At 50.4% G+C, this 284,384-nt stretch overlaps 2 protein-coding genes across 2 annotated transcripts; both read left to right on the forward strand.

Moving 5' to 3' along the window:
- The first annotated feature begins 12,765 nt into the window (after positions 1 to 12,765).
- Positions 12,766 to 198,279, forward strand: ZC3H3 (zinc finger CCCH-type containing 3). The gene is made up of 13 exons (XM_076328983.1): positions 12,766 to 12,821; positions 14,949 to 16,356; positions 18,116 to 18,312; positions 90,342 to 90,492; positions 136,914 to 137,107; positions 151,444 to 151,525; positions 154,163 to 154,318; positions 156,950 to 157,019; positions 162,664 to 162,795; positions 180,920 to 181,095; positions 183,058 to 183,266; positions 196,324 to 196,404; positions 196,585 to 198,279. Exons 1-13 carry the CDS (start codon positions 12,776 to 12,778, stop codon positions 196,614 to 196,616), a joined length of 2,934 nt encoding a protein of 977 aa, XP_076185098.1. The 5' UTR covers positions 12,766 to 12,775; the 3' UTR covers positions 196,617 to 198,279.
- Positions 198,280 to 202,070: 3,791 nt separating this feature from the next.
- Positions 202,071 to 205,434, forward strand: MAFA (MAF bZIP transcription factor A). The gene is made up of 2 exons (XM_076328985.1): positions 202,071 to 203,635; positions 205,287 to 205,434. The coding sequence occupies exons 1-2, from the start codon at positions 202,773 to 202,775 to the stop codon at positions 205,318 to 205,320; spliced, it is 897 nt and encodes a 298-aa protein (XP_076185100.1). The 5' UTR covers positions 202,071 to 202,772; the 3' UTR covers positions 205,321 to 205,434.
- Positions 205,435 to 284,384: the final 78,950 nt, after the last annotated feature.

Here is a 284,384-nt window from a genome sequence, read left to right on the forward strand (position 1 = left end):
AGCTTTGTGGGGGTGCCCCAGGCCCTGCTGCTGGCTGGGGGACATCCCGGGACGGCGATGGGATTGTCTGTGTGGAAATGTGGTTGTTTGACAAAAAAGGGTTAAAGATAAGGAAAGCGGCTGCTGTGGTTTTAGCTCCTGGCTGTCCCCACCATGACGCTGATCTGGGACTGAAGCCCCATGAGTGACCGGGACCAGAGTCACTGCTGTTATGAGTTTTGTCCTGCCTCAAATATATGGGAAAAAAGGGGCTGGGGACTGCAGTGGGGGGAAAGAAACACAGCCAGAGAGAGGGGGAAAGGCAACAGGGGACAGGATTTGGTGTCACAGCCCCTGATTTGTCCCTTTGATGGGTGCTGGATGGGCAAAGACCTGCTGGTGCTATGCGGGCAGATACTTTGTGCAGGGATTTGGGGGAGGCAGGGGTGTGAGGTGGGACCGGGGGCGCGGGGGGTGCGCAGGGACTTCCTTCCTAGCCCCACGCTTTGAGGATTTGGAACAGGAGGGGATCTTGCGGTGCTTGGACTCTGAGACTCCTGGAGCATATTGGGGTCCCAGTGATGGAGGCTCAAGCACCTGGGGGTGCTGGTGATGGAGGCTCAGCAGAGCCAGGGCTTGCCACCAGCCCTGGTGGGAGAGAGGACACAGGATCTGCCATGAATAGGGAGCTGTACAGACCGTTTCAGGCCTAAAATCCCTGAAAAACCATTTTACTCATTAAATACGGGACATGTTTAGAGTTGGTCTGAGCCCTCCAAAATCCTTATTCCTTCCCCAGAGGCTGCCAAGATCCTCCTGGCTTGCAGGTTCACTCCCTGTTTATGGGAGCCATTAATTTCTCTCCTCCACGGAGAAGAAGTCCTACCTTTATTTTAACTCTCACCTTGCTGGAAACGTGGCCTTTCCCCTCCCTCATCCCCCAGCCATACCTGATCTTCTTATCCCAGAGGAGCCCCAAGCTCCACGGCAAAGTAGGAGCAGTTCAGAATTGGCCACCAAGCAAGGGACGTGTCCCAGCATTGAGGAGGATTTAGGGTCAGGAGAAACGTCCCATCCGCGTGCGCACCCATCAGAATTGCAGCAACAAGAGCTGAGGAGCAGCCATGGCCCCTATGGTGGTGGCATGTATGGACCCAATGGAAACCACTGGGGTCCCCAGTCTCACGGCATGGGGTGTGCCAACACATAGAATCAGAATCATTTAGGCTGGAAAAGACCTTTAAGATCATCGAGTCCAACTGCTAACCTAACACTGCCAAATCCACCACTAAACCATGTCCCTAAGCACCTCATCTACACGTCTTTTAAATACCTCCAGGGATGGTGACTCCACCACTTCCCTGGGCAGCCTCTTCCAATGCTTGACAACCCTTTCGGTGAAGAAACTTTTCCTAAGAGCCAATCTAAACCTCCCCTGGCGCAACTTGAGGCCGTTTCCTCTTGTTCTGTCGCTTGTTACTTGAGAGAAGAGACCGACACCCACCTCGCTACAACCTCCTTTCAGGGAGTTGTAGAGAGCGATGAGGTCTCCCCTCAGCCTCCTTTTCTCCAGGCTAAACAACCCCAGTTCCCTCAGCCGCTCCTCATAAGACTTCTTCTCCAGACCCCTCACCAGCCTCGTTGCCCTTCTCTGGACACGCTCCAGCACCTCAACGTCCTTCTTGGAGTGAGGGGCCCAAAACTGAACACAGTATTCGAGGTACAGCCTCACCAGTGCCGAGTACAGGGGCACGATCACTTCCCTACTCCTGCTGGCCACACTCTTTCTGATACAGGCCAGGATGCCATTGGCCTTCTTGGCCGCCTGGGCACACTCCTTTACTTCTCCAAGAATCGAAAACTCTATCATTTCGTGATTGCTATGCCCGAGACGGCCTCCAACCATCACATCACCTACAAGTCCTTCTCTGTTCGCAGAAAACAGGTCCAGCGGGGCGCCTTCCCTAGTTGGCTCACTCACCAGCTGTGTCAGGAAGTTGTCTTCCACACAATCCAGGAACCTCCTAGACTGCTTCCTCTCTGCTGTATTGTATTTCCATCAGACATCTGGTAAGCTGAAGTCCCCCATGAGAACAAGGGCTAGCGATTGTGAGACTTTTCCCAGCTGCTTATAGAATATTTCGTCTGCCTCTTCATCCTGGTCGGGTGGTCTATAACAGACTCCCACCATGATATCTGCCTTGTTGGCCTTCCCCCTGATTCTTACCCATAAACACTCAACCCTATCATCACCATCATTAAGCTGTAGACAATCAAAACACTCTCTAACATACAGGGCTACCCCACCGCCTCTCCTTCCTTGCCTATCCCTTCTGAAGAGCTTATAGCCATCCATTGCAGCACTCCAGTTGTACGAGTCATCCCACCATGTTTCCGTGATGGCAACTATATCATAGTTTTCCTGCTGCACAATGGCTTCCAGCTCCTCCTGTTTGTTGCCCATGCTGCGTGCATTGGTGTAGATGCACTTCAGTTGGGCTATTGATCCCGCCACCTTTTTGAGGGGAGAAACCCTAATTCCTACGCGACCATTCTCAGGCACTTCCATGGTTTCTAACACATCCATAACCCTTGTGTCTTTGCTGCCGCATGGATCTCCATCCCCTACCTCCACTGAGACGGTAGACCGAAGGACCTCGCTAGCACACCATCCCTCAAACATTGGCATGACAGCCCCAGGCTTATCTCTAGCGAGCCTGGTTTTATCCCTTTCCCCCTTCAAATCCAGTTTAAAGCTCTTGATGCTCATACGTATGAGGGGCTGCATATTAAAGCAGTTTGTACGTTCACCCCTCCAGAAATACAATGTCAAAGTGCCGTCTTGCTGGGTTTTGCCAGTGCTGTCTCCAATTGCTGTTGCAGGAATGGAGATTTTGGCAGCCCTGGCAGGACTTGGCCCATGCGAATCTCATGAAGTTCAATGAGGCCAAGTGCAAGGTCCTGCACCTGGGTCGGGGCAATCCCCAGTATCAGTACAGACTAGGGGATGGATGGATTGAGTGCAGCCCTGCAGAGAAGGACTTGGGGACACTGGTGGATGAAAAACTGGACATGAGCTGACAATGTGTTCTCACAGCCCAGAAAGCCAACTGTCTCCTGGGCTGCATCCAAAGCAGCATGGCCAGCAGGTCGAGGGAGGGGATTCTGCCCCTCTAATCTGCTCTGGTGAGACCCCCCCTGGAGCACTGCATCCAGCTCTGGGGTCCTCAGTACAAGACAGACATGGACCTGTTGGAGCTGGTCCAGAGGAGGCCATGGAAATGGTCTGAGGGCTGGAACACTTCTCCCATGAAGAAAGGCTGGGAGAGTTGGGGTTGTTCAGCGTGTAGAAGAGAAGGCTCCGGGGAGACCTTCTTGTGGCCTTTCAGTACTTAAAGGGGGCTTATAAGAGAGATGAAGAGAGACTTTTTGCCACTGCCTGAAGATGTAAGACAAGGGGCAACAGTTTTAATCTGAAAGAGGGTAGGTTTAGATAGCACATAAGGAAGAAATATTTTACGATGAGGGTGGTGAGACATTGGACCAGGTTGCCCAGAGAAGTTGTGGATGCCCCATCACTGGAAGTGTTCAGGGTCAGGTTGGATGGGGCTTTGAGAGACCTGATCTAGCTGAAGATGTCCCTGCCCATGGCAGGGGGGTTGGACTAGATGACCTTCAAAAAACCCTTCCAACCCAAACCATTCTGTGATTCTATGAAGTCCCAGCGGGGCTGGGCATCCCGGAAGCAGCTTTGCGCCACCTGGCAATGGCTCAGTGAGGATTAGGGCATTTAGGCTTTTACCCCCATGAGGGCCGGTCCCACACTAAAGGTCTTGGCTGATTGGAGAGCAGGGAGAGGTCTCCATCTTTGCACTGGCTGACTGCAAATCTCCCCTTTCCCAAAGAATTAGGGGACATATGTAGTGAAAATGAGATCCTGAAGGTTTTTTTTTTCTTTCTTTATCCATGAATTATCTTCTGTTTTCCCACTTCTCTGGAGCAGAATAAGCTTTTGTCTAAGGTAATAAGCTGCAGAGACACTGGCTTCTTATGTTTACGTTTTCCATTTCCAGGCAAATCCCATTTCAGAGCCCCCTGAACACAAGTCTGGGAACTGAATGTCCGACCGCAGCGAGTCGCGGTGGACTGAGGATCAGAATAGAAGATTGTTTTTACACAGGGGATTTAACAGCCTGGGTTTGGCTTCTGATGTCCATCCAAAGCACGCAGGCAGAGAAGGAATGCTCTGTTTTCCGTCTGCAATGGAGTCACTGTTTTAATTTTAGCTTCTCCAGAGCAAAGCTGTAAGCAAGCCATTACCAAAGCAAAGCACTCTACAGAGGCTGGAAGGGGCAGAGGAACTGGAGCCTCCCTGCTCACCCGCACGTGGTGGGTACTGGGGTGCCCCCCCAAACTGGTGATGCTGAGCACCCAAAATCCATGTGTCCCTCTTAAAAACCCTGAGGTGACTCATCTGTGTAGGTCAGAGGAGGTGTTGGGACATCATGGAGCTGCCAATGCTGACGCTGGGAGGGCAGAGCTGCGCCCAAGGAGGAGCCATGAATGCATCAAAGGACCTTCATTTTGCAAGAGCAAAGCTCCATCAAGAGATGCCAATAAACCCCCACCAAAACACAGAGGGGCTTCAGCAGGTGCAATTCATGTGTACGGCAGGAAAAAATGATCCCAGGAAGAATTGAGGAAGTTTAATTTCCTCTGCGGCTTTCCATGGTTGATAGTTACTGCTGGACATGAGCATCAGCCTCTGCTTCGCTTGCGGCTCACCGAAGTCCCAGTGGGTCAGTGCTGCCCGCAGAGGTCCCAAGCCCCTCTTGGGAGAGCAGCCAGGTCAAAACAAACCCAGAAAGGTCTCAAAATTTCACCACCTTCTTCCTGAGTGTCCTTTCCTTCCCACCAGGGCTTGCAAAGAAATAGCCAATGCCGCTTTTCCTTCAATAGCTGCTATAAGATCCAGCAAATGCCACTGCTCAGTCACTAACTCACAACTCAGTATTTGTCGAGAACAGTTTGCTTCCCCTCTCTTTGGTGGTATTGTGAAATTCCTGAAACCTCGTTGTGCCGAAAGGATTTGCAAATATTTTTAGCAATGAACCCCTGAGCGGCAGGTCATGCAACGTGGGAATGTTGCAACGGCAGCCGGTGTTGCAATGGCGCTGGCCGGGGACAAGCACAGATCCCCGTCCGGGCGTGCGCTCCGTCCAAGCTCCACCAAGCAATGCCGGTCAGCAGTGCAGGCTGAACAGGCAAACTGTATCTCTAACGCAAACATTTACAATTGTCAATGTATGGATTTCTTTCATAACCTTTCCAAGCAGGGAAAAGTCCAGTGCCCAAGCGCTTGGGAAGCAAAATCCTCCCCCCTTCACAACTGAAGCTGGGCCAATATGAATTTTTTCATGCGAACAAATATTTATGGAGATGCCACCATGGTCTCATGCTGGGTTGATCGTACCCCTTGGAAATGAGGCATTCACCGCAATGGAAACAGCCACGGAAACCAGGAGCTGGTGGGGTCCTGTGAGTCACTGTGGTCACAGACACCTCCTTGCTCAGTACAGGAAAATGCATTTTGCTGTGGGGTGTCTGCAGGATCCCCTGCCCCACAGAGCAGAGGGCTTGGGACGTTGTTGGCTTAGTTGAGGTGTAGCTGCCTTTGCTGCTTAGAAAGGTTTATGGTTCGTGATTGGTCCTTGCTGCCTCCATGCAAGCTCAAACCATCCCGATTTCAGCGGGTGAACATGGAAGAGAAAAAGGCTTTGCTCTCTGTCCCCACTTTAAATATCATGGAACTAATTGCCCCGACTGGGAATGACAGTGATGTGGAAGCACATAGATCATCGCTCTGATTTCTGCCCTTCCCCAAATACATGTATTTAGGTCTGCGTACAGCTCATGCACCAGCAGCGAGACTGCAGGCAAGAAAGAGGGCCAAAAAATAGACATCACAGCAGAAAACTAGTGCCAACTTGATAAATGACAGTGGCTTTTCCTTTAGGATCATGCAGCAGTTTCTTTTCCTGTTACTGACATTTTCCTCTCTGTTTTCCATCTAACCCAAGAGACATCTCCTTCCCTTGAGCCCGCGCTCCTGAGTCTTGTTATTATCAGCAAAAAATGCGATTCTAGAGTTTGTTTGCCCTTGGGAAGCACTTTTTTCCCCTCAAGTTAAAATAGCAAAAACTTTTTGGAGAAGAAGTAACTTTCTTCAGTGGTAAATAGCTGCCGAGCTCCTCTCGCAGCTGGAGGCTGAGCATGTCCGTGGGTTGCTGTACGAGCAGTGTCGCGCTCCAAATTGCAGCAGCACGCACAGCCCAAGATGACATCAGGAAGGGCTGAGACTGATAAGCTGATGCTCCAAATGGGTTAAAAACAGAAGTGGGACACAAAAAGACACAAAATAAGCTCCTGGATGGTGAGCCTCGGAGGAAATACTGCCCAACTGCTTGACCATGGGCAAAGTGGTTTATTTGCATGCGCTTGCATCTACGTCAGGTCTCCATTGCACTGCAGGGTTGCGGGGCTGCAGGACGCAGGGTGCAATCTCCTTGGAGCCTGAGCTCAGTCCTCTGCTCACCTCTTCCATATAAGCCCACTTGGTTTGGGCTCTGGTTCTTAGGGTGATTAGGGGTGCCTATTTAGTTTCAAGCCTAAATGTAATAATCCAATACTATCTTCTTGTGTTGCAAGGTCCTGCACCTGGGTCAGGGCAATCCCCAGTATCAATACAGATTGGAGGATGAAGGGATTGAGAGCAGCCCAGTGGAGAAGGACTTGGGGGTACTGCTGGATGAAAAGCTGGACATGAGCCAGCAACGTGCGCTCGCAGCCCAGAAAGCCAACTGTCTCCTGGGCTGCATCCAAAGCAGCGTGGCCAGCAGGTCGAGGGAGGGGATTCTGTCCCTCTGCTCCGCTCTGGTGAGACCCCTCTGGAGCACTGCGTCCAGCTCTGGGGTCCTCAGCACAAGACAGACATGGACCTGTTGGAGTGGGTGCAGAGAAGGCTACAGAAATGGTCCGAGGGCTGGAACAGCTCTGCTGTGGAGAAAGGCTGGGAGAGTTGGGGTTGTTCAGCGTGGAGAAGAGAAGGCTCCGGGGAGACCTTCTTGCAGCCTTTCAATACTTAAAAGGGGGCTTGTAAGAAAGATGGGGGCAAACTTTTTAGTAGGGCCTGTGGTGACAGGACAAGGGGCAATGGTTTTAAACTGAAAAAGGGTAGGTTTAGATTGGAGATAAGGAAGACATTCTTTACAGTAAGGATGGTGAGACACTGGAAGAGGTTGCCCAGAGAGGTGGTGGATGCCCCATCCCTGGAAACATTCAAGGCCAGGTTGGACGGGGCTCTGAGCAACCTGATCTAGTGGGAGATGTCCCTGCCCACGGCAGGGGGGTTGGACTAGATGACCTTCAAAAATCCCTTGCAACCCAAACCCTCCTACGATTCATTGATTTTTGCTTGAATAGGTCTTCCTTTTCCTGCAATATTGCCTTCTTCCTCTGACACATTTGCAGAAAGCAGCAGTATCACCTCTTGGTGTGCAAGGCTAAGAAAACTCAGCTGTTTTGGGCACCTCTAGTGAGAGGCTCTCCGTTCCCCAGAGTATCTCAGCAACCATTCCCTACACCTCTTCCAGTCTGAATTTATTTATCTAACACAGCCATGGCGTCGTGCACACCATTGCACGTTAGTTTTCACCAGTATCTTGTACGATGATGTTACTTGTTCCGCATCTCTAATGGAAACCTGTCCTCTGCAGTCAATTTTCTGTCTTTTTTTTTTTTTATCTTTGTATTGCTTGAGTCTAGCCAGCAAGCTGCTGCTGCTACTAAAATTATCTCCAAGCCTGCTGCTTGGCCCGTGTCACGCCTCCTCCTGAAGCTTTGCATCGGCTCCTGGTCTCCTTCCACGGCAAATTCAGATGCCCCATCTGCCTCCTAAGTGCCTGCACAGCTCCCACTGGCTCCCTGAGCTGGGTGAGCCCCTGCCACCCGAGCAATGCATTTCCCAGAAACAAGCATCTGGACAGCCATGAGACTGGTCCAAGTGGGAGGCAGAGATTTCTCAGCAGCTGGAGCTTGAATTTCGGTCTTCTTTCTAAATCAGGGGCTTTCATCTTGTGATCAGCCGGACTTAGAGCCGCGGGTGTTCTAAAACAGCGTGGATTTGTGCTCGGGTTAGAGCACTACAGGTCCATGCTACTGCCTAGAAAGGAGCTCCCTGTGCTGTTGTCCTCCCATGGACCTCTGTCCCATCGTTTGCACTCCTGAGACTGCATGGTGAATCTCATTAGAGACCAGATCAAGCTGAAAACTAAACCAGAAGGAAAAGGAGAAGGAGAAGAAGTTGTTCTGCAGCCAGATCACATCCCATGAGTCCATGCCATGGCTGTACAAGTGCTGGTGCTGGCGCAGGAGGGAACTGGGAACTCAGCTCAGGACTCTCTTCTTCACGACGCTTCAGCAAAAGGATGCAGGACACAACCACTGACGTTGGGACTACACACGCAAGATGCCACGGAGCCAACAAGCCTGTAGAAAGAGAGGTTGAAAACAGGCTGAGGAGGACACCTAAATCAGAGCCCCCAGCAGGATTCAGCACGTCTCGACCACCGCAGGAACTCACTTACCTTAAAGCTTCCCATCCTCCCCAGGTAACCTCTTCTCTGGGTAGTTGGAAAACTTCTGAGCTGTAACTTGAATCTCCTTTGCTGCAAATGAAGCGAATGCCTCCTTTACCACTACTAGTGAATATCAAGCACACTTAATTAGATATCTATTTCTAATATTATTTCCCTTCTTTTTTTTTTATCAAAACCTGAAAATCTTTCCGCTTCTTTATAGGTGATATTTTTTAAACCTTTACTCTTTTGATTTTCCACTTCCTTCTGGATTCTCACCAATTTTTCTACATTTTTATTAGTGTGTCTCCCGCAAAGCTTGAAGCAATGCTCCAGCTGAGACTCACAGTTGCCCCCAGAGAGAATAATTACTCTGCTGTCCTATACATGATGCTCCTGCTAATGGACCCCAGGCAGTGCTGGGTGTTTTAGGCAATGCTGGAGGATCCAGGGATCCTAGGAGATCCCTGTGCCTTCATAAACCCACCTGTGGGAGCAGGCGGCAGAAACACCAGTGCCTCCCACTCACCCTGTCATCAGGTCCCTGCAATCTGCTGGTGCAGTGCCTAACGAAGTTTGGTGTTTTAGCTTGTCTCAGCAAGTTTACGGAAAGCCATCAAGAGACTCCAGACTAAACCAAAGCTGATGAGGCCATGATTTCAAACGTGCGAGCAGCTTAATTGGGTCCTATTGCCCGCTTGTCACTGGATCCGCAGTTCGGGTGATGTTTAAGGTCGTTAGAGGGATTAGCACCATGTTTATTCTGGGCTGAATGAGACAGTTTAATTTCTCTTAAATGTGCTACCCTCCCTGGGGTGCTTTCTCACACGCAGACACCCTGCCAGCGCAGCGTCAAAAACCTGCACTTGCTTTTTACTGGTTTTTTAATTAAATTAAGACTTACAAACAAGTGTCATACAAGCGCAGTGCTATGAACAAAGAACAAGTGCTGCGAATTCCTGTAGCTTTCAGATGTGTTGCTTGTAACGGGCATTGAATGGGTCGTGCTTCCTCACGGCGGGCTGAAAAGAAAAAAACCACTTATTTTAGTGATGCAGCATCCTTGTCTCTCCTTTGCCCTCTGCATGCATCTCAGGGGAGATACGTGCAAGTACTGCATGCCCCGAGGCAGGATGCTCCTCTCCGTTCCCTGGAGAAGATCCAGTTCATGCTTAAAATGGTGTCCCTGCTCCTCTGGATGCTCCCACCCCACCAAAGCTCTCCTTGTGGGGATCACCCAAGGAGACCCCAAGGAGCATCAGAGGAGGATCCCAAGTGGCCTGAGATCCTCCGGCACTGCCTTGCCCCATACTTTGCTTTTTCTAGTTACATATTTTGGTGTAGATTGGCAAAACAGGGCCCACTGCTTTTAGCTCACTCTTTCCTGAGGTTGGGTTTTGTGGGAGTGGTGGATACATGGCTTCCCTATGTTAAAAATTAGCTTTTCCTCTGCATGTGCTGAATTAATTTTAATTCAGAGCAGCCTGTTCTAGCTTATTTATGCAAGCCACTCGAATCCTTTTGCCAGCACAAGGGAGGGAACAAGCAGCTGGCAGCGGAGGAGGCTTCTTTTGGCAGAAGTGCCAACTTCTGCCAGTTTAAAGTGGTTACGAAACTCTGGGTGGGGCTTCGTGATCGATTGAAGCTGATCAGAGGCCGCCGAAAGGGAGGAGATCTGCCATCTCTGCCCGCCTCGTCCCCAGCCTGTTCCCATACATGCAGGACTTTGCAACAAGAGAGGCTGCAGGGTTTTTTTTGCAGCCTTAGGGCTTCAGGGGAGGCTAATAAGGGCCAGGCTCCCCGACTGCTTTGTATTTTGAAGCCTTTGCTACCATCTGCACGAAGTGGTTTATTCCTACGGGCTGGCTCTTCCCCATATTCCACTGCTGAATTGCTTTAAAAGGCCACTAAACACACGATAAATAATTTACTGAATCTACCTTTCCAAGCAGGCGAATCGTGAGCTTGGCCCGGGGACATTATTTGATCAGAGCTGGGACAGGCAGAGCTCCCTAACTGCGACGGGAAGCGAGATGTCCCAAGGGACAGCTTCTGTTTTAAACGATTTGAGGTTGATGATCAGTTGCTTTTATAAAGTTCCCATCATGGGAGTGTTTAGAAGGAAATAGCGTTGTGCTGGTACAGCTACTTGGCTCAGCTTTTTTTCCCCAAATTGTTGGAAAAATAATTTTAGTCTGGATTTTTATCTCCTTTGCAGTCTTGAGGATCTGTTACGGCTTTGTTTAAAGTTATGGGGTTTATTCTCTTAGGGAAGAATGAAATTATTCAGAAAACAAACTCCTTAAGGATAACGTCTATATAAATTACATTCGATGGTTGTGCACTCAGTTGGATGGATACACTTCGTGGATACTCCTGATTTATACTGGTAACACAGGGCCGTCTGCCTTTCAGGGTGGGACACGTGCTCAGGGCGTACAGTTCAGGTCAAAGAAAATCTTTTTAGGGGATAGGGACTGACACCGGACCTAAGAAAACTGCCTTCTGCTCCCGGATTTGCCCCCGGTTCCTAGGAGGAATCAGGAAACTGAGAGGAACAGGAACTGTCCTGACAGCTGCCAATGAAATGTGTTACAAAACGCGACTTGCAGAGCCACTTACCCCCTTTTCTTGCTTAATTAGAAGGTGCAAATTCCCATGCTCAGACGGTGTCTCAAAATTACCCCGACTGCAGCAGCTATTTTGCTCTGCTGCTGCTGAAGCCTTACCTGCACATTTAACACACAACAAAGGCTTTAAATTAGGAACCAAACTTGCCTGTTCCTGCAGGAAGCTGAAAACATCTACGGTTTTCTCCACTAGCTCAAGTAACCTTTGCAGCTCAGCTTCGAGACTAGTTGTCCTGCAAAACATTTTAAACAATTACAGCCCAAGTATGGGAAATAAGGACTCGCAAGGCTGATGTGAAATTAAAGTTTTGTTGCTGGAGATGGTCCTATGGTGTCACCAGGAAATCTTTCCCCTCGTGCCTGCAAGCGCAGGCTGGAGTGGTGGTGGGCTGTGGGCAGACACTGGTGATGGGACTGGACAGAGATGGGCAGCGGGGCTTGGCTGGGCAGGGGACAGAGGATGGGGACAGCTGGGATAGCCCAGGCTGGGGACAGGGGATGAGGACAGTGGAACTGAGCTGGGCTGGGGACAGAGTCTGGGGACAGCCGGACAAGGCTGGGCTGAGGACAAGGGACAGCCGGGATAGCCCAGGCTGGGGACAGGAGATGGGGACAGCTGGACCAGGCTGGGATGGAGACAGGGGGTGGCTGGAGGACGCTGTGCAGGGGACAGGGAATGGGGACAGCTGGGCCAGGCTGAGACTTGCACAGGGGATGGGAACAGCTGGACCAGGCTGGGCTGGGGACAGGGGACAGCCGGGATAGCCCAGGCTGGGGACAGGGGATGGGGACAGCGGGACTGAGCTGGGGACAGAGTCTGGGGACAGCTGGACAAGGCTGGGCTGGGGACAGGGGACAGCTGGGATAGCCCAGGCTGGGGACAGGGGATGGGGATGGGGGACAGAGCTGGGCTGGGGACAGAGTCTGGGGACAGCGGGACCAGGCTGGACTGGGGACAAGGTACAGTTGGGATAGCTCAGGCTGGAGACAGGCGATGAGGACAGCTGGACCAGGCTGGGCTGGGGACAGGGGACAGCCGGGATAGCCCAGGCTGGGGACAGGGGATGGAGACTGCAGGACCAGGCTGGGCTGGGGACAGGGGACAGTTGGGATAGCCCAGGCTGGGGACAGGGGATGGAGACTGCAGGACCAGGCTGGGCTGGGGACAGGGGACAGTTGGGATAGCCCAGGCTGGGGACAGGGGACAGCCAGACCAGGCTGGGCTGGGGACAAGGGACAGCTGGGATAGCCCAGGCTGTGGACAGGCGATGGGGACAGCCGGGCTAGCCCGGGCTGGGGACAGGGGGCGGAGGGAGCCGGAGCCGGCCGGGCCCGGCGGACCAGGCTCAGCGCAGGCCCCGGGCGCGGCTCGGGCCCCGCCGGGACGCGCAGGCCGCGGCTGCCTCCGTTGCCAAGCGACGGCCGCCGCGGCTGCGGGCGCCACGTGACGGCGGGCGTTCACGTGACCGACCAACGGCCGGCGCTGGGCGATGACGCCGCGGTGCGGGGCGGTGCGGGAGCGCTGCGGGGATGGAGGAGAGGGAGCGGCTGTGGCGGCAGATCCGCCTGCTCCAGGGTACGGCCGGGCCGGGCCGGGAGACCGGGGCCCGGGGGGGGGGGGGGGCGGCTGCCGTGCGGGGACCGGGGAGTCCAGGGGGGAGGGGCGGGTTGTGAGGGGACCCAGGAGTCTGGGGGGGAGGGGAGGGGCGGGGCTGGCTGTGAGGGGACCCCGGAGTCCGGGGGGGAGGGGCAGGCTGTGAATGGGACCGGGGAGGGGTGAGCTGTGAGGGGATCCCGGAGTCCGGGGAGGGTAGGGGTGAGCTGTGAGGGGACCTTGGAGTCCGGTGGGGGAGGGGCGGGCTGTGAGGGGGACCCGTGAGTCGATGGGGGGGAGGGACGCGTTGTGAGGGGGGGACCCGTGAGTCTGGGGGGGAGGGGAACGGAGAGAACCCCAGAGTGCTGGGGAGGGGGAGGGCTGAGGCCTCGGAAGGGCCCAAGGGCTGGGGGAGGTGGAGGGGACCCAGGAGTGCGGGAGAGGGCAGGAGGGGAGAGGACCTAGGATTCCCAGGCAAGGAAGGAACAGGGACCGGAGAGCACCGGGGGGTTTGGGGGTCCCCACGGGGGTGGGGGGTCCCCACGCCACTGGCTCCTGCAGGGCTTGTGACCCTCCTGGCTGGGGGGAACGGCATGTCTCCTGCCCCGCAGCCCTCCGGGGCTGGTGACACAGGGGTAGGACATGCCCTTCGCCCTCTGTCCCTTGGCTCCTCAGCATGGCGGAGGAGTGTGTGTGGGGGATATATTTGCGTGCCCTTTCCTAGCTCTGGTGAGCATCAGCGCTTATTCTTAGCACTAACTCGCTCTATTTATAGACCCCAAGGTAATTTTTCCTCATTAGTAAGGCCACAAACTCTACTTGGGCCTTGCGGGGGTTCTGCCTCTGTCCAGGAGCTTCTACGTGGGGGAGGTGTGATGAGAGGGTGAAAAATGTGGTCCTTTCCTCCTCCAGGAGGGATCTGCTGACGCTGCTCTTCCGGCAGCTCTGTGATCCCTCGTGTAGGAAAAACTTGTCTTACGCTGACACATGCCTAAAATATAAGGCTCAAAAATCCTTTGATAATCCCTTTTATTGGAAGGGTTTTCTAAACACCGAGGCTTAACAAGCGCAGACCCTCCCTAATCGACATGTGTCTATTATCCAAATGACCTCGTTAGTAGACTAAAGCACGGGGAAGGTGTGGTGGCTTGGCAGAGGGACGCGCAGTGACTCAACAGCGAAATTGGGGCCGCCTCAGAGCCTCCTCGTTGCTGCTTTGAAGAAGAAGAGCCATGAAGCTGGTGAAGGGTCTAGAGCACAAGTCTTATGAGGAGCGGCTGAGGGAACTGGGGTTGTTCAGCCTGGAGAAAAGGAGGCTGAGGGGAGACCTCATTGCTCTCTACAACTCCCTGAAAGGAGGTTGTAGCGAGGTGGGTGTCGGTCTCTTCTCCCAAGTAACAAGCGATAGGACGAGAGGAAATGGCCTCAAGTTGCGCCAGGGGAGGTTTAGATTGGACGTGAGGAAAAATTGTTTCACCGAAAGGGTTGTCAAGCATTGGAAGAGGCTGCCCAGGGAAGTGGTTGAGTCACCATCCCTGGAAGTATTGAAAAGACGTGTAGACGTGGTGCTTAGGGACGTGGTTTAGTGGTGGACTTGGCAGTGCTAGGTTAATGGTTGGACTCGATGATCTTAAGGCTCTTTTCCAACTTAAATGATCCTGTGATTCTATGCTTTGTGTTTGGGGCTGGTGGTGGCTGTGCTGTGCTACGTGTGTGAGCAGACCCTCAGAGACTGCTCTGAAAAGATATCTAGAATTAGGGTCCAAAAACAATAATTCAAGCATCCGTTTTTTGCACATAAAAAGGAGCGTAAAGGGGCAAAAGGTGGTTAACAGCACTAGTGTAGTGTGTTAAGGGTCTGTTGGTGAGTCTGTGGTTCAGACCTGTGTTGAGCTGTCCTGCAAAATCGCTTTTGTAACTGACTTTCATGAAGACTGGGGGAGATATTTGTTTTAAGTTTTTCCTTCCAGCACCGGTTATCTGAAATGTGGCCTGTGCGAGCCTGTGCGGAGCAATCGTCCTCATTGCAGCGCGAGGAAAACCAGTGCTGTGATGCTGTCAAACTCCCGTGGGACCGGTGATTAACAGATGCTGTCTTCTTCTCCTTAGGTCTCATAAATGACCATAAAAACACACATGGAGATGCGCCGCGGCCACTGCCATCTGTGCCGCCGAGGTGGAACAACCCCCACCAGCCTGCCTTCAGCAGGAGGGGGGCATTTTCGGCCAGGTACCCCCAGCAGGCTCCCAGGGATTTCCAGCTGCGACAAGGTCACTCCTGGAGGAAAAAATACTCCCTTGTCAACCGGCCGCCGGGATCGGCATGTGACATTGGAAGCGGTGGAAGTGCCAGCACGTCTCAGGCTCTTGGAAGCCAAGGGGAAAGCCAGGCACCTGAGCCACCAGAATCGTCCCCGGAGAGACACGTGGACTTAACCACAGATGGTAATATAGTTGTGGGGATCCAGCTGCCACAGAGGGCTGGCCCGTTCGTAGATACGAAAGGTTTTGGTGATGTGGGTTCTTATTGTGAGTTTTCTGGGCTGAAAACGGTGGTCGCTGCTTCAGGTGACAGTAAAAGTGTGCAGGAGCCTCCGTACACAAGCCGAAATGAAGAGAGAAGACCCTCTCTCTCTGTTTCATTTAGTTCATCTCACCGGTTCGTGAGTTCAGCATACGTGAGCATGTCGGATAAGCCTAGAATGGTGCATCTGGCTGGCGATGTGGCTGGGAGCTCCCCTGCCTTCTGTGGAAGCTCCAGTGAAAACGCTGTGACGCTGAAATCGGAGCCGCAGCAGCCTTCGGTGTTGCCAGATCGCGAGCCGGCTCAGCACTTGGTACGGAGGAAGGCAGAACCACCAGCTCCAGGGCAGTCTAGTGAGCAAGTCGGGGATGCTTTCAGAGAGCCGAAGCTCGTTGGAAATGGCAAGGCGTGCTCTAGACCTGCTCAGGCTGCGACTTTGGTGGTTGGGATGACTCCAACGAAGAGCAGGTTTTCCGTAGTCCCCAAAGCTGCCGGTCTCCAAAGAGCTGCCTCAACATCTGTCTCCAGCAAAGCTCCGAAGTTCAGGAAAACTAATTACACGTGGGTCGCAAACCCTGGTAAATGCTCTCGTGCTGTGAAGAGATGGGTCAGCCCTAGAGCTTCTGAAAGTGCTAAGAAGGTTGCTGGTGGAGCGGACAGAGGTGCTAAACTATCACCAAAAGCAGACTTGGGAGCAAAGCTGAAGAAATCGGGACTGCAGTCCAAACTGGGTGTTTCTCCCAGCAAGTATAAGTGGAAAGCCTCCAGCCTCCAGACCTCGCCCTCCACCTCCAAGTCAGCATTCAGGTGGCGGTCCGAGGATCAGAAAAAGCCTCCAGCCCCCAATCTCCCTCGAGCCGGCGCTGCCCCGCCGCCTCCGAGTGCTGCGTCTGTTGGTTTCGGCGGGGCGAAGTCCTCTTTCGGTGATGGCACTCTGTCCAGTTACAAAGTGAAGAGTCGGACAAAAATCATCAAGAGAAAAGGAAACTCGGGGTAAGTTGCTGGTCGTCTTCAGAGCGGTGTCGCTGCACTCGTCATATTTCGTGTCCATTGGCTTCACCTAAGTTGTGGCTATAAGTGAAATTCCAATGAGGGTGGTTGTATATTGGAGGGTATATTTGCCTTTCTCTTTCCGAGTGCGGTGACTTTGTTCTGTCTGGAGGCATCCCGCTTTCCAGGGTTGGAAGGCCTCAGGTTGTAATTGTTTTAGCAGCCTGTGTAACTCTGACTTTAACCTTTGAAACAGAGCTGGGTTTTCTTCTCATCTCCCATCCCTGTTCTCTGAAGACTTTGCCGCAGCACTTAGGAGCCTCCTCTCTGATCTGAATAACAGACTAATATTCAAAGGGAAGGAAATAGCTGTCTTCCTTTATTGATTTATTTTCAAACTCCCAATAACCTTGTTGCACTGGGGGCTAGGGCAAGGAGGCGAAGTGGCTTGAATCGCCGTATCGTGTATGGTCTGTCCCCGTAAAGCATTGTGCAGACCCTGGGATGGGATGGGACGGGACGGGATGGGAGGTGAGCTGTGCATGCTGGGAAGAAGTGCTGTCCGTGACGCTTTGCTGGTACTTTCCTCCCTTGGGTGCCATTTTTTTGTGCTATCCACCAGTAACCCAAAGCGTCCTCCCTGAAGGCTCTTGCTTTTCTTTCTCCTTGCTGAGTCAGTGACTGATCTGTGGCCGTCGTAGCTACCTTAGGAGAGCGTGCTGTGCCAGACCAGCAGATACTCCCGGGGTCTTGTGGAGCAAGTTCTCCCTCCTGGCCATGTCTGATAGGGACAGAGTACAATGGGAAGGTTATAAATGAAGCTTGGCGGAAGGAAAAGGCGTGTGGGCTGAGTTATCTGCAAAAGGGGTTTGCACCAGCCTGGGAGTCGGGGGGAAACAGATAAGAGATTGGGACCAAACTTTCTCTGAAAGCCGGTGTGTCATGGAAGTGCTGTGAGGGCTTCGTTACATTGTGCTCCCAGTAGGAAAGCTGTGTTTTGTGCTGCTTTTCTCGGCAGGGCTGGATGCAAGCCCAGCCTGTGCTGCAGGGAAGGGATAAGTGGGATGGGGTGAGGGCTGGTGGCCCAGCTGTGTGACCTCTACTCTACCACTGAACTCGGAGATACCCTCAGCGTAGTGGACATGTGGTTTGGTTCCTTTCTCACTGCAGTAACACCAAGCCTGAGCTCTTGAAAATTGAGGACTGTGGCCTAAATAACTGTTCTAAGTGATGCAAGGAGCTGGTGACACAGCACCCGTTGAGGATCTGATGCCTTGATTCCTGCTTCTGTTTCCCAGATCCTCTGCTCAGCACTTCACCGCAGGCTTCCATCCTTTGCTTGCCCTCACAGTTTGCTGGGGGATGTGTCTGCGGGTGGGTTGTGCTGGGAAGATCGCTCTGAAGCAAGGTGCTTGGAGAAGCTGGGATTGCATTGGATTTTTGGTAGTCAGGCAGATGAGACCCCCCCTCATCTCGCTAAAGGACAGCATCCTCTCCCCCGCATCTGTTGAGCAGAAAGCAGAATGGAATGAGTTGAGTTAGGCTGTCAAATACCTCATTCTCCATCTGTACTTTGCCAGAAATTCATCACACTTGCCTATTTACTTGCAATTTTCTGTTCAGTGCTTCTTCTCACCCTTGGCTAGGGGAGCAGCGTGGAGCTTGGTGACCCAGCTTCTCTTCTCAGCTCTGGGCAAGGGAACCAAGTGCATTTTGGTCACCTCTCTACCCTCTTCTAACCGTGTGGTGTTCCCCTTTGCAGTTCCCCAACAGAGAAGAAGAACAGCTCCTCGCCCACTGCACCTCTGAAAAGCCACTTCCATCTCAGGAAGAAAAACGCCTCGCGGGGGAAGCCTTCTGCGACGCTGAAACGCTCCTCGCCCAAGGGCCTGGTGCAGATCACCAAGCACAGGCTCTGCAGGCTGCCGGCCACCAGGATGCAGGTCTCCACCAAGGAAGGTAGGAACAGCTGTCCCAAGGCGTGACTGATGGTGCTTGCTGACCGTGTGCCGGTGAAGCGGTTCCAAGGGAGGCTCTTGGATTTGGAAATGGGTTACCAGGTCCTCCAGGAGGTGAATCTGCTTTTGTTGGTCCTGGAGCAAACATTGAGGAGCAGAAGTTTGGCTGGAGTAAGACTTCTACCTTACCCCAGAGCTGTCTTGTGCTTTGACATCTCCAGACAAGGCCATTTTAAAGCTGCTTCTTGCTTCTAATGTGGTTTTGCTGGACTTACAGGCATCAAATAGGAAGGTGCTCAAGGAAGGAAGAGGATGGCAGAGGCAGTAATACATCTGTAAGACTAATCTTTCTTTTTGCACTGGGCAAAAGCTTGTGCGTGTCATGAGATACTCCTCTAGCAACTACAGACCTACCTAATGCACCTGTATCCTAGTGCGATGTCTGCGGGCGTTGAGGTTTTGTATGTAATTTGCTTAAAGTTGCAATTGTTAGAGGAATACCGGGTCCATCGTGTTTGTGAACAGGTAGTTTATGTTCATGTCCTGCTGCCTTGGGTTGGCAATGGTCAGAGCAGAAATCGGCTGCTTGGGGCTTGGAGAGCTGCACCTACGCATGCGTGAAACGTTTTCGTGATGTTTCTGGCTCGAAGTCTGGTTCTGCTATTCAGTGGCGACGTTATCACGCACAAGTGGCTTCAACCCCCTGAGACTCGGTTTTCTCAAATGTATATGGAGCATGTTTTGCTTATGCGCCTACGCCAAGCTCGTTCACGTACGGCAGAGTGGCCAGTGACACTGTGGTAGGCATCGCTTGAGTGGGGAGGGCTGTTCGGGCCATGACGTAGCTGCAATCTGCCTCCAAAAGTAAAACTGTTGAGCCTCTGTTTTCAGGAAGACAATTCTGTGGTTTCCTGCTCTGCACTTCACCTAGCGAGTTTACATGTGTGATTACAGTTCTTTCGCGTTCAGACAACTAGCTCTGTGTTGAGATGTTGCTATGTTTTGACAGATGAAAAGACAAGAATGGAGGCTTGCGATTCAGGAAAGGAAAGAGGTTTTTGTGGGAGGAGAAGAAAAAGATTTTTCTCTTCATGTGTGTGTTTGAAGAGGGGTTTGGAGGGATGGGGGGGGGGACGCTGGGAGGAGAATTTTGGATCTGGCGCTTTAGGAGGTGGGCAGTGACTCATGGGAGAGGCAGGGGCAGGGGGAATAAGATGTGCATTTGTGCAGTTGCATTGATGGTCCAGCATTCAAGCAGTTGCCTGACTTTGGGGCTGAGTCTTGCTCCATTTAAGGATGTCAGCAAACCCTTTCGTGTCTGGAGAGGCATGAAGACTGCACCTCCAGACACTCTGTGTTGGAAGTTTTCATGCGGTGCATGAAGGCAGCATGGATGGTTGGAGGTCTCGGTCATACTTGCACTGTGGTTGCTCTTCTGTGATGTCTGAAACCAGAGGTGGTGGATGCAGCACATGGCCAGATCCAGCTGTGATGGTGATGTGGGGGCAACAAGGCTTTTCTTCCTTGGGTGATGGTGATGTGTGGGATGGGGAACGCAGCCCTTCAGCCTCCCAAGAAATGTCCGCTGCCTGTTCTGGGGTGAATTTAGGACTCAGACCTCACAAACTGCTCAGTGGGGACCTTTCTCCAGTGTGGCATGTCCAGTACGAGTCATTGGATAAATCTTTATGCTGTAAAGCTCCTCTTTAAAGAACTTGCTGTGCTTGCTGAGAGCCTGGTATGAGCAGCTTTGCTGTGGCTCTGGAGACGCAGAGCAATTTGGGGTTGCAACAGCATTTTACACATGAGGAAATTGAGACACTGCTGGTTACAGGGATATAAGCTGTTCGGGTGATTCAGAAACAGACCTGAGGTTAAACCAGATCCTCGTTCTCCGTGTAGCTCTGTGTTTACACCTGGATTTGTGCAGAGCAGAGGCCTTGCTGTAGTTTGCTCAGCTGCGCGCATTGTAGAGGAGGTCACAATACTGAAGCTGCTGCCTTGGGAAGGCTCCTAGCACCCATCGAAGCTTGCTTGACTTGGCAAACATCTCTCCTTTTTAGAAGCTGTCAGAAAAAAACTTGTGCCCAACTAAAGTGAAGCTTCACATAGGTTAAGAATATACAAAATGCATCAAAATCTTCTGCCCCCCTGGGGGCCTGACTGGCAGCTGCCAAAAGCCTGTGTCTTTTGGGAACGTATTCTGAATCCTAGTTCCTTGATTGAAGGTAATGTTCCCATACTGAAAAGATCTTTGATCTTAAACTGCATAGGGCTGAAAGTATGTAGATAGAGCAGAAATATGGTTGTGCTCCTGGCTTTGATCAAAGTAGAAGTTGGCAAATAAAAAAGTTTAGAGAAAGTAGGAAAAAAAAAAATTGGAAAATAGGTCTGGAAGTGACTTTGGGAGAGCATGTAGTTCATTCCCCTGTCCAAAAGTGGATCAAATTATCAAACCATTCCTGATAGATGCTAGGCAAACCTAGCACAGACAAACCCCAGGTTTATAAGAGTTGTGAGTTGTCTGTGTTGAAGTGACTTACGTTATTTTCCAGCTTGGATTTGTGCGCTTCACAGTCTTAGCTCAGAGACGTGGAAACGAGTATCTGCTTTAATAAAACTTGGTGACCATGCCTTGTGGCTCTTTTTCTTTGCAAACTGCAGTACCTGCTGTAAAAATGTGTCTTGACTTGGTTCTTAAAATGAGTAAAAGCAAAAGGAAATGTCCTGCCTGCCTTTTCCTTTGTGTATATGTGTGCGTGCACGTGTGAGACTACTCTTCCTCACTTCATAAATGCCACAAATCCTTCTTTTCTCTGTGCCTCGCTGTGCTAGCGGGAGCACGGACACTGACGCCTTAGATGGTGAATTAAAAATGCTTCCCCACCATAATTCTGAAATGGCTTCTAAATTTCTTTCTTGCTTTCTGCAGTGTAGAGGAATTATACTCTGGTAGATGAGCCATTATTTGGACTGGAAAATGGCAAGTGGCACTGGGATCCATTCGCTTGAAGCTCTGGAAGGACTCCTTAGGCTGCCTTTCTCCTCCCCGGGGAGGAGGGTACAAGGTTGTTTCTGCTGTGTTTGCTGCTGCTTTGTCCAGTCTCTCTGCAGAGCTGAATTAAATACATCTTTCTGCTAGGAGGACTTTGTGCAGTTGAGATCTCTTGCTGGGTATATTTTCTGTTGACTTCGTGACTGTGAGGACTTGGCTGTGTGTCCTCTTCCTGGAGAGGTTCTCTAAGATGCGACGCAACGATGTAAGTTCGACAGTTCTTGTCATCTTTTCTCTACTGCACTTACAGGCTTTCCCCTCGCTGCTGGGACATCAAGTGCTAAATGCCGATATTATATGGGTAGATGGTTGCTGGTAATCTAACCTCTGTTGTACCATCATCTCGGGGGATCCCAAAGGACTTGATTTGCTCCTTCCCGTGCCACTGGCAGCTCTGTGAAGCAGCTGCTGAGTGATGCATGGCTGCTTTGCTTCCCCAGTTAGCAGAAAAATTCAGCAAGCCTTGACGGCTTTGAAATTGCAAAATGAATTTTGGCAGGGTTGGTGCTGCTTGCTGGGCATCTGGTTAAGGCTGAGAACTAGCAAGGTGCCTGCCCCACACATTCCTGCTTCTTACCTTCCCCTTGGCAGCAGCAGCCTTGCCTGTAGCATGGAGGTCGAGCAAGTAAGTCAAGCAGACCTTGACCCTTCATGCTCATCTTCATAATTAGCCTGTGGATTTGGTTCCTTTGATTGGAATTGGGTTTATAGGTTTGAATATCTTACACCTTAAGGCTTTTCTGTTTTTCAGAGGGTTCAATCCCACGCAGTGTATTTGCAGCTTAATGTGTTGAACTGTTCTCGTGATCTGGGTTTCTACAGCTGTTGAATTATTGCTGGACTGCTCCTACATGTGCTAGGACTTTTTTTTTTTTTTTGCTCAGGGAGACATGTATGGTCTAGTACAAAGAGATTGTTAGATCCTGGATGGGGCAGGGACATTTTCGAGGCAGCATCCCAGGGTCTGATGAGAGAGCCTAGCCACTGATGAGGGCTTGGAGCAGCTCAGACATCACTCACATTTGGTGCCCCTAAATGTATAATTATGTGTATAATGGTAGGTGTCTTCTGGTTTTACAGCAGTCTTGTAGTGAGCTGGGAGTAAGTGGAGGCTTGTGGGTTCAATTCCTGGCTCTCAGGTTATCTGAGAGGTTTTGGGAGGGTTGTTTTTATTTCTCTCGGCTTGTGCAAAATGAAGGTATTAATCAGGTGGTGGAGTTTTAAGTCGTGCCATTTCTCGCAAGACAAGTGCGAGGGAAGTAGGTGGGGAACAGAGGTGCTACTGGGAGCCTCTGGCAGCAGTGTGGGACACGAATGGAGCAGTGAGGCTGGTGTTAAGTCTCTGGCTTGATGCTGAAGCAACACCCATTGCCTCTCTTGCTGGGAGCAAACCGGTGACAGTCCTGGGCCAGCCGAGTGGCTTACCTCTGATTAGTTTGTCGTCTTGAGTCTGGACACGCACAGCCCAGCTAACAAACCGATTAAAAAGCCGGATGGTTCATGCTGGGCTAGTGATCCCGCTGGATGGATGTGGTCGCGCTGGAGCCTGGATCCGATGGGCGCTCATGCCCATGTGGTGAGTGAGCGTCCAGCATGCCTGCGTTCCCGGGGAGCTGCGAGATCCCACCTCGGACACAAACAGTGCGTGCGTCAGGGCTGCGGACGGAAGGACGGCTGGGGAGAAGCGTGCCCTACTTCATGTACTGCAGCGTGGGTGCAAAAAGCTGGGTCAGCCCCTTCCTTCCTTGCTGATGCGGGTGGCGTTGTGACGCAGCTTTGTTGTTTTCTTGTTTGCCCTGTTAAACAGGCTTTTGGGATACGTGGCAGGAGCTCTGTGGTACGTACCGAAGGCATTGGTGCCTTTCCCAAGTGCGTAATGCAAAGGCCTGTCCATCTCCTGACACTTCAGTTCCCTTTTTGGACCCAAATGGACCTGAGACTTGGTGTCACATTGGTGTTTCCCAGTGGTCTGTATTCAGAGGCGCTTGCCTCTGTGGGAATCGCCGTGTTTTCATTTAAGGATCAGTGATTGTATTAGAGAGAAAATGGAAAGTGGCAGACTAGTAGCAGTTCTCTCAGGATTATTTGGGCTGCTCTCATGGCGAGCGTTATACCTGCAGCTGTTATCAATTAACTCCAAAATACTCATCTGATGAAGTGGAACATTTAATAACCACTCAGAAATTGGGGTATGTCCCAAATTGAAGTTGCTCTGATGGGACGGTAGAGCGGCGAAGCATTTCTAATCCAGTTGGTGGTCTGTTCATCCAAGTATTTTAACGCAGGGCTTGTGCTGGGGCAGAACGCCTGCACAGGAGGAGCTCAAGTGCTTGACCAAAGCAAAGAGGAATAGAAAATGTTCTGTTGCTCAGTGGAGCCAAATTAATGTTGATAAACCGGCCTGTAGATGTTGGACTTCTCGACCACTTAGTACTTAATATTAATGTGCCATTAATATTAAAGAGTTCCTTCCTCCCCTCCCTCCCCCTTTGTTTCCATTTAACTTCTCAGGCTCTTTTTGGAGGGAAGGAGAACTTTTGGAGATAATTGCTTTGCTGGGAGTTGTGACTCCACTCAGGTAACAAGCCCTTGCTTTGGGCACGGTCGCGAGCCTGATGAAGCCTCTGGCCTTCCCCTTGTTTGAAATGGCTTCACCACTTCTGCACAGGGTCTGCTTCCTTCGGCACCCGCACCGGCGTATTTCAGGCTTCTGTCTGAATGTCAGGCTTCACATAGACATTTGTGTATAGAAGTGGCAGACACAGGTTGTCTCGCTTGCCTCTGGTGTTGACAAGACAATTCGCATCTGAGTTGGGGATCTGGTACAAGAGGGATAAAAGGCAGCGGTTGCTTCTCTCCTTATCCAGGGAAAAGCTGGAGGACCAACAAGGATCATCAGGCTGCTGAATATGGTCCTCAGGCCACTGGTGCCACTGTGTTGTGTAGAAATAATACAGCCTGTTTAAATGCAAGCTGAAGTTAACTATGTGATTTCTATTTTTTTTCTTCAAACAGATATATATATATATATTTACTTTTTTTCAAATGACTTACCATAATTGGAAGTGCTCTTACAGCCTGAACTTTTAATTCCCCTGTTAACTGTGTGGGAGTCGCGCTGGGAAGGTGGCTGGGCTCTGCCCTCATACTGCAATCCCTTTTTGGATGCAAGAAGCAGGGAGAGGCTAGCTGGTAATTAAGATGTTGGGTGGAGTTTCCACGGATGGCAATTCCCCCAACCATCTTTTTTTTTGGCATCTGAACTGAAGGATTTGTTTTGGAGAATAAATACTGGGCTCCTGCTCTGTCATTTGCCGAGTAACTTTCCTGCCAATAACGGTATGTTGTAATTATGTTTTCTAAATGGCAAATGTCTATCCCGAATTGGCTTTCTGTTGCTTATTTGTTACAGCAAATGGCCAATATAATAAAATCGTGGTGCATATGTTGGGACAACACTGCTTCCTGCGGCGCTTTTTGGCCACGTGCTGTCCGGTTTAGCTTGGTCAGCCTTTATCCGCTTTCTCCAAACTGGAGATGGGGTTATTCCCGAAAGTGCAGGGGCATGATCTTTTTATCACCAGTTTTAAGGGAAAATACCAACTTCTAAGTGAGGTTTGACTGATTCAGATGCGATGGCAGAGGGCTATGCCCGCTCCTCCTGTACCACGAGTCCTGTGCCAGCAGTGCAGATGTGGGAATCCCCCCTCTTTCCCAACAGCCTTTTACTCCCAGCTCTAGCTGGTCGCTTATTTAAAGTCTTGCAGGATGAGGCCCTTTCTCAACTCTTGTTTTTGATGAAAGACAGGTGAGTGCTTGCAGTCGCGAACCTTTAATCACCCCTGCAAAAAATCAGTGCTGTTGCCCTCCTTGGCTGCCGCAGCTCTTGTGCAACGCCGCTGCGCTGGTAAGCGTTCACCCTGCTCGGGCATTCGGCGTGACAGTGCTGTTGTTTCTTATTCCCCTGGCTTTTTCTCTAGGTGAAACTAGAAGTGAGCGCTTAAAATTATGATTTTTAAAAAAAAAATTCTTTTAATGTCAGAGATGTGGCAGCTCTGTGGATGGGGAGCAGCACCGTGCCTGTTTGCTGCGTGTCCGGCACAGGAGTGGCGGCTGTACGGTGCGCTCTGACAAGCAGGAGAATTGGGGATTTCGGGGAGTCTCTCGTGCCGCCCTTCCTTCCCCGCAGCCCTGCAGAGGGCACTCGTGCCCCTCGCATCTCCCTGGTCCACCTTTTTCTGGTTATTGATGGCCTAATTTCGTCTTTATGTGAAAGAAAGCAGATATCAAGTAATTTGCAGCAATAACCTGCTAATGCTGGGCCAGTATCAAAACTCCCATGTTCATTTCAAGTGGCAGATAAAACACTAATATATAATTATCCTTGCAAATTGGATTGTTTTAAATAACCAAAAGGCTATGGCCAGGAGAAAACTATCCCATTTCCCTTGAGTTACTATTGCAGTGTAATTGCTGCGTTCAATCAATTTCCTTGGCATTAGAAATTCCATCACAATCAACATTAAGCTTTATTCATTGTGATGGCTAAGAGCCGGGCCATTTCTCCTCTTTTCCTTAACTGGCAAAATTAATCAGGGAAAAGATTTTAAACATTTACCCGTGCGAAAGAGGTCAGCTCTGCCACTATATTGCTCAGCAGATAAGGGGGCTAATAAAAAGAAAATTGAATTACTAATGATCGCCAGGAACAGAGTATATAAAACCTGGCAATCGCCCGGTTCAGGAAAAAGGAGAATCAATTTTCTTCGGACAAGGTGCGCTCATTTTTTATTTTGGCGCATATTATCAGCAATTTAATTTGAAAGCGCATAAACAGGAGGAAACAGTTAGAAAATAATGAGCCTGAAGGTGTAAAATGCTGCAGGATATATGCTGTACACAATTTATTTGGCACAACAGATAATCACTTTAATTGAATTCAAAACTGCATTGTTCAGCAGCAGTGCGGGCTGCCCGCCTCGCCCGGGGGGATTACAGAATATTACAAAGATGCCGGCAAGAGGCTCCTCGGTGTCTTTTCCCCTCTGTAATGTCCCCTTCCAGGCAGGACTTCTCAGCCGTGCGCCCGGGATTGCTTAGGCACAGTCACAGCTGGCTGAAAGCAGAAGATGGAGAAAGTGAGAGGCAGATTTCTCTAGGGACCCTTGCTTGTTGTATCGCTATGTATATTTGTTTCTTAAATAATTTGGTGTTTGCCGGGTTTGATGGTTTTAGTGCAAGATCATCACGTAAGCATGCAGCGCAGAAACCGGTCATGTCGTCTTCTGCTTCAGATGAACTTATTTCGCTGCTTCCCAGCTGAACTTCCTGAGTTAAAAGCCTGGCTACCTCCTCCTGCTTGTAGTGATCTCCTGGTCTGTGTATTAAACTAGTTTTTAAGTGGTAGCTTTTGGATTATGCCTGGGAGAGGTGGGTGGTGGGAGAGACGCTTTTGCTGCTGCAGGTCAGCCCGATTGCCACGCAAGGAGCTGCGCTGCGAGGGATGTCTCTCCAGCTGTGCCGCGGAGGTTCATCCTTTAATTTCTTTTGTTCTTTGGGTTTGGAGAGCGGAGTGGACTCGTGCCGGGGTGGGAGTAATACCGTTACTCAGCACTTTGCCTGTTCAGAGCACTTTGCGGGCATTAACTGATGAAACGGTGGTTTGGTAAGGTGGCACAGGAGGGGCCGTGTTACCATCTCCGCCGTACACATGCCTTGGCAAAGGAAGCCAAATAGATGGGGAACCACAGTAACGACCAATCTGTGGCCGTGCAAATCTGTGGCCAGAGCAAGAGTAAATTTTGAGCCTATCCTTTGTTGCATCCACTATATGCACAGCTAGGAGACTAGTTTTTGTGTTTCCCCCCCTTTAAAATATTCCTTTCCTGCTTATCTTTGCCTTTCTCATGCTCCAGGCTGAGATAAGACAGCGGTTCGTGTTACCAGCTTCCTGCTTGTCCTCTGTTGCCACCGCCAGCACTGAAACTGGCTTCCCTGAATGTGCTGAATAGAAGGAAATCCTGTTTGTATTTGCTTCTTTCCAGAGAGAAATTCCGTCGGGATTTGTAAGACCTGCTTCACCCTGCCATCTGCAGAAGAGTTTCTACAACTCTCTAATTTCAGTCGGAGTGATGGTCACCTTCCAAAAAATTCCCTAAACCCTAATTTCTCTTTCTGCTTGCCCAATAACGCGAGCCGTGCGGCACGGGGGTGTTGGGCCGGGCAAGGGGCGCTCACTTGGAAAAAAGCTGGTGGCAGAAGTGGAAGGAGCTGGTTTGCATTACTCATGCCCAGGCGAGTGCAGAAAGTAAACGGGGCGTAAATGGTGAGGACTAAGTTATGGCTGGCATCTGAATGCTCAGCTGCTGTTAATTTTATTGACACTGGGTGTTTGTATCCCTCTGGCAGCTTTGAAAATTTCTGCAATGGATTTTATACCCCCTTCTATTTTTTTTTTTTTTTTTTTTTTCTTAAGCCAAGGCCAATCAGTAGATATTTCTAGTGGGGAGATTCCTGCTGGGGCACTGTAGTTTGGGTGGTGGTTTGTTTTTTTTTTTTTTTTTAAGCGGTATTTCTTGCTTCATGTTTTTTTTTTTTTTTTTTTTCTTTTCAGTGAATTACACAAGGTGTTGCTGCTGTTTGTGAGGTGACATCTCAGATCGCGTTACATATGAGTTAAGCTGGTGTGGTGTCTCTGTTACGTCTTATTAGAAGGAGTCGGAGGTGGCGATCCCTGCCCTCAAAGGAAGCCCTTGTATCATGCATGGCACTGCTCAGGACCCCTTGGAGTTCGTCGCATCTTTTCTTCTCTGCTCCATCATTAGTCTCGTCTTTCTGAGCGGGTCCTTCCTAGCTTATCCGAACCCTTTGCAGGTTCGCCGCTCGAGGCCGACAAGGCTAATGTCGTTACGCTGTCATACGTAGATTTGACCTTGCCCATAAATCATTACGTTGTCAGGGCTCTCTTCTTGCTTTTGCTGGCTTGTCCTTGGGAGCTGGGGTGGAGTGTGGCTGGTGAAGTGGCTGCTCGCTCCTTCGCAGTAATTGGGAAAAGTTCACGTACTTGGCTTTTTGCCGGCACCAGTTACGTCAGTGTTCGTAAGTAACGGTTTTGGGTTTCTGGCTTTACTTGGCATTTACAGGTGACTTGTCCCAAGCTGCAAGAGGAGCTGCAGGCAGCCAGCAGCAGGGATTCTGTTTTCAGAGCCCTCTTTTAAAAATAACAGGCTGCTTTGAGCGAGGGAAATCAGCCTTGCTAAACGAGGAGGTCTCACCATGTAGACAGCCTTCTCTCAAGCGCTCCGGCTTTTGGATTCAGGGGTGAAGGGTGTGGACCAAGTGATGAGGGTCTGGGGAGCAGCAGGCGATGGCACTCTGCTCTTTGCGTAGAATTGTTTTAAATTATTCTTAGTTTCTGTGTCCGTTCTTTCTCCCTTTTCCTGCAGAATTCAAACCATGTGCTCAATTTAATGTTGAAAATCACCTCTCAATACCTGTCTCCCCATTTCAGAGACTCTCGCGTATGCATGTGCAGTGCCAGCTACCATTTGATTGTGAAATTCTGTTAGTAGCAAGCAGCTCTTTGGGGAATAGTATATTTATACGCTAAGAGGAAAAATATTTGGCTTTGGGGAAGCATGACATCCTTTCATTGGCTATGACCCTTGATATTTTCAAGTCCATGGGGGGCTTTTCTAAGAATTCAAACCTTTCGGGGATGGCGTGGTGCAGAACAAAAATAGAAAAGAAAAAAAAAAAAAGAGAGAGAGGGGAAAAAAAAAATAGAAAACAGAGCGGTAGGTCTTAGCACAGTGGTATGTGCTTCTCGCTCGTCCTCCTGGGGCTTGCGTCATGCCGCTTCTTGACGAGTGCCTGTAAGCTGTTACTCCAAGTATCACACCCTCAGATCAGGGTGGCACAGTGTAATTTTGGTCATCGGTGCTTTCTTGTTGAATGCTGGATGTCTCTCCTTGCTGTTATTTTTACGGTGAAGCTTGCTGGAAGGGCAGCGAGTTGATAAAAAGAGTCTATGTTTATAGCTTGTGCTACTAAAGAATAGAGTAGCAGCTGGATGCTGTTGTGCTGACTTTATGAACGCGTAGTGTGTGATTTCTGTGCTGTTTGGGATATTTTTTTTTTTGTTCGGAGTGGTAGAAAGCTGCAAACCTTGCTTGTAATTCTGAGCTGAGTTAGTCCCCTGCTTGTCCCTAGCAAGCGCTTGCGTGAACGGGTTTGTCTCCGTGTGGATGCTCAGGCTGCGTACTGAAGCTTTTAAAACAGTTTTCAACCTGTCTGGCTCTCCCTGCTGCTCTGAATTGTGCTGAATTTCAGTGCTGCTGCCTCTTATCCCCTTCGTTGTCTTTCCTTGGGCTCTTAAAGTAAAAATAAGGAAATTAAAAGCGGGCATTTAAGGCACTTAAATATGAATGCCTCTGTAACCTGAAGCTTGACAGTGAGTCTCTTTTTCCTTTTTTCTTTCACCTTCAGTCAGTTTGTGTATTAGGTATCCCCTGCACAGTCACAGTTGAAATTACTGATGTTTCCCATGCTGTGAACTGATGCCTGCGCGGATGATCGGAGTATCCTCCGCAGCGCTGTCAGGACTCCCCAGATCCCGCCCCAGCAGATGCTCGACTCCTCGACTCCCTGTAAAACCTGGATAGGTTTCTCTGTTCTGCTTTCTGCTTCCCGTTCTTCTCCAAATCCCCATTTACAAGTCAGGTTTGGTTTTTTTGTTTTTTTTTTTTTTTTTTAATTTTTCTTGTGCAAACACTTCCCATTTGATATTCCTAGTAGCAACTCACAAGCTTTGTACGGCGATTCCTCTCTATTGCTTCTGAGCTGAGTTAGAAGCCGTTCATTCGAGGACTTGCCTGTTCACTTTGTGTGCTCTACAAAGTGATATAAATGAGTAATACCCCTCAGAATATGTGTCAGATGCATAACTGCACCTGGGGTAAGTGCTTTGTGGACTTGACAACATCTCACGAGCCCTACAAAACTGTGCTGTTGCAGCAGCTTTTGTGGTTTCAAGTTTCTGCTGTAGACTAAGGGATGGGGAAACGCATTTACTTCAGTTGTCAACGGGAATTTTGCTATTGCCCCCGGGAAATTTGAGTTTGAGGAATGTTTCATCCTCCCTTATGCCTCTGTATAATCCACACGCGTGTGGTTTTTGGCAGACTTCTATTTTGGATTGTCCTCGGGGTTGTTTTATAGTATTAAGGAAGGGTGTTGTGTGGGTGTATAGACAGGGCTGGTGAACTGTGGGTCCAGATCTGTTCTCAAAACTGATCCTATGTGTTGTTATCCCTTAAGCCTGCCCTCGGGGGCTCTCCAGTGGAAAAGGGCACGAGCATACTTGGAGCCTTAGCGTGGGCTATTAACTCCTGCATCGGTCGCGATGGTGAAGTGTGTGCTGTTGCTCATTCCACCGGCAAATGTCCTGGGACGACATGTCCTTGGGTGGGACAGAGACACACTTGGGCAGGTGTGTGTCTGTGGTGGGACGTGCTGTACAACTTCGGTTTTCCTTGAAGAATCTTCCCAAAACACGTCTTGTGAGGTCTCTGCAGTAAAACGGACAAGCTGGTGTGTATTGGCCATTTGTACCCATTTGTAGCGTGGGTAAAAAGCGAAGAGCTCTCCTGGAATAAAATCAGTAACGGCTGAGCTTATTGAAAGGTGCAACGCTGCTGTGTAACGAATGGCTTCTGGTTGTAGGAGAGCAACACCCACATTTTATGGAGAATTAAGGGATGGCCCAGCTCAGGAACTGTGTTGAGAAGGTCCAACGCGGTGCCAGCCGTCTCGGGGCAGCCTGCCTTCACTGGAGGGGCTGTCGAGCTTTGTGCGCCACAGGATGCTCTGGTGCATCTCCTGGTAGCCTCAACTCCGAGCTTTTTGGGGTGACAAGGACAGGCTTGAGTCAAAGGGCCCAGATAGAAAAACTTCAAATACTGCTTTTTGGGGGGGGAATAAAAAAAAAAAAAAAAAAAAGAGATGAACTCTCTTCTTTTGAAGAAGCTGTTTGAAGAAGAGACCAACCTCTCGCCCAAATGATGTTTTTCCTTGGCTGGGTGATGGTGATTGGGTTGATTGGTGAGCTTAATCTAGCGATGATGACTTTGAAATGGTTTTCTTGCAAGGTGGTTGTTTGCTTGGTTATTAGGAAAGCAAGGTGCTCGGTGTGGAAGTATCCGTTATCAACGAGAAAAATCAAAAGGGGATTTGATAGGGTGAAACAAGTTCATCAGAGATACCACTCTATATATGTGTGTGTGTGTGTGTTTTTAAAATAAGATTTACTCTACTACCTCAACATTAACTGGGGCATTTTACAGTGCTCCCCTTCTGTGAGCTTCCGCGATCCATCATTTCCCTGCCAGCGTGCTGTAGTGGCTGTTAGATTTTACTACACCAAACACTGTAAAAGGGCATTAGAGCAGTTAAATCTGGAGTCTTGCTTTCATAAGGAAAAAGAAAATGCTGAATTAGGCAATGGAAAAGGCAACCACAGCGATACTTTAATCTTGCATAAATTATCAGAAGAGTCAGAGGCTAGCAATTTTATGTATTGTTATAGCTCTGCTAATTAATTATTCCAGAATAATCGATGTTTAGAAAAACCAAAGTTTGGTCCTTTTCTGTCTTAATGGACTACGGTATTTACTTTCAATATGGCAGCTGTATTTTTATTTTTTTTTTATTTTTTATTTTCTGATGTGGCAACACTTTATTTTTACCACCCCCCCACCCCCCCCCCCAACCATGGGGTGAATGCACTAGCTTTCCTAAATATGTACAGTCTACATGATAACCAAACAGGGAAATATTACTCCACAAATTGTCTGTGGGTCTAACTCACAGTGTTGGCTTTGGAGCGAGATATTCCCGATGTCCAGGGAAAGTTGTGTCTCCACCATGAATATTTGAAGGATGAGGTGCTCTAAAGAAGCAGAGGAATTATTTAAGAGGCTATAAAATGGTCTACAAATTGAGATGAAATGGTCAACACGCTGAGAAGATCTGTGCAACTGGAATGAGTAAGTTGATATTTTTCTAAAATAGATGGTGAAATTCTGGCCCCGTTGAAATTGTCTGGGCTTAAACTTTTACCCTTATGCTTCATGGTATATACATTTTAAACCCTAACGTTTGCTCTGGCTCATATATTGGGGCTAGAGTAATGATATGTCACAGGTTTGTATCTCTCTCTGTATACAGATAGATATAGATATGTATAGATATATAGGGAAGTGAGCAGGGGAATTTGGTAAACTCGTATATTAACGTTGCTACGTTAACATTCTGTTAAACTGACAGAATTCACGACATTTATTCAATTTCTGAGTTAGGGATCAAACTAAAGACAAATTCCACTTATGGAAAATTGAAGTATAAACTTTTCAGAAGTGGAACAGCGGGACTTGTTGTCATGTAAATAATTTCTTGACAGTTGGATTGTTTTCTTCATGTCATGCTTTGTAAAGGGTAAGTAGAAAATCACAAGACAAGAATAGGTCTCTGCCAGCTCATAAAAAAACGTTTTGCCCTTTTAGCATGCTTTCTTCATGTGCTTAAAATAAAATCTCGGTGCTTTGGCATGGCATGCTTCGTTCAGGAGGGACCCCCTTGCAGAAGAATGGTGCTGACTGTCTTGGAGCACTTCCCTGCCTCATCCTCTTATCAGAAAGAGGAGGGAGACAGCTGAGGGATGCCTAGAAAAGTGCAGATTAGAGAGGATGATCAGGACTGTTACAGTTGAGATGTAATTAAATATTTAGTATTTAAAGCATGTCTGATGTTTGACTAGTAATAGTTAAGTCAGGACACTTGCTTTGGGAAGGTATATTGAAAAAAGTAAATACTTTGTGCGTTGCAATGTAGGGAGCAGCTGAGCCTGCAGCTCATCTTGGTCCTAGTTTCTAGACTTGGCAAGTTATTATCAACTTGGTGCTTAGTTTTGAATATTCTCTTCGATAGAAAGAGATTACTTTCCTCTGAACGGTGGAATTGCACAGAGCTGCACATCAACGTGTTCATCTCTTTCTGGAGAGTTTGGATTCATTGGGATTTGAAGTCCTTTGGAAACAATAAACTCGGTGCCCTGAAATGGAGCTTAGGAAACCTATGAACGCTGAAGTCCCAGTGTCCTTGGATAGTGTGCACCTGACCCAATGCTCTGGGAGGCAACTGGTTCAGTAGTGGCTTTGCTAAAAAGGGCCTGAGGCTGTGTTGGACCCTAAGCTGGAAGTGCCCAAAGTGTCCTCTCATTACAGATAGAGCAAACTGGATTGGGCTATATTAAGAGGAATATGTCCAGCAGATTCAGAGATGGTATTAACCTTCTTTGTGGCACTGGTGGGGCCATACTGGTATACAGTGTCTAGTTTGGGGCATCCCAATTCAAGAAGGATGCGAAGAGATGGTCCAGTGGCAGAGCATCTTGGAATGACCTTGGGCATATGACCTAAAGTAAGAGCTTGAGGGCGCTGGGGTCGTCTCGAGAGGCTGTGGAGTCTCTGCCCTTGGAGGTATTTCAAATCTGGGTAGATGAAGCTGTGGCTGCCCTGATTTGGTGTTGGTGATGCTCGTGCTTTAAGCAGAGGGTTGAGCTGGAGACCTCCAGAGATCCCACCAACATTTCTGTGATTCTAAGGAAGTAACTTACATTATCTGCTACAGTGCTGAAGTTTTCACTTTAAGCACCAAAATCCTATGCAGCTTACTAGGTTTTGCAGCGTTTGTGACTGACATGTCAAACCCAGCTGATAAAACCATCCAGTTCCTGTCTAGCTGTGAAGAGGTTATCGTCAACAAGACTGGTACAGAACTGCCACTGTGTACTCACTTGGCAATCACGCCCGCAAGGACTTTGGAAACTACAAAAGTGCCAAAGATGCTGTGCGAAAGCCCTTTTATTAATATTTCCTGAAAAGACTGAAAGTAGTCCTAAGATTCTCAGCATTAGGAGTTGATTCTGGAGCACTGTCGTACAAAAAGGAAATTGCTTTTGCAAGAGATGGTAGTACCATGTTCTCAGATGTGAAGGTAAGGACCAAAGCAGGAGCAAATCCAACGACTTTATTTCACTGCTTGAGAGGACCTTTAATCTAGCCGGTAGGTCTAAGTTAACCCAGCGCTCCCAGGCTACAGCAAATGAACGTCGTCTTTACAGACTCAAAGTTATATTCGCAAAACTGAGCGTTCCACTTAGCACGATTGCCTCGCAGTAGCCCTGCTGTGGCTAGGACTTGCTTTATTTTGCGTGTGCTGTTGTTCTGTGCTGTTATTCATGCAGTGCCAAGGCTGTAAATTACCCTTTACCGTCAGGAGAATGTGCCAACCAATTAATATAACCGGTGTCCTGAAGAGCTGGTGATGGAAGGAGTCTAGGAAGAGAATGATGCAGAAGAAATGCTGGTTAACGAGCAACTAGGTTGGCTCGTGAACAGGTAGGGTTTGCTGTGACGTGCTTCTAAAGATTGTACTTAAGCGAAGAGATCTTATAAAAAAAAATAAGGGCAGCATCTGTTCCTTGTAACAAGCAGCGTGTCTCCAAGCTTTGAGCTGGTGGTCCATCAAATAACCTCGTGACTCAGTTGAAAGTGTACCTGAGTCTGGATTGCCCAACTTGGTGCAAACTTGTCTTTACCTTCAGTTATAAAAAGTACTTACTTGAGTGGATGATGCAAAATGATCAAAACTGCATTAGGGCTGAATGCTTTTTCATGTGGCTTCGCTACCAGGAGCCACTCTGCGATGCACTGGTAATGCAGACATAGCCCCCCCCATCCTGCAGGACAGCCTTTAAGTGCAGAGAGAAATCACCCGCCGCTGACTGCTCAGAGTCTTTCCATTTACCCTCCTGGGAAAAGCAGGGAAGAGCGATGGATTCTGCATTATTCCCCAGAGAGGTTTGTGCATGGTTTACGTGGGGAAGGGGAAGAAGGGAAACGTAATTGAGAGCATGTTAAGTAAATTCTAGCTATAAGGAAGAAATTTTTTGCCCTGAGGGTGGTGAAACACCGGACCAGGTTGCCCAGAGAGGTGGTGGATGCCCCATCCCTGGAAACATTCCAGGTCAGCTTGGACGGGGCTCTGAGCAACCTGATCTAGTTGAAGATGTCCCTGCCCATGGCAGGGGGGTTGGACAAGATGACCTTCAAAGGTCCCTTCCAACCCAAACTATTCTATGATTCTAAATGCATCATGTGTCCTGGAAACTTGTATTTCTTGCTCCTGGATCCATGTCGGGGCACCAAAAAGCTGCCCTGCTTTTTCTGGGTTTTGCAAGACTGCGTGTAACGTGTCTTCTGGTGCCAGAGCAGACTGAGGATCACTGTAGAGCCTCAGTGAGGACGTGGAAATACACCTTAATATGTGGTTCTCTGCTCTCCCTTCCCAGCTGATGGCTTGTGGCACGTCCATCCCATCCACTGCTTCCTGAGTGTCCTCCTGTGCTGTTGCCTGTTGTTTGGAAGGAGTTCTGGCCTCCGACACGCTGTAGGTGCCTTTCTGGGATGAGGGCTGGTTCTCGCTGAACTAGTGTACATCACGAGCCGGTGGGGATCCTGCCCCTTAGTGCTGCCTGTGGACGTTGCTGAGATCAGCAATTAAAAACACGGCTGCGCACGGGCGGATTGGGCTTTGCAGTTTCTTTCCGGAGCTCGGGAAACATCTGCTTTGCGGGGTTTTAATTTCTCTCCCTAGCACATCCATCCCTTCCCCAGCAAATTTTAGGGCTGGGGAGGATGTGTGCTGCAGAGGACAGGTGAGGACAGGGCAGAGCGGTATGTGAGCAAACACTTGTTGAGCTGAAGGGGTTAGAAAAGCCAGGACATACAATGCCAGTAAAGCGATCTCTGCTCCCGAGCAATTCCTCCCCCTGTGACAGGGGGATACCCAGCCCCAGTGACTCTCCCACTGTCACCACTTTCCTTCTGGGGCTGGGCAGGGCGTGGGTGACATGCCGTTGCCTGGACATTGCGTGGGGAAAGCAGCTTTGTTGAAAGGGTCCTAAACTTGATATCCTTGTTTATCTCTTCCCAGTCCCTGCCTGGCCCCTCTAAACAGGTGCCAGTGCATGCAATTCCCAACAGCCGCTTTGCTGCCTGAATAACGCCGCGAGCGAGCCGTGTCTACACGGGGAGTTATTCCTGCCTCCCTTCAGGGTTGGAGCATCCCTATGGCAAACGGGCCGTGACTCTGGAAGCAGACCCAAGACCTGGAGCTGGCTTGGGGAGGCTGGTCCTGGAGGTGTCCGGTGGCTGCTGCCACGCTCGAGAGCTTGCAGGATATTTATTTTGGAGCGGTTAGACTTGCGCAGGCAAGCTGTCAGGCCTGTCCGAGCTGGGGGAGGCAGCGTGTCTGCTTTCTCATGAGGATAAAACCTCCATGCTGTGCTGAAAAGATCTCATATATGGCTAGAAAGGGCGCTCTGACTCACAGCTCCAAGGCTATTATAGGACAGTGAAAACTCCTCTCTATTAGTGCTGCAAAGCTCTGCAAAATGGGTTGTTTCCAGGTGTGTGTAAGACACCCCAGCCATGTAGACTCATCGGTAACTTAAAAAATGCCATCCTGCAGCTTTATTATTTTGCTTTATTTCCTCTCTCCATGGCTGGCGAGGAACCCTGCTGCCAATCCCTGCACCGGCCGAGCACTTGCACGGCTTGGCTTAGCACGGTGAAGCCGCAGCACCTCTCCCGGGTGCTCTCGGCATTGCTTACGTTCCCCGAGATGAGCCGGTGGTGGGAAAGCAGTGCCCCGCTGCGGGGTTGTTTAGTGTCTCGACTTGAAGACATTCCTGAATGAAACCCTCTTAATTCCCACCTGAACACTGTGGTGGCAATATAAAGCCTAGTAATAAAACGTAATGAAGAATACCAGCGTGAAATCAAGATGTTAAACCTTTGCTGGTGACTGGCAGTAAATCTGCAGCCTGGTGTTTCCCTTTGCTTTTTAATATATATTAAAGCAGGCAGCTTGTTTTATGTCTTCTTGTCTCACGGGCTCTTAAGCGGAGCGGTGCTCAGTGCTGGGTGAGCGGGACTTTTTCTGTTCCCCTTCTTCCACGCTGTGCCTTGTGACTTTGGTCTCCTACTTCAATGATTTTCAATCTAGGGACTTCTGGCTTTCAGAAGAGTTGCTCTTTGGCTCCTGTGTGTTTTAAATGATTCTGTGTGTGGGAGCTTTCCTTGTTGCTGCATGCAAGCTAAGCTGCAAGTTTCTTTTCAGAGCAGCAAACGGTGTCAGATCTACTTTGCTCTATGCAACCCCTTGCTCTCACTCTCTCTATCTCAAGGCCTGTGCTAAGCAGCAATGGTTGGAAAATGTGGACATGCAACTTGATTTCTTTTTCAGGGTAGTTCTGATTTATTATTGTTATTTTTTTTTCATTTCTTAATGTGGTCCCAGATTTTTCAGGCTTTCTGGTAATACGTGGTAGGAAACATGGGTTCAAATAGTTTTTCTTTAATACGTGCTGTGTCTTTATGATTCCCAGACAGTTTTACCTTTAAATTGAAGGGACATTTTTCTCTTTATTATGTTTCCCTTAATGGATATTCAATATGAATCTGCTTTCTGTTGCGTGTCAGTAGCTGCGTGTGCCGAACGTGTTGCTGAAAGGCTGGTTTCATACTAAGTGGTGTGGGAGAGGACCTTGCCTTTTCCACTCCATCCTCTAAAAAAAAAAAAACAAACAACCCACAAACCCCCCCCCCAAAACCAAAAAACCTGGACATCACACCGGCCACTTTGTGTGTGCTGACACTTTCTTTGTCCTGTCCTCTCTTCTTGAAGATATTAGTGCACATCCCGGGCTGCTTGGCTGCCTAATGCTTTGCTTTTTCTCTTTTAAATATTCATGTAAGCAGAGTGGCTGGGTTACTTAATGGAGCAGCATGGTCTTTCAAATCCAAAGCAAAAGTGGACTTGTTGTCAATAGCTTTTAAAAACTTTTCACTAATCTGGCTGATAGCCTGTCAGATTGACATATTTCCCTGCTTTTAAAGTTTAAATGAATTCTGGTCCAAGAAGAGTTGCTGCTTACAAACGTGGCCTTGATGTGCTGCGTTGGGAGAAGCACAGCCTCCGTAAAGGAGAGGAGACTACCGATCCCCTGCTAGACAAGGAGATTTTCTGCTATTGAGAGGATCGCTGACATGCCTGAGGGATTTTTGGTGGGTTGCTTTACCTGTAAACCCTGCACAAGAAAGTAGTCAAGGTAGTAAGAAAGCAATTCAGAGGAAAAGAAAGTAGAGTTGAATGGGTATTACGAATATCTGCAGCGGCGTGGTTTAACGAACCCTTGATTGAAGAGGGGAACGAGCTCTGGGCTGTCATGTGTTCTGTAAACTCCCTGGAGAAAAGTTACTCACTCTTCTCGGGAGAGGACTTTCCCTTTGTGTTCTCCCATCTTTTCTCTCTGTGGGGTCTTGAGATGATGTCTGTGCTGACAGGTTGTCGTGCCGGTGATGTCTCTCTGCAGTGCAAATGAGATGCAATATTGTTTGGGACTTTTAAGTGCTCTGGTAGCACAAGCAGTCATGTCCAGCTCTCATTTCCATTCAGATTTACAGTTCTCTGCATCTCTTTCAGGAAGCTGAGGGTCTTCTGCACCTTGTTCCCTCTTTAAGGGTAAACCCATTCGTCTTTTCCCACTGCCACTGGAGAATTGACTAAAGATCGAAGGAGCTGAATGCTGTCCTTTCTTCTGCAGCTTCATGGCTCGCGAGAGTTCCTCTCTCCAGCTTGTTTTATTGGCTTCACTTACCAGTCACCCATACCTTGTTGTACAAATGAAGGATTTAACTCTCCTGGATTTGTTTGGTGAGTGAGAATAGTAACACTATGGTGTAGAATAGTAAAAAAAGCTGGGCTGGACCTAGGACGCTGTCTAGTCTCTCCTCTGCTCAAGGCACAGCCACCCATCTACATCGTTCCCGCCTGGTATAGGGCATCTAACCCTATTTTAAAGACCTCTAGTGATGGAAGCTCCACATCCTCTCTGGGTAACTTACTCCATTTCTTCTTTGGCTGTCACTGATGCTTCTCGAGCTGAGTGGAGGTGAAGGATTACAACCGGCTTTCCTGTTTATGCATCCCACTCTGAAATTTGCCTTTGTGCAACCACATGACCTTGTCAGAGGATCAGCGACTGCTGAACGACATAGTGACAGAGGATTTTCACTTGCTTTGTTGTTTGTTAGCACTTCCTACGCAGCTCTCGCGGCAAGGGAAAGCTTTTGGGAATGGCTCGGCGCTGGTATCCTGTGGTGGTGGTGCAAGGACTGAGGAGGCACCAGGCTGATCCTCAGAGAGCTTCCAAAAAGTTGGAGAAAGGATGGGGAGACGTGAAGTTAGAGGGATTTATAGGGATTAATACTAATAGGTGTTTGGTGTCTTATTCTCCAGTTTACTTGTTTTAACCTGGTTTGAGCCTGGCTTTCGTCCACTGGTTTGCTGGAGGCCATCTCCTGTGCCTCTGGGCTACAGAATTGCTGCGGTGCCAGTACTGATTAGCGTGTGTGTGACTGGTTGTGCCTGGGATGTCAAAGACCAAATTGATTTTTCAGCTCCGGGAAAGGATTTCTCCTACGCGTGCTGGTCAGGTAATGTGAAAAGGAAACCAGCTCTGAGCTGGAGCGATCGGACCTGCTCCGGGAAGACATATCAGCCTCTTGCTCTGCCATTTCCCATCACAAGAGATCTCTCTGCGGGTGAGGAAATATGTCTCTCTGACTTTTCCTTCTTCTGAGCGTGCTGGGCATGTTCCTCTTGGTGGCTAAATGACCAAATCCGTTTTACTCTTTAAAGTCATCAACTGCTGCTTCTCAGAAAGGATAAAGGTGAGCCACTGCAAGGAGCTGATGAGCCTAGAAAAAAAAGGATACTGAAGGAAGAATCATCTCTTCTTGTCAGACAGGACTATCTCAGGGAGGACCAGAATTTGCTCATGGCTCTGTAATTTTGGGCGAGTCATCTAATCCTGATGCTTTATTTTCTTCCCTCTTTGGGAAGGTATTAATAATACCTTTACAGTAGAATCTGGGCTCTATTCAGTATTTGCAGCTTACTTTGAGGTGCTCTAGAATATCGCTTGGGTTATTTAAGAGTAAAATAACATGCTGAAGGAATGTCAGAAATTTTTCAGGGAATGTTTTTGTTTCTTACAGCTCTGCCAAGCGGTCTACTCCCACTGCATTCAGGTCACTGGTAGGATGAGGGCTGGAAGTCTGACTCTCCTGCTATTAAAATAGCCCGTAGATTTAGGAGATCGCGCCTGACACATGGCCTGGAGAGCATAATTTGACGTGGCAGCTGAGTGAAAAATGCTGGATGTGATTTTTATTTTCAGTGCGTGCAGATGCATGAAGTTGTGTTGTGTTTTTTTTTAAAAAAAAAAAAACCAAAAACAAACAACAAACTACAAACAAACCACAAAGGGAAAAAAACCAAAAACACCCCCCCCAAAAAAACCCACCACAACAAAACTTTTATGTTAAAATCAACTGGGGTCAAATGGGGATTCAGACAAGACACTAGAAGAGAGGGAGGATTTCTTTTCCCAGGTCTGTAATTTCTGATGGCCTGAAGAGGTCTTCTCTGCCATTTGGTAATACTCTTAAACGTGAATACCAAACATCCCTGTAAGACCCAGGGAGTGTCCTTCAAATACATTTAGAGTTGATTAAAACCAAACAGCCTTCACTGCCGCTGGACGGAGTTTTACAGACAACCCTGCAGGCTGCATCAGTGGAGGCTAACAGTTCCTGGCTGGTGGTGTTGCAACTAATTTTCAAGCCACTTTCAACCTAATTTTCAAGGACAGAAGCAGGCATTTCAATTACCTGAATAATTGGAGGGGGAGGAAAACACTAGTGTGGGGAAAGGGGCCTGATAGAGCAGGCTAGGAGCCAGGAGACTTTGTTATTAATATGCACTTCTGCTGCTGATTCCCTCCGTGACCTTGGGGTAAATGCTTTTAATGATGTACCTCGGTTTTGCTGCCCATGTGGTGGGAAGAGCACTGTGAGATCTGGGCAAAAAAAATCACCTATGAAACAACTGTTGCTGGTATTCTTCGCTACAGACTTCGCTGTTTGTGTCTCAGCTGGCCAAAGAGGGTTTGCTGTAGCCTCCATACTAGCTCAGAGGGTTTTTGAGGCTTTATTCCCCAATGTGAACCTGCTGCCAGGTATGACTGCTCTACTGCAGAAGTGAGAGGTTTGGACTTTGAGACCCGATCCAGCATGGCTGGTCGCCCATCAGCTGTGCCGCAGTCCGGGTTAGCGGGCAGATCTGGATGAAAGAGCCTCAAGTTTTGCCTCTGCCCTCCGTTCTCCGGGCTGGGTAATAGCTGATGGATGGGTTGAAGGCTATGGTGATGTTCTTGGCAAGTAGAGCAGTTCCTCTTCCTAAGACCGCGTGGTTACGTGGTGGAGGAGAGGGTTAAGCCCAGGACACTGGTCTTTCTGTCCCACCTGGAGGAAGGCGATGGTGGGTTTGCGGGACTGCCTGGGGAATGCCGAGCCTGAAAGGAGATGCCGAGCCAAGCAAAGCTGAATCTTGTGCAACCTCAGGTTTAGTCCTTGACCCCGCAGCATCTAAGTGAAACCAGCTACTGCTGCAGGAGCTGACTTGCCTGTGTCTTTGCTTTCTGAAGGCTGGAAGCACTGAGTGCCCCAGGTAGAGTGCTGTGAGGTCCAGAGCCAGTCTACAGGTCCTAAATAGTTTACCCCCCCTCTAAGGCTGGTCTGGGGTCACACTTATGTTCCTGGAAAGGGGCTTTGTTTTTGCATAGTCTTGTCAAGAACAATCAGGCCAATGCAGGGACTTTCTCCTGTCTGCCCTGAGTGCTCCCGCCCTGGGGGTTGCAGAGTTTTGTTGATTATGCAAGTTATTAACTCACAGAAGATACAAGGGAAATTATTTGCAGTGAGAAACATTCAACTAATGTGTTTGTGGGTTTTTTTTTTTTTTCTTTTCCCCCCCGCAAGTTTCGGAGTGGCTGTGGTATGCTGGCAGCCGGGTACCACGGCTCAGCTCACGCACAGTAACTCATTGGCCATGGTATTTCATTGCCTGCCTCAACGGTGGGAGAGGATTGGGATGAGTAATCTTTTGTTTTAAACCCCAAATAATTAAATTGCAATCTGAAATAGCTATAACAGCATAAAACCTGTGCGCTGGTCTCATTTAAACTTGGATCGGGTCTATACGGGAGGTCCAAAGCCTTAACATGAGGATAAACAGATTATAACTGTACCTGTGTGAAATGTAGGTGCACGCCGGCTTTGAAAGCGCCGGCGCTCGCAGGAATTGGGCCTGCGAGCACTCCTTGACCTGTTTCAGTCAAAATGAGCTGGCTTAGCAAAGACATGGTATTTAAACCGTCTCGGTTAACACGGCTTATATTGACTGATGCCGATTAAGGGGTGCTCATGTGAAGAGGAAGGTAATTTCTGGTGCGGGAGGGATGATGCTGGTGGATAGCCAGGAGCGGACTGACAGCCGTAGCTTCTTGCAGGTGACAAAGCGAGGTCCGAAAAAGATGCTGAGCCTGGTGAGCCGAGGCTGTTCCTGTCCTTCTCCTGAAGATGCTACTGCAGAGGAGAGCTCGGGGTTGCTTTGCCCGGTGTCGGCTGCTGCTGTAGCATGTGTGTTAGCCTGGAATAAACACAAAGCTGCGGATGTGTGTCTGGGCTCTGGCTCTGTCTGCTAAAGAGCTTAATGTTCCCCGCTGTTTTTTGTACTTGGCCGATCTCAGACAATATCAACAGATGGACAGAGGTGGCGGAGACGGTATGTTTCTAAAGGTTTCATGGAAATCCACTGGGCGCGGATAAGTAGCTGGATGGGACTGATTAGTACCCCGGAAAAGCAAAGAGCCATTGCCCCTCTGCATGGGCTGCCTGGTCCATGTACGTGCAGCATCAGGTCACCCCTGTGTCCAGCCAGCACGCCTGGCATGGCGCGTTGGGGTCGAGGTATATGGGTTTGAGAAGGACCCAACAAGTGCTTGGAAGGGTCGCATCTATTGAGGTTACTAAATGCCTGATGTTCATCAGGCTGAGGAATTCCCCTGTGCTCTTGCTCCTTCCTGGGTGCCCACTTGTGTCTGTTGTTCCTGTAGGTCCCTGTTCCTGTAGGATCAGAGGGGTGTTGGGGAGAAAATGCATAAGAAAATGGAGAGAAAACCGAAGGGTTTTGGGGATGGCAAAGGGGAGTGGATGAGGGCCAAAGAAGTGGGGAACTGGAGGCAGAGAGAGAACGGCGAGTGTATCCGTGGACTCTCAAATTAACTTGGAGACCAAGCTCGCCCACGGGCTCCTCACCAGTCCTGGTGAGAAGGGCTTCCTCAGAAGCATGTTGTGCTTGGGTGGGAAAGAAAGGGATGAAGCGTGCACTAGATCCTAGATGTGTTTCTGAAGAGCGGTTTGGAGGCATGTTGGTGGGATGTCCTGCAGCCTGCTCAGGTGGTGGTGGGGTGGGGCGCTGAGAAGAAGCTCTTTGGGGCTGGAGGAGGAGAATGAGCAGGGACTTGGGGCCAGTGCTGGGGTGAGCTTGGTGAGGGCTGTATCGGTGAGAGAAAAAAAGAGGCTGAGGATATCATATGAGCAGGTTTTTAAGGCGTGAGAGGAAACTTGGAGGTGGTGCACTTCTCCAAGGGATGCAGGAGCAAGCTGTGTGATGGGGGGACCCAAGCAGAAAGGGAAAGCATCGAAGTGTGGTTTTGTGGTTTTTTTTTCCTCTCGCTTTCTCCGAATTTAGGAAGTTTGTTTCTGAGGCAGAACAGGGGAGCAGCGTTCTTCCAGTCTGTAGTGGTGTTAATTGGTTTTTGTTTGAAATATTTACTGGATGGGAACATCAGTGATGATCAGCTCTCCCTCTAAGTGCGCCTGGGGAGCAGGCGTTGACAGGTGACATTCCCGAGCAGCTAAAAGTCTCCATGGTGCAATCATGGGTGTATTTTAGAAGTGCTGACTTAAAAATAAAAAGGTTTATGTATCAGCCTAAATCTCGTCCAGCTCTTCTGTTTTCTTTTGGATTTCGTGGAAATGTTTCATGTGAACTATTTAATATTTTTTGATCTTTGCAAGTTTTCTTGTTAAGGCTAGTTCATCTAAAATACAGTGCAAGGTTTTTGATATCCATAAAAGTCCGTTAAAAATATTTTCTAGCTTATTTGTCAGTTGTGGTGTCCGTGAGTTACTGGTACCTCACACGCATTCGCAGGGGAGGAGAGATGTCCTCCCTAGGTGGTGAAGATGAAAGATGGGTTTGATTTGCTTCAGACTCTTGGGCAACATTCATCACTATCATGTATCCAAGCCCTTTGCAAGGGCTAGAAATCTTCTCTTAGAATTTAGGGAAATACTATTTTAATCTGTTAAGTAGGATCTGATGATAGGAGGGATCTCTTTGTCCCAGTACGAGGAGGAGATGCATTTTTCAGGGGCTGGCGTGTGTTTGGTACGTGTGCTAGCCCTTGCAAACAGCTGAGCGGTACCAGAGGGCAACTGCGACCCCGGAGGTGCTGAACTGCGTGCGTGGCCAAACACTGTAAAACAAATGTGATAAGCCAGCCTGCACCTGAAGACGTGGAAACCTCTTAGAAGAGAGTGTTGAAGGAAACTGTGGTCCTCTCATTTATCTTTTCGGTTGCAGGTGGAGCTTTTTTTTGTCCTGGAGTCCAAAGATTCCTAATGTTCTGAGAACCTGGCTCTGTAACCCTACTAATTGCTCTAACACAGGGTTGTATTTTATGCAGCTCCCACAGCCGCAATGTTCGTGGGGCTGCTTAGAGCAGGCAAACCCCTTGTCAAGAGGCGCTCAAAGCTTAGTTTTATAGGTGCTGGGCGTTGCAATCCCAATAAGATGGCGTTGACATAGAGGAACGATGTGCTGGGGGTGATGGGGGCGAGGAGGCGACAACGCTACCTGGCTGACACCGGTGAGGAGCGCAGCTCAGGTTGCACCCATCTCCAGCAAGTGTGTGTCCCTTCTGATCAAAGGGGTGCCAAAAGCGGGGGGCCTGGCCAGGGGGGATCCTTGGAGCAGACCGGTATCAGGCTCCTTCTTGCGAGTCCGCCGGGGCTTTTCTTGGCTGTGCCATGTGGTCCCGTGCTGTTGCGCTGCCCGGGTTGTTCTCAGCTCTGGGAAGCTTGCTGCGTGCATCCAGCACGTTCCTTGGGAATGCGGTAACCCCATTCCTTGGGAATACAATTTGAGCTATGACATAATCCCTGGAGCAAGTGAGGAGCCATTATCAGCTTCTTCCTTACCGCAGTTGGTGGAGCGGAGCTGCGTGTCTTGGGATTCTGCTCATTCCTGGGTATTTTCTCATGCTCCAAACACTAACAGGTGGCACCCTTCACTGGGGAATGGGTGGGGGTGAATTATGTTTTAAATCATTCAACACCTCGGTGTGTCTTCCCCTTTTTGTCTGAATTATAGCATTGACCTCCAGAATTCATTATGAATATGCCTTTAATGTCAGCTCAAACTTGAGACCGGAGTGCAACAGGAGAACCCCGTCCTGGAGCATGACATTACCTGCGTCCCATCAGCTGTCCGAAAGGGCTCGTCTTGACTCTCTCAGGAAAGAGAGAATTGGGTTAAATGTGAATGAGAAGGAAAAGGAGCTTGAGATGTTCCCAACTAGAATTACGACTGGGTCGCAAATGTTTAAAAACACTTACGGAGAAGAAGGTCTGGGACCACGTGCGGCATGCTCTGCTATGATGGGTAGGGTTCAACACATTTAGGTGCTGGTCGTGCAAGCTGTCCTACAACCCCCTACATGCCTGTTAGGGTGTGGGTCCAAGGGTCCATGCTTGCCTGTTCTCCTCTGTGCCACTATGGATGAGCATCACCTCTGTCTGCTTAGCTTTGCCTTTGAAAAATCAGGCTAAAAATTAATTACTTTAGTTAGAGATGTTAGCGGAGGATCTCAAAGCACTTCATAGGGAGGGCTGCTGGGTCAAAAGCAAGCGGTGTGGCTTGGCATCAGGAAGGGAGAAGGGCTGCAGGGAGCAACACTGGCATTTTCCTTTTTAACTTGGAATTAGGGAACAGTTGGGTTTACGTAGTCAGAATACTGCTTCTCTCAGCTGTCCCTGCTGCCAGTGAGTCTCTTTCCAGAGATGGAATTTTCTCTGAATTTTCTTCTCTGGAAGCAAATACACATTTAAGCTCTGAAAATCTCTCTGTTCAGTCCTTCATCGCGCCGTTCTTGAGAGTTTTTTGGTTACTTCTTCCACAGCACCAGAGAAGAGGGACAAAATTTAGCTGGTTGTTGTGAAGGACGAGAGGAAACGGCCTCAAGTTGCGCCAGGGGAGGTTTAGATTGGACGTGAGGAAAAATTTCTTTACTGAAAGAGTGGTTAAACATTGGAAGAGGCTGCCCAGGGAAGTGGTTGAGTCACCGTCCCTGGAGGTATTTAAAAGACCTGTAGACGTGGCGCTTAGGGACATGGTTTAGTGGGCATGGTGGCATTGGGTTGATGGTTGGACTCGATGATCTTAGAGGTCCTTTCCAATCTTTATGATTCTATGAAGTTTATTGCTGAACCTCATGGCCAGTGGGTCCCCGGTCTGTGCCCAGAGAGCAGCAAGTTGCTTGGGAAATGCTTGTGGGAAGTAAAGAGCTTAAAATGAAGGTCAAGGAGAAGAGTAAAATGAGAGGTCTACCTGCAGCATGCTGCCTGCCTGGGATCGCTGCCTTGTGGGGTGCTGCCCTGAGTGGTACCCTGGTAATGGAGCATCACTTGGAACCAGCATAGACAATGGGAGCTGGAAAGCAGCAGCACCTCTGCTAATACTCCCTCCCTTGCTATCTGTTGGAGAGCTGCCTCTGTGGGTGAAAGGAGGGGGAATGGATTAAAAAAATATGTAATTAGTGCAGATAGAGCTCTGCTGTAGGCTCCAGTGTGCATTAATTAGTTGTCCTAGCAATTGTTGCATTGTTAGGAGAAATAAACTCATTAAAAGCTCTTTGTTTGGTGTTTGTTTGGCATCTACCGTGATGGGATCCTGAACAGTGACCACAATTCCTCTGTGCACTGGCGTTGCAGGCAGAAAGCACCGGTGAAGGAAGGCAGACAGGACTGCTGAGCGGCTGCCAGCAGCCTGGGTGATCCCATCAAAGTAATTCCACCGTAAAGTAGATCTAGAAACCTTGCTGCCAGGGCCAGCGTGATTTCTATTTTTTTTTTTTTTTTTGTGTTCAGTTTTTAGTGTGTAGCAAGGCCTTTTCAAACCAGGGTGATACATGCAGGGAGACAGAACCATCTAGAGGATGCTGCCTCCTGTTCATCACCTTTCCCTTTTCCCTGCCTGCATTTCTTGGAAGGATTAGTTTGTAACCTGCGAGGCCTTATGTGAAGCTCTTCTGCCTTCTTTAGAGTTGGAAAATACGTAGATCTGTTCTCTGATTCAATTCCAGCTCTGAAGACTGTCCCGGAAAGTTTTTCTGTTGCTCCCTAGAGCATCCCCAGCTCCTTCCATGCTGTAGCAAAGCAGTGTCATGATGTCACCCATCGGTACAGGCTGCCTGAATTATGACCATTGCTGTTTAGGGAGCAATATTAATAGAGTATCTCCCTTTTAATACCTTACCTCTCCCTTATTTTCCTTCCTGTAAACGTGCTCTGGCTTGTGCTGGTCTCTGCGCCGTCCCTGCAGCTTTCCGTGCTTGGGCTTGGCACTAAGCAGCGTGATGGGCCAGGGCTGCGCGTGCGGTGGCAGGAGCCTCACCCCTGTTAAATGCAGTTCATTATCTTTATTTGCTCCCAGATGCTTTCTGCTCTGGGTCACTGCTCCCTTCCCTCCTCGACACCTTCGGGGGAGCACTCTGCCCCATGAACAAATGAAACCGTATGTTGTTCGCTAACTGTTGGGGAATCGTAGGGAAACAGCCGCTCGCTTGGAAAGCTCCGAGTATTTTGCACCGATGGAAAACAATAAGTGCTGCTTTCTTGGGTCTTGTTTCTGGTGGGATTTCAGGGGATTTTTGTGCAGAGGGGGAGCAGAGGTGCAGCTTGGTGGGAGAAGCATCGTCTCTCACTGTGGATGCTCGCTGTGACTCCTTTGGATGCTGCCGGTTGTGTTGCAGCCAAGCTTTGTAATATTCTGCACTTGCCTAAGTATCTGTATCTGAATTTGGTCCTGGGAACAAAACGTCATGTAAATAATTATCGTGATTTACTTATTACTTATTTCCAAGTGTCAGTTTGGCAAGCCAGGAAACTAAAGCCCTTGCTTACACGCAGGATGGGCAGCAACAGGAGGAGAGGAGGCACAAGCTAGTGCATGTTGGAGGGTCAGCTCAGGCATCAGCTCCCCTGAAACTCTGATGCAATCTTGGACAAGACACTCGCTACCAGATTTTGAGGGCATGTTGGTATCTACAAGTGAAACTAGAGAACTTCAGAGGTCTGCTTGAGCTTATCAAAGGAGGCAGCAATAAAGATTTAGATAATTACCTAATTAAGGCAGTAAGGCAGTGTCCTAAAATGTGTTCAGTGGCACTGAGACAAGGAGGTTGCAGGAGGCAGCAGATGAGGGCTGTCCTCCTGGAGGGATGTGTTTAAAGGCTGTACATCAGCACCTGAAAAAATCCAAAACCTGCATTTCTTCCAAGAGCTGCTGGCTGGTCACACTTTTAATCCAAAGGTTTGCTTGCTGAAAGAGGTACACGCATTCATCCTCCGCACGGCTGGAGGGTGTGGGCAGGGAGGTTACCCGTGGTCACGCATGGACCGGGGGGGGATGGAGCCAGAATTAGAAAGGGCATTCCTGCCTCTCGGTCTCTGGTCGTACAGCTCTCCTCTCCCTGGCTCCAGCTTCGCCCTTTGTTCGGGGTTGAGGTTAGGCGCTTTAGATATTCAAATTACAAGTTTTGCAGCAGTTTGAATGATACAGATGAGACCTGGATGCAATCTGCAATGGAAGCTTCTCTGCACGGTTCAGGCAGTTTGTAGGCAGGGTGGTTCTTGCCCCTTTTATCTTAGGTAAAGTTTGTGGTAAACCAACCAAAAATATCCTCCACCCTGGAATAAAGAGCCTTTTCTACCTGGTAATATACAACTGAGTAGTGTATTAGATTTTTATCAGGAATTTTCAGTGCATAACAAATTGGATCAATCTGAGGCTTGCTTTGGCGCTGGATGACTGCAAAGGCCCTTGAAAGCAGTATGCTCACAGGCTGTTACTTGCTCGGGGGTTAAATCACCACAGGCAGACCCCTGATACTTGCTTTGCCTCTTGGTGCTAACTCTGGTCCCTTCCCAAAGCTGCAGTTGTGACCCACATCTCATGGTCCTTGCAGGTCCTTGGTCCTCCCAGGGCTGCTGCCTCCTCTTTGCTTGTTCTAGAACAAAAAGTGGGTCGGTGAAGGGCTGCAGGTGGTGGCCGGAGTCGTCCACCTGCGTGGCTGTGATGCTCCAGCAGTTTGTCAGGATATTCTTCCATCAAATTTTCCTGAATAATACTGTAGCACTGAACAGAAATGAAGGAAATAGAGCTCGGGCATTTTTTTTTCTCTTCGAGGATGCTTGAGCATCATGCGTGGAGGAGGAGAGCTGGGAAAGGATAAGGAAGCATTGCAGCTCAAGGTAATTATTGTGGTGTTATTATTTATATCACTGAAGCAGCATCGGTGTTGCAGATACACAACCCAGAGCATCCTCGTCCCAGAGTGTTTGCAGGTTTGAACTGTGAAACCGACAGAGTACAGATGGATGTGGCAGGTACGGGAGGGTGTTGTAACCCTTGTAGGAGAGGACAGGCCTTTCTCTTTGTTCAAGCAGTACTTAAAGTAGTTACAACTCTTGCTAATTAAGAGTTATTTTCCCTCCCGTGCTATTCTATATATTATCTTTTTTCCTATGAAGTTGTCCTACGTTAATGGATGATGTCTTCTGTAGCTTATATGCTGTGAACAGTAAAGAACACTTCAAGAGCATCACACAGAGATGTTTTTGAGGTGACACCTGTGGTTCTTACTCTTTTGAGGTGACACTTGTACATCTTCAGCACCCGCCTGCGAGAGTGGCTGGCGGTGCCACCGCTCTGTGTGGGTCTGCTCGTGTCCGATCACCCAACTCTCGTGTTGAATCAGCCTGTGGAAAATGAACGAGGGACATCCTGAACTGCTCCTTCACAGGGCTGTGTCTTGGGTTTGACTCCTGGAAGGTGGTTTCTGCAGGCCATGGAAATGTTTCGGCTGAAATCCTTAGTGAAAGCACCTGCTCCAGCCGTCGTCTTTTCCCTTTTCCATCTCTTGTGTCCATATATAACAGCAAATGCTTCCAGCAAGAGTGATGAAAATTACCAATTAACTGCCTGTGAGAAAGCAAGGGAACGCCAGCTGTGAGCAAGCAACTTCTCCTTCCCCAGGCTCACAAGTAACCCTATCCCCTTCCCAACTTGCCTCCCAGTGCCCTGGAGGATATACCCGACCCAGGTGGGTGTATCGCTTATGGGGGAGAGCGGGGAGATGGCACACGAGTAAGAAGGGAGACGGGAACAAGAGAAACTCCAACTGAAGGTTTATTCTGGTGCGCGAGAGCTATCTTTACCCGTCTTGGCTCAAGACGGCACTTCCATTTGTAAAGTCCCTGCAGAAGCATCCAGCTTGGCATCCGACTCATGACAGGCATGTCAGCCCTGGCTTGGCCGCCTTGCCACAGCTTCAGGAAGCTTCTCGCTCCCTTCACAGGTGCCTTTCCAATTTTAAGATTTAGTTCAAATGCATAGAATTGATGGAATTTGTAATTGAAAGCTATAGTCAGATGCAATTACCGTAAATTAAAAAAGCATCCAGGACCGGCATGGAGAGCTGTTGGCGTCGGGGCCTGAAGATCAGGGCCCTTGAGGCCAACGGGGAATCGTGTGGTATTAAAAAGGGATTCGATGCCTGACACCTCCCTTGGTAATTTTTGCTGTGATGATCTCACCCCAATCCTCTTGTTGATTTGCCACTTGGCTCATCTGATTCCTTGTGTCTTGACCCTCCCACCCTTGTCTGTCAATCTGCGTGGGCTGTGAAGGGTAATTAGTTGCAGGAGCTGATGGAGGACATGGTGTTATTGCTATGGCTGTGCTCCCTTCTCCCTTTCCCTGGATAAAATCCCTGCTCACTATCTGGTTGGTGGCACTTGCCTTCCTCCAGGTCTCCCTTAAAAATTGGAGCTAGCGGTGGGGAAAATCTCATGAGGTAATGCCACCAGGGCTGGTTTGGGTGCAGACATGTCCCCGCGGTGCTCACAGCTCCTCTTGAGCTGCTGAGCTTGCATGTGAGTCTGCTCCATGCCTGGAGGGACTTTCAGGGCACCCGCTCTAATGCTGAGGAGTTTCTCCTTGGGTTTGGACCTTTATCTGCTCCGTGGCGGATGTGTCAAGGAGCGGCCTGAGGGTCTCTGCTCCCTTCCCGGGTGGCTGCTTCTGCCTGTCTCTCAAGTAACCCCCTAAAGATCAGCTCCTAAATCCTTCCTTTGAGTTAGGAATGGGCTGTTTCCATCCTGCTGTACCTTCTCTTACCAATAATTTTGCAAGGCTCTCGACACTTCGGGATGCCTGTGGACTGAGAGTTGGGGGCAGAGCTGGGCAACGTGTCCAGGCATCTCAGCTCTTGGTCCCATCCTACTGCACGGATATGGTCCACCATGAGATTGGCCTCACCATCAGAAAGGATGCTCTGGAGAGACTCCTTTTTCCTTTTTTTTCACCTTCAGCGTGTCTATCAGTGACCATTCGGAGGCTGGACATGCCAGTCTGATTTGGGTATCGCCTGCTTAAAGTCAGTCCCCCTTGCTCCCTGTAGTAACAAGGGCTGCCCAGGTGCCCTCTCCCAAATGCATGTTACCGCGCCCCAGGAGGCAGTTCTCCCAACACCACCTATACCTGCAAATCTCCACGTTTTTTGGAGCCTAATCCAAAGCTCTGAAACAAATGGGAAGCTCTCGGTCAGCATCTGCAGCTGTCTGCGTGCTAAGCCCGGCAGCTTGTGATGAGCTGCAGCTTGCAGGAGGCAAACAAGTGGTGTGGGTTTTGTGTTTGTTTTTTTTTTTTTCTGTTTTTCTCCTCCCCTTTTGGCCCAGGGAATGCAACAGGGCTGGACAAATCCAGGTGCCTGATTAGCCATGCTTAATTAAGAGCCTGGTATTCTGGAGTAAGCCTGATGGACTCAATGCCGTCTCAGCAGAAGGGAGCCCGGAGGAAAGGCTCAGCTTGTCCCCCATGGGCACGGTGGATCCGGGTTGCCCAGCCCTTTGGGAGTGCCGTGTCCCCGATCTTCCCAATTTGATGTTTCTTTTGGAATAAGTAGCGGGGAAAGGTATCTCACGAGAGGTTGGGGAAGTGGCAAAGCACAAGTTGTCGTTGTTGCTGGCAGCGGAGCAGAATGTTTCTGCGCCCCGTGGGAAGCGTGGCCATGTTGGCTGTGCCCTGGTTTGTGATTTGGGATAAAACAGGGTTGCTGTGCGTGCAAATACAGTGATGCTCCTCAAATTGCACCAGGAAAACACTGTGCCCCCTGCCAGACGGTGCATTTAAAGAGAAGCAAACATCCCCCTCCCCATCCTCAAATGCCCCTCTGGCTTGCTCTCATGTTGGGATATTTGGTTACCATCCCTGCTTGCTGTAAAGCCTCTCTGCGCTGCTGCCATACGCCCTGTCCCCTCCCCGGACGGGAGCCTTCACCTTGGCAGCTCCTTCAGGCAGGAGCAGCCTCTCTGTGTTTTATTTCTCTGCCTCATTGAGTCCCCATCTGTTTTCAGTTGCCGGCTGCAAACGTACCTATTCCTTTTGGCTTTTGCCTCTTCTTCCCTTCCAGTTTTTAATTGTAGCCGCGTTGTTTAACTCAGCGCATTTCCAGTGCTGAAACGCGGAGCAGCAAGGAAAGAGGTTTGCGAAGGGGTTTGCTTGCTGGGAGATGGGCTCAGCTGCCCCTGAAGGCAGAGGGGCTGTCCCGGGGGGGTTCAGCCCAGGGGACAGCGAGAGTAAATCCTAAAGGCATCTTTTTTAGGATGATTTTTAGAAGTACCTGAGCTCAGCCCAGCACCACCAGCTTCCCTGACCACTCTGGGGTAGTGAACTTAAGTCCCCGTATGTCTTGCTTCAGCGAAAGCAAGAAGGGGTCCTTTCAGTGGGTTCCTTAGTTTGGGATCAAGCTGGGGTTTAATTACATGTCTCCTAATTGGAAAGGAAAATTCTGAGCAATACGTAGCTACCCACGGCCCGTTCTGCAAAGTTTTGTGTTCACGTATGCCTTTCTCCCGCCTCTTTTCAAATTCTTTATGTATCGTGTATTTTATAAAGCATATTCAGGCACAGGCGTGCAATCTATGGCAGTAAATGGCTTTTTTCTTCCCTCTTTTCCTGCTTTGGATTTAGAAAAGCAGATCCGAAGCCTGGCACGCGCGGACCCTCATGCGGTGCGGACCCTCGCACAGCTGGGACCTGCGGCCGTACCCTCTAGGGGGCACGATGCACCCGCGTTCGCACCGCGCGCTGCCGGCGAGACCTGTGCCGTTTTTGCAGAGAAGGGTTTTTTTTCCCCCCCCGTAGGAAACGACGGTAGGGAAATGAACTGAGAGTTACAAGAAGCAGCAAAATATCCGTGTGTTCAGCAGGAAGAGCAGCCTGGCCAGAGCTGGTGGGCTTTTACCCGTTAGTGATGCTCTGCTTTAATTTTCGCAGTGATTTAAGACGTGGGGCTTGCGAACGCTCCTGCATTTGGTTTTAATGAGTCCTGGAGGTTTAAACATCGCCCAGAAAGCAGCTGCATTTTGAAGCATGGTTGTTTTAAACCAGCAGAAGTACGAAGGGCAACTTTTAAAAAAACAAATGCTGCCAAATAAAGGGTGCGGCTGTGCAAAAGCGCTCATGCCCCCGTGAGAGCTCCGGCTCCGGTGCAGCGGGAAGGGGGACAGGCAGCTACGTTGCTTGCACAGGGGACCTTGAAAGGCTCCAGCTATCCTCATTTTTTAAGACAGGCAGCAGACATGTGATTTCTGAGCTGGCTTGTTGGGACTTTGCATCTTTCTTTTTAAGACAAACCTAATTCAACCCTTCTAGCCCCAATAAAGTGAGTGCTAAACCAGGCAACACTTGTGACCTCCTCTTTGGTTAAACACCCATGACTGTCACCGTGCATCCAGGATAACTCGGGGTCTGTGTCGAGGGGCAAGAATTTAATTTAATTTAAACAGTGTGCTGCTGTTTGGGTTTTTTAACTATTACATAGCCTGCACTATTGAGCTGCTAGGCACGAGAGCTGGTAGCATTAATACGCAGAGAAAATGACTCTATGTGCAGTAAAAACCTTTCTGAGTAAATCCTGTTTTCCAGTGCTCCTGTAATTACTTCTTGCCTCGCCGTGTCTGATTACTGCGTTAGAGATAGAGCTTGCGTTGCTTTTGTGCTGCCTCCGTGATATTTCCTATTTGGTGCTGATTTCTGCCCCGTTAATTGATTCCTAATACTCACGTGAGTTGACTGGTCATTTTTATTTGGTCGTATTATTTCAATAAAGCCGGCACCCTGCCTTCCCATGCGTTTGGGAGCGTCACTTAAACTTGTCACTCTGTCCTCTCTGCTGGACCGCGATTAATTGTTTGCTTCATTAATTGCTCTACCAGGCAGAGAGGAGATCGCGTGGCATCACCTCCAGACCCTGCGGTGAGGCTCCGGTCCCATCTGTACAGGATCGGTACTTGAACACAAGAGCAGAACAGCGGAGGGAAAAGCTCCGCCGTTTAATTAAATGCATCTTTGCCAATCAGCCCCTGCCGACCTGGATTGCCTCGGATTAAGATGGCAAACAGCTGTCTTCGTGCCAGAGATACTTGACTCTGACCAAGTTAACGGGCTAGCAGAGGGCTGGCAATTGTTCCTGCTTGTCTAACGCCGCCTGCGATAGCCCAACAAATACAGTTGTGCGTGGTGTAATTCCCACAGGCAAATCAGTGGCGTACACGGCGGTGTAGATAAACCTGGGCGCCTGGACATTTTGCTTTCTGGGTCTGTAATTACACAGCGGGTAATGATGCTGCTGGAAACAGTCTGCGTCTTTGTTATCCCCGCGAACCTTTTGCCGAAGGGTTGGCTGCAGGAGTGACGAGATGCACGTAAAAGACCACAAGAGGAGGGGAGGATGCACAGCCCCCTCTTCACAAGGGCAAAAATGTGGGATTTAAAAATCAAAACCATCTTAGTATAATTTTAGTAAGTGTGAGCATTCAATTTTTGTAGCAGAAAATTCCTTCAACTACAAAAAAAAAAAATAGCAACCCCCAAAACTCCTCCAAACCCTCACTTTTCCATGAAGCATCCTTTAGCTGGGATTTTTTTTTTTTCCTTTCTTTCTCTTTTATACTTGGCCATGAGGATTTTGTTCTGGAGAGGAGCACGGCGAGGCACAAGCACCGTGCTGTAACCCTACTCGAGCCTGACACTGCTGCATCTGCCTCCTTCCCGACTTTTTCTGCTGGTTCAGTTTTTCTCCAGCTAGTAATCGTTTTAGCAGATGGTGGGATAAAGTGATGCTGACCAGGAAATTACCTGTAAGCTGAGAGCAGCGGTGCCTTTATCCATCATAAAGCACAGAAAGTCAGTTTTCGGCACTGCTTGGCTTGTCCGAGGAGGGCATGGAGTTACGGAAAGGGGTGGGAAAAGCTCTCCGGGCTCTTTCCTGGGTCTCTGTTTAACAGCACAAGGGTTTCTCGGGGAAAAGGCCGTATTGGTGATTTAAGACTGCTGTGTTAATGATTTAAAGTGTGTTTGGTGATACGCTGCAAAGCAGTGCATGTTTCCGTAGGGCAAAACTGGGTGCTCCCGTGGCTTCAGGAGCCGGATATTTGGTGTGGGAGAGTGGGATCTCCGGGATATTCCTGGAGGAGCAGCACAGACCCTTTGGGATGTGTTGTCCTGCCAGCGCAGGACTCTGCAGGGCACGTTTCTCCCATGATTTTAGCACCAAAAAGGGAGGGAGGTGAAAGACAGAGTATTGCATGTGATTGATCTCTTCCTCCCTCCTGCCCTGTGCCCCTTTTTAAAGGATATCAGCCAGGAAAACGCTGCTCTGGGGAGATGAGGCTCCGCTTCCATCTCCCCGGCGCCTGCCCCGAGCTCGGCAGAGCGCGGCACAGCCGGCTGCGGCATCGGTAACGCGGCATGGGCGGCGTAGCCGGTAAGTAAGACACTCACTGGCTCACTACATTGCGAAGTAATGAAGTGGAAATGAACTCCCTGCCTGGCGAGGAGAGGGGGGGATTAGCTCCCGACAGCGGCACTCGGCTGCGGAGATTGATGGGATGTGCTGATGTTGGGTACCAAACACGACCATCTCACTTTGGTGAGCAATTAATCTAAAGGTTCGGTGATCTGTCATCCTTTCCTGCTCCCTAAGAGCCGGGAAATTTGTTAGGAGAGTTTGAAAAGAGCTTCCACATTGCGGTTTTTGGCCGGCTGCTCCCTCCCCTCTCTCCTTCACCCTGCGGAGAAAGAGTCGAGGCGAGATGCAAAGGCATCTACTAGCTCTGCTCCGCTGGGGCAGGAGTTTGGGGGCAGGTTCAGGGCACAGAGCTTTTTCGTGAGGCCCCGCGTCTCTGAGCACATGCCTGGGCACGTTAATTCAGTGACACACGAGTCTAAATGTGCTCAAGCGCTTGGATGAATCTGCATGTATAGGAACTGCTTGATATTTTTAAAAAATTGTTTTACTACTGATTTTTTTTTTTTTTAAAGTGTGGGACCAGAGTGGAGAACGGGCAAGGAGATATATCATCTCCAACTTTTTACTGTCCCCCTTGTTCTTTTCGAGGTAGCTGGGGAGGATAATGCAGTTGTTCTCTGCCTTTCCCAAAACATTTCCCGGACCCCTGAAGATCTACAGACAACAGGTTGAAATGATGGGGTGAAACATCGCTGTGCAAGATCTCCCCCAACCCTAAACCCAACCCAAACCCAAACTCCTTATCCATGGAGACATGTCCCTTACAACTACATGCACAGTTTGACATCTCTTTTTCACTCTGCACTTGCTGTAGCCCTTTGTGGGGCATTTTTTCCAGCCATTGATTTAAAAATACGCATTTAATCTGAAGGCAGGAAGGTTGGTGACTGCAAAAGTGATGGCTCAACTGTGCTCCCGGTACGAGGCCGGTCTGCAGGGTGAATAGCTAATGCATTAATCCGCTGTGCTGGTGAGACTGGGGTGGATGATTTAAAAGCAACCAGCCCGCTGCTCCACTTAGGACAGTCGAAGAAGTGTCAGAGCAGCTTTGGAAGGAAGGAAAAGGTTAGTTTGTTTTTTTTTTTTTGTTTTAGCCTTGCTTCTGCTGTTGATCCCTTTGTCTGGTTTAGGAAGAGTCTGTTCGTCTTTCCCTGTCTCGTAAAGGGGGTGAAAACTCTTCTGGGAGGTTGAGGACTGATGTTAAGAAATTCCTCTGAGGTATCCTAAGGGAAGGACAAAGTATTCTCCGTTATGCTCATCCCTGAAAGATACAGCAAGAGAAGGTGCCTTGGGACGGTAAAAGCTTTGAAAATAGTGTGCAGGTGGGGAAAGATTGCTGAGAACATGAGAAATAATTAAGGAGGGGGAAAAAAGGAAGAAAAAAGTTGGCCCTTAAGGTCAAACATCACTTTTAAACAGGCAGCACAGGGTGGGTGCACAGGCGCTACCCAAGCACACGTGGCTTTTTGAGACCAGGGCTTATTGACAGTGCGCGGATTTAGTGGCACATGATATGTTGATGGCTATTGGGTACCGCCGAGGCATTGCCTTGCCCGTTTGGTAGTTACCACGGGCAAGCGGGCAGCTGCCAGCACCGAGACGGGTGCTCCAGGTAATCGCTGGCTGGGTCTCCGTGGTTTTTGCTGCCGTGCAGAAACGCTGCCCCTGACTTTCTCTTTGTGTGCTGAGATGGATCCTGTGATTTTTGTGCTGTGATGCTGGAGGAGCCTTTCTTAATTTTTTGGGTAGCACTTGTGCAAAATTAATTTGCTTTTGGAAGGTGTTGGAGGATTATCAATGTGGGATTAATTTGATACATGGTTTTCGGTCCCAAGTTAAATTGGCGTTGCCTTTTAGTTGACATCTTGGCTTGGCAGAGGCTAGAGCACCTTTAAGCCTCAGCTAGAGGTTTTTCTGCGTGGGTTTGCAGCAGAATGAAACCCAAACGCTGAGTAAGGATCCAGATTAACCACGTTTTAAGGGTAAAGCTTGAGCAGTGGAGGGCAAGAGCGGTCCCTAGAGCCTGGGACCTGGGCTGGGACTGGTACTGGTATTAATAAAAGGGCAGCACAGTCGTTGGTCCAGGCTTCCTGCGCACAGTTGCTACAAATCCGGAGGCACAACTGGCATGCCACGTTAATGTCCTAGCGTTTAACCCCCGCCCCCCAGCAGGCGAGGATGCCTCGCAATATTAATAGCCGTACAGTTTGTGAATTTACACGGCTGTACCGAAACCTGATGCCGGCCGCTTTCCCACATGTCGCCCTACAGATGGACAGAATTACTTCGGAGAGTCGCTGTGAGCTTTAAAACACAAGCTGCTGTTTCCAGCGCCGGCAGCGCCGGAGGGGAGTGAAAACTGCAGCCCTTTTGTTTACATCCCGCTTTAATTCTCTCTCTCCTCTGCTTCGGACCGATGCGTGGGGGGTGGAATGGATGTTAAATTGAAGTGAGGGGAGTCCTGGAGATGAGGGCATCAGTGATGTTCTCTGCTAGTTTTTCACCATGGCTTGCAGCAAGTTGTCCTGGCCACTCGCTGCCTCAGTTTCCCCATCTGATCAGTGGGGCTATCACCTTAATGCTGCTGAGGATAAAGCCAATGACATGCTGTAAGCTGCTCAGATGCTCTGGTTTTGAAGGCAAAGGAGTATGCTGGGATGGAAAAGCAGCTGCATGTGTTGCAAAGCTGTGTGGTACTTCGAGGCTGAGCCCTCCCTGCAGCCAGGAGGTTTCTTCCAGCCCTTGCAGCTCTGATTTCTCCTGCCTGCAATGGAGCAGCGCTCTCCCCTTTGCAGACCGTCTTTTCCCGCGTAGGTGCCCTGCTCTCCATCCCTTACTCTGGGTAGGCTTCTGTTCCTAGAGGCGGGGGAGCAGCAAGCCCTTCTTCCTAATCACCCCGCTTAATTGCCCCCAGGATGCCCTACGCTGCATGGATAGAGGAATTTCTCCTTCGAGGAAAAGCAGCTTTCTGCAGGGGGCTGGAGCCCGAGGAACAAGTCTACATTGGAGATGGGTGGAAGTATCAGGTGGCCAAAATGCTCCTTCAACGTAGCGGATGGGTGGGTTGACATGTCCACGTGGCCCCTTTGCCAGGTGCTCCTTTCCTGGGTGGGTTCCTGCCGCGCAACTGTCCCATGCCGTTGCTCCCTGAGCTGTTCTGGTTGCTTCAGAACTCCTCAAGCTGCAAAGTCCATGAGGTCCTCCAGTGCCCAGCACTGGGGCTCTGCTGCGGTGTTTCTGAAATGCCACCGTAGTCACGTACCTCGGTGGCCATTTGGTCCTGACGTTTAAAAGGACAGCTCAGCCCGCATCTTGGGTAATTGTCATTTATTGATCTCTAGGCAAAGACACCTCTGCACTCAAAGCCAGGGGTTTCTTTGCCTCGAGAGGTTCTCCCCAGACATTATCACTGCAAATTCATGCTCATTCTCCTCCTTTTTTTTTGTCAGCTGGCTCTGCAAATCGCCGTGTAAACGCTCTGAGAACAAGAACTCAGACCTACCTCACCTTTTATGCCTTTGCTGCTGTACAGTTAATGCTAAACTGCTTCAAATATTGTGTGATCGCAACTCCCCCCCCTCCCCGCCCCCCCCCAAATAATTAAACACCATCAAGGAATCGTGTGCATTTTAGGGTGATTTCAGAGAGCATATCATCTCGAAAATGCCGTTGCAAAAGCAACTGAGTTTGAGGAAACCTGTTTCTGCTGCTTTGGCCAGAGTGAAGAGTTTCGCTCCGGGAGGATTGCTCGTTGGCTTGGGGGTGCGCTGGGAACAGTCCTTACCCGCACGGCATCGACGGGAGGGAAGCGAGAGCCATTTTGCAGCTGGGCGAAAGCTTAGCGCTTGCCCACGATGACAGTAATAGCAGCTGTCAACCCACTTGTGGCTGCTCTCGAAAGCCGTGATGATAACTTCACGTGGGTTTCCCTTCGACGGGAGCAGGATGAAAGGGGTAAGTCCGCGTGGAGGATTGCATTAGGAAAGCTGGCCAGTGAGGGCTCGCTTGCAGAGTGCTCCTTAGGAACCTCATTTCACATATTTTCCCTATAAACTTGGCAAACGGAGGGCCAAGCTCTGCTATTTTTTGCTACTTACTTTGTATTGCCTTGCGCCCTGCTCCTCTTTGTAGAAATAAATACGCCGGAGGTATATTTTGTCAGTGGTAAGTATTGCCATTGCTTTGCATCAAATGTGGTGCAATTTACTGAACCCTGTATTAATAATTGCTTCCCAGGTTGTTATAAATTTCCATGTAGCTAAATATTGATATTCCACTCCAGCTTTATTGATAGACATCCTCCTGGGCTGCCATATTGTTCCAGGTTTTATGAATATGAAAAATCAAAGGCGGTTTATTATTTTAAATAGCTTTGAGCTGGGTTGTATTGTTTTATGTCTGAAACCACTTGCATTAATCAAGGGGGAGGTTTGGGGCTTATTACTCTGTCAACCAAGAGCTTTCACTAACTGACATTACGACACCGAATGAAAGCGGCAAGCTCGCGCGGTTGAGATAACGGATGGCGTTATCTGCGGGGGGATGCAGAGTGATGCTGGGAAGCAGCGTCGCAAGTTAACGAAGAAGTTGTCGAGCTCTGAGCAGGGCATGGATGCTTTTGCCCAGCTGAGAGCAGCTTTGGCAACTTGTCGGCAGCCTGCAGGCACCGCACAGTGTTTCGTGCCATCCTCGCCTCGAATCCGGAGGAGCAGCTGGAGGGGCTGGCAGATTCCCTGGGTGCAAACAAAGCTTTGCGTGGAAGGTGCTGCTCCCCGGGTACCTCTTCCCATGTGCCTCGGGGCTTCTTGCTGAAGCGGCTGGTGATCCTGCGGGCACCCAGGCGTCCTCCCTTCTGATATCTGCACCCAGCAGGAAGGGAAAAATTAAGAGGCAGAGGATAAGAGGAGGAATCTGCCTTGTGCTGCTCTGCTTGTTCTCCCCAGCCTCTAATTGCTTGAAGACATGGCACCGGTGCCGTCTGTTCCCGGGAGCCACCACCCTGAAGGAAGCACGTTGCTTCCCCAAAGAGCCAGCTGACGTCTGGGGACGTCTTTGCCGCATCTGGGACTTGCACAGGTACATCAAGAGGAGAGAATCATCCCCAAGAAGCATCTTTGCAAGGTTTTGCTGAGCTTGTAGGAAGATTTTGCTTAGTTGATTGTCTTTTATTATTCTCAAGTATGTTTAGCCCCCTCTGGAAGACTAGTTTGTTGGAATGGAGCTGACTGAACAAGGAGTTGGGCAGACACTGGGGACAGCACGCATTTAGCTCCTGGAGAAAAACACTCAGCTGAAACATGTCATCCCAACGCTAGAGGTACAACGGTGTTGGTCTTGCCTCCTATCTAAGGTGCACTCTGCAGTTTCTGGGCTGCTCCCGGGTCTGGCCTTACTGAGCAATTTTGCTTTGGTCAGAGGTCATAACTGCCTGGCAGCCTTTTCCCTCTGGTGGAGAGACAGCGGGCAAAGCCCACGCTGAGGTGTTTTGGCTGGCAGACAAATCAGTTTGACCCTTATGTCTATCTACCATCAGGCATGAGTGCCTGAGGAAGGTTTTCACGTGAGATTGTGTCGCTTTCTGCCTTGAATGCAATAACACTGGTGGTAAAGTTACCATGGCTATTTTTTCTCAAGCCAATCTTTGCAGTGAGCTAGGCTGTTGTGCATCTGGTTCCCAAGTGCAATGGCAGCTCTTCGAGTTCCTTTTGCAACCACCTAGTTATAATTCTCAGCTTTTTTTTTTTCCCCTGTTAATTATTATAATTACTTTTAAAACCTGGCCCCTGATAAGGGGACTAGGTAGACACACTGGCTAGGTTTTATTACAGAACCTGCTCTTGCTAAAGAAGTTATTTTTGCTGAAGGCTTCCATCAAACTGCTGAGTCAAGACAACAGCTTGATGGGATAACATCTTCTCCGCTACCTTCTGTTCAGACCCTTGAGCCCCATTTGCCTGGGTAAAGACGACGTGTTTTTTGGAAGGCAGCTCGTGTTAAAGGAGCCCTCAAGCAAATGCAGCGAGCTCTTGCTGGAGGAGACAGCATGCGTGTCTATAGTCAAAGGGTTTGACCCCGGATCCATGCATGACGTACCCTGAAGCTGAGGGTGGTGTGATGCTGCTGAAAGTTGGGTCCCCACGTTGACCTTTCCTTGGGGTCCACCAAGACCTCCAAGTGGTTTGACTTCTCCACTGGTCTTGGAGCCGGTCAGTGCTTTCCTCCTGGAGATGACACCACCTTGGAGCTCGGTGCCGGTTATAAGCTGCTCTTAACTTGACTTTTTATGCAGGGGCTTGGCCAACAGGTTATGCTGCTCAATGGAGCTATCCATGAAGGGTGCGCGGAGAGGCTTTGAGGGGGGTGCGTGGGGTTTATAACAAAAATAGTTACGCATCAGACTGAAATCATTAATGCTTGTTGCCCACAGAGACTAATTAAGGAGAGCTGCAGCTGTTTTTGGAAGCACTTTGTGGGGATTACACAGCGAGCGCATGCTGGAGGAGCTCTCAGAGTGTGAAACATTAGGCGTTTCGTGCCGCTGCGTGTGCAAGCGCTGCCCCCCGAAGAGCTGGGGGGGGGCTGCGGGGAGGGTGGGACAGAGTTTCCTAAACTGTTTGCTTGGAAACGGTTTGCTTTTGTCCAAACAACAGGCTGTGAGTGGTGACAGCCTGGCTTAGGCACTGACAGATCATGAAGCCTGGGCATCTAATGAAAAAGGCTAATAAGGTTTCCCCCCCGCCTCCCCCTAAAAACCTGCTGCCTTTTCCATTTGCCTCGTGCAGGCAGCAGAGCCGGCAGCCCCACGCGTGCGGTGGGGCAGCTCAGGGCATTGCTGCTTCGCTGTTGTCTGTAAACAGCCTGTGGGAAAGACCTTGTATTTGCTGTTGCACTTGGTTATCTGCCTATCCGTGTTAGGACAGTGCCAAAATAGCTGCGTGCTCAAAGCGGAGGGTAAACAAATCCATCTGAGCTGGTTTTGCCCCCGCAGCGTCAATGCCTCGTGCCTGCGGTGTAATGCCAGGCTGCTCCTCTGTGCCGCTGGCTGCAGCTGCTGCTCGAAGCCTCCGTTGCGTGTCTCGTCTGAAGAGGTATTTCATCACGTGCAGTTGCATCTCGGCAGGGCTCGGCTGCCATCCCAGGAGGGTCCAGGGCCGTGCTCCTGCCTGTTGGTCCTTGCAATCCTCCGACCTCGCGGTTCACGTACCAGCAGGTGGTTTTACCTGTCTTAAAAGGCAAAGAAACGTTGTGTGCAAAACCTGCTGAGATCCATGTCTGAAGAGCACTCTGTGCTGATACTTAAGGACTAGGAGTATTAAAGCTGCCTGGATAATCAGTGTAGTTTCTAATTTCAGTCACTTTATTTTAGAGCTGGAATAACGCGAGTGCCCTGCAGATCCCTCGGGTGTGCTTTCGAGGGTGCTCTGCCTCCCAGCTTGAGCCTGGCTCCTTGTTGTCATTGCTCAGCTGCTTTGTGGGTCTGCAGAGGTCCCTTTCATACGTCGTTCATCTCGGCGGTGTTGGCAGCACCTGAAGCTTTGTCTAGCCTGAGCTGGCCCCAGCGGCGTGCAGCCATCGTTCCCCCATCCCCTCTCCTGGTGCGGAACTCCCGATGAATTTAGCCAGCCTGCAAGGGCAAGACTCGGCCTCATTTCAAAGGGTGGCTTCTGTTTGCTGGGAACCCTCTACCCCATCATGCTTAAACTGTGTTGTACAAGATTTCCTTTATTCCTCCTTTTGAATTTTCTGGTTATTTTATCTACTTATGTATCTTGGGTTGCATAAGATTGTGAGTGTTTTCTGCACAGAGGACATAAAAGTAACATTTAATTCTCCAAGACCGTGGGTCACATTGGGCTATTGTAAAAGAAATTATAAAGATGCTTTGTAAAAACTTGTGCCAAGTTGCGTGGGACTCTTGAACCTCACCCGAAATCTTTCATTCCTTGGTCTTAAACCCTCGCAAAGCAGCACAGGGTTTGTCATAATGGATTAGATCATAAAGCCATATACTCTGGCCCTGTGCCTGAGCAATAGCCAGCGCACGGTTCTTCTGGGAGCTAACGTGAAAACTTTGGGAGGCGTTAGTGAAGTTGAGAGTCGGGCTCGGAGTCCAGCTATTCACACGCCTTTGGTGAGCTGACTGGTGGCATGCGCAGAATCCTTATAGCGCTGGGGATTACGGTTTTATGGTTTGCACGTGGGATTTGCTGTGAGCTCCTGGTTCTTTTTATAGAGAGACTATTCTGGGGGTATTTCAGTGAGGGGATTTCTGACCTTTGAACAAGAAGCCATCAAGTTGTGGAGCGGCGCAGAAAATCCAAAGTGACTTTGCTCGGTGGTCCTTGTTAAAATTCAGCTGTTTCCTGGTCTAGGACGTTGCTTGTTGGGGTGATTTGTCATTGCCATATGCTGGGGCTGTGCTGAGAGGTCTGTTTTGGTGGAGTGACCTCTTGGTGTGCTCTCCTTACATCTTGGCGTTGTCAGAGAGGGTGCAAGAGCCCTGACACACCTAGGAGATTGTTCTCCTGGAGCTTGCCAGGAGAAGCGCCTTCAAGTGAACTTAAATTGGTAAAAGCCCTTTGCAGAACAGAGTTATGCTACAGGCCAGGAATTTGGGAGCGTGGATTTGGGTATTGATCTGACGGGGCTGGTGATAAGTCTAAGAGAGGTGATAGAAGACGAGGCAGGGAAAAAAAGCATGGAGAGGGTTACACAAATAAGAAGCAACCTAAGCAATGGAGTATTTTATTAACTAATAATACTCAGCACTAATTATCTTTATGAAACTGTGCAAACATTAATTAAGCTGCTACCACCTGTGAGGTAGGTAAGGAGGAACACTCGGTTTTATGCGCAGGAGAGCCGATGAGGCTGCGCTTTTGCAGGATACTAAAATCTGTGCCTGTTGTAGGGCACTGAGGTGTCCCATGGGTTTTGGTTGGGCTCTTTGCCAACATCTGCACAAGATGCCCGATGCGATGCGTTGCCATCAGGTTGCCTTCTGGTTTTTAGCCAGAAATGGGACTGCTGGTGTAGTTGGATATTTATGAACTATTGGAAGATCGGTTTTGAAAACAAAACCACAGACTGTATGGTTTTCTTTTCAATTATAAGCATCCACACTTTGTACCAGAATGGGATGCTGGCACGACAGCTTGGCAACCCCATGAGGAGTGCCAAGAAGTTATATCTTCTTAAGAAGAAGAAGATATATCTGTGTCAGCAAGGGAAAGACTGCCTTGTTTTGGGGAGACACTGTAGCGAGGGTGTGAAAACTGGCTTCATCGGGGTGGGAATCGGAATATTTTCTGAGCTGAATCAAAGCCACAGGAGCAAGGTGGTCCATAGGGGAATTAGATGAAGAGAAAATAAAGGAGGGCTTGTTCAGGACCCTCAGGGCTGTGTGGCCAACGGATAAGAAATTGCAGGTCAACTTTTTCTAGTGGCTCTTTGCAGGAGGAGGATGCTAAGGAAAAGAATGGCAGGAAAGTGGTTTGGCTTTTCCCATATTCACCCCAAACTAGAGCTAACCCACTGACGTTATCAAGAGAACTGTCCTCCTCCTTATGGTATTATCTCACTGTCCTTTGGTAGGTAGGAGATAAGGTAACAAGGAGTTGGAAACTTCCTTGAGAGAGGTGGATTAAGGAAAGAAATTAAAGCTTTGGGGGAGATCTCGTGCTGGAAACATGCATGCGTTTGTCCCTATGGCGTTCCCATTAAATCTCTCTGGAAGTGGAAGATGTAGGGGAAGTAATTGATATTGCAATAAAGTCTTACAGCTGCTGTTTAAATCTTGTGCATGTACCCGTTCTGGGCTATCAGCAAGTGTGACGGGGCTGTGCTGCTTATAATACCATGACAGTGCCAAAAGGCCCCAGGTGGGATTTGAAGAGGTGCCGTGTCTTGGCCAAAGTGGAGAGAAGACCTGAATGGGCTACCATGGTCCTCTTGGCCGTCGTGGTGTGCAAGTGCTGCCCGGGGACATCCTGGGGAGCACCCATCGGCACTACAGCAGCACGTCTTCCATGACATCCCTCTGCATCACCCGGGCAGGCTGCGAGAGGACCTCCTGGCCTGAAGAGCTGAAACCACCTGTCATGAGCTTGGTGAACGTCAAGAGGCCAAGGATGCAAGTCATATTGTTGGACTGATACATATGAAGGAGAAAGGAGCAGGTTTTCATCGAAAGGTCTGGAGAAGGGGAGACCCGAAATAACTGTGCTGTGAACTGGGACAGTTGTTGTTGCTGGAACAGCTTGGTAATAGTAGGAGGCTGGTCTGGGAATGTGGAGAGCGTCACTCCTGCCATGGTATCAGGTTGTCGGTTGTTAGTATTTGCCTTTGCAGCCAAGTTTCTCTTCTGACTTTTTGGAAGAACTTGGTGTTAAATGTTGGAGGGTGGGATTTTCAAAAGCACATCTCGGGGGGGTTTGCTCACCTGCCTCTCACAAGCTCTTTAGGAAACCATAGCCATACTCACTAATGGGTTGTCACTGAATGTAAATTGTCCTGGCCTCCGTCTTTAGTCTCCTACTGGACCTCACAGTTTGAGAAAACACAGCTGACAGTTGCAAAATGGAAAAAAAAAATGCATCAGGGCTTCAACTGAGCCCATGCTGGGGAGCAGAGAGCTTTCTTGGATCGGCTGCTTTAGGTGCTGCTGATTGGAGTGATTCCTCACCAGTTTCTCCTTCCAGGCTGTCGTTCCTAAACCTGCTTCTCTCCAAATGCTCAGAAAAAAATAACTTGCTAATGATTAAGCTGAACTGGATTGTCTTACACAAGGCAGGCAGCAGATTGCAAACACAAACAGTTACGCTCATACGTCTGGTGCAGGTTGGTCATGGCAATGTCCTAATGCTGGTGAGATGCAGCCAGAGCATCTCGCCATGTCCCATGCTGTTGTCCTCGCTACTGAGCAGAGCCCGGCTGCTCCTGTGGGTCCGGAGACCGAAGAGACACTGCTGCTCCAAACTGCATTGTGGAGGCAGTTGTCTCCCAAAAGGCTGTAGAAAGGCTGGTCCTGCTACCTTTGGTATGGAGGGTGAGTGGTGCAAGGTCCTCCTTGGCTCAGGAATTACCCTCCTCTTGTAAATAATCGTCGGAATGAGAGGTTTGAAAACAGTATTTAATGATGAAATGGAGACCTGGCAGTTTTACGTAAGATTCTTGCAGTTTTTTCTCATTGGCGCCGTTATTGGTGGTATTTCTGGCCCTACTTTAATTTCTTTTCCTGGATCGAATGTTCCTCGTACTGGGAAGTTGACACCTTGGGCTTATCTCCGTGTGACCTTTCCCTAAGTGCAGTAATGAAATAGCAAGGAAAGAAGGGCTTTAAGGGAAGACTCCTCTAACTTAAATGATCTTCGTTTATTGATTTAACCAACACGAAGAGAAACTATTTGCCCTCTCCCTATAAAATGGGTCAGTATTTCTTGACCTGCTTCCCCTCTGCAGTGAAACATTGATAGTGCAGTGAGAAGAGAGGATGCCAGCATTTCCCTTTGGAAATCCTTCTTTTATTTTTCCTTTTTGAGAATTCTTCCTCTTCCAATCATCGATGCTGTTCCTCTGCAGGGCATGCTGGAGCTGGGTACTTTGGGACACGGCAGTCAATGGGGCTGTCATGAGCTTAAGTACATGCTGCACTGCCTCCGGGGAGGGCAAAGGAGCTCAGTACCAGGACGGGCCTGACTCAGACCTATAGAAATCATGAGAGGATGCCTGTTGGTTTTAGCAGGACTTGCCTTCACCCATCTCTTTGGGCTTGAGCAGAGGTTTTGCTCCGTGTAGTGTGTGTGGAACATTGGCTTTTTGGCTGGTGCAGGGTGCAAAGAAGTAACACCCCTCTGGGAAGCAGAAGTCGTGCCAGTTCTTTGTAAATGATCATGGTTTTGTTCCTTCTGCCTGTCTTGCTTCTGGGGGAAATTTAGCGTTGTCCATGGCTGCCCATACTCTGGCCCTCGTTGTACCTCTTCCTTTAGTGCAGAAGCAGGAGGAGAGAGCTGGTTGGCCTTCATCCCAGGCTCATCTTCCCTCCGTCATCAAGATCTGATAGTAGCGCCCAGTCAGGATACGGGCCCTTGTCCCTTGCGGGCAAGCGTTGTGCTCGAGGACGAGGGTTGGTGCGACTCCTTGCATGGCCAGGAGCTCAATCCAATGGCCTCACATGGTAGTTTGGGAACCACTACCGAGCTGTGACTCTGGTGGGTATTATTAGAAATGATGTGGTCACACTTAAGCCACAGAAACGTCTCTTGGCATTTGAGTACTATTCACTGTAAAATTATCCCCCTAAGAGAGAGGGGGAAGCACGGTCACTTGGGTGGTGAAAGGAGACCCAGAGCTAGCGGTGGTTTCAGCTCTGGATTTGTGCTGGGGAGTTTCCAAGGGCACCGCGTGGTAAACTGGGCTTCCATGTGGCTTGCGTGATGTATGGAGTTACGCAGGACTTGTACCCAGAGGATTTATTTGTAGGCAGTGGTGGATAGTAGCTGTTTCTCTATCTGAAATATGTATTTGGTTTAATAACAAGCAAGAGCACATGCCCTTTTCCCTGAGACTACAGAAAACCCCTGTAGCGCTCTCAATAAAAAGATTACCTGACAGCCTCGGAAGGGAAATGAAAATTTATCAAATATTACCACTCCTGTCTAGGATGGCTTGTCAAACTTGGAGGCAGGAGAAGCGAGATTTCTTGTTCTTCTTTCCCTCTCCCACGCTGACATCCCTGGGTGATCCTGAGGAGGGTACAAGGGGAGCACTCTGCTTGCCTGTCACTCAGGGTTTAGAAAATTAGGTGTTTATTTGAGGCAGAATCTAGGCACTATCGGAGGTTTGTAGTTGCAGAAGAAGATGCAGTTTCCTTCAACATGTGCTGTTGGAGAGGCCAGGATGACTGCTCTGGGCTGCAGGGGTGGAAACCTGAACATAAAGCTCTCTCGATTGGAGGGTAGAGACAGTACTATTGACGTGTTGGGTAAAACAGCGGTTGTTTTCAACCACAAATGGAAACTTTTCTTCTCCGTTTTGGTCCCTTCTTCGTTGGCAGCCTTGGATATAGTAAAGTTAATTGGGACCAGGTGACTTGGAGGTCTGAGCTTTCCTTATTGCGATCTCTCTAATTTTATTGTTGACTTCAGGAGCTAAGAAGCCACCAACGCCACAGCTTTCCTCTTTGCTCCCGTTCCTAAAAAGATGGCATGGGGCCGTCTTTGTGCCTTTATACTAAGAAATCATGGCTGGAAGGACCGTGAATAAAAATTAATGCACAATCTCATGTGGTGTGGTGCTTATTTCAGATTTCCTAATGAGGAATGGCTTGCTTGAGCCATCCAGGTAGCCAATGGAAATTTCCTTCTTGTAATCCTCTCATGTTTTCAACACCGTAAATTTAGATGACCATAAACCCCATGTGGACTTCAACCAAGGGAAGGTCTGGTTGTGATGTTTCCATGGTTTAAGCTCTCTGTCACTGCCCCTACCCCCAAAGAGGGCTGTTTATTTGGATCAGATCCATGAGAAGATGTCACCTCTGGTGCAGGAACAGTGGTTTTGGCTCGCTGGGTCCCGCTTAAGACCTGGTGGTGTCAGTTCCTGCAGCTCTGACCATGGGATGGGATGGTGGGGTAGGGTTTGGGTGCCTCTTGGTGCCATCTAGCCCCACACTGAGCATCCAGAGCTGCCTGTCAGTGGAGTGCTGGAGGGTCCTTTCTTCACTAGCGCAGATGAAGCTGTGGTCTTTGGGGAGGTGGAAGAAGTGGATGCGTGCTAAACTCACCCAGCTGTATCACCCGAATGGGCAATACAAGCAAATAAACCACATGCACTGATGCTTGTGCATAGCTTAGGCTGTGAAAATACTTATTTATAGTAACTTAACGGATTCTGTAGCTGCTTTAAGCAAATGAGGACATTTCTTTAAAGCAACAGCAATGTTATTCCTCCTCCCCTCACCCCTCCAAACCCTCTTGAAGTTCTAGCACGTGAGTTAGCACATGCATTTGCTGCTGGCTGTGTGCATGCGGTGGCAGCCCTGAGTCTCTGGTGGCAAGCCACATGCGTACGGCCTCCAAAATAACTGATAGTAAAGTGGTCCCAACCTTGGTTTTGAGAGTGGAGCTTCTGAGGAGCAAGGTCGTTGCTTGCCATGTAAGCTGGATTTGGGAGCAGCATTTATCCCCAACTTCATCTGTTGGGAGCAGCTCAGATAAAAGGATTTTTCCCCACTGAAATGAAAACTCTGTTGGAGAGAGGTTGCAAAAATTGGAGAGGCCACATTACTGTGGTCTTCTCGGTGGACATGCAAGTGGAGGTGCTGAGAGAGGTGGGCAGCTGCGACAACAAACTAGGCTTTGTTCCTTGGGAGATAGCTCCTCCTCTCCAACCCCAAGTTTTCCATGGTACAGTTGATTTCCTCCTTAGCTTTGATCTCCTGCCCGTCATGCTTGTTTTCATGGCTCAAAAGTAGCTTCCCATCACCCTCGGACTACGGTTCCCTTCCTTTATGCCGTTGGGAAATTCAGGACATCCCCAGAGCGCAGAGTTCATTCCAGACTGTGTGTTTGTATTCTGGGACAAGACTTGTCTTTGGTGCCCACCCAAAATTTCATCTGGTCCTTCTCTGGGAGCGAAACAAAATGAACTGATGGATGCTGTGTTAGACAGAAACAAGCCCCAGTGCGGTTTGTTGGCTGCCTACAGCAGCAGCCACCTGTGTGGACAGAGATGCTAGCAGTGCTTATGTCTTATTTCCATGTTTTTTTTTTTTTGGGGGGGGGATGCTGAAAAGCAGTACAATCTCAGTGGCATCAGGTGGGCATGAATTCTTCCTCTGTGATGACACTGCAGCTGGAGATGCTGGGTTTTCTGCTTCTTTCCCTAAATGCAGAGCTTTGACTGTGGGGAGGAAGGGAAGGAGTTCACATGGATAAACCTGCACTGAGCTGGCAGTCCTGCATATTGAGGGTACCTTGCCTCCAGGATCAGCATTTGGTGATTTCTTTCCGACATAATCCCCTGATCTGTCTACGTGAGCATTTCCACGCAAGGATGTGCTCCTGAAGCATCGCCCTGGTGTTAGATGCTTGTCAGGGTGATCTATGGCTTAGCGCTAGATGTGCGAGTCAGAGGAGGCAGGTTGGTTTTCCCAACCGGGGAAGTGTCCTGCAAGCGGCAAACTTCCAAAAGTCGCTTTGAAGGTAAAGAGCTGGGATAGAAAAGGCACCGAAGTGAAGGTGCACGCTTTCCTCTTCTTCCTTCCCATCTATTCTAGGCTTTGTAGAGCGATGGATAAAAGGGGGGAAAAAAAACCCCAACCCACCCACAATAATCTATAGCAACTGTCACCCAGCAAACTACTCCCATTTCATACAGATAGGTTAGGTGTCAGCGTGCGATCGATGGCTCTCGTACAATAATTATAAAAACTAGCGGGTTGTGTTGCTTGAGTGAGTTTAAGAAGAGTAGGGTCTCAATCTTTCCTCTAATAGGGCTTTGACAGTCCGCAGCGCAGAGGCTTCGTCTTAGTCTGACAGTGTTGTCATTAAACACCAGGTAGCGTGGAACAACAGAGAACACGGGTTCGGAGCGCCAGGGAACACGCGGCTTTGACAGGAGTTATTTGTCATCAAGGAGCTGCCCAAACTCCTCAGCTTGCAATACGGACGGCTGCTTAAAGTGACTTATTGCCCCTGTCTGCAGCTGCAGTTGTGATTTGATAATCGGTAAATGTTTGTCAAAGATGAATTCCCTCCCTGATTCAGTGCTGTGCTGGAAAAGCAAATGAAAAGCGGGGGAAAAACATATTGAATGGATTAAAGACTGGGGCAGGATGAGGATGATGGAAACAACAGGTTTCCCAGCTAACTTGCCCTCCTTCCTTCGGGGAGGTAAAGCGTCAAGGCTCGGGATGCTGCTGCTTCGCTGGCGTGGTGGAATGGAGGCTTGCCGTCAGCATGGGCGCTGGGGTACCGGGAGAACTGCATCCATTACAAGGGTGGTTTTTTGCAGGCTTCAAAGCTCCTGGAGCTGCAGGTTGCATTCCTGTGTTTGGTCTCAAGGGATCGCAGACCAGCGGGGAGCGATAGTCGTGTTCTCCTTTGCTTAACCACATCACGGTGTTTCTGACTTTGGCTCCGTTCTCCTCTGCCGGTCACTGTCCTGGAGGTTTCAAGAGTAATTTTTTGGTAAGGAGAGCAAAGTCTTGATTTTTTTCTTTCCATTGACATGGTGCTCATCAGGCCTTTTGGCAGATATTTCCCTTGGCAAATGCGCGTGCACATACTCAGTGGTTGCAACTTGTAGTTGAAACCTTTTGTTTCTTGTTCGGATGGATTTGGAGCCCGTCCATTGCCTGCTTTATACAGAAGTTTAGAAAGGAGAATTAAAAGGAGCTTAATAAACCTGCTGCCTACAAAGTTCTCCTCTGTTCTCACAGAGTTTATACAAGTTTCTCTGCTGATGCGGGAGTCAGGTCAGGGTCTTTTTAAATGGATAGTTAGGAAAGGTAAAAGCCGGGTGGCCTTTGGTTTGATAAGTGGCTTTGAGAGTGGGAGAATACCTAACAGATTCAAATTTCTCCTTGTTAAATTAAAAAAAAAAAAAGTCAATCCTAAAGCACGAATGCAAATGGATTTCCAGCCCGACAAGCGCTCCCTGTCATTTCCCGAGGCAGAGCCACCTCTCTCCATGCCACGGCGAAGCGTTAACACGAGATCTGTGAATCCATTTGATTATAGCCGGGGTTTTTCTAGTGTCTGAAGTGCTGAAAACGATCAAGAGCAGGAAAAGTGGAGTGATTTATTAGACTCATAAAAATTCATACTTTGTTATTCCAGTCGTATTCCATCTGCAGCTTGTTAGAACGAGAACCCCTGGCAGCTCCTGCCGCGAGGCCGGGGGGAGGAGGGCATTTATCAGCCTTCCTCCTGCCATCCCGCTCTCATTTAGAGAAATGGACCCAGCTCCTGGAAACACATTAATAATCATTCACTGAAGGAAGGGGGAAAAAAACCCCACCACCCTCTTTTGTTATAATAATCAGGGTTGTGTTTGAACAAGGTCCAATGCTCCAGAGACCCATTCAGGCTCTTTAACGTGGGCTGTAGCTGGGAAAAGTGTGTTTAGTGCATTAAGCGTGACCACCTCTTGCCGGTCCCAGCGGAGAGGTGGATAATGCGGTCTCTCCCCATCCGTAGTGGGCTCATCTGCTCCCACGGCATTTGGACAGGGCCACCCTGGGGCCTTTCGGCAACGGGGATGGGGATGCGGTGGAGCTGGGTACCGGCAGGTGGACCCCAGGGTGGGGATGTTGTACCCACCCACCAGCTGCTGAGAGTGGGAGCGTGGTTTCGGGACCATGCATCTTCTTGGGTTACTGGGAGGCAGGTGACAGGTGATGTGTCCTCTTGTCCCCAGCAGGACCTTGTTGGACTCCATCCATCTCTGCCTCTCTCTGTATTTTGTGATCGGAGAGAATAAACATAGACATTTGCCAGAGCTTCTGTTGCAGTTTAAATGTGGATATTAAAATTGTAGAGCTGAGTCAAAGACGCTCTGTTCTGCCCGTTATTCTCCGTGGCTTCCCAAATCACCTGGCTGCAGGTGCTGGCGTTGCTCTGAAGCGTGCCGATCCAGACCTCTTCGGAAAGCGATATAGCTGAGTCTTGTGTGGGTAATCAGGCTGCCTCGTGGCAGCCACTTGGGACCACACAGGCAGCCGTCACGGGGATATATGTTCTTATCACTTGCTGGTGTGTCTGACAATGCTGTAGCCGTCACCTATTTGCTACAGCTCATGCAGCGTTTGCAAATTTGGCTGCAGCCAAAATTTGTTTGAAAATCACTGAGCGTCCCAAGGAGGCAGGGAGCCGTGGAAGAAGCACTTGGTTGGCTCAGAAGCACGGCCGGACTCCGGGAAGTGATTTCCATCCCGCCGCACTTAACTCGGGCTTCAGCATGACGATGGTCCTTGTGGAGCTGCCCTTTTCTTTACGGGCGGAGGAATGGAGATACCACAGCACATGGCTGTGTCCCAGTCCTTCCCCACTGTGGTTCAACTGGAAAAGTTAATCCTTACTGCCGCGACTGTAAGGGATGGAAAACCCTGCGAGCAATCGGATGGTTTCCTGCTAGCCGGAGGAAGGAGAGCGCAGCCTGTGATGTATAACGTGCTGACGATCAGTGTGTAATGGGCTACCAATCATCAGTAAAGTTCTACGTGCATTAAATCAGCGTTAGCCTTTCCAGGACCGGGAGACATACATCATGAATCTTCAGCACTATATGCAAGATTTAAATGCCTAATTTAGTATGATTAAAAAAAATAAAAAAATTCCCCTGTGGTGTGGTCCAGGGGAATGGTACTCACAGAGTCACAAGCAGAAGATCTCTCGCTTGTTGGGATTTTGTGGCATGCTGGTTCGGCTGGCGTAGGGCTCGCGGTGGCTCTTGAAAACAGCACTGAGGACTCGGTCCGTGCCACTCTGCTTGCCTGCTCTCGCAGCGAGGTGCTGTGCGGCAGCTTGTGCTCGGCAGCCTCAGCGAGTTGTTAGCAATTACCTTTCCTAAATGGAGATGCTGACCCTGAGCATCTTTAGTCTGGTGCTGGCAAAAAAAAAACCCAAACAAAGAAACCGGATTCAATAAACCTCCTTTATATGCAGCATCTCAGCCGCGGATGGCAATGGGGACAGGAGGCTGCAGCCCATACCTGAGGTGGGAAGGAGGAAACACTCGCTGTGCCGCTTGCAAGTGCACAGTATTCCCAGCATGTAGCAATAAAAGTTTGCATTTCTCCCCATTCCTTGCAAAACATGTGCGTGAGCTCTGAGGGTGTTACACCAGAAGTGTCACACTCGGGTGGCGGGCAGATTGGCAACGACACTTTCTGTAGGGAGACGCCTGTATTGCGCCGTGTCGGTAGACAGGTCACAGAGGGGGTGGGTGGAGGAGACGGTAGAGGAGTTGGGATAGATGAACCAGATAGGTGGGTTGATCAGAAGGGTGGATAGGTTGATCGGAGAGGCAGATGAGCTAACTTTCTCGGTGCAAATGTGCGTACAGATGTACACCACGGAGGCAGGAGTCCCAGCTAACAGGGATGCACAGTGATCTTTTCCCCTAGTTTTTGTGCAAAGGAGGTATTGCACGATCCTGCTCCCTAATCTTGACAAAGAATTACCAACCTTGCGCGATGCTGTGTGGTTTCCTTCTCTTGATCTTGTTCAGCATCAGCCACAGCAGCGGGCTGAAAGGGGGGTGCAGGTCCTCAGCCTTTCGGGAGGCTGATCCTGAGTGTCTTTTGCAGCACCATTTTTCCGGGGAGTTTCTTGGAGCTCTTCGACTTTCACGTCTGCTTCTTTTCGTTCTGCTGCCTCCCCTTCTCTCCTGTCACACTCGCTGATGATGTTTCCTTAACACGCCGTCCCCAGCTTCTCCAGATGCTCTCCTCCTCGCTCCCCTTCTCTCTGCTCTTCTCAACAGCCGAGGGATCACCTGGTTCCCCCATGCCATCTCCACGCATGGTGGGGCTTTCCTAAACCTTTGGATTATTTCTAGATAGGGAGCAAGAGATGCTGTTTCTTCCTTTGTGTTGTGCTGTAAGCTTTGACACTGTCTAACGGCCTTCAAGGTATATAATCCCAATGTAAACGTCCTCTGCGTTCTCCTTCAGAGCATCTAGATGTTGGCTTAGATTAGTGTGATGGGTCCTGGCCAGCAGCTGGAGGAGCTTTAACCATTGCCATGTCCTGTGGGGGGTATGAGATACTGCACACATGATGCTGCTGATGAGTTCTTGATGTGGTGAAGTGTGTCACATCTGAAGAGAAGGCTCAGGGAGGATCGTATCAATATCTATAAATACCTGAAGGGAAGGTGCAAGGAGGATGGAGCCAGGCTATTCTCAGTGGTGCCCAGCGGCAGGACCAGAGGAGGCTGTCTGAACATCAGGAGACACTTCTTCGCTGTGAGGGTGATCGAGCGCTGGCATGGTGTTGCCCAGGGAGGTTGTGGAGTCTCCGTCCTTGGAAGTATTCAAAAGCCATCTGGGCATGGTCCTGGGCAGCTGGCTGTAGGTGGCCCTGCTGTAACAGGGAGTTGAACCGCATGATATCCAGAGGTCCCTTCCAACCTCAACCATTCTGTGATCTCTTTTCAAATCATTTTTTGCATTCAGTAATCACAACTCAGCCACATTTTGAGAAAGTAAGCAATTAAAAAAAAAAAAAAAAGGTTGAACAAGTGGGAAGGTGGGGACAAGCTATTGAAGGGTCCAGATGCTGTGATTAAAATTAATCTTGTTCTCCAGCACTAGAGTTCCTTCAGGCCAACACTACCCAACCCTACCTGATGGTGGCAGTGGGTTCGTGCCAATACCGAGGCACACGGGTGTATCTTGCGGTCAAAATGCGTGGAGAAGACATTGGAGAAACATGGAAGCAGCAGTCGTCCTTCTGCCCTGTGGTGGACATCATTGCCAGGTCCGTCACCTCTCGTTCATGGGTCTGCACCCAGGCAGAGGTGGCAGGATCAGTGCAGAGTTTTGCTCTGGGGAGGTGTATGAGACCCGTGTACCTCTGGGGAGGTGTATGAGCTCTCCCCAGCCCCGGGTGCAGAGTGAAGGTCCTTGGCCTGGCCATGTGAAGTGGCAAGAAGGGTTGATGTTAAGCAGAAAATTGGGAAGTTTCTAAGAGTCATGGTGGTTTTGAACTGGCTCTTGAGTGTCTCAGTGAACGATGAGCTGTGTTTCACCGGTGATGATGAGGCTTGCTTTGACATCTGGAAAAACCCCTGCAATCAATGTTATTTCAGTTCCCATCATGCAAAGATTTTACTCCATTCCTGGTGTGTGCTTGCGCCATGCTCCGAGTCAGTCCGTTGCCAAAAAATCTGGATGAAAAGCTCCTAATTGAAGTTGATTTTGGGAAGTGTTATTGCTTGGTCTGTGCCCTGCAGCTGGGAAAATGAGATTGTTCTCTGGTTTGTTTAAACTTTGTAATGAATACCTTTGATTGAGCAGTGCAGCCTTTCTCAGGAAGATGGACATCATTACAACCATGACTTGAGGAGGAGGAAGCAGGCAGTCTGATGAATGGGGAGAATAAATTTGTCCTAATATGAAAATAAGCTTTTTGTGAAAGCTTGGTAAGATTTGTTTGTTTTTATTTGCCATCTCCAAAGCAAGAGGATGTGGGTTGGTGTCCTGAGACCTTGAGCTTGTGTGCAGTGAGAGCATGGGAGTGAGGCTTTGAGTCCTCGCTGGGTCTAAGGCAAGCTGGGACTTAACTTTTAATAAGTTCTCCTTAATACCATATCCAGTGGTATTTCCATGTTGAAATGTTTCTTTTCTGGAAACAAGTTTCCCCGAGGCGCTCTCTAGACTTCTCAGGTGCTAATGAACTTTGGCTTGGTGAGCTTTTGATAATCATCGAACCATAAATGGTTTGGGTTGGAAGGGACATTTAAAGATCATCTAGTCCAACCCCCCTGCAATGAGCAGGGACATCTCCCACTAGATCAGGTTGCTCAGAGCCCTGTCCAACCTGACCTTGAACACTTCCAATGATGGGGCATCCACAACTTCTCTGGGCAACCTGGTCTAGTGTATCACCACCCTTATTGTAAACCATTTCTTCCTAATGTCCAATCTAACCCTACCCTCTTTCAGTTTAAAACTGTTACCCCTTGTCCTGTCACTACAGGCCCTGGTAATAAGTCTCTCTCCATCTTTCTTAGAAACCCCCTTTAAGTATTGAAAGGCCACAAGAAGGTCTCGCTTCTGTTCTCCAGGCTGAACAACCCCAACTCTCTCAGCCTTTCTCCACAGCAGAGCTGTTCCAGCCTTCTGACCATTTTCTGTAGCCTCCTCTGGACCCACTCCAACAGGTCCATGTCTGTCTTGTGCTGGGGACCCCAGAGCTGGATGCAGTGCTCCAGGGGGGTCTCACCAGGGCAGAGTAGAAGGGCAGGATCACCTCCCTCAACCTGCTGGTTGCATCGCTTGATTTTACCCTTGAAGCTGGGCAATGCTTTCCCCATTGCTCTCACTCCATATTTCCAGGAAACAAGAGTCCTGTTCTTTTTGCTTAAAAACAGGAATTCCAGGTGCATACCCAGACACATGCAATTCATTTGAATATTATATATGGATTTTAATACCTTCCCTGCTAAAATGGGTATTTCCTTAGAGTTGATCTCTAGCAAGTGCCACCGCACCAATGCACTGTCGTGCCTGATGGGTTACGTTAACTTCATCTTTGCCTGCGGTCCGTTCAGCGTAAAGGAATTAGCGAAGCAGATTTGGTATTAATTCCCCAAATGTTCCCAGCTGAAAGCGGCTGCCGTGCTAAGCAAATTGCAATGGGTTTGGAGCCTGCTAAAACGTTTCAGCTGCAAAGCCCATGCTTCTGTTGTCCTCTGTGAATATTACAGCCTGAACAGCAGTCTTGCTTGGGGTCACAGGTAAAGCACTTTTGATCAATTGGATTTATTTCCTATTAAGCAGCAGTTCATGATCATAAACCATCGTTTACATTCTGGCATAAATAGCTGTCGCTCTTGAAAGAGCTCAGAACTGAATGAGTGTGAAAATTAAATTCCCCTCTTAAACCGAAGGATGGTCCTTTTGGAAGCTGATTCCAGTAGCAATATAATTAACCTCTTGCTGTGCCATTCTGTGTGAACATATTGAACACGCTCTGTGATAATCATCCCGTAATACTGGTGTCTGCTTTCACACTAAATTCGTAACAGTATTACAGTAATCCCAAATCCTTTTGTTAACTCTAGGGACTTGGCCAAGTTAGTAGCCAGAACAAAAGGCGTTGGAGCCGCATGGCTCAGGGCTGGTGTTTTGCAGGTGCTTCTGGTGTAATGGGAAACACCAAAATGATTTGCTTTTGGGTGTAGGAGCTGTGATGAAACTTTATTCAGGTTCACCCACAGATTTATCCTCATTGCAAGGTCATTTCATGCATGACCTGTTAATATAACTCTTGAAAGGTCCATGCATGAGTTGGGTAGGTCCATAATTTCTTCTGGAGCTGCACAAGGTTTTTTTAAGGCCATTGGAGGCAGAGCTACTCTGGCTCTTAGTAACTCTTAGCTTTTAACTTCTGGGACCCTTCCTTTTTCTCGCATATTATTCAGCGTAATTGCTATTATACGCTCCCTGCTCCTGCGTCCAGTCCCCAAACCCAGCTGCTGCCTTTTTGTTTTAGCCCATCTTCTCTCTGTCTTTCTCATTTTTTTCCTCCATTTGCTGTGTCCTTCCCATCCACAGTATTTCTCACCCAGGGAAGCGTGTGGTGTTGGGGACGGGGATATCCCCAGGGGCTTTGGGTGCCGGGGTTGTGCACAACAAAGGTGGTGCCTTTGTGCCCAACAGCAAGCAGAAGTCTCTCCGAGAGAGCAACACTTGGCGAAAGGACAGCGAGTGTTCTTTACATCCCTCTGCCTATACCAGGGTAGTTCACCCTCCTGGTTTCAGGGAGGATGCTGTGGACATCGCTGTTTTATTGGCGGCTGGCATCAGCGTTATTTTTTGTGAGGCTCTCAGTGCATCCTCAGCAGCCCCAAACGTGATGGCCGCAACGTGGGACTGGCAGATTGCGCAAGCACAGCACAGCTCGTGGCATCCAGACCAGCACCGTTACTCTTCAAGTGCTGTTTGCAAAATACCCATTGTTGTGCACAAGTCCAATATTGGAACAAGGCAAAGCTGCTGCCCAGTTTAACAAAACAAAACAAAACTCATCCCCAAACCGGATCCAACCTCTGCTGGGTTGCTGCAGAGCCCCTTGCTGTGGAGATGTACTGGCAGAGCTGTCTCGCACCTCCTTGGTGGACTCCGGCCGCTTGTGTCACTGCAAACCCCATGGTTCCTCAACTCAGCGCTGCTCTCAGTCTCGATCATAAGTGCTAAAATATTTGGGATTGTGTTTTCCTTTAAAAAATATTGGAATCCCTAACATGCTTAAAATTCACCGTGTTTAAGGAAAAAGAAAAATAACTGCATGGCACATCCCGTCTTCAAAGTGCCTTGCAAAGTTTTGTTGCAGACCCTACAGCAAAGTGGTGTCTTTGTATGTTATTTTGTTTTCCCCTCAAGAAATTGAGCTTAAGGTATGCCTCAACGAAACCACCTATTTCACAGTTGGGAGAAGTGGGACATAGGCTTTTAAATTCTGGGATTTTTAGCTTTCCTCCTGTTAGCGTGACATCACTTCTCTTTAGAGATGAATTTTATAGCAGAAATTAAGGTCTCGAGTCCCTCAGTAATGATTAGTCACCGAGAAAGCGTTGTCTCTACCATGGTAGGAAAGCAGGTAGCACGAGGCTCGAGGTTGATAACAAGGGCAATAGTTGGGAACCCAAAACCCTGTAATCCAGCTTTCTTCTCCATGTGCACAGAGCTGTCGTAGCAGGAGGGGAGCTGATACGTCCTTGCCATTGGAGCTTCCCATGGTGCTTTTGTTGTTGAGGTCGCTCCTGGCTGTAACCCCCTCTTCTGCCACCAAATTTGCCCTTGCTTGCTGGTGTGGGCTCACCATGGGGGTGATGGAGGGACAAGGGTGATGCTTGGGATTTTCCCTGTATTTTCCCTCTGTCTTCCCATGCTGTTGTGCTGGGAAGTGGTGGCCTGGTGGGTATCACAGCTCCAGTATCTGAAGCTCATCTGCACGTCTGCTCCGCTCCTGGGAGCCGGCTGGATCAATGCCTGTCGCTGGTTGTGACCCTGCTCCCCTCACCCTCCTGTTGTATTGCACATGGTGCAAAATAGCTTCTTGCCCAGCATATCGAGGGAAGCTACTTGAGATCGCTTCCGAGATAGTTCTTGATGGGATGGCGAGTTCCTGAGGCTTTTTCAGCCTGCAGAGCATCTTTCGGGGACGTGGAGGGAGGGCGCTGGGCTCGGTGGGATGGTGACAACCTTGGCAAGGCTTAGTGAGTCCTTGGCTTGCAACATGGATGAGAAAATTTCTCTCTTGCCTGGCACACTCTTGTTAAACTGCTTTTTGGTAGCGCTGCATGTGCCTCTGGTTTACCTGCGGTTTGGCAGTTTTGGGGCAGGACTGCTGGAACCAGCTCCTTGCATGCTGGAGAAGTTTCCTGCCTCTGTCATGATTGTAAAATTTCCTTTTCTCCTAATAGTCCTTGATAACTTAAGCTGCACGTTTCCATTTCCCATGTATTTCAGATATAAAGAGCCGAGGAGTTTGCCATGGATTTGTGTTATTGCTGCTGTTGTCCGGATTCTTTTTGGCTTATATTTATCATCCTGATGTTGAGTTGTCCTGAAGCCACACGTCGCGTTTTAGAATAGAACAGTTCAGTTGGAAGGGACCTACAGTGGTCATCTAGTCCAACTGCTGACTACCATTGGAGTAGGTTTAGCGTTGGTGCGGCCGCACCTTGGATATTACGGGCAGTTCTAGGCCCCGCAATTTAAGAAGGATGTGAAGGTCCTTGAATGCGTCCTTGAATGCGTAGTCAGCAGTTTGACTAGATGATTGTTGTAGGTCCCTTCCAAATGGAACTCTTCTTCCTTCTTTTTTTTCCTTCTTTCTTCCTTCTTTCTTCCTTCTTTCTTCCTCCTACTTCCTTATCAATACAGCTGGGTAGTCACCGTTTTTGACCAGCTGGTTCTACTGTGTTTGATGCACCCCAGGATGCGGTTTGCCCTCTTGGCTGCCAGGGCACACTGCTGACTCCTATTGAGCCTGCTGCCCACCAGCACCCCCAGATCCCTTTCTGCAGGGCTGCTCTCCAGCCACTCCTCTCCCAAATTATACTTGTGTCCGGTGTTACTCTGTCCTAGGTGCAGAATCTGGCATTTGTTTTTGTTAAATTTCATGCTGTTGATGATTGCCCAATGCTCCAATCTGTCCAGATCCCTCTGCAAGGCTTCTTGTCCCTTAAGAGAGTCAACAGCGCCTCCCAGTTTGGTATCATCAGTAAACTTGCTGATGGTGCATTCAACTCCTGCATCCAGATCATTGATAAGGATATTGAACAGAACTGGCCCTGGGATTGAGCCCTGAGGAACATCGCTGGTGACCGGTCGCCAGCCAGATGTAGCCCTATTCATTACAACCCTTTGAGCTCTGTTGTTGAGCAAGGTCTTCACCCAGCGCACCGTGTATCTGCTCATCTCACAGTTGGACAGCTTGTCCAGAAGGATGCTGTGAGGGACAGGATCAAAAGCTTTACTAAAATCCAGAAAAGCTACATCCACTGCCTTCCCTTCATCCATGAGGTGGGTGACCTTATTGTAGAAGGATATCAAATTAGGACACGGTATTGCTGGGGCTTTACAAAAGGGAGGGAGGTTTGGTCCCATGCCGTCCTGGAGCATCACCCCACGTGGGTGATTTTCCGGCTGCAGCAAGTGCCTGCTCCTGCAGTGTGGGTTTGCTTTGGGTAGCAGGTGAGCAGCAGCTTCGTTCTGGGAGCTGAGGAAAAGATGATGGTGGTTTTTGCTGAATCTTTACTTCCAGACCTGGAGCAAATCATAGAAACATAGAATCGTTTAGGTTGGAAAAGACCTTTAAGATCATCAAGTCCAACCGTTAACCCAACACTGCCAAGTCCACCACTAAACCATGTCCCTAAGCACCACATCTACAGGTCTTTTAAATACCTCCAGGGATGGGGACTCCACCACTTCCCTGGGCAGCCTGTTCCAATGCTTGACAACCCTTTCGGTGAAGAAATTTTTCCTCACATCCAATCTAAACCTCCCCTGGCACAACTTGAGGCCATTTCCTCTCGTCCTATTGCTTGTTACTTGGGAGAAGAGACCGACCCCCACCTCGCTACAACCTCCTTTCAGGGAGTTGTAGAGAGCGATGAGGTCTCCCCTCAGCCTCCTTTTCTCCAGGCTGAACAACCCCAGTTCCCTCAGCCACTCCTCAGAAGACTTGTTCTCCAGACCCCTCACCAGCCTCGTTGCCCTTCTCTGGACACGCTCCAGCACCTCGACGTCCTTCTTGTAGTGAGGGGCCCAAAACTGAACACAGTATTCGAGGTGCGGCCTCACCAGTGCCGAGTACAGGGGCACAATCACTTCCCTACTCCTGCTGGCCACACTATTTCTCATACAGGCCAGGATGCCATTGGCCTTCTTGGCCGCCTGGGCACACTGCTGGCTCATGTTCAGCCGGCTGTCGACCAACACCCCCAGGTCCTTCTCTGCTGGGCAGCTTTCCAGCCACTCTTCCCCAAGCCTGTAGCGCTGCAGGGGGTTGTTGTGACCCAAGTGCAGGACCCGGCACTTGGCCTTGTTGAACCTCATACAGTTGGCCTGGGCCCATCGATCCAGCCTGTCCAGGTCCCTCTGCAGAGCCTTCCTACCCTCGAGCAGATCAACACTCCCGCCCAACTTGGTGTCGTCTGCAAACTTACTGAGGGAGCACTCGATCCCCTCATCCAGATCATTGATAAAGATATTAAACAGAACTGGCCCCAAAACTGAGCCCTGGGGAACACCGCTCGTGACCGGCCGCCAACTGGATTGAACTCCATTCACCACAACTCATTGGGCCCGGCCGTCCAGCCAGTTTTTTACCCAGCGCAGAGTACACCCGTCCAAGCTGTAAGCAGCCAGTTTCTCCAGGAGAATGATGTGGGAAACGGTGTCAAAGGACACCCTATGTATCCCGTGGCAAGGGTGTTTGTGGGATTCATTTTCAGGTTAGAAAGTGTTTCAGAATACCCTTTGGTGAGATTTTCAGTTCTTTTTGGAGCTGCTTTTGGTTTCAAGTGCATGTTTTTTAAATCTCTGCTAGCATCAGAGCCTGTATCAGGAGTTACAGCATGCTAGTGACATCCTTTGCACATGTACTAATAGTCCTTAGCCTTTTATTTTTCTTCCTAATGACTGTCTTTGAAAAAGTAATTCAGTTTTATCAGAGGTTTTTGGCGTCTGCTTTGCTTTTTTCTTAGTGGACTTGTCATGACTGAGTTAAAAAAGCCCCTTAGGATGGCCCTGCTGCATTGCTTCGCATCCCCGATGTTTCCTCCGGAGCTGAGGACTATACCGGCACTGTATCAAAGGTACAGCTTCTGCTCCCCAATTTGCATTCGTTCCCGCTCTCATCTTGCTTCCAAGTGCTAGAAGATCAATGTACCTGTCACTCACCGCTTCTCCTGCTCTCCTTGGAGAGGGGTCTAACAGCAGCGGCGGCAGCAGCTTGGCACCGAGCTGCCGGTGGTCCAGCATGCCCAGTTGGAGGCTCACCCACGGGGAGGTTCATGGTAGCTGATGATGGAGGGTAGGAGACCTGGTAGGACTCAGATCATGTCATGGCCCACAGCACCAATTACTTTAATTTTTTCCCAATTCCCATGCAATTCCTGTGCCCATATGGGAAGCTTTCTCTGTCCCATATCCTTTTCTGAAAGCAGCAATAATATCTTGAATTTGGGAATCTGTGCTCCCAGAATTACCCTTGCTTATTTAACTTACTTTTTCCCAGCAGTAGGTGCTCAGGGTTTACTCTACTGATGTTGCGGTTTCCCTAATCCACCCCGAGCAGCATCATCTTCCTCTTGCCGCATGGACTTGCACACTTGCTCACTGGGGCTCGGGTGGCTGACGATGCTGGCCCGTCCCTGGAGACATGCTGTAATGGCACAGCCACGCAGAAATAAATGGCTCAGGGTGAGGCGTACCCCACTGCCTGTGTGTCAGCCCCTATGTTATTGTAGGACCGAGATTATAGGACCTGGTTTGATTGAGAAGCAAAGTTAGCTAATATCTGCCTCCCCCTCTGCTCATTTTTTGGCAGATATAGAGGATTCAAATCTAATGAGAGCTTATAGGGATGAAGGGTTTGGAGTAAGTAACAGCAGGTCAATGTTCACCCTCCCCATTTTTCTTGCCGTGAGGGTAAATACATGTTTTTACAAAAGGTTTTACTTTTTTTGTTGAAACTTTCTTGCAAGTGATCTTAATTCTCCACTTTGTATTGTGGTTGGAAAAAAGCTATCACTTTTAAATGTTAAAACTTCATTCAATTTGAGGAGAGACAGAATAGAAATCAGAGGCAATTTGGAATGGTTGGAGAATATAAAAGTTTAATGTGCGGTGGTGCTTATATGATTTAAGGATGCCAGAAAGCGAGTCAGACCTCGTGTTATTTCCAGCTCTCCTGCAGACATCCCAGGAGCCAGCCCTGGTTTTGCTGTCCCTGCTTCAGCTTCCCCGGAGGTCAATTCTTGGTACCTCTCGTGGCAAAATAAGAGCAGAAATAAGGATCCTCGTAACCATGTTGCATTCAACCCCTTTCCTAAAGGATGCGTGTGCTGGTGGGTCCCGGATCCCATCTTCTTGGAGCGCCGTGGCAAGAGGTTTTGGCAGCAAATTGCCTGTCTCAAGGTCAGCGTTGGAGTTTGCACCAGGTTTTTTTCCGCAGGCATGGTAGGTGCGAGCGGTGCCCAGGGATGCACGGCTCCGAATAAAGCACCAACCTCAGCAGCGTGCGGCCCGTTGCGATGGGCGTGGGCTGCAAGCCCTGGCTGATAAATGATGCTCATATCCCATTCAAATATGATGCAAGCAGTTTTTTTGTAGTTTGTCTTCCATTGCGGTAGTAAAGTTTTTAATTAGGAAAGCTAATGAGATCGATTAGTCATTAGAACTGACCTCTGGATCTCTGCGAGGAGTGTGCATGTGTGCGCCGGGCTGATAACGGGGGACGCTGGGGTATTGTTTGTAATAAAAGCGTAAAGTGTTTGATTTGAGTGAAATGTGCCACGGGGAATACATCATGCGGAGAAAAAAAATTACAACCCTGGGAGCCTGTAATGAAGGGAATTAAACCAACATCCTATCTAAATAACATGATTATCTACACAAACCCCCTCAGCTAGCAAGTAATAATAGAAAACTGAGCTCTTCGGAGAGTCTCTTTCAGGAGGTGGTTAATGCTGGAGCCGTGCATGCAGGCACTTTCAGAAGAGCAGCTCCGGCATGAATACACCATCCAATTACCGCTGGGGAATAGAGTTTGCCAGGTGCCAGCCCGTCTGTGCAAGGAGGGGGGGGATGCCTGCAAGCCGCAACAATTTGGGACCTCTATTTCTTGTGCGAGCGTGAGGCGGGGGATGATGTCAGGCAAGAGTTTGATGAGGTTCTGGGTTGATTAGTGGCAGCTAGAGCTTGCATAGGGGCAAAAAACCCCATGTTAATAATGTATTCAACAAATTCCCAGCTTCATAATTTTGTAAGGTCGGAGCAGTGGAGGGAAAGGGTCAACTCGTGCTGTCGCTGTTCAGGGAGGGTGCGGGTTTGCGGCTCTCATCCCTTCCCTGGTGCGAAAGAGCTGCATCGGGTACGTGGTTGATGCTATATCCATGAGAGGCTGGATGTGTCCACGCCTCATGGGTGACAAACGGGTCTCATAGTCACCAGCCCTCACCATAGCTGGGATTTCTTTGTGTGTGTGCAGCGTTGGGCCAAGCGGGGGTTTGCATGTCTGTCCTTTTGTTGTTCCCATTTTGCAATCCTAAATACAGTTCTCTGAAGCAAAACGCTCCAACTTTGCCGGTGCTTGTGAGCAACTGTAATTGTAATTAGAGCTTAAACCTTGTAGAGGGCTTTAAAAACCCACGCGATGGTGCAGTCGCTGCCCTGAAGAATTTAGCCTGATACAAGAAGTCCCAGGACAGGGAAACAGCGATGAAAACCCATTTGCTTTCCATCTTCTTTCCTCTCTCTCTTCTTGCCTCACCTCTAAAGTGATGGGTGTCTGCAATTCCTCTGGTCACTGAATCACAGAATGGTTTGGGCTGGAAAGAACCTTTGAAAGGTCATCTAGTACACCCCCCTGCAATGAGCAGGGACATCTTCAACTAGATCAGGTTGCTCAGAACCCCGTCCAACCTGACCTTGAACACTTCTCTGGGCAACCTGGTCCAGTGTCTCACCACCCTCATTGTAAAGCATTTCTTCCTTATGTCCTACCCTCTTTCAGTTTAAAATCATTGCCCCTTGTCCTGTCACTACAGGCCCTGGTAATAAGTCTCTCTCCATCTTTCTTAGAAGCCCCCTCTAAGTATTGAAAGGCCGCAGTAAGGTCTCCCCGGAGCCTTCTCTTCTCCAGGCTGAACAACCCCAACTCTCTCAGCCTGTCCTCACAGCAGAGCTGTTCCAGCCCTCGGATCATTTCCATGTCCCTCCTCTGGACCCGCTCCAACAGATTCATGTCTGTCTTGTGCTGAGGACCCCAGAGCTGGACGCAGTGCTCCAGGGGGGTCTCAGCAGAGCGGAGCAGAGGGGCAGAATCCCCTCCCTCGCCCTGCTGGCCACGCTGCTTTGGATGCAGCCCAGGGTACGGTTGGCTTTCTGGGCTGCGAGCGCACATTGCCGGCTCATGGCCAATTCTTTGTCCACCAGTATCCCAAAGTTCTTCTCGGCAGGGCTGCTCTCAATCCCTTCATCCCCCAGAATCTACTGATACTGGGGATTGCCCTGACCCAGGTGCAGGACTTTGCCTCATGAGGTTCACATGGGCCCATGTCGTGGTTTAACCTCAGTCAGCAACTGAGCACCACCCAGCCGCTCGCTCACTCCCCGCCCCCCCCCGGTGCGATGGGGGAGAGAATTGGAAGAGCACAAGTGAGAAAAACTCGTGGGTTGAGATAAAAGCAGTTTAATAATTGAAATAAAATAATAATAATAATGTAATAATAATAATAATAATACACAAAAGCAAGTGATGCACAGTGCAATTGCTCACCACCCACTGACCAATGCCCAGCCAGTCCCCGAGCAGCGGCCCCCCCGGCCAGCTTTCCCCCAGTTTACGTACTGAGCATGACGTCCCATGGTATGGAATGTCCCTCTGGCCAGTTGGGGTCAGCTGTCCTGGCTGTGCCCCCCCCCAGCTTCTTGTGCACCTCCAGCCTTCTCAGTCGGTAGAGCACGGGAAGCTGAAAAGTCCTTGGCTAGTGTAAGCACTGCTCAGCAACAACTAAAACATCGGTGTGTTATCAACTTTGTTCTCATCCTAAATCCAAAACACAGCACTGTACCAGCTACTAGGAAGAAAATTAACTCTATCCCTGCCGAAACCAGGACTGCCCACAAAACATCTGGTTTTATTTTAATTTCTTTTCTTTTAATTGTTATTCCAACTCACCAGAAGCTCTTTAAGTTACTGGCGTTAACTTCTTGGCTTTTCATTTTGTTCAACATTTACCGGTTGACTTAATGCACCCTTACTTGGAGCGTACTTTGTAGCACTGCTGGTTTTATAGACGCTCGCTGGTTAACAGCAGCGTGCCAGTCTTGAAAGCATCATCAAAAGTGTGCTGCTTACTGCGACGCCGCAGAAAATAATTTGCGTGCAGGCATTATTTTGACGCATTCATTAAGCAGGGGTCCCGCATAGGGTTCAGAGGGATGTAAAAGAGTCTCTCTTAAAATAACACGTCGGTGCGAGGATCTGGCTTCATGCATGGTGCAAACAGGGAGGTCCCATACGCTGCGGTGTGGGCAAGTGCAGTGCCAAGTTAGAGCTGGCCCAAATGCCTTCCAAATTTTATTGCGGCCATATAAAAGAGATTATTTTGCGTGGTGGTGTGAGCGTGCTCGGGGCTTTATAGGCGGCGTTGAAGGCTGTGAATCCCTCCATACGCTCCTTGCTCGGTGATCATTTATCTTACAGTATAGTATCGAGGAGCGTTTCAATTGTAATCTTTATTATGAAAAATTCCAGTGCTTTTTCTGTCGTGGCAGAGCCTGCTTTTCTCCTCCCCCCAGCAGAAGTTGTAACTCTCTGGCTGAGTTTGCGAGTGGAAATTCATGCTGCAGGCTGCCTGATCCCTCCCAAACTCAATGCGAGTCGCCGGCTTGTTTGGGAATGCATATACTAAACTGTAAGGCCACGGACCACCGTTACCACTGCTGCAGGGAGATGGGGAAGCTGCTCCCTCCACTCTAGGGAACGAAATTGGCTCTAAAACGCATTTCCCTGATTTTCTTGTTTAGACACAGATCCAGCATCCTGGGATTTCCAGTTTACCTGGGAAGCAATGCTCTTCTCCCTTCTCTTGCAGAGACAAACATGGGGACGGGTACATTTTCAGGGGAAATAATGATTCGGCTTTTCCCCTCTCAACCTTGCAATAATTTTAATTAGAGTATCTCCAAGAAAAACAGCCGGCCCTTTAAATCAGTTATAAAACCAGAAGACTTAGTCTCAGCGTGTAGTGTCAGCTTTAATTATCTGGGCAGTTATGGCTGTATGTTATAAAAGTCGGGCAATTAGATGCATTCCTTAAAGCTGTGAAAAAAATTGCTAGCTATCAAGTGGAGGAAAACCAGAGTCAAACATATAACTGTTAAATGCATGAAACATTCAGCAGAATAAACTGATGTGTAGATCATCCTGCAAAATATGATGAAAACGGGAATGATTAAATGTGTAAATCTGTTTCCAGTGTAGATGTTGGGGATCAAGGTATTGTTGGTGAATGCATGATTCACCTGGTAGAGTTTTGCTGCCGGGCTGGTGAAGCCAAACACCCTCAAGCCCATCAGAGCCTTTCTGTTACCATCGACCATGGTGGTCCCATGCCTGATGCACCCCAGGGGTCTTCTGCCCCTTTTGCAGGTACAAAAGAGCTGTCTGTAGGACCTACGTTGGGGAGTTCCCTTCTGTCCCATGCATGCCTGAATTTCAAGCCCTTTTTTCCATTTGCTTTCTCATAGGAGCCAACTTGCACTTCGTAAGGAGCCCCCCAGCCAACAAGGTGATAAAGACGCGCTACAGGATAGTGAAGAAGAATGTGGTGTCTCCAGCCTTATCGTCCTTCAGCAGCCCTGTTCCCAACTGGAAGACGAGGCGCCCTGTGACATCCAGGTAATTCTTCCATCCCTTGAATGCAGCTGGTTGGGATGCGGGAGCCGAGGGAGCTCCTACGTTGGCTCCGTGTTATTACCGTTGCATGTTTGTCACTTAATTTCTCTATTTGTTTAGCCGCTTCTACACAGAGTTTATTGACTTAAAGTGTAAAATCGTATTAGTAATCATGTTAGCCCGAGTCAGCGGCCAACAGCTTACCGCAGTCTGTGGCTTCATATTTATTCCCTGTTTGAATTAATTGTTTCCATGAAGCAGTTAAATAAGCTGTAAGGAAGATGAATAAACGCACACAGCTTTTTACATCAGGCCTAAGTAAACTTGCTGCCTCTTTTGGAGATAGAAGATTTCTTCTTTGGCCTGTTAATTAGGGATGGTCAAGCCTGCTAATGAGGCCAGACCTTCCCTCTGCTTTATAACATTATTGTGTACGTTGGTGCTAGAGAGGAGCTTATTGAAAGCGTGTTGGAGGCGGATGCCCCAAACCTACACCAGGAGGTAGGTGCAGGCACAAACTTGCTTCTTCCCGGGTTATCTGGACGGGTGGAGCGTCAGCCCGGCCCTGTGGCAAATAATTCGGCGTGCCAGCACCTGTCTGAAGAAGAGTGTCACCAAAGGGTGGTGCTGTATCCTTGAGGCTGAGTCTTCCTCAATCAGCTATGCTGACATTCGTATTTCAGCTACGAGCGAGCTGCAGCCACGTTAGCCGGTGGAGATGTTACCAGGGAACATCTCAGAGGCCAAGACAAAGTCTGGAAGTTGTGTATAAGCAGAAAGGTCGTTATGGTAATTGATGCTCTAAAAAAAAGCGCTATTAGAACTGATATTTTTGGTTATAACCCAGATTCTGGCAGTTCTTAGGTTGAGAATGACTTCTCCTCCCCCTGCAATACTCGTTTGCCACTGTCACAGGCAGTATTTTGGGCAAAGAGAGCCTGCTCTGCTTCTCTATGGGCTTGTTCGTTTTATTAGTCATTCCAGCGTAGCAAACCCGAGGAGCTGGGGGATGCTGCAGGCTGTCCCCCACCGTCAGCTCCTCGGGTGGAGCAGTGACACGGGTCGGCATCAACGCCCTGCTCCAGGTGGTTTCTTCCAAAAGTTATTTCCCCCAGCAGTGCCCCAAGGGTTGACGGCTTTTATGGTGGGTGCTGCAGAGAGACGAAGGTTGCGGTGATTGTTTTAAAGCCTAACTTCGCCTGATTTTTCCCTACACTAAGTGAATTTGGCTTTGAGTTTCACAAATATTGGTATTTGAGGGGAGGGTTGGTTTTGGAAGACTTCAGGGTGATGAGGCAAAGTACCAGGTAAACAGAGAGATTTAAAAAAAAGGTGTTTATTTTCAAACTATTTTTTAAAATATAAAATTAGGTCTATTATTTTGTCTTGTTTTTTCAAGCTCTTAGTTGAGAAACTCCTCGTCTCGTGTACTATACCGGCCTCGGTTTCAAAGTGTTGCTTCTTGTATGGAAACTGTGGGATCCTTTTGGGCTAACAGCTGATTTCCACCCAAATTTTCTGTGGTCAATCTTCCCTGCACCGCCTCCTCCTTTTTCTTCACCTTCTACTTTTGCCTTTGGTATCTTCCCACCTGCACATCATGCCCTTTTATCGAGTCCTGAGATCCACGCGTCTATTCTTACTGCCCCCCAAAAAGCATATTTTTTAAAATGTTACTATTAATTTTTCAAAGTGCGGCTTTTGCATTGTGAATGTACAAGTACATTACGGTAAAATCTTGAATTGTATTGCTTCTTAGAGGTTCGTCATTTGCTGCTGGTAATTCCGGCGCCTGGTATTTTGCATGCAAATGAAGATTTGTTTCTCGTGGCTTTCAATCTCCTGTTTGCTCCTGCAGTGTTGGTGTAATGCTGACTCTGGTTCTGGTCACTCCTGTAGCTACAGTCACTGATGTGCTACTCAAATTGCCCCTAATGAGCTCATTTACATCCGCATCCACACGCGTCTTGCCCTTTCCCATCCCCAGCTCAGTTTGCTGCTTTTTTGGTCCTGAACCAGCCGTTTTGAGCAAATCCTTCTCCTTTTATTTAGGTGGAAACAGCTGCTGCTTTCTGTTTGTGGTAGAGGCAGTCCCATTCAAACCACCCTTCTTCCTCTGTCGCTGCCCTCGCTGCAAATCCTGCCCATTTATTGGAGGAGAGATTGATTTTCGTTTCTAGTTTTTGTGATGGTGAAATGTTCTGCGACGGATCTGTGCAAAACTGCTGCTTTAGTGTCTCTCCACTGTTAACGCGCCTCAACTGGGACCTTGAAAGAGAAAATGTGAGCCAGGCAAGGCTTGCCCTGCTCCGTAATCATCCCAATTTTATTCCTGGGAGGGGAATTTGCGTCTTGTACCTCCTGTCTGTTGGTGGATTCGGTTCTGCAATGGCTTTCCTAGTCGGTGAAACATGATGATGTTTTTGCCACTTGATGCTCTTTATAGCGAGAATCATCGTGTTGTACTGTGACATGACATTGCCCAAAACTATTATCCCGTTGATGTATGAGCCTGACTCACGGAACTCTTTCAGGCATCAGTGGTAAGGGAGGGAGAGAGAGGCTTCTCGTAGCCGTATCAAATTTAATCCGCTGCCCCTTGATGATGTGCAGATGCATGTGTTTAATCCAGTGCTGTAATAGATGAATAACTTGGTTGCCCACAGAGGTTGTAGATGCCCCATCCCTGGAAGCATTCAAGGTCAGGTTGAACGGGGCTCTGAGCAACCTGATCTAGTTGAAGATATCCCTACTCATTGCAGGGGGGTTGGACTAGATGACCTTCAAAGGTCCCTTCCAACCCAAACCCTCTGTGATTCTATGAACTTCAGCCTTAGTTAATAGAAAACAACTTGTGCTTCGACTATTCAGCTCAGGTTCTTCCCTCACAGTTTGTTACTCCAGATCTGGATGGTTGATGGATGGAGGACCTGCGGTGAGAGATGAGGAGGGCAGGAGCTTCAGGCAGGGGATTCAGGCAGGGTTAGAGCAGGAGTCTCCGGCTGCTGGGTGGTGGGTCTTGCTCAGCTGAGCAGTGATTTTGTGGCGGAGCGACCTGGTTTTGCCGCTGCGATTGGCTGAGAGCTTCCACTTGTAGAATAATTTTATCCGTATTAATCTTTGACTTCATTAAATGATGTAGTTTAGATCTTACGGCTGTTTCAGACAAATCTTGATAAAATGCCATCAGCAAATTAAAACAATTATATTTTAAAGAAGCAATAAATCTCTTACTCAGTCTCCCTATTACCTTCCTTGTGTGTGATCAATCATCTGGACTGTCTGGAGGAAGCACATGGCAAATGCTTCTATAGTTTTTACTTTTTTTTTTTGCTCCACCTTTCATAACATCTTCTTGGACCTGTAACAAGGAACGAGCCGGGAGCTGCTTTCTCGCTGCTTTGCTGTGCTTTTGCCAAAACAGCGGGCAGCTTCGGTGGCGGTGGGACACGCTGTGCATGCCTGCAGCGCTGGTTTAGTCACCTCCTCATTTTTGTCTTTTGGTGTGCGTCATATTGAATGGTCACCTATTTATTTTTCACATCCTTGTCACCTTAAGCTGGAATTGTGATGTTAAAAGGCTGGTGGTGCTGCAGTCTGGTGCTACTCCCAAATTGGTTTTTAGCTGACGCTAAGGGGAAGTTCTTTTGGGGAGTCCAAAAGTGATGTGCAAGGGTTTTGCATGGCCACCGATCTTTTCAGATTTAACACACTGCCTTAATAAACTTTAGGCAGGAGCTGTGCTCTCATCCATCTTGTGAACTTGCTGTCATTAAAGATGTTTATGAGATTCCCCCCTCTCTTTTTGGGTATCCGTGCTGCAGTTTGCAGCAAGAAGCCTTGCTGGGGCATCCGGGACGTTGCCCTCGTTGCTGCAGAACTCCCCCAGATCAGCAGGCTAAGATGAAGACAGACATGTCTTTGGGAAATGAGTGACAGAAAGAGTCGCTGCAGGTCTGGAGGTACCCGATGCTAATCCCTCGGTGATGAGTTGCATTCTCCCCTTATTGCTAGGTTGCATTAAACTTCGCCCTGCTGCTGACTTTTCTTAGAGGCGATAGACGGGAGTATATTTTAAATTAATTTTACTACACTTTTTGTAATATTTTTGTTTTAAATAGATTTATAAGCAACTTGGGGGCTATTTCTCCAAATTTATGAAGATAATTTTCACTCTCTTGATAAGGTTAAATTTACACCTGCTATTTCCATATTAATTCACATTGCTAAGTGGATCTAATTTTCTTCCGTTCTTCTATCTAGCGAGTGTGGCCTTTCCTAATGCAATTTCCCCCTCACTAAATCACTGTGATCGGGAGTCATGATCGAGTTAAATTAACTTAAATTAATTTACTTAATAAGAGCTCCAGATCATTGTGAATGAGGTTAAGATTTATTGATTCTCCTTTTCACTCCTCCCCCTTATCTCTCTCTGCTTTGCAGGAGCACAGCTCAGAAGGGCTGTGATTTGCTTGCCTTAAATTTCATTTGCTCCTATTGACATTGCGGTTGGTCATTGCTTAGAAATCGCGGGGGGATGCCCTCTCCCCGCGCAGCCTCTCGCCGCCGGGAGAGGGCTGAGTGAGTTGCTACGGAGGAGTTACAATGGATGAAGCAACGCGCTGAGTGACGGCAACGATGCTGCTCCTGCTTCCAGCCTCTTTCCGTGGTTCACGTGGTGTCAGCAGATGCGGCCACCAGTAAACCAGGATGTCCAGGTTTCATAGATCCTACCCAGAGGCAGCAGAAGCCTTCTGGGGTTGAGGGTGCTGTAGGATTGTGGAAACTGCTAGAAAGGTAGGTAGGGCGTCTGCCATTGTGGCTGGGATCCCACCCCAACACACCTTGGCTGGAAGGAGCAGATGAAGATAACGGCAGGAGGATGCTCCTGGCCATTGCAGATACCCCCCCCTTGCAAAGCCACATGCTCCACCGAAGGGACAGTCTTCTTACAAGTGGAGCAGGGCAAACGGGACAAATCCAAATGCCGTTGAGCATCCATCCCAAGGCAGCAGTGGGAAATGTCTGTGCCTCTGTACAGGGGATGACGTGCCCGTGATGGGCTCAGCCAGGAACTGTGCCAAGAGCAACAGCATTGGCTGGGAGAAGGAGGGTGCACCAACGCCTGCAGGAGACCCCAGCTCACCCTTTCATGGAGAGACAGAGCCACTTTAAGACACATTTTTGGAGGCAGAGAGACCTATACGTAGCGGCTGATGTTGTGTTTATAGACCCCCGATGGGCGAGTTAAACACTGACCCACTTTGAAGAGTTTTCTTCTAAAATACTGATGCATGTGTTTAAAAGAAAAGTAACCTGTCTGCAAATATAGTCTGGCACTGATGAAGAAGTTCAGGGATTTCCTTCAGAAAACTTAGCAGTGCCCCTTGAGGGACAGTCCTACTACCCCTCCAGCACTATAAATAAGTAAAGAACAAGATAATGTAACATTTGTCAGAGAAATGCCTGCTCGGTAGAAAACACTTGTCAGCAGAGGATAAGCTTGTGTGGTTTAGTTTTGTTTTCTTCTTTTCTTTCTGTTCCTTGGCCTGGAGCATGTTGAATGGGCTAAGATGGAAACGAGAGCCGCCTGGGCTTGACTTGGGTCCTTGCCACCCGTTCCCCTGCGTAGCCTTTAGGGTTTTACCTTTCGGCACGAAGGGGGTGGTGCAGGCTGTGAAACGGGCTGGATCTCAGCCACCACGGTGGGTGCAAGTGCCACTTCCCCAGGGCAAAGGGACATATGGCCGAGCACCGAAGAAGAGGAGAAGCCACCATCTCTGCCAGTCACCGTCTTTTCAGGAGGTTGAGATGCTGTATGCCGGGTGGCTTGGACGCACCGACCTCCCTGTCTCATCCCTTCCTTTCCTTCATGGTGGGTGAGTTTTTGGTTTCTGATTTCTTTTTGCTCTATTACCAATGATTTTCAGATATCCATTGCCAGCCGGTCAACCCAACTCATCACCCAGTTCATAGAATCATAGAATGGTTTGGGTTGGAAGGCACCTTTGAAGAGCATCTAGTCCAACCCCCCTGCCATGGGCAGGGACATCTTTCACTAGATCAGGTTGCTCAGAGCCCTGCCCAACCAGACCTTGAAGACTTCCAATGATGGGGCCATCCGATGCTGCCTGTCTAGCTTCTGCTGACCAGCAAAGGTACCTGCTGAGGGTGTGTGGAGGCCACCATTCTCCAGTGCTCTCCCCATGCTTGGTCTCCTCTCTTGTGCAGCATCATCATCGGCTTTTTCCCCAAGTCCCATGCTGGGGTGCTGAGCTAATTTCATGCAGCCCCTGCTGTCCCCTCCTGGGGAAGCCTTTCAGATTTTCCTTGCTACATGATCCCATTTTGCTGACATATCTTGAGTCCTGTTACATGTTTCCTTGCAGAAGTGAAATAGTAGTTTCACCTCCTTGAGACAATGGTATCGCGTGGTCGGGAAGGGCACTCGGCTTCCCCCTCTGCGGTGGAGTATTTTCTATGTCTGACCAGGGCGAGAGGAGCCGCAGGTGCCGGTCTTGGTGTGCTGTCAGCATATAAGTTAAATCTTTCTGCCTAAACCCTTGGGGAAGGGAGACACGGTTGAACTAAAGTCTTGGGTTGCAAGACAGAGGTGCGCGTACCCCGATGGGTGCATGCCAGCATGGCTTTCCCAGATCAATTGCTATATCTAATTCCTGCAGAATGCAGAACTGTATGGTTGGCTTGCCGTGAATACTAGTTGCATAGCATGAACATGAAAACTCAAGATACCCTCTTTTTTTGGGGGGGCAGAGCATATCCTTGTGACTTTCTGGAGAAGCTGTCTCTTCCTCTCTGCGTACCTCCCGTTGCGTTGCAGATCGGGGTGGTGCAGAGCGGCCGAGCCCCCATGGCACAGCACCTTAAACCCAAGTGTTTCAGTCTGCACCGAGATGTTTACCATAATCCAAGCTGATGGGCAGTAACGTGTTAAGCCACAGTAATTCAATCGCTTCTGAGCTTTTTGGTTGCACTCTAAGGCTCCCCAGGAAGTCCATCCATTCTGGAGATGGGATGGGTTCACCCAACTTTTGTGACATCTCTGGAAACCATTGAGAAGTGTTTGAGATATGTTGGTGCGTGGTTCTTGTCCTACAACCCAACACTGAGTAGCTTTGCCCGCGCTGGCAATTACAGAGCCAGAGTTGCTCCTGTGGGGAGTTTATTCGGGTCTGGTTGGGCATGGTTTAGCTCTCACCTCACCTGGCAGTGTTAGGGGAAATCCCTTCTCTGCTCGGTTTGCTTTGCCGGCATGGAGTTAAGATCACCAACGTGGCTTGGGTCTTGCTGGGAAATTATTTCCAGCACTTGGGGAAGATACTGCTGTATAGGGTGAAACACCACGGGGCATATTTCTGGAGGCTCAAATGTTGGAGAATGTCCTTCTGCTTAAAAACCCCAACTTTTGGGAGGAAATGAAGATGCCCTTTTAAAATTAGCTATTGGCCAAGAATTGGAGAGAGCAGGGGAAAGGGCAGCCTCAGTTGTGCCTGCTGTACTTTGGGGGCTATAAGGAGGATGATCCCATAAATTACCTATATGCTGGCTGCTTCTTCTGAAAAGGGACATGGGGATGGCAGCAAACGTCCTAAAAGCCTAATTCCCCTAAACAAGACCCAGTGATCATTAGAAGGACAATACCGGAGCATCCCATGCAAGAACCACCTTGATAAGCCACCACCGCAAGGTGTTTAGTTTGCAGGATTTTAAGTTACGAGGCTTTGAGAGCAGAATCTACTTAGAATTATGCTAAATATGTACATTTGTCAGAGACATCTCCCCGACTGTCATTCTGCAGTTTCCTATTTGAGGGATTCACACCTCTTCTCCAAAAACATCTGGAGTTGGTGGCTGTAGAAACCAGATTAGTCCATGAACCATTAGTTTGATCTGGAGAGGACTTTTTTTATTTATTCCTGATATAGCCATGAAAATACAAAATCCAGCAGCGACACTATGAGATAGAGACCAAAAGGTGCATTGGTTTAGCGACGGGTAGTGGAAGTAGGTAGAAGTGGGTTGGCAAAGCGGTTTTCTGCCGGCTCTGCCCGTGGTGTGCTCTGTGCCGGCAGGATCCTTCTCTCTCCATCCCTAACCACCGTCTCAAAAATCTCAAGGAGAAGAAGCCAGAGGCAAATAAATGACACCTGATTATTCCTCCATGTTGCTAAGCAGACACTGCTCTCACGTATTTACTCAACGCACCTCCAGGAGAAGTCATCAGGCAATTTTGGAGAACGAAGATGCTCTCCATGCATCTTCGAGATGATGCAGGGTCTGGAGATGTTTGTGCAGTTCTCCAAGAGGAAGGCGCGTTAAATCACGGCACGTTCCTGATCCTGGGGGGTCAGCGGTTGGGGTTGAGAGCGGAGAGTGGGGTTCGGGGCCGTAATGCACGATGGATAGCGCAAATCTATATTTCTCCAGTGCTGGGGCATCATCTTGAAAGTTGCAGAGAAGACGCAGAAAACTGTTAACGTAGGCTTCTACCGCTGATAATTGCTGAGTGCTCTGGCGGGGGGGAAGCTTTAATCGAAGTTATCATATATTGTGAGCAGACAGGGATGTTTTTTTTTTTAAAAGATCTCAGCAACGGCTGTCTTCTCTCCTTCGTCCATTTATTTTTTCCACTGGTTGGTACCTTCGCTTTAGCGGGGAGAAGGAGTCCCAGCGGTGGGATCCCAACCTCCCACAGACCAGTTTGGAGCACAAACTGGACTGGTGCTGTGGTCGAGATGCTGCTTTTCAAGCTGGAGGGAGCCTGCAAGGACCGGATTGCAATCTCCAATTTTTGGGGGGGTTTCAAGCACAGCTTTATAAGTTATTTATGTCATTCGGATGATGCTCCGGTGGGGTTTTGCCTCCTCTGCTCCCAGCGCTGATTGCTCCTGGATCTCCCCTCATGTAGGCAAAGGATCGTGAGCATCATAACCCCATGGGCAGAGGTTGGGGCACCAGGAGTTAATTTTATTTTATCAAGATGATAAAATACCCCCCCGCCTCTCAGCTTTTGATGCGTTAATCTGAAAAAGGAGTCGAAATGTGACTAATGTCCTTAAAGTTCCTGTCAATTTTTTTCTTCTCAAATTCATTTGACATGAAAGTGAGAAGTAAACAGAAAGCCCGTGTTTAAGCAGATAACTTGGAAAGCCTTTTCCATCACATTTAAAAACGGCCGTGTCATGGATTCTGCGAATTGGCGGGTTCTATTTTGTTTTATTTTATTTTGTCTGTGTGGTAAATTTTCTTTTAATAATCTCGACGTGGTTTTACGAGGTTTAGGGCTAAGATTTTTTTTGAAGGGATGTTAAACCATTCTCCAAAATGACATCTCATTAAAGTGAAATTCATCTGCTGGGATTGGAGACATTACAGGCAGGAGGAAACTGTGGCTCCCATTTGAAAATACTTTTTTTTTTTTTTCTCCTATAGGAAGTACTTTTAATCTTTTTAATGAGGATGGTATGAGATACACAACCCCGTATTGTTTCTGAGAAGCCCTGACATCTGGCCTAGCATAATCCAGTTTCTGTTAGGGACTAGTTTAGAGGCTTTAAAAAACAATGTCGCCTCTTTTGGGCAAAGCTCGGGATTAATCTTTCATACGCTCAGCGCTCCCCTCTTGCAGAAAGACAGACACTTTATAACACTCAGTCTTCCCTTTTTTCTTTTTTTCTTTTTTCTATTTCTTCTTTCCCCTCTTTCCCTTTTCTTTTTTCCTCTTTCCTTTTCTCCTTTTTCTTTTTTCCTTTTTTCTTCTCTCTTTTTTCCTTTTTCTTTTTCCTTTTCCTTTTCCCTTTTTTCCTTTTCCCCTTTTTTCCCTTTTTTCTCTTTTTCCTTTTTTCCGTTTTTGCCTTTTCGCCTTTTTTCCTTTTTGCCTTTTTTTCCTTTTTTGCCTTCCCCCCCCCCCCCTTTTTTCCCTTCCCCCCCACATCTTTTTTCCTCTTTTTCCTCTTTTTTCCCCCTATTGCTTTCTCCCAAAACAGAGCTGACAGCTGGGTGCTTTCCCAGCCAAGAGGCTGAGCAGCAGATTCAAGATGCTCAGCTTTGCAGAGGGAGCCGGGGTCTGCACCAGCCCGCTCCCTGCCCAGGCTGTCCCCAGTCCTGTCCTGTGCCGGGGCAACCTTGTGGCGCGAGGTCATATTTTGTGCTGCTTTTCAATGAATTTGGGGCTGCCGACACTGGGGGAAGCGCTCCGGTTTCCTTCTCGAAGGGTCGGCCGCAGTAATCGAGCTCTACTTCGGAGGAACTAATGAAAACAAAATAAAAACGGGACTCAGGGGTTAACTACCAGCTTTAAATGCATATGAAAATACTTAAGAATAATGGGATTTTCTTTTTTTAATTTTGGTTAATGGAGTAGTCGAGTTTGGAATGGATTCTATTAAAAATAAAACTGTCACGTCCGAACCTGGGGAGGCAATGATGGGTTATTTTCTCAGCGGGGTGTTGTGTTGATCTTGGATCAGCCCTTCCCTGGAGCCTGGAGCATCCTTCTTCGGGGAACCCACCGTTCCCTAAACCTGGATCTTTTCTTGCTGGGAGATCTTGCAGCTTCATCATGTGCTGGATCTGTGTTGGTTGTGAGCAGAAAAAGGAGATGCTTGACTAGTTTGGCTGAAAAAAAGGAGAATTCCTGCTTTTTTTCCCTCCCTTTCTGAAGTAGTGGGGTATAGCTGATAGCCCTCACCTTAGTTATTTGGGGGAAGTGCCTTGCATTTCCTGCAGAGGTATGGAAAATAACCCGTTTTTCCTGAGGGCGTAAGGCACCTTGGGATAATCTGGCTTCTTATTTGGCTCCTGAAACATGGCCTTAGATCTGTAGCCCAGCAAACGTCTTGCTGTCTGGATTTAAGGAAAGAAATGCAGAAAACTGGGTTTTGGCTGTAGGGAGATCGTACGGACGCAGAAACAGTGAGCATAGTTGAGAATAAAAGCGACGTCTTCTTGTTTAGCATCATTGGGGCATAGTTTTGCTTTTGTAATACTTAAACCCAGCCAAACACAGATGTCTCCCATAAATTAAAGATATGTAAGAGGTGGTTTCCACCACCAGGCTCTTTCCCAGTGTCCCCTGAGAGCCATCCTCCCGGCGAACTCCCAGCCTGGTGCCGGCTTTCTCCCGCATGAGATGTTGAACTCACCGCACCCTCTTGGCCTGAGATGCCCACGTTGGATGGAAATGAGCTGGAAGCCAACCAGTCCATAGCCTGGATAATGTTTAAATGGAAGGTCTTCCTTCTCTTTGATTTTTTTATCCCTGAAAGCAAAGTTTGATGGTGCAAAACCACTGTAGAAGAGCATGGTACTGCCCCTGGTGGCAGCCAGCAGCTGCATCCTCAGCAGGATTTTCAGCTGGGTCAGGACGATGTTTCGAAGTTGGTCTCCTGAGCAGAACACCTCCAGTTATTGGGCTTCAGGTAGCTTCACAGACCAGTCTTGGAGGCTAAAACTCAACCCCTTGCAGATGAAACCAGTCCCAAGGATGTTTTCCAGTTGCCGGTGGGCTCTGGGTCATCAGGGCTAGGCAGGAGCAAAGCAAAGGACGTGTTTTTGCTGAAATGAAGTTGGTGGATGTTGGGTCCTCAGCACCAGGTTGGCTCTACAGATCTGCTCTGAAGGGTCCACGCTACTTGCTAGAAGAGATATGGCTGGTGTGGGTCAACAGTGTGGGCACCAGCCTGGGACAAGGAGATTTTGGATCCGTGTCTGCGAACACCTGTTTGCTGCAACCTCTTTCTGTTTCCAGCCTGCCACCTTTCCTCTATCTCCCTGTGAGAATTAATCCTTCATGCTGTGTCGTACCACAGGGTAGAGACGAGAAGAGGAGGTTCCCTCGGTGTCCTGGTTTCGGCAGGGATGGAGTTAATTTCCTTCCTAGTAGCTGGTACAGGGCTGTGTTTTGGATTTAGGATGAGAACAAAGTTGATAATACACCGATGTTTTAGTTGTTGCTGAGCAGTGCTTACACTAGTCAAGGACTTTTCAGCTTCCCGTGCTCTACCGACTGAGAAGGCTGGAGGTGCACAAGAAGCTGGGAGGGGGCACAGCCAGGACAGCTGACCCAAACTGGCCAGAGGGACATTCCATACCATGGGACGTCATGCTCAGCATATAAAGCTGGGGGAAGAAAAAGGAAGGGGGGGACGTTCGGAGTGATGGCGTTTGTCTTCCCAAGTCACCGTTACGCGTGATGGAGCCCTGCTTTCCTGGAGATGGCTGAACACCTTCCTGCCCATGGGAAGCAGTGAATGAATTCCTTGTTTTGCTTTGCTTGCGTGCACGGCTTTTGCTTTACCAATTAAACTGTCTTTATCTCAACCCACAAGTTTTCTCACTCTTGCCCTTCTGATTTGCTCCCCCATCCCACCGGGGGGGAGTGAGCGAGCGGCTGTGTGGGGCTTAGCTGCCGGCTGAGGTTAAACCACGACACTCGGCCAAGTGATTTCGGCTGTAAATGTTTCCCCAAATGCCAATTCCTAGGGAGCTGAGTGGGCTTGTGAGTGAGGCATCATTCTGCAAAGAGAGCTCTATCACACCTGTGACGCTTGTTGGACCAAAGGATCCTATAGAAAAGGATAAACCGAAATGATAACTGAGCTTAAAAAAAAAAGAGAGACTCTGCGTTTCAGTAAGGCTGCAAGAAGCGCTCATTTTGGGGTGTGCAGGGGAATAACACAAGCCCACCATCTCCCAGTTGCATTGTGGTGCTGCACAAGCTTTACAAGCTCCCAAGGTTGGACAAGCCAAGTGGAAAGATCCTGTACGGACTAAACCCAGCATGTAGGGCATCGCCTACATTGTATAACAGTGCAGACGTGCTCGCAAGCGGTTGCGTCGCTTCTCAACGAGCTACCGCTCATCAGCAACGTCTTGCTGACTGGCTGCTCCCACCCCGTGGCATACTAAGCTAATATGTTTTACTTAGTGTTTATAATAGGCAGAGAGCACACGCACCACCGGTTAGTAGAGGATTTGCTGATGAGTGGTAATTCATTAGCCGGGATTTTTTTTCCCCTCTTTTGTGACCGCCTCTCCTTGCTTTCAGAGTACAGCAGCTATCAAAGAAAAGCAGAACATCCTTAGCGAGGAGGTTTATACAGATTAGAAGTTGGGAGTTTTCAGCTGCGGATCAGCAGTTTTGAGTTGGGCCTAGATCATCTGGTGCAGGAACTCAGGTGGGAGACGTGAAAGTTTGTGCTCAGGCAACCAGAGAGGTCATCTCTAGTGTTGGGGAGCCCATCTTCAGGTGCTGGGACACCAGATTTGAGATGGTCCTCCCCATGCCATGGCTTTGCAGAGGGTTTGCTGCCCCTCTGCATGGTTGGGTCTACGTGTCATCTCCTGGAGCCTCAACCCAGCAACTCTTGCAACGATGCTGTGGGGTGGCAGTGGTCCTTGCATGGTGATGGCAGCAATCGCTCCCTTCCTCTAGGTTATATCCAAAATACCCTAAATGTGATGGCATGTACATGGCCGGTAGGTCAGGGCTTGCCCTTGCTCTTCATTTACTTGGAGTCCACGTTGAGGAACTTGAGATGCAGCATGGAGGTGGGAAAAGCACTTTGAACTCAAATCATTAACTCCGACAAAAGCACAGGGAAAGCTTTAGTGGAAAAAAGTTAATTATGGATGTTATAATGTTATTTATGGATTAGTGCGCAGGTTCTAGGATGGACCCTGGGCCACCAGGGCAGATGCCATGTGGAAGAAAGTGGAGGGTTGATACCCTCCTCATTCAGTCTTGGGGACACGTCTGCTTGAGGTCATGCAGGGACTGAGCGTGGTGATATTGGGAATCAAAGCAGGTCTCCAAAACCCTTTAAGCCCTCTCGACGCTGCTCACTCTGTCCCGGGGCATCTATTTCTTCCTGCCTGGATGCTCCGGGATAAAATATCTCGTGGGACCACAAGGTTTCAGGTACCGCTGTTCCTTTTGTCCATTCAAACGCCCCAGATGCCAGCTGTAGCTTTAGAAAAAAAAATTAAAAAAAATTATATGATGATATTCACCCTTTGTAACCCGGGCTTCAGCAGCAACTGAGTAGTCTGGCCAGATGAAATCTGTTTGGGGATATAGTTTTCCAGATTGCACATGTGCTGTATTTAAAACACATTTTGAAGCAGTTTTTAACCTTTGGAAGTGGTTTTTCTAAGGCTAATAATCCCTCCTAACAGCACCCTATTTTGAGAATATTTCTTTCAGCGCTGGGTATTTACACAGTCACCGATTTTTCACCTGACAGTGACAGCTGTGGGAGTGAGTGATGTATTTAATTTCTAAATTTCTACCCTACTAAGAGATTAGTAACGGCAGAGTTTCTTTTTTTCCCACCCCTTTCCCCAAATGGTTTTTGCTACGAAGGGTCGTAACTTCTCCAGCCTTTCAGCAGATCGATCTGAGAAGTTTTCCTGTGCCAATTCTGGTGTGAAAGTTGGTATTTAAAAGAAAAAAAACTTGAAGAAAAGGAGGAAGGGGGGAGTGCAGAGTGGCTGAATGGCAGCTCCGTGCTGCAGAAATGACCTGAATCACTTCTTATCAGCTCCTGGTGATGGTAAAATTGTGATACCTTTGTTTAAACCTCGCCGTGAGCTGCTGCGCTGAGCCGAGTCCAACTGCTGCCGGCATCTGGGCTGCCTGCGCCGGGCTGTGCCCGGGCAGGTCTCGGGGCTCGGGAAAGAGCGAACCGGTTTGCGGGGGCAGAGAGGTCGCTTGGCAAGTGCTCGAGCATCGTTTTCAACTGATTAATTCTTTCCAGGCTAAGTAAACATTTAGTCTTCTTTCAGGCTGAAGGATGGATCCATCTGTTTCTTCCTGGCGTGAGAAAAAAAAAAAATTCTCTAAAAAGGCTGGAAGAAACTCCTGGATTAGCAAACGCAGAGGGATGCGTGCGTCGTGGGTGCTGCTCCCACTCTGAGCAAACCCTTTGCTGGCAGCAGTCGGGCTGCAGAAACCAAAGACCGAGCGGGTATCTTGCTCTGCCGCTTCATTAATCAGCTGTCTGTTAAAAGCTTGGCTATTTCCATATCCTTGTAAGCGATAGCTAAGAGGTAAAATGGTTTAACAGGATATGAAAGTCAAGTGTGGAGGATGGTGTGGGGGCCGGCTGGCGAACAGGACTGATTCCTTCATAAATAAGATCTCCGAGAGCTTTGCTGGGCAGCAGCAGCCGTTCTCCAGGGGCTGGAAAGTGCTTCATGCAACGGGGGGAAGGAATGGAGGAGGGACATGCTGCGGTGCCCACGGCAGCAGGCTTGTGCATCTCTCCTGGGGTAGGTCAGGTGTGTTTTGCCCATGGGCTGTGATAATGAATATTTCCAGTTGAATTTAAGTGTATGTTATACTCGATATGGAGACAAATACCTAAATAATGTTATATTCATAACTTACTGTACACCCAAAACCTACGTAATCAGCTTTCTTGATCCCTGGGCATTTATTTCCTTCTGCTGTCTTTGAAATAATCAGAATTAGCTCGTTTAGTACTGAGTAATACCGTTCCTGCCAGGTTTAATCTCTCCCCAGCAGAGCACCGCCGTTTCCTCTTTCTACACCCAAATTCTCTGTCTGATGGAGGTTGCTCTGGGACGAAGCCGTGGTGTTTCCTCCAAACCTCGTTTTTTTTTTTGTTAGGGGGTGTGTGGTTTTCATACTGGATGATCTTTACTGAGCAAAAGTGATGCGAGGGCTTGTAAGAGGTGCTTTGGATGTCTCTAACCTCTGCGAGGAACTTCTAAATTAATTTCTTTTACCTTGCCTAGCTGCTGTAACATCAAGTTGGGGAAATAATTTGTGGATTTGTCCTCTGCCTGTGTTACCGTCTTGCTTCTAGGTGAAGCCAGAAGTGCTGCTTACAGCTTAGGCTTTGCAAAGCTTCTTGCCCGCTGCCGGGCAGGAGCATCCTCTCCTTGGCCCTCTCCTGGGATGGATCCTGGCTCCCCTGTGTGTGGCAGAGCTGTGTTTCAGCACGAGGCCGGATTTGCGCCCGCCCTTGGCACGGGTGCCCCTTCGGCGGGGCTCGTGGTGAAGCCGACCATCTGCACCCGGCAGCTTCCCCCTTCCCCGTCCGTCCATCCGTCCATCCCCGGGCGCCAGCCAGGCACCGCAGCATCTGCGGCTCGCACTGCCCGCCGGGCTCGCCTGGAAGGAGGATTTGCAGAAGGATACGGGGAGGTCTGAGAGGTCACAGCTGTTAAAGCTGGGAAAGTGGGAAAAAAAGGGCAGAGGGGTTCCCAAACTTGGCACGAGTGCCGCAGCCACCTGTCTGCGAGCACCAACGGTTTTCCAAGCTGAAATATGTTTTGATTGCAAATAATTTCCTTTAATCCCCCCCTAAACAAATCTGGATTTAATAATTGCTTATTGAATTATTGGTAGCGAATTCAGATCGTTCCTGCCGTCCTCCGTCGTGGAAAGGAGCGTGTGAACGGAGGTGGCAAGGGACGAATCTCTGGGGAAGCCCCAAAGCCGTTCCGGTTCAGGATATTTTTTACGGAAAAAGGTTTTATGACTCGGTAAGGAGGAGCAGGGGGTGCAGAAGGCAGCATCTCTGCTTGCTTTAAATTCCTTTTTAAATGCAAGAATAAAAGGGGACAAAGGGGAAATGTTATTTTTGGCACGGGAAGGAACTTTCTTTGTGGGAGTTGTGTTCATGAGTGAGACAACGGGAACATTTTCCTGTTCTCTCCTAACAAATTCCCAGTCTCTTCTGCACCTAAAATAACGGTGTTTCAAGCCAAAACAGGGCTCGGCACTGCTGCAGCGGGGATTGGGATGTGGGCACGTGCCCTCAGTTGGGCGGGGGAGATGGGAAGATGTGGGAAGCTCCAGCGTGGATGTCCAAAGCAATGAGTGGGGTTTTTTTCCCCATCCATGTAAAACTGTGTGTAGGACAGGCCGATGGCTTTGGCGAAGTGAGCTAAAAAGTTGCGTTTCTATTTTTATAATTTATATTAGGTAAAAATCTTCTTCTGCTGTTTTTGTTAATATTAGCAAGCCTGAAATTTCCTTTTTAAGCGTGAACAAGAAGGGTGGGAATTCAGGCAAGCAGCTGAAGGTGCTACAAAAAAGGAGCACAGCCTTGAGGGGTAAAGAAAAAGCTGCTTGGAAAAACAAAATACGAAAAAAATGTGCATCCAGGTTTGCTTTTGAGCGCTTACCCACCCCCACCTTGGACCTTTCTACAGGAGGGAACATTTTTGCATCAGGGTTATTTCTTTTCTGCGTGTGAGCAGCGCACTTGCATTGCTCTGAACAAGGAGGGTTTTGGTGATGGAGGTGGTGGTGGGAAGCCAGGGCTCTCGTCTTCCGCGATCGGTGGGATCCACCACTTAAATGTTCTTCAGAACAGAATCATCAAATCATCGAAGGGTTTGGGTTGGAAGGGACCTTTGAAGATCATCTAGACCAACCTCCCTGCCATGGGCAGGGACATCTCCCACTAGATCAGGTTGCTCAAAGCCCCGGCCAACCTGACCTTGGTTCTCCACAACATAAGATGATGGGCGGACGGTTCTCTCCTTGGTGGAAGTGTTGAAGCGTAGCATTTCTATGTGGATCTGAGCGTCCTGTATCGAAGGTGCTATAGAAATGTGTTTTCTTTTTATTACACTTTTGGCCATGGTGCTGTTCTGAACTCCCAGGGCTTTAAGGAGCCTGATGAATAAGAGGGGAGAAAAAAGACCTCCTCGGAGAACGCATGAAGCTGTGTGGTTGGGACTAACGAGGCACGCTGTCGCTGCTTGTAATCACGGAGGTTAATCCTTTATTATCAATGGGTTTGTGTTTGGGCAGGGTGAGTGTTAGGCAGCGCTGCCCTTACCCCCAGACCTGCTCCCTGATCCCAGGGCATCGCAGCAGGCACCTGCCCGCAGGTCTCCATCACTCCCACCTCTGCACAGGTCACATGAACCAGCTTGCAAATGCAAGGGAGGGCAGGGTGTACGTTGGCCGTATCCAGAGCTGTGGCATCACGCTACCCAAAATGCTCCAGAGGCTGGGGTCTGGCTGGGAGGGTTTCTCAGCAGAACCTCTGCGTGAAATCGGGTAGGAAGCGCTTCGGCGAGCAGCTGAGAGCGTGCTGCCCACCCGGAGAGCAGGGCTTTGGGCTGCTGGGAGACTTTTTGCCTGCGTTTGTGAAACTCTCGTCTCCTATTTTGCTTTTTTTCTGTTGGCAATGCTGAAGCAAGGCTTCCTCCGGCAGGTTTTTTAAAATTTTATTTTATGAGAACAGTCGGTTATGACTCCCCAAGTGCCGTAAAAGTTAATGTGATAGTTGCTCTGCGCCTGTGCTCATTTTTATAATTTTTTATTTTATGAAACAGGACAGGGAGCTTAGTGACTTATTACTATTCATTTCGTTTCAATGCAGTAAATATTGATTCAGTTGGGGGTTTTCAATTTAAACCACTCGGCGATTATATAAAATATTACTAGCCTCTGAAATTATGCTTACCGATCCCTTCGGCTGCTCATTAACGAAGGAGTGCAATTTTTAGATCCCTTTGCTTTCATCATTCTAATAAATGGGCTAAGCTCCCTTTTCGCACGGAAGGTGCTGTAGACTAAGCTAGCAGGGGCTTGACAGCCTTGATACAGCTCTTAATTTGGAGCCGGTTTCAAAGGATTTTGTATTTTTTTTTTTTTATTTTGAGACATGTAGGTCTCTTCCTCTGATTCTTCAGCCGTGACAGAGCTGGGGAACGACAGCTGGGATAAATGGAGCTGGTTTGTCCCTGCACCGTTCAAAGTGACATGTCCTGGGCTTCTGCCACTGTTGGGTCCTTGAGTATTGCCTGAACTCAAAGGACCCATTTATATGTGTCGCGAGGAATGAGAAAAAAGGTGTGGGAAGAGGGAGAGGGGGAACAAAGCCTGATTGGTGTAATTAGCAATGGTAGAAGGGTCTCATTAGCTATGGAGAAGCTGGTCGCTTGGGGCCTCCTACGGATGATGGGTATTCTCATGGCAAAGCTCTATGTGTAACCAGTTCAGTCAACTCACAAAGTGTTGCTTCAACATTGCACGGAGGTGTTGAAGCGTATCCTTGTAGGGATGGGGTTAAATAAGCCTTTGGAAAATTTCTTAGGTGCCACCAGGGGCTCGGTTGCGAGCTGGTGGTGGTTGGGTTGTGGGCTGGGGATGTTGCCCATACATAGATGAGCCCGTTGTTTGATTTTGTAGGGGCTTTCCCTTCCCATTCTTGGACCTTTCCACCCCCAGAGTCTCCTGTTGAGCCCTTTGGAGTGCAAGCTCCTTGCCACGCTCCTCCTGGCATCTCCTCACTAGAAGGACATGAGACCGTAATGTCCATATGCCACTTGCCCTGAAAAATCAGGGCAAGCTTCTTCTCCAGCTTGCCTGTCCTGAGGCTGTGGAGAGCGGGACAAGGGCGGATGCCGGATGTCCCGATGGGATTTGAAAGAAACTAAAAACCTCAGACCTAGGAGAGCATCCCTACATGCAACAGTTGGGTTGTCAAATTTTGGGGTAAGCAGCTGGGCAGGAAAGATGAAAAGTGTTAATCGGTGGGGAAGAAACCAGCTGCGTGTTGCAAAGTGCCTTCAAGACGAGAAGAGGGGAAAGCTCAGATTGGCCTCAAGTTCTCTGCTCCTTTTAAATGCAACAAGAATACGCGATGGCCAGGAGGAGACGCAGAAATCATCTGGTTTAGCAAGAGCTGCATTAATTGGATCAATGCTAATATGTGATTTAAAATACATTGTCAATGGAGCAGAGTATTTGGCTGAGAGAATCTGGTGTGACGGGTGAGTTACGATGTTGTATCTCTTGGGGCAGAGACGTTCTTTGCGTTGTGCTTTGCGCAGCACTTAACCCTTGGTGGACTTCCCTGAAAATAAGTGATGATGTGGCCAAAAAGAACCTGGATGAGACTTCAAATTGGAAAAGAAAGAGCTAAAACTCCACTGCTATGCACACTGCCACGTAGCCAACTTACATAATTAAACACTGTTTTAAATACCACTTTTAGGCCAGTTTTAAGGGTGGTAGTAAACTACCTTTACAATAATCAATAGATTTTTAGACTACTTGCATATTTCAAACTTGCCTGCCCAATCTCTCCGAGTGTTTAATAGCTAATCTTACCAATTTGTTGCAGCATGATTGAGACCGTTGCAGTGAAGGTGACCGTGAATGGCTTTGCCAGAATGCCTTTGTGTGAGTGGATTTTTGTCTGCTAAATTCAAATAATTTATCCTTTTTTATGCAAAATCTTAGAGTAATATGCTCATCAGGTTGTTGGGTACCCATTGCTGAATATGAATGCATATTACTTTAATACTAGGATTGAAAAAGAGTTTCTGAACTCCTGCTTGAAGTATTTGTTGTCGATATATGAGGACTTAATTTGTGTGTAATGGCAGGACGATCACGTGGTGTTGCAGCACACGGCATGCACTTGGAGTTTTGGAGCAAGGTGGACAGCTTCCACCAGAGACCGACAGAAGTTAGGTACCAGCTTCCCCAGATCCTCGTGAAGTCCCTTCTGTGAGCTTCAATCACTTTAGGATTTTTAATTGCTTTGTAAAATCATAGAATCATTGAATCATAGAAGAGACCTTCAAAGATCACCTAGTCCAACCCCCCTGCCGTGGGCAGGGACATCTTTCACTAGATCAGGTTGCTCAGAGCCCCGTCCAACCTGACCTTAAACATTTCCAGTGGGGCATCCACAACTTCCCTGGGCAATGTGGTCCAGTGTCTCACCACCCTCAAAGGAAAAAATGTCTTGTGTCCAAACCTGCCCTCTTTCAGTTTAAAACCGTTGCCCCTTGTCCTGTCACCACAGGCTCTGGTAATAAGCCTCCATCTTTCTTAGAAGCCCCCTTTCTATATTAAAAGGCCACAAGAAGGTCTCCCCGGAGCCTTCTCTTCTCCAGGCTGAACAACCCCAACTCTCTCAGCCTTTCTCCGCAGCAGAGCTGTTCCGGCCCCCGGACCATTTCCGTGTCCCTCCTCTGGACCCGCTCCAACAGGTCCGTGTCTTTCTTGTACTGAGGACCCCAGAGCTGGACGCAGTGCTCCAGGGGGGTCTCACCAGAGCACAGTAGAGGGACAGAATCCCCTCCCTCGACCTGCTGGCCACGCTGCTTTGGATGCAGCCCAGGATACGGTTGGCTTTCTGGGCTGCGAGTGCACATTGCCAAATATTTTGGTCTCTTGCAACGATGGTAAATAATGTACCAGTCAGTTTGTGTTCTGCTGGTGTGGTTTATCTCATACGCCAAGGAACCAATTTGGGCTTCCCAAAGCGAGGTAGCAAGCAGGAGATTTTCCTTTAATATTGCAAAGCCAGGCGGTCGCTCTCGTTTGTGCCACCCAGGAACACGATCCTTTTATTGCGATGGAGGCTTGTGAAGTCATTTGTCCTTGTTGATTGAGTATTTATGATGGGAGCTCTGGATGGTGTTTCCCTTAGATTGAATTTCAGCAGCTGGCAAGAATTGCTCCAGTCCTCCCCGTAGGTCGCTTTTCACCTGTCAGGACACATTGCAGCATCTTACCTGTTTATTCTTGTCCTTTGATTTAATTCCTGGCCATAGGTACAGCCCGAGCATGGGGATCTTTGGAATTTCTATACTCCTCTATATGTATGTATTGGCTTTCTCCTCCCCTTTTATTTTTTATTTTTTTTTAATGCCTGCTCAATATTCAAGGAACATAAAAACGTTCACCACTTATCATGAGCTGTTATCACAACAACTCTTCACAATTATTAATAATAGCGCTTAGTTTCGTGTATTGCTTTTCATTATAGCTCTCGAGGCAAATAATAGATGCAGGGAAGTATTGCTAATGGTCAGGTCGCAGGCTGGGAAGCAGCAGAGCTGTCGTTGCCTCTTCATGAAAGCAGGAGAGCAGGTTTTGAGCCATTTCTATGGTTCCTGGTGGTCACCTACCAAAGGGGAACCTCCTGGACATGCTCCTCTGCACCGTGCTGTGTCCTCCTTACAGACCGTGACTGCGTTTGGACGCTGATGAAGATGCTCTAGGATCTGCAATGGGCATTTTGGTACCCCCCTTGCATGGGGAGCTCTGTTTGGGGGAAAAACGGGGTAAATGTGAGTAGGTGATGATGTGTCCTGGTGCAGCCAAGCCCTGGGCAGGTAATGTAGGCCGGCCAGTCCCACCAAGGTGCTGGGGAGCCCTAGAACCTCCCAAGCCTTTGGGGTGTGAGTCTTCCTCCTTAGAGATATTAAAAAACCATCTAGACACGGTCCTGGGCTACCAGCTCTGGGTGGCCCTGCTTGAGCAGGGGGTTGGACCAGATGACCTCCAGAGGTTCCTTCCAACCTCAACCATTCTGTGGTTATGTGATCTCTCCTCGAGACCTCTGGGCATTGCCTCTTGAGGCACCAGGATGTCCAGGGGTATTTGAGATTTCACATCAAAAATTAGCCCTGGGCAGGTGGTTGGACTCATCTGCTGCAAGCCTGAGATGGCTCGTTCTTGCGTGAACCCTGGGAGACCTGGTGGGTCAGAGAGCTCCAGCTCCCGTGTTTGCTCTGCAAAATAGGTGTTTCCAAACCCACCTTTGAATTTTCTGCCCCGTGCTTCTCTCTGCTGCCTGGTTTTCACTGCTTGGTGGTGGTCGTCTCGAGCTCGAGTCTAGAAAGCAGCAGGTACCCGAGGTTTGGGTGATGAGCACCATGCTGCTGGGAAAGGCAACTTGTTTCTTTTCTTCTGCAAGTTAGTGGTGGTGGGTTTTTTCCCCTTTGTTTTGGGGTTTGTTTTTATTTTCTCTTTTTCCAGCTCAGCAGGGTTCAGCGGTTTGGCCTTGGACACCGCAACACGTAAGAAACACCCGGTTTAATTTGCGGTTAGATATCTGTTAAGATTGCATCCACTTCCCCAGTCAGCACTTAATTGGCAAGTCGCTTGATTTAACAGCGTGGGAGCCGGCACCGGAAAAATGGCTTGAATAAATCACTGCCTGACGCCAGAAAATAGATATAATCTCAACATTAACTACATTAATAGTAGCAGGAGCCGAATTAAGAAAGCCATAAAGTATAGGCAGGAGAGTATAAATTATAGCCATCTTGCTGTCTTCTTCTCCACACTCTGCGTTCCTTCCTCCCCCGGACCCTTGCCCAGCCGGTGGCATGTGGTCGTGCCGGTGTTGGCTCTCGTTGGGGACAGGTTGTGGTTGTCTGCGTTGGAGACAGGGGGAGGACCAATGCCCCCAGCCCACACCTTTCCCAATTCTTGTCGTCTCTTCAGGGGCACCACCAGACTTGGCCTAATCAGTTTTAGAGGCTTAATATTGATTTCGAAAGGATCCAGAATGGGAGGTAATTGCTCTGCTGTTGCAATCATGCATTTCATTTCTTCCCTCCTTGTCCCTGGCCGCGGCTGTGTGGTCTTTTATGGTCCTCTGATCACATACATTTTTAACGTGATTATTTTGGGCTGGGCAAAGGGAGGCAAAACACTTTCTAATGATGGGGAAGGAAATCTTCATTAGGGTACGGGCTTCACGCGTCTGCATGCGGTGAAGTGACTGTACCTGCCAGGTCCTGGGGAACCCATGGCAGATCCCTCAGCTCCTTGCTTTTGGGTGTCCGTGCCGTTGTTCCCAGGCTGTTTTGGGGAAAGCTGTGCCTTCATTTCCCATCTGTGAAAACAAGGGAAAGCAGGTCGGATAAGTGCCGTGAGGACTTGTTTTCCCTGATGCTGTCGCTGTGAGATAAGGTGGCCTTCACAACTCCTCCTGCTCTTCAGAAAAGCCTGGCGAGACCCAGGGAAGGTGTCCCTCCAGCTTTTGCATGCCGTGGGGTGTGAAAAAACATCTCAGTTCTTCCAGCTGTTGCTTTTTCCATTTGTGCTGGTGTCAGCGCTTTATAAAGTTGGAAGTGCATCTGTTTGGTTGTTTCTTTTTCCTTTCAGTCAGGCGTTAGGTCCACCTTTGGTTCGAATGATGAAGTTTTTAGGTTTTGCTGTAAACACAGTGGAGATACTTGGGAGTCCTGGGATAGGGGTGGTGGCTGAGCATCCTTGTGAGGACCAAACCCTGAGCGGGAAAATGAGCTAGAGGTGCTGAATTGGTACCTGCCTGCTTGCAAGCTTGTGCCTTAGAGCATCGTTAAAATCCTTTTCCATCCACCTTTGCGCAGAGGGGGGTGATGTCGAGAGAGGATGATGATGCCATGGAAGTGACCGTAAGTGTGAGTTACGTTCCACCTTAACGCGTCTGTGGAGGGTCATGTCAGTGCTGTGAGCTGGACGCCAGTTTTGGGTTAATTTAGGAAGTTTTCCCCATTTTTTTTTTTGTTTGGGAGCCGTCAGTTGCTCTGGATCTGGTGCCAGCAGAGGGAGACAGCTCTGTATGAGTCCTGCGTGGGAAAGGCTGACGGCTAATTTAGTTTTAATGAGAGAGCAACAGTGAATTCGTTTGGTCTTAGCATACAGGTTGAACACATGCACATCACTTTGCAGCACCGACGTGCTGAAATTGGGGACCGGTGGATTTTACACCTCGGAGCCGTCAAAATCCTATATAACAGAGCAACCTTATTAGAGATGTCTCTGCATCCTGCATCAGGAATCGATGTGCCATGTAGGTTCACAGCCCATACTCCCCAAGAAATGCCACAAACATTTTGCACATCATTTTGCTTCTGTGCTGGACTCCCCTTTTCCTAATTTCACTTCACAGTTCCTGATTAAGGGCATCTCTGTGCTGTTTGGAAGTGCGCAGACGATGCTCTCGCTGCTGGGGCTTTATCTAGAAGCCATGCATGAGCGACGGCTTCGGTGGGCGATCATCCAAACACCCCAGAAACATACTGAATATCTGCCCTGCCTATATGACCAACGTACGTGCTTTTTTTCCTAGGTACCTGATAAATCGGTCCGAGGGGCGCACAGAAATGATGCGTCTGTCTCGGCACCTATGGAGTTGTCACCGCGCTGAGATTTAGCGTGCTGACAGCTCAGTGTGGATGAGGTTTCCCAGCAGGCTGGTAGATGACCGGCGTGGCTGAAACATGCCACGTGGCCGTATTTTTTTCTGCAGGAGGTCTCTTTTAGGCGTTCTAACTAGCAGAGCCATCTTGGAGTTAGTGGAAACGCTCGGAAACCCCTGAGCCTAACGGTAAGGTTTGCTTGGGATGATGCCATCAAGTTGATTTTAGAGGCCAGATCCTGAGCCCAAGCGGGTGATTTTCATACTAATTGGTATTGGTTTTACTCTTTCTCTGGCCTGATCTAAGGGAACTGTGTGTTTGTAAACGGCGAGCATGCACATAGAGATGCTGAGTGTTGTCAGCAAGATGCTGTTACACAATTACGTGCAGATGCTTTTTCCTTATTGCTTCTGTGAAAGCTGGAACGGTGCTTCCCAAGGTAGGGGAAGCTCTAGGAAACATCCACATGAATTTAGGCATGGCTGGACTCTCCTTATTGTCACTCTGGTGTATGAGGCAGCCGGTGCTGGAGTGCATCCTGGTGTTTGCCGTGCTTTGCTCGCCCGGCGCTGGGCTTTTTGGTGCTGGCAAAGCCTTTCCCTTGCATGAGGCTTTGCACAGCGCATGTGAATGGGCCGCTGGTCTATACCAATAGGCATATTTAGATTGGATATCAGGAAAAATTTTGTCACTGAAAGAGTGGTTAAACATTGGAACAGGCTGCCCAGGGAAGTGGTTGAGTCCCCATCCCTGGAGGTATTTAAAAGACGTGTAGATGCAGCACTTAGGGACATGGTTTAGTGGACATGGTGGCGTTGGGTCAATGGTTGGACTCGATGATCTTAGAGGTCTTTTCCAACCTTAATGATTCTATGATTCTATATAGTAAATATTAAAATTTATGCCTCATTTCTGATCACAGGAGGATTGTTGGGAACGCCAAGAGTAGGTTTTTTAATAGGGTGGAGACCATACCCTGTCTTTCCTCTGCCCTGCTGCGTTTGGAGCATGGTCCCATGCTCGGGGAGAATCATAGAATCACAGAATGGTTTGGGTTGGAAGGGACCTCTAAAGGTCATCTAGTCCAAACCCCCTGCCATGAGCAGGGACATCTTCAACTAGATCAGGTTGCTCAGGGCCCTGTCCAACCCAACCTTGAATGTTTCCAGCGATGGGGCATCTACAACCTCTCTGAGCAACCTGGTCCAGTGTTTCACCACCCTCATTGTAAAACAATTCTTCTTTATATCTGGTCTGAATCTACTCTCTTTTAGTTTAAAACCATTACGCCTTGTCCTATCGCTACAGGCCCTACTAAAAAGTTTGTCCCCATCTTTCTTAGAAGCCCCCTTTAAGTATTGAAAAGCCACAAGAAGGTCTCCCCGGAGCCTTCTCTTCTCCAGGCTGAACAACCCCAACTCTCTCAGCCTGTCCTCACAGCAGAGCTGTTCCAGCCCTGTGATCATTTTTGTGGCCTCCTCTGGACCCGCTCCAACAGGTCCATGTCTGTCTTGTGCTGAGGACCCCAGAGCTGGACGCAGTGCTCCAGGGGGTCTCAGCAGAGCAGAGCAGAGGGGCAGAATCCCCTCCCTCGACCTGCTGGCCACACTGCTTTGGATGTAGCCCAGGATACGGTTGGCTTTCTGGGCTGTGAGCGCACATTGCCGGCTCATGTCCAGCTTTTCATCCACCAGTACCCCCAAGACCTTCTCTGCAGGGCTAGCATGACCTTCTCAACTTCTTAATTTTCAGCCTTTTGGTTTGGTTGCAACCTGCTTCACAAAGTCCCGATAGCTCCTCTTGAAATGGATTTTTAAAAGTGTCATCTTACAGCGAATTTTCCTTTCCATCTTGTTGTTTATTAGGCTCTTAAAGGGAAAGCTTGTAATGCATCCATTGATCGAAATACCAATTGAATAGATGTGAGCACATAAAATAGTCCCGACCCTTTAATAATGGAGCAATATCATTTGTAATGTAGGCAATGCAATTAGTATTGCTAACCAATACACTGCCCCTTGATGGGTGCCTTTGAATCATTTTTATACATTACAGTATGTACCGAGTCCGAACAGACTTCCTTTAAGTGTCTGCCCGGTGAGTATCTTATATACTGACGCTCTCAGAAGTGTCGGACCTTTTTTTCTTTCACTTGGAAGTAGATCTAAATTCTTTATATACATGTATTTATTTATAAAATATACATGTATACATCTATAAAATATATATGTGTGTATATATGTATTTATAGTTATCCAGGCGTACGCAACACTTGTGTTAATATATTTACTGCCTGGATCGTTTGATTACAGGGAAGCCAAGAGTTCATGCTAAGGAATCAGAAGCTGACAACGCTGCTTCAGTTGTTTTGTGCGTCAGCTTGTAAAAGATGCCTAAAAGCCACAATACAGGGTATATACGTGGATATGTAACAACTGCCTGCTTTAAATTTAGAGAAATAAGCCTGCAGTAGAAACATAAGCTTGTTATTTGTTCCTTAGGATAATATAAAGGCGGCAAAACCAACTCTCTAGGGGGAAAAAAAAATCAGAAGCAGCATTTATACACTGTTTTCTATGCCTTAGTAGGTAAATTAAATTTAATTTAAAATATTGCATTGCCATGGATATGTCTCTATCCCTAGCCAAAGCCCCTGTAGCCGTGGGCACGAGGCTTTCCGGAGCTGGCCAGGAGTTGGTGTTTTCTCGGTGGATAATTCCCTTAAGTGCAGCCCCGCTGAACTTCTTTAACCTCTTCCATGCTGAGTCAGTGCCTGATGCACAGTTTTCCATTGAGCCCTGCTGCCTGACCGAGATATTAGTTTGCTTTAATTAAAATATATCAGCTGTTCTTGCTCTTCTTAGTATTATTACTATTTCCTGCATGAGAAAAAGAGCATTTAAAAAGAAGCCGTCTCTGGAAAAAACAATTATGCCAAGTATTTTTGGAAAGCAGGCAGGAGAGAAAGCCTCGAGTGGGATTTGGCTACACGTCTGGCTGATTATTTTGGAAAATGCTTGAAGTTGAGGCTGCTTCGGGTTTGAAGGTGATGCAGATGGCTCTGGCCGCTTTCGAATTAGCAGGCAGTGCCACCGGCGTACCATTGTGGGTACGGATGCAGTGTCGAAATGGTTTTGATCCTCAGCAATTAGCCTTGTGGGTTGAGCCTGCTGTTTAGGATTTCCAAAATCAGCTTATGCTTTGCACAGTGTGGATATAACTCGATCGTTGATCTACTCGGTAATGCAAAATGTGGGAAACGCCCGCTGTATGGAAATGCACAGTGTTTCGATCTGAGCAGTGATGGTGCTTGGTGTTTGCACAGATTTGCTTTGTACAGATTTGTGCATTAGAAAAGTAAGTGGGAAGGTGCAATATTGCCGTGCTTGGAGCACATCCAGAGGTCTGAAATACGGTTTACTACGCTCTGGTATGAGGAGATGAAGGAGTATCACTTCTGTGCCGGGATGGAAGAATGTCTATGACCTGCTCTCGCTTTCCTTCTCGTTTTAGAGGGCTCTGTAGCCCATCACCGAGGGTGGTAGGACGCTGCCTCGGAGGGATTAAGTGTTAATGTCCTATCCCATGGGGACGTGGGACCTGGTGCTGCCCAAACAGTGTCACTCTCAGCGTGGGTGCCTGGCTGGAGCACGACTTAGGTGCTAAAGCCGGTAACACCTGCCTGTCTCGTATGCTGAAAGAGATCCATTTCAGCTAATCGTAATTAAACCGTAATGAACTTTGTCCAATCGTCTGAGCTAATGGGGGTAAAAGGAATCTAATTAATGGGACAATGGTCCCCAGTCTTCCTGGTATAATTACTGATCTGCTGCAGCATTAGAGCAGCGGGTTGGAAAGCTGTGTATTAGGGGTTGTCAGCATTTCCATTCTCAATCTTAGCTTAAGCGGTTTAACAGGACGCTGTCATGGGTTTTAGGCTGAAAGTTGACCTACCTTGAAAACAGCTTCATCTGGGTAATCACGTCTTCTAGAACAGGTCTTTTGTCTTTTCTCCAGGCCAGTGTTGCAGTGGAGAAGTTTTTATAGTGGAAACTTTGCTGGAGAACTTGAGTAACTTTGAAACGTTTCAGAAGATCCTTCCATGGCTCTCCATGGGTGGGATCGGACCCCTTGCTGGAGAGAAGCCAAGCAAGGTGGTTTTGAGTTGGGCTCCCAGATGAGCCAGGAGTGAACAGAGTTGCTTTGGGCTGCGGTTGGTCTTCTGAAAGATGGGGAGGAGGTATCTAACCACCTGGAAGCTCTGGAGAAGAGGCATGCAAGAGCCTGAGCACGAGGAACTGAAACAGCCAGGGAGATGTAGGATGAAGGGGGAACTGAAGCTATCGATTATTTAGGCAGCATTTCAGAAATTGTGAAGAAAGGGATGTGCAGAGATAGAGGGAGCAATGAAATGGGAGAGAGTAGCCAGCAGAGCAGGAGACCTCAGCAAAAACCTGCTTAGTCCCTACCTGAACAGAAGAGTCCGCTGAGTCATTGCAGTAGACACGGTCTTGGCCAGAAGTACTGTGTAGAAATCCCTGTGAAACTAAAATCCTGGCAAATAGTCTGAATGCAGTCATCTTGGCCGAGACCCTCTGGTCATGAGGTGGCAAAATAAACCGAGCTGTTGTCGACCACGGGAGAAGGCTGTGGATGAAGACAGAAAATAAGAGGCCGGTGTGATGCCAGCCACCCTTTAGGAAAGGAAGAGCCACAAGAAGATGAGTGATTGAGACCGCAGCAGCTGTTTGCTTTCAGGAACGATGATGAAACATTAATTACAGGCAGAAGCGGCATCCTGCCGAGAGTAATATTGTCCTACTGGCAGCTCAGCAAACATGCATTTAGCTGGCGGAGCCGGGCACCTTCGCACGGGTCAGGCTGATGTGATGGGGGTATGGAAAGTGCAGAAGGAAAAACCATACTGGAGCCTGGTTGTGGGTCTAGAAGGTTTATGGCAAGAAATGAGATGGGTGGCATAATATCTCTCACAGGGTACATGTAATATGGAGGGACAGCCAGCACGTTGGGATGGCTTTGGCTGGTTTCTGGTGCTTCGGAGGTCTCGCAAATTAGAAGACTCATAGGAGAGGTCAGAAGTGTTTTTAAAAGACTGCTTAATTTGGATGTGTGCCTGCATTCCTGTAGTGCTGGCAAATCTCATAGTGAGCGGATGGAGAACGCCATCGGGGCGGTGATCTTAGCAGGGCACGTCTTCCAGCCAAAAAACCCCAAGGGAAGGGGTTGGCATTTTAGGGACAGGGATTTTGATGCATCTGGTAACAAGTATGATCTTAAACTAGTTCTGTATCAACCGATGGCTTTTCGTTTGTCCTTCTGTCACCGGCGTCTGGTTACTCAATTTCAGTTGCATTAGAAAAGGAGATGCCAATTAAACTCGTGGCATTAGTAACACTTTCAAATTTAACAGGAAAACTCTCTTGTTATCCCCAAGTAATTAAACTCTCAGTCAATATCCATCTACAATAATCCTCTCCAGCTGTACTGGGGGATTCTGTGAGTCGGGAAACCGCCCGCAGAGAGCGGCGTTTCCTCCATGGATCAGCTCTGAGCTGCGCTGCTTGTGTTGGGTCAGCAGCAGGGTGATGTCCCGCATTAGCTTCTTAAATATCCCACGGCTTCTGGGTGTTAGCACTCGCTGGCCCTTTCCGGCATCGTTAGCTCACCCTCTTTTAACATCCCCTTATCTGACGCTCTCCTGCATTTGCTGAGGACGGTAGGAAGCTGCCATGCTTGGACCACCTTCCATCATCATTCTCACCAGTATCAATGGGGTTTTCTTCTTCTCATCTTGCTATCCCATCCCACCCTTCCGTTGTGAGCTCGTTTAGGCAATGCGTCTTTTTCTAGCTTGCAAAGAGAAGAGATAAAACTAATGATTGCTGATCTCCAAAGCTGGGGAGATGGGGATGAGGCAGGCACAGAGGTGGAAGCAGACACAGTGCCCTGAGCCTTGTATCTCTCCTTTGCATGGGGGAAACGTAAAAAATGGTATTAAATAGCTAACCTGGAGTCCCTCGCAGTCTGTAAACCTATCTCCCAGCCTGCCAGCGTTGGGAAGGGGAGTGCTGCTGGGTGTCTTGGAAGTGTCTTCCAAGAATTTTGAAGCATTTGTAAATGAGAAGGGACCAATCCTAAAGGCAGGTTTGTGACATTACCATAAATTGCCTAAATACACAGTTCAGGCTGTATGTGACACTGCCGGGAGCGGGAATAAAGGCAGGAAGGTTGCAGCCATGGCAGCAAGCCTGTCAACATGCTGCTGTCTTGCGTAATAGTTGAAGATGAAGGGGCTGGAGAGGAAAAGCAGTCGTAGGGAGGCTGAACGTGTCGTGGGACATTAAAGGTTATTTGCTCCTTTCAATTTGTTGTTGCTGCTCAAGCCATTAACCTATCCTGTGTTCTTTGGTGGTGTTGACCAACAAGTGATACCGTAAGCAGATACAGCCTCAAGGTGGATGTTGGTGCTCAATGTACCTGCTCCTTTCTTTGATCTTCCCTGGAAAAAGGGGTTGAGACATCAGGTGAGGCTTAGCCTACGGTTGGATATGACTCACTGCCAAATCACCCGTCTGAGGTTGGGCTACGTGGGCAATTGGGCCAATTCAAACCAAGCTAGGATCTTTACACCTATTTAAATAGAGAGGGGACATCCTAAGTGACTTGAAACCCAACCCACGTTGGATTTCTTTCTCTGTGTAAAATCTATGCAAATGATTTCAGCTGGCTTAATGAAATTGGTGAGTGTAATGGTTTTGGGGTATCTGTGTTAGTTCACACAGCATGGTGTGTTGTCCAAGAAGGCTCTTGGTGCTTTGGCTTTGTGAATCTAAAAGGGTTTTTTGCAGCCTGCAGCTTGAATAGGCACCGGGTGAATGCATCTCCTTCAGGGTGTGGGGGTTAAAACCCTGAAAGCACAAATGCGTCTGCCTTTGGTTTTATTGTGGTCTTGTGTGCTCCCTTGCGGTCTCTCAAAGCAATCTAGGGTTGATGGCAAGGATGCAGGATGCTCCCATTTGGCTTTTTTGGTTAATTAGGTAGCAAACATTTGCCCTATGTTTATTAAAATCCCTCTTCTCTTCCCTGGTTTTCATCTAGTTTATAGACAACTTCATAGCTTGCTCTTACAGGAAGATGTTTGCAATGGAAGGTGGCCATGCTTGTTACCTGCTCCTGGTCCAGGGCTCTCATTTTTTGGTGGCTCGCTGCTGCCTGGCACGTAGCTCAAGTAAAGCTATGGGAACAAACTTTCTCACGACGACCCTTGCTGTCCTTCTTGGTGCTGTGAACCCCCACTTTCACCCTCCTCTGAATGAGCATCCCACCACTCTGCTTGCCCGGGGGAGCGAGGAAACAGCAAATAGGTTGGATAACTGGAAGATGGATAAAAAGGGAAGGAGGACTCAGTTCACTGGGATGACAAAGAGACATTTGAAGTCTCCCGTAGGTGAAACAGGCTGCGTGGTTGCACCCTTTTTGATGCTCTCCAGACTGCCCTCTGGACAGTCCAGCTCCAACCCTCTCTGACCACTACCAAAGCGTGGTGAGCTGCTCTGAAAGGGCCTGGATCCATCCCTGCCCTCCCCGCCTGGCCACGTCGGTCCTTCAATGCAGCAGGTCACGAGGCAGATGCTTTCCTCCATTCCCTGTGCATGGCACAGGGAGGTGGTTTTATAGCCAGGCTCTTCATCTCTCTCTCAGGAATAAATGGGGTTACAAACAATAGCAGTGATTTAGCAAACAAGAATGATTGTGGGCAGGAAGAAGAGCTCTCCTCTGTAACACTGCTTGTAAGCTCCTTGAGGCGATAACTATATCTCCTCTGTGTTTTGTAAAGTCCTGGCGTGATTTAAGTGCTTTCCGTGGCACATGGGTTCACCCTCGCCAAGCGACTGAGATCGTGAGCCCAGTGTTGCAGGGCTGCCAAGTGCAGCGTGAAGCCTTCGCTGTGACTTTTCTTGGAGGCAAGTGAGAAATGAAAGGGAACGTCAGCATGGGGCTGAAATGCCTTCAAGAGAGAAATGGCAATAAATCCAGTGGGAAGAAATAATGATACACTAGAGGGAAGGGGTGCCAAACAGAGGGACCTTGACAGGCTGGAGGAGTGGGCCCATATGAACCTCATGAAGTTCAACAAGGCTAAGTGCAAGGTCCTGCACCTGGGTCGGGGCAATCCCCAGTATCAATACAGATTGGGGGATGAGTGGATTGAGAGCAGCCCTGCCGAGAAGGACTTGGGGATACTGGTGGATTAATTCTATGAAAGCCACTTGGTTGTGGTGTTTGGCCAGTGAAGCCCCTCGTGCAAGGGCAGCACAGTGCTTCCCCCGGCTTGTGCTCCTGGTTGGGGCTCTCAGGGAAAGGAAGAAATGAGCTGGCTCCTGGCTTACTTATGAACCATGTGTAGCCCAAACTATCTTTTTCTGCAGGCTTAATTAGGCCTTTTTACAGACCTAATGCTCCCGTTTTTAATCCCCAGCTCGGATTAGGATTTATGGCACTGGGGACGTTTCTGTCTCTGACTCTTCTCCCAAGCTGTGTGGGTGGTGAAGAAGGATCAATGTGGCTCTTGCACAGAGCGAAAATGTGACATATTTAAAACCGTGGTCAAAATAGGGGGTGTTGAATGAGTCTTGTATCCCAGATGGAGCTGACGCTGGGGTGTTTTTGGGGTGGGTGTAAAGGGAGCATGTGTTGGCTGCCCTTCAAGGTCCAGGACTGTCCCCAGACCAGCTGTGGGGTGAGCCAATGGGCTTGACTGGGCACCGGCATCTCAGCGTGCACCATAAGGTGACCCTACCTTGAAGAGTTGACACAGACAGTGGGGTGAAAAGCTTGAAGCCTGTAGAGGCCTGTCAAATCTTATCTGTCAAAACCCAAAGATGTGGCTTATGGAGACACGTTCTTCTGCTTCTTGGACATGAGAACTCTGCGTGGATCTTGTCCCTTTCCTGGTTCTTCAGCTTCAAGGGAGGAAAATGGTCCAGAGAAAAGGATGAGAAAAACTGGGGAAAAGCAGAGCAGAGGCTGATCCTAGAAACAGGTCAGGAACCCCAAAGAATTTCTGCTGGTTCTTCCCTTCTGTCAGCTGTTACCAGCCCGCAGCAAAGGCTTCCCTGGTTCACGCCATCATCATCTCTACCTGGAGCTGCTCTCATCTGGGCCAGTTACTGGCTGGCTCCTGGGGATGGGAGCTTCAGTGCTTGGCTTTGCCCCCAAACACTTACAGAGCTGCCCAGGCAAAGCTGGGTGCAGAGGTACCCCGTGGCCATAGCCTGGGGGTGTCAAGCTTACATTAGCTGATTTTGGGGTTCACCACCACTGTAACTTCCCCTTGCTGAGCCGCCAAGCCTGGGCCTTTCCCAGAGGTGTCCCATTTCCTTTCTCAAACCTTTAATGTTTGAAGCATTGGATATTGCCGTTGCTGCCCCAGTGCCCGCGCTCCAGCAGCTGGCTCAGAAATGTCATTGTCTTCCCACGGCCTGGTCTGGTCCTTTGCAATGAGGATCGACTATGAGGAAGACAATAAAAAATGTTTCTATAAATACATTAGCAAGAAAAGGAGGGCTAAGGAGAACCTCCATCCTTTATTGGGTGCGGGGGGAAATATAGTGACAAAGGATGAGGAAAAGGCAGAGGTATTTAATGCCACCTTTGCCTCAGTCTTTAATAGTAAGACCAGTTGTTCTGCGGGTACCCAGCCCCCTGAGCTGGAAGACAGGGACGGGGAGCAGAATGAAGCCCCCATAATCCAAGGAGAAATGGTTAGCGACTTGCTACACCACTTAGACATGCACGAGTCTATGGGGCTGGATGGGATCCACCCAAGGGTACGGAGGGAGCTGGTGAAGTGCTCACCAAGCCACTTTCAATCCTTTCTCAGCAGTCCTGGCTAACCAGGGAAGCCCCAGTTGACTGGAGGTTAGCAAATGCGATGCCCATCTACAAGAAGGGCCAGAAGGAGGGTCCGGGGAACTACAGGCCTGTCAGTCTGACTCCGGTGCCGGGGAAGGTTATGGAGCAGATCATCTTGTGTGCCATCATGTGGCACGTACAGGACAACCAAGTGATCAGGCCCAGTCAGCATGGATTTGTGAAAGGCAGGTCCTGCTTGACTAACCTGATCTCCTTCTATGACAAGGTGACCCGCCTAGTGGATGAGGGAAAGGCTGTGGATGTGGTCTACCTAGACTTTAGTAAAGCCTTTGACACCGTTTCCCACATCATTCTCCTGGAGAAACTGGCTGCTCATGGCTTGGATGGGAGTACTCTTCACTGGGTCAAAAACTGGCTGGATGGCCGGGCCCAAAGAGCTGTTGTGAACGGAGTTCAATCCAGTTGGCGGCCGGTCACAAGTGGTGTTCCCCAGGGCTCAGTTTTGGGGCCAGTTCTGTTCAATATTTTTATCAATGATCTGGACGAGGGGATCGAGTGCACCCTCAGTAAGTTTGCAGACGACACCAAGTTGGGCGGGAGTGTTGATCTGCTCGAGGGTAGGAAGGCTCTGCAGAGGGACCTGGACAGGCTGGATCGATGGGCCCAGGCCAACTGGATGAGATTCAACAAAGCCAAGTGCCGGGTCCTGCACTTGGGTCACAACAACCCCATGTAGCGCTACAGGCTTGGGGAAGAGTGGCTGGAAAGCTGCCTGTCGGAAAAGGACCTGGGGGTGCTGGTTGACAGCCGGCTGAACATGAGCCGGCAGTGTGCCCAGGCGGCCAAGAAGGCCAATGGCATCCTGCCCTGTATCAGAAATAGTGTGGCCAGCAGGAGTAGGGAAGTGATCGTGCCCCTGTACTCGGCCCTGGTGAGGCCGCACCTCGAATACTGTGTTCAGTTTTGGGCCCCTCACTACCAGAAGGACATTGAGGTGCTGGAGCGTGTCCAGAGAAGGGCAACGAGGCTGGTGAGGGGTCTGGAGAACAAGTCTTATGAGGAGTGGCTGAGGGAACTGGGGTTGTTCAGCCTGGAGAAGAGGAGGCTGAGGGGAGACCTCATCGCTCTCTACAACTCCCTGAAAGGAGGTTGTAGCGAGGTGGGGGTCGGTCTCTTCTCCCAAGTAACAAGTGATAGGACGAGAGGAAATGGCCTCAAGTTGTGCCAGGGGAGGTTTAGATTGGACGTGAGGAAAAATGTCTTTACTGAAAGAGTGGTTAAACACTGGAAGAGGCTGCCCAGGGAAGTGGTTGAGTCACCATCCCTGGAGGTATTTAAAAGACGTGTAGATTAGGTGCTTAGGGACATGGTTTAGTGGTGGATTTGGCAGTGCTAGGCTAACGGTTGGACTCGATGATCTTAGAGGTCTTTTCCAACCTAAACGATTCTATGATTCTATGATGCAGTTACTCTGGTCTCCACTTCATTTTGGATGAACAACTGAAAAAGATTTATGTCTTACAAAGCACTGGACCAGGTTGCCCAGAGAAGCTGTGGATGCCCCATCATTGGAAGTGTTCAAAGTCAGGTTGGATGGGGCTTTGAGCAACCTGATCTAGTGGTAGATGTCTCTGTCCATGGTGTGTGTGGGGTTAGTCTAGATGATCTTTAAAGGTCCCTTCCAACCCAAACCATTTGATGATTCTATGAAATGTTCCCCATCAGTTTAGCACAAGGTTGGCTGTAAGTTTTACAGCCGTATTAGAAGGCACTGCAAGAAGATTGGGATAATATTTTCATACTTGGGTCTTTCTGAGTGTAATTATTTGAGGAGCAAACTTCTCCAGCCTGTGCGAGGACTGGGAAGAGGTGTCATCTCTATGGGATGTGGACATTGGGGGAAACCACAAAAAAACCCTCAACACCCCTGCATTGCAGGTATAATCAAATGGTTCTTATACTCATGCAGCCATAAAAGCGACTGCGATGGTTTTGATTGCAGGATGAAGTAATGGGTTGAACTGTGAAGAAGAAATCCATTTAGATAGCTTTGATAATAGCATTGGCAACAGCATATAGGAGAAGCCGAAAGCTTTTAAATAGATGGAGAAAATATTAAACGTTTCAAAGGCAGTTTGTATTGTTTGCCGATGTTCCTGGTGGCTTTGCTGTTGGTGTTACAGCTTCTACGGTGACGAGCATGGCACATGGAAGGGTGCTTGGGGCCAGGGGAGGAGAGAGGCCCATGCCGCCGGGGCTGCCAAGGGAGGTCAGTGGCTCAGTCTTGCTGAAAATGGCACAAATCGACTGTGCTGTGGTGGCTGGCCCCTCCACCGTATCACCATCATACATCAGCGCTACCCACCAAGCGAGCGATCCCATCCCCGTTATTTCAGCCCTTTGCATGTGGCCGCATGGCACCATTGCAGCTCACTCTGTTTTAATTGCTGAGGTTAATTAGGGTTTAAATCCACGAGATGGAAACCCTTGCTTTCAGTCATCAGGTCTAGTCTTGTTCCCCGCCTTTATTCACCAGCTGTTTTTCTGGAGGAATCTTTATTCTCGTTGGTTGATAATCATTATAATATACTTGCAACTATTTTTCTTTCGCAAATCAGAAGGATTTAGTACGTAGGTACATCTTTATTTAGGCAATTAGGTAGCTTAATAGGTACTCATTGAGGTTGATAATTTTTCCGAGGTTTTGAAAATGGTAAATGAGATCTGTGCTGGTTTTTTTTTTCCTCGAGATTAACATTAAGCTGCATTTGAATGGAAATTCAGATTCAATTGAACCAAATTAAAATAGTTTTTTAAAGTGTTTGTTTCATAATTAGAACTAATTATTGTAGAGAATTGTTTACGGATAAATTAACAGGTTATTGCTGGTCACTATGTATTTAAAACTAATGGATCCCCTGTATTTATGTTTGTATATTGGAAGAAGACACATACTTTTCTATTTTTCACTTTCAGATCACTTTATCATAGTCAGTGAACTAAATTATTTGAATAATCGAAACCAGGTTCTTTAAATAAATTAGGTCTTAAAGTAGAAAGTGTATATTTGAGATTTGACCTTTTTATTTTTAAGAAGAAAACAATAATGTTGCTATAAATTCCATAAATCAAACATTTAAATGAAATTACTTGTTTTTTTCTGTGGATTTGGGATCCTCAAGCAGCTGGTGGGTGGGGATAGAGACGTTACGGGAGATCGGAGCAGCTTCCAAGGGGAATGGTGCAGGAGCTCAGACAGCTGCTGGCATGGCTGAGGAGCACTTTTAAGCCCAAATCCTGTGTTTTGTTCTGCTGCGTGCTAAGGAACAAGGATATTGTGATTTTTTTCTTTTACTATTTCTCCCAAATCAGGGTTTTGCATTGCCACCAGGGAGGCTTGGGGTGGATGAGGTCCCTCCCGCCTCTCTGCTTCCTGATGCTGTCCATAAGCATTGCCCTGGTTATGAACTGCTCTTTCCTTGGGAATCAAATGCCAGCATGCAAATGTGATTTCTTACTATGTAAGGATTACTTTAAAAAAAAATAAGCTAAGCCTAAAGAAGATATCCAGTAGTAAAAGAAAACCATCCTTTAAGAGCCACTTGTATTGCCGTCAGCGCCAAGAAATCCTCTCCGTTTCAGTTAGCTGAAATGCCGTTGGGATGCTCTTGCTCTGCTCTTGGTTTTGTGTTTAATTTATATACATCGGATACTCTAATATTTCAAATATAGGTGCGTTTATGCAGGTGTTTGTGTGGGTTTTTTGGATCAGATGGTCTCGTGTGTTGAGTGCGCACTTGTGTGCGTAGCTTGAGGGTGTTAAATCTGAGCATCTCCTATGTGCACCGGGGTGAGTCGTCCTTGTTGCTAACCCTCACTTTCCACATTGGCTTGGAAATCTCCGTTTTTTTGATCTACTTAAGAAGAGAGCATATTTCAGTAGCAGCGCTTGCTGGCTCTTGGCTGAAGTTTTGGTGGTTTTCTTCCATTTTGAGCAGCTTTGCTGTGTTTGGAGGCAAGGAAAGTGTGTTGAGCTGGGCATCAACTGACCATTGACTGCACGTTGTCTTGCTGAGCCCTTTTCTCCCTCTTGGTCCAGTTTTTGCTTTGGGTTTACCGGGCTGTGGAAGAAACATTTCCACTTTCCAAGCGATGTGAAGTCGGTCAAGCAGAGAAGGCTGGACGAAATTTTGTATCAGAAATAGTGTGGCCAGCAGGAGTAGGGAAGTGATCGTGCCCCTGTACTCGGCACTGGTGAGGCCGCACCTCGAATACTGTGTTCAGTTTTGGGCCCCTCACTCCAAGAAGGACGTTGAGGTGCTGGAGCGTGTCCAGAGAAGGGCAACGAGGCTGGTGAGGGGTCTGGAGAACAAGTCTTCTGAGGAGCGGCTGAGGGAACTGGGGTTGTTTAGCCTGGAGAAGAGGAGGCTGAGGGGAGACCTCATCGCTCTCTACAACCACCTGAAAGGAGGTTGTAACGAGGTGGATGTCAGTCTCTTTTTCCCCGGTAAGAAGCCATAGGAGAAGAGGAAACAGCCTCAAGTTGTGCCAGGGGAGGTTTAGATTGGCTTTTAGGAAAAATTTCTTCACTGAAAGGGTTGTCAAGCATTGGAAGAGGCTGCCCAGGGAAGTGGTTGAGTCCCCATCCCTGGAGGTATTTAAAAGATGTGTAGACGTGGCGCTTAGGGACATGGTTTAGTGGTGGGCTTGGCAGTGTTAGGTTAACGGTTGGACTCGATGATCTTAAAGGTCTTTTCCAAACTAAATGATTCTATGACTCTATGAAGGACACAGTAGCTCGATGTTTAATCGTGGGAAAGAGAATAAGAAAAATCAGGCTTGGTCAACACGAGCATCTATGAAGCAGCAGCATAAAATGGCCAGACTCAGGCAAAGTTGCTGCTGCTTCGAGGGTTGCAAAGGAAGAGCCCAGATCTCAACCTACAGAGTGTTTTATCAGCCCAGGACCTTCACCCATAACGTTTTTAGCGCAAGACACTGCGATTTTCCCATTGCGCTCGGCCCCGGTGTTGGTGGTCGACCTCCGACAGCTACGACGCTGTTTTTAAACATTTTTATAGTGTTCTTCTACCCCCTTTTCATTAAAAATTTTTCTTCCCCTGTCCACCCTGGGGGTGGGGGAAAGACAACCCTCAACCTTGTGTAGTCAAGGTTATGGCGATAAATTCTATAGCATTGTCACTTCTATTCGGAGTAAATTGGCTGGCCGCTTTCGGGCTGAAGGGAAGATAATTTGCTGTAGTATTTCAAATGGATTAGAAATGGATTTGAAGGGAAAGTTCATGCCTCCCATTACAAAGGCTAGAAAGAAGACTATCTTAAGGCACTGTTCACACTCTGGCCTTCATTATCCACGCTTAATACCTTTCCTATTTTCCAGCGTTAATGAAATTTCCTGCCGGAGCAGGCCTTCTGGACGGACGGGAGGACTCTTTAGATCCGTGGGCTTGTGCGGCAGAAAGGGAATTACAAGCCCCTCGTGTCGAGGGGCCGGCGTATTCTTCAGGTCCTTGGCCTGGCTATTATCTCATTAATTTTATCCTCTTTTCTCAATACAGTTCATTTCCAAAGGCTGTCCTTTCCATTAGGGTAACACTTCAACGGAGAGCTGTGACACTGCCGCCGATGAAAAGCGATGGGGCGTTTGGCGCGGCTCCTTGCCTTCCGTTACAGCCGTCCTTCCCCTCGCCCGCCTCGCCCGTGGCTTTTCCCCACGGCCGCTGGGTCGGATGTCACTAACGGGGAGGGGGACACACACCGGCGATTGTGATGGGGCTACACAGCCGCTTGAGAGCAACAACTTGGCCTAAAAGGAAAATAGAGGTTTCCTACGGGTGAATGTTGGGCAATTAAGTTTCCCCCCCCGCTCTTCTGTATGGGCTCAGGCTCCACCGTGATTTTTCGATACAAAACATATTTTACCTTCAATTTTAAATCTCTTACAGCTCTTATAATGTACATAAATAGAATGAATATTCTAATTAATATAATAATTAATATAATAAATATTCTAATAAATAATACCGTATAAAATAACAGATGTGGCCAAAGCTGAACCTGATGCCTGCGTTCAGCTGCCGAAATCCCCCACGAAACATCGCCAGTGTTTCCCGGTGAGCGGCATCTTCTCTCCCGTTGCGTTTGCATTGGGACCCCCTGTGATGGCATGAACATCTACGGGCCGGGGGTCCACCAGCCCCAGGCTGCATCCCCCAGGCTCATCCCCCTGCAAAGTTGCACCTCAGATTTCTGGGGAGCGAAGGGTGGAGGAGGCGACCTCCGAGGTTAAAGGGGAATAAATAAAAATACAAATAGCTAAGCCCCCTGAGGGGGTGTTTAAGGTGGGTTACTGGGGCCCATCACACTCCACGGTGGGGATAACCCCCAGTAACATTGACTTTTTAGGTAGAAGGGTTTCCAGGTGAGGAGCTGGGCTGGTGCAGAGCCTCCATGGAGGCTGAAGCTGCTGGGGACATCCCTGCTCGGACACTTCCACTGCCCAGAAGGTGGAAATGGAGGTGGTCAAGCCCCCAGCGAGCTCGAGCTGAGCCCCTGGTTGAGACTTCAGTCCGGTGGCACTTGGGGCTTTGGCAGCCTGAGCTGATGCTCTGCAGGAGGTTTGCTTGGAGGCCACCTAGGTGGTCATTCTTCTACTTCAAAAATGCAACGACTACAAATTGGAGGAGGCTCAGCCCCACTCCCTTTGAAGGGTGAGATGCTTTTTGACGCTCTCTGCCAAAATCCTTGAAAAATCCCAGCGGGGACGTCCCTAACGGGAGTTACAGTGCCCGTGGTCCCTCACGTCTGGGGCTTGACTATCCCTAAGGACTGCCATAGAGGAGAGCGTGCCACTGCGCGCATCGCTGCTCCGCTCCTCTTATACTGGCTTTTTCTTTTTTTATCAATATTGCTTTATAAAAGTATAAAATGTTTTATAATCTGCAGCTGTTGCTATTTGCTCGGCAGCTGCTACCTGCTTGTTCTCTGCTCACATACCAGGGGTCAGATGCCACTGGGTAATAACTCTTGATAAATGGTGACTTTCGAACAAGGAGCGCCGGAGTGTGCAACCACTTCAACGGGTTGAGTGAGTGCAGCAAAGCGAGAAAATAAATATCCTGAGGATTTGGGGGATTTAACCAGCCGGGCTCTTAAACCGGTGCTTAAACCGGCTCTGTTTAGGCTCAGCCGGCATGAGCAGCCCCCGGGGCTGCGCACGGCTTGGGTTTGGTTGGATTTTATTGATATTACAGCCATAAGAGGGCTTTTTTCCCCTGTATTTTTTATTTTGCACCCCGCTGATGTTTTTCCAAGGAAGCGTCCTGAGGATAGGAGCAGTTCTGTATCATTTGAAGCAGAAAAACGCTGTGCTGGAGAGGTATCAAGTGATGCTCAGGGACGTCTGCCCTTGCCCGGAGAAGTGGGGAGGGTTTTGGGTGTGCGAAGCCCTGCTTGGTTAGGGACGGGCAAGGAGAACCGAAATCCATGGAACAGCTTCTTGTTCGGAGCGTGCTGTTGGTGTAGCTTTGGTGCGCCATGGTCTTTAGTGTTGGGATGTCTCGAGATACGAGGCCTGGATATTATTTCATATGTATGTATATATGTACATATGTGTCTGTGTGTGTATATATATGATAATATAATATGTATTATAATAGATAATATTATATATAATGTAATATATGTGATAATATATGGGATTGAATATATATAAATTTATATTTTATATATATAGAATTTATAGTCTATATATTGAAATACATATTAGCTATAGATAATATGTATAGATATATAGAGATATCTATATAGGTTTAGGTATAGATAGAGATACCTATATAGGTATAGATATGGATATAGATAGAGACAGAGATATCTCTATATATCTGTCTCTATATAACTATATAGATATCTATTTCAATATATATTGAATATATCTCTATATAGATATTATATATCATATGTAGATATATCTATAGATGGAATCTCTATATAGATATAGAGATTATATATAGATATATATAGTTTTATGTATAACATATATAAGATATGTCTATATATAGTCTCTATATTTCTATATATATCTATATAAATTATTATGTGTATTATTAGATTATATATATCTCTGTAGATATCTCTATATCTCTATTTTTTAATATATATTCATATATATATGTGTGTGTGTGTATGTGTATATATATAATGGGATGTCTCTGTTAAATGCAAAGGAGGCAGAAAGGCTTTGATCTGAAGCTTTGGGTTTGGGGCAGTAACAAGGTCTTGCTCCCGACGGAGCCGGAGCTTTGAGCGCCCTCCCCTCCTCGCTCCGGCTGCGCAAGGGCAGGGGGCTTCCCAGTGCCAGCACGGCCCAGGGCTGGGGGCTCGGGGCTGGGGGATGCCAGCGCAGCAAAACCCCCACGCCCTGGGCGCTGCCTCCGCTGCGCAACGGCCGGGCCTCTCCCTGCAAACCGGAGCAGGGAACGTGGGTGAGCCTGGGGCTTCCTCCCCTCCCCAAACTAACTAAAAGAAAATATTAAATCTAGAATTATTATATATATAAAATAATATCTATATATGATATCTGTCATCTCTAGATATTACTGGATACATATAATTCAATACATATTCAATATATATATTCAATAATATCTGAATAATATAAAATACTAAAAATAACACTATTTCCGGGCCTCGTATCTCTATCAATTATCTCTAGATATTATTGAATATATATATAATTCAATATATGTATTTATAATATTTATATACATATTCAATATGTATTTAGTATATATATTCAATAATATCTAGAGATAATTGATAGGTAATAATATATAGATTTTTATATATAAGTATCTATATATTATTATCTATACTATATAGATAATACATTTCAATACAGGTATTCAGTATATATCCAATAATATGTATATTGATGTGTAGATATATCTACAGATAGATATATATTATCCACAGATTATATGTATAGAATATATATAGTATTATATATATTCAATAATAGCTATATATTTTTATATATAAATATATTTAAAATATATAATATGTATTGTATATATGATATATGTATAATATATGTATTATGCATATATACACATGTATATGAAATAATATCCAGGCCTCATGTCTCGATTGGTAACAGTTTATAGGTGTTCTTCCGTGTTGTCTATGTCAAAATCGAATTAAATACATCTCCGGTCACTGACCATTCCCCTGGTGCTGCATGTATCCAGGGATTACGGATACAGCAAGCAAATGCTCGGTCTCTGACTCTTATTCTAACTATTTCCTTCGCAATCAGCAGTTCTGGCTGTCTCTGTCCTGCAGACCTGGGAGCTTTCAGGAGGCTTTTTTCCAGCTGTGTTTTCTGAAGAAGACCTTATGGAGCCTCCTTGAAGGGACCGATGCTTATAGCTCAGTGCTGGGCAAAACAGGTGCCCAAAAGCCATCAGCACTGCAGATCCCGTGGATGGTGGTGTGGAGCATCCTGGTGCCCTCCCGGAGCTGCTTTGCTGGGAGGAAGAGGAGGAGGAGGAGGAGGAGGAGAGCTGGAGCTGGGATGGGTCTTGGCACAGCCGCTGTGGTGCTTTGCTGTATTACGATACCTTTATTAGAATCACAGAATGGTTTGGGTTGGGAGGGACCTTCAAAGGTCATCTAGTCCAACCCCCCTGCCGTGGGCAGGGACATCTTCAACTAGATCAGGTTGCTCGGAGCCCCGTCCAACCTGACCTGGAATGTTTCCAGGGATGGGGCATCCACCACCTCTCTGGGCAACCTGGTCCAGTCTCTCACCACCCTCATCATAAAAAAATGTCTTCCTTATATCTAGTCTGAATCTACCCTTTTTTAGTTTAAAACCGTTACCCCTTGTCCTATAGCTACAGGCCCTACTAAAAAGTCTGTCCCCATCTTTCTTAGAAGCCTCCTTTAAGTATTGAAAGGCCACAAGAAGGTCTCCCCGGAGCCTTCTCTTCTCCAGGCTGAACAACCCCAACTCTCTCAGCCTTTCCTCATACCAGAGCTGTTCCAGCCCTGTGATCATTTTTCTGGCCTCCTCTGGACCTGCTCCAAGAGGTCCATGTCTGTCTTGTGCTGGGGACCCCAGAGCTGGACGCAGTGCTCCAGGGGGGTTCTCAGGACGGGTCAGCAGAGGGGGAGAATCACCTCCCTTGACCTGCTGGCCATTAAGTACCTGATATCATTTTTATCGGCTGCATTAGGCCACCGTTACAGCCATGAGACCTTTCTCCAGGTGCTGCAGCCAACGCTGGCTGCTACCTTGGGCTTGCAGAGGTTTGCTGTGAGCTGCTGGATGGTCCATGGGTGGCCCTAGTGTCCCTCCTGCCATCGGTACCTTCAGACAACGATGCCACCACTATGGCTCTTTGCAAGTAACCTGGTTTTGTAAAAATTACAACTTGATGCTTCTCTCCGGAGCAGTTTCATGAGGACCAAGCCCTTGGGGAAACGGGAAGCGGGGCAGCAGCTTCTTTGTGCATTCCTTCTGCAAAATACAGGCAGCAATTCTCCGAGCTCAGTAGCCAGTGGCAACAGCCCGATGAAATGAATAGGCTGTCGCGCTAAGCACTAAGAAATGTAACTATTACATTTTACAATTCTCTTTTTCTTTGCAGCACATGTTCATTTAAAGGTAATGCTCTCTGGGGTTTGCATTCTGCTGATAGGATAGCGGGATCTTAATTTACAGATATTCTCCAGTAATGCGCGGTTTATATACGTTCTGCTAATAGCATTATGAGCATAGTTTGGACTAATACAAAATTAGAGCTCTAATTTACATAAACAAATTACTGTTTGGATTAGCGCTAAATGGGGAAGACGACTGATATTTGAGCAGATTTGATTTGGCTGCAACGGCTCTTGTTTGTATAACGGCGTATGTACGAAAATGAGCTGGGTGGCTCCGCGCGGGTTGGAAGGGAGGTGGGACGGTGCGTTAGATGCCAGGTTATGAACTGGAGGGGTTTTTGGTGGCAGATGAGCCCCTCTGGAACATATTTGTCCCCAGGGTGTCACTTCAGAGCTTACTGATCCTTCAGAATAACCTTATGGGCAGCGCTAACTGGATTGCAGCTCCCGACCCATCGCCGTCCCGCTGACTCGCTACAGGGTTTGTGGATGTAGGGGAGAGATGGGGAGGTGGAGAAGGGTCCCCAGCGCTGCCCGCTTGACCCCGCTTGGGTCCCAGCATCTGCTCCAGGCGATAGATGGGGGACAGCAGCGGTCTTGGGTGACTCGTCCCATGCAGGGATGTAGCAAAACCCTTGCAAGAGCCAGACTGGGGGGGGGGGAATAATAATAATAATATCAAAGTTATAGTACATAATAATAATAATAATAATAATACCAAAAATATCAAAGCTTGTAGAGCTCCGTAAAACTTGGCTAAGCTCAGGGGAGGTTCCACATTGCATCACCTCCATCCTCAGGCAGCTGAGGGTTTGCTCATAAAGCAGCAGCTCCTTGCGATATCTTCCCTAGTTTGGGCTTACTTTGACTTTATCGTTTTCTTGCAGATCCCCGCTATTAAACCAAATGCGCCCGTCGCCTCAAGGTGGCAAGTCCCAGCACGTGCAACAGAGATGGAGGAGCAAAGGCTATCGCTGCATCGGCGGGGTGATGTACCGAGTATCGGCGAATAAACTCTCCAAGACTTCCAGCACCCCTGGCCGGGGCAGAGACCTGAGCACCAAGAGCCCTGGCAGAGCAGGTGAGCAGCAAGAATTTGTCCCGGTCTGTGTCCAAAATCCGTTGATGTCCCAGCTTCAGCGCTGAGGTCGGCTTTTAGCTGCTTATTCCCAGCCCGCGTGTTGCAACTCATCCTCTGGCCTTGCAGGAGCCCAGACGCAAAGGTGACGGGCATCCCATCATTCCCAAAGCGCATCCCCCGGCTCTTCTTGCTTTACAGTAGCACTGAAGGGAAAATAATGTAGAAGAAATGAAAGGTTTCAGAAAATTGAGGTTTTTCTTAACTCGGGCTTAGTTCAAGCTTGTAGAGACACGCTGTTAAACTTGTTTCTTTTTTTAACCTGAGCAAGGTCTTGGGCAGTTTCAAATGGCACCGCAAGGTTAAACGTATTTGAGGTGCTCATCAAATTGCATCCAATATTGACCTAAGAAAGATGGGAGGATCATTCTGCAGGTAACTATGAAACAGGCATTTTGACGCAGTTACTGGCTTTACATTTAGCTTCAATTAAATTTGTGTTTCAGCTCCTCTTGTACTTGATGCCTCAAGTGTGGCTCTTGGGCAAGACCAGGTTTTTAACTGTGCTTAAAGTATTTTTTTGAGTTTCTACTTGAGGTCAAATATTTTTGCTCCGTAACTGCTTTATGGACAAATTTTGGGGACAGATAAGCGGGGAAAGGCAAAGCCAATGGTTTTGTGCTATTGATTTTCTTTGCTGGAAGGATGAAGGGTGTGGAGACGAGTATCTTCATGGATGATGCTATGAATGAGGCAACTTAATGCCAAAGTCATTTTACATACAGTGGGAAAGTGGATGAAGAGGGGCAATAAATAGCGCAGTGTCGTTGAGAGGTGCAGCCTCTGAAACTGCCTGCACCCCGATTCGTATGAGCATTATGGGGCTCTGTATGTTAGGGAGTGTTTCGATTGTCTAGAGCTCAACGATTGTGATGATGATACGGTCGAGTGTTTATGGGTAAAGATGAGGGGGAAGGCCAACAAGGCAGATATCCTGCTGGGAGTCTGTTACAGACCACCCAACCAGGATGAAGAGGTGGATGAAGCGTTCTACAAGCAGCTGGCAGAAGTCTCTCAATCGCTAGCCCTTGTTCTCGTGGGGGACTTCAACTTCCCGGACGTCTGCTAGAAATACAACATGGCAGAGAGGAAACAGTCTGGGAGGTTCCTGGAGTGTGTGGAAGACAACTTCCTGACACAGCTGGTGAGTGAGCCTACCAGGGGAGGTGCCTCGCTTGACCTGCTGTTTACAAACAGAGAAGGACTGGTGGGAGATGTGGTGGTCAGAGGCCATCTTGGGCTTAGCAACCATGAAATGGTAGAATTCTCCATTCTTGGTGAAGTAAGGAGCGGGGGCAGCAAAACCGCAACCGTGGACTTCCAGAGGGCAGACTTTGGCCTGTTCAGGACGCTGGTTGAGAGAGTCCCGTGGGAGATGGTCCTGAAAGGCAAAGGGGTCCAGGAAGGCTGGACGATCTTCAAGAAGGAAGTCTTAAAGGTGCAGGAGCAGGCTGTCCCCATGTGCCATAAGAAGAACGGGCTGGGAAGATGACCAGCCTGGCTGAACAGGGAGCTCTTGCTGGGACTCAGGAAAAAAAGGAGAGTTTGCCACTTGTGGCAGAAGGGGCAGGCAGCTCAAGAAGAGTACAGGGATCTCGTTGGGTCGTGCAGAGAGGAAATGAGAAAGGCAAAAGCCCAGCTAGAACGCAATCTGGCCGCTGTCATTAGAGACAATAAAAAATGTTTTTACAAATATATTAATGACAAGAAGAGAGCCAAGGAGAATCTCCATCCTTTATTGGATGCAGGGGGGAACATTGCCACCGAGGATAAGGAAAAGGCTGAGGTACTCAATGCCTTCTTTGCCTCAGCCTTTAACAGTTGGACCAGTTATCCTCAGGGTACTCGGCCCCCTGAGCTGGAAGACAGGGATGGCAAGCAGGATGAACCCCCCGTAATCCAGGAGGAAGCAGTTAATGACCTGCTACGCCACCTGGATGCTCACAAGTCTATGGGGCCGGATGGGATCCACCTGAGAGTGCTGAGGGAGCTGGCAGAGGTGCTCGCCAAGCCGCTCTCCATCATCTATCAGCAGTCGTGGTTAACGGGGGAGGTCCCAGGTGACTGGAGGCTTGCCAATGTGACGCCCATCTACAAGAAGGGCCGGAAGGAGGATCCGGGGAACTACAGGCCTGTCAGCCTGACCTCGGTGCCGGGGAAGATGATGGAGTGGCTCATCTTGAGGGCGCTCACAAGGCATGTGCGGGACAACCAGGGGATCAGGCCCAGCCAGCACAGGTTCATGAAAGGCAGGTTCTGCTTGACTAACCTGATCTCCTTCTATGACCAGGTGACCCGCCTAGTGGATGAGGGAAAGGCTGTGGATGTGGTCTACCTGAACTTCAGTAAGGCCTTTGGCACTGTCTCCCACATCATTCTCCTGGAGAAACTGGCTGCTTACAGCTTGGACGGGTGTACTCTGCGCTGGGTCAAAAACTGGCTGGACGGCCAGGCCCAGAGAGTTGTGGTGAATGGAGTTCAATCCAGTTGGCGGCCGGTCACGAGCGGTGTTCCCCAGGGCTCAGTATTGGGCCAGTTCTGTTCAATATCTTTATCAATGATCTGGATGAGGGGATTGAGTGCACCCTCAGTAAGTTTGCAGACGACACCAAGTTGGGTGGGAGTGTTGATCTGCTCGAGGGTAGGAAGGCTCTGCAGAGGGACCTGGACAGGCTGGATCGATGGGCCCAGGCCAACTGTATGAAGTTCAACAAGGCCAAGTGCCGGGTCCTGCACTTCGGCCACAACAACCCCATGTAGCGCTACAGGCTTGGGGAAGAGTGGCTGGAAAGCTGCCTGTCGGAAAAGGACCTGGGGGTGCTGGTCGACAGCCGGCTGAACATGAGCCGGCAGTGTGCCCAGGCGGCCAAGAAGGCCAATGGCATCCTGGCCTGTATCAGAAAGAGTGTGGCCAGCAGGAGCAGGGCAGTGATCGTGCCCCTGTACTCAGCACTGGTGAGGCCGCCCCTTGAATACTGTGTTCAGTTTTGGGCCCCTCACTCCAAGAAGGACGTTGAGGTGCTGGAGCGTGTCCAGAGAAGGGCAACGAGGCTGGTGAGGGGTCTGGAGAACAAGTCTTCTGAGGAGTGGCTGAGGGAACTGGGGTTGTTTAGCCTGGAGAAAAGGAGGCTGAGGGGAGACCTCATCGCTCTCTACAACTCCCTGAAAGGAGGTTGTAGCGAGGTGGGGGTCGGTCTCTTCTCCCAAGTAACAAGCGATAGGACGAGAGGAAACGGCCTCAAGTTGCGCCAGGGGAGGTTTAGATTGGATGTGAGGAAAAATTTCTTTACTGCAAGAGTGGTTAAACATTGGAACAGGCTGCCCAGGGAAGTGGTTGAGTCCCCATCCCTGGAGGTATTTAAAAGACGTGTAGATGAGGCGCTTAGGGACATGGTTTAGTGGGCATGGTGGCGTTGGGTTGACGGTTGGACTCGATGATCTTAGAGGTCTTTTCCAACCTTAATGATTCTACGATTCTATGATTATGTGGCGTCCTGGGTAGTTTTAAACCCACAAAGAACAGAGATTAGGGAGGGAAGGAGCTTTGTGCAGGCACAAACATCCCATCAGCAGGAGAGCTGAGCAGCTCTGGGAAGTTTGAAAAGCATGAGGAAAATTAGGAGCAAAGAGCAACATCTCAATAAAGAGTAAATAACTCCCCCTGACACTCGCACTCAGCTGCTAAGTGGCATTGGAGAGAAAATGGAGAGGGCAAAGTGACGGGCAGGCAGAAGAGGGATGGCCAGGCAGGATAAATCCTTACTGCACATCTTCGCTGGTGGGGAAGAGGACAGAGATTTAGCTTAAACTGCGGATTAGCTGCCCCGGCCACCAGGTGATGGGAAATTAAGACGCCTGCAGATGATGACAGAGATGAGGATGCTGCGGTGGCCGAGGGGGCGCGGAGCCGATGGAGCATCGCTTTCAGGTAATCTCCCTTCTGAGAGCATTAAGGGGATGCTCAGCAAGTGTTTTGGGGATGGTTTGCTGGTGTTTTTGCAACTCAGCTCTGCTCAGGACAGATTTTTGGTGGCTGACTAGCCTGCAACATCCTCCTCACTGCTGGCTCTGCAAATAGGTATGTGCACGCTCGTGAGCGTGCGTCCATATGGCTTGTTTGGAAGTCTGCGATCCTACCTGCGTGCTGTTAATCCTTGGCTTTGATGCTGCGTCTGGAGGAGGATGGGCAAGGATCAGCCTTCGGAAGCGTAGAAAAAAAGGCCATAAAGTGAGCTTGAGGGGTCTGTAGAGAAGCAAATCCTGGTGTCAGTGATGTCGGATTTTTTCAAGAGCTTTGCTAACGGCAGTGGGATTTTCCGAAGTGTCTGAATCAGGGTAATCAGCTGCACAAAACCAACTCGAGGGTGGTTCTGCCATAAGCACCATCCCCGGGCATTGAAGCTGTCACCGAAGGCAGAAAACATCTTGCTGGAGTGCAAGAAAAGGGATGAAACCCTCAAGATGTGAGCAGGGAAGATGTTAGATGGAGCAGGTCTGGTTTTGGGGCCAGGTTTCAGGACAGAGTTGGACCACTGGGAAGGGTCCAGCGGCAAAGTGATGGCTGGAAGGACTGTAGAAGTGGAGGACCTGGGTCTGTGCAATCTGAAAGAGGAGGAGATGGAGGGGCTGCAGGTCCTCAAGCTCATGAAGAGCTGCCAAGCAAAGGAAGGATGTCTTCTCCATAGCCAGGTGGAGCAGCCAAAAACCAAGGGGCTTAAACTGTTCCAGGAAGGGTTCAGGAAGAGCTTTCCTAGGATGAGGATTATGAAGTGCTGGAGTAAGTTGGCTGGGTTGACTCTGAAGTCTCCATTGTTGGGATTTTTTAAAGAACAGGTTACACGAACTTCTGTTTGGGGAGGACACAGGCGGAGTAGGTCCTGCCTTGCAGCAAGGAGATGGACTTGACTCGAGCTGCTGCCTAATTTCCAGTCGATGCATTGGTGGCTTTAATTTAGGTGCTGGGAGATGGTGGGAGGACTTGACTGTCCACCACTATGCTTAAATCACTATTTCTGCTGCTGTTTGGAGCACCAGCGTTTCCAAGGCAGTTTTTCCCAAGCCCAGATCTTGCGCATGCCATATTTAAAATGCTTGTTTCCAACTATTGTTTTTATTTATATAAGTGCAAGAAAGTCTCTAAATTTGTCTGGCTGCTGGGAAACAGCAAAGTCATGCGTAGGCGACGCAGCAAAGGCTGATGGATTCAGCCTGTCCATGAATATCCACCGCTGGGCTGGGACCAAGCGGAGAAACGCCAGCCCAGAGTGCAATTTCTGGCAGAGGGATTGAGCCAAAGGTTTGACGGGAGGATTTTTGCGAATTCAGGCATTGGCATTGCTCTTGGGGTTTTGCTGGGGGGGATTTTGGGTATGGGGAAAACCCTGGGGCTCGAGCCTTGCAAGGAAACAGCAATGATTTTCATGGGATTTAGTTTGCAGAGGTGACCTAAAGCAGCTTTAAAAAGCAAAGGATCCGTAAAAGGCACAGGGTGAGTGTGCACCAACAAGCACTGGATACTTCTGTGGATACTTTTCCCCCTTTTTGATCTCGGTTTTAAAACAATGAGACTTTCATGGAGATGTGCAACTGTCTTGAGGTTAGCAGGTCAGACCTGCCGGCCGGTGGTGAGGAGGGAGCTGCTCCCCATCGTGGCTTTATCAGGGGTGGTGGGGCGCGGAGGAGATGTGATCCCCTCCCATCTTTCCTTCCCCACGTCCTTTAGTGAGGTCTCGTTTAGAGAACGAGGTTTAATTAGTCCCGCTTTGGGACAGAAGGTCCCTTCCAGGGTTATTTTCTATAAAATACAAACCCATCTAGTGGTTTTTTTTAAGACATTTATTATTTTGCTGTAGTCTCCTTCCCCCTGCCACGCAGCACATTGGGTTTGTAGCCATAAAGCCCTAGTAACTGGTGTGCGTCAGTATTTCCATGTCATCTTTCAGCTCTCGCCATAATTCATCCTCCTTCGCAAGGATGGATTCAACAGATACCAGCGTCTCTTGCTGTACGATAACTGGGGCTGGCAGGGCGGAAGATTTGTGTGTGCTCATCGGGTACGAGCCTTCACATGTTTACTCAATGCTCTGTGTTTTCAACACTTGACAAAGTTTATTTAAAAGATGAAAAAAACAGCTTTTCCTTTCCCTTCCAGTGCCAGACGCTGTGTGTTTGGGGTAGCAGAGAGATGGGAAACGCTTCTGACAGTTTAATAGCTTGGAGTTTACTTACAGTGGGTTATAATTCTGCTGTTTGCCTGAATTTATTGGGTTGGTATTTTGTCTCTTCGTGGCCTGACTACAATAAAAAACACGATGCTGGTTGCTGCGGCTGATCCATCAGTGCCGTCGTACTATCCCTGCCAGGCGAGTGGGATGGGCAATTGTTTTGAAGCTGGTGGTAAGTTAAAATTTGGTCTTGGGGATACACCTCCTGCAGCCCTGCGGTGTATCGGGGTCAATCCTGGGGCTACCAGGAGCGATAAAGCAACTCATCCGTCTCCCGGCGCAAGGAGGAGAGCAGGGGTTTTGCCACGGCTCATCTGCAAACCGCTTCATTACCGGTGGCACAGCGTGGGGGACACCCGGCTTGGGGACAGGGAAAGCATCATTGCAAACCCAGGAAAAGTTTCTGAAGGTGTTTTCAGCGTAAAGAAGCTGCCTGAAGTGATTCGTGTTTTTGGACATCACAGTGGTCCGTGCAGCTGCTGAGAACTATGCTCTCATCACACGTGTGGCTCTGCTCCCAAAGGGCTTGCTGCAAGTTCTGTGCTTGTCTCCTGAACGCTACAGATGAATTATAGAAATATAAAGACTTTTTACTTTCCCAGCCAGCTGGTGAGCTGAGATGTACCGTAACTCAGCCACTTGAGCAAGGGTGGAAGAGGCTCAGAAGAAAACATCTAGCTGCAAACGCAGGGCTCGGACACCCGCTCCTTGTCCCCGTGCAGGACGAAGATGCAGTATCAGACATGGAAAAGCCCTTTACCCCTGGGATGGTGTTGGCAGTAACTAGTATTTCTAGTTATATATTTTTCACTTTGCAGAAGTATTAGAAAATAGGCAGCGGGACGGTGTGGAAAGCATTCGATACGTTGCAATTAATTAAGCAAGCGTAATAATTGGGTTTCTCCGCTCACAACGAACCTCTCCTTCATTTCTTTCTACGGCTGCTAAGGTGTTATTCAGACACTTGAGGAATTTCCATGAAATTGGGGAAAGAAGCAAAAGGTCCTGGCAACATAGCATTTCACAAAGAAATTTGAAAGGGAAAATAACAAAAAACCCAGAGCCCTGTACAAGATTGAAAGCAGCAGAAACCAAATTAAGGTTTGACATTGTCCAGAAAGCAGCCCTGACCCCAATCTAGGCATGAGCCGCCGCCGCCGTGGTGAGAAGTATTGTACACCGTGAGCTGGGGCTGACTCCGGTGGTGTTTTGCCGGTGTCCAGGCTGCTTTCCATGGGCAAACCCTCACCTGCACGACTTCCTTGGATGGGGTTTTGCCTCCTGGGAAGCATGCGGGAGCCCTGGTGCGACAAAAGGCTGGTGGCTTTGGGGACACTAGCGTGGCTGGGCTTTGCCCGCCGGAGGGATGCTCATCGGTGGCAGCCAGCCCCTTGAGCAGCGTGATTTTATTTATTGGTGGTTTTCAATTTTTCTCCGCAACCGTAGGATGGAGAAGCCTTGGAGGTACCCATGTTCTCCCATGATTGCTGAGCTCCCAAAGGTGGAGGTTTAAGAGGAGCTTTAAGTTCTCCTGAGCTGCCACCACGCCCAATACAGCTGTGACGGTGGCATGGCTATGGCTCTGACTGCAGAGGAGCAAATTATTTCTAAACACATGGTTGAGTTCAACCCTCCAGGGCTGAGGGTCTTTCCCTGCATCTAGACACTCTCCCTCCCTCCATCCTGCTGCGTAACATCCCTCCTGCCTCAGTTTCCGCACCCTGCTGCGACAGCATCTTAGTGCACAGCTGGGGAGACTGAAGATGCGAGCTCCTCCGCTGCATCACGCTGAAGACGGATGACTGATGCTCGTAAACACGATTTCAGATGCGGTGGGAGAACTCCACGCTCGGCGAAAGGAGGAGGAAGATAACCATGGCGCAGGGAGCCATGTGCTGGAAGAAAGCGCGCTCTCGGCTCCTTGTTTACCAACTAATTTTAGAAGTGCTGAGGGCTGCAGAAATGCACTTTCCGCCTTTGCGAGGATGATAAAGTGCTCAGCACCGCCGTTGGGCCAGCCGAGGGCTTGCGTGAACAATGCTCCCTCCTCTGAGCCACTCGGCTTTTTCAAAAAGGAAGGGAAGATTTAAGACTGGAACATTTCCACCACCCATCGTCTGCCACCTCTGCTTGGTGGCACTTTTAATGCAGGTGATCAAATAGGAATTAGGGAGCATTCACCCCGGTGTGCTGGGGCTTTGCCTTTTCCCCCTGTCCATGGCTGTTAGAGCAGCTCACCTGGTGTGTGGGAGCATCCCAAGCTGCAGTAGCTTGTTTGCCTGTCGTGGCCTCAACTTTCCTGCCTTCTTTCTGCAAAACACCTTGAATGTGTTGGGACCAAGTGGTGGAGGGGTAAGGAAGAAGTTGGTGGAGGAGAGGCCAACCCAATGCACCAAGGTGGGAGAACAGCGAAAACTGGAGTGTTGCTTTCCTCAGGTTTCAGCTGGTTTTCGTGTCGCTTGTGCTGGGGCCCACTTGTGCTCAGCCCCTTCGAGCTGAATTCCTTGGTTTTGGGATTGCTCAATCCCTTGCCCCCTTCAAGCTCAATCCCTTGGCTTTGGGATTGGTCAATCCCTTACCCCTCTTGAACTCAATCCTGTGGCCCCTTTTGAACTCAGTCCCTTGTCTTTGGGATTGCCCAACCCCATGGCCCCTTCAGTCTCAATCCCTTGGTTTTGGGATTGCTCAATCTCTTGGCCCTTTTGAGCTCAATCCCTTGGCTTCTTTGGGCTCAGTCCCTTGGTTTTGGGATTGCTCAATCCCTTGGCCCCTTTTGAGCTCAATCCCTTGTCTTTGAGATTGCTCAATCCCTTGCCCCCTTCAGTCTCAGTGCCTTGGCTTTTGGGATTGCTCAATCCCTTACCCCTCTTGAGCTCAATCCATTGGCACCTTTGAACTCAATCCCTTGTCTTTGGGATTACTCAGTCCCTTACCCCTTTTGAGCTCAATCCCTTGGTTTTGGGATCGCTCAATCCCTTGGTCCCTTTCGAGCTCGATCCCTTGACTCTGGGATTGCAGGCGCTGGTGGGCAGGGACCTGGTCTCCTTGAGGAGCACCGCTAGATCCAGCACTGGTGTAGACCAGAGCTCGGGAGATGCTCCACAGCAGCTGCTCCAGGCTCTCTGCAAGCATCTGCTCGTACAACAACATCGAACTCAGAGCGTGCTTCATTAATTGAGATTGCTTCACTAATAAAACACTCGTGACCGCCTGACCCAGGGACATGTACGTACCTGTTAGGAGCTGGGGTGCAACCAGGCAGGAGAGAGAGAAAAACTGTGCTCATGTAGTGGCAGCTCATCCCTTGTTTTGCTGTTACCTTCTGGAGAGTGAGGGCTTTTGCTGTCCGGTGAGTAAAATAAATTACCCCCAGCAGCTGCTAGTGCTGATCATCTGAAACAGTGGAACCCACTTAAATGAATAATAATTAAAGAAATAAATTTCCCCGAGTGCCAGCCTCAAAACTTTTTGTTCAGCAATAAAGCGAAGGAGAGCCTCGCAAAATGAATCGCTTGGCTGTTTCCGAAGTAGGCTGCCTGCGCCGCGGCGGGCGAAGCGGGGTTATAATGGGACTTATTAAAGGAGCCGAGGAAGCCTCTTCCTGGGTGCCAAGGTCATGCGTGAAACAGGCTGAGCAGAAGCAAGCGCGGCTAATGGCAAAACCCCTTCCCTTGATGAGCAAAAAATAACGGGAAGCTGGGATGACCCCGTTACAGTCATCCCCGAGTCGGAGCATGGGATGGTGGAGCCGATCGTCTGCCAGCCGCGGTCACTTGGGCAAAGCCCTGGTTGTTTCCCTCTCCATGTAAGATTTCCATAAATTATCCTTGATTTGGGGCAGTTGAAGCAGATGGGCAACAATGGGCTCGGCAGTTTCCCCTGTCCCCAAGGAGGGTGACCTGCACGGTGAGCACAAGCCGTCACCCTAACGATACTCTCACCCTTTTGCTCATCCCTTGGCCCTGGTGCACCCCGGCGCTGCAAACTTCTCCCTTTTTTTAGGCTATTTACGTTTTCTACAGTCTCTCCACCATGTAAAAAATAAATGACTAGATCAGAAGTGCAAACAGACCTTTCCACACGATAAGGTCCTGGTCCTTGAGCTGTGTCCTAGGAGCAATAAAGTCCTTCCTAAATAACTAAGCAGGTAATAATTAACCGCGCTCCCTCCGTGCAGTATTTGCAGCCGATTTTTAACGCAAAGGAAAATTTCAAGCGTCCTTTTCAGCGCGCGTTTGTTGCATCGCAAGCCCTTGGGCGAGGGGGAGCTGAGCAGGGGTCTTGGAGCTGGAGAGGAGCACTCTGCTCCCCGTGCTGGCAGCCTGGAAAGCACCGACTGTTGCTCCCAAGCGCGGTTCCTGGGCTGCCAAGGCAAATCTCTGCCAACCTTTCCCTGGAGGAGAAGGACCAGGTAGCAGGTGAGGGACCCCTCAAGCCCTGAGATATGTTTTGGGATTATGGAAAAAAAAGGTCCTAAATAATACATGGGTGTTGGTGGAGGGGTGCAGCATCCGACCCGCTCGTTTTAAGCATTTTTTGTGGTTGTGGAGCCTTTGACAGGGATAAATTGTGCCTCTTTCCCCTTTTCCATCAAAAGCTGGAATTTCAAGCAGGAAGCGAACGCTGCGGAAAACACCATGGGAGTGCTCGGCTGTGGATTCCTTCAGAGGAGCAGGGAAAGAAAAAAAAAGAGTTAGGCTGTAGCCCCCGCTATTAATCATAGCTGTAATCATGCATTTAATGAACATGACAGCTCCCGCTCCCTCCGGAGAGACGCGTCGAGTCTCATGGCTGGGTTAGGTACAACAATCACTTCTCAACGCTCGCGCTTGATAACACCGAGAGCCGCCAGAGCAGCCAGTGTCAGGTTGGGATGATGCATTAAGAGAAACAACCCCGTTTGCACGGGCTGTGTATTTCCTTACAGATGATGCGCTTCAAACCGACTAAATCATTAAGAAGAAGGGAAAAAAAAAAGAAAAGCAGAGAGAGAAAAACACCTGTCCCTTATGCAGGGTATAAAATATCAAGCCTGACGCCGCCGTGCTGTGTGTAATCAGTTAAAAAACCCTTAATGTGCAGTTCTTGATGCTCTCCCCAGCAGCTTTTATTTTTTTCCGTCCTTCTTTTTTTGCCTCCCCCTGTTGTTCCCGCTGTCTTTGAGCATGCACATGGGAGGAACTTGCCATGCCACTTAAATCTTTGCAGCGAGGGACTTTTGCAATACAGAGGAAAACGTAATACGGGATGTGAGAGTTGCTCTCCTGATCCGACAGCGTTGCTGCGTCCTGACGCTGATGCTCTCCCCGGTTGGAGAGCAACTGGGGAGGAAAATGGGACAGATTTGGGACTGGCATCTGTCCTGCAAAATAAAAGTGTGTTATGTCTGGACCAAACGAGACTCCCAGAGATCAGAGTCGAGCCCTGAGGGCATCATTTCGGCTTTTTGTTTAATTTAGTCCAGACTGCAGCAAATTTCAGCTCCTAATTTTTTAATTTAACCCTTATCCAGTTCTCTGGTGTCTTTTGCTCAGTGCCGGTTTCATACCGCGTGGGTTACTTTGATAATAGAGATACACCCTGAATCTCCACTGTCTGCAAAATGTCACATGCTTTGTATTTATTAATGCAAATCTCTTGGTAGCGGCTCTAATTGGGCATCCCGAGTCGGTAACCACTCTAAAAATCAAAACTTGGGCTCCTTGGACCTCCTTAAAGGTCTGAGACATCAAACCCGCTCTCCTGCATCTCCTCCCTTTCTTCTTTGATGCTCACGGAGCCTTGCTTGTATTTAAACTTCTTTTTGCACGACGCAAAAGCTTCTAAAAATACCATCGCGCCGGAGCTGGTTTCTTCCGTAAATCCCAATCAACGGCGAAACGCGTAATTATGGAGCTTCTTAACCAGCAGCGTTACGCAGCACGGGGCTGCATCCTCCTGGGTAAATATTTAGGTGGTTTTCTAATACTTCAGAGAGGATTTGCACTCGGGATGAGTAATTAGGCGGTGGGAAAGCGTGGATAAAGGGTTTCTTTGCCAGCTGCCAGTCTGATGCTTTGCCAGAACCTGGTCGGCACGCCGGACGGATGCATCTCACCTGGATTTTGCCGTGGATGGGAACTGGCTCTCGGGCTGTTAAACTGCCTCCAGGCTGTGAGTTAATTCACAGCAAGAGCCTGTAATGGGAGATGCACATTGCCTGTCTGCGTATAATAGCACAACTTCTTGCCAGAAGATAAAAGCTGAGCAAAAAAACCCCAAACATTATGCCATGGATGTATTTTTGCTATATATAAATTAAAAACCAGTGGCCTGAGGCTGTTGCACCCTTCATTTATTTACTTATCTATTTATTTCTTTAGTGATTCCTCCTTTCTGGCCAAGATGTGGTTGTCAGGCTGCTTTAACTAAAAGGATGGCACACGAGCATGGGAGTGTGTTCGTCCCCGAGAGTCTGCTTTTATGCCCGGGTATTAAATATTTAGAGAGATTGCCTGCTGCCCTGGGGAGCTGGCTCCTGGTATAGCCCATCCTGCTGAGCTTGCTTTAAGGAGCATTAAACATAATTGCAGAGGGCTGAGGGATGCTCTATCCCTACCCTAATGGTCAGACTTTAATTTGGGTCTTTCTCCCTGCATCAGTTGGGAGGTCAACCTTGCTCAAGCGCACTGGCCTCTTAACCCACGTCCTCGCTAAGAGATGCTCTGCGACATCTTCGGAGCGACCCGAAGTTGATGTGCATTTATTTTAGCGCTGAAAACTAGTTGAAAAGATGCTCCTACAGCGAGGCAGCTCTGCGACGAGGGGGAACCCCCAAAAAATGCAAAAAAACCCTCAGCGGTGGCTCAAATGCCCGGTTGATACTCGACGCGCTTGTGGCAAGCTCGAGTGAGCTTGCGGCAAGCTTGAACGCACTTGCCGGTGAGTTGCGTAGAGCTTGCTCGATGCCTCTGATCGACAGGCATGTGCCGCCCGTGCCGGCATCGCGCCTGCGCCAACTGCTTTTATTTGCAGAGGGAACAGATGGGGCTTCGCCGACGCCGGCAGCCCGAGTGACAGCTCGCGCGCGGGGAGAGCGCAGTGCCGCGCTATCAAATTCCACTCGCTCACTCCCCAGCATGCCCGGGCTGGCAGGTGAGTGACTGAGCCGCTCTCGTACCACCTGGAAAGCTGAGATACAGCCTTTCTTTTGAATTCATTCTTTCCTACGCCAGTCAAGGACAATTTAATTATGTGCGTGCACGTATTGGAGGCAGGCGCTGGGCTTCCCCGGCCGGCTGCAGTGAGCAGCCAAGCCAAGCGTGGAAATTTGCTGGACCGATAACGCAAGCGTGCGAGTTGCCCAGAGGGGATTTTTGGCACGTTTGGGTGTCGAGGGGAAAGGTCCCTGCTGTGTTTGGAGCTGGCAAGGAGCCCTTTTGCTGTGGCCGCTCCAGAGGTGCCGGCAACGTGGAGGTCCGTAAAGAGCATCCTCACCCATCTGGGCTCTGGGAGCTGCTTGCTTTGGGTTAAGCAATAAGATCATAGAATCATAGGATGGTTTGGGTTGGAAGGGACCTTTGAAGGTCATCTTGTCCAACCCTCCTGCAATGAGCAGGGACATCTTCAACTAGATCAGGTTGCTCAAAGCCCCGTCCAACCTGACCTTGAACGTTTCCAGGGATGGGATATCCACCACTTCTCTGGGCAACCTGGTCCGGTGTCTCACCACCCTCAGCGTAAAAAAAATTCTTCCTTATATCTGGTCTGAATCTACTCACTTTTAGTTTAAAACCGTTACCCCTTGTCCTGTCGCTACAGACCCTGTTAAAAAGTCTGTCCCCATCTTTCTGATAAGCCCCCTTTAAATATTGAAAGGCCGCAAGAAGGTCTCCCCGGAGCCTTCTCTTCTCCAGGCTTCTCCAACCCCAACTCTCTCAGCCTGTAAGTCATAGGAGAGGTGTTCCACCCCTCTGATCATTTTTGTGGTCCTAAGATACTGAGGGCCTTGTGAATTCCTGCAAAATTTTATGATTCTGAGCAAATTATCTATGTTTTTTTCTCTGTTTCCAACAGCGAGGTTGCATTGTACGCCCAGTCCCGGCTCCTCTCCATCCAGCTGCCTGAACAGATCAGCTACGAGCCGATACATCGCCAGGTCTGTACTGACGGGGAGGAACGGCGTGCTCCCCCTCCAGATGCTGCATGTGATTTATGCTCAGGAGGGTGTCAGCAGCTTGAGACCCAGCTATTTAACTGGCTGTTTATTCGGTGAAGCTCTGGCCGCTGCTTTTGCCCCAGCCTCTGCTACGAGGTGCTTTTAAGCTCAGCAGAAAGCTGTGGTTTCTGCTTGGAAAGGGTTTGAAAAGTTGTTAGTGGATAGCAACACTTTTCTGCGAGCAAAGAACGCCAAATCCTGCTCGGAAAGTCCCTTTTTAAATCAACCGTATTGTTCTCAAGGGGTATTTTGGTTTTTTTCCCCCAACTCCAAAGCCCATCCCAATTTAAGCCAGCAAACCTGCAGGTTTTCCTTCTCGCTGTCCCACTCACAAACTGGGAACCTGCCACGTGGCAACTGGAAAGCACCATGTGTGGGAGAATGACGGCACGTTGCTGCTGTTCAACGCCCTGCCAGCTTTCCTCTTGCCTTTTTCTTTGTGCTACAGATGTGCCACATATCATTGTGTCCTTAAGTATGAGCGTTTGCAGACAAGTCCCTCTTAATTGTGGCAGACTAAAATTTATTCCCGAAGTATGTCTGTTCCAGATGTCTGTATACAGACATAATGCCAGATTCTAGCTATATTTTATCATATCGTACCACTAATATCAGCTAATTTAAAATGTGCCGTCGGAGTTAATTGGTGCTAGAGTCCAGCTTGCAAATGCTTTCTGTGCAGGTCAACGTGCTGGTGACCTGGCCAGGTATCACAAGTAGCCGAGGTGTTGACTATGGGAGAGCCTTTTTTCAATATCATAATTGCAGCAAAGAAATACTCTTTTTTTTAAAGGCTTGCCTTGCGTTAGCCTTGGAAGCACCTCAAGTACCAAGAAGCAATTTGTGGTGGGGCTTGGTGTCCCCCCGAGCCATTCGTGATGAAAGACACAGGCATTTCTGACACTGAAATGGGGCTTTCGCATTCAGCATTTTGGCTGTATGAAGTTGTCTTTTTCTCATTGCATTTTAACTTGAGAGCTGCAGACAACCAATAATCATAGAGGTAAAAATGTGCATTCCCCCATAAAATAGTTTCCTTGAGTGACTATTTATCGTGGGCAATGCTACTGTGACCCTTAGACCTGTAGTTCTCGCACCAGGAGGACCAAGACTGTGGAAATATATAAATTATATAATATTTCTGTATTATACATATCTTAAAATAATTTTATATAGAAATATTTATCCTTAGTCTCTAAGGAAGCAGTGCATACAACTACACAGAGAACCTAAGGCGAGCGGCTTTGTTTGCCCCCATCCAGAGCACTGTGTCCTCTGCAAACTTGAGCTGACCGTGCTGTACCATCTAATTACCTGCTCGGAGAGATCAAACGTGCCCTCCATGGTGTTGCATTCACCCAGATCTCAACACTTCCCCTCTTCCTCCTGGTCCCATACATCTCTATAGCTGCTGGTTAATTACCTCTTCAGCTGGAAGCTTGTGGAAAATGTGTGCTAAGCAACTTTTGATATCCTTAAGTAACTTCTAGTGGTACCAGGCAATGAATAGCGAGTTTTTCTGATATTTGGTGTTACCTTGTGTTCCTGCGGCTGTCACGTAGGCCCTCATTCATTGAGGTCCATGAGCAGGTGCCCACTTGAAGACCTTGAATAACGGTGGGGAGTGCAGCGGGCCAGCTGACAGGGACACGTGCTGAAGTGCCCTCTAAGTTGTTCAGCGTTTGCATCCTGTGCTGCATGAGCCCAGAATGCGAGAGGATGTTTTCTGCCTCACCATGTTCCCCAAAACTGCAGGAAGCTCTCTCCATGCTCATAAAATCATAGGAGAGAATCACGGTCATGGGGGTGGGAAAGGATGTCTGGAGAGCTCTGTCCTTCCTCCTGCCCCAGAGGGCCTCTTGTCCTTCCAACATATCTCTCTGAGGAGGTCTGGTTCCACCTTTTCTACACCATCTCATTAAGAAGTCACAGAGGACAATAAAATCCCCCTTGGCCTTCTCCTTGCTGAGCAAATCAGCCCGTGGCCTCTGCTCAGATGTCTTGTGCTCCAGCCCCAACCATCTTGGTGGCCTCCGCTGGACGCACTACCATCCATCACTGTCCGTGTTGTACTGGGAGTCCCAAACTGGACCCAGTGCCCAGCTGTGGTCTTGCAAGTGCCAAACAGAGGGGATAGATCCCCTCCCTGATCCTCCCGGCTGCATTCCTGCTCATACAGCCCAGGATGCGGTTGGCGTCATCACTGGAAGGGCACCTGGCTGACTCCTGGGTGCCTTGTTCCCCAGGCTCCCCAGGTCTTCTTCTGCAGAGGTGCTTTCTAGGCAGTTGGCCACAACCTGTCCTGCTGCATGGGGTTATCACGTACCAAATGCAGATGTTTCCAGGGAGATTGGCCTCATCTTGCAGATTTTTAAAGATTCAGGGTGGAGTTGGACAAAGATAAAAAAGACTTAAGAGCTTATGGCCCAGCATGAACTTCCCGAATATCTCACTCTCTCATCAAAGTGAAACTTGGGCTTCTCTGTGATTTCAGGTGCTGTTGACTTGTCTCCTCTACGTCATTGTTGTGTTGAAGGTGGAGATGTTACCTGACCCTGTCTGTCTTTCTCTGTTTAGCCGTGCTGTTCAGCGAAGTTTGGCCATCATTCGTCAAGCCAAGCAGAAGAAAAAGAAGAAAGAATACTGTATGTACTACAACCGCTTCGGCAAGTGTAATCGCGGGGAGAGTTGCCCCTACATCCATGATCCGGAGAAAGTGGCCATCTGCACCAGGTATGGATGGACACAGCGACCGCATGCTTTGGCCCATCACAGTAGACTGGGCCATTGGTTGGCTTTGGTGCTTGCTCATGTGATATTCCCCAGGGGAACGACCCAATAATGGAGATGTAAGACCATGAGAACAGCTGTTCTGGGTCAGGCCCAGGATCTGCCCAACGCTGTTGGGCTGGCAGGTACCTCCAGGAGGAGGACAAGACAAGGCACAAAGAGAAAGGCTCTTCCTCCTGGCTGGGACCTCTCAGCTGCTGGCAGTGAAGCCCTGCAGCCTGGTAGCGTTTGGTTTTCAACTGCCAGAGGTTGCTACGTCATCCTGTAATAGCCAGCAGTTCTTGTTTTGTGTGAATTTATTTAGTCCTTTCTTTAACACATGGTATTTATGGCAATGGGTTGCACAACTGAATTACAGACTGCATGAAAAGTGCTTCCTCAACTGGCTGCTCGAGTATTGCACTGGGTGCCTCCTCACTCGTGGTTCATGAGAAGGATGGAATAATCATTCTCTGATCACCTTCTAGGCACCATTTATAACTATATAGTCTGCCCCTCTCTGTCCAAACTTCCCAGACTGGAGAATCATGGTCTATTTAATGTCTTCTGGTAATTTTTCTCTAAATTTACACAGCATTTTACACCTATTAATGCTAATAAAACATCGCACAACCAGCCTCCAAGTTAAACACACAGGTTTTGGTTGTTCTGCACAGGCTGTAGCGATTACAGAAATATTTATTTCACATTTTGGAGGTAGATATCATCACCAGGACGTTTACGTCTACTAAGTAACCTTCCATATCGTCGTACAGAAGCTCTAAAAACATTAAAAAAATCAGAGCAGTGTTTTAAGAATTAGTAATAAGATCAAATCAACATTTCTTAAATATAATCAGAATAATAGTCCTTGGTCATTTACTTACCGCTGTCAGGTTGAAGATGCCATCAGGGTTTGCTGGGTGGAATTTGGAGCTAAAACATTTAGCCCACCCCCAAAGAGTCCATCTGATTTGAATGATTTTGTGGGTCCTGGGTAATACCTGGTGCAGATGTCGGAGTGGTGCAGATCTGAGCTGAGTGACTTGAGAGCCTGCCCTGACCATGCACCAGGTGATTTCTTCTAGCAGCATTTCTCAGATCCACTTGGATCCGTGCAACAGGTTTGAATCCTGCAGCCTGTGACGCCATGCAGCTACGAGACTTGGTAATTTATTACAGGAGAACTGATTCATGTTGCCAGCTCGTTATACCTGCCCAACAGTTGATTAAACTATATTATTAGTCGTTTTAAAAGTGTAGAAAAGCCAGCTCCACTGATGAACTCCTTGAGTAATTTCTCTGTAAAATTGCTGCTGTGCTAGAAACCATTTGGAGGTTGCACAAAGCTCAATGGGAAACTGTACAGGAGGGAAAAGTGATTTTTTCTTTTTTAACTGATTTCACTCGCTCTCACTCATTCTCCCATAACACATCCTCACGAGCACCGAGGCGCCTGTGTCCAAGGTATCTTGTCAGGATTACTTCTGGTGACACAGAGGAGAAGGGATGCCGCTACTGAGTCCTCACTTTGAATCCTTGGTTCTTCTTATGTTGGCGACCAAGTCTGGTTTTGGGCTGTGCTCCTTGCATACTTTTGGAATTGCTGGTCCTTGAGGTCTTTTGGGTCTCCATCCTGCCCTGTTTCCATGAATCACTAGAGGACAATGCTGATTTACTCCCGGTCTTGTGGTTCCTTACCCTGGTGCCTTCTAGCTCCAATCTTGTTCTTTAGCTTTCTGTTATCGTCTCTTAATTTTCTCAGTCTGCTGTTGTTTTAGGGTGTCCTTTATTTTCCAGATCTGGGTGTTTTGAGGAGGTGCATGTAGCTATGCTGTGATCGCAATCATCTGCAAACCTAGTTGACATCAACCAGCTGGTTCTCACCTCTATATGTTCCCATTTATACTTTGTTCAAACCAATCTGAATTTGATTTTATTTTTAATTAATCTCTCCATGCTCAGCTCTAAATTTACCCAGATTTTATAAATAAAGCTGGGGACATATTCCGTGCTCCAGAACCTCCCTGCAAGGTTTTGCAGCTCACATCACGTACCCCTGGAGTCTGCTTTTGGGGAGTTCGGACAAGCGCTCTTCCCATGATAACATGTCTATTTTATTAATCTGCTGTCACATTGGTACCTCCTAGGAAAACTTTTGAGTCCAAACGTCCTCACGTGCTTTGGGATCTTGGCTTCTGTTGTGTGCCTGTCTCTGATCCTCCTGGTTGTTGGCCACTCACACCTGGAGGTCCTCCTGGTGCTTCATCCGGCATCTGGTGTAATCAGGGCTCTAGGAAGGACCTTTCTTCTTCTGGAAGCATCATCTCTGAACCTCATGGTACGGGCCTTGCTCTGCCTACTAATAAGCAGCCAAATAATATGAAAGAGCAAGATCTATCAGGAAGCATACTCTTCTAAGAGGAAAGACCTGTACCGATTTAGGGCGTGAAATGGGATTTAACAGCAAGCTCGGCAGCAGTCGTGTGTATTCACAACCTTGGGGCAATGGGGCAAGGCAGATGTTCAGTGTTTAAAACCGTGTGTTTTGCAACCCACCTCGTGCTCAACCCTCTCCTTCTGGTATATCTACAGGTTTCTCCGTGGCACGTGCAAGAAGACGGACGGGACCTGTTCGTTTTCCCACAAGGTGTCCAAAGACAAGGTCTGTATGGCTTCCCAACAAGCGCGGTGTGGCTCTACGAGCGAGTGAACCTACGCTGGTGGTTGTAGGGAAGTCTACCTCATTGAGTGCTTCCAACAGAGTTCGTTTGTAGTTTGCTTGCCAAGCTGTTCAGGCTCATGAAGGATGAGAGGAAATGGCCTCAAGTTGCACCAGGGGAGGTTTAGATTGGATATTAGGAAAAATTTCTTCACCGAAAGGGTTGTCAAGCATTGGAAGAGGCTGCCCAGGGAAGTGGTTGAGTCATCATCCCTGGAGGTATTTAAAAGATGTGTAGATGTGGCGCTTAGGGACATGGTTTCGTGGTGGGCTTGGCAGTGTTAGGTTAATGGTTGGGCTCGGTGATCTTAAAGGTCTTTTCCAACCTAAATGATTCTGTGATTCTATGATTCTAAGATTCTTTTTGGGGCTCTGTGGTTTTATATACACAGAGCGAGGTGGAAAAATAATTAGGTTTTCTTTTAGTGGTTATCAGTTGACAATTTAGCAGATTAACCTCCATTCAGTGGCTAGGATCTCCGGTCAGACGTAGCTTTGGAGACCTCAAGCGTTGAAGCCGAGGTGAAGTCGGTGCTGAAGTTTAAGTGTAGCTGCGGGTCCTTCGCTGAGCTGGGATGTGCTTCAAGCACGTATTTACGTTTCAGCTTTGTTGGATGGATTTGGAGGATCATTTCTCTGCTACAGACAAAGGATCACCCAGACAACAGCAGTAAAGTTAATCCCACCGGGGTATTGAAACGCCAACCAGAGCGGTGTCGCTGCGTGGGGAGTGGTTTGTGATCAGCTCTGGTGTCAAGGCTCCGCTGTCAGGATGGAGGTGCCAGAAAGCGGGATGCAAACGAGGACCGGTTTTCCTGGATTAGCCCATAAGGCTCAGTCCTTCATCATGTCGCTTGATGATTCTGCAGCCCCCCTTGGCTGTATTTCTGGCATGTCATTTGTCGAAAGCAGCTTTGTCAAAGCTTTCGCAGCTGTGCCTGGGGCACGGCAGGGACCGGAGCTCGCCTGAGCCGTGCTGGATCTCGAAGCGCTGCTTTTGATTACTCAAGCTTTGGTTATTTAGCCCATGCCCTGTGAATTGTCCTTACAGCACCTTCTTCTCCCCACTCCCTTCGAGCGTCACCATCCTCCATTCCCCATCCACAGCATCATGTAGGTAATTACAGTGCAATTACTGACCTGTAAAGGATTTAACCCATGGGGCGTCGGGTCGCATCAGCATCTGGGATAGGACCTTTTCCAACGGCATTTGCCTTTGGGCATGCAGTTTTCTTGTCTCCCTTTCCCTCCGTTTGCCTAAGACACGTTCGCTGTCAGTGGGGAGCTCATAAGTTATCCTGGCGGCGAGCTGAGTCGTTCTGAACGAGGCACAAAGCACCATATGTTTTTTACATGTATCTCTCTTCCGAGTCACTTAATCACGAGTATATAAAATAGAGAAGATAGGCTGGGGACAGCTGTACTCCCTGACTTGTGGCATGTCAAAGGAGGGATGGGGATGAGAATTGATAGAAGGAAAAAGGGCTGGTTTGGGTTTTTTTTCTTCCTGTAACATATAGTTAGACTTCAGAAATAAAGAAGCCAAGAAAGAAGAAAGTTTTGCAAAGGGACTGGTTGTTGGTGTATCCAGAATTGTTATAATTAAGGCAGATTTGGAGTGGACATGGGGCCAGCGACTTTTTTTCACCCGAGTAAGTGATGTGCAAGTGCTCACGTCATCACGCAACCCACTGCCTGTGCCTCTGAGCCGAAGGACTGATACTCATCCAGCCTGCACGGGATCATTGGCTTACATCTGTACCGGCGAGTTAAATGGTATTTCAGCAGGTGCTAGAGCTTGGTTTTGGTCCCAGGGCAAGAACCTGGGTGAGACTTGGGAGTTGGAGATGGCCAAGGAGCCGTCGTGGTCGGTGGTTTGGCCGCAGCCGTGTCCACCAAAGGATGCGATGGCTGGATGCGGATGGGTTTGTGCCAGCTGGTCTCGGTACCCAGGAGTGTTCCTCGGCATGTTTAATTTGCTGGTGGAGATGTGGCCTCAGTTTCCCCTCCAGAAACACCAGTGTGTCTCGGTGCCTCAAGGAGGACCTCAAGCTTTTGGCTTCTGGGCTCTGTTTTGGGTGGATAGATGGAGAATGGTGGCTGCAGCGTGGCGTGGAAAACTCAACCTTTCCCCCTTAGCAGCACCTCGCCAGTTAGGAATCGGGGAAGAATAACGGTAATATCATCATGGTAATAAAACTGAATTAAAAAGGACTGGCCATACTGAAGTCTCTTGCAGAAGAACTGGTTTGCTGATGGCATTTTGGGGACAGAATCCCTGGGAAGGTGTCCCACGGGGCGCGGGTGGCCTCTGCCCGTCTCGCCTTCTTCCTTAGCGGTTCGCCGCTACCGAAGCATCACCTAAACCCAAGCTGAGTCGTTAAATTAACAAGCCCACAAACGAAGCAGGCAGGTGCCAGCTCTCTTACGTGCCTTAGAAACAAATACTTTCGGAGCACGTGTTTCTGGCCATGCACGTCGTTCTCCGTGGGGAAGGAGGATTATTTTTTGCAGGATTAGGCGCCTCAGGGGCGGTTCAGAGGTCTCCGCTTGCCACCTTGTCGTCAGCGCGGGCTGGAAGAGAAACAACCTCCTCTGCGGAGTTCAAGCCTATTTCAGGGTGATTTATAGCTGCGGGATGCTGCTACCCAAAGCGAGAGGCGACTTTGCTTTTCAACTCCTGTAGCTCACTGTTAACCCGGGTGATTACTAGCAAACAGGGCGTTAGCCTCATTTATCAGCGGCGGAGAAAGGCAGGTGAAGTCGCTTGGCAGAGGAAGGCAGCGGTTTCCCCCCGCTTGTAGGTTTTTTGGAGCAGATCCCACCTGCTCCTCGGATGAGGGATTGGGGGGGGCGGCTTGTTTTTGGCTATTTGAGTTGGGGGTTTAATGTGATGAATGATATTCTTTGTGTGGGTAATGATGATGTGGTGTTGGCTGGGGTTTGGGGGTTCCCAGTTTTGGTGCTGGTGCCCCGTTAGTTGACTCTCGATTTCACTTTTTGGTTATGGGGCGGGGGGGAACCCCACAAACTCCTCATCGGAGGAGCTTCAGGTTATTGTTGTCATGTATCTCACCTCGGTGGGAAGTCACCGGGGATGGGGCCCAGTGTCCGGTCCAGAAGGTGAAGAACCAAGAGCTTGGGGGGGGCTTAGCTATTGCTTTGAGGACAAAACTATTGCTCAGCCTGGGGACGATCCCGTGCCTCAGTTTTCCCACTGAAAAATGGGGACAATCCCTTTGTTTTACATGGGAAAGCTGCGTGGGTTCAGCTGTTTGCAGCAGCGGGGAGCTTTTCCCCATCCTAAGCAGCAAAACCTTTGCTGCAAGGAGAGGATGCTCTCCGGGGTGGAGGGCTGCTCCAGATGGGCATGATGCTTTGCAGATGCTTTCAAAAAGCCAGCTATCCCTCTGGCAACAGTAAAAGGAGCCTGGAGGAGAGGGAAAGCTGGTGGTTGGGGAATTTTGCTCCACAGGGGATGCAGGGCAGAGCCCTCGGCTGAGGAGCATCCGTCAAAGCGATGCACAGGGAATTTCTCCATGATGGGGCAGAGCCACCGGAGCGTCCTGGTGATTGAGAGAAACTGGTAAATCTGAATGAATGGGTTTGTGAGTGAAGGTTAGCGAGAGGCTAGGACTCGGGCAACCGCCCGCTGCTGCTACAACAGCTTTTCCCCTTGAGGAACTCGAAAAGAATCAGCATTTTTCTCCCTAATAGAGCTTCAAAACTCTGTTGTGAGCAATTTGGAAATTCACGTTGAGTTTCGGGTTCATTAGCTGCTGGCTCCAAAGCGTGTACATAGTCAAAGCTGTCTAATATGGACGCACCGCACCAGTGCCTTGAATTAATGTTATTGTTATTTGTGTGGACGTAGTGGGGTGCAAACAAGGTTAATTGAAATGAGAGTGCTGCTTCCTCTTGATAATGGCTCAGGCTTGACAGCTAGGAGGAGTTTATTTTTGTAGAAGAGCTGCCTTTATTATCCCTTTTTATTAGAGCTAATTTGGGCTCTATATCAAAAACTACATTAAGAGAATCATTTACGGTCACACCACCACCACCAAAAAAGATAGCCCCAGAGCCCTGTCCTTTATGTTAATGTCTGCAGTTAAAAGACAATTAAAAATAAACTCTTCTCTTTTAAAGCACCCTTTGTTTTCTTTCCTCTCTGCTTCCCCCTCCTTCTCTCTATTTCTCTCTTTGCCTCAAGTGAGCCAATTTAGTTAAAACCCTAATGTGCCCTTCAGGGAAAGGGATTTTTCTGGATAGCCTCGGCCGTGGTTATTGCAGAATTGTAAATATTAGTTTGGGGATGCTCGAACCGGCGGGACTGAGATGCTGCCGGTGAACGGAGGGATCAATACTGCGCTGAGCAGTGAGGAAATCCGGCGTATAGGCGAGCAGCAAGGGATTAAGCAGGAGGAGCCGGATGGTCGTGGTGGCTTTGGGAAGCGCACGTTCCCGTCGGCAGCTGCCTAGTCGGATCGGGAAGTTGCCTGCGGTAGCCGGTGAGTTAAGGATGCTGAAATATCGCAGCAGGCTGGTAATTTGTTTTTAATTATAACAGCTGGCAGAAGGTGAAGTTTGTGGTTTGAGGACGATGAGGATCCTTGCTCGTTCGCTTTTCCCCGTTGGCTGTTGCACTGCTAAAGCTCGGGAGCGGTGAGCGTGGGAGCGGGGCTCTCCTCCTCCTTTCCCTCCCTCCCGGGGCATCCCTCCTGGAGCATCCCTCCTCCAACGCACAAGGACAGGCATCATCACATCGCTCGCAGCCCTTGGGGGGTTGCCAGGCTGATGCCTTCGCGTGATGCAGCCCCCCCCACAAATGCTTGCGGAGGTGCAAGTGCTTGTTTTCCCCCTTGCCAGGACCCACCTTCTGGAGCCTTTATCTAACCACGTGCTGTGCATCCTCCAGCCACCTCCATACCCATGGAAGAGCCAAATAAGGGGGGCACCCCCAGGATGCTGTTTTGGCCCTTGTGATGGCCAGAACCCCCCACGGAAGAGGGCAGCCAGGCTGGGCACAAGCCCTGCGCCGCTGTTCCCCTCACAGCCGCTGCATCACCCCTTGGGAACGGTGTTCTCCGTCCTTGTCCACGTGACGGTGCGCTCGGCTTAGTGCCTTTTGCAAGCGAGGAGCCCGGGGAGCAGCTGCCCCTTCTCTCCTCTTCAAGGTTAGTTGGGAGCGTTGGCAGAAGATGAACCTGCCATGTGCACCGTGCCAGCAAAGCTCCCATGATAGCAGAGTTTATTACGATTCCCCCATCCCTTCCCCATGCCCTACAGAGGCAGTTTTCTTTCTGGTGGCAGTTTCATGCTTTCCACCCTCTCTCCAGCATCCTGAAGGATGCTAAGGCAAGCGTGTTCGCCCCCTGTGCATATATACACTGGGACCACGTAGTGTCAGGGAGCTGCGTTGCAGGAGACCAATAAAAGAGTTAAAAATACCTCTGGGATCAATGGCTGGCAAAAGGCGTGTATTTATTTTACGCATGTCACGGTTTTATTTCAGTTCTGGGTGTTGGAACGGTTCCTAATCACGAGTCGGGGGGAGCACTAACGGGTTTCTCATCCTCTGCCCTTGCAGATGCCGGTGTGCTCCTACTTCTTGAAGGGGATCTGCAGCAACAGCAACTGCCCGTACAGCCACGTCTACGTGTCCAGGAAGGCAGAAGTATGCCAGGATTTCCTCAAAGGCTATTGCCCCATGGGAGAAAAGGTAAAAAGGGGACCGGCTCTCGGGGTCTCGGGATGGATGCACCTTTGCCGAAGCCACAAGCTGTTTTTCGCGCGAGCTATGGCACCGAAGGGAGCCCTAGAGCTGGAAGCTGCTGAACACCTGGATGTGATGCACAGCAGTCCTGTGCCTTTCCAAAGGGTTACGGGCAAAGTGGCTTGGTTGCCTTACAGGCAGGAAGAGAAAAGGAAACAAATTAAAGGCTGCAGCTTGCAAATGTTGTGCCAGTCTTTCCCCAGGAGGAGCTTCCCTGGGGTGTCCACATTACCAGAGTCCCGTGCCCGAGCTGATAGCACCTGCCCTGAAAACTGCTCAGTTAAATAGATGAGAAGCAAAGGAAAAGGCTTATGAGTCCCTGTTTTACATAGAAAAACCACAGACATTAATGCTTATTTTGCATGCTGGCTCCGTGACGGGTTGAAGCTTGAGCCTTCGATCTTGTAGCTCTGTCTTAGCAGCAAGACCGCCCTGCCTCACCTAGCCTGCAGCAACTGAGCCTTAAGCTGTGCCCGGTTATGTACCTGGGGCTTCGTGGAGCCCATCTCCAGGTCCTGGGAGCCCTCTGGTTTAGATCAATGCAGTGAAGTCTTACATGGACTTTATGTTCACCCTGGGTGGACTTGCAACCTCTTCCGCGAGCTTATGGCACCCTATGTAACATGCAGAGCTTGAGAGAGAGCAGCTTTCCTGGAGCGGAGCCTGGAGCCGGCTGCCACTTGCTGGTTTCCAAAGGAATTTTAGGGCTGCTACATGCAAAAAAATGAAATGTTGAGGTTTATCCGACATCTCGTGGCTCCCCGCTTCTTCGTAAGAGTCGAGAGAAGCAGGCAGCAGCAACCTTGGTTCCTCAGTGGTGTGGAGCCACGCTGCAGGATCTCACCTCTCCTTGCTTCGTGGCTAAGGGAGAGGATTGGCTGTGCTAGTGTTCCCCTGGGAATCAAAGCAACCGTCCTATCTGACTCCTCTTTGCTGTTTTCCATTAATTTAATAATATTTTTGCCTCTTTGTTTGAACCACTCTTTCGTTAGTAGAGCACGTGGTTTTCTTTTGGGTCCTGTGAGAAAGATATGGGCCGTCTTCGCTTGGTTTCTCCAGCTGCCATCTCAAATTTGTGAGAGCAGCAATGCTGTCACATCAGAGTCCCCAAGCACTCGTAGTTCAGAAGGGGCAGCCTGTCAATTTGCCACCAGGTTTGAATAAAGCAAAGGTGGACTCTGAGAGTTATGGAGATGATGCTTTTCTGCTGCAGGTGAGAGCTACCAGGCTTTTCTCTTCTGGGGTGCGGTGGGATTCCTATGCATCCTTTGACCATGCTCATCCTTTGACCATTGTGGCCAGCAGGTTGAGGGAAGTAATTCTCCCCCTCTACTCCACTTTGGTGAGACCCCCCTGGAGCACTGCGTCCAGCTCTGGGGTCCTCAGGCCAAGAAAGACACGGACCTGTTGGAGCAGGTCCAGAGGAGGGACACGGAAATGGTCTGAGGGCTGGAACATCTCTGGTATGAGGACAGGCTGAGAGAGTTGGGGTTGTTCAGCCTGGAGAAGAGAAGGCTCCGGGGAGACCTTCTTGCGGCCTTTCAATACTTAAAGGAGGCTTCTAAGAAAGATGGGGACAGACTTTTTAGCAGGGCCTGTAGCGATAGGACAAGGGGTAATGGTTTTAAACTAAAAAAGGGTAGATTCAGACTAGATATAAGGAAGAAATTTTTTACGCTGAGGGTGGTGAAACACTGGACCAGGTTGCCCAGAGAGGTTGTGGATGCCCCATCATTGGAAGTGTTCAAGGTCAGGTCGGACGGGGCTCTGAGCAACCTGATCTAGTTGAAGATGTCCCTGCCCACGGCAGGGGGGTTGGACTAGATGACCTTTCGAGGTCCCTTCCAACCCAAACCATTCTGTGAATCTATGATTTGCTGTGCAACGTTGGCCCATCTCTATGAACCCAACTGGAGGATGGGAGCCATCCTCTTCTCTCAGTCTGCTTCTGTCTGGGGAGTTTGCTAGTCACCTCTAGGGTGCGTTTGATATGGAAGAAAACATCACATCCACATCCTGGCTTGGTTCAGCCGCTTCCACGAGCCGACAGCAAGCGAACAGGAGGAGACAGTGAAAGCCGTCTCCTTGAGCTGGAGACTCCAGGTACCACGCTGAAAACACGAGAGGAACTTTGCAAGCGCTGCTTTAAATCGGCTCTTCGGCTGAAAAAATGAACCGCTAATGAAACAATCATTTTGTTTGCCTCAAGTCTGCCAGATTGCAGGCACCATCCCAAATATGCCTCAGCAGGCCTATGGAACGATATTATTTTATTGCATTTAATAGATAATGCGTGCCTAAGCATGGTTTTGCTTAGACTTGCTGCTCCTGGAGATTTCTAACTCCCTCGTGATTTTAGCTGCTTTTCACTGGGGAAGTTGCTGGGATGAGCAGTCAGATGCTTGGATCCACGTGCTGCTCTGGGCTGGAGCCCCAAAGGGCTCTTCTCCTCCTTTTCTCCATCCCTGTAGCTCTCATTTGGCAGAGGTACAACCCAGCAAGTGAAGCCATAGGTGCTCAGCGCCCATCACCGTGGCGTCATCGTGCAAAGCATTTTCTCCCTAATGCTTTCATTAGTGAAATTTAGTGAATTCTCCCTAACGAGAATTAGCTTTCATCATGTAAACTAGTGAAATTTGGGGAGAATGCTAAACCACCAGCCTGTCCCAGAACCCAAACACAACAGTGGACGGTGCCTTCTGCAAGGCAAAGCCATCCTTTCCCGAGAAGAAACCGCTACGGAGCAAAAAACAGGCAAAAGGAAGGGGAAAAAAGCCAAAAGTGAGAGCTTTAAGGAAAGCAGGACATCAGCAGAAGTGGAGGGAAACGCTAATAAATTAGTCTTTGCCTAATTACTTTTTGTGGCAGCGTGTGGAGGGGACTGCGTGCAGGATAAACATTTCCTCCAAAGGAAAACACAGGCATCCTGCCGCCTCCCTCCAGCACAGCGCTAGCCACGCAGGCAGGGTCCCTACAATTATTTTTAAAATATTCCAATTTAAATGAAAATATAAAAGAGATATTTAGAATATTTATTCTATTAGTAAAAGTGCTTACCGTGCCACTTTTAGAGTGTCAGAAAAGCATTCTCCTACAGATGATGGATAGCAGCCTGTAATTATATATGGGGAGAAATTGCTGAGCAGGCCATATTTAACTGGGGAGGAGAAATACCAGCTTGGGCCATTAAGGGTTAATTTTATTCTCTAAATAATATAAAAAGTGCTGAGTCCATGCCTTTGCTCAAAGTAGAAAGTCCTCAAATGGACCCCGGAGAGTTTATAATATTCTACTGAATCAAGTAAAAATGTTAACCTTGCTTCATAAAACGATGGCTTGTTAAAGATGCGCAGTCCCTTTTCTTTTGAATAATTTAGGACGAGAGTAAATCTTCTCTCGTTCTGCCTTTCCCTGTCCGAGGAACGTCGAGAGTCGTCTGCCTGAGGTCTGAACCGCAAAAGGCGCGGTCGGCAAAGGTGCGCGACACCGGCGTAGCATCCTCAGAGGATAAACTCAAACGAGGACGGCTGGTAATTGGGAGTTTAGGTTCTTTTGTGCCGGGGTTGGCACACTGGGCTTGTCTCCCCGTTGTGTTTTCCTCTCTGCGCTCCCCTGAAGAAGCACAATTTCTGATTTTTACCAGACCTTCATAAAAAATGTCCATTATTATCCATAATTTATGGCATGTCCTTGGCAGTGTCGCCTCTTAAGTACTTTCTAGAACGTCTTCCAGGATGCTCAGGCCAAGCTGATCAGCCTTTGACCGTCATAACTCCTACTGCACAAGCTCTTTGTACAAATGATGCCGGGACCGGCCTGCTCTGGCTTCATCAGGAGCTTAGAATAAGTGAGAAAGCTTTAATTTTGCATTCCCAAGTCCCTTTTTCAGGAATGTAGACTGTAGAGGGTAAAGGTCCCTCCACCCTTGGGGAGAGGGGGCAGCTCCTCTACAAGAGCGTGACCACGTTCTTCATTAAGGGAATGTTATCCCCAGTATTAATTGTTTCCAGGAGGGAGCTGGTAGCAGAGCCAGGACCTTAATTTCCAGCATTCTCACCAGTTCCTCGGTTGTGGGTTGGGAAGTTTCTCCAACCCGTGTGCACTCACGTGGACCTACAGCTTCCTAAAGGGAGTGGAGGAACCTGCAAGTTCAGCTTGGTGAAGCAGCCGGTGAAATACGGCTCCAAATAGCTCTGCTGCCTGAATCATCTCTAAACACGATGTCATACGTGTCTTAGCTAAAGCCACAAAGTGATGCCCACCATAGAAATCTCCCTGCCACCTTGTCTGGAGCCTGACCTTCTCCGGCACCATGAAACGGTCACGCTGGGTGAGGCTGGTCCCTCTGGGCTGGTCACCTGCACTGGAGGAAGCCCGAAGGGGGAAGTGGGAAGAGAGGAAGAAATGGGGCATCTTGCAGGTGCTCCCCAGGGTTTTCCGAAGATGTTTTAATGAGCTGCTCTACGGTAAAAGCTCCTCTCTGGTTCCCCGTCCCTCCTCCCATACGGGTCCTTGTGCCTGCGTCTCGGCTTGGGGCGTGGGTTCACTAGGAGAGGATGGGGTGAGGCTGATGGGCGCAAGGGATGAGGTAGCACCAGCGAGCAGAGCCGTGGTGGCGTGTCCCCCGAGGCTAGGGAGAAGCAGGAGGAGACGTGGTCATGAGCAGGCTGCGTGGCCAGCGAGCCTGGAGGAGGGATTCTTGGCTTGTCCGAGAGGCGATTTCTCTGCCAAGCTGCTCTCCTTGCTGCGCCCACACTTGGCCCCTGAAATAATACCCAAATAATATTAAATAATATGAAATAATAGGAAATAATAGTTGACCCAAAGGAGCTCGTAGGGTGATAACATGCATTGCACGTCGGGCTGCTGTTCTAATATTTGATGGCTAACCGTGGGCTGAGATCGCTGCGTGGCTGAGACCTTAGACCTGGGAATTACGGCAAGCACTTGCCTTACATCCGTAGACGACCCTAAGGAGCAGGTGCCTTGAGATTTGCTTTACAGGCACAAAACATGACTTATTGGGGTATAAACTGTATTTGTAAGAATCGTGGCTAGGGTAGGTTTTGGTGCTGGCGTCCTCCAGCCCTCGCAGCATGTCAGAGCAAAGGCAAGTGAGTCAGCCCGGTCCCCTCTAACTGCTGCATCTGTAAAATTGTTTTGTATTAAATAAGCTTTTCCCCCATGGTGTACATTAGCGAGCGTGCCGCATTAAATACCTATCTTCATATTGTTTCCATCAGCTGCCTTGAAGCCTGTGGGTAAATTGTTCCCCCGTGGGAACTGTTAAGCGGGAAGACACAGTGAGATTAAACAATGAGGCTACTGTGAAAACGCACGGGGAGATGTACTGGAATAAATCATGGGGAAGCGGGGATTGTGTGCTCTGGTGTTTGCCGGCAACCCATTGTTCCCGGGGACCCCGACCGACACGACCAACCCCGTCCCTGCCGATGAAGCTTGACCAGGGGACCTGCCGTCGCAGCGGGGATGCTCGTGGTTGACCCGTGCTGAAACTGCCCGTTGGTCTCCTAAAATCCGTCTTTTCGGTCCTACTGAGTTGCTCGGCCAACAGCCTTTCACCACAGCTCAGATTTGCACCTTATCCACGTAAAATATCGGCAACGCTCATGCTAGCAGGGGTAGGTCTGGTTAGCACGCCCTGCCTGAGGAAGTGCCGCTTCCTTGGGAAAAATCATTTTCCGCCCCCAGGTGTAGTGTGGTGTTTTCACAGTGGCAGCTGCTTGATTTTTCTGTAGAAAATTCAAATGCGGGGACTTTTTCTTCGCTGATGCCTTGTTCTTGTTTGCGTTTCTCTGGTCTCATGACATGTTAGGTTGGTTATTTTCTTCTTTTCTGGCGGAAGTTTAACAGGTTCCCACCATAAACTTGTTTCATGTGTCTGATATATTAAATTTAACACAATTCTGGTCTTTGGGAAAAACCACGTGAGCTGTGTTAGCTAACAGTTAAATGTCTTCGGGGTTTTCTCGTAATTATCCCTTGCTCGGTTCGCGATGGAGAGTGGCAGCCTGGGGTCCTTGTTCCCCTTAATCTGTTATCACAGAAAGGTGAAGATCAACGCTGTTCATATTGCATGTTCTCAGCTGTTTTTTGTTGCCTGCTGGCTAAACCAGCATTTTTCTTGTCTCACAGCCAACAGCCATCAGATGTTGGTCTTTCTGGGTCTTTTTTCCTCCTCCTTTGGTTCCAGGTTGATCCCAAGCCAGCTTGCCTTTTCCTTGAGCACATGCAGTCATTGAGGAACCTACCTATCCATGTTCCTCCAGGTAGTTGCTGGCTCATTCCCAGCTCTGTAAGTACACTCCACCTCCATGTTTCATAGAATCATAGAATAGTTTGGGTTGGAAGGGACCTCGAAAGGTCATCTAGTCCAACCCCCCTGCCACGGGCAGGGACATCTCCCACTAGATCAGGTTGCTCAGAGCCCCGTCCAACCTGACCTTGAATGTTTCCAGGGATGGGGCATCTACCACCTCTCTGGGCAACCTGCTCCAGTGTCTCACCACCCTCAGCGTAAAAAATTTCTTCCTCATGTCAAATCTAAACCTACCGTCTTTCGTTTTAAAACCGTTGTCCCTTGTCCTCTCACTACGGGCCCTGGTAAAAAGTCTCTGCATCTTTCTTATAAGTCCCCTTTCTATATTGAAAGACCACAATAAGGTCCTCACGGAGCCTCCTCTTCTCCAGGCTTCTCCAACCCCAGCTCTCTCAGCCTTTCTTCCTAGGAGAGGTGTTCCAGCCTGCTGATCATCCTGGACTTCTGTGCCAGGCAGTCATGGTGGCCACCACAGCACCCGTCACATATGGTGTGGAGGTAAAGGACACTGACTTTCCTCTTCCTGCAGCATCAAGAGACTGTGACAGCAAAAAGCTTGGAGGTGCTTAATGGCAGAAGCTTATTGAGTCTAGCAAGTGTAAGAATCACAGTGAATTGTTAAGCTGCGTATAAATCCTTTAAGAATAATTTCTTGCTTCTCCATCCTGCCTTTCTGATCGGTTGTGCTCCTTCTCCCCAAGGTCCTCGCTGCTGTGGTTGGGCTAGCGGTGGGACGGGAGCTGCTCTATGCTCAGTGCTGCCATTTCAGAGCTCCAACTTCTGCCTCAGAGGAGAAGCACGTGGACAAATCTCTGGATGAAAAGTCCATTAAGGGTTGTTAAACATCTTTTGGCTGTGGAAATCCTGAAGGCCCAGACTGCTCCTTGATCTTGTCCCTCCAAAACTGGTACTGGCCATGGCTAGAGGGGATCTGGGAGAGGTTTTGGATGTGTTGGAGGTTGTGAAGGGAAGCACCCCAACTTTGCAAACAGTATTCCCCTTTCCCTCCAGGTGTGCTAGCATCAAGAGAGGCCATGTTTTGGGTCTGAGTTTCTTCCAGATCAGTTTTCTGGGTGGCAGCCTCGTACCTGTGGGTCTTCAGCATCGCCTCAGTGGGTCAGCGAAGGTTTGCTCCTCTCCTGGAGGCCCTTCAGATACTGTGTGAGACCTTAAGCAGCTCCTTCATGCGTGATCGTTTGGCCCACGCTTTTAGTTTGAGACTGACTAAGAGGTTTCAAATGCAGATGATTTTTCTTTCAAATCGCCCCAGGGCTGATGCCTGGAGACAACCAGCTGTGGCAGGAGCAGATTTCCTGGCTCAAAGCGCTCATCTCCAATCTCCATGACGTTGTTATGCTGAATTAGATCCAATCAAGCTGAGAAGCTCCTCCATGCCCAGCTACTAGGGGGGCTGTTTGAAGTGCAAGAAGTCTTAATATAAAACCTCTCCTCTCGATATTAGCACGGGGAGGGATACAGGGAAGGCTAAGCTTTGAGCCATCCCAAATTTTCTATATCTTGGCTGTACCTCCATCTTATTCCTTTTATGATCCTGTCACAACTGCTTCCAATTTCCTCTCCCCTTTGATTCAGAGAGAGCTGGTGGTGGCGGGACATGCTCGTGGCGTTGGATAGGGAAGGACAGGATCTTGTAGGTATGCAGGATCTGGCCGGACCTGAGCAGAGGGGCCATGGGGAAATGGTGATGGACCTCTCAACACGATGAAGGGCTGTTCAGGGGGCAACTGGGGGGGTTGTTCATTAAAGTTGTAAATCAGTGAAACGAGTGAGCTGGTCAAAGGGTGGACAAGAGGAAGAGGAGAAAGACTTGCATGATTTTGCTGCTTATAGACATATCCCTTTTCTCTTCCATCTCGGTGAAATCTTTAAAGATGACCCACGTGGGGATGGGCTTGCTGAGCCTTGACATCCTGTTCCGTAACTTCTTGTCATCAAACACATCCTGCACTGGGGATAAAACTCACTCCGTCTTCCATCAGAAGAACCAAACCTCAAACAGATTTAACCACCTGCATTCATGAAGGTTGGGTGTTAGGGTCTGGACATCAGCAAATTGCTTCTTCTAAAGAGATGATCCGTTTTATACACTTCCAGCGGGAGAGCATGTTGAGGAGTTGTCGCGTTAAAACATCTTGGCAGCTTCTCCTCCCCCTTCTTGCTCATGCAAGGGAAAGAGCCATTTAAGATTTAAATTTATCTCCGTCTCGCACGCAGCTGTTTTGGGCTCAGATGGAGGACAGGTGGTAGAAATGCCCAGTCTTAGCTACGGAAGCGCTGGTTGTGTGCGTGAAGCTTTGTGTGGGGCTGGTTTTAGAGATTACGAGCCCTCTCTGGGCTTTCTCAGGTAGGATGTCAACATGGGGGGGGGGGGAAGAGGAGAGGAGCTTGCCAGGTGGATGGATCAGCATCCTTTTTCCTAGTGCCGGAGCAGGCGCAGCATGGAGAGCTACCTGGGCATGGCTCCCTCACCTTTATTTTGACCCAAATTGTGTTGGGTCTGCTTGCCAGGAGTTTTTAGTGATATTTTAGGCATATCTGTAGACAGTAGCCATGTATCCACCTGTTCCAGCCGCGAGTTCATGGTGCGCTGAGTGGACCTCAACTTTCCTGCTGATTTTCGGTGCTTGCAGGCATGTCTGGGTGGCACTGGAGGTAACTCCTGGGCAGTGGGGCAGCCCCTTCTCTGGGATAGGGGATTTGTGGCTTCCCTTCTGCCATCGTTCAGAAATAGCTGATGGAGAGCACTGCCTTTGGTAGCTCTTTTATAGTCCACTGCAGCTGTATGAAAATCAACTACAAAAGCAACTTTGTTTCATTTATCTTTAATTTTGGCTCTGGTCACCAGATGTTTTCTGGGTGCTAGAGTTGCCTGCTTGATTTGTTTTTTTTCCTATCATGTGTAGCAGAAATCTTCAGTCAACAAACTGATTAGTAAGTAAAATCTTTATTAAAAAAAAGAAAAAAAGGATAGGCTTGGTAATCAGTCTGCTCGTAAGATCACAAATGGTGGCTGGGCTGGATTTGAGCAGGCTGAGACCTGTCCGGGTGCATCCCGTTGGCTCACTGGGGACGTTGAATCCTTGTGCATCTCCTCTGGGTGACGATGGCTGTGCTACTGATAGTAAGTGATCAATCTTGGTACTGGCAATGGGAGCTTTCCGTTGAAAACGCTTCGTAGCCTGCAGAGGAGGTTTAAAACTAAGCAGGTTTCTTCCATGCCAAATCCTACCCATGTATCGCTGCGGAAATCTTTGTGGGTTTCCAGTTGCATCTTATTTACCGTACTCTGTAATGGCATAATGAGGGTTCTTATTGCTACTTTAATTTAACTGTAGTGTCTTCAACAGCATTCAGATGCTTACATTAAAGATGTTGCTTATCAGGGCAAACTTGAACTGCTTAATAGCCTGGGCTAGTTGATAATAGTGCCTAGATAAATACCGGTCTGTGATTCTCTCTTGCACTTTAATATCTTTGTAGAAAAAGGTGCATCGCAAAACATGAAAATTAGGAAGTTCAGGGGAAAAGTAGTCGCTGAATCATGGCTATAAAATGGGAATATACTGATGAGGCAGAAAGTTCTTGATTTAAACTTGAACTTCTGTACAGATGAACGCAAAGAAGAGCAGATTTCATCTTTGCTTCCTGTGCTGGAATCTCCCTTCGTTCCCATCTGTTCTCCGTTGTCGGACGATCTCTGTGTCCTGCGAGCAGTGGGTGACACCTTCCCTGAGCCACCTGGAATCATGCATGTGGTGGAGCCCCTGTCATCCCTGATGCAGATGACACTGTAGGGGATGTTCGGTGGGTGTCTGGCTTGCTCCACCCCCGACGGTGATGATTTGCGGTTGGTAATAACCGTCCATGGGTTCCCCACGTGAAACTGGCTCCATCGCAGCATTTGGGGGTGATGGATGAGATTGTCAGGGGCTCCGATGGAAATGGAGTTCCTCAACAAAGCAGTGCAGGGAATGATTGAATACCATAGATATTGCCACGCAGCCGTGAATGGGGATTCACCTTCTGGATGGCCGCGTCCAAAGATTTACAGTCCATGGCTCAATGTCCAAGTGGAAACCAGTAACAAGTGGTGTCCCTCAAGGGTCCGTACTGAGACCAATACTATTTAATATCTTCATTAACGACATAGTGGGATTGAGCGCACCCCCAGCAAGTTTGCAGATGACACCAAGCTGAGTGGTGCAGTTGATTCCCTTGAGGGAAGGGATGCCATCCAGAGGGACCTGGACAGGCTGGAGGAGTGGGCCCATGCGAACCTCATGGGGTTTAACAAGGCCAAGTGCAAGGTCCTGCACCTGGGTCGGGGCAATCCCCAGTATCAATACAGATTGGGGGATGAGTGGATTGAGAGCAGCCCTGCTGAGAAGGACTTGGGATACTGGTGGATGAAAAATTGGACATGAGCCAGCAATGACAGAAAGCCAGCTGTCTCCTGGGCTGCATCCAAAGCAGCGTGGCCAGCAGGTCGAGGGAGGGGATTCTGCCCCTCTGCTCCGCTCTGGTGAGACCCCCCTGGAGCACTGCGTCCAGCTCTGGGGTCCCCAGCACAAGACAGACACAGACCTGTTGGAGCGGGTCCAGAGGAGGGACACGGAAATGGTCCGATGGCTGGAACAGCTCTGCTGTGAGGACAGGCTGAGAGAGTTGGGGTTGTTCAGCCTGGGGAGACCTTACTGCGGCCTTTCAATACTTAAGGGGGCTTCTAAGAAAGATGGAGACAGACTTTTTACCAGAACAAGGGGCAATGGTTTTAAACTGAAAGAGGGTAGGATTAGATAGGACATAAGGAAGACATTTTTTCTGATGAGGGTGGTGAGACACTGGACCAGGTTGCCCAGAGAAGTTGTGGATATCCCATCCCTGGAAACATTCAAGGTCATGTTAGACAGGGCTTTGAGCAACCTGATCTAGTAGATGTCCCTGCCCATGGCAGGTGGTTTGGACTAGATGATCTTTGAAGGTCCCTCCCAACCCAAACCATGCTATGATTCGATGATTCCTTCTTATGTCTGTGGCTTTGCTTTCGTGGTGGCTCAACTGGTCCTGGGTGCTTTGGGGTTGGAGTAGGGCTGAGTTGCTTAGTGTCGCTGGCTGGTTTTCCTCCATCCTCTTGGCTTGCCTCGTTTCTTTTATTTGTATTTTGGCTTACACTGTCTGCAAGCGTTGTCCAAGCTGTGCGGCTCTCCTCCAGGATGATTTAGGACAAGGACAGAAACCAAGCCTGGAAAATCCAACCTCTGGCCGCTGCAACTCCAAGCAAAGCTCTCACTGGGGGCGAGGAGCAAGACCAGGCAGGAAGCAATTCCCAAATGAGACGATACATTGAAAGAAAAAAAAATCATTGGAAATGCTCAATTATGGTACTTCTGCTCCTGCTCAGAGCTGAAACCTGGAAGTGTCGCGTGCATGCACGCTGGGGAGGTGCAATGCTCTTTGACATCATTTTGCTGCGTGGGAAATTCCAATTACAGAGGAGTAACACCCTCAAACCAAGGAGCAGCAAGATGAGAGGAAACAGTTGACGGCAATTTAGAGGAAGCTCTGAGGTGGCGGAGAAGGGATGCAAAGGAGATCCCCATCCCTTAGGTCATTTCTTATTTGGGCTGGACCATGCTGAGGGAATGGACGCTGCAGGGACAAGGCTTTTTCTTGCCCACTTCAATCCCTCCCAGCTATTTTGCTGCCTCTTAAATATGACATTTCTGGTGATTTTAGAAACGCTGTCCCTTTCTTGCTCCAGCTCTGGAGGTATTTTAGCTCAAATGCTGTTTTATTGCCTGCAAATACCAAGGGAGAAGGTTCACGGCTTTGCGGTAGATCCTAGAGAGCATTTGGTAGATCCCAAATCCTAGCGAGCATTTGGAGAAGGCCATCAGAGGTCATCGCTTCCCTGCAAGCATTTTGCTAGGGCACCAAACTCTGTTTTGGGGGCAGAAACCCGTTTTGGAGCAAATTCCTTAGGATAATTGTGTCGGCTAAATTTCTCCATCGTTATTCCACAGCCTGGATGATGTTCGGATGTATTGTCCTCCAGGTTTTAACAACAGGGAGCCGGAATTTTTTTTTAAGGCTGCTTCCATCTGCACCCAATTATAAAAAAGCCATCAAAAAAAAGCTATTTACTGGCTGTCAGTTCAGAGCGGCGTCAGAAAACAGCTCCGCCACCTCCAGCGATAGCTTCCCAACAGCCACTTAGTGCTGATACGTGGTGGGTAAGAGGGACTTTAAAACAGCCTGACATCAATCCAGCCGGTTAACCCTGCCGCTCGGCAATGGGGCTACCTGTAATAGCTCCGGTGAAGCTGCGCGGATGTGCAGAGGGCTTTAAAAAATAGAAAGCACTTGAGTTGAGGCACTGGGATTTTGGGGATTAACTCGTGCTTTTAATGCTCCCCTTCCCCAGAAGGTCTGCTTGGTGTTTTTATCACTGTAGTGCTGCAGGCTTCTAGGCAGGAGCTGGACTCTTGTTTCCATCACGGTGGACAGAGAGATGGACACGGGTCCAAGGAGACAAGAAGATGTTCCAGCACTTTGCCATCTCTTGTCCATCTGCTGCTCCCTTGTCACCTGCTGTCCCCCAGCGCTGGGAAAGGAGGGATCGAGCAGGGGGTGAGAGAAGCCTGGAGATACTTGAGAAATTCAACCTGGGCAAACTGCTCATGGAGTGGAGCCGGGAATGCCGGGCTGGATGGGACCTCTCATCCCCACCCCGTAAGGTCAGTGGGTGGTTGTTAATCGGCCCAGTAACCCAGCTTCGCCTTCCTCCCGCTGTCCGCTGCCTCCTGCCAAGCTCCTTCATGGAAAATGTTAATTAACATAATTCCCAAGGCTGAGCCGGGACCTTGCACCAGTTGCTGCCTCCTTCTTTGCCAGGTCTATGCTAAAGAAGGCTGCGCCCTGCAAACGCCCTCGTTCCCGTCCTACTCCCCATGCGCATCGGGGTCCGTTGGACCATTTAAGGCTTTGTGGGTCGTTAGCAGCACCTTGAATTTCACCCAGAGCTGCCTGGCAGCCAGGGAGGAGTCCTGGCCACGGGGGCTGCCAGCTGGGCACCGTCCCAGCGCTGGGCACTGCTGCCGGTCTCCTCTGGGCAGGCTGCGGGGGGAACCCCGGAGCGGGGAGATGGGAATGGGGACAGCATCAGCGGGATGATGGCATCCTCATCAGCACCCAACATAGCCGGGGGGTTTCTCCCCAGGGCTTTTTAGTGGTGCTGTGGGTTTTCTGTTGTCTCTGTTGGAAGAGACCAGAGGCTTTTTTCTCTTTTTATGGTCCAACCTGTGGGCTGGCGGGGGTCCCATGGGGGTATAATTAGCCACCCTGACAGGTGGAAGGGATCAGATGGCCCCCAGCGCGAGGTCGCGCCCGCCACCCCGCAGCCCTGCTCGGCTTCACCCCGGCTGACACGCGGCGAGCAGCAAACCTCCTTGCAGCAAGCCAGGCCCAGCATGTTTGCTCTGGCATGCAGGGCAAGAGCAGAAGAGCTGCCGTAAATAAACAGAAGGGGCTTTTCCAGCCACCGAACCCGGTGGGGAGGCTATCCCAGCCTCACCATCCCAGCTCTGAAACAGCGGTGATGGACGGGGTGTTACGGAAGGAGGGCCGAGTGCTGGGAGCAGCGTGGAAAAGCCATTAGAAACTTGAGTCGAGGACACGGCCCTGGGATTAGTCGCACACGGTTTGTTTTCTTTATTAAGTATCTTTTTGCCGTGGAGCCAATAAATGTGGTCTGGTACAATGATCGGCTCAGAGGTCTGTGCCGGGGAGGTGGCGCATCCTGCTCCCGGCACCCAGCTGGGACTGTGGCACCGTCCCCTGGCAGGGATTTGTGACCGGTCCCTCGGGTGCTGCGTTTCTTGGCTTTTCCCCAAAATAGCATCATTCCCCAGCATAGCAGCATCACTGCCAGCTGCGACGGTGATGCATCCATGCAGCTTTTTGAGGCCAGGGCTCTTTTTTCCTGCTCTTCCCTTTCCCAAGTCCATTTTGTGTTGGGAACCACTATGCAGGAGCAGATGTCAAATCCTTGGGCGGAGGCTCTGAAGAGCTGCCACCCTGCTGATAATTAGCAGTAATCGACTTAAGATGGGTTCGTAATTAATAGGAGGTTTGCAGGGTGTCGCCATCAATCGTATGGGTGAAGATCTGGAGGTGGTGGTGGACTGGAAACCTTCCAGCTTGCGGTAGATCCGATGTACCACCAGGCCAACTTGCCGTTGCGTGAGATCGGTGCCATTGAACTAGAGCTGGCCCAAGCTATAAGGACGATACGGGAATTATTTCATGTTGACACCAATCAGAAAAGTGATCAGAAAAAATCAGCTTGAGAGTCCATCCCTCCCTGTTTTGCTACCTGATATTGTATAAAGCATGAAATCCTGAGTTTTTGCTCTTGCTTTCCTTGGGATCCACTTGTCCTGGCAAAGTGGGCTCAACAGCTCTGCCCAACCCTCGCCACCGTAGCCATGTAATTTCTGGGCAGGCATCATCATCCATTGCTGCCCATCCGAATAAAGAATGGCTTTAGGCAAAGCATGTGGGGAAAAGGAGAATGAGAAGATAAACCATAGGGGTTTGCAGGTCTTGTCCACGCAGATGATCTCAGCTGGCCCCGCGCCATCTCAGCTTTCAACCTCCCCAGCTCTCCATCGCCCGGCAGTCCCCGCGTTCATCCCAGCCTTCAATCCCTAACGGGCTGTGTCTTTTTTTTTTTCTCTCCCCTAATTTTGTTTCAGTTATTTTTAAAGCAATTATCAGGTTGAGGGGTTTGCTTTTCTACTTGCTAATATTTTGGGAAAAATTACTGCCCTTGAAAGCTGTCCTGTCACTGCCTTTTCCAAGCATTTATTCTTGGTCTGGGCCGTGTCCTGTCTGCAGGTGGAGGTATCCGGACCAGCACGAGTTGGGAAGAAGGTAGGGAAAAAGTGAAAGCTGTTCTCCCAAACCTCTGCTTGATTCAAACATGTTTTCTAGGTGGTTTGCAAGAGAATGGCTGCTTAAACAGAGCTTTCTGCGCTGGAGGAGATGGTTTTCCCATACCTGTTCTTGAGTGGCATACCCAAAATAAGCATCAATGTTCCTACCAGCTCGGGACAGGCAGGAGCCGGCCTTGCCTGCACGGCTGGGATGCTCTAATTTCTATTGAAATTAGAAATTTCACTCTACCTGTAGTAGAGTTTTTTTAGAAATTTCGCTCTACTTTTCCAATGCTGGTCCATGGGTGGAAGAGAGCCAACCGTATCCTGGGCTGCATCCAAAGCAGCGTGGCCAGCAGGTCGAGGGAGGGGATTCTCCCCCTCTACTCTGCTCTGCTGAGACCCCCCTGGAGCACTGCATCCAGCTCTGGGGTCCCCAGCACAAGACAGACATGGACCTGTTGGAGCGGGTCCAGAGGAGGCCACAAAAAATGGTCTGAGGGCTGGACCAGCTCTGCTGTGAGGACAGGCTGAGAGAGTTGGGGTTGTTCAGCCTGGAGAAGAGAAGGGTCGGGGGAGACCTTACTGCGGCCTTTCAATACTTAAGGGGGCTTCTAAGAAAGATGGGGACAGACTTCTTAGTAGGGCCTGTAGTGACAGGACAAGGGGTAATGGTTTTAAACTGAAAAAGGGTAGCTTTAGGTTGGACGTAAGGAAGAAATGTTTTACGGTGAGGGTGGTGGGCCAGGTTGCGCAGAGAGGTTGTGGATGCCCCATCATTGGAAGTGTTCAAGGTCAGGTTGGATGGGGCTTTGAGCAACCTGATGCAGTAAAACATGTCCTTGCCCACAGCAGGGGGGTTGGACTAGATGATCTTGAAAGGTCACTTCCAACCCAAACCATTCTATGATTCTATGATTCTATGAAACATAGGATTTTGGAGTAACGGCAGAGCCTGGGCGCTGTTTAGAGATGACTCTACCTTCAGGTTGCCTGTTGGGTTGTAGACTTACTTGCTGTTGAAGATCTGTCAAATAGAGAGAGAAAGTCATAGGAACTGGGTTTTTTAATGAATTTTCAGTGGAGAAGCGGTGCTGTCGCTGCGCCGTCCCCCCACATCGAGCCAAAGTCCGTGTGTCCATCCAGATCCCCAGCCCTCCTGCTGCTCAACGCCATCCCCAATCTTCAGCAGACGAGCTCCTTGCTCCGCTGCTGACTTCAGCGATCGGCCCCGGGCGGCGGAGCTGCCAAACCCTTCTGCCCTTTCAAGGAGAGAGCTCCCATGGCTCAGCAGGGCTGCCACTTCATCCCAAAGGTCAGCGTGGGGAGCTGCTCCCGTGCCCCCAGTGTCGTTACATTAAAAGGGCAGGAGCTCACCTACATCCTGCATTGTCAGGAAGATGCATTTTTGTAAACAGGCAAGAATGATCACACTGAAACCCTCATTGTGTTTCTCTTCCCATGGATTTGTCCTGTTTTCCCCCAAACCCGTGCAAAATTTGAGCATCTGTGCTACCCTGTAGCGAGGAGGTTTGCAGCGCAGGCATCCGAGCGTCGAAGGACCCATGTGGGGAAAAAGCAGGCTGCGTCTTTGCTCGTGGAGAAGGTGAACAGGCAAATGGATCCTGGTGTTGTGGACCCTTTGTTGCACCGTGTGTGTTGGGTTGTGTCTTGCCATGGGTGTCGTGGTGTGGTGCCTGTCGGCCTGCGAGAGCCAAGGTGGGCTCATCAGGTGGGGTGGGAGGGAGCATTCTGGGTGGGAGCGGGTCCCCTCCAGGGCATCATGGGGCTGAGCAGGGCTCCAGGACCCGCTCCCATCCTGCATCCATTGGGATATGCTGGGACGAGCTCTCTGGGTCGCTGGGTGTTGCTGTCACAGTGTTGGGAACAGTCGGAGATTAGAGAGAGGCTGTTCTTTCTCCCTTCTCCCGGCCAACGTTCCCAGCCACCCAGTTGGAAATCACACCTGAAGGTGTCTCCCTCTGCCCTGCCTGCATCTCTTCCCGCCTTTCCCGCTGCCAAGAAGTGCCATTTCCCAGCAGAAAGCCTTGTCCGGGGGAAGCTGTGGAGCACTGACAATGTCTCCCTCCCACTGGCACAGCCGGTGGCTGCGGGGCTGGCTGTGAGCGTTGCTGCTGGAAGCCACCGAAATGCGGGGATGGGAGCGCAGAAGTGCTTTTAGGGTTGACCATCTTGATGCCGTCGTTTTGCCAGTGCCGTGCCATGGCCGCACTAAGTCTCCCCGGACAGGAGAGCATTGGCCAAGCTCATTCCCAAGCCCTGAGCAGAGCTGGTTTAGCTTCGGCCCTGGGCTACCTTCGTCAGGAGGGTAGTCCAGGCAGCGATCCCAAACTAAGTCCTAAAAGGAACGTGCTTCATTGCTGCTCTTCCCTGCACCTCCCCAAGTCCCAAGCATGTCTGAGAAAAGAAAACCCTGTGTCCTCTCCAAAACCAGCTTTTCCAGCCCAGTTAACCCCTTGGGGACCTCCCGGCATTGCCACCTTGGGGGTAGATGGTTGCTGTTAAGACTTTGGTGGTTTGGGTCCGTCAAATCAGGCACTTGGAAAGCTGTAAGTGAGTGTGTAGTGTCTCCCCCAGAGGAGAGTAGTGTTTTGACACGGAATAGTATTTTGATACGGAGAAGGAAGCACCAACACATCCTTCTCTTCCTTTAGCAACATGGTGCCACCTGAAGGAGCCCAGCTCTGGAAACCTGTGCTCCCTGCGAGGCTTTCTGTGCCTTTCCCAAAGTTGCTCTCTTTTTCCCTCGCAGTGCAAGAAGAAGCACACGCTGGTTTGCCCCGACTTTGCCAAGAAAGGCGTCTGCCCCAGGGGTGCCCGGTGCAAGCTGCTGCACCCCCAGAAGAAGCGCCACCCAAGAGAGGCTGAAGATGGGGACCGCAGTGAGCCCCCCTGCAAGTGGAGACGGGTCTGGGAGGAGACGGGCAGGTAGGAAAGAGCAGAGGAAACTCTCTTTGCTGCTCTTAAACAGTTTTCCTCGCAGCCTGCTCTAGATGTTTCCTCTTCCAGGTGTGTGTGTGCTGGTTTATTTTAAGATGTTGCTGGTATGGGTCACAGTGGTGCCTTCCTGATAGAGCCACCACGGTCAATAGGGTTGGGCAGGGTCCGTGCTTGAGGGAGAGGTCCCCGGGCAGAGCTGATGGAGAGGAAAGAGAGGATAGCTTGCATCTTGCTACCCGATGTGTGCCGTTGGAGCGTGGGTATCTTGGCCCTCAGAAATGTGCCGCCCAGAGCTTCGGCACCTCCAGGTGTCTCCGAGGCTTTTGTAGACCTTCCTCCTGGGAGGTGGAGAAGCCCTGATGGAGACTCTACCACCAAAAGCGGGTACAGCTTATCCATAGTGCTGTGGGAAACTGGAAACCATCATCCCTCTTCCTCTCTCTTCCTCAAATCCACGGCGGAGAGCAGAGCTGAGCCCTCGGTGTGGCATGGAGGGGCTTGCCATCAGGGCTGGACTCACTGCCTGAAGAAGCAGAGATGGAGATGGACGTGGAGATACAATAGGCTTTGTAAAGCCTTTTGATGCTGGGCTGGTTACTTGGTTAATCCTTGGAAGCTCTCTGAGCTCGCTCTGGGCAAAGACGATGCTTTTGGGTGCTGGGATGGAGCCCGCAGGCTGAGGGACACATTGGTCCTCGTCCCCACAGGGAGACAGATTTTCTTGAGCTTGGCACATCCTTGCCTTCCTCTGCCCTCATCCCTGAGCCCTGCCTGCAAAACGACTACATCCCAACGTAATTAAAATTAAAGCCAAATTGAAATTTGGCTTTAAAAGCCAAAATCTAAAAATCCTGATTAGCGGCAGGAGAAAATACCGGCTTGGATGCTTGGATCCTCCATGGCTCTTTGCAGTGGGACGTGGGGGTGAAGGTGGGATGGAAACAGAGGGACGTGGGAACTGTGCCGGTCTGGTCCATGCTCTTGCCTGGTCCTGGGCCTCATCCTGGCCCTTCCTTGTAAGGTAGCAGAGAGGGACGAGCAGTCAGGGGCCTCTCCGAACTTATCCCAGGTGACAGAAGAGCCTTGGAGTGACACCCAGCTCACATCCCCGGTGTGAACGAGGTGTAAAATAGCTCCTCCCTCTTATTAGGTAAGGAGGCATGAGTGCAGGGCTGGGCAGTGGGGAGGCACCCCCCTCCCATCCCAGGGCCGGCTCCTGGCATCCTCCACGGGGAAGGGAGCATGCCCGAGCTTGAAAGCTGCTCAGGGAGAGGTTTTTTTTTTTCCTTTATTGGCACCATCATTGGAGATGTCGAACGAGCTGAAATGTCACGTTAGCTGGGCTCGGAGGGGGGCGGCAGGGCTGGGGCTGAGCCAAGCCCAGCAGGGCATCACCGAGCCATCCCTACACCCTCCATCTCCCCTCTTCTCCACTCGCTCTGCCTAGCCGGCACCTGAAGGGGAGCCCAGCACCTCCGCGAGCATCTGAGAGCTGCAGGGAAGCACAGGGCAGGGAATCCAGCTGGGGAGTGAGAAACTCCGGCTGAATCCAAGCTGGCTCCCGGGAGATTGGAGATACGGAGCAGCCTGGGATGGAGCCCAGAGAGCCTCCATGTGCGGCTCCGGTGGTTCACCCCAGCCTCCTCCATTGCATGTTCTTTTGGACATGAGGAAAAATTTCTTTACGAAAGAGTGGTTAAACATTGGAAGAGGCTGCCCAGGGAAGTGGTGCAGTCAGCATCCCTGGAAGTATTTAAAAGACGAGTAGATGAGGCACTTAGGGACATGGTTTAGTGGGCATGGTGGTGTTGGGTGGATGGTTGGACTCGATGATCTTAGAGGTCTTTTCCAGCCTTAATGATTCTATGATTCTATGTGATGCCATGCCCAGCATTGCCAAGTGGAATCGTTTTATTTTTCCTTATTATTTTTTCCACGTGCTTCCTGCAGGAATGATCCAGCTCAGCTCCACAATGATGGGGAAATGCCTGGACCCTCCAGCGTGGAGCTAGAGGTGAAGTTTTGGAAAGAGGCGGACACCTCGCCAACCAGCTGGCTGCAAAAGCTGCCGTCCTTCATCTCCCTCCAGTCCTCAGCATCCCCCGGTGACCAGGGCTGCAAAGTGGAGAAGGACGAGGATGAGTCGGAGGACGAGCCAGGTAGGAAGCACTTGCTCTGCTTTTGCTCACGCGTGCTCCGAGCTGCTCCGATTCACTGAGCGGCAGAGTTATTCCCCCGCTGCTCTCCATGGGTTTTGGTGGGATCGGTGTTCCTCATGAGTCACCAAACCAGTTACGCTGGGAGCTCAAACTGGGATGGCAACTGGGATTTGCAACTCTGGTCACACAGGGGCACGAGCCCCTGGCTCTGCTCCCGAAACCACGCGGTAGGATTTTGTCCCCACCTTTTATCATCAGCTCCTTCCTTATGCTGTAAATTATCGGGTGATGAATCCAGTCTCGTTCCTGTGACGGACCCGCAGTGGTCCCCGGTAGGAGGGTGTTTCAGAGGGATGCAGTGATGCTGTGCCTCATCGCTAGACCTGCAGAAGGACCTCTGGACCGTCTCTGGACCATCCATCGCACATGTTTCCTGGTCTGAAATAGCTTCGAAGCTTTGAAATAAAAACATCCTTGGTGGGAGGTGGGATGGGGTGTTTGCAGATGGCAAGTTCGAAGGAAGAGCTGTCTGAGATGATCTGCTTTGCTCTTTTATTAAAAGGTGGGGGAAGAGGCTTTGGAAATCGGTAAAATTTTTGGAAAATGCAGTTTTAGGATGAGCAAAACTTCTTAGGAAGTCTGACACATGAGAGCAAACAGCTTCTGCCTCGACATTTTTTTGATTTTTGGAAAAGTTCAGGGAAATGTTTCAACTGTTTGAAACTGAACCGACTGTGGGAAAAAAAAGCAGGGGAAGATCGTTGAAGTGATGAGAAGAAACGTCTTGGTTTCTCTGCAAAGTGGCTCGTGGTGGAGGTTAGCTGCATTTCTGCTTCTCCAACATTTTCCTTGGTTCCTCCTCTCCTAATTCAGCTCCTACACTGGAAAATCCCGTAATCACCAGCAGCTCTGTGGGAAGGGACTGAACTTTGGGGCACTCTGGGGATGCGTCCGCAGGAGCAGAGGTGATGGAGATGGTGAGGCAGAGATTGTGCCTCGTCCTTCCCAGCGCTGGGTTGGAGGTTTTTGGCTGGATGATGCTTCACACTTTCTTTTTTATCTCCCATCCTTCGCTGGAGGGATGTGCAGCAGCTGCATCTCCTGAGCGCCGTCGCAGAAAGGGAGACAGCGTCTGGCTCAGAAATCAAAATATTTTGTGGCGGTAATGATGAAATCCCCACCGCCAGCTTGGCTGGCACAAGATGTGGCTCAGTATGAACCGAAGGGCTGGAACATCCCTCCCCGTCTTTGATCCCCTGCCTCCTCTGACTGAGTGTGCAGGCAGAGCAGGATCCCACTGGGAGAAGGGATGAATTCAGCACCGAAAGGCGGGCTGGGGTGTTTGCCTGGTCATCCGTAAGCAGGTGCTGAGGATCTGCAAGGCTTTGCCTGGCTCGATCACGAAGCGCTTTGAGCCAGGGAGGGCTGAGATGCCTTAAGGCTGTCAGGAAGAAAATTTTCAGGATTAGCAACATATTCCTGAAGTCACAGGCAAGCGCATGCGCTGTCGAACCGCAGCGCAGTGGAGGCAGCGAGGGACCGTTCTGGCTGGGAAGGCTCCTCTCCGTGACGCGGGGTGAAGCACTCAGCTTCCCTTTCCAGGGATTTCTTCCCCCGCGTGCCTCCCTCCTTCCCTCTCCTTGGCCCTGGTTCAACTCCCTTTTGATCTCGGCGGTGGGGCCAGGGAAGCGTTCCCAAAGCAGTGGCTTAATCGGGTTTTTTTATCTCTGCAATGAAGACAGAGCAATTAATCCGCAGACAAGAAAGCTGTCGAAATGCCCTGGATTGCACTTGGCAGCCTGGAGTAACTCGGTCGAGAGGGCAGAGGCATCATCCTGGCAGCGAGGGCATCCTTCTCCTCTTAACTCTGGTTTGCACGTTCAGGGGAGGATGTTTTCCAGGCGTTTTGGGTGGGAGGATGAGTAGAAGGAACTGGTTCAGTCCAGGGATGTTGGGAGGAAGGCTGTGGGGAGCTGGCAGGTACGGGGCTGGGGCGCACATCCCTCCGTGCTCCTTCGCCTTTGCCCGGGGAGCACATTGTGTTTGGAAAGCGGATGCTGGAGGATCCACAGGAAAGGAAAACCGGGCAGGAATTGCAGATGGCTGTAAAATCATCTGATGATGAAGCAGTTTCCTTGCCAAACGGATGCAGCAATCGCGCACAGTGAATCCGGGCGCGAGGATGCTTTTCGGTGCTCGAGTTTACCCATGCTCAGCGCTGGCGTGCGCTCGGTAATTGAAGTCTCGTCTCAACACACAAACGAAGGGGCTTGGGGGCACAGCAGCAGCCAGGGATCTCCATAATCTAACGGGAGAGAAGGAACCCTGGCCACTAACGAGCCATCATCCGAAGAGGTTGCTGAAGGACCAAAGGCTTCATGGTGGCCAAATCACCTTTAAGGCCAGGACTGGTGCTTGTGAGCTTGAGGTGCTGTTTTGAGCTAGGCGGGTGGTCAGGATGAGTCCTTGTGTAGCTCTAGGTAGAAGCTGGTGTCTGCCATGGAGTTTGGGGGTCTGCGCCTTCCCCGCTGCAGCCTTTGTACCAAGGATGATATTCAGTTTCTGCTTGTAAAGCCTGAAGGTGACACACAAATTGGCGGGGTAGTAAATAAGGACAAGTGATTATTATGGATTGAGCTGAATTGCTTGGTTAAATGGTCACAGTTTGAGAAAATGCCCTTTTAATACTGGTAAATGCAGGAGGAACCAAGAAAAACACCGGCGCCATGTGCGGGAGGGATGGAGCGGGGGTTTGGAGATGACCTTTAAGGACCAGCGTGGGCAACGGCATCAGCTTGCGGGGGCTCGGTGGGGGTCTGCAGCCTCTGGCCTTGGGATATAGAAAAAGGGGACCGGAAAGGAGTGATGTGGTCTGCATGCGTGGAGCGGAGCCTGCTGTCATCCTCCCGTGGGGAGGGTTCCCAACCTGCAAGAGGAGCCTTGTAATTTGGGGTCGGAGGAGTAATTTGAGGGCGCTGGTGCTTTCCGAGCATCCTCCGAAAAGCCCATTCGTGTGGCACGGGGAGAGCAAACCGCTTCCAGCCAAGCATCCCAGCTAGGAAGGGTGGGCTTGATGGCATCCCATCCTTCACCTCCTTGTGTTCTCCATCCATGAGGGCAGAGCCGGAGGAAACTCAGGCTCCCCTACCCCTCCGACACCCGTTTCCAGGTAATGGGCTTTTCCATATTTCACCTTCCAGTTAAATAGCCTGCGCTGGAGCCTAACTGGCCTCCCTGCGCTAATTGTAAGCAAGCGCACCAATGCAAACCATTCCAATCGAGTGCTAATTTAATTAGAAAGCACCCATTTTAGTTAATTTGTTCGAGAAGATCACTGAAAACTCCTGGAGAGAACAGATGTTCCCCTCTCCCCCGATGAACATTCAGGGGTTTGTAAATGGCTCCACTCAGCCTTGTTTAGGAGAGAAAAGAGGATTTTATAGCTGCAAACGACCCTTTCTGTAAACATTTTACAGCTCTCTGCACGTTTGAGTGACGATAAACCCCTAGCAACTCGGCGGGCTGCAAATTTGCGACCATACGGCTATCATTTTATTGTCATATTTCACGGTCGTAACATTAATGGAAGATGCTCGCTACAGTCTTTTTTAACGGCTCCGCTGAGCACGCTCAAACGTTTTGGCTTTGGAGGAATTCGTGGAGGTGCAGCGCTTCTGGGTTTGTTTACAGCTTTCACTTCTGGAGGAATAACTTTGGAAGTGCAAATCTCCCCCCTTCTCTGCTGGGCTGGACCCGTGCTTGAGAGCCACCCCCAACGGGGCACGCGACTGCGGGGATGGGCAACCCCTTGGTGCTGGATCTTGGTCCGACCATCCCCAGCTCCTGGAATTTAAGAGAAAGCTGGTGCTGCCAGCCCTCCGCGTGGACGCGACTGGTCCCCCTCAGCTGCACCGAGGGTCCCGTGGGGTCTCCATTGCCTGCAGATTCTCCTTTAATGCTGCTTCTCACACCAGCTCTTTGATCAAAAACTTATTTCAGCAGCCAGGTGAGGCAACCAACCCTTTTGATCGGTGTGAGACAGCGGCAGAAGATGCCCTGGAGCCTTCTAGAGAGCATCTGTGTGGTTGAGGATGGAGGGCTAGGACACAAGGGGGTTGTCCTGGGATAACAGGAGCCAGCATCCGCTGTCAGCTTTGACCCCGATGGGACTGAGTGCAGTTTGCTCCTCTTGGTAGGGTCATGGAGGAAATGTTTTTGTGGATAAAATACAGGGAACTGGTTTCTCTGTGTGGTCACAAACATATCCTTGTACATCCTGTGCTCCAACCCCAACCGTCCTGGTGGCCTCCACTGAACTCGCTCCACTATGTCCATGTCCTTCTGTACTGGGGAGTCCGCAGAGCTCCAGGTGTGGTCTCGCAAGCGTCGGGTATTTTCACATTGCTACCAAATTAGCCCGATCCTGAAAAGCACTGCTAATGAAGCATTTAGTGCAGACCTCAGTGCTGAATTCAGGCTTCTTCATGATAAATCTGAAGCCTTTTGTTTACCCGGGGGAACAATTTTTTATATAGTTTTCTTATATTGATCCATTATCCCTTGTGCACCTCCATGGAGAATCTGGCTCATCTTCAGCCACCTTTAGGTAAGTGAAGACAGAGATTATTTGAACACAGTTGAAGGCAGTTGAAGACAGCAATTCCCCATTAGTCTTCTCCAGACAGAAACCCCCCAGTTCTGTCTCTTCCATCCCAGTTACCTTCAGGAGGCATCTGAGCCACCTTGGACTTCTCCGAGGATCTTGAGTCCTGGCTGGTGGGGAGCAGAGGTCTTGGCCTTCCTGGTGGGGCTTGTTGCCTCTTTTTGGAAAGACCTTGGCCATGATGAAGTCATGGGCCAATGGCTGCACCCGCAGCTGGTCCACCTCCATGGCTTCTTCTTTGTGTGGGACCACATCCATGGCCTCTTCTTCAGGTGGAGCCACCTCCATGGCCTCTGGATCTCCCATGACTTGGCTGAGGGAAGCTGTTCTGTCCCACACAGTCTTCCTAGTCTTTCTTCTCCTCCTCTATATATTCCTCCTCCAGGTTTCCTCCATTGACTTGTCATTGCCAGCACCTCCCTTCTGAGCAGGGTCCTGGTGGGTCTCCCCCACTGCTGGTGGGGGTGTTACGGCCAACTGTTGTCAGGCCTCTCTTGGAGAGTTGGTCACTGGAAAGGATCTCTCTTCCCCAGAGTCTGGCCTAGGTGCTGGAGGAGCTCTTTCCTGGGCCTCCCAACTTTTGAGGAACCTGCTTGAAGGTCTTGGTGCATCACCCAAAGGGTGGCAATAACTCCTTGACTCTGCTGTACCCCTGCTTGCTCCACGCCTCCTGGGTGCTCACAGCAGCAAGAAACTCGGCAAGCTGTGGAGCCAGATCAGTGGACCATCTAATAAGGGCTGTGGGACAGTGGACGGTGAGGTGGCTTGTGACATCTCAGGGCCGCTGCGATGTGTGTCTGGCTTGGTCACCCACCAGGTTGGGAAGAGTGAGGGGGCCGATGGGCTGAGGGCTGCTTTGCCTCGGGTTATTCCCATGTGGCCTTTTGCTTGCGGAGAGCCAGGGGGCTCCGCAGGGCTGCTTCTGGTCCCCTCATGGGTCCCTCGGGCAGATCAGACTGATGGGAGATGGTTGCAGATCATCTGACATCTTCAGTCACAGTAATTTTAGCCTCTGCAGGCAAGAGCAGCAACTGAAATCTTTATGCAGGAACAGGGGTTTTTGCAGGATAGTGGTGTTTGTCCTCTGCGTGCCTCAATTTCCCCATTTGCCATATTCTCCTAACTAGCAAGAGCTCTGAAGCTTTATTGGTGGTTTGTGGGTGGCTCGGGGAGCTGCAGGGTGGAAGCATCTGAGAGGGCTGCGGGGGAGCCAGGGATGAGTTTAGGCATGAAAGGAGCAGATAGGCCATCTCCTTTGTGTTTTGGGGCAGCTATGTGATCTCCACGTGGGCGTGTGGCTGCCAGGGTGCTGCATCTGTGTGCCGAAGCCAAGGCTGTTGCACGTCACATGCCATCTGCTTGCTGATGTGGCGGAGGTGTTGCGGCGGAGCGAGCTGGTGCCCCGTGGGGCCCCGTGACGGAGGTCTGCTAGAGCAGATGCCACGAAGGCTTCTGCCACGAGAGCTTCTCCCTCTCCTCAGGTTCCTCCACTGGCCCCTCATTCTGCTCCGGCGGCCGACTGACTCAGGATCCATGTGGCAGGACCTTTTCCTCAGTCCCTGTGGAGATGCCACCAGTGTGTACAGGATGACCACGCCGCAGTCATCTTCCTTCCCCTGCAGCCCTGGGCCATTTTCAGGTCCAAGTCTAACCCTTAGCATCATAGGGTGGAAGGGGCCTGGGGACATCATCGAGTCCGACCTCCTGCTTAAACCTGTCCAACCTCAACAATAAGGTCCAGCTCATCATGCCTCTGCTGGTGACGGCTGGGAAGTCAAAGACACACGGCCAGGGATGTGTCCCTTAGCAGAACCTCTTAGGAGGCAGGTAGGAGATGGCCCTGCCTCCCCAGCAGGTGGAGGCACTTCAATGGTCATGGTGAGAGCTCACGGGAGTTATAGGACTTCCCAGATCCTCAGCAGATGATACCAAGGGGACAAAGACAAGCTAAGGAGAGGAAGGGCAGCAGGACACCAAGCCCTGAAGTCTGCAGGGAAAGGAAAAGGGAGTTAGGAGGGTGCTTGGTGTACCTTGTTGTCCTTAAATCAGCCTTCCCACCACTGCCTTCCCCTGAGGTCTTCTGCTTTCATAGGATAAATTAGCAGGGTCCAGACAGGGAGCAGGAAATCTTCATCTTCCTTCCTGATGGTACTCATGAACCCTCCCTGCCTCATGGCTCATCAGCCAGGAGGGCTCTGGGACAGCGTGGACCTTGGTGGTACCTTCACAGCTCTTCTCCTGGCACTTGGCAGATCTTTCTTGTAATGGAGAGGATGATCCATGCACCTGGCAGGTGGTGATGGGATGCTCCTGTGATCTCCTCCTCGCCTTTGCTGTGTTATCCCGCTGCAGGTGGATGCTTCCCTCGCCAGCCCCTCAGCCGACGCACACTCCGTGGGAGGGAGAGTTTAATTAGAGAGCATCAAAACTCTTTCATAACTGAATTAACAAACCTCTAATAGAATTCCTTTTTCTAATGCAAAAATCTGTCGAGCTGCAGGTAGCAGGCTGCACCCATCCCTCGAGCAGGACAACGCTAATTGGTTTCCTTTTAATGGGCCGGATCTGCTCGGGTCGTTAGCAATTGCATCTTCTCCTCCTGAGTCAGCAGGTTCTTATGGGTTTGGGGGCTGTTTGGTGGGGGTCCCTGCAGTGGGGGAGGTTTAGGTTGCTTTCATCCACCCTGGATACTGGTTTCAGACATCTTCTTGGTCATGGGTGCTTCCTTCCCAGCCCACAGATAGACGGGCTGGTACTCAGGCTGGTGGACCTCAGCGGGGGAGGACTCCCTGGTGGACCTTGCCCATCCTTCTGCAGAGATGCCTTATATCTGGCAGCCCTTGCCTCCATCCCTCCGTCCCCTCCATCTCCATCCCCTACTAAAGCCCTGATCCTGCTGCAGGACACCATCAGGCTTGGGGTACCATCAGGCTTTGGGGTGCTGCAGATAACATGGGTCTTGTTGAAGGCTGGGGTTGGATCTCCTCGTGTCTTGGTGGCTCTGAGAAGGTCCAAAAGTCAGAAACTTCACTGCCGTTTAATTTCCTTATTGCGAAGTGGCCAATTTAGTTGAAACTTCCAGTAAACCCCATGAGTGCTGTGACTTTTTCTAATTGGGCTCTCGCTCTGAATCAGAATCATCATTTCTTATCCCACAAAAGGCCGCCGAAAATACTCTTCTCTGATTTACTTTCTGCCTGGACCAAGCCGCCTGCACGTTTCTAATCCTCTTCCCTTATCGATTTGCAGGCGACTTTCAGACCTGCCAAGTCTCACTCCTTTGCCAGGACTGAGATCTGCTTCTTCCATATTAATTTTTTACCCATTTTTTAGGGTCTTTTCTGCCTGTGAGGGAGGGTCTGGAGACCAGGGCTTTTAGACTTTGCTCAGGATTTCTGAAGACCCCTCTTGTGCAGCCCCGCAGCCTTCCGAGATGGTGAAATCCTCTCTTCTTCCAGATAAGCTTCAGCTCACCACTAAAGGACAGACGTGGTGTTCACCATACATCATCATGGCCATGTCAACGTGTACCTCCAGACCACCAAGCATCTCTGCCATGCCCGCAACCCAACGAAGCCCCTCTCCCACTGCTGCAGCTCGTGGCTGGTTTGCTGGCTGCTTTTTTCCTCCAAAAAGAAGGAATTAAGGAGAAGAGACACGGAAAGGGCATCCCGTCACAGATGTCCTGCTCTGCAAGCATGGCAGGAGATGGGCACTGCTGGGCAGTGGCAGGACATCTCCCCCAGCACTTCCCCGCTTCAAACATCCCGATTGGGAAGGAAAAAACCATCTGAGCACTTTTCCTTCTGGACAAAGCTTCTTCCAACATCCCAGCCTTGATATTTCCCTCTTGAGGGGCAGAAGGTTTAGGCGGAACAGCAGCAGGGTGAGTTTTTGGTGCGGGTTGTCTCACCAGATGGATTTAGTGCAAGATCGAGCCAAGGAGATCCAGCCCCCCCATGTGAAAAATCATTTGCGGAAAATTCTGGGGCTTAACCCTTGCCGCTGGCCTTTCCATCCCACCTTTTGTTCTTGGCTTTATTAAAAAATAATAATAATTTTAATTTATTAAAAAAAGGCATCTTCCAGCCTAAATTCCTCCAAGAGCTGACTCAGCCGAGCGCTTTCGCTGCAAAAGAAAAAGCAGTTTCCAGGGAAGATTCAGCCTCTGGGCTCCCCCAAAGCGGCCAGGAAGGGGTTAAGGGATATTTTTCCATTGGGAATGGGGGGAAAAAAGTGTGTGTGGAGTTTGGGGGATTTCTCCTCGTGGTGTTAAACATCGAGCATCCGTCAGGGAGATGCTGGGATGCATCTCGGTGCTCCGAGCCATCGGGTGGAAAGTTTTGCATCCCCTTTGCTGTATTAATAGCCAGAGCACTGGCTGGCTGGCCGTTAAAATTCCTGCTAATTGCAGCCACCTGATTGCTACCTTTGGGAAATGGGATTATTTTTTTTTATTTGGGGCCGTTTCACACCGGGTCAGCTCTCGGGGAGGAGCGGGGCGGCTGCGGGTACCGCGTGAAGCCCCTTCCCAGAGCCTGGCTGGATGCAGGAGAGGATAAAACCCCCCCGGCAGCATCGGGAGAGTGATGGAGACCAAACATCCCGTCGGGCTGGAAGTTGGTTGGGAAGGGAAAACATCAACATAACCGGCTTTCCCTCCGGCAAAGTTTTTTATAGCCGGATGGTGGAGTTTGGAAAGCTGCAAGCGAGCCGTCTTCCCCTGCATCCCCTGGCTTTGGGGCTTGGGCATCTTCCACCCGTGATGTGGGGCATCTCCAAGCTGCCTCCCACTCTCACAGCTTGGGGAGAAAAGCGATTTTTAAACCCTCAGCGATCAGGAGCGGTGGGCAGGGGGAGGATTTGGGGACAAAGACCAGACCGACCTCCTTTTATCCCCCATCCAAGGGGATTTCCCACCTTTAAATCCCTTTAAATCCCCCTGTATCAGCATCTGGATGAAACGAATTTTGTTTTAACTTTCCCGTCGGGTGCAGCTGGAGCCGCTCGGCTCGGCGGCGTCTGGGGGAAGGCCAGGTTTTATTGAAAAATATAATGGTGCCACCTGAAGCGTGATTTACTGCTCTGTCCACTCCTCAGACTTGATAATATATTTCTATTAGATTTCCTTCTTTTCCCTCCCTTCTCCTTGTGAAGAGTGGCAAGTTTCTCCATCTGCCTGACACCTTCTTAGGCTTAGGCAAAATAAATGTTGATTTTCATCAGGAGGAAGAGCGCTGGAAGTCCTAATTCTCCGGCAAGGCTGACAAGCTCAGCAAAAGCCGCCCGGCTTTCGACGGAGAGCTCGTGATCCAGCCCCGGTTCTTCTCTTTGGAAGCAGTTCAATCATCGTAATGAAAAAGGGGTTTCTTAGCCCGGCTTTCGCTAACTAGAAATTATATACCTGGTTCCTGGAAGATGGATTGTGTGGCTGCCGAAATGCAGAGAAGAAAGCGGGGGGAGAGAGTGAAGGCGCGCGAGATGCGACCCAAGATTGATCACGCCATTTGCAGGATCTCCCATGCACAAAAGCGGAAAATATATTTTCGTTTGCCGGGGTGGGTTAAGCGACACCCCCGTTTTCGCCAGGTTTTCCCCCCCCGCCCCCAGGGCTTTCGTGGCAGGGCGTTTTGGGATGCGGCGTTTGCCTGTCCCCGGCTGCTCCCCATGGGGTGAAGGATCCACTGCTCCGTCCTTTCCAGGAGCAGCGTCTCCCTCCATCCGAGGTGAGCAACTGGACCGGTTTAGTCCTTTTACAACCTATTTTGGTTTTATTTCCTTTTTGCCGCCCTCGATTTTTTGAGGGATACATTTGAAATCAGGCGGGGATACTCTGAAAGCATCTCGGCTCCGTGCAACCCCGTATCGAAGTCGGGAAGCTGATTACGGTCGATTTAAAAATCACCTTTTTTTTTTTTCTCTCCCCCAAAAAAAGAAATCTATATTTCTACTTCTGTAATCATATTTGCTTTGAATTGCGTGGGTTTCGTGCCGCTGCGTGGATATTAGCTAATGAAGTTTCCTCGGGGGGAATTGAGACGTTTCCACCGTTCTTGTTGGACCAGGGCCGCAGTCGCTGGCGGGGCAGGAAAGAGGAGATGCTGATTTTGACCCCTTGAGGTCGATGGGCAGCGGCTCTGCTGGACCCTAATTACAGCAGATTTGGAAATCCCAGGCTGGGAAAACCGTCTGGCTCGATGCAAAAGGGATACTTGGGGTCAGCTGGAAAATGAGGTGGGCGGTCAGAGGCCAAGCGGGGTGCAATGGGCGTCTGCTCGGTGTTGCCGTTTCCCCGACGCCGAATTTGGCTGTGTCGCTGGTGACTAATAGCCGAGTCCGTCGTGGCTGCTGTGCAGCCCTCTGATGTATGGGTGTTATATTAAGGGTGGAAAGGTGCTAAATGAGCCCTCTTTATTTTACATAAATTAGCTCAAAAGCTATGTATCACTGCCACGGCAGCTTAGACTCTGAGCAAGTTTGTTTACCCAGGTTTAAAAGGAAAGAACTCTCGGTGGCTCCCCGTTGTCGGATGCTGCTTGGGGTTCCTCACCCCTCCTGCCTTCCCTGCCCCGAAACCTTCTCCTTTGGGCTTTCAAGGCTGCTCAAAGGTGCCCATGGTCCCACCTCTGCGTTGGGCATCATCGTTGGGAAGTGGGATGTGGCGGGGAGCGCCGACGCTGGGTTTTTGCAGAAACGTGGGCAAGTCGTGTGCCGCTCATCCAGAACATCGGCATCTGGATGGGGTTTGGGCTGGATTCCCTCCAGCTCCTCCATGATCTTCTCCACCTCTAGTAATCCCAAGTGAAAGGGGACTTTTCCCACTAAACGTCATCGCTCAACAAGCTGTGGGTCCTTTTTTCTGGGAAACCTCCTCCTTTTCCCATCCGCATTCATCTCAGTGTCTTCTCCTTGCCCAAGTGGCCACCACGCTGCTGCCCACCCCTCGTTCTGGCAGGGAAAACCCTGTAACCACCTCTCCGCACCTTTCAGGGAGGGAAAATAGGAGAAAGTCTGCAGAAAGGCATGTCCAGCATTGTGGTTGAAATGGAGGAGGACTTCACGCCATCCGCCCTGGTCCGTGGGATGTGCCTGGACTCGTCCTGCAAAGAGATCACCTCCCAGAGGCACTTCATGGGGTTTTGGCTTTCTACGAGCATCTGGGACCCTCTTTGAGGGAGGCACAGTGCTCCAGCAAGCAGAAGTCATTGCCTGGAGCATCTTGGTGGGGGGGGATGCTGGGGGTAGCTGAAAACCAAAAAACCTTTCGCCCTGTAAATCTTTGCATCCTTTGACGTGGCCGAGATGCTGAAAAGCCTCATCTGAGACCTGGGACCTGGGACCTGGGACCTGGCCAACATCTGCTCGATGGCAGCAACCGCTCAGGAGCCTTGCCCATTGCGTTGGGCTTGCCCAGGTTGAACCCCCAAACCCCATCTCATCCGGCCCCATGGCTTTCCAGGCAGCAGTGATTTATCACAGGCTTTTTATCATGGGGCAGTGAAATCCCATCAGCTCCGCGGCCCCGAATCCCCGGGTGCTTTTTGGTCCTCGTTTGTCCCTCCGCTGCCTGTTAATCGGCGATTAGCGGGTTGGCTCCCTGTCCCAGGTCACCCCAGGGTCCTCGGGACAGCAGAGCTGTCCCCAAACCTTTCACCAGCATGACCAGAGCACCGAGCGTGAGTTAACCTCTTGCTTGCCAGTGCTCTGCTCCTGCCTGCTCCAGCCCAGCCCCAAAGCAGGTTGTGATGCTCACCCTATGCTGCAATTTGAAGGTTTGGCTACTTTTTATTTTCTTTTTCACCCGTAACTTGGGGAGTTTGCAGCAGACTCGCTGCTCTGCGGTGGGAAGGGGCCTGCGAGCGCCTCCGTCCCGTGCCACTTGCAGGGGGGCTGAGGATGCTTGGGGATTTGGGGAACCAGCCGGCTCCACCCCAGCCACGGCCAAGGGGGACATCAGCTCTGGGCTTGCAGGGAGACACGTCCCCACCCCAAAGGGACCGACTCTGCACCAAAAGGCTGGGGAAAGGGCCACGGGGCAGCAAGTCCAGGCTGAGCACTGCACTGGGGACACATGTGTCCCCACCAGCAGGCTGGCAGGGCAGTGGGGGAGCCACGACCATCGCTGTGGGCTTCAGGGTGGGAGGCACGGGATGCAATTAGGTGGGCTCGTTTATTTTTCTCTGTTTGCTCACTAATTAATCCTTCTCGTTGGCAGCACCGTGCCCTCTGGGGCAGCTTTTACTCCCTTTTCCCACCGTTAAAGCATGAAGCGCCGGGGCTGTGGGAGCGGCAAAGGAGCGTGGGATGCTCCTGCGCCTGCATCCCGAGGGATTTCCGAGGCGACCCGAGCCAACCTTGATGACTTTCTCCTCTTTTCTTCCTTTCTGCTCCCAGGCAGCACCAAATGGAAGAGGATTTTGCCGCCGGCATCCTCGCGGGACTCTGAAAACACCCGTCTGGAGGAGGGCGGCAGAGGTGAGGCCGGTGGGTGCTATCGGGATCGGGTGCTGCCGGGGCGGAGGACCACCCGCATCCCTGGTGCCCGTGCCCATCTCCGGTGCGTTAACCCACCACTACCAGGCAAGGAGAAGCCCGGGGGTATCCAGACACGTGTCACCCACCTCCCACCATCACCTTTTCCTTTCTTCCCTCCAGGCAAACGGCTGCAGATCAAACCTCGTCTATGAGCAAGACCTGACCCCGCGGCAGCCGACCAGCTCAGGAACCGCAGAGCCGGGCACGACCTGGCACGTACCTCAGGACGCCGCGGCCGGACGCGGCACCCCCTTCTCGTCTTGCTTTTCCGGGACATCATTTTGGCAAGGAGCCGGGTGGCAGCGTGGGGAAGCACCACCCATTCCTGCTGGGAAGCGGCTTTGTTTGAAATTTTTTAATTTGTCAATAAATTATCTTTTCAGCTGGTTTATTGAAGGCGAACCCTGCCGCCAGGCTCCTTGGATGCTTGCGGGACTGGGAAGAGGCTCCCATCCCCATCGGTCCTCCCGCAGATCGTGGCTCTGCTGCTGTCCTGGACACGAGGTGACACAGGGACCTGAGGAGCTTAATGCCATCACCCGACGTGCCCGCATCCAGGTCAGCCACTATATTTGGGACAAGCGTGGCCGGTGGTCGCAAGTCACCGTGCCGGGATGTAACGGGGCGTAAAGCCCCTGCACGGCTCAGCCCCGATCTCTCCGTGCCAAGAGCCCACCTACATCCATCCCGCTCCATCCCCTTGGTTTTGGGAGATTTCTTGGAGCCGAGCCGTGTGCTGAGAGCATCCCTAGTTGGAAACATGTGCTGGGAACAGCATTGAGCTCACGCCAAATGCTCCTACAGCACATCGGGATCTCCCATGGCTGGTTGCACCCTGACCCCCACCTCTCCCCAATCCAGCGGGGGTTTGGTCTCCCTTGGGAGACCCAAACCAGCTCTTTTGGGGTTTTTTGGGGGTCACTCCAAATCCAGGCAGGAGCAAAACACGGGGGGAGTATTGTGCCGAGCCAAGTGCTGCCAGCTGTGCAGCTGCTGGCGCGATGGGCTTTTGCATCTGTGGGTACAATTTCCAGGGGGATTTTGGGGTGGCGGATGCTGTTCCCTCACATGGATGCGACTTTGGGGGCAGCTGCAGGATCCCCCCTTGCCAAGAGGTGCCGAGAGCCGGGGGCAGCCCTGCGGGGCAGCCAGATTTGTCCATCCACTGCCCCTCAATCGCAGCACCTTCAGGCAAAACCCTGCGGGGAAAAGGCATCAGCAGGGATGTGGGTGAGCGCTGGGGCTCCCTGGGGACCCAGCACCCAGGTGCGCTTGGCGGTGGGGTGGGCGACGGAGCCACCACGATGCCGTGGGCTCGGGTGCACCGCGGCTCCGGCAAGGGGCTGACGGCTACGGTTTCGCCCCCCGCAACTGGGCGGCGTGGGTCCCCAGGGGGGTTTCCCTTCCCCAGGTGACCCCCACGGAGGGGTCTCGTTATCACCCCACGTCTACAGGCTGGGATGCTCCCCCCTGCCCGGCTCGTGGTGGGGGATTTATCGCCTGACTCGGGTGACTCGGGGCATGGCATGCCACCAAAGGCTCGATGTCATTAATGCCTGTCACCTCCCTGGGCTCCTGTTTAAGGATGCTGCCGGCAGCTGGGGGGGGGGGGGTTTAGTGCCACTTGGAGACCAGTTTGGGGTGGCCGCAAGCCATTGCGAGGACCAGTGGGTCCCCCCCGGCGCTGCACTCATACCCCAGTGTGTGTACAGCGAGCTGTTTTTTTAATAAAAACTTCATCGTCTCCACCGATACTAAATGTCTTTTATTAACCCGTGTGTTTTGATATGTAAATAAAGAGTTTCTTCCCCGGGATGCCCGGTCGGAGCGTGGCTTTGCTCTTTTTTTCAGCGATACTGCACAAACATCCCCTCGAGGAGCTGCTAACGCTGTCGGAGGGGCTGCTCTGCATCCCAAATCTTTCAAGCTTTTTAATTATTACAACTTTTTCCCCCCTTACCCAGAGAGGCTGTTTCTTCACGTGATCGTTTCCTAAAAAAAAAAAAACCAAAACCCTACATTCACTAAAAATCGCCCCAGAAGAGACGATGATGCTGCGGGTCCCCAGGGATGGCCGATGCGGGGTGATGGTGGCTGGGAGCTTCGGTGCTTCCCGTGGCCGTGGCTCCCTAACGAGCAGGCTAACGGGGATTAAGGCTCGCGCTGCACTAATTAAGCGAGGCAATGAGTAGCTCGCTGAGAGCCGCGGCTCTGCCACCCACCGGCGCCGCTGCTCCCTTCCCGGGGAGGATTGTAATTTATTGCCGGCTGTTGTTAAAGCACTGCTTGGGGGTGATTAATTTCCGAGTAGGGATAAACGCGGCCCCTGGAGAGGTGTCGCTGAACCCTGGTGGGTTCCCCCCCCCCGCTGCCAGCAGCCACGACGCCTCGGTGATGGGCCCCAGTTGGGGGGGTTTATCCATCCTCCCCATGAAGCTGGGGATGCTGCGGTGGTGGGCGCATAGCTGGGCCCTGGGACGTGCCCTGGGGGTGCCTTGGCCGGAGGGGTGGCACGGGGTGGCGTTTCTGGGGGGCACCGTAAACATTTTCTGGAAAACCCTCCTGCGGCAGGTGCTGCCGGCACAGCTCTTGGTCCCCTGCTGGGGAAGCAGGTGCCGGGCTAGCATCACCCACCGGCTCACTTTTCTGCCTGTGATCAGGGTGGCTGCCCCCTGCCCTCCTCCTCCTCCTCCTCCTCCTCCTCCTCGATGCCCATAGCTGCTCCCACCGTGGGCATCAGCCTCTTTGCATGATTTTCCCCCCTCCCAAAATAATTTCCGACCCTTCTCTGCGCAGCAACACCTGGATTCGTGCTGCGGATGCTGGTGGAGCATCACCGAGATGGTACCACCAGCTCATGGGGTGCGTCATGGTGGACACCACCCTCACCGTGGGTTGATGTCCCCACGAGGGCTCCCCAAGCCAGTAGCACCCCAGAGTGGGTGCTGTGCACCATCACCCCATCGTCAACCAACTGGGGAAACTGAGGCAGCACCCACCCAGGCACCCAGCCCCGCTCGAAGGGTTGAAGGGGCATACGAGCTGCCAGCTCTAAAAGCAAAAGGTGACGCCATCCCACCGCCATCCTGTGGCCACCAACTTGGTTATGTCACTCGACCGCCTGAGAGTAAACTTAGATGACCGGCCCCGGTGTTTGGCATGGCGGGGAGGGCTGGGGACATGCCATGGGGCCCAGCCCCGCTCCCCTGGCCGTGTCACTGTACCCGGCCACCCCGCTAAAAATACCCGAGAGGGGTGTCGCAGGTGAGTGACGGCCCCGTTGGAGCCCAGCCCGTTCCTAATCCCTTCGTGGCTCCTGTCCCATCGTGGGTGGCAGCTGCTGATGGGGGCCGGGTGCCCCCAAGGTGAGAGCAGCTTCGGGGAGGAACGTGGTGCCAGGGGTAGGGAGGTGGCACCGCATCCTGGACCCCCCCCCTTTCCCCGTGCGAGACCCCGACGTCCCACTGCACAGGGACACCAAAGCTGCGTTCGGGGTCACACAATTAAGCAAATAGGGGTTAAAAACACCCCGTGAAAAGGGGTTTTTTTGTTGCAAAAACATCGAGCCGCCCTTTTTGTCCCCTTCTCTGCCCCCCCACCCCAAGTTGAGGGGGAGGTCCCATTGTCTGGGACAAATGGGACACGTTGTCTGGGACGTTGTCTGGGACAAACCCCTGCCCAAGTTTGGGGTCTCCAATATGGGATATGTGTCCCGGGCTATCCAATATGGGATAACCTCCAGCATCGCCGGGGTCCCAGGGGACACACACGGGGTTTTCTCTGCTTGCAACCATGACCCTTTCTGGGGGGGACAACCCCCCTTGTCTGTCCCGACTCAATTTTACCTTGATAGGAGGAGAAAGACGGGGAAGGGGACAACAAGCACCCCAAACCCTCCAGAGGCCGGATCCAGTAAAAGAAATTATGTGGGGTTTTAATTGTTGGGGATGTGGTGGGATAAAGGGTTTTCTTCAAAAAAAAAAAAGAAAGCTTTTTTTTGGTCAATTAGCACCTGGGGAGGGCGGTGTCTCCTGTCCCCAAGTCCCTGAGTGGGGATGGCCATCAGCTGGGCGAGGGGACCATCATCCACATCCCGTGGAGCTGCCTGTGGGGTGCAGCGGGGCAGGATGCGGCCAGGCCGGGACGTGGTGGGACCCGGGCTGCATCCTGCAGGGCGCTGGGGACGATCCTGGGCCCCGAGGGGGATTGCTGCGTGGTGGGTGGGTATCGATAGCCTCTGTGGGATGAAACGGGTCCGCCCTCGGGGTTAGGTGGGACAACTTGACGGCGACTTCCCCGTGCCTCAGTTTCCCTCAAACACCTTGGTGCGGGGAACATCTGTGCCTGCAGCTGGGACCAGGCTGCTGTGTGCCCCATCCCTGGCCTCGGTGCACGTCCCCATCCTAACCCCGACCCCCCCAGCGCTGACCGTGACCCCACCGGTGTTAACCCCGACTCTCGTCCGGGCGCCCCAAACATCCTCATCCCTCCCGTGCTGCAGCTGCAGCAGCCACGAGGTGGCAGGGCTCAGAGCAGCACGGCCGCATCCAGGCCAGGGCCTCATCCTGCAGTGGGCTGAGCACCCCGTTGCCGCCTGACCAGCTACCGCTCGGTGCCGGTGACTCCTTTTCCATGTGCTGGGGTGGCGGTCCTCGTCTTCGAGCTGGTGACGCTCCTCGTCGCGTGCCAGGTGCAAATGTCACCTCCTGTGGCACGAAGCCAGAGGCAACGGTGAAACTGGTCCGGCTCCGGTGGCGCACGCGGAGCCAGGCCCGGTGCACGTGGCTGCTCCCCGACCACCAAAGGCTTGTGGGAACATCCAAAAAAAAAAAAAAAAGTCCTTAAAAAATCTGAAAAATACGTATTTCTTTCTGCGAGGCTGGCGAGCCCTCCCCATGCCCTGGGAAGGATGCTGGGCTGCTCCCGCCTGGGAAAAACAAGGTGGGGAAGGGGCTGCACCCCGATGTCAGGCCTGGCACCCGCAGGGGCGCGGGAGGCCGTGGTCCCTCAGCGAGGCGGCGGGAAACCTGTTTTGGGGTCAATAGTCCCCGTTCTGGGTTCTTCCCCATCTCTTGGGGAGGAAATTATAATTTCTTTTCTATTTTTCCTCACTCCTTGCTCGGCCCGGCTTGGGCCCGGGGTGGTTGGCGGGAGCTGCGGGGGTGAAGGCACATGGTGGGGCCGGGGGTGCCCCGGGGGGATCCCCCCCCCCCCCCCCGCTCCCTCCTCCGGAGCGGCCGCGGGCAGCGCCGAGCCCTCACCCCGCGGAGATTGACAGCCGCCCCGGAGCGTTGCCATGGGGATACGCAAATCACGGCGGGCGACCGCCTCGATGATAGGCGAGGAGCGACCGGGCCCGCCCCGGGAGGCGGGGCCGGGCCGCGTTTCCCCCGTATATAAGGCGGCGGGCTCCATTCAGCCGCTCGGCAGCGGCAGCGCCGAGCACCGGCAGCGGGCGGGCGGGGTGCGGACGGGGGGTGCGGGCAGGGGGTGCGGCCCCCGCCCCCAGGGCACCGTGTCCGGGGGGGGGAAGGAGGAGGAGGAGGAGGAGGGCGGCAGGGGAAGGCTCGCAGCCCGGGGAGGTGGGGCCGGGGCAGGTGCCAGGGGAGGCAGGAAGGGGCGGGCAGGGCGCTGCCTGCTCCTCGCCATTGGGAGCCGGCTGCAGGCAGCGGCGGAGCCTGCCCCGAGGAGCCGCAGAGCCGTGCTGGAGAGCGCCCGGTCCCGAACCGACGGGGCTCCGCTTCCTCGGCGGCGGCGGGGGGAGAGAAGCCGGCCCGCAAGCACCCGGCGGAGGGTCCCGGAGCCCGGCTGCAGCCCGGAGCAGAACCCCGGCGGAGGGTCCAGCAGCGGAGCCCGACTGCAGAGCGGAGCAAGAGCCCCGGCCCAAAGCTCCGTCGGAGGTGTCCGGCTGCAGCCCGCAGCAAAGTCCCGCCGGAGGGTCCCGGAGCCCGGCTGAACCCTGCAGCGGTGTCCGGCTGCAGCCCGGAGCGGAGCCCCGTCGGAGGCTCCCGGAGCCGGGCTGAACCCCGCAGCAAAGCCCCGTCGGAGGCTCCCGGAGCCGGGCTGAACCCCGCAGCAAAGCCCCGTCGGAGGCTCCCGGAGCCGGGCTGAACCCCGCAGCAAAGCCCCGTCGGAGGCTCCCGGAGCCCGGCCGCACCCGGGAGCGGAGCCCCGTCGGGGCAGCCGGTTGCACCGCAGACAGAGCCCCGGAGCCCGGTCGGAGGAGGCTCCCGGAGCCCTCGGGACCCCCAACCTTCGGTGAGCGGCGGTGCCCGGGGGATCACCCCCCGGTCCCTCCATGGACTGAGATGGCCTCGGAGCTGGCCATGAGCGCGGAGCTGCCCACCAGCCCCCTCGCCATCGAATACGTGAACGATTTCGACCTGATGAAGTTCGAGGTGAAGAAGGAACCGGCGGAGGCGGAGCGGCTGTGCCACCGTCTGCCCGCCGGTTCCCTCTCCTCCACCCCGCTCAGCACGCCCTGCTCCTCCGTGCCTTCCTCGCCCAGCTTCTGCGCTCCCAGTCCCGGTGGGCAACCGGCCCCCGGTCCCCCAACTACCACCGCCGCCTCCCTGGGCTCCAAACCGCAGCTGGAGGAGCTGTATTGGATGTCGGGTTACCAGCATCACCTCAATCCCGAAGCTCTCAACCTGACGCCGGAGGACGCGGTGGAGGCGTTGATCGGTGCCCCACACCATCACCATCATCACCATCAAGGTTACGAGCCTTTCCGACCTCAGCCCTTCGGTGGCGAGGAGCTACCGCCGGCCGCCCATCACCATCCCGGCCATCACCATCATCATCATCACCACCTGCGCTTGGAGGACCGCTTCTCCGACGATCAGTTGGTGAGTATGTCGGTACGGGAGCTGAACCGGCAGCTGCGGGGCTTCAGCAAGGAGGAGGTGATCCGCCTCAAGCAGAAGAGGAGGACCTTGAAGAACCGAGGCTACGCTCAGTCTTGCCGTTACAAGCGGGTCCAGCAACGGCACATCTTGGAGAACGAGAAATGCCAACTCCAGAGCCAGGTGGAGCAGCTCAAGCAGGAGGTGACCCGCTTGGCCAAGGAAAGGGATCTGTACAAAGAAAAATACGAGAAGTTAGCCGGCCGGGGCTTCCCAAGGGAGCCCTCCCCATCCACCGCCCCCAAACCCGCCGCTGACTTCTTCATGTGAGCCCCGGGGTGTGTGTGTGCGCGCGCGGGGGAGGGGGGGGTGTCCCCCTTTTTCCTCACCCCCCCCCCCCATGTGGGGAGAGCAAACCCTCTGCTTGTATTAAAAAAAAAAAAATTATTATTATTCCCCCCCCCCCCCCGAAATTTTGGCGAGGGGGAAGTCGAACACCCCCCCCCCCCTCCTCGTCGGGACTCGGAATGGGGGGGGTCCCGGGGGGGCGGGGGGGGGAGCGGCGGACCTGGAGCCAGCCTGCATGCGGGACGTGTACGGCGCGCCTCCCCACCCCCCCGGGAGCATCAGCGCCATCCAGGTGGCTTCTTCCTCCCCCCCCCCCCCCCCCCAAATCCTGCGTGTTTCACCCCACATCCCCCCCGATTTGATTTGATTTTTCGAGGGGTCTCCACGGATCGTCCCGGGGGGGTCCCCGGCAGCGCTGCGCCCTGCCCGGCCCCGCCGCCCGCACCCCCCTCCCGGCCGGCAAACCTGAGCCACATTTAACTTATTCACCCTTGTAAATATGTAGAAATTAGTTAGTTTTCTGCCTTTTTTTTTTTTTTTTCCTTGAGCCTATATTTTGCTTGGTGATTTACGAAAAAAAAAAAAAACCAAAACAAAAAACAAAACAAAATCCTTTAGAAAAGAAAAAAAAAAAATACACGAGTCTTAAAAGTTTGTATGTAATAGCATGCAAATAATATCCGAGTTAATTTAACGATGTTGGGAAGAAGCCGAATGCACTATATACAGGAAACAATTGGGTTAAATAATACTGTTTTATAGAGATTTAAAATTATCTATGCTCTTAAAAATAGCGGTGGTGGGGGGAGAGGTAACAATTCTAGGGTGACCTGAAAGGCAATATAGTAATATATGGACTGCAAACGGTTGGCTGCTATCTCACTATGCACCAGATTTATTTATTAACCCTCGGGAAACGGAATATTATTTTAACCTCGATGTTGAAAGAAGGAAAGAAAAATGCACATTATTTCTTGCGCAAAAAAAAAACCCCAGAACAACAACAAACCAACAAAAACCACAAAACCAAACCATAATAATTCGTGCAATTGTGCTTGGAGCGAAAGCGGGGCCGATCCTGCGCGGAGGAGCGGGGTTTTTTGGGTTTTTTTTTTTTTAAACAAGTTGCTTATTTAAAAAAGAAAAACTATTAAAAAAAAAAATTAATCTTGGGGAAAACACAAGGGTCTTGTGGACAGAGCGAGCTTGGGAGCCTGGTGCATTTTAGGTACTGATCGTGCGAAGCGTTTTTAACGACCTGTTGTTTCGATTTGTGACGGTTTTAACGATGTTGCATCAAGATAAAAACTTATATTCAACTAGAGCCTGGGTCGGGTTTTCTCTCAACCGGGGGGTCCCGCAGCATCACCTTTTCGTTTTGGGGTTTGCTTCTTCTTCCTTCCGAGTCCCGGTACTGACGGAAAACCCTCCCCGAGCTCCCGCCGGGCGAGGGGTCGAGGCGTGGGGGGCTCGCAGGGATGGATCCGGCGTTGACCATCACTTGTGAGCCGGGGACCACCATCGGCTCTGCCCCACCGAACTCTGGCTTTTCGCTTTTCCTGCCTCTTTATTTTACTTTTTTTTTTTCCCAGCCGGGTACTGTGGGGTTGTTTTTTTTTTTTCCCCAAGGTGCCCCGGACACCTTCGTCCCCGCGGCCGCTGAAAAGTCACCTTCACCTCAGTCCGGATCCCAGTTTGGTCCCAGCTTGTCCGACACCGCCCCGATGAGCCGCTGCCTTGATTTTAAACAGTAATAAATGATTTTTTCTTTCCCCTTTTGGCTTCTCCCTTTTGAGTTTTTTAGTTAAGGGAGGGGGGGGGAGGAAAAAGAAAAAGACCCAAAGCAAACCACACACCTTCCCTAAAGGAAAGCTTTAGGGTTGGTGTTTTTACAAATGTTTTGGGGTGTTTTTTTTTCAGGACCGTCTGCAGGGATGTGTGTTCCCCGGCAGCTCTGCTCCGCGCCGCTGGGAAGCCCGAGCACGCTTGCCCCGCTCGCAGCTTTCCCCGGCCGTGCCGGGCTCAGCGGGACAATTTGCAACGCAGCCCTTGGTCCAACATATTTCTGAGTATTTTATATATATTTTTTTATATAGATATATATATTATTTTTTTCCTTCTATATTTTTGCACAGGCTCAGCCGCAGCCGGTCCCCAGCCGGGAGCTGCCCCGGCACGCTGGCTGCGGCGTGTTTCCTCCTGCCGCCCTCCATAAATCACCGCTGCGCTGATGCAACCCCCCCTGGGACCGCCTGTCCCCTGGCTTTGCAGGGTGCGTGTGGCCCCAGGACCCTCTGGTTCTGCCTCCCCTGCACCCCCAGACCTCATCCCCCTGTTTTCTTCAGCTGCTTCAGGCTTGTTGGAATCTTATTTTGCGTCCAGGAGGGTTTTTGAGCAGCCCGAGCTCAGCTCGATATCTGGCTCAGTTTTTTGGGATGGGAGCTGGGATGCGCGGAGGGAACCTTGCCCCGTGCCTGATGCACCAGGGCTGGGCGGAAAGGGGGGTTTGGGGGGGGGGGTTCACCCCCTATTCCTATTTTTATTTAGAGCCAGGGTAGCTTTGCGAACCTGGCTCTAAATGAAAATAACCCGTCCTGCTGCTCGCGCAGCCTCTCGCAGGACATCGCCTCCTCTCCCTGTTTGGGGTTTTTTTTTTTGGGGGGGTGATTCACAGCTCCCTGGTGGGTAACTCCCCAACTTTTCCTCCCAACATCCCCCTCCTTGGCACATTTTTTTGGGAGAGCGCTTCCAGCCACCCGCTCCGTGACTAAATAAAGAGAGTTTGGGGAGGAGAAGAAGGGGTTTGGGGCCAACGCCTTCCCCAAACCATCCCGGGGACCTCAGTTTCCCCCCCTCCCCCCCATCGATTTCCTCACCCCAGGATCTCGCCCTGGTTCACGCTCCCTGTGGGCATGCCTGCGTGTCCCCGGGGGTCGGTGCCCCCTTTCCCAGCTGCGGTGGGGATAGCTGGAGGTGCAGCTGGCTTTGGGGCCCTGCGGGGTTGTGGGGGAGCGCTGCCCTGTGGGGTCTCACCCCGGGGTCCAGCATGATGCTCTGTGATGCCCGTGGGGCGGCTGCGATCGCCTCCTGCCCTGCGACACCTTTCCCCACTGCCTCGGCAGAGCGAAGGCAGCAGTTTGGGGCTGAGGACGCCTGATTTTTCCCCCTTGCCTTGGTGCCCAGCACCGCTTGGCCCCTCCATCCCCCTCCTCTTTGATTTATATTTCTTTTTATCGTGGCGCAGCAAGCTGGGGGAGATGTAACCTGGGTCTAACCATGTTGCTGCCTCGGGAGCAGATTATTTTGGTGATTGTGGTGTTACCCCTTCCCCTTCATCCCCGATCCTCCGAGGGCAGCTTTGGGCAGGGGAGCAGGGATGTGACCCCCAAACTCCTTGCACCGCTGTGATTTTTTTGTTTGTTTGTTTGCTCCCCACTGATTTATTTTTTTCCGGCACCTCCTGGAAAACCCCCAAGCAGGGGGGGGATAGCTGGGAGCAGGGCACGGGGCGTTACTGCTACCCGTTAATGGTGGTCCTCCGTGGGGGACCCCATCCCACGACAGCTCCCTGGGGGGATTTGGGGGCAGAGTCACACCCTTCTGCCCCGTCGCAGCGTTGGGGTGCAGTCGGGGACCCCCCAGTGATCCCGCTCACCCTGACTTGCTCCGGGCTGCTCAGGCTCCCGGCATTGCCTGGGGGTGGCTGTCCTGGATCCGGCCGTGCTCTCGTTTGGCGAATAAATAATAAAACCTAAAGCGGTTTATGCCCAAATGGGGCTGGTTTATGACTTGTCTCCTTGTTGGGGCCGGGAGGGCTGAGTCCCCCCCGCACCGTGGGCTGCGAGGGCGGGGGGGGAGTGTCTCGGTGGTCCCTGCTTGGTCTTGCAGCATCTTTTGGGGTGGCTGCAATATGTTGACCTTTGCTGCAGGACCCTGTGTTTGTGCGTGGTCAGAATGTGTCGGCACAAGTTTTGGGATGGGGGGGGGGGGGGGGGGGGAGTGTGTGTTGCGGGATGGGGTGGCACGTCAGCGTGTGTCACCTGTGCAGAGTGCCGCAGGGCTGCGGGCGTTTGCGGGGTGCCACGTATGTGTGCTGCAGGAGGGTGCGTGGATTTTCGGGTTGCTCTGATCTCTTTAAAGCTTTCTCCCCATTTCCCCTGATCTCGAAGCAGGGCTGGAGCCCCCTTCCCCAAGCCGTTGTTGCTCTTTGGGGTCTGCACGGGGTTGCAGGACCTTGGGACACCGCATTCTCCCTCCTGCGAGGATCTGCAGCCCCTGCACCCATCCTGGGCATCTCCTGCACCCCAGCTCCAGCCTGGCCGTGTGGCCTCAGAGGGGGGGTGAAAGCAGCAGCCCCACGGTCTCACCCCGACCCCACGGGGTGCACCAAGGGGTGGCTGGCTCTCAAGGTGGGGGTGTGGGGGCAAGCCCCGGGGGTTGGCACGTAGCCCCCTCCCTACCACCCTCCTGCAGAGGTTTTTAAACCCATTTTCAAGCTTTACTCGCACCTTGACACGCGCTTGAAGGCACCACGGGCATCGCTGGGCTGGGAAACAGCCAAAACTCCTCCAGCCGTCCCCGCTGATGGGTTTTACACCCCTCTCCCACCAGGCAGAAGGGTGATTTTGGGGGCGGAGGGGGGAATGCTCGGTCCCAAACACAGCAGCATCCTGAGGAACCTCACCCAAGCACAGGCGGGTGCCCAGCACCGGTTACAACCCCCAAGCAAAGCCACCCACCAACCGGTGCCACGCGCTCCGTGTCGTCCCCGAGTAGCGATCAGCTAGATGGTTGCAGATAACCGGGTTTCTGCAAACAAGCAGAAAACCGCAACAGGCCGATCAATGCGGCATCGCCAAAGTACCCCTCGCTCCTTCCTCCTCAATTATTGATGCTAATACCCGGCAGGTTTGCCACCGCGCCGCTGCAGCCTGTTCCGCGCAAAGTCCCGACATCTTGGTAACATGATAACTCCAGCCCTGGGATATTAAATCACGGTTAGGAAGTGGGGTGGGCTGCTGGGCACGCACAAATTTGGGGGCTGCGCGCACTGGAAAAGCACAAATTAATTAAATTCCCAGCAAAATAAACCCCCCCAACGAAACGAAACCCCCGGCGACTCGCGGCGCCGGCTCTGAGAGGCCGCCCTCGGGGCTGACCCTCTGCGAGCTGTGTCCGGGCTCAGTTTGGAGCTGATATTTTTTGGCTCGAGCCGATCTTTATATTCTGGCTCGGCCAAAGTTTGCCTTTTTTGCACGCTCCCTCCCTCCCGCGCTCTGGGCCCGGCTGCCTCCTCGACGCTCCCGCGTCCCCGGGAGCCAAACGCTGCCCCGCTCACCATATATAAATACACACATATATAAAAAAATACATATATATAAAAAAATACATATATATGCATATATCACCTTGGCAAAACCGAGCTCATTGGCTTCTGCCAGCTCATGGGCTCACTCGTTTTGGCACTGCACAGCTCGTCCCTACGGCTGGGATTTATTCCTAGCGAAGTGCAGAGCCCTCTGCCTTCCCCCAGCCAGCGCATCCCTGTTGCACCGATATCGTCCCTAACCTCGGCAGGAGCTGAGGTCCTTCCCGACAGCCGGCACACGGGAAACCCCCACGCATACCGTGACCTGGACCGCAGCTGGGTTTTGATCCCAAACTCCATGCTTTTGGGTGGGTCTGCATCGCCTGGGGCTGCCGCTGCTGCGGGAGGTGGGATGCGGGATGCAGGATGCAAGGATACAGCACATCGAACGTGGGGTGCAGGTAGTGGGATGCAGGATACGGGATATAGGATGCAGGAGGTGGGATGCAGGAGGTGGGATATAGGATGCAGGAGGTGGGATGCAGGAGGTGGGGTATAGGATGCAGGAGACGGGATGCAGGATGAAAGGATACAGGACATTGGATATGGGATGCAGGTAGTGGGATGCAGGATATGGGTGTGGGATGCGGGTAGTGGGATGCAGGAGGCGGGATACGGGATAGAGGAGGTAGGATGGAGCAGGTGGGATACAGGATGCGGGATGCAGGAGGTGGGATGCAGGGTGCAAGGATGCAGGACATTGGACGTGGGATGCAGGTAGTGGGATGTGGGATATGGCATGTGGGATACAGGTAGTGGGATGTGGGATATGGCACGTGGGATGTTAGATGCAGCACGTGGGATGCGGGCTGCAGGATGCGGGGTTTGGCATGCAGGATGCGGGATAAGGAATGTGACAAATAGGATATGGGATGTGGGATGCAGGATATGGGGTATAGGAAATGGGATATGGGATATGGGATACGGGATATGGGATATGGGATGCTCCCCTGCAGCAGGCCCCTGGGGCTGTGTGAGCAGTGCCATGGCACCGCGTGTTGGCTGTTGCTGCCGCTGTGCCGGGAGGAAGGGGAAGTGCTGGATCATGCATGAGGAGCAAGAAGGAGCCCGGCACTGCCCAGCCCACCCTTCCCTGATGGAACAAGCTCCAGCGAGGATGCAACGCCGACAATTACCAGCAATACCAACTCACTCCAGGCATGTTTGATAACAATTTATTGGGTGCTATCGCTCGTCCCTACCCATCACTCCGTGCAGGTGTGTGCACTGATATCCGTGTGTGCATGTGCGTGTGTAAACCTATGTGTGACTGTGCATGCGCGTGCTGGCAGTGGGATGCAGGAGGTGGGATGCAGGAGGTGGGATATGGGATGCAAGAGGTGGGATGCAGGATGCAGGAGGTGGGATGCAGGATGCATAGCCATGTGTGTGCATAAGGAAACCAGCTGCATTGCCAAGTGGGAAACATGCAGTGACAGTGTCAGTCCTCAGGTCTGGCGGTGATCGGGTCCTGTCAGCCGTGGCCCTTTGCTGACCCAGCTGCCCATGCAGCGCAGCTCTCCTTGGTGTCACTGTCCCCAATACCCAGGAGTCCCCTCATCCCCCGCGCTGGCCCCACGACGCCTCATCCCTGCCTGCCAAGCTCCCCAATTAAGTCATCAGCTTAGTGCCTAATTATCCACCCAGTAAAATCCAAAGGCTCCTTGGGGTTCCCCCCCCCTCCCGCCTTCCTCCCTATCTGTGGATGAGAGCGTGGGGAAGGGGGGGGCGGGGGGGCAGGTAGAGCCTCCTCCCCCCCCCAACACCAGGTTATTTATTCATGTAACAGGCCGAGGCTGGAGCGCAGCTCAGCGCAGCCCTGGCAGCTGTCTGCTCCCTGGGAGCGCGAGCTGTAATTTGCACAAGCAAAAATAAACTAATTGTTATATTCAATTTACATAAAGGGAAGGGAAAAAGGGTGGGGGAGGCGGCTGGGAGGGCGAAGGGGAGCCTTCAGCTGCCAGCCTCTCCCAGGTGATATGTGCCGTAGGACCAGCTCTTCCCCAGCTCCTGTGGGTCTCATCCTGCCTGCCTGGGGGATGATGCTGGTAGGCGGAGGGGTCAACAGCTACGGAGATGGGGAACTGGACCATCATCTTCCTCGCCATGGGGACAGAGCTGCTGGCCCGCTTCCAGCTGCGAGGTGCAAAGCCCATCTCGATGCAGGCACAACCCAAAGGGGGAGGACGACTGCTCTCATCAGCCAGCTAAGGAAAGACTGCCAGTGTCAGGCCACTTTGGGGGCTGAGGTGGGCTTATTTGGGGTTTTCACTTTGGCCATGGCATGTGTGGATCAAAAAGTAGGGCCTGGTCAACACTAACCACGAGAGACAAAGCAGGAACTCGAGCTGAGTGGACACCCCGCATGTTCACTGTCCCTCTTACTTCTTAGTGCAGGTCCTTTGCTTTCTGAGGCCTCTTTTGGGGGCTTTTTCATGCCCAGACACCTTTCACCCCAGGAGTTTATTGCTCCCACTCTGCTTAGTTGACCAGTCTCTCGTTTGGACACCAGCAGTGAGTCTCTAAGCCCTTGCTCTTACTGCTCAACTGATGGGGTGGCTGGAGGGGCCATCTTGACCTTTGAGACTTCCAACCATTTTCTCAAGTGAGAGCTGCAGAAGGGCACCTGGTGGGGATGTGTTTGCTGGATCTGGGCTTGTGCTGGAAGTGAGCGTGACGCTAAATAGCAGAGGGGGCTGTGAGCGCTCCTCTCTCATCAGCTCGGGGCAGCCCAAGGACTCCTCGGGCCAGGGAGGAAGAAGAGGAGGAAGAGGAACACATCTACGTCTCATGCATTGGAGGGGGTGGAGACTGGAGATGCTGGTGCTCACTGCCTCCAGCAGCATCCCCACCACGCGGAACAGGAGACCCCTGCCATGCTGGCACATCCCGGGAGCCTTTGTCATAACACTTGGAATGAGACGTCGCGGGCGTTTAATTTAGATTTACGCCGACAGGTTCTGTCCGTTAATTAAATATCAATTGATTGTTCGGAGAACACTTCCTTGGGTTTATCGCGTTTCTCAGAGACAAATCAAATTGCCATGTCATTAACTTGCAGCTATACAATCCATACATAATTACTGTCTTATTAATACCTTCGAGTTACGAGGAAGTTTTAGGCAATTAATATTTGTGGGATAGTTTGTATCAAGTTAATTCCGTCAGGGTTATGTTAATAATGCGGACATCTAATAAGCTGGATAATTAACGTCTTTCTCGTTAGCATCTTCTCAGATGCCAGTTAAATGTCAGGCCAGCCTTTGTGGCCAGGCTGCATTTAATTAAACATGTTATTACAGAGAGACTCATGTCTGTTACATGTGAATAGAGCCAGGTTGGAGCAGCGTGTGGCTCCCGCCCTGCCTGGGGTTTGGGGATGGTTTGAAATGGGATTTGGGGACTGTTCACCCGGCAGGATGCAGGAGGAGGCAATTTTTTGCCTTGCAGGAGGGTCAGGGTACGGCCCTGATCAGTGTTGGTCCATCGTTGCTCAATTCAGAGCAGGGTTTGGGTTTAAGGATTGGTCTTCCAAAAAAGCGGCCAAAGCCGCGGGCTCCGTGACATGGACACAGGCACAGTGGAGTGGACAAGGTACTGGCCAGCATCTGTGATCCCATTTCCCCAGCAAGCCCAGCCTTGGCTGCAACTCTGAAAATGATCACCACGAAAATTCAGGCAAATCTTAGGCCCAGCTTGAGCCAAAAGGTGAGGGGTTTGGTTGGGTTTCTTCCTGGGCTGGCAGAAGGTTTGCTGGTGTGCCCCAGCCCTGGGATCATCTCACCCCGCGTTGCTTCCCTGGGGCTCTCATGCTGCTTCGTCCCTTGAGCTGGTGCCACAGGGAAAATCAGCAGGGGAACGTGGCTGTGTGTCCCCATGGCAGGGACTGATGGGACGTCTCCATCTCCTGGCATGGATGCTGCCAGGATGCCCACAGGACAGGGATGTGCATCAGCCGTGCAAGATCTTGGCCATAAGATCTTCACCGGGAGATGTCCATGACCTGGCTGAGCCTGGATCTCTCTGCCCACAGCCTTCCCTTCCCTGATGCTCATGAATAAAAGATTGACCCTATCTACCTGGCCTGTTTGTCTTTGTGAAATATTCATCAGTTGCTGATTAAGTTTTAAGGAAGGGACATGTTGCCCAGGTGGGTTGCCATGCTCCAGCTGCCCAGCGGCAGCGGGTTCGGTGTGGAAAGCTGCGGGGTTGGGGTTTGCCCCCTCCGATTGCTCTGGGAGAGGGATGGGGAGAGTTTTGCTCCTTCCCTCCTCTTGGCTGGGGTCCCTGCAAGAAATCTTCGTGGGCTAGTAGGAGGGGGAGGACCAGGCTGGGCTCAGCTCCCATTTGGGGGCTTGATGCACAGCGAAGCCCAGCACCTCCAGAGCACACCAGAAAGAGTTGAATTCAGGAGAGGAGACACAAGCCTTGCCACCGTGACCACAGAGGAGAAAAAGGCCTCAGGTGACCTGAATGAGGTCCTCCATCCCTGGCGAGCGTGGTGGCTGCAGAGGTACTGTCTCAACCGTGAAGCCTTCCTGGGACAACACTGACATTGGGAAAAAGAGGGGATAAACCAAAATCAAAATAATTTTCCTTTGTGGTTATCCATAGTCCCTAAAATAAGAGCTCTGCTGCTTATTTCTTCCCTCCCCTCCTCTTATCTTATTGCAAGGGCAGACAGGAGACACTCCGGAGCTCATTTTTCATTGTAATTAGGAGTTCAGCTAATGAGCGCCCCAAAACGGTTCTTGCTGGGGGTGGCTCTTCATGTGCCCTGTTCCGGGACAGGCTGGGGAAGGAGAGGGGGCAAAGATGCTCCACCAGCCGATGTGCTGGGGGCCATGCTTACCCTGCCATCGCAGGCAAGGTTGCCCCGTTGCAGCCTCCCTGGCCAGAGGTTCCTGTCCCATGAATATTTCAGAAGCCAGCATGGGGCTTCCGAGGTTCTCCTGGGATGGGGCATTAGTGCAGGCTGAGGAAGCGCCGGACAGACAGTAGAGAAGGAGTGAAGAAAACTGCAATGAAAACCAAGCGAAAGGCTGCCAAAGCCACAAGGTCGGGCATGAAATATTGATGGGGCCGTGCCACGCTGGAAGGGAGGCGTGGAGGTCCTGGTGAGGCTGCAGTACCCCAGGCCTGGCTCCTTTCTCGCCTATCACAAATGCACAGCCGGCAAAGTTTGGGCAGTGGTTAAAGATGTATGAGCCCACTTTTGCAGCAGCCAGACCCGTTTGGCATCTCGCCTCCCTGGTGCTTCTCTCCTGTGCTTTGTAAAAGTTGGGTGGTAGAACTGAGGGGGGGAGACATGGTGGCCCCAGCGTGAGCGATACTGTGTGGATCGGGCCCTGTGGGAAGTACCAGGTGTGGTTCTGGTGGTGGGGTGGTTGCATGGGAAGGGTGAGCCATGGAACGGAGGTGGTTGGGTGGGAAGGATGGGCAATGGAATGGAAGCGGTTGACCAGGAGGGATGGGCAACGGGCTAAAGGTGGTTATGGTGGAAGGAATGGGCAATGGGGTGGAGGTGGCTGACCAGGAGAGATGGGCAACAGGCTGGAGATACTTCTGGTGGGAGAGATGGCCAATGGGATGGAGGTGTTCGGGTGGGAGGGATGGGCAATGGAATGGAAGTGGTTGACCTGAAGGGATGGGCCATGGGATGGAGCTGGTTGTTATGGGAGGGATGGAAGTGGTTGTGGTGGGAAGAACAGGCAATGGGATAGAGGTGGTTGAGTTGGAGGGATGGGCAACAGGAGGCAGGTTGACTGTGGGAGGAATGGGCAATGGGATAGACGTGGTTGGATGGGAGGGATGGAGCCTTCAGGTGAAGGCCTGTCCCCAGATGGGGACTGCGGTTCCCTTTTTGGGGTGGTCGTGTATCCTGTTTGGCCCCTCCATGCCCTATCTGTGTGAGCAGCTCAGAGGCAGGGCTGCTGCCCGTGGGGTCTGCACCAGGCATCCTTCCCAAATCCACCACCATGTCCAGCAGAGAAGTCAGCCCCGTGCCCAAGGACAATCTCCTTCCTTTCCTGCTGCCGCTTCTCCTCCAGGCAGTCCCCTGACCGCTCCAAAGATGAAGTTCCCGAGCCGGTGTTGAATCAACTCTTCCTAGAAATAACACCCCATCAAGCGCTGTATTTTCTTACACAAATGATTTCCTTTTACCTCCGTGCAAGCTCATTAGCATTCCTAGATGCGACCGCGCGGATCGATGCGGTGCTGGGCCAACGCACGGCAGTCGATTCCTGTTTGCAGGGAGACTTTACTTCCCTGTCTAATCAGGCAGGGCCCAGCTGACGGCAACGTCTTTCTCCCTGCTTTTCGCTCTGGTATTGGTCACCCGCTGATTAATTTCCAATGGGTTAGTTCATCAGAGAATGAGGCTTTCCGGTTTAATTAGAAATGGGTAATATGAGTGCATATTATCATGCGGCTGTCCAGCGGTGGGTTATTGCGGAAGCGTGCCGGGAGTTTCAGCTTTTCTTAAAATAAAATTAAAAAACCACCTTGGAATAAAAGGTCTCTGGTCTTCATACTTGCAAGGACAGCGTCCGGCCTGGGAGCTGATGTAAGCGGCTTCAGTGCCACCTGCCTGAGCCTGAAGGCAGCCTGCCCCAGCCCTCTCCGCAGGCAGCTGCCTGTCGCAGGCAACTTGTCAGGATGCTGTTCCCGAGATGGTGAGTGCCACCAGATATTAGGGGACGGGGCGACTCTTTGCTGTGGAGACCTTATGGGACGGGCGGGCAGCATCCATGGTGGATCCCGGTGGCAGCCTTGCCCCCGTGCCGTATCGTCCCCCCTAGGAGCTACGTGGCGTGCGCGGATCCGTGTACACGTGCTCGTTCCCGCCGGCTTTGCTGGCTCCAGGTCTCCTTGCGAGGAGCTGCCGAGTCAGCAGCCTGCACATCTGCAGCGCGGGATCCACCGGAGGACGATATTAATCAGTGTTTTTCTCCTGGACTTTGGCAGCCTCCCTGCACTCGCAGCTGTGCCTGCGCCCTGGGAAATAAGCTCCGGTGGCTCCCCCCCTTGCCTGCTGGGGGCTGCACCCTGTCCCCAGGTGCTTTTGGGGCCGTGGGGACAGATGTGTCCCCCTCCGGTGGGCAAGGTGGAGGGAGGGGAGATGTTGCTAATGCCCCAATGATGGGGGGTGCTGCCCTGGCACCCCTCCCCGGCCATAAAGCAGCTTAGTCCCTATCCCTTCTCAGACATGTTGGTGCTCCTTGGAACATCTTTGGACATTACCTCTGCCAAGGAGAACATCCCACACAGCACTTGGTGCTGGACTGAGTGGCATCATCAACCCTAATCCAAACCATCCCCACGATGCTCAAAGGGGGGGGAATAAGGTGTTACGAGGCCTGGGGGACTCATTGAGATGGGGGTACCCATGCTGCTGGCTGCCCCCATCTCCAAGCGCGGGGGTCTCACGTGGTCTCACGGCTGTGCTCTCACACCGTCACGCAGTCATCATCTGGAAGCTGCATGAGGCCACGTGGATAATTAGGACAACGCACTGTACTAATGCAGTGCTTCCCCTCCAAGGCAGCGCTGAGGTCTTTATGGACACTAATGAATTTAGCCTCCGTGGGAACAGGTAGGAGGGGTGGAGGAGAACCTTCTCCCAATAAGGACCTCTAACCCCATTCTTGGAGAAGAACCTTTCCCAGTGCCTCAGTTTCCCTGGCTTCAAATACGTGTGTGGGGGCTGTGGCTTGGCCCATCTAGCTGAGGGTTATCTTATGCTGTCCAAGGCGTTTTGGGGGCAGGGACAGCCATGTGCATGCGCTTGCAATGCTGTTTCCCATCACCTGGATTTCCAACCTTCTTTCCCATACCTTCATCCCAGTGGTTGTGGTTAGGGGGAGGCAGTGCTCCTGGGGAAGATGGGGGAAACGGGATGCGGGAGCTGGGGAACTGCCACCCCACGGGCATGGGGACACTTCAGTGGCAGCCGGTGAGGACAGGGTGGGTTTGCTCAGCCCTTGCTGGCCCCTACGTGTTTTGTTTTTGCACTGTGCTCCCTTCCCCATGGGCATTGGCTCTCCGTGGGGGTTGGAAGCAGGAGGGGTGCAAGGATGGGGGGGGGGGGGGCTCGGTGCAGGCTGCCGCTTGCTTGCGATCGCTTTGTGTTGTGGTGTAATCAGCACTCACTGATTCTCTTTGATTTTTTTTTTTTTTTTTGCTCCTTTTTGTTGTTGCTATTTTTCATGTTTCCACCGTGTCGGCAGTTTTCTCCCCCATCCCTCCCCGGCTCCCCCTTCCCCTGTGATACACCAGAAACCTGAGACCGGGAATCATTCGGGTTGCAAAGGACTGTCAGTGGGTCACTGGTCTCCTGCTTTGGCATCTCCCAGCCACTGCTGCCAAGCTGTTAACCCTACCCAAGCTGCAAGAGCAAGCCTCCACGCACCTCCTTGCCCCCATACAGATCCCCATGCAAAAATCCCCAGCAAGCCTGAAATCCTCCAGCAGAAGGGCCAGAAAAGATCGGCTTGGGGGACTTTGGGCTGAAGAAAATGGCTTTATGGCCTCTGAGTGGTCAGACTGGGGACGCTGGATGCTCTGGTGGGAGGTGGCCAGGGGGATTTATTCCCCTTTTAGGGATTTGGGGTAACCTGGCTGCAGTAGTTGTGGGGGGAACAGGGATCAGATGGGACATTGGAGGATGCTGGGGTAGGTTTGCGGGCAGCATGGCACTATGGGCAAAGCCAGAGTGTCAGAGCAAAAAAGCAACAAGGTATTCTGGGGCTTTGTGTAGGGTTTTAAGCACTGAGGTGCTCTGGGATACTGGGGGCATTGGGGCTTTCATGGCAACCGGGTGGGATTGTCTTATGGAGGCATGGTGATGCTGTGAGCCGTAGATCCTCCTGGGATGCTGGGGACAGACTCGTGGGCACCAAAACATTGGGGGACACTGGAGCAGGATTTGGGACAGAAGTCTTTTCAGGGACAGGAGTAGAGGTGTGACCAGCTGGACATCACCATGGGCAGGGAGGTGTTTGGGGATAGCAGGATTAGACCTGTTGGCCCATGACTATAGAGGGACAGTGGGTGGCATTTGGGGCACCACAGTAATCTAGGATGGGGGGGGGTGGGTGATAGGTGCACTGTTGTTATCAGATATCGGAGATGAAGGGCTAGAAAAGAGATCTACATTATTTTCCAGCTAGATCAAGTGAAAATGGACTATAGAATATTAAAAAAAAAGCAAGGGAAAGAAAATACAGAGTCTTGTTTCCTCAATGGTGAGTCCTAGAAAAGGGCCGTATGTGACCTTTTCAGTGCAGGGCAGAGGCTGAAGGGCTCTTCCATGCCAGACCCTCCATGAAGGGGCTGTACCATGCCCCATGCATGCTCAGAGGTGGCCTGGGCAGCACTGGGAGGCTCTCCTTCTCCCAGCTGCACCCCTCCTGAGTGCTGTTATGGGAGAACAAGGTGTTTCGCTATTTCCTGGCTTCGTTCTCACGCTGGTAGGGAAGAGGAGACGGCGACCCGTTTGTTCCTCTCAGCTGAGCACAAGATCTCAATTTCTGCATGGCAGCTTGGGTTTGCTCATCGGGGTTACTGGCTGTGCTCTCCTGTTCCTGCGCTTCCTTCACAGACCTTCATAGGGAGAGTCTGGACACCTCCACCATGTCCCTTAGTCCTTTTTGGGGTGCAGGAGCCCATGCATCACGCTGAGGGCTGTCCCAGCTGCACAGAGCAGTTGTTTTTGGCAGAGCCCATGTAGGAGCACCCTCTCTGGCTCCTGGATGTTGCTTTGGTGTTGCCTGGTCTGGCTGGTCCATGGGTCTGATATGGGGGTGAGAAATCGTGTCCAGCACAGAGAGAGAGCATCAGGATTCTACAGCATGCAAGTTCACCTGTGGATGGACAAGAGTAAGCTGGGTTCACGTAGCCACGTTAACACCAGCCTGGTGGGGTTGTCGGCCGCCATGTCCACTGCCCGTCCCCGCTGAGCTGCTCTTCTCCCACAGTCCTAGCATCTCCTCCAGCTCGCAGAGGAAAGCACTTGCCCTGGAGGTTTGCCACCACTCCCTAAAGGGAGGGGCTGCTAAGGAGAAGTAGCACCATGAAGATATGAAGGTGACTTTACAAAAGCAAAAAAAAATTCATCATGGGTAAAGACAGGCTGACTGTTCTTCCAGTATCTGGGGAGGTGTGTGCTTCTCTCCCTACTTGTTTGTCACCCGAGGCTATCAGGAGTACTCAATCTCAACCTTTTTGATCTTTTCCGAAAAATTCATTAGAGGATGCAGAAAACTGGATCAGCTCCTAAGCGCTGCATCAAGAAGTTGCAGTTTAAACAGATTTTTTTTTTTTTTTCCTTCTGATGGTGAGTGGAGAGTTTGAGTTAAATAGGTGTTGACTAAAACCAACACAGAGCTGTTTGTTAGCTGTGCGAACACAAATTGCTGGCCCTTGCTCCGCGCTCCTCGACGTCCTCTTTCCCTTTTGCATGGTCCCCAGTTAACCACTGATGCTTCCAGGAAATTAAAAAAAATCCCCAAATGTGTGGAACAAGGCAGAATTACCGATGGGATAAGCAAATGGGGATAAAATGATACAAGATGAATCCCAAGGCCTCTTTAACCACCACAGATAAGATATCAAATTTTAAGGCTTCTCTAGCCCAGGTCGTGAAGCAAGCAGAGGTGCAGGGACAGTTCTCATGACTGAATATTTGCTGATGGTTTTAAAAGCAGCTACTGTTTACGCAGAAGACTCCTCTGCACCTCATGGTGACACATGCATCGTGTGGTTAAAGAGTCCCTGGTCGCCACGGTTGTCAGTCAGGCATCTTCTAACGGTGCTAAATTCACTTTAAAAAAAAAAAAACACCAACCAAAACCCACAAAGAAGAAATATTTAAGCAACCAAAACAAAATCTGGCCAGGATCCATAAAGCAAAGAGCTGAGCAAATTGGGGCAATTGTCAAGGGAGGTCAAATCTGTTGCCTGTCAAGGCTGGCAGTTTCCTCTAGAAAGGACTTGATGTAAATCATCTCCCCGTAACATGTGCGGTATCCAGGGGCAGCTCTGGTTTCCTAATGCGCATCATTTCCATGGGGCGAGTTTTGCATACGCAGCCGAGGCCGATTTTACATCACACTGAGCATTTAGCACCGACTTGCGGCTGCTCCTCTCCTGCTCTCTTTCCCGGTCATGTTTTGATTTGGTTTGATTGCACTGGGTTTGCAGTCCGGGTGACCTTTCCTGGCGGTGTGGGAGCAAGGGCTGGCAGCACGGGACATGGGTTCAACATCTTGCTCTGCACCGATGTGCCAGAGTGAGAGGCAGTACAGTGGTTAAACCCATCTCCTCCTCAAAAAGGAGCCACGTCGCTCCTAAAGGCACCTAAAACTTCCCCGGGAGGCTGGGCTTTTGGCTACATCTCTGTTGCTAAGCTCAACTGGGCCACAGACCTCTGGTCCTGATGAAGGCTGGCATGGCAGGGCTTGTGTCCAACGAGCCAAATTTAGCTGCAGCGTGGAGTGGCCTCGTCCAATGCGCCTTTTAGTCCTGGTACCCAGGAATAGTCCCTGGCGTGGTCTAATTTACTAGACCTTGCATGGGCAGCTCTCTAAGCCTGCAGGAGGAGGTGGCCATGCTCCAGCAAGTCTCCGATAACTCTTCCCATTATGGTGATGGGTCCAGGGGAAGCATAGGGAGGTCTTGGGCAGATGAAGGGTGAGCTGGGGTTTAAAATAAACTTGTCAGCAATATGAAAGAGTGGTTAAACATTGGAACAGGCTGCCCAGGGAAGTGGTTGAGTCCCCATCCCTGGAGGTATTTAAAAGACGTGTAGATGAGGCACTTAGGGACATGGTTTAGTGGGTGCTGGTGTTGGGTCGATGGTTGGGCTCGATGATCTTAGAGGTCTTTTCCAACCTCAATGATTCTATGATTCTATGATTCTATCCATGTTGCGTTCTAGCCGCGTTTCCATTGCAGTTTGCATCTTGCCCCAGCTCCTGGGCAAGCCCTGAACGGTGGCTTGGAGAGTGGCAAAGCCCAGTAGTGCGGAGGGGAGGTCCAGTCCTGCATGGTCCAAAGCACCTTTGTCTTACACCCCAAGGTCTCTTCTAATGCTGTGTCAGCAGGGCTGAGACGGAGGGTGCTCAGTGTCCCAGAGCAAGGATCCAGCTCTCGGTGCCTCTTGACCGTTTGGTTTCCAGGGCTGGTTTTTGGGATGTGCTCACTGCAGTTTCATTCCTGTTGTGTCCATTGCATCTTTTCTTCCTCCTTCCTCCATGAAACAATTAACAGTGCTCTTTGTGTGGCTTCCAAGCCCCCTTCTTTCCCGCTTCTCAGCCTCCCCCATCTTTGCCTAAATGAAATGCTGTCACGGCTCTCAAGAGCCACCCTGAGTGAGGAATTCAGAAATGAAAGCGCCCGAGTCTGTGTGCTCCATTAAAATCCGCTGGAAGCTGCTTATGGTACCAGGGACGCATCTTAACGTAGGTGATTTCAGGAAGCCAGTGCAAGAGGCGGTGTCTCCTATGGAGAGTGAGCAAGACTTGAAAACAATCTGTCTGCATCAGCCTTCGCAGAGGTCTTCAGAGCTTCTGTCTCACTGCTGGCAATGCGTGTGTGGAGGCTGACTTTGCAGCGGCAAACAAGCCACAGAGAAATCAAAGTGAGGAGCTCACAGATCCCAAATTTCTCACTCTTCCAAGGCAATTTTGCTTTCCTGGCAGGAGGATTAGGATGGAGATGCTGGAGATGGATTTGCTGGAGGTCCAGTTGCAATGTGTGCAAACCGCTGCCTAGTGCTGTGGTTGGAGAGTTACGGGAGATGGCAGGGGTGAAGGACACATCCCGTCCTTCCTCCCTTGTGTGTGCAATCACGCCCATGAAGCCATGGGCTACCTCTCATTTGTTTGTGACTGTCTGGTGTGCAAGACTTGCTATTTCTGGGCAGTTTGGCAGAGGCTAAGCCATATGTGCCTGCTGCTGTGAGAGATAAGCCAGTGATGGAGGTAAAAAAAAATTGACTGTGCCGTCAGTGGAATAAGAAGAAACCTGCTTGAGGTGAAGAAAATCAAGAGCAGTTAAGCCTCAACATAAATTTCCTCCTTTCTTTCCCGCTTGCAGAGCTGAAGGAGACCCAGGCTTGTCGGGGGGCTGCATTACACTCGGACGATGCTGCCTGGTTGGCGGTCAGGTACCGCAGGTTTCATCCGATGAAACAAGAGCGTCTCCCCTTGGGCCAGGCAGCCTGGGTCACTCTATCATCACTGGAGAGAGTCACCAGAGGTTCATTCAACCTAAAGTAAATGCTTACGTTTGTTTGGATGAATGCACCATAAAAATGCTGGCTTTTCTCTCTGGACTATGAATGAAGCCATGGGTACACAGCTCAGATGGAGACACGTACAACGGAGACATCTAAATTTAGGGGAGATGCTAATGCCTTTTGCTGAGCCCTGGTTGTCAGTCCTATCCAGCTTTGGTGGACATAACATGATCTCTGCAGCCCATGTTTCAATGACCTGCAGATATTGTACCTCAGGACCTCAGAGCTGAGGGCCAAGCAGTTTTGCAGGGCAGGAAAATTATTCCCTGCTCAGCTCAGCTTGTTCATTGCTCTAAACCAGCTCTGGCTCTCAAGTCCTTTGAGCACTGGAGCGTGCTGCCTGTTGAATTAACCAAATTGCCATCCGTGTCACTCTTCCTCTGGGTCGAGGTGGGCCTTGAGATGTTCCAATACAACAATAACAAGGTCCATGAATACCTAAGACAGTGGGTGGCTGATCATTGCTGTAGGTGTGGTGGGCCAGCCGTGACTTCAAAGTTGTCCTGTGCAGCCTTATGGTCCTGAGAGGGCTACAGAGGTTTGGTACTTCACCAAGGCTAGTGATGTGTGGGGTCTGTTTGCAGTAATATTGCACTGTGATGGCTGCTGTGGGTAGAGTGATGCTATGGAAATGCTGCGGCCCCCAAAGTAGGTTTGCAGGGCCGTCAGCCACATGTCATCCTTCAGAGCTTGGGACTGTCTCCTAGAGGATGTCACCAGAGCACTTAGTGACATTGAGGTCTGTGCTGGAGAAGACTGGGGCTGTGTGAGGTTAAATGGCAGGGGAGACACGGACTTCCCCTGGGGTGAGAGGAAGAGAAAGAGAAGACGTTGGTGTGGGAAGGAAGAAGACCAGCACGATCCCTTTGCTGATGAAATGAAGGAGTGAAGTCTTTGGAAGCCCTTTGCAGGCCATTTCCTCCGTGCCCATTTTCGGAGCGCATACAAAGGCATGACGGTGGAAGCAGCGCCCAGGGCTGAGATGACCACACTGGCTGCCTCTCCATCCTGATTATTTCATAAAGCAAAGCAAACTACCAGGCATTTGAAATGCTCCAGTACAGTGGCTAAGGAGCTGTGAAGCATTAACACTGGTGAGAGCTTTGTCTTGATTAATTCTTTATTATTTTCTTTCAGGCCAGCAGTGGGTTTGTAGCGACAGTCAAGTGGGAGCTGAGGTCATTTGAGTGCCAAGGAGACCGACGTGCTGGACAAGTCCCTGGAGCCCTTGTGCTGTTCATGTGGAGGAAACATCTCCAGCAGTTAGGGCATCGTTTGCTTTCTCCTCCTCTCTTGGCCTCTCTGCTGAGGTTGCCAACAGGGGCTGGTGTTCATGACCTGCCCCAGCACATCATGAGGGCATGTCGGTGAGTGTGGGGTTTCATGCTCCAGCTAAATTGTGATGATAGTGTCTAAAAGCAGCCATCTTCCATCCCTTCTGTCCTAGCTATGTGGTCCTGCCCTGTCCCTTGGACCAGGAGAGCTGGTCCAGGGATACTTCTCAACACAGAGTGCATCACTTTTGTTGAAAGACGTTTTTATGCTGGTTTAGCTCCTTCAGTGGGGCTGGATGAGCTCTGGTACCAGGCCATATGGGTAGGTTTGGGTAAAGCGTAGGGGGACTGCCCCTTTGAGTGGCAGCCAGCTATTTGACTGGCTCCTCTCCATTGCAAAGCTGCCTTCAGGAACTGGGATACTCTTGGCTCCTTCTCTGCCATCGGTTCCCATGAGCTGGATCACTCTGGGGGCATTGAAACACCTTCCCAGGACACCTATAGCTGGATGAATCATGTTCCCAGGTGGAGAAGTCAACCAAAGATGTTCTGCCTGTGCCCTGGGGCCATGCTACCACCTTGTGTCCATGCAGCTGTCCTTGGGACCTGCCCAGAGCCTGTCCCTGGGTCGATGCACTAAAAATCTAACTTCTGAACTTTCTGAATAGTGGAAAGGGTCTTCCCTGCCCCATTCCTGGAGTCCCTGGGTCTGACTTAGGAAGTGCCCTAGGACAAGTTAGGACGAGAGGAAATGGCCTCAAGTTGCACCAGGGGAGGTTTAGATTGGACATGAGGAAAAATGTCTTTACTGAAAGAGTGGTTAAACATTGGAACAGGCTGCTCAGGGAGGTGGTGGAGTCACCATCCCTGGAGGTATTTAAAAGACGTGTAGATGAGGCGCTTAGGGACATGGTTTAGTGGGCATGGTGGTGTTGGGTCGATGGTTGGACTCGATGATCTTAGAGGTCTTTTCCAACCTTAATGATTCTATGATTCTAAGTTCCAATGCTTTTGGTAAGGCAGAGATGTGTGCCAGCCCTGAGGGCAGCAAAGCATGGCTGGACCAATGGTGCTGGCTCCAAACAGGCATCCTGGGTGTACAGAAGAGTGCAAGAAGGATGCTTCAGACAAGTAGCCACCTTAGTTCCCACCTCTCCAGGCATGCAGCAGGCTGATGGGATGCCTGCTACAATGTCCCAGCCTCTTCTTCCTGCCTTCAGACTGTCCTTAAAACCTCTTTGTCACCAGGTCTTTTCACATTATGAGTTGCTTGTTTTGTTTTTCTCTCTATGTTGCTCTGTATTTCTGACCTCTTGCCTCTGACCTGTTGTCCAACTACCAAGCATATAATTATCTCCTTCCCTTCACTTATGTCCAGGCTGAATGCTGACCAGGGAGGGTTTCTCTGAAGCTTAGCTCTGCAGTGATAGGCCTGAGACTTCTCTGGAGAAGCTCTTCGCATAGCAAAGGCCGGAGGTCAGCTCACTAGAGAGGGCCCGAGGGACCGTTTTAGAGGAATGTGAATCAGACTTCTGCATAAGGTCTCTTACAAGACATAGGTAAGGAAACTGTTGCTGTGGATCCAAGGGGTGCCAGTGAGGGTAACCACTAGGCACATCAGAAGGGATTTTTTACTCCTTGATGGTTGTTGTCCAAGACCTCTGGCACTTCCCAGAGGAGGCCATGCTGCTTCAAAAGGGTGAACAAAGTCCTCTGTGTATTTCTGGCTGAAAAATCCCTTGGCTTTTTTTCCCTCTGGGTCATTTTAACCCTGATCAGTTCCCTGATGAGGCTCACCACAAGTTCTTGCAGAGAGCTGGAGGGGGGACAGTGTAAACGGATTGGGGGAATAGATTTCTTTCCATCAGGGATAGAAAGTAAGCAGCATCTTCGGGTTAAAGAGCTGTCTGGTCTTGAAGAGCCCATGCCCTTACCCTGGATTGCCTTGATGCTCTTTGCTGCGCTCCCAGCCACTTGGAGGGGTGGTGTTTCGGAGAGCTTGTCTACATTTCTCAGCTGACCTAAAAGAGATCACCTCTTCTTTGGAACCTTGCAGATTGCATACGCTCAAACTGCCGTCCCTGCAATATTATCACTAGAAAGATGGCAACTCATAATGGAGAAAGAGCTGTATTGCCCCGTTTAGCCCAGGATCCCACTTCCAGCCCTGGCCAGCAGTGGAGCCTTAAGGATGGAGCAAGGCAAGGAGAAAGCAGTCCTTCCGTGAGCTGAGCTCCCTTTGCAGCCAGTTAATCATGATATCGCAAACTGCAGGGTAAAACCCAATGATCCGGAACTGGAATAGCTGCTTCTCAGTCATACAGGCTATGTAGGGCTGAGAGGGGCTGCGACCAGGGCTGAAAAGGTGAGCAAATCAAAACTGTGGGGCAAACCCATAAGCATTAGCTCCAGTGCAGCCAGAGCTGGTTTCTCAACCCGGCACAGCAAAAGGGGGACCTTGCTTGTCCCCACAAGGGGCTCCAAGAATGATGATTGCTTTGAATCAGGCTCTATCCTCAGAACCGGCTGCGTCCACACAGGCTTGGGGAGCATTTAGTGCAGCAACTGCTGGCGGCAACAGGCAGCATAAAGGAAGTTGCAAGAAACGCCATGGGACATTATGAAACAAGTTGAGCTTGGGGAAATTTCTCATTCCCCCTCCTCACTCAAAGGCTGGATTTTGCCTTCTCCATCACTCAGGAGAAAGGAGCCCCAACTGCTGCTGGCTTGGGATGGGACTTGGAGCCAGAACCTGGTCTCTGAATGCAAGCTCAGCTTTGAGGGGGAGAAGCTGAAAGCTGGAAAATGTTAAAGACCCATTAGATCATGTGCTCCATCCCCAGGAGGGCCAGCAGGATTGTCCCCCCAAGGTGGCTGGGATGGAAACGCCTGCTGTTGCAGGGTTTTCATGGTGGTCCTCTGGGACCAGCAGCAAAGCCCAACATGTCTCCCTGCCAGTGTATGAAAATCTGTGAAATTTCTACCTTTTGCCTCTAGTTAGAGAAGCCTAAGTATCCCCCTTTTCCCGAAGGACCTCTGCCCTCCAGGTAAAAGAGACCCTTCTTCCATCTGTCTACCCATCTGTCTGCCTACTGAGGTCCCTGCAGCATCGGTGCCCACCTGCAAGGGACATTGCTGGGCCTTTGGTTCCTGCCAGCCCCCAGGGTAGGACGAGAGGCAGCAACGACAGCCGAGTGATTGGGTAAAATGCAAACAAAGAGAAATGGTGCCCAAGGAGGATCGTCCTCACTTAGAAATTCCCCCGCTGAAACACATCAGGCAATTTCATTTCTCCATGCCTGTGAGTCTGCATCCTCCCAAGGCTGGCACCAACTTTCCCAAGCTGTGCATGAGCTGAAAGCCAGCACCATCCCTTTCCCTGTGGGACAGCAGAGGCATTTATGTATTTGCTTCCAAAGGGACAACCCATGCCACTAAGGGATCAGGCTGCAGAGCATTTGTCAAAGTGCAGGGCTGAGCGCGGGGACTGGAGCAGGCTGGGGATGGTTTGATCCAGCAGCTTGGTGGGTTGGGAGTTAGGGGGCAGATTGGGATGAGGACTGTGGCTTCCCTGGCCAACCAGGAGAGATGAGCTCTCTGCAAGAGGGGAAGGAAAGAAACTGTGAGGTGCCAGGTGATACACCCTTGGGCCTATGGCGGGTGCTGTGTCTGCCGGAGGGCTTGGAGAGCTGTGCAAAGCCAGAGGAATGGGGACAGGGTTGTCGGTGCAACAGCTCTGCGCATGGGCTCACCATGCAATGGCGGGTTTTGCCCTACACTGGAGATAATTCAGTAGCCAGCCTATGTCTGGCTCTGCTCAGTCTGGGAAGGAATTTATTGCTAGTCAGATCCAGAGACCATCAGAACTGGCAGGGATCTCTCCACTGACGTGAAAGCTGTTCCCGTGACACCTCCTTCCACCTTGGCTCCCCTGATGAAATGACCCACGTTCACATGAGCATTGCTTTGCTTAGACGTAGAAACCGTCCCCCCTCGTCCAGCAGCTCCTGTGCTGAACATAACCGGCCAAAGCAGCAAAAGCGTCGCTATTGGAGCACCAAGTCATTACAGCTTGGAAAAAACCCCGCACTCCAGAAATAACCAAGGTGTGTTTAGACTGTGAACGTGTGTAATCCAATTTAAATTGTAAAATGTTTAGAAAGCTGGCTGCTGGCGGTGAGGACCTGTCCTTTTCTGTCCATATGCTGCACAGAGCGTGGTGAGGGCCTGAACTCCACTGGGATGGCCAGGTGCTATCACACCAAACGTGACAAGGAGAGCAATAACCAACCAAAGCACTCCTGAAGACCTTTGAACAGTAGTCCTGAGGATTCCAGAGGCTGCTCGTGTCCTGGAGAAGACATGAATCCAACACAGGGCAACCAATGCATCACTCAGACCCATGAGGACACTCAGACCCATGAGGATTTATTGTTCCCAGGTCAAAATGGAGTAAAATTAGCTGAATTTATTTCAGTGCAGTTTGCTGCTGAAGCAGCTGAAGAACCTCCTAGGAAGAGGATATGAGGGCAGGAAGGGCAGAGATGGGCCTTGAAAGGTGTGGGCTTTCTGCAATGCTTGGCACCTAGCTCCGATGGGCCTGGGTGGGTGAGCCAGGTGCCTGCGTAACCCATCGTGCCACCAAGATGGGGTCACGACCACCCTGCTAACTCCCCCAGACCCTTGTGCTGACTTCTCCATCTGAGCTCATCGTCATGGCCATACTCGAACCTCTCCTTGCTCTCGCTGCACCTTCAGCCTCCAAAGCTGCAGGAGGCTGCAGACACAAGCTGTTTGTGGTCCCAAAGCCCTAGAGCCATCTTCCACCTGCCTACTTTGGGTCCTGCTCCCATCACTTGCTGGCATTGCATTCACCCCTCCCCATCACTGTGCAGACCCGTTACATGCAATGGGGTTAGGTGAGGCCAGGACCAAGCAGTTGCAAACGCAGAGGACTCCCCATGTCTCAAAATCTCTTGATCCCGGGATCAAGGAGGTCTTGGGCCATATCTGCTAGCCTTGTGCCATTGGCATCATGTTGCTGATGAAGCAGCAGGATGGGGCAGCCCGTGGGAGGGACAACATGTGGTCTTCCTCCCCTACAAAGATATCTTATATCAAGCATCTTTGGGATGCTGGTGTTTCTTCCCAGCCCACTGGGCAAGGTCCCCCTGGCTTCCACCATCCCACCCCGGCATTTGCAGCCTTGCAACCCTCCACGGTTAACCTGGTGGCATCCTCCTCCCTCCGCTCCTCACCCTCCCCTCCTCTGCCTGTCTTGGTGCTCACCCTCGCCAGCAGCCAGCGAGCCTCTTTCAGGTTACCTCCGAGCTTTAATTGAAAGCAGTCGATGCTGCGTGCAGGCGGCACACAAACACGCCGAGACCCGGGAGCCACTCTGAAGCCTGACTCAGGTTGGGGAACCTGCCGGCACATCGCGGGGCCGACAGATAATTAAAGTGACAATCGATCATGCGGGAGGAAGGGGGGGATGCAGCGGCGACGGAGGCAGCGATGCCTCTCCCGAGGAAGTTGCGGCAGTGTCGGCAAGCCGTGCCGAGCAGATGGCCCAGATGAAACCCCTTTTGGCCACCTCCAACCCAGCTGTGGGGCCACCCTCGGCCCCTCACCACCGGGTGTAGAGGGGTTTGAAGTCCCCCGGGGGCTGCTGGTGCAGTACAAAAAGGCAGGGCTTGATCACTGGAGTATCGTGGCATTTAAAAACGTGAGCAGGAGCGAGACTTGTGTATGCACATTAAGACAGATGGGCTAAAATTTCTGAACGCTCATGAAAGATTCAGGGGCGTCACTTGTTAAATTTAATTGGGAGAAACCCGACTCGGTGCCTGACTGCACGGTTTGCTGGCTTTTGCTTAAGAAGTCAACTGACAAGCTTGTCGTATGTGTTTTTTTCTTCTCTCTCTCCTTCCCTCTCTCCCTCCCACCTCCCTTCCCCAGCTCCTGCCACGGGCTGCATTGTGAATAATTTGGAGAGTGTTATCTCCTGCCTCCTGTTGGGGTGAGCACTGCTCCCGGAGTGGCAGGTGCCTGGGGAGGAGAGAGGTGGGCTTTTGGTGATGCTGTCGGCTTGGGATCCAGGAGATGATAGGAGTTCAAGTGCTGCCTCTGCTGCAGGTTCCTTGCCTCCCCTCAAGACAGCGATTTTGATTCAAATCCAGGAAGGGATGTAGGTGCTTCAGTAAATGTCAGGTACCAGCATAGATTTGAACTGTAATCCCTCTGCCCTGGAGCTGGGACACTTTTCTTCCCCACATGAACACCCAGTGGGAGAGAGGGGAGGTGGCAAAGCCCCTCTCCTGGGCAGGTCCTCCTCTGGAGCTGAGCTTTCCAGAGGGCAGAGGAAACCTGTGTGCAAACAGGGGTGACAGTGAAGTTTGATGGCTTCTACTCATGAGGGATTTTGAAAGTGATGGGTGTGTTCAGTGAGGAAGTGCATGTGCTACTTGATTCTTGCAAAAAAAAAAAGATGCCAGGAGGGACTCATCCCTCCAAAAGCTGTGCTCATTGTGGCTGCCTCTGCTGCCAGGGAGAAAAATAGGCCCTGCTGGAGGGGCAATTCATCTCATCTGAACTTTGATGTCTACATAAAACCGGATGAATCACACCTGAAAATGCCTGCTTCTCCCTAATGACTCCAAGAGAAGCTGGTGTGACTGACAGAGATGTTCTCCTGCTCCACACGTATCCTTAGAGAGGTGATGTGGACCCTCCCCACTCATATTTAGGTGTGTGATGCCAGGTGCTCACTCCAGCCCCACGCCTGGATCTGGGGCTAGATTTGCAGAAGATCTCCACACCCTTGAGCGCTTCCAGGCCGAGCTTGCATCCAGCTACAGTGCAGTGCAGCCACTCTCTGCAGGGAGCAGCGAGTTTTGGAAATCATGCAGCTCCAAACGGTCCTTTGCTCAAGGTGGGATGCTGCTGGCTGGCAGCTGTCACATCATATTTAACACCTGAGTGCATCTCAGGCATAACCTTAACTCTGGGGACTAGGGGCAGTGGCAGTGCTCACTAGGGCTGATTGGTGGGCACGGGAGCTGCTAGGCAAATGTAGGGGCAGTTTGCAACCTGCCAGATGACCTGGTCATCACTTCGCATGCATGAAGGACGTGGAACATGACCCCTTTTAATGGGCTATGCATTGTCTGGTGGGATCTACGAGCCTAAGTGGAACTATTCATGCCATTAAGACTTTGCAAAATATAAAATCCACATATCTTTCCATCTGACTGTTCATCCATCTTTCTGTCTGTCCATTTATCCATCCATCCATCCATCCATCCTCTTCCAAGGCTGTCGTTTAAGTATCTCAGTGTCAAATTCTCTTTCCCCTCCGTGCCACAAGCTGACTGGGAGATGTGTTGTCCTCCCCACTTAGGTTCACAGGGCCTGTCGTGTGTCCTGAACCCGGCAGCGCAGCACAGGACTGCTCTTTATCTGAAATGGTTAGTGCATTTGGGAACGAGAATCTGAGGCCCTTTGTACTGCAGGGCCATAACAAAAAGCTTCATGAATATTTCCTAATCACTCCTTTCTCTTCCTGATGAGTATCAGAGTGTCAGCAGTGCAGAAAGGTCAATTCCTTGTGATAGTCCAAGATGTGTCCAAACTGACACAATGCCCCAAAGGCAAGATCATGGCGGAGCATGGAGCCCCAGAAGTGTTTGCACCCTGTTGCCCCAGATAACCAGTTGCGTAGGACTGACTGGTTTAAGCTTTGCCCCTCTGCAGCCTTACTGGCCACGCAGCCTGAAGGCAGCACTCCCAAAACCATCTCTGCTTTGGGAACCATCAGCCCCCGTGGACTCAGCTGCCTCTGCGTGACACCTGGACATCCTGTCATCAAGTGGCATGATGAAGTCGCTGTTATCAAGAGTCCTTTGGTTCTCCTTGAAGCATTTCCTGTAAATGGAGTGGATCAATTGCTGCGCTGGAGTGGGTTTATGAAATGAATATGGCCCTGTTGCTCTAGCTGATAAATCACCTGCAAACAGTCTGTGATTTTTTCTTTTATGCGTCTCAGTCCACGATCCTAGGGTCAAAAGGTGACTTTTGATGAACATCTGGACATGCTGGAGTGCTCCTGCACAGAGAGGCAGCCCTGAGGTTAGGACACAGAGTTGTGCAGGGTAGATCTTTGCTAGGCTTTAGGTGCTAAACTCTCATGCGTTTCACTGGGAGCGAGATGCGTTGATACCAACATCTTCTATACAAGGTTGGTAGGATACCTCAAAGCAGTCATCGCTGCATTAAGCGCAACATGCTGGTCTTGGACACATGATGGAGTTACTACAATTTAGCATCCTTTCTTTCATCAGTTGGGCTGTGGTAACCCCCTGTCTTTGGGGATCTCAGCCACCAAAATGCTTTAGTGTGAATGATGTCGATTAAGGCTTAAGTGAAACCACACAGTTGTAGGTGAAAAGTACACACGGCTCAGCTGATGGTGAATAGCTCACTAAGCTGCTCTAACTAACTCAGGTTTTTTTGGTCACCTGCCCTTGCCATGAGCTCTCCCTTGAAGCCGTAACTGTTGGCTGGACAGGACCATCTCGTGGTACAGCATGGTACATCTCATACTGTACAGCAGTATCCTCAAAGGCTGAAGGGACAGTAATGAAAGTGCTGCTTCCTTCTTGCCACGGTTAATTCCCCCCCTTCATTAACAAGTTGCTGCGCATCTCCAGCATGCGTTGGTCAAGCTTTGCCTTTGGCTGTCGGACCTTGCAGACTTTGTCTGCTCTAAGATAAGTTGTGTAATAAACCAGATGACAACACATAGCCAGGTTCCCGCAGCTCCATGATGACTCAGTTGCAGTTTCACACTGATTTGGATTCTGGCTTTGAATTTCTCGGGATAGAAGTACACATTTTAAGAAAAAAAAAAAAGGGTGAAATTTGCTAATCACCACAGCTACCCCGGGGGGGTGGGGTGGAATTTATTGCCTATAATTACAAAACTTTTGCCAAACTTCTATTGCACTTGCGGTGTCCAAGGGACACACTCCCTGGCTGATTACCTGAAGTGACACAAAGTATAATGACACACATGGCTGGTGACAGAGCAGCAGGAGATTGAACCTCTGCAGGTCCCACAGTCACTGGTGACTTCTGGTGATTTCAGTGACAGAGCATGAGACCCCAGTGGAGGAGACGAAAACTGCTCTGCCACAGCACTCCTCTCTCCTGTGGGACCTCCAGGGAGCCCTCTGCTAAACTCTGAAGCCTCTGACTTGCTACTCGGTGGGAAAAACACATTATTGTGCAAAAATAAAGGGCTAGTGCAGTCCAGAGCATGTCAGCCAGTCCCCTGCTTTTGGAGACAGTCTCAGAAGCAGCCAGAGATGCTCCAGGGTTCGGGGTCTGCTGCAGAAAGGGAAGCGTTTCTATGCAAAAATCTCAAAAGAAAAAGCAACTCTTTTGACCAGTTTCTGCTGGAGATTGCCTTTATATCTGTCTTTTAGTTTCTTTGTGTTTTCTTCTTTTCCTCCTTAAAAAAAGCAAAACCACCCCCCCTCCCTTTTCTCCACTAGCAAGGGAGGAGGAAAGGAAGGAAAATAATTATTATGAAAGGGGAAAAAAGATCTCTGCAATAGAAAAATGCTCCCCATAATTTTTTGTGTCAAAAATGAAATCTCAAAAAATCCCCTACTTTGCTTTGATGCAGAATAAAAGAAATCTGAATGACAGATATTTTTGTATTGTTCTGTACTCCATTTTTCATTTTAAAAATGCAGCAGAGTGAACAGGCTTTTGATTACTGAGTCTCAAACAGGGTCTATCAATCTGACATTCTGGCCCATCTGGCCAGAAGTGGTCGCAGAGATGTCGCGGGAGGATGATGACAACACCTTGCTGTCAGCAACTGCCCTGTATCAGGTTCCTACACCGTGAGGATCTGGTGGGGGAACATGCCATGCAGATCGCTTGTGTCAGCAATGTTGTAGGTCCAGGTTTCAGACCTTGGCATGGAGGCTGCCAGGAAGGAGATGATGGGTGAGCTCTGGAGGATGATGGAAATCTCCCATGGGGCTTCTTTGCAATGTTTGATAGAGCTCAATGAGACCCCAGTGAGCACCCCATGGGGCCTGGCTTTCCCTGGTCTTTCCTCAGCGCTTCTATCATGAACGTGCTGGCAATGTCCTCTAGACTCACTGCACAGGTTTCTCAGCACTGCGTCTCCCACCCAGGGTAGAAAGACCTGCGGTGGAAGAGACGGACTCAGCATGGAGCTCAACCTCTGGTTGTAAAAGAGTCATTGGTTTAGGAGCTGCTTCCGACACGGATGGTGCTATTCAGAGATAAGTTTTTCTGCTTGTCTTCCAGGGCCAACTGCATCCTTTAACTCAAAGGGTATTTCATAATTCAGCCATGCCATCCACTAGAGTGAGTTGGTACCTACGGATGGATGCTCTAGAGACCTCTCTAGATCAATGGAGTCCAAGTCCCCTCTCTGCACCACTCTCTTTTCCCTAAGCACCTGAGAAATGAAAGCCTGTTTTACTTGTTGAGCTCCAACGAGCCCAGCCCCTTGTAAAACCCTTTCCTTGGAGTGTCCTACCAAGCTGCACTACTTAGTGTGTAGGACAGGCAGGAGGCCCACACCAGGATATGTCTGTCTTTGGTTAACGCTCAACTGAAACTGATGGTCTCGGTGACAGACAGGCAAGGGGGTGTCCAGTTACCCATGCAGCATTTGGGACCCTGGGCCCTCACTCTGTCTGTAAAGCGAGGTGTGCAGTGTGATGCTGAGAAAAAGGAGGAGCAACGTTTGCCCGACAGTTGAGAAGACTCACTTTCGTTGCTTGCATCCAGATTGCCTCAAGACTACTTCTATGGTTGGGAGGTCGGACCAACTTTAGGACAGCCCCTCCCATGGGACCTCAGGTATGCTCAGGACTTAGAGCTTCTTACAGGGTGTCCTTACCCACCTTGCTGAAGGACAGTGTGCCAAGCAGCCTCCTGATAATTCATCAGCAATTGAGCAGAATAGATGGATTTGGATCCAACCTCTTCCAAAGATGGGTAGGTTTTGTTCTGGGTGTACTCAGGGAGAAAATGAGCTCCTGGTACTTGGGATACTCTATGGGCTCAGTCTGGTTTATCAGCTCATGCAGCTCTCTCCTGCTGCCTGCCAGATCTGGCTGTGTTGGCAGAGGTGGGTCCAAGGACTCCAGTGTAGGTGTTTCTGGACCCATCTGAGCCATTCACTGCAGTATACAGCCCAGCCTACCCCCACCATGGTGATGGGAGCCGTTTCCCATGGGGAACCCCCATCAGCCAGCAAAGGCTTCGCTCCCACTTGGGGGTCATTGCCTTAGGCTGCCAGTCAGATTTCTTCAAAAGGATCATACTGTAGAAAATACTTCATGAAATTAAAACCTGGTAAATAAACAACTCCCTTCTCCTGTTCCTCCCATTGAGGTTTCTAGACATTTCTGTTACAAAACCTCTACAAAATCCAGAGGTTTAACAACGCAACAAGCTCAGTGGTAAGATGTTGACCTGCTGGTGTCATTGTGGTTGTCCTGGGTGGGAGGTTCAAGGCTTGAGGGCTCAGTTTGGGTACCAGTGCCCTGTCTGGGTGAAGTACTTTTCTTGCCCAGGGTTGCCTGACCATGGAGTGGCGCAGCAATGCTGTCTTCACCAGTCTCTGTCCTCTTGCAGAAGAATTTTGGGGGCTCCCTAAGTGTCTGGGTGGAGTCTGGCCATGGGATCATGTTGGGAGCTATTGCAACATGAGGAATAAGGATCCTACCTGTGCAACTGCCCTTGGACAGAAAAGACAGCTTGGCCAGAATAGTCCCATGCACCAGGAACATTAGCGATGCAATGGAAACCCTGCTGGTTTGTGCTGTTGGGATGTTAAACCCCCAACACTGAAGTGTTGAGCTGCCCAGGCCTTTCTGGAGGGAGTAGGGGCTCTTGCCTGCACTGTGGTAGGTGCTTCTCTTCCTCGGTTGGGCTACGTAACCTGTCCTGAGCACCGGCCACTGTTGCTACCTGATTTACAGCAGTGCTCTCAGAGGCTATGGACCACAGCCTAGAGCTTGTACAACTAAAACTGCAAAAAGTTCACAGCAGAGCAGGCAACTGGCGGGTAGATGAGATGACTCCAGTGTAATCAACATTAGCAAGGCTGGGACTTGAACCCTTTTCCTGGGAGCGTTCATCAAGTGCAATGTCTTGAAGGTTAGGAGAAACAGCAGGCAGACAGCAGCGCGTGGGAAAGCCAGGGGTCCAATGTTTAATGTTACTGCTGCTTAGGGGCAGAAGTAGCTGCTATTAGGTTGCATTTAGTGATTTGGAGCCAGAAGGTTGAGGTCATGGCCACAGAGCGTGACCTGGTGTTTTGTGTCCACTGCGATTCCAAGATCTCTCCCCAAAAGCCGGCCTGGGAATGGCATCCCCCTCCTCCTGCTCTGGGTTAGTTGGGACACTACCTGCCTCTTTCAGGGAGGATTTTGCTGCCTTTAATTTCACGTGGCATGGAAGTGTGTGTGTGCGCGCCTGTGGGAAATGGGCAGAGGAACAGATTTAGGTCTGAGCTGCAAAACATGGGGGTTTTGCTCAAAGCACCCTGGTCTGTCCACTTGTGTTTGCCTGTTGCTGGTTGCTCTCTGCAATGGAGATAAGGGTGCAGCCAGGCTGGATATGACATACCAGCATTCAGGCATGCCCTGAAGAAGGTGGGAGAGCAGAAGGTGTGAGTCTGGGACTCTCAGACCTCTCCTGCTGGACTATTACCGTGGGATTCAGCTCAGCAGAAGCTAGACAGCATGTGTAGGACGACCTGGTCAGCCCCAGATACTGTTATGGGGAGATATCTGATACAGGCCAGGATGCCATTGGCCTTCTTGGCCGCCTGGGCACACTGCCGGCTCATGTTCAGCCGGCTGTCAACCAGCACCCCCAGGTCCTTTTCTGCCGGGCAGCTTTCCAGCCACTCTTCCCCAAGCCTGTAGCGCTGCATGGCGTTGTTGTGATCCAAGTGCAGGACCCGGCACTTGGCCTTGTTGAACCTCATACAGTTGGCCTGGGCCCATCGATCCAGCCTGTCCAGGTCCCTCTGCAGAGCCTTCCTACCCTCGAGCAGATCAACACTCCCACCCAACTTGGTGTTGTCTGCAAACTTACTGAGGGAGCACTCAATCCCCTCATCCAGATCATTGATAAAGATATTAAACAGACCTGGCCCCAATACTCAGCCCTGGGGAACGCCGCTCGTGACCGGCCGCCAACTGGATGTAACTCCATTCACCACAACTCTCTGGGCCCGGCCGTCCAGCCAGTTTTTTACCCAGCGCAGAGTACACCTGTCTAAGCCGTAAGCAGCCAGTTTCTCCAGGAGAATGCTGTGGGAGACAGTGTCAAAGGCCTTACTGAAGTCCAGGTAGACCACATCCACAGCCTTTCCCTCATCCACTAGGCGGGTCACCTGGTCATAGAAGGAGATCAGGTTGGTCAAGCAGGACCTGCCTCTCATGAACCCGTGCTGGCTAGGCCGGATCCCCTGGTTGTCCCGCTCATGCCTTGTGAGCGCCCTCAAGATGATCTGCTCCATAACCTTCCCCGGCACCGAGGTCAGGCTGACAGGCCTGTAGTTCCCCGGATACTCCTTCCGGCCCTTCTTGTAGATGGACGTCACATTGGCAAGCCTCCAGTCGCCCGGGACCTCCCCCGTTAACCAGGACTGCTGATAAATGATGGAGAGCGGCTTGGCGAGCTCCTCCGCCAGCTCCCTCAGCACTCTCGGGTGGATCCCATCCGGCCCCATAGACTTGTGAGCATCCAGGTAGCGTAGCAGGTCATTGCTTCCTCTTGGATTATGGGGGGTTCATCCTGCTTGCCATCCCTGTCTTCCAGCTCAGGGGGCCGAGTACCCTGAGGATAACTGGTCCGACTGTTAAAGACTGAGGCAAAGAAGGCATTGAGTACCTCAGCCTTTTCCTCATCCCCGGTGACAATGTTCCCCCCTGCATCCAATAAAGGATGGAGATTTTCCTTGGCTCTCTTCTTGTCATTAATATATTTGTAAAAACATTTTTTGTTGTCTCTAATGACAGCGGCCAGATTGCGTTCTAGCTGGGCTTTTGCCTTTCTCATTTCCTCTCTGCACGACCTAACAAGATCCCTGTGCTCTTCTTGAGTCGCCTGCCCCTTCTTCCACAAGCGGTAAACTCTCCTTTTTTTCCTGAGTCCCAGCAAGAGCTCCCCGTTCAGCCAGGCCGGTCGTCTTCCCCGCCCGTTCTTCTTATGGCACATGGGGACAGCCTGCTCCTGCGCCTTTAAGACTTCCTTCTTGAAGATCATCCAGCCTTCCTGGACCCCTTTGCCCTTCAGGACCGTCTCCCACGGGACTCTCTCAACCAGCGTCCTGAACAGGCCAAAGTCCACCCTCCGGAAGTCCACGGTTGCGGTTTTGCTGGCCCCCCTCCTTATTTCACCACGAGTCGAGAATTCTATCATTTCATGATCGCTAAGCCCAAGACGGCCTCCGACCACCACATCTCCCACGAGTCCTTCTCTGTTTGTAAACAGCAGGTCAAGCGAGGCACCTCCCCTGGTAGGCTCACTCACCAGCTGTGTCAGGAAGTTGTCTTCCACACACTCCAGGAACCTCCTAGACTGTTTCCTCTCTGCTGTGTTGTATTTCCAGCAGATGTCCGGGAAGTTGAAGTCCCCCACGAGAACAAGGGCTAGCGATTGAGAGACTTCTGCCAGCTGCTTGTAGAACGCTTCATCCACCTCTTCATCCTGGTTGGGTGGTCTGTAACAGACTCCCAGCAGGATATCTGCCTTGTTGGCCTTCCCCCTCATCCTTACCCATAAACACTCGACCGTATCATCATCACAATCATTGAGCTCTATACAATCGAAACACTCCCTAACATACAGGGCCACCCCACCGCCTCTCCTTCCTTGCCTGTCCCTTCTGAAGAGTTTATAGCTATCCATTGCAGCACTCCAATCATGAGAGTCACCCCACCATGTTTCTGTGATGGCGACTAAGTCATATCTCTCCCGCTGCACAATGGCTTCCAGCTCTTCCTGTTTGCCGCCCATGCTGCGTGCATTGGTGTAGATGCACTTGAGTTGGGCTATCGATTTTGCCCCCAGCATTGGCATGCCATCCCTAGGCTCATCTCTAGTGAGCCTGGTTTTATCCCCTTCCCCCTTCGAACCTAGTTTAAAGCCCTCTCAATGAGCCCCGCCAATTCATGAGCGATGATCCTTTTCCCCCTGTGAGACAGCTGAGCTCCATCTGTCGCCAGCAGCCCCGGTGCCATGTAAACCTCCCCATGATCAAAAAAGCCAAAATTCCTCCGATGGCATCAGCCCCTGAGCCACGTGTTGATCAGGTGTGTTTTCCTGTTCCTTTCAGTATTCTTCCCTGCCACATTGTAGGGATTGAGGAAAACACTACCTGTGCTCCCGATCCTTCAACCAGTCGCCCCAGTGCCCCGAAGTCCCTTTTGATTGCTAAGGGATCTGCTTTAGGGTGAGACCTGTCTGACACATTTCGAAACCTTTAGGGTGAGATGACGCATGCAAAGCCTGTGTCTCTCCCATGGGAAAACCCCAGATGTTGGGTAAGCTCACTTACCTCCTGCCTCAGTTTATCCGTCTCTAAATGGAGAGAGGGAAGCATTGCCTGATCTCATAAGGGCTGGTATGTACTATTAGAGAGCTGGTGCTCTGAGAGCGATAGCAGAGCTATGTCAGTAAATACCGGTGCTGAGCTGCCCTTTGAAATCACCCTGCAGGGAAGGAGAATTCCCCTCTATGGAAGGGCACCAGGCAACCCTGGAAAGGGGCAGGTTTAAAGGCCAGGTCTATGGGCTGGATTCAGAGAAATACCCTTTTTCCTCAACTGCCTGCTCTTGCTAGAAGGACATAAAGACACCAGAAAGTTGTCTCCCTACCTTCCTGGTTCTCATCCAGCCTCAGCCTCAGACCAGAGCAAAAGAGGGTGTAACAAAACAAGTGCAGTGGGAAAAGATCTGACCCCATGAGCCCAATGTTCTCCTTTGAGCAGTGATGAACATGGTGGCATCCATGGGACACCCCACACGTCAGCAGTTGGTGGGGTAACTTGCCCCTGGGGTAGGTTTATTTCTGGTTTCACGTCTGGCTCGAGAGAAATTGGGATAACCCACAAATGTCTGAGCACGTTTCATATGACAAAGAGGGAAAGTGGTGAAGAAGTGATCCCTTCTGAGTTTGGCTTTGGTGTTGCCATAGGCTTGAGGAGATGGGTTTGAGATCCTTCCTACAGCAAGGTAGAGCCCAAGTTAACCACACTGCCTTGGACACTCTGGGATATGTGCAGTATCTGGCTAGGACCTTCTTGTTCTAAAGATACAACAGTCAATTGTCCGGAACTGATCGTTTTCCTAGGAAAGGGAAGTCCCAGGTACTTCTTGATCAATTTTTCATGGAGAGTTTTGAAACTGTCAAAATATCCCTTGTTCACACAGACTCTGCTTTCAGCCTTTTGTCTTTATCTCAGTGAAGGTGAAAGCGCTGCTGTTGAAATACCTATGAAAAAGAAAAAGTCATAATTGCAATGTGTTTGCAAAAGGAAGAGAGAGAATATTTTGCTTTGGCCCCAAGTGGGTTGTGACTGGGGAGAGGAGGGTGATTTTCCATTTCTTTACAAATTTTCTTCCTGGCTACTGGCTGGGGGAGAAGAAAATAAGAGTTAAAAAAAACCCAAGCAAACTTGAAACTTCCCAAAATAAGAAAATCGTCCAGCTCCTACGTGCTGATTCCTACATGCCTGAATCGTGCTGCAAAAGCCCCTTCTGGATGTGCTTAACCCACCTCCCCAGGCAGGAACAATGATAGGAAAAATTTCAAGGGTTTCAAGGTTTGCAGGAAAGTCTGATGGCCCTCAGACTTTGACATTCATCTCCACGCAGCGTTATTTTCAGGCAGGGATGGAAAGACCTTTGTCTATGACTGGGCAATGCAGCAAAAGGGGATACCTTCTTGATGCCCATCTGTGCCTTGGTGCTCGTGGGCTGATGCGGCCGTTTCTGTGCTGTCACAGCAATGCTTTCCTCATCCAGGCATGTGCTCTGGGATCACTCTTCCTCTTCCTCACTGCTCCTGGAGAGATCCTGACTTCGGGGAATTGCACTGCTGTCGTTCATCTGGCCAGATTTCTTCTCCTTGCTCCCCTCGTGAGACGTGAAGGGTAGTGAGGGTGGCCTGGGGACGGTGTCTGTGCAGCTCTGTGCCAGGCACGTGAACTCGATGGCAGGAAAAATGGGTTATTTCTCTGGTAGGCATCCTGCACTGAGTGCATGCCATCCGTGGAGGGGTGCCTGCCCCTTCCTTGGCTTTCCACACCGCTTCTGCAGGGATGGGGAAAGCCCGCAGCTCTATTGCCTCTTCCAGCTGGCCCCGCTGGCTTGCATCCCAGCTCTACTGCAGGATCTGTCCTATCTCCCATGGCAGTGAGCTCCACTGGGTGCCCTGGGTCCTGGCCACGTTGACTTCTCTCTTCTCTTGGCATCCTCCAGGCCCTGCTGTCGTCTCAGGGTGCGGCGGAGGCAATCGTTAGCGCTAAACCAGTCGCTTGAATTTCCCCCCTTCCCTCAAAGTAATTTTTTCTCACTTCCGCACAGTGTGTGGAGTGAATTTTAGCACCCGTAAACACTTTGCACTGCTGGCTCCCGGCTAATTGACTCTGACAGTTAGTGTAGTCAGCAGCTGAATGGTGTCACTGGGAATTAGACTGCCGTGATAGACTGCCAGGAGCAAATTACTTTGTCACTTCTCAGCTGACTCTAAAATATGGGGCTTTTTTTTAATTCTTCTTTCTACTTTTGATTTTTTCCCCCAGTTTTTGTTTTGTTTTTGAGATTTTCTTCATGCGTGTGTGTGAGCGCACACGGGCGTTTGAAGCCCCGATAAACCGAGCCTGATTTGTTTAAGGATCATTTTCTGTCGAAGACAACCTGGCGAGTTGGGAACAAACTCCTCTATCCCCACTCCGCCTCCTGAGCCCCCCCGTAATGTTTATGAAGCAGGTTCTGGAAATGGTCTTTTAAAGGGGACCCAAGGGGACGGCAGGCAAGTGACTTGCACACGGGGAAAGAGATTACACATGGCTCCCACGGCGCACACATCCCTCCGTCTGTCTAACGGTGTCCCCCCACCCTGGTATCCATCACCCGTCTAGCAGTGCCATGGATCTATCACTCATCCATCCACCTACACCAGGCATCTTCGATTTGCTTGTTCATCTCCCTGACACATTTCTTTTGCCATACAGTATTTCAGGATTGCATCCATTTGCCAGCTGTACCTCTCTGGTTATCTGTCATCTGGCTGTGGAGTTTTTCTGGTCCATCCTTTGATCTGCCCCTTTGCTGAGCTTATCCCCTTACCCCCTCCCAAATGCCTCCCATGGTGCTGGACCCCTCCAAGCCAGCGGTGCTGGGATGGTTGCTGTCAAGCTGTCCATCCTCAAAGCCCTTTCAGGGTCCCGTTGGCCACTTGCATGCTGCTTGTTGGAAAGCTGGTGTGAAAAGCTGCTGCTTGGGTGTTCTGCATGCGTTGGTGTCAGTGCAGCCCCTCTGAAAAACAGGATGAGTGGGATTTTAACCAGGCAAAGGTAGGCAATTCATGGGGCGATGGAGCCAAGCCCTGTTTCAATGTCGCATGGATGCCAACCCACCATGGCTGTCCTTACCTGGGAGGACCTGGGCTCTCCCAAACAATGTCACTCTGACACTCATATGCATTAGGGTTACGAGAGGGTTATTTCCCTGACAACATCCCTCTGCCTCCGTGCAGAACCTTGAAATGTCACCCAGACCAACTCAAGGCCAGAGGAGAAAGGCATGGGGCAACTGCCTGGCTCCGTGCTCAGTATTTTGGGACTGGAAGTGAAGAAGAGCCCTGAACCCCTTTCATCCAGCTAGACCAGTCATCTGGGGATGAACCAGGGCTTTGGTGCTATTAAATTAATCCTGCACTTGAAGGGTTTTTCATACATGTGGGAATGAGAGGGAAGGGCTGGTGCGCCGGAATACTGGGCTGGTTTTTTTTTGGTAATGTCACTTGCTTTAATGAAAGACTTTTCCTCTCCCTGCTGTGCCTGCATCCTTAGACCAGCGCCACTTGTGCAATGCTGCTACTATCACACTTTGCATCTTTCCAAGTGTGATTCCACCCCATAAAAATAGTGACTTCAGGATTTATGCTGACAAAACCACACTTTCTTTACAATTTACCACTGGTGCAACCTCTCTCCCCCCCCTCCCCCTTCCCATCACCCTGGTGCTGAGGGGTCAAGTGTAACGTTGGCCCAAGGGAAAGTCTCTGGCCAATCCCTATGACTGGACTCATTGTTCTCCTCAACACAGGCCCTGGCATGCCAGCCAGCCTTTGTCAGAGAGAGGAGAAGGTTGCCACCTCCTTTGATCTAGGAGCTGTAGGGATCTCATAGGGTTGACTCCAAGACCACATATGGGCAGTTGGGCCCCAGGAATGGGGACCTATAGCTGGGGTATAAGCAGCCTTTTGACTCTGTCTTGAAGGGTTTTGTTCTTCTGCCTTGAGACTGGAGTCCTGAGATTCAGGGGAGAGGAACATCTGAACATGAAGTCCATGGCCACATCTCTTTGCTGCAGGAAAAAGAGATGAAGAAGCATAGGTAGCAGTTCAGAAACTGAAGAAGAAATAAAAAGTCCTCCAAATGCATCTACGTTATCCTGGATTTATACTGGGGAGCACCTGGTTGACCCGGGTGTGAATCAGGACTCGCTGGGTTGTGCTGCTGGAGACATTCATTCCTCATTGAACTCCTCCATGGGGTGATTTCCTAACAGTTTCGGCAAGGCTACTAACCTCCCAGCCTCTCCAAAGCCTAAAACATCTGGGCACCAATTGTCCCCACCAGAGAGGAAGACAGTGGCCAGGACAGCCAGGGTGGCTGTCCTGCTGCAAGACCGGCAGAAATGTGACAATCCCACCTGCAAGAGATTTTGCACAGCCAGGTTCACCTCATGCTCCCTGGACATAGGGCGTAAATGCCCCAGCAGGTAACCCCCATGAAAATACCAACTCTGGCTCTGCTTCCCACCAATAAACCCAAGTGTGTTTAATCCTCAAATTGCCTGGGTCTCCCTCTTGCCAGCCTCTGGTTCTGACACAAGACATGCATCAACCCTAAGTAGCTCTTCGCTGGCCACGCAAATAAAGAGGCACCACAGGTGTGGGGAAGAGGCCATGGTGGAGGAGATAGGCACAGGGCTGGTGGCTCGCTGGAGGAGCTGGCAGGGGTGAGATGGCAGGATGGGACGGCTGAGGTCCCCACTGCATGTCTTCGGCCAGGTCCCTTCTCGTGGATGGCTCAAGAGCTTGGCTGTGTGCTGGGGAAGAGGTGATGTTCTGCACACACACAGTGCCCAGCCTGCCTGGATGCACCCCTCTGCATTTAGATGGAGCTGGGAGCTGCCATCCCTATTTTGGAGAAGAAACCATGATTTCTGCCTGCTCCCAGTGGCCTATGGGCTGCTGGTAGGCTGGCTGGTAAGCTGGGTGCCCTGAGGTCTGCATATGTCTCCTGGACCAGACAGTTTCATTGGAGGCTCTAAAGGAACAGACAGTTCCCCAGGGCCCACTGAGCCCTCCCACTGGTCCTTCAGGTGGACAGAGTCTTTTCTGGGTTGCCAGGAGCAGGTAAATGCCTGGTAAAAACACCTCCCCATCCAAAGCAGGTACCCTGTTTCTGCCCAGTGCCTGCCCAGGCAGCAAGATTATGGTGACCTGGCCCTTGGGCTTTTGGCAAGGTGGATGGTGCTCCTGACACCACTTATCCAAGACACCTGGTGAAAGTGTTGGTGTCAGGCATTGGGCTTTGCATGAGTAACAAGTGGTGTGATGAGCAGCGGTGATGTGATGAACGGCAGTGATGCGATGAGCGGCGGTGATGCCGACACGTGTCTCCTTGTCGCTCTCAGAGCTCCTGCCTCTCCTCAGAGGAGAGTTTGACAAGCGGATGCAAGGAACCTGATGGCTCTGAAAAGGAGAAGATATCTCTGCAAAGCAGCGTCAAGAGGGTTTTGTGGGTACTCACCTGGCGCACGGAGTTGCCATAGGCAAAATCAATGTAATGTTTAACTTTGGTGGCATTGTTTTAATTCCTCTAGGCATGGTTGGAGAGAGGTGGGGAGAGCAGAGAGTATTTCACATTAGCACAAGGCTGCTAAGGTCTGAAGTGTGCCCCAGCTGCTCCTGCAGAGCAGAAGCCTTCATGTTTCAAAGACAGCTTCTTATTTTGGTGGCCCCCTTTTCCCTTCAGATGCTCAGGGCTGAAGGCACCTGTGGCTCCAGGAGATGTTGACGTGAGCAGTGGGTGCTCAGAGCTCCCCGCTCATGTCCTCGAGGTGACCCATGGCAGGGATGGTTTGGAGGAGGGATGATCTTTGGAGGGGAAGAAGAACGCCTCCAGCCTGTCAAGAGGAGGGCTGTGTCTACTGGGCAAGAGCCGAAGGAAAACTGATCAACGGAGCACAGGAGAGAAAATGAGACACCCAGAATAGCTCGGTGTCTGCACCTGCGCCTCGCGGTGAAAGCCTGTCCATCCACGAGACCTGCCCTCCTGCCTGGCTGCTGCCCCATCCCAGTGAGGGACTCTCCCCACGTGTCAGGGTCCTGCAGAAGCACAGGGACCCTGCGGCACTGCCGTAGTGGCTCCATGGGTCTGCAGACATGCCTAGAAGTGGTCCCTGGCAGAAGCAGAGCCTGGGAGAGTGGTCTCTCAGGGAGAGCTGAACTCAGGCCAAGGTCTGTCATCTAAATGGGATTTGACTTATCAGGAGAGCTAATCCTGGTGAATTTGGGTGAATTGCAGTGGGGGAACGGTATCTGGCTATGCTTGGGGTTTAAACATGCCCATTGTTGTGGCCTCCTGTCCCCCAGAGCATCTGCCAAGTGCTGCTTTGCACCCTGCAGAGCAGGGACCTCTCCAAATTGAGCTTTCTTTTCCCTTTTTGGTCCACTTGCCCCATTTCTCCTAAACTGCTTCCAGTGCCCTGTACCATATGTAGCGTAGGACACTGCAGGGATTTTTTTGCGGTCCATGTTCTGGTAGACTCAGAGGCGCTTTATTGCAAAATATCTGGTTCCTTCCATCAGGGAACAGAAACAATCCCCTGTGCACCAGGAGGCCAAATGAATCGGAGGGGGAACAGGGACTTTGTGGAACAGAGTGGTGCCAAAATCAACTGCAGATGGAGAGGGCTGCCCAGAAAGGAACAGGATGTTTTGACGAACAATTAGAGGAGAAAAAGAAGAGCAAACCCACCCCAAAGCAGGAATGCAAAGCACTCCATCACTGCCCAGGCTACTTAGCTTTGCCCATTCCGGGGACTCTCTCGGCTGCGGCCTCCAGGCGATGAGTTTCTCAATTCACAGTTTTGGGAGCACATGTCCCTCTGGCCTGCAAGCTGTCGCAGTTCAAGCGCATTAACCTCCCCCTGCCAATGTCCCGCGATGAGTGATTTTAATTTTACTGGCTCTCGGATTACACTGAGCAGTGGGGATGTTTAAAAACATCCCTGGGTTGGGGCATTTTGACTTTCCCCTTCTAGGATTGAAGAGCAATGTCTCTGAGGGCCTGATCCTGCTCCTTCACTATGCAGTTGTGATAACAGCACCAGGAAGATCCCAGATGACCCCCGAGCATCGGCATTTTGCCAGGAGACCGCGCAGCACCATGATGCCGCAAGCCCTTCCCTGAGACATGCGAAGTTTTGGACAGCAGCCATCCCACGCCGCCCCGAATCGGGCTACGTGGTGTGGTTACAGGGCACCTGGATCTGGCCCGGGAGACTCTGTGTGTGTGTGTGTGTATGTACATGGCACTGTGCATGTGAGGCCACGTGTGCAAAGCCATGCATTTCATCAGGAAGGCACAAGGTGGTGTTGGGAAGGGTGTGAGCATGCACGCGTGCATCCCAAGCACAGGAACAGCCTTGCAGGTGCCTTAAAGGTCGCATCAGGCTGAATACTGCCCCGTTTGCCATTGCTGCACCGTTTGCTACCACTGATGGCTCTGAATGCCCCATTCAGGATAAGGAAAGGGCTTGCGACACACGAGGAGAAGCAGCATCCTCTAAAAACACATCTGAGCCGGCCCCGTTCCAGCAAACATCATGCCAGGCCACTCGTTCTGCAGACACACTCATAGGCATCGCAGTGCCTCCCATGCAGGCGCACGCACACAAACACACGCAGATCCCTGTATGGCGATGGCCGCATACCCAAACCAGGAGCCTTCACCCCTCTCCTCCCTCTGCTCATGCACCCTCTCCTTTTCTTAAGAAAATCCCTCTCTTTGGGTTTCTTCAGCTTCGCAGCCTTTAGGGGTCACTCCTAGCAAGATTTCCATCGTTTCCCTGCAGCCTCACAAGGTGGAAAAGTCTTGTAAGAGCTGGCTGTGCTGTCAGGGTGCCTGGTTTCCCAGCGTGTTTCATGCTGAGTGTCCCCAGTTTCTAGTAGGGCCTGGGCATGATCCTTCCCTTCTCTTTGGCACTGGGTCTCTCCCCCCTGCCACGATGACGTGCTTTCTTTACACGGGTGGGAATGCCATATAGGCAGACACGGTGAGGAAGGAGGCAGACGGTGCCGTGCTGGAAACTGCATCTTCTCCTGACTCCAGAAGCTGGGTCTGAAAGATGAATAACCCAGGGCATGCAATGCAGCTATTGGTTTGGGCTGAAAACCTTTGCAGTGCCTCTCTGAGAACATCTCTCCCAGCCTCCATCTCTGCACTCTGCTGCCTGTCCAGCTCGAGACGGGCCCCGTAAAGTGGGGTGCACTGGCTGGGAAGGGGAATAGCAGCACGAACCATGCACTGCTAACCCTTATGCCTTTCTTCATGCGCTGTGAGGGCAGGGATTCACCTGCTCTCTCCCCTTGGTGGCTGCCATTGGCTGCATCGATAGCGACGATTTAAACAGCATGAGAGGACGTTCCGGGGCAGTGGAACGCTGTCATCTGCTCCGCTCCATTGGGCCCAGGCCAGAGGATCCTGCCTCCAGTGATTTGTGAGTGTGGTTCAGGTGTTAGGGTGGGCTAAAGACTATTTGCAGTGCGCAGCACGGAGATAACCACATCGTGCTGGAAGGTGAGAGAGCTGCAGTGCGGCTACAGGATGCTCCATGCCCCATAGTCCTAGGTCTGTTTAACTGGGAAGTGTGGATGTGTCCCTTGTGACACACAGCAGTGCCCAAATCAGCATCACCGGGGCTGTTTGGGGCTGTGTAGATGTGCTGCCACGTGCGGTTTCCTCTCTAGGAGGCATAGCAGTCCCTCTGCACTACGAGGTAATGCACATTGCCACGTGCTCGGGTTGGAAAGCCCCCAGGTCACCTCCAAAATCAGGCGAGCAGGGGTTTGGTGTGAAAATCAGGCTGTGTTACCCAGAGGAGTGGAGCTGGCAGCTCTGGCTGGGACCGTTTCAGCGGAGCTGTCATGCTCCAGCCAGCACCAGCATCCCCCATCCCTGCACAGCCCCCTTCCCCCCTGAATCAGCAACCCTCCAAATTGTCGGGGGGTGGTTATAACCCCTGGGGAAGCAGCTGGCATTTCCTTCCCACCCTGGGAAGGCAATATCCCCACCGGCATGACACTCAGTGGTGGCCAGACAGCCAGAGATCCCCTCCAGCTCCCAGGCGTTTGGTCCCAGCGATGCTAATGGGGCGGTCGGGCGCAGAGGGACAGCAGGTCCCTTTGGTGAGAGGAAGAGGACGCAAAGCCAGCGTTTGCCTTGGGAAGCCTATTGATTGGATTTCCTGGACAAGCCAAAAAGCCTAATAAAGGGAATTGTTCAATAATGAAAAATAGACAATTGGACTCTGTTAAGTGACTGAGCCAGCGGCCAGCCTGAGTGCATTAAGGGCCCTGGCTCAGGGCCCCTGCTTGCTCGCAGAGAAGTGGCTGTGGAGCAAGGGATGGCCAGGAGAGCTAGTGCTGGTACCAGTTTGCCAAGGACATTTTAAAGGCACTTAAAGGGGGCTTATAAAAAAGATGGTGGCAAACTTTTGAGCAGGGCCTGTTGCGACAGGACAAGGGGGAATGGCTTTAAACTAAAGGGGGGTAGATTTGGACTAGATATAAGGAAGAAATTTTTTACGCTGAGGGTGCTGAAACACTAGCCCAGGTTGCCCAGAGAGGTGGTGGATGCCCCATCCCTGGAAACATTCAAGGTCAGGCTGGACGGGGCTCTGAGCAACCTGATTTAGTTGAAGATGTCCCTGCCCACGGCAGGGGGGTTGGACTAGATGACCTTCAAAGGTGCCTTCCAACCCAAACTATTCTATGATTCTATGATTCAATGATTTTGGGCTGCCCCACGCCCTGGGAGTGAGGCAATGGCTCCTGGCAGAGCTCCAGGGCTGGCACAACAGCACTGGGGTGAGAAGGGTCTGGCAGGAGGGAAGAGTCTTGTGGGATGCCCCAGGGCAGACCCAAGGGCTGGCCGTGCACCCTTGACGTGCTATGGATTTGCTACAGGATGGTGCAACCACGCGGTAGTGTGTGTAGGGACAGCGTGATGGGGCGTGAGGTCTAACAGCTTGAGAAAGGGACCATGGGGACAGGCAGCGTGCAAAGGCAGACAGACAGAGGGATAGGAAGGGGGATGTGGTGATGGCTGGCTTGCTTGCTCTTACCCCCAACGTTGTGGGTAGATTGACCATCCCCTCTGGATGGGTGATTCCCCTGAGCCTGCAGCGCTGCTGCGTTGCTCCAGCCCTGCCTGCAGTGCCGAATGGTCTAGCTGTGGTCCCTGGCCCACCTGTCCCTCCAGGGTGAAACCTTAGCCTGGTGCTGGGACCTCTGTCTGTGCCAGTTTGGAGTCTGATATATTTTGTCCCCTGGCATGAGAAGATATCTGCTGCTGGAGCCTCGCACATCCCGCTGGCAGGTCCCTGGCCCCGGTGGTGTAAGTGGATCCTTGCAGCTCGTGGCTTGTTATGTTTCCCAGCACAGTCTGTGCCGGTTAGCATGCACCTCCAGGAATTTGGAGATGCTCCTTCCAACAGGGAGGCCCCTGGGTAAGAGATGGCATCTTCTCTCCATGACGTAAGCCCCTGCTGAGCCAAATAGCTCCGTGCCCAGGTGCTGTGCAAAGGGCTCGCCCCAGCATGTATCCCTACTGTAAAACTGGTTGCATCATGCAGCCTTCATCCTCCTCCACTGAGGACCTCTTGGGGATGCATGGCTTCATTATGGTCGGGTGTGCAGGAATGGGAGGGCTGATCTGAGCTCCGTGCACCTCGTGGTTGGGGTGCTGCCTGTGGGGTAGCTTTGTGCACCAGCAAGTCTCCCGCTGCAGGGCTGGTGGTAACCCTGGGGGAAGCCCATGGGTGGGGGCTGAGCTTGGTGTCTTCCCAGCGGGAGGTGGTGATGCATCGGGTGTCAGCCCTGGGTGCCAGCCAGGGTGTCTTCTAACAGCAACCAGGGGCCTGGCGCTGCTCTCAGGGCAAGGCAGCCAAGTGGCCTGCCGTGGCAGGTGCCCTGCAGGAGGGAAGGGCTGGGGGACAGAGGGGGGACATTTGAGAACCAGGCACGTCTTGCACCCAGGTCCCTGCACCCCAGCAGTGGAAGGCAGCCCTGGGGGGAATGCCTGGCTGAGATGTACCTGCCAACCAGGCCAGAAAGGATGTACACCTCCCCAGCACTGGGAAAAGGCTGAAAGGGCTTTTGTACAGCTTGGATGCATGGTCAGCCTGGCTCTGGAGGACGCCCAGGAGCAGCTTTCCCCCTCAGGTCAGCCACATGTCAGGGTTGGAGTCAGGTTTCCCTGCAAACACCCCCTGCTCTTGTTGCTGGACCACATGGGCTCCCACAAGAGCTGTCCTTTCTGGGGTCCTGCCCTGCTGTCTGCGACAACCCTGGTTCCCTGGATGAGGTCGTCCTGCAGGATGTCTGGGGGTGCCTGAGTAGCTGTAGGTTGTGAAGTCACTTACAGGACACACGGAGTGTGCAAACGTGTGTGCGCGTCCCTGTGCACGGCTTGCAGCCATGCACGCTTTGGGTCTGTGCTGTGCAGCCTGAGCAGTACAGGTGGCTGCCCCATGCACTGTCTGTGTGCATGCCTGGCTGGTTTTGGGCACAATTTCTGCATGTTGGGGAGCCAGCAAGCTCTTCCCAGAGCATCTCCAGGCCGCATTACCCAGGCTTGTGTCTGGCACATCTTTGCGGCTCACTTGTTTTTTCAATTTTGTTGTGCCCAGACAGATACAATCCCAATTCAAACCGTGTCTTAATCTCAGGTATGGACCTTGGTAGCTTCTTTGTTTTAAAAATCAGACATTTCCCCCAATTTTAGTAATGTTTAAGCCAACTCAGAAAAGTTGGGCTGCCCTAAAGCTGTCTCTGTACTGGAAATAGGACCAGAAGTTTCCTCTTTTCACTCTTTTCTTCTCCTCAGCATCCCTGACTTATCTGTGCTCAACATGGTCCAGCTGAGATGCTGATGTTTCTCTGCAAAGATCTTGCGTGTCACTAAGAAGTTTTTTATCCTCATCCCATACTTTGCTTTTCCCCCTTGCAATTCCTTTGCTACGTTCCAGAAGAGGTCCTTCCTCCATGAGATAAGTCGAAGGTTTTAGCTAAATTGTTCTTTAAGGAAAAGCTCTTCGTAAAACTCCATCTTTGTTATGTTCATCTCCAGGAACTCCATACACAGACTACTAGGAGGGATGTAATGGGACCATTTTGGGGTCACCCCTGTGCCCACGTGGTGCCTTTGTGACTTTTCCTGGACTTTACCCCCAAAGCAATAGGACTTTGCCCTATTCCAGCAGATGAACCCATTTCTGCACTTTTTTGGAGAAAAGTTTCTTTCATGGTTACATATAACCTGGGGCCTAACTCTGCTCTCCTTTTGGGGTGGTCTTCACAATCAGCAGCCCAAGAAGGTCTCCTTGGGTCAGCCATGAGCAGGACCCTGTCTGTGCACAGGTCTGTGTGACAGTGAAATTACATCAATGTACTTGGTGAAACCTCTTGGCACCTTGGCGCTCCTGCTGCCTAGTTAAAGAAATGTCTGAGGGATGCATGGGTTGTCCAGATCCTCATATTCAAGGATTTCATCAGCGTTAAACTGGGCGCCAAAGGAATCACTCTTGGCTCCTTCTACAGTCAAGGGAGAGAGGTAAGTGCCCCTATCATCCCACCCTCAGACCTGAATTCACAGGGTGGTGAATTCCCAGGAGACTGTTAATTACAGCTGTGAGCAGCGCAGCCTTTTCTCTCTGGACTAATGACTTCTGCAGTAATGGGTTGTCCCCTTATCGGTCGGTCCTTTGTGTTCCCACATAACCCTCCCCCAAGCAGCAAGCGCAAGCGTCTCTATCCAGCACACGGGGAAATCTAAAATCCAGGTCCCCTAAAGTAAGTGTAATCGCAAGGGTCATTTTCAACTCTGCAGATGCTAAATCGTGCTCTGCTGACTGCTGGAAAACCTCTCCCTCTCCCTCCCAATCCATGCAGAAGTTTTGCAACAGCAGCAAATCCCCTGATAACCCTCCTATGCTGGAAGCAAAGCCCTCCCCAACTCAGTGCACCAATAAGTGTGCTGGGGCACAGCCAGCTCTGCAGAACATCGGCTTCGGTGATATCCTTCTGTTTCCCTCTCTGCTTGGGAGCTCCAGGCAAGTGCCGTACTTCTGAGCCAGTCTTTTTCTTTGGGTCCTAATTCAGGGCAGTTTGCAAAAGGATTAGTTTCTGTTTGAAGTTTTTTTTCATGCTCTGGGATAGTATCTAGGCAGAAGAAGCAGGCTGAGGGAGAGAAAAGCCTTGCGGGGTCCCTTCCCATATCCAGTCAAACTGGCAGCCTGTGATGGTGTCGGTGGGCTCAGGCTTGTGTTGGACCAGGTCTAGTGGGCTCGATAGCCCCAGGGTCACTGCTGGATAAGGCACAGCCCAAGTCCAGCTCTGTATGGGAAAACTTTAAGTTGCTTGTTGTGCCAGGTGTTTGAGCTAATGCTGGTACAGCTCACGATGAACGCCATGCTGCACAGAGGTCTCTTCTCTCTACTTGTCCTTGTCAGAGGGGTGGCTTGGTGCAGGCATGAAGACGCTTGGGGACTCACCGTCTCTGCACCTCTTTCACAGGTACAGCTGTGACTCCCAGGCCCCTTCGTCTCCTCTCACCCTTCATCTTTGCCTGGCTGAGAGATACCTAACCCCACTGTGGCTTTTCTACTTCCAGCCCCCAGCAGCTGTTCTCTGGCCCTGGAGGCAAGTGCATGGTACAGCTCATTTTGTTACTGCCAAACTCTTTGCCTTGCATCCTAAATCCCAGTGGCTCCATCCATGTGGCCTCTTGCGACAGCTCCAAACTGCTTCTTGGGAACAGCCCCATCCATGCTGCCTTCCAGCAACGGTGCTAGAGATTTTTTTTCATAGTCCCAACTCCCCCAGCATCTTCCATGCTTTGCAAGCCAAGATGCTCACTTTTTCCAGCAGTTCTTCCTGAAGCACAGGGAGAGACCCATGCTGTTGGGCAGGTTGCATGGCCTCCTGCTGTATCATGAGCCTCTCCGCTGATCTCCATCAACAAGTTTAAATCCATCAGTGAGCCCATAAGTTGGTCCATGGCTTGTTTGCCCAGTTGTTGGCTCCTGGTGTAGGTCAGCTTAGTTCCTGGCTTGGAGCCCTGCATCAAGACCTTGCACTGGTTCAGGATAAAGGATTGCATTTCCAAGGACAGCTTCACAGCCTGTGGCCACTAAGTTGACCATGAGAGAGTCCACTTCCATATCCTTCCAGATGGCTCTTCATCTGGGCTCTGATGTTTAGCGCACAGCCTGTTCATACTATGCAATGGAAAGTCATGCAGAGGGGTCTGATGGGGACGAGGAGCAAGGCAGGAGCATCAGCCTGGGGCTGAGCCTGGAGGAGTAGGAGGAGAGAGGCAGGTAAGCCCTGTGACACATCAGTTTGGGTATCAACTCATGGGCACATTTGTGCTCCAGTGGGTTGAGCAGATGGAGGAGACTCTTTTTACAGCAGCTGTCCTGCCAGGGCAAGTAGGGCTTACTTTCAGTAGGGATCAGATACACTAGGGTGTATCTGTCTGACCAAAGGCTCCCCAGACGTCACTGGCTCTGCAGGCAATGACTGCAGAGGGACCCCAGGGCTGGTGGCTCTGATGGAGACCCTGATGCTGAGTCCAAGCAAATCCATCCCCATGCCAGGGGCAGCACTGATCACAATGCGCTGAGGGACCCTACGGTGAGTATCTGCCCTGCTGGTGTCTGTGTTTTCTTGCTGTCTTCTCCCAACTCCTCTGCTCCTTCCGCATTGCCCCAATGAACTCAAGTGTTCCTGATCCCAAGGAGTCCTCCCAAGGAGGGACCCTTGGGCTGGGCTGTCTGGCTGCTTTTCTGGCTTTGACACTGATTTCCACGGCGATTCCTGTTTCATCTTTCTCATTCTGCCCAGGTCTGCAGTGATTTAACGCTGGTGGAAAGCAATCGTTACAACCCAGTATCTTCTCCAGGGCCACCACCAGCCTCATCTCGATCCTCCCACGTGCACAAGAGCATCCTGAATTGCTAGACTCCTCCCCAGAATCCTCCCTAACTGCTGAAAGTTTGGCTGAACTGCCTGAAAAGTGCTGCCTTTGGCCAAAACTGCCTTTAAATCCTCCACTTAAATCCCCATGGTCCTGCAGCAACTGAGTGGCTCCATCAGGTGAGCATTTTCCCACCTACATCCTGCCCAAAGGAAAGGGCCCTGCAACTTTTATCTGCTCATCTTTGAATAAACCTCCCAGCACTCAGTCTCCTCCCTCCCTCCACCGTAGCTCGTGCCCGGCTGGGCAGCCTTTTCCTCCTCTCCAGCTCAGACACTGAAGCGAGTGCAGCCTTGGGTCAAGTGTAATCATTTTTATAGAGCTGGGGATCAATAGCCGCTTGAGATAAATGCTGTGTGTCAGAGTCCCCCTCGGATCCTGGAAAGCCAAAGCAACACGACATGAAAGAGCACTTACTATATTACTCCTGCAGGCGGGTGGAGGGGCCAGAGCTCTGTGCCAGATGCTTGGCAGCGCTTCGGGAGCGGTGGTAGGATTCGTGCACGGCCTCTCTGGGGGTAGGGGAGAGCACCCCTACTGCTGCATAGCCCTTCCCTCTGCCCATCTTTTCCTGGCCTGCAGGTACGTCCCTGTATTACAGAGCACAAACCTCAGCTGCAAGGACACCCGGGGGTCGGTGGTTTCATCCCAAGCCAATGGGTAAGGCATCAAATAGATACATACAGAATTAATGCCATTCTGCTCCAAAACCTCTCTTTGGTAGGTTCTCTTATGGTATATAGTCTTTACTGCCTGTTTGGCTCTGCTGTGTTGCTGTGGGCTGTTAGAAGAGCTGTAGTACCCCCTCAGCTGAGATTGCCGGGGACAGACACCTAGATCCAGCCCCTGGAAAGCACTTTGGGACAAGGTGTTGGATAAGTGTCAACAGGAAAACTCTGGCAATACTCTAAGCTGGCTAATAATTCTCCTGGGATGGAACCAAATTTGCTTTGGGCAATTGATGGTTTGAAGAGGAAAATGTGGAGATGTGACAGAGGTGGCTGGGTGGGCACATCTTGTGACAGCTATCCTTTTATTCTCGTATGATGCTTTCTGTGGTGCAGTGTGGTTGGTCTGTGCCTTGTTATGGATGCGTGGCGTTTGCCTAAGTGGACCGAGAGCCTTGTCATCTGAACCTTTTGCCTCCCTCTCCCTTTTCCATCTCTGCCTCTGGCCCCTCTGTAGCTATTGCGATGGAGTTGTGCTCAGGAGCTCAGTGCTAGGGCTTTCTACGTGCTCAGAGGTATCTGTTCTGCACAGAGAGCAAGAGCTTTTATCACCCTCTCCACCATGTTCATGGGTGTCCTGTCCAGACCTTACTGAGAAAGAGATCAGTCTTAGCCCTCCATAGCCTAGTCCAGCTTGGCTTGGGAAATGAAAATTGATGCTTGGCCTGGTAAGATGCAGCATCATAAAGTTGGCGTAGGAGTCCAAGGAATGGACAAGCAGCGGATCTCGTGACTGCCACCCATCCCTGGGTGAGTTCCTCCATCCAGTACTCATCTCTCTTACTGGTTTCCTGTGGTGGTGGCTGTGGGTGTGTCACTGCAGTAGGAGTGGAGAATCTGGAGAAGCAGAGATCTTCTCCGTGGACATTTAGTCTCTTTGTGTGGGACACCGTAGGGTGACAGGGTCTGCAAGAGAAGCATTTTATAGCAGTATCCTTTTGAAAGAGAAATTGTTCTCCATTGCAAGAGAGATCAGTTCTCAGTGGGGCTTTTTCTGCACCAATCCCATTGCTCCCCAATGGCAATCAGGATGGGGATGTGGGGGAGCAAGACTGGGTGCATGTAACAAAGCAATGAAAATGGGTGAGCGTAGTTTAAGGTGGTTTAGACCGGCTGAGCAACTACACACGCAGCCACCTTTCAAAGCAGAAAAGCTTTAGGCAGCCTAAATGTTTTAGGTCTGTATAACTGAGAACTGAAATGCACTGACAATAGTCAGGATGCACAGGGAACCCATCCATCTCACCTCCATCCATTTCTGGTTAGTTTATCCGGTGACCCATCCATACATCAAACCATTTAAAATCCATCCTTTCACTGCTGCAGAGGAAGGTTTGACAGGTGGAGAGGGAACGTGCCAGGTCATCACTTCTATTATCGTTGCAAATGAATTTTATGCATGTATATTTAGATATATATATATATATGATCTGCTGTTATTTACTAAAGACAGACATTTACATCCACAGGAGGTATCACTGTGGCCAAGATCTTATCAAACAGAAAAAGCAATACAGAACAGAGCAGCTCTTCCAGCCCAGAGTCCCATTCTCTGTCTGTCTCCATCCACCACCACCATGCAGTGACATTTGAGGCATTTCCAAACTGCAGATTCCTCACCTCAGAGGCTAAGCCTCATCAGTATGCATGGGCAACAACTGAAAGCATGCCTCCTTGCCCCCTTGCCCCTGATGAGACCCTGGTAGGACACCTGAACCATATAGAATCATAGAAACATAGAATCATTAGGGTTGGAAAAGGCCTCTAAGGTCATTGAGTCCAACCGTCAACCCAACACCACCATGTCCACTAAACCATGTCCCTAAGCCCCTCATCTACACATCTTTTAAATACTTCCAGGGACGGTGACTCAACCACTTCCCTGGGCAGCCTGTTCCAATGTTTAACCACTCTTTCAGTAAAGAAATTTTTCCTCACGTCCAATCTAAACCTCCCCTGGCGCACTTGCTCTGACAAAGGCTGCCAGCTTTGCATATCCCAGGCTGTTGCAGATGCTACTGTAAGTGAGCTGTGGTGGTCTGGTGTCAGCCCTGGATTCGATCCCAGGGGATGTTTTGCCAGTGAAATGCTCCCTCCCCACTTCTTCCTCTCCTTCGGCCGAGGTTGGGTAGGTTGAGCTGGGTCTGTTCCTCCATGTGTCTCCCTAAGGTCCCCTTCCACCTCTGATCTGAGTCTGGGTCCTTCTCCTAAGCACAGTGGCTGTTTCCCCTCCTCATTGCTGATTTGGTCCTGACTCCCTCTGTTCTTCTCCTGAACCTGGCTCCGCACGCAGAGCACAGGCAGCCAGTTCATAAAAGATCAGACTTGCAGAGGGACTGCTCTTCCTTGCTTTGGCTCAATTGTCTTGCTGTGCCTCAGTTTCCCTGCTATGGGTGGTGGGTTATATTCTTGCCCCTTCAAGTATCACAGCCTTAGTGCCGGTGAAGACCATGCTCCATCTCATAGTTGCCTTTGAGAGTTTGGTTCTTGCATGACCTTTCATACCTCAGCAAGACTGACTAAACTTTAATACCTTTCCTTCTCCTCCTCCTTGCTGGTGCTCAGCTGATGGAAACCCATCTCTTGGCCCCAAACCAGATGGGTGCTGGTTGCCCTGTGTTGCAGGTGAGGAGACCCAGGCTGTGTCCACACTGCAAGGTACAAAACAGGCTCTGGAATGGGAGAAGCACCGTGAACACTGCTGTCCCAGGGCATCCTGTCCCCACAGCTGCCCCCTCACCTGGCGACCTGGTGTTATTTGATGGCCCTGAGCCACTGTGGCGTTGAACAGCTCACACCGTCCAGCTATGCCCCTTCACCATCCCCAATGGGTGCATCCCATCCTCACTGTCTGTGGGTACAACCCTGGCTGCACACCCACCCCAGGCACTGCAGCCTCTGACCTGGGCTAAAACCATGCCAGGAACCCTCATAGGAATCATAGAATCATAGAATCATTGAGGTTGGAAAAGACCTCTAAGATCATCGAGTCCAACCGTCAACCCAACACCACCATGCCCACTAAGCCATGTCCCTAAGCCCCTCATCTACTCATCTTTTAAATACCTCCAGGGATGGGGACTCCACCACTTCCCTGGGCAGCCTCTTCCAATGTTTCACCACTCTTTCAGTAAAGACATTTTTCCTCACTTCCTATCTAAACCTCCCCTGGTGCAACTTGAGGCCATTTCCTCTCGTCCTATCGCTTGTCACTTGGGAGAAGAGACTGACACCCACCTCACTACAACCTCCTTTCAGGGAGTTGTAGAGAGCGATGAGGTCTCCTCTCAGCCTCCTCTTCTCCAGGCTGAACAACCCCAGTTCCCTCAGCCGCTCCTCAGAAGACTTGTTCTCCAGACCCCTCACCAGCCTCGTTGCCCTTCTCTGGACACGCTCCAGCACCTCAACGTCCTTCTTGGAGTGAGGGGCCCAAAACTGAACACAGTATTCGAGGTGCGGCCTCACCAGTGCCGAGTACAGGGGCACGATCACTTCCCTACTCCTGCTGGCCACACTATTTCTGATACAGGCCAGGGTGCCATTGGCCTTCTTGGCTGCCTGGGCACACTGCCGGCTCATGTTCAGCCGGCTGTTGACCAGCACCCTCAGGTCCTTTTCCACCAGGCAGCTTTCCAGCCACTCTTCCCCAAGCCTGTAGCGCTGCAGGGGGTTGTTGTGGCCGAAGTGCAGGACCCGGCACTTGGCCTTGTTGAACCTCATACAGTTGGCCTGGGCCCATCGATCCAGGCTGTCCAGGTCCCTCTGCAGAGCCTTCCTACCCTCGAGCAGATCAACACTCCCACCCAACTTGGTGTCGTCTGCAAACTTACTGAGGGTGCACTCAATCCCCTCATCCAGGTCATAGATAAAGATATTAAACAAGACCGGCCCCAGTACTGAGCCCTGGGGAACACCGCTCGTGACCGGCCACCAACTGGATGTAACTCCATTCACCACAACTCTCTGGGCCCGGCTGTCCAGCCAGTTTTTTACCCAGCGCAGAGTACACCTGTCTAAGCCGTAAGCAGCCAGTTTCTCCAGGAGAATGATGTGGGAAACAGTGTCTCTATGCAACTGCATGGAAGATGTTCCCAAATGATCTTTAAATTTCTGAGCACATAACTGCTCTGTCCCATTGGGGCACCTAGTGCAATGGTTTACGTGATGTGTGATGTGTGTGGTACCCACCAGGCTCACGGGACCCAGAAACATCAAGTTTTGCAGAGGGGGAAGATGACCAAGGGGGTTTGCTACATGTTGGACGGTGCTCCAGCATGTGGCACAAGCCAGCAGTCAGAATATCATGGGTGGATTCGTGGCTGGTCGGGGAGATCCTGGCCGGGCTGGAAAGCCAGGGCTGGGACAGGGCTGTGCAAACCCGCAGGCAACCTGCTCAGTGGCTGTTCGAAGCGGCAGGAAGCTGGGCATGGCCTCTCCCCCTCCGGCAGCCTGCAGTTAAATATCGACAGGGGAGGACTGTTTTTAAGGGATGGCTAATTTTATGAGCAATCATCAAGGAACGCGGGGATGCCACTATCTCATCCAATATCCTGTCTCTGAGAGCATCCCCTCCCATCTGCTTCAGAGGAAGGAGTCAGCCCCTGTAATGGACACTTATCCAATAATATGCCAATGGGGGCAGTTTCTTGCTAACCTCAAGTGGTTAGTGTTTGGCGTGTGTCCTGAAACACAACGCTGACATCCCTCATAAATATTTATCCCAGCTGCTGGGGCCGCGTAGGAGATGTTTGACTATCTACAGCCTTTGTGGGAGTTTTCAAAGGACTTGTTTCAAAGAGACCCGGTGCCCTGATGTGCTCAGGGTGAAGTGCAGCTCCTGAGTCAGCTCCGATCTGCTGCCACGAGTCTCCAGGGAGGAAACACACCCAGGAACACGTTGGGGTGCAGTCACCGTCATCCGGGTTTGCATACTAACTGGGACCATGGCACGGACCTTCAGTCACTGTCCCTAATTGTCAGCACAGGGTTTGACACTGTTTCCACCCAAGCTGGCTGCCATGGTCCTGGGTGGCTTGTGGACACGGTGAGGGGCTGGCGGAGACCAGAGTGGTTTCCCCGGCAGGTGCTATGGATGAGGCCACCATGCTGATCTGCCAGTGGAGACAATCAAATGTCACGCTCCAGGGCTCGACCCATGTGTCTCCAGGGGTCAGGAAGGGGTTGCCCACCAGGACTGGGAGGCCAGGGAGTAGGGGTGAGGTTAGGGCTCCAAAGACCCCATTTCTTCCTATGTTACAGGCTCTTTTGGCATGGTGTGTGAACACGCTGGGCTCCACGGCAATGCTCTGCGCTGTCCCAGGGGACCCTGCTGCGTGTTGCAATACCCAGGCTGTGCATTGCGATGTGCAGGGACACGAGGCAATCCTCCCACTCCCCTCTGCTGACATTTTGGGAGAATATCGCTTTGATTTCTGCTAGTGGACAGACTCTCCTCCCCCTGTTTTTCTCCCCAGGGTGCTCTGAGCCTCCCCCGAGGGACACACAGCAGGGAGTAACAGCAGAGCCTGAGGGGACCCTGGGCAGCCACCAGACCTGCCCGTGACCCTTTCCCCTCCTGCTTTTGGACACAAGCAGGCTCATTTGTGATGTGGGGGTGCAAGGGTTAACCCACCCCAGTTACCCTTGTCCTCTTGGAGCAATGAATTAATTTCATCACTCAGCCCAGGTCCTCCACCCTGGAGTAGCACCTAATGCAACCTTCCCTCCCCCAGCTCCTGGGGGCAGCCAAGCCTGAAGCCCCTCTCACTTCCCACCGAACAATGTTATTCTGCACCGAGGCAATTACCTCCATCTAATTAAAACCAAGGCGCGTGCCATCCCTCAATGACAGGGGGGTGGAGGTGGCAGGGAGCAGGGAAGGCTGCTGCTGCCTGCCTTATCCCCCCTCATTCCAGACCTCCTCCACCCCCCCTCCCTGGCTCCCCTTGTTCCCTGTGGGACTTTGCTATGGGGCTGCTCCCCAGAAAGCCCCACAAAGCTCAGCAAGGTGGGCAGGGGGGAGGGGGAATGGGAGGAGGGACAGAAAATAGATTGATGTTAATGATTTTGCGGAAGGTGCCTCTGTGTGTGTTTATGTGTGTGTGTGTGTGTGTGCACATCAGCTCTGGGGGGGGTCTTTGTCCCATCCTTTCCTCCCACCCCTCCCCTACAACCCTTTAACAGCCACTCAGCTCCAGAAGCTCTTGATTGACTTTAAATGTAATTAAACTGTAAGCATGCCGAGCGGCATAATTCAGGGAGGTTTCATTGCCCATCAGAGAGCGTGAGGGAGTGGAGACAGAGGGGTGTTAATAATGCACTTTTTATTGGCGTGCAATTGGAAGAGGTTCAGGGGATTTGTGGGGAGGGAGGTGTTTGGGAAGGAGCCTTGGACCAGGCAGGGGGGGTTGGGCTCAGGGAGGATGAGTCTGGGTTTTTTTAGCTTCAATCCCAAAGGTCCTGGGAGGGGTGGGGGGTGTCCCATGGTAAGTCAGGTGAGGTGTCCCTGAGGCACTACCCCATGGGAGCACTGCATCTTTGGGTCAGTCCCCGAGGGATGTAGGGATTCAGACCACCCTGGTGCTGTGCAAAGGAGAATCCAGCCCACTCCTTCTCTGTGGCCCATCTACCTGTCTGCATATTTTCCAGATGCTTCAGGGCTGCACTTAGCTGCAATGCACCAGGTCTGGCCTGGGATGGAGGAGGTGGCTTCTCAGCCTTGCTTTGCTCTGTCATGGGCCATGGATCTCCTCTCTGCATGAGGATGGACTGAGACCTGGTGGGAAGCAGGGGCTGCTTGTGTTATTTCAGTAGAGATCTCCCATCACACCCAAGGGCATGCAGGCACCGTGAGGAACAGGGAGAAGCAGAAAGCCAGGTCCCAGTGTCTGGATTTGGTGTTTCAGCCACCAGTATTTCCTCTGAGCAAGGACGGCATTGCCCTTGCACAGTCAGGCATGCCCGGACTCAGGACGAGGACTTCTTTCTTGCATAGCCGCTTGTTATGCACCCTTGCTGTCTCCCATCACATGGGAGGAGAAGTCTGCTGTAGGTCCTCTGGGGAAACCCTGTTTTCCTGAACACAGACTTCCACCAAACTGGCTGATATTTCCTGAGCTGGATGCCAGCTTTAAGCTGATGCTGATTTTTGCCACTTGTCTATTTTTTTTGATTCCACCAGAAAGCACTTCTGCTGTTCCCTCTAGAGGAGAAAGTGGGCAAATATATCCCTGGGGGAGAGATTCTTGCACCAGTTTTGTTAAGGAATGCTTCCCACCTAAAACATCTTAGATATAGTCTCCAAGTTGAAGGCATGATCCTCTCTACAGTACTGCTGTTACAGAAGTTTAGGAAAACTTATCAAATTGTGCTGTGCATTTCTTTGTTTCTCCTCTTTTCTTCAATCGGTGGTATGATCTCTTGCTGAGCCATCGGTGTTTGCTGTGTTTACGGGGCTTGGTGGGGTGATCTGTACAACTTATACATTGGTTTAACATTGTATTGGGCTTCAGGCTGCCCCTAATCCCAGGACTGACAGCTCCATGCTTGGCTCGATCCAGGGCACCTCTGGAGAACTTCTATACTGCAAGGAAAGACCTAGCAGGGGTTCGCTTAGTGTAATGCAAGGGAACCTGGGGGCACATCCTAGCTCTTTGCTGGAGAAATAAGATGCACAATCTGGACATCAATGATATCGAAAGATGCCCCACAGAACCTGAGCAGGTTGAAGGTGTCTTCAAGGTTCACAAATGTTGATGCTTTTGGAGGCTCTGCTGTCACCGCCTTGTTTGCAGATGCTGTTTGAAGGATCTGCAAAGAAGGATTCAGCAACGTGATGGTACCCTCCTGTCTCTAACCTGTTGTACACAGACCTAGATGAGTTTTACTGAGCTGTGCTTAAGACTGGATTCAGAGGCATTACATCCCTGCTGCTTGGGGACTGGCTGGGCATTGGTCGGCGGGTGGTGAGCAATTGCACTGTGCATCACTTGCTTTGTGTATTATTATTATTATTATTAGTATATTATTGCTATTATTATTTTATTTCAATTATTAAACTGGTTTTATCTCAACCCATGAGTTTTTTCTCACTTCTACTCTTCCAATTCTCTCCCCCATCCCACCGGGGGCAGGGGGGGAGGAGTGAGTGAGCAGCTGTGTGGTGCTCAGTTGCCGACTGAGGTTAAACCACAACAGTCCTTTTTTCCCCAGTGAGACCTGGGGAAGGTACTGTTGGTCCACACTGGTGTGTGCAGGCATGCCTGGATGCGTCAGCTGGCATGCACTATCAGTGCGGGACAAGGCATAAGCACTGGCTATACAGACAAATATTTGTGAAAGGTCTACAACAGGTTTTGGAAATCGTGCCTGTTAGTTAAAATTAATGCTTGGACATGGCCTTGAATGTTCAGAGCCAAAATACTTGCGTTCTTCCTCATGCTCAGACTCTGCACTTCTGCTCAAGTTTCAGAGTCTGCCGGGACTCAGTTGTGTGACCCATGGCAAGTCAGAGCATCCCCTTCCACTTCATTTTTGCCATCCGTCACATCGGGCCATGATGCCTCAGTTCTTACAGTGCTTTGAGATCCATGGGTGAAAACGTGGGAGGGGGACTGTGGATCAGTATTTCCTTGGGAACAAAGGCATGGCTGAAAGGTTTGGGAGTGCAGAAGGTCTGGCTTTCAGAAAGGAGGCATTTCAGGTGGCATTTCTTGTGGTGGAAGCTGGTTTAGGGACTGTGTTTCCAGAGGAAGGAAGATATCTCACAGTTTGTTGCATGTGCTCTGAGAGGCAGATGTTGCCTGGAAGGGGAGCTCTGACCGCCCTGCAGAATTCAAAGGAGAGCCACAGGGTGATGAGACCTGGACCATCCTCTGTCACCTGCTGGTTTGTCCTCTTCCTAAATTCCCAGGTTTGGAGGTCTGTCTGGGCCAACGTCTGTCCCTGTGGCGCCTTGCATGGTGCTTTGCTCATTGCCACAGAAACACCACCTCTCCACCACCGTCTTTCCTGACTTGGAAGAAGATCCTTAGGACATGCCAAAGCAGTCAGCTGAAGCCCCTCAAGATGCATTTACCCTTGATGCTCTTGGTGTTTTGTTCCCGTGGCCACCCAGGAGCCTGGGGTTGCGTGGTATAACCGACAGCCCAGTTCAGCCCATGGAGTGGAGAGTGGGAGCTGCAGCTGGGAAGCCACCTCTCCCAGCTCCCAGAGAGCCGATCAACGGGGCTGGGGGAAGCAGTGACAGGCATGGAGTGGGTCCCCATGCCCGGTTAGGCCAGGCAGAGCCCGCTGGAGCAGCTGATGGGGTTGGGGGGGTGGGGAGCGGATTAAAATTCTCGTTTCTTCACGCTGGGTGAGAATGATACAGTGGATTAAGCTGGGAGCTGCTCCTGGCTGCGGTGCTCTGCTGAATTAGCAACATGTTTGAATGAGATAAAAGGGGCAGCTTACCCCATCGCCCTCGTTCCACTAATCCCACTACAGCTGTGAAATGAATAGCAGCAGATCCGCTTTACTCCCTTCACTGACTATTTTCTACACTTGAGACCGATGCAGCTCCGTGCCGCTTTACCAAACCTGGCCCCGCAGGCGTATTCCTGCTCTGGCCAGATGCTCACTCTTCTGTGAAGGCTACCTATCCTGGGCCCTCTCAGGACAGGGGACCCTTGGCAGAGCATGGAGAACCAGAGTGGGGCTGGCTGCCCTGGTCAGAGCCTGTCTACCCCACCATGGCTTTACAAGGGTCCTTGTCACCCTGGTGTCCGGCCACCGATGTGCTAGAGGAGGGAAAAGGCAGCCCTGTTATAGCAGGTCACCTCAGCAGCGTGTAAGTGGTGGGTGTTTCTGCTGCTTCTCACTGGGAGTCTGTCAGGCAACTAAACTGAGGATGCTCCTTGGTCCTGCAGCTGGGGCTGAGTCTGGCTGGCTCTGCTCTCACCCCACCTCCGCTTCACTGATGGCACTTTACCTTGTAGTGGCATCTCTTGCTTGTTCATGGGCATCCCAGTCTGGGACTGATCGGAGGTGGTCCCACCAGCTTGCTAGTGGGCAGACCATGGGACATACAGCAGCCTCAAAGGGTCGAGAGTGTCCTAGTGCACTTTCTTCTCTTTCAAGTGGGTCTCAGTATGGTTCAGACCGCCCTCCCACACAAGAATGTGCATGTTGCAGTGTAGACCTTGTGATAACTTAGGACCACAATGCCCCATCTCCCTTCACGCAAAGAAAGATTTCTGGAGGAAGATGAGAGAAGGAGACTGTAAATACCCAGGTAAAGATGCTGCGTGCTAGAGCTTGGAGCAAGGGGTTGCAACCAGTCTCTGGGTCTGTTCACCTGCTCCTGGCACTGAAACAGGTTATCACATAGTTATCACAGTGAGACTAGGAGTCACAACAACTGGATGTTGCTCCACTGGAGCTGGGGAGCTCATAGGTGTCCTTCTCCCAGTCACTTAAAGGCTGAGATTCATCCCTTCTGTTTTGGGAGTCTTCACATAGGTGTTTCCATCTGAGTAGGGTGTTTAGGCTCCTGTTACAACCAGAAGTTTAGATCTGTGTCATCCACAAAGCTGAGAGAGTAAATTGTCCACTCAGGTGTAGTTGTCTGCTTTAGGAAGAGTGGAAAAGTTCCCTTAGCTCTACTAACTGTATCAGCTCATTCTTCATCAATGGGAGAAGGGGGCCTGAGATGGAGGTGTCTCCACTGCAGACACACCGTTTAGCCAGATGAATCCCATCAAAATGCCCGTTATCCAGATCTCCATGACATGGGTATGTAAAACACACTTACTGTAGGATTGGACCCGTCTGATTGCGCAAAAGTCTCCTCAGGAAGGCTGGAAAAAGTTAGGTGTGTTTTCCTCAGAATTCTGTATATGCAGATTCAGAAATAGTTCAGCTGGCAATAGCTCTTCCAGAGGAAGGTTCAAGAGAATCCACAAGGAACCGAGATGGTGTAATGCATGCCACGGAGCTTCATCCTCGCTCCTGCCAGGGAAATGGTTTACTGCAGCAGGATTTGTTTGTGTGTTCAAATTTGTGGCCCTTAAATTGTTCTAGTGGAGGTTCAGACCTCTACTGTAGTAAATGTAAACTGCTAGTTAAGAGACTTGTTTCGCTTAGCTACTCTTCAAAAATAGCTCAGAACTAACCTTTGGCTATGTCTACTGTAGTTAATTAGCCAGTATTAAATAGCAGAACTTCACTGGCTGCTGGAACGCTACTGCCCACATTGGTGAGGGTGAAAGGTTTTGGCCTCACTGCTAGAAAATAATTCTGCACCTATATAATTTCCGTAGCTTTTGTGGCCTGAGGGCCCCGGGTAGAAAAGCACTGTCATAACGTGTGAAACAAGAGATTTGACCTTTCTTGCCTTATTCCTCTGCTGCAGTAACTATTTGAAACCCAAATATGCTTGCTGTGTGTCCCATGCTCTCTGCTCTGGAAGGACCCTGCTGCCTTTCCCTGCGTGGCTCTGTGTCTTTTGATCCCTGTTTTGAAGGTCTGAAGAGACTATTGCAACCATAACACTGGGTGTTACACCCCCCAGCCCTGCCTTAAACCTTGGGATTTCCCAGCAAAATAATTGGGCCGTGTCTTGCAGAGAGATTTTATTCAGGTGGTCTGAGCAGCCAGGACATCTCTTGATGACCCACGGGAGCCAGATCTCATCTACTTTTCTCCTTATTTTTCTCATTCTGCAGGGCACCTCATGCCATCCTGGGCATGGGTCATTCACTGCTCCCGCACAATTGTCCCCAACCCTCTGCCTCCAAAACACCAGTTCCCAGCTGTGAAGGTGAAGGTTGAGCTTCCTAGAGGTATTCGACACTCGGAGCCCAACAGTGCACAAAAACATCACCTTTGCTGATCCAGAGCTGCAATTAGTTGATGCTTTTCTGCAGTTGTGGCCTAATTTCAGCATGATGAGTTCAAAAGTGTCTGCCTGACGAGCAACTCTGATCTCATCTCCAGGTGCGGCTGGTCCCAGATGCAGCCATTGAAGAAAAGCCTCCTAATAGCAAGGTGAGGCTGATGATATGGCCCTGGCCTGGGTTTTCATGCTGGGTTGGATTCAGCTCCCTTAAACTTTGTTGGCACTGAGTTTAAAGCACCATCTGCAGAAGGCGGTGCTGGATCCCTTGGGCAGAAGGGATGGGGGTGTGAGACTGTCCTGAACAGAGATGACACCTTGCCCAAGAGTCCCGGTCTATTCTCCTCATCCACTGCTTGGACAATCAGATGAAGGCGCACACCTGCATTTGCACCTCCATCCCAAAAGGTGGGTCCTGTTTGTGTGTCATCACCCACAGTTCCCCTCCGCATCCCGCTGGCCCACAGTCCCCAGTGAGGTGGCATCCTTCACATTATCAATTTCAAAGACGTCTCTATTAACAGGACAATGGAAGAATAAGCACTTTCCTTTATTCATTTACCCGCTGTCTGATAATATCATATTGATGATAATTTTCCTTTAATGGACCATTTGCAGTAATTATGATGCAGCGGGTGAGTAATTGTATCTGACGCCTGATGCCTCCTATGTAACTCTGCAAACTTAATTCACTTGATTGTCTGAGAGGGAGGGAGAGGAGTGAGACAGAGAGAGGACCGTGTCATGGGCCTCTCTCCCCTCCCAAATGGTCAGTAGAGCAAATTATTGCTTCTTGTGCCTCTGCAGCCCACAGACCTCTGAAGAATGTGCTTCAGTGCCTCTTGTTCTGCAAGGCGATATGTCCCTTTCCCCTTTCTTCCCTTTTCTACCAGTTCCCAAATTTGCCTTCTCTGTCATATTGTCTCACTTTCCCCATTTTCACGTTCTACCATGAGTTTCTAACTAACTTGCCTGTTGGGTGCTTGTTCCCATCGCCCACCAACAGGCTCTCCACTAGGATGAAACAGATGGTGAAGGCTGCCTCTCCTGCAGGCACCACTTTGCACTCTCTCTGCGTTATGTATCTTGTTTCTAGAGGGACCGTGGTCTGTGCCTTTCATGGGAGCTGCCCTCCAGGAACCCCAGGCAGGGGGATTGCTGCATTTTAATGATTTGTGTGATAGCAACACCTTGAAGAGAGGCTCTTTCATGCTCTGAGCCTTGCAAAGCCAAAGGAGAAATGAATTCCCTGTCCCAGCTGCTCATCTTCCTGACTACAGCAGCACGGGGTGGCCTCCATCAGTTGTTGCTATGCTGGATTCACTCCAGCCAGTCCTGTCTTGGTGTCTTCCTTTAAATAGTGCCAATTAACCTTGCCAGACCTGGGATAAGCCCATGCACAGACTCTCTGCACCTCTGTTCCCTCCTCCTCTATGGCTTGCTGGCATGGATGCACTTTGTGGGGAGTGCAAGGCAGACCTCCAAAGTGGCTTGCAACCCTCTCTGACAGACAGCAAGGACCATCACTCAACACCAGCTCTCTGTGCACGGTATCTGGTTGATTCAAGGACTTGTGGGGACCTGGGCAACCCAGCAAAGGTGGCATGGTGCTGCGAGAGGGGCTGAGCTCTGTTCCAGGCTGCACTTTGCAAGCTGAATCAGCCCTGGGAGTAGCGGGCAATGGCACCTCTGTGGTGGTTTCTGTGGTAGCCAGGGTGTTAGCATGCAGCTATGCTCAGCTGTTAACACCTTTGGGTGCAGAGTGTGAGATGCCCCAGACAGCAAGCTGCTGGGAGAGACGAATGGCCATGGATCAGCTACCACAGGCTGCAGTCTGTGTTCACGAGGGTGGTGGGATTGTGGACCAGACACTTGTGTTACCTCACTGCTGTATTGCCCTACCCTGCCCACAGCCGGTCTGGATGCAGTGCTGCTTCAAGTGGTGCTCTGGGAATCCACCCATGATTGCCTTCCCAACTTTCCTGCTGCTTGCACAGGGTAACATCTGGAGCTGGTGAGGTGGAGTGACTTTTGCAGGTGAGCAGTGGTTGGAGAGATGGTATGGGGCCTCCAGGTGAAATGCTATCATTAAAAAACATCAAAGAACTGAAATCTGTTCCCTTCCAATTTCCCAGGCTGCCCAAGTCCCTCCAGTTTCCAGGCAGTCAATAGCGCTTCTGTTGAACACCTTGGGTAGGGCAGGAGGATGGGCTTGCAGGGGACAGCTGCTCACACCCCTGTTGGTGCTGGGTAGATGTGGCTGGGGAGAAATCCTTGACTCCTGTCCTTCTCCTGTCCACACCTTCCCATGCAAACCATCCAGCAGATAAAGCCCAAGCGTGCTGCGCTTGACAATGACACAGCCCAGTCTTGGTCAGATGATGGTTCTTCCCTCTGGGTCCTTCTCTGCAGGCAAGAGGGACCTCAGGGAATGAGCCTCTGAAAGTCTCCATGTTCAGAACATCTCTGTGAAAAAACATGTTCTGCTGCGGTCCAGTCCTAAAGTCCATGGGAAAGCTTTGTCTGTGGCTGAACTCAGTGCCAGAACCAGGAGCTGTGCTCCAGGGAAAAATAAGCCATAGCATGATCTGATTATCTGCAAAGGGTGCAGTCAGCAATATATCCTTGCTCGGGAGAAGGGAACTGGGAAACAGTCCATCCCAGATTTGAAGCTGTTGGCCCAAGTCTCTTTGGAAGTCGTGCCAGAGCCAGCACCATGTGAGCACAAGGGACTGGCGAGGGGTTGGAGTAGAATAGCTGAAGTCGGGGATGGGCTGAAGTTGTGGTGGGCTGAAGTTGTGGTGGGATGAATGTGGATGCTGGTGCATGGTGCTCTTGGTAGCGACGCAACCAGCCTGCCCAAATCTATGGGTTCATCCAGTGGGAGATGGGGCTGCAAGGAGAGCAGCAGAAACCCAGAAGGGAAACTTGGACAGGCAGAGAATCTGGGTATTTTCTTAAAGCAGGGCAGATATAAAAACATCAGGTTTATCAGTATTCATGAAATTGGAAAAAAATTGACCTTGGCCAATTGAGATGTTTGATTGTGAGCAGGCTGCAATATTTTGTTTCAATTAGGAACGCTCCAAGTTGGCTGCAAGTTTTGCCTTTTTTCAAGATGAATTTGAATAGTTGTTCCCAGCTGCAAAATGAAAATGTCTCTTTTAATGCATTTCATTCTATTTTTAATTTCTTGGAATTAGGAAGGGAACTTAAGCACCAAAAATTCAATGAAATTGAAATGTATCTGAGAAATGCTTTGATATCGTTAAAACTCAATTTTTTGGCTATAAGAGATTTTCAGTAGAAAACTTTTCCCCAAGCTCTGCTCTCTGGGAGATTAGTGAGTGATAAACTCTATAGCTACGTGTAGACCAGCTGATGTCTTTGTACCATTTGCAGCAGAGATCTGGAGAGAAGAGCAACCCTCCTCCTATCTCCTGATTTGTGTCTCATCCTCACTGAGGGATTGCCTCTGAGTTCAGCATTTTCTCCTGGGCTTCATTTCTGCAAATTAGCTGTTAGGAGAAATGAAGATCTTAGATTTTCTCACGTGCGTGGCTCTGTCTATCTACCCATCCATCTCCCTCCATTTCACAGAGCTAAAGCAGCTCTCTGTTCGGTCCAGCTTTCCTTACCCATGGGAAATTGTTCATGGGAAAATGCAGCGTGGTGCTCTTGGGCCCATGTGGTTGAGTTTTGCCTCTGTTTCCCGGGGATGGAACAAGGGGTTCTAGGACTTGTCGTGAGGTCTCCATGGTTCAGACAGCTCCTGGAAGTACTGAGCACAGATTAGCCTGAGCAAATGTCCTCTCCATCTGGGACAAGCATTTGCAATGCTGCTTCTGCCAAGCCTGGACGGCTTGAGGTGGCCAGCCTCAACTCTTCATGGTGAGCTGTGATAAGCAGAGCTATCACGCAAATCCTGTTTGGGACACTACATGGAAGCCATGCTGGAGGCTGCATGTGTCAAACACTTGGCTAATTTAGTAGCTCAGGTGAGGGCTGCACTCCCATCTCAAGTGCTTGCTTTCCTCGTGCCTGAGACCACGCTGTAGCAAATCGTGTTACATGAGATGGACTTAGAGAACAGCTTAGGAAGGCCGCATCTGGGGAAGGGCATGGAGTTTCTCTTTGGCAGAGCACAGGCCAGGTCCTCGCGCACCTGGATGTGATGCTACACCAGGGTATGGATCTGCCTCTGGATGCAGTCCTCCCTGGATGTTGTGCTAAATGCCTGCCTGCGTGGGATGCTGCTGTGGGAACCACAGTCCGGGTGTGTGAGGTGCCAGCCCTGGGTTCAGGCTGTCCCAAACCCTAGGGGTCAGCACCGGTTGGAGACCACGAGCCAGACAAATGTAAAGGCGGTGCAGCCCATGCATGCAGAGCATAAGCATACACACCTCGCAGGAGAGGCAGCAGCTAACATTTGCTTTAGAAACAGAGGTCTGGCTTCCCTGCCCCATGCACAGAATACGGCCAGTACTTCCCGAATCACAATCCTTGCTCTATGGGAACCAGCGATGTTTTACGAGAATTAACAGGAAACCTGTTAATTAGCCCAGGAATATAATAATAATTTAGACTGGTGTTGGGTGCCAATTATTTTTTTCTTTGCCCTCGGTGATCTTGACAACAGAATAAGGTAGATCTGGGCCCTGTGTATTGCTGAAGCTCCATTCAGAACTGGGCGTGCATTGTATTTGAATAGGCTTTCTTTAGGATTAATGGTTATTCCTCCTCTTCTCCATTATTCTTTATAACTGAAAGATTCTCCTTCAGTGAAGGCTGAAGGATACAGCCATGTACTAGGAAGAAGACCTCCCTCTCTCTAAAGTGTTGGTCCCCTTCTTGTTCCTGATGGGACTGAAGCCGGCGCTGCCCTTAGTCTGGAGTAATTTTGAGAAAGTTATGGGTGCCCTTTATTTTTCTGAATGGGACCAAGCCATTCACAACATAAGGGATCACCACCTTCTCTCACGGGACTGTGGCATCAGTCCTAAAACACAGTTAAATTTGGTAGTGCATATCAGTAATTATGGCAAAATAAATTACAGGGATGTTACAATTATCCTGGAGCCAAGGGCAATAAACCTAGACAGGCAGAGTTAATGTTAAACTTAAAAGAAATCCAATATGTTAAGGTGTAGAGTTTCCCAGTACCCAAAGAGCCTTAACTCTGCCCTTGGCCAGCCCCTCTAGACTTCCAATCACATTTCAAGTCATTGAAAATTGGCATAGAGTCTATGTTTGCTTTTTGAGGATGAATATGAATATTTTCCCCCTATACTCTTTCACACAGGAAAGCCTCTCAAAAATAACTTAGTTTATTTTCTTCTCTGATTCCTAGGTTCCTGATGAGGGAGAAGTATGTTTCTACAGGACAGGAAAATGTTTATGTCAAATAATAGCAAAAAATAATAGCAAAATATGTCAAATAATAGCAAAAAAATTTACCAAGAAGCCTAAAATAATAATACCTCCTCCTTCATCAAATCAAATATATTGAATATTATCGCTGGATAAAAAACTGGCTGGACGGCCGGGCCCAGAGAGTTGTGGTGAATGGAGTTACATCCAGTTGGCGGCCGGTCATGAGCGGTGTTCCCCAGGGCTCAGTTTTGGGGCTGGTCTTGTTCAATATCTTTATCAATGATCTGGATGAGGGGATTGAGTGCACCCTCAGTAAGTTTGCAGACAGCACCAAGTTGGGCGGGAGTGTTGATCTGCTCGAGGGTAGGAAGGCTCTGCAGAGGGACCTGGACAGGCTGGATGGATGGGCCCAGGCCAACTGTATGAGGTTCAACAAGGCCAAGTGCCGGGTCCTGCCCTTGGGTCACAACAACCCCATGTAGCGCTACAGGCTTGGGGAAGAGGGGCTGGAAAGCTGCCTGGAGGAAAAGGACCTGGGGGTGTTGGTCGACAGCCGGCTGAACATGAGCCGGCAGTGTGCCCAGGCGGCCAAGAAGGCCAATGGCATCCTGGCCTGTATCAGAAATAGTGTGGCCAGCAGGAGTAGGGCAGTGATCGTGCCCCTGTACTCGGCACTGGTGAGGCCGCACCTCGAATACTGTGTTCAGTTTTGGGCCCCTCACTACAAGAAGGACGTTGAGGTGCTGGAGCGTGTCCAGAGAAGGGCAACGAGGCTGGTGAGGGGTCTGGAGCACAGATCTGATGAGGAGCGGCTGAGGGAACTGGGACTGTTTAGCCTGGAGAAAAGGAGGCTGAGGGGAGACCTCATCGCTCTCTACAACTACCTGAAAGGAGGTTGTAGCGAGGTGGGGGTCGGTCTCTTCTCCCAAGTAACAAGCGATAGGGTGAGAGGAAATGGCCTCAAGTTGTGCCAGGGGAGGTTTAGATTGGACATGAGGAAAAATGTCTTTACTGCAAGAGTGGTGAAACATTGGAAGAGGCTGCCCAGGGAAGTGGTTGAGTCCCCATCCCTGGAGGTATTTAAAAGACGTGTAGATGAGGCGCTTAGGGACATGGTTTAGTGGGCATGGTGGTGTTGGGTTGACGGTTGGACTCGATGATCTTAGAGGTCTTTTCCAACCTTAATGATTCTATGGTTCTATGATTCTATGAATATTTTAAACTTTCGCATAATTTGGGAGGAAGAACTAGCTGGGGGGAAACTGTGCAGCAAGTACAGTCTTTGGGGAAACTCTCCTCAGATACGGCTGATTCATTGTCCCGTGGAAAGCTTCCACCTTGCATGTGCCAGGCCAGGAGATCTGGATGACGAACATCTCCTGGTGAACCTCGGAAGGAAATGGGAATAGGAAGGAAAGGTCTAAGAGTGGCTGGGGACAGCCTGGGACTGCGGTGAGATGCTCAGGTGTGGCCTGGGATGGACTATGTCCCTAACGGCGAATAAAACAGAGCTGACCCCCTTCCTTGGTCCTGAGGGCAACCCATGTCTGGGTGGCTGAACTTGTTGCCTCCTGGAGCAGGATGGTCGCATCCGAACTGCCATGAAAGTGGCATTTTGGTGTGTCTTCTTCAGCTGGGAAGGCACATCTATGTGAAAACTTTAATCTACAGAGCTTTAAGGGAGATGCAGGAGTCTTGACTTGTTGATTATGTGCATATCACTCAGTTTAGGTGTCTTCCAGCTCTCCCTATTTTGACCATTTCACTGATTTCTTTCCACAGAAGAGTCTTGAATCAGGCAACTGACTCTGGGCTAATACTGGGGTAGCAAATACATCCTCTGAATTAAAAGAAAAGGGCCTTATTCCCTTTGTTTCTTGATTCTGAGGAAGAAAAAGAACAAGAAGCCACTCACTGTCTTTGATGCTGCAATGTATATGCTCCATTTCCAAGGGGCCACCCATGGTTCTCTCACTCCTTGTCCGCATCTACAGGGATTCTCAGAGCTCTTCACCTCAATAAAAGTACTTCTGATGTCTTGATGCCAGCCAGGAAGCAGTTCAAGGACTCCCAGCAGCACTATCTTGCCGGCGGTGAAGCACACGGCCTTTGGGGATGCTGGCAGCTCCCACGTTCTGCATGAAGTCTCGATGGCAACATCAGCCTGTCTGCTGGGCTTATCCTTGGCTGGTCAACTGAAGAAGAGTAACCACAGATGACTGATGTGACCTGGAGGCTGCCGTAGACCCTTTCTGGGGACAACATCAGTGCCGACTGAGAAGGGCAAGGCTGTGCTTGCAAGTCAGGCTTGTAGGTCAGGAACTGCCTTTCAGGACCCACAGAGCCCATCGTCTGCATTGGTATTGAACTTGCAATGAAGAGTTCATCCCTACTTCTGGCTGAATTGCCTGCGATCACTCTTGAAGCAACAGGCAGTATCAAAAAAAAGCAGAATAGTAGTTTTGCCACTCAGCTGAGCTGGGGAGAAAAGGGGAAGGTTTAGCAGCATTACTGAAAGAGTCTGAACCCCCCGAGACTTTGTGCTCATGTTGACCTGAATTCCTCAGTTCATAGAATCATAGAACCATAGAATCATTAAGGTTGGAAAAGACCTCTAAGATCATCGAGTCCAACCGTCAACCCAACACCACCATGCCCACTAAACCATGTCCCTAAGTGCCGCATCTACATGACTTTTAAATACCTCCAGGGATGGGGACTCCACCACTCCCCTGGACAGCCTGTTCCAATGTTTAACCACTCTTTCAGTAAAGACATTTTTCCTTACATCCAATCTAAACCTCCCCTGCCGCAACTTGAGGCCATTAAGTTGCACTTAAGAAGGCCAGTTTGGGCTGCCCATCAATCCCATCTATCCTTGCCACAAAAGACGTTTGCACGTCACCTTCCATCTTCTTGCATGGGATACTCTCAAGACAGATGGGATGGACCGAGAGCCGGGCCCCATCCCCTTGCTGGTCCATGCACTCCTGTGCATGCTGTGATGATCAGCAGTGCTGGGCGCTCCTGCTAGCGGAGGAGCAGGGTGGATGGGCAGCAGAGACCAGCCTGGCTTGCTCCAGCACAGCTGTGTAGATGCACCCTGGTTGGGTTAGGTCAGCTCTATGGCAACATATGAGACCCCCACTGGGATGATGGCAGGTCAATGCCGTCTATTCAGAAAAAGTGACAGATATTTTTTTGGGGAAACGGCAGCTGCCTTCCCAAGGGACATTTGTATATGGGCAAGACTTGTTCCACTGCTCTCTGGGAGCAGTAAAGTCTCTGCGCTTCTCCTTTACCTTTGGCAAAGAGCAGGGTCGTGACCAAGAGAAAGAAGAAGCCAAACCAAACACACTGTCCTGCATCTTATTTGAGACCCCCTTGTAGCTTGGCTGCCTCTCCCTTTCCACTCTGCCGATACATTTCCATTTATGCAGTGGCTCTTAATGAGAATGAAGCGACTAATTTGGCCATCCTCGATGTCTTTATAACCCCAGCCCACAGCTATGACAAGCCAATAGCACTGAGCTAGTTCTACTGATTATTTTAATCTCATCATATGTCTTTTCTGGTCAATAAACTCCCTCTCAAATCAAATTGTTACTGAACATAACCTGACGCTAATGTCCGTTGGACTCTGGGCTATAGCGAATAATGTAGTTTGTCATAATTAAGTGTACTGCCTAATTAATTGAGTGGTCAGGATGCTAATTAGCCAGGTTTATTGCGACTGGAGGAGTATGAAGGGCAATACTGCAGCTCATCAAAAGCACTGGGACTAGAAATAAAGTGCATTTCCCTTCCCTCTCCCCTGACAGGCAGACAAATCTGTGCCTATGTAGATTTATGGACTCTGAGCAACACCCAGAGAAGGAGATGAACAGGGTCGTGCTGGTCTTGCCGACTTCTTTTCAGTGTGGTTAAGGTTTCTTAGCCTTTGCTCCCATTTTCCACCCATTCCTCTGGCTCGTCCATCACTGCAGTCTAACTCAGCTGTCTCCTCAGTCCTCATCTGACGCTGCCTGCTGCGTTCGCTGCTCCGACAAGGGACAGCAGGGCTGCCGTATTTCCCTCCAGGATTGCCAATAGATATTTGGGACAAGTGATGGGTCATACATATGCAATAAGTTTCCTGAGAGCAACAGTTCATGACTTTTCCTGCCCAACCTGTTTTTCAGTCCTCTAGTGAATGTGTGTCTAATTCCCAATGCTCAAATCCTCTTTCTTAGAAACCATTTGACTGTCCTGAAGCATCCAGGTGTGTGCCCAGGCGGCCAAGAAGGCCAATGGCATCCTGGCCTGTATCAGAAATGGTGTGGCCAGCAGGAGTAGGGAAGTGATCGTGCCCCTGTACTCGGCCCTGGTGAGGCCGCACCTCGAATCCTGTGTTCAGTTTTGGGCCCCTCACTCCAAGAAGGACGTTGAGGTGCTGGAGCGTGTCCAGAGAAGGGCAACGAGGCTGGTGAGGGGTCTGGAGAAGAAGTCTTCTGAGGAGTGGCTGAGGGAACTGGGGTTGTTTAGCCTGGAGAAAAGGAGGCTGAGGGGAGACCTCATCGCTCTCTACAACTCCCTGAAAGGAGGTTGTAGTGAGGTGGGTGTCAGTCTCTTCTCCCAAGTAACTGGCGATAGGACGAGAGGAAACGGCCTCAAGTTGTGCCAGGGGAGGTTTAGATTGGACGTGAGGAAAAATGTCTTTACTGAAAGAGTGGTTAAACATTGGAAGAGGCTGCCCAGGGAAGTGGTGGAGTCCCCATCCCTGGAGGTATTTAAAAGACGTGTAGATGAGGCGCTTAGGGACATGGTTTAGTGGGCATGGTGGTGTTGGGTTGACGGTTGGACTCGATGATCTTAGAGGTCTTTTCCAACCTTTATGATTCTATGATTCTATGAGACCAGAGAGCTACCAATGGAGCTGGTGTCCACGGAAAGCAAACTTGAGCTGTTTGAACTGGAGGTGGTAATTTAGAAGTAATGCTGGAGTCCCATGTTGTTGAAGATGCAAGTGTGCCTCAGGATTACAGCCTCCCACGTGATGGAGGTGGACTTTGGCATTCCCCTGGGAGAACTGCTCAGATATTTCCCCAAATTGCTGGGCTCAAGAGCATGAGGGACGTAGAGTAAAAAAGCCCTCATCCCTTTTCCATTCTCTCATCCCTTGTACGCTTACAAACATTGAACATGCACAATCTAAAAGATGTTTTATATCACATTTCTACTCAAGGTGATGAGACTCTCCCTATTTTGGCCAGAATTAAGTGTGTTGCCAAGAAAGATGCATCCATCCCACTGGCTATAAACAGTGCCTTGATTTTGTGGGCAGCATCCACCAACTCTGCCCTCCAGTATTTATTTTAGTGCCTGAGTTTCATAAATGCTATAGCAGATTCCCCTCTCTCCTAAATCCACTGCAGGCAGCCAAAGCTTTTGACCTTGCAACTGCCTATTGCTTTCAGTGGTCTGCGGCCAGATAGCTTGTTTTCCTTCCGATTGCTTTCGGTTTCAAACAAATAACACTGCTGTGGGTAAAGCTCAGCCCACATTCCAATATCTCACCACATAATTGCACTGAATTTGACCACAAGCTAATAAGTAAAACTGCTCTGCAATCAGGTGCTCAAATTCTGCTCTTGCTTACATCTGTGAAATGACCCAACAATTAGTTGCATTTTGTAGCCCTGGCAAAAGGGTCCTCCTGTGCCAGGGTCTCTAAACCCCTAAAGGACAAGGTGGCTTCTGAAGCAGAGTCTGCCTCCTCCATGGGGAGAGAAGGAAGGGGCAAAAAACCTTCAAGCAAACTTTCTGTGCCTGCGTGCACGCCTCATTTTTCGCTGTTTCTCTTTTGAGAATCTCCAGGTAGAGATGCCTGTGCAAGACTGAGCCTTTCAAGCTATGATTATCCCTAATTTGCAGAATATTCCTTGAAAGAAATAATAATCAAATCCCTAATAGTCAAAATTCTCACTTTTTGGTAATACAGCAGAAATTTGGCTCGATGTCCCTGAAAACTGAGAGATCAGGACAATCTGCAGCTCTGGTGATCCATAACCCACTCATTGAAGGGAGCTGGGATGACCCATCCAGAGAAGGATTGCTCTGCAGGTGCCCTGTTTCATATAGTCTTTCCCCAAATATCCACAACGAGCACTTTTGGGGAGGAAACGTACGATCAGATTTGTATATTCTGCCTATATACTTATCCAACCTTGCTATCTAATCAGAATCAGTAAAAAGCATGTCGATAACAATTTCATTGCAACAGAAAATTCTCTTCAGTAATTAATGAAGGAAGATTTGCAGGAGATCAAAAATATTTAGGTAAACCTTGATCTTTATCGGTACAAGTGGCAGACCAAAAATTGAGGAAGAATTAATTGTGTAAACTAGTAGTTAGGAGGTTTTCCTGCTAATGTACCTTCTTGCTAACGGGTTAGGCAAAGTGAGGATGTAAATCCTGGTCAAGATATATTCATGATATTTGGTCTTTGGGTCTAATGATGGCAAAACTTGACCAAATTAGGCTGAGACAGGTTTGTGGGGGAAAAGGGTCTGCCTGAAAAACGTCTGAATGTACGTCCTCTTTCTAGTTTTCCCTTGTAAAAAAACAATGTTAAATGGCTAAAAGAAACAACAACTTTTTGTATCATTTTAGTTAAGTGAACAGAGCTTGTCAAACATGTTCAGATGGGAGATTTCAGTTGGGAAAGGCCAACTCAACAGAAATTGGGAAAAAAACCAACTTTTGCAAGGACACACAGATTTCATCCCTGTATTCATATGGAATTACGGCGGAATTTTAATCAAGTCAGAAAGGTTTGGTTTCATTTCATGATTTCCAGTACTTTTCAATGTGCAGAAAAATCAAAGCACGGATAGCTTAAGAAATATTTTTAGAATTGTAACTTTCATGAAAATTCTTATGTGTATATATGTATGCACACACAAATAAAAATAAAATTATAAATACATATATATATGTATCATGCATGTCCTTTATATGTATAAATAAATATATATATATATTGATTTGGGATGAAGCAGGATAGGAAATTTGAAACTGTGACCCAGTCTAATACCGGCAGTATCACTCAGTTGATATATTTTCAGTCATAGATTTAGTAAAACAGCTTATTCCCTGTCAATTTCCTGATGTGGTACATTTTTGGATTTTCTTTTATTTGCTCTGCAATGGGCACTAACATTCATCTCCTGACAAATAGGTTATACCTGTATGCAGGAGGCTGTTAAAGTGCAATTTTGTTACTGTCTTAAAACTAGAATATCCTCTTCCTGCAATCCTCGAGCCTGATTTAATTGTCAAAAATCAAATTCCAGCTTTATATGTATATGGTTGTATATATGGTAATGCAAAATTTATTTCCTCTCCTCCCTAAATTCGTGCCTTTTTTGAAATAAGACTGAGTCTGGCAGGGGATTTCTGACGTCCTTCAGTTCCCATGCCGGTTGGTGGGACTAGGTCCTGGTACCAAGGCTCTGGTCCATTTGGGGGATAACTTTGCCATCAGATGGATGCTTTTTCTCCAGGACGAACAGATGATCAACAGCTGATGGCAACGCCTCTCCCCACCCCGGGCATCTCCTCTGGACGGCTTGGTTTAAAAATAAACCCCAGGATGGCCAGGCGATCCTGGGGTGGAGGGAGGGTGGTATGAAGTCCTCAAGAGATGTTTTGAGGAAGGAATGCCCACCACCACGCTCCTCCCTTGTGAGATAGGGAGAACTACCCGCCTCACTTGCAAACGCATCTTTTTGGGAACATAGTCGACGTTCCCCGCATGCACCGGCTGGTGGGGAGGAACGTCCCCAAGGAATCCCCCTCCATCCCCGCCAGCATCTGGGCTGGGGTCCCGACCTGTCCCTCCCCATGCAGGGGGACATTTCTCGAGCATTGTGCTCTGCCTCTGCTGCCACCGCCGCCACCGAGCACCCCCAGCCAAAACACATTAAACGGCTGCGCGGGACCTGCCATCTCTCTCGAATCCATCTTCCCTGGAATCGCTGTATTACAACCAAACAGGATTTGTTCCACTACAATTTGTCAAGACTGGACAAGGCCTCAAAGTTGGCAGAGACATATATTAAAGGTTTCTCAGGGATTGGAGCGAGAGAGGCAATTACCTTCCTGGGCTCAGAGACGAGGGAGCGTGGCTCCCATCCCTTTTGCATAGCGCAGGAGGGCTGAGGGGGTTTCTCTTCCTTCCCTGCCAATAAATAAAAATAAGATAAAGACCCCCTCCTCCCTCCCCAAACCGCCACATGCTGCGAGTGGAAACCTAAAATGATGGCGAGCTGGCTCGGCAGGGAGGACGGCTGCGTGTGTGCCAGCATCATAGCTGACTGCATCCAGCCAACCGCAGCGGCACCTGGGGACAGATCCCAGGACCTGCCCTGACCTGAAGAACCTGTCCCCAGAAGGGGCCAACTTCTGCCATCCTCCTTCTCTGGCTGTGCCTGGTCCCTCCATGGCACCTGGGGGGTGCTGGAGACCTTGCAGGGTGCTGGGGGATGAGATGGGGATGCACTGGGGATGGGTGCCCCACACATGCCACCCCAGCACATCAGGATGTTCAGTTGCAACCACCAACCCCTTTAAGGCTTTAATTTCAGGGAAGAGGGCTGGCTCACGGGGAGGGAGATGTCTGCCTGCACGGACCCTGGCAGGGGAAGGGGTGGAAGCAGCAAACAGTTATGATTGGGGCATCAGATGGGGCACTTCTGGGAAGGTGGGAGGAATGAGATCATGGCTCTGGAGGGATGCCAGCCCACCCGGGATAGGGAGATGGCACTTTGTGCCAGCCAAACCACTCTGCTCCAGTTGATGCAAATAGTGTATCATCTTTGGGGGAATGGTGCTGCTTAGAGCTCACCTCCCTCCCCATTATTTGCCCCCCAAAGTAATTTCCAGGGCTCTCCCACCCTGGAGGAGTGGGGAGCGGGGGAAGATTCCTCCAAGAAAGAGATTGTCTCTGAGAGAGGGTGTCTTTGAAAATATCTCCTCTGCACAGTCAGGTGCGTGTTCCCGGGGCTGGCTCGTGTTAGCCTTCATTTTGGATAATCTGGAATAACTCCAGTGAACTCACTGGGGACTGCAGTGGAGTAGACCCAGCGTGAGTTGAAACAGAAATTAACCCTTGGCACATGCCCATGGATTTATCTGAAGGCCCTTTGTAGGCAAAAGATTTTATTACGCTGGCTTAAGTGGGCTTTGGATGGAGCCTCTAGAAAATGCAGTGGAGGGTTGCTAGAAACCTACCTAGCTAATTAATCAAATAAATCACCCGCATTCACATTCAGTCATCTGAAATGGAGGTGGCACAGTTTTAAGTACCGCTCCAGGATGCCTGGCTTTGTATCTTCTGGATTATTATTATTTAATTATATTGAAGCTGCATTTGGAAGCTGGTAGGCACCAGTTACCAGGTGAGAGCTCCCTGCTTTATTATGAGTTGTGGAAAGATTTGATCTTTCTGTTCTAATGATGAATTTTCACTGATGATATTAAGCTTATTTCAAATTAGTTAAAAAAAAAAAAGAAGTGTTTTCTATTTTGAGCTGAAAGGGAAGCAAAGAAATAACTCCCTACTGAGAGTAATTCTTATCGTTTCAAGATATGATGACAGATGAAAAGGAACTTCAGAGCTGATATAAAATGAGATTCCTAGCTTTGTGGGGGAAAAAGGGCCAATATTTTGTGGGAATTTTCATGGCAAATACATTCATTTATTTTTGTTGACAAAACATTGATTTGAAATGCTTTGATTGCCCTGCTCACATCTGACAATAATTGTATATCTCGTGGTGTTAATTTCTTATGGATTGTCAAAGAGAATTGAAAGCCAAACACATCACAAGTACAACAGGGAGAAGGATAGTTTTAACTTTCCCTTTCATTTTGTTTATTAACACAGAATATTTCCCTACTTTGGTTTCTGGCTGGAGATTGCAGTTTCTTTCTTTCTTAAAGGCTCAGCCGTGCCGGCACCGCACTCCTGCTGACTTCCATGCTGAACCTTTTCTAGCCTCATTTTAGCACCGTTGGGTGCTGGGAAGTGAGGATTACGGCACCAGACACTGCAAGGATTTTGCTTTTTGGGACATTGAATTCTGTGCATTTCCCCTGGTGACGTGCCCTGTCTGGCCTCCATCCCTGAGCATCCTCTTCCTCATGTGAGTGATTTACGGGGTGTTATGGGTCAAGGCTCTCTGTCCAGGCGTGATGAAATCCCCTGACATTTAGTAATAATGAAATTACATTCAGGACAGGATCCCCTCTCCGGCAGGGCAAGAGGGGCTGCAAAGCTGACCACATTGCTTGTTTTTTTTCCTAGTAGTTTAACTTCCCAGAAGCTGCTGGGTGACCTGCTAATGGAGGAGGGCTTGTCCCACACTTAGGGCTTCAGCGTGGTGCTTAGGAGATTGGGTTTGACACCTGGAGCCCTGGCCGGGCAGCTGGGAAAGTCACTTAATCGCCGTGTGACAATGGAAAATGGAGTTGGGGCTCTTTTCAGCAGCTCTGTCTGATTGGTGCTCATTGTAGCAGAATTTCCCTGGTGCCTGAACTTGTGTCTTACCTGTGCAATCAAGGGAAGGTAAGAATCTGTCCCTATTTACAGCAACTGCAATTAACAGTCTTGCTTCATTACCTGCAGGAAAGGTGTGACTTGCATCGTGAGCCCTCAAACAAAGCCACATGGCTCACATGAAGTTCTAGGTGGTCTAAAGCCTCTCCATCACCCTCCACCACTGAAGTGAAGACATGGTGTCAGATTAACTCTCCCTTCCCTGGCTCTGGGTCAGCCTGTAGAGGGGAATGGAGGGTGAGATGTTTTAGGGTGGAATCGCTGATAATGGGGACGCTCAACACCCCAAGGTCAAAATTGGGCTTAGAGCCCTGCCGGTGCCACGTCTAACCACAGGGCATGTCCCCTCCTTCTGCCCATCTCCAGGAGCAACCAACAACAGATGCAAGGGACCCGTATAAGAACAGGGCATGTGCATTGACGCTTCCCTGAAATACCTTCCTGGCCTGGATTTGGGATGGGGGCAGGAGTGACAGAGATATTACTGTCCTTCGCTGCAATGTCTTTGATATCCACCTGGGAAAGCTTGCTAGGCCATCCCCCCTGGAGACTGGCTCATTATGATGATAATTTATGTTAACACTCACCTCTTTGTGGTTGTCATTTCACTGTGCATCAGGGCTTCTCAAGACTTCCTCCAAGTGGAGGCTCTAACTATCTGAGCATGGGACTAATGTGGACATGACTACATCAGGAATTACATGCATCCAAAAGGGGTATAATTAGGGAACTGCTGGCCCGGCAGGGATGAATCTACTTGCAAATCACAGGAAGGACCAAATGGAAGTTCACAGGGTTGACATGGTCCTTGGGACAGCCCTACGTGCCCTTGTGTTGTGGCCCCGGAGGAGATGGAAGAAGCACGTGTGTGCAACAGCCCCTCTGTTCCCAGGAGGCAAGTGCCCAAACTGGCAGCGAGGAAGGGGAAGGTTGGACAAGCCCCGTGCGAGGTTGGGTCTCCTTTTCCACCTCTGCTCTCCTCCCTGCTCTTGGTGCATGGAGGGCTGCAGGACAAAGGCAGAGATGATGGGCAGAGGGCCCACAACCGGAAGGCACTGGCATGACTGAGGCTGAGACATGCTCCCAGGGAAGATGCCACTTAGACTCACTGTCTGCCTGTCTTTCTTGCCTCCTCTTGTTCTTTATCGCTGCTGCTTTCACCCTCTATCCCTCCCTCGAGCTTCTCACAGCCCTCCTGGCTGCCTTTCGCTGCTGGTGGCCAGCCCTGGTTGGATTAGGTCAGGAGGCTGCCGAGACAAGAAGAAGGATGGGGAACCATGACAATTTGTCCCGCTTGTCCCCGTCTCCCTATCTGTCATCGCCAGTCCAGATCCACTTCCCTTCCTTAAACAAGATCTCAACTGACCGTAAGGCTTCTGTCACTCCAACTACCAAAATCAAACCCCTTCCCTCATCAAATCCCTAATCAGCCGGAACGGCACTGTAAGCCGTGCTAAATTGACTCCTCTTCGCTCCTTCTGCTGACCGCTACCCTTCAACGAGCCGGCCCCGTCTCTGACTCCAAGGGCAACATCATGTCTAATTATATTTCCCCTGCCTTTCCAAATCCT

Source organism: Aptenodytes patagonicus, chromosome 2 (assembly GCF_965638725.1).
Source record: "Aptenodytes patagonicus chromosome 2, bAptPat1.pri.cur, whole genome shotgun sequence".
In the NCBI taxonomy this organism is placed as follows: domain Eukaryota; kingdom Metazoa; phylum Chordata; class Aves; order Sphenisciformes; family Spheniscidae; genus Aptenodytes; species Aptenodytes patagonicus.

What these genes read in the sequence shown, in the direction of transcription:
- ZC3H3 (XM_076328983.1), top strand. Translation starts at nt 12,776, where the DNA reads ATGGAGGAGAGGGAGCGGCTGTGGCGGCAGATCCGCCTGCTCCAGG. An exon ending in GCAGATCCGCCTGCTCCAGG is followed by an intron (nt 12,822 to 14,948) that starts GTACGGCCGGGC and finishes TCTTCTCCTTAG; the next exon opens with GTCTCATAAATGACCATAAA. An exon ending in AAAGTGGCCATCTGCACCAG is followed by an intron (nt 154,319 to 156,949) that starts GTATGGATGGAC and finishes GTATATCTACAG; the next exon opens with GTTTCTCCGTGGCACGTGCA.
- MAFA (XM_076328985.1), top strand. Translation starts at nt 202,773, where the DNA reads ATGGCCTCGGAGCTGGCCATGAGCGCGGAGCTGCCCACCAGCCCCCTC. An exon ending in CCCGCCGCTGACTTCTTCAT is followed by an intron (nt 203,636 to 205,286) that starts GTGAGCCCCGGG and finishes TTTTTCCCCAAG; the next exon opens with GTGCCCCGGACACCTTCGTC.